General features: G+C 36.6%; 5 protein-coding genes across 20 annotated transcripts; 3 read left to right on the top strand and 2 right to left on the bottom strand.

The window, feature by feature from the left end:
* The first annotated feature begins 35,585 nt into the window (after positions 1-35,585).
* On the top strand, positions 35,586-42,534 carry LOC127974398 (CTP synthase 1-like). Of its 2 annotated transcripts, XM_052577629.1 has the most exons (17): positions 35,586-35,751; positions 37,123-37,301; positions 37,503-37,673; positions 38,585-38,685; positions 38,773-38,889; positions 38,988-39,071; positions 39,180-39,412; positions 39,517-39,649; positions 39,935-40,023; positions 41,153-41,247; positions 41,351-41,413; positions 41,489-41,532; positions 41,622-41,718; positions 41,813-41,868; positions 41,948-42,044; positions 42,124-42,268; positions 42,359-42,534. In XM_052577629.1, the coding sequence occupies exons 2-17, from the start codon at positions 37,133-37,135 to the stop codon at positions 42,435-42,437; spliced, it is 1,773 nt and encodes a 590-aa protein (XP_052433589.1). In that variant the 5' UTR covers positions 35,586-35,751; positions 37,123-37,132; the 3' UTR covers positions 42,438-42,534. The 2 variants fall into 2 exon arrangements, 1 of the variants encoding a protein (XP_052433589.1); XR_008157287.1 differs by lacking the exon at positions 42,359-42,534 and having other exon boundaries at positions 41,817-41,868; positions 42,124-42,176.
* A 445-nt stretch (positions 42,535-42,979) lies between these two features.
* LOC127974400 (transcription initiation factor TFIID subunit 12) lies at positions 42,980-46,081 on the top strand. 2 transcript variants are annotated; one of them, XM_052577631.1, is made up of 6 exons: positions 42,980-43,148; positions 43,589-43,821; positions 43,908-43,985; positions 44,765-44,879; positions 45,063-45,151; positions 45,248-46,081. In XM_052577631.1, exons 2-6 carry the CDS (start codon positions 43,651-43,653, stop codon positions 45,281-45,283), a joined length of 489 nt encoding a protein of 162 aa, XP_052433591.1. In that variant the 5' UTR covers positions 42,980-43,148; positions 43,589-43,650; the 3' UTR covers positions 45,284-46,081. The 2 variants fall into 2 exon arrangements, with proteins under 2 accessions (XP_052433591.1, XP_052433594.1); XM_052577634.1 differs by having other exon boundaries at positions 42,986-43,148; positions 43,595-43,821.
* LOC127974399 (ras-related protein Rab-39B-like) lies at positions 46,056-48,631 on the bottom strand. Its single transcript, XM_052577630.1, has 2 exons — positions 48,153-48,631; positions 46,056-46,860 (listed from the first exon to the last, which is right to left on the bottom strand). The coding sequence occupies exons 1-2, from the start codon at positions 48,368-48,370 to the stop codon at positions 46,419-46,421; spliced, it is 660 nt and encodes a 219-aa protein (XP_052433590.1). The 5' UTR covers positions 48,371-48,631; the 3' UTR covers positions 46,056-46,418.
* A 2,008-nt stretch (positions 48,632-50,639) lies between these two features.
* On the bottom strand, positions 50,640-65,667 carry si:dkey-34d22.1 (discoidin, CUB and LCCL domain-containing protein 1). The gene is made up of 15 exons (XM_052577628.1): positions 65,314-65,667; positions 61,730-61,951; positions 60,206-60,343; positions 58,097-58,148; positions 57,900-57,972; positions 57,643-57,776; positions 57,232-57,269; positions 56,656-56,835; positions 56,440-56,552; positions 55,626-55,797; positions 55,350-55,436; positions 55,140-55,233; positions 54,166-54,206; positions 53,964-54,071; positions 50,640-52,309 (listed from the first exon to the last, which is right to left on the bottom strand). Exons 1-15 carry the CDS (start codon positions 65,411-65,413, stop codon positions 51,918-51,920), a joined length of 1,944 nt encoding a protein of 647 aa, XP_052433588.1. The 5' UTR covers positions 65,414-65,667; the 3' UTR covers positions 50,640-51,917.
* Positions 65,668-71,264: 5,597 nt separating this feature from the next.
* LOC127974396 (receptor-type tyrosine-protein phosphatase U) lies at positions 71,265-277,148 on the top strand. 14 transcript variants are annotated; one of them, XM_052577616.1, is made up of 31 exons: positions 71,286-71,571; positions 137,949-138,077; positions 176,269-176,540; positions 190,586-190,661; positions 200,134-200,249; positions 204,354-204,528; positions 207,981-208,274; positions 213,812-214,129; positions 216,467-216,576; positions 219,273-219,474; positions 222,010-222,112; positions 223,054-223,327; positions 229,944-229,980; positions 237,865-238,003; positions 239,885-239,914; positions 240,127-240,287; positions 243,515-243,702; positions 248,080-248,152; positions 248,529-248,605; positions 250,364-250,381; positions 253,914-253,950; positions 255,280-255,368; positions 257,107-257,223; positions 259,407-259,561; positions 260,511-260,646; positions 261,384-261,533; positions 264,099-264,413; positions 265,553-265,678; positions 270,468-270,625; positions 272,918-273,053; positions 274,119-277,148. In XM_052577616.1, exons 1-31 carry the CDS (start codon positions 71,502-71,504, stop codon positions 274,179-274,181), a joined length of 4,344 nt encoding a protein of 1,447 aa, XP_052433576.1. In that variant the 5' UTR covers positions 71,286-71,501; the 3' UTR covers positions 274,182-277,148. The 14 variants fall into 14 exon arrangements, with proteins under 14 accessions (XP_052433582.1, XP_052433576.1, XP_052433575.1 ...); XM_052577615.1 differs by having other exon boundaries at positions 255,280-255,377; positions 270,474-270,625; XM_052577614.1 differs by having other exon boundaries at positions 71,288-71,571; positions 248,080-248,149; positions 255,280-255,377.
* Positions 277,149-288,358: the final 11,210 nt, after the last annotated feature.

Raw genomic sequence — 288,358 nt, 5'->3', positions numbered from 1 at the left:
CTAGGAACTTGTTTTGATTACAAATTCTCTACAAATTGTAAGTGATATGTGTCACCAGGGTCATATCAGGTCAGGTTTTTGGTGCTGGCTGCCTTACAAGTGCACTCCCAGTTAATATATGATGCAATTATGAGTTTCAACAGTACGAGTATGATTAAGTTGTGCAATTTGTTGTTGACTTCCATGGAATGTTAAAAAGAGAGTAAATCAGTCCGAATGTTATATATGTGACAACTTGGGTTATTTTTATATGGGTCTTGCACGAGATGCATCATACAGCATAATGGTTGAAATATAACAAAACCGGCATTTTTTCTTGTGAATGGTCCTATAACTTGCAAAGCCACAATAATAGGACATAGTGCAGATTTTCCAAAGAATGCATGTATGACAGCAGGAGCGGGGCCTTCTACTGTTTCACCAAAACAGAAACACACCTGCTGGGCTTCAGAGAATCTTCTCCCCACCCCCACTTATACAACCCTTCCCCCAAAACCCTGCATATCCATAATGCTTTGTCTTATTCTACAGATCAAATTCTCCTGAAGCACCACACTTAACAAAATAAAGAGTGTTACCACCCACTCAAGACATGGGCCATTGAAGGTGTTCATCTCAGAGCTCTAGAACCAACACAAGCATTACCTTATAAAGCTTAGTGGCTGACCCATAATCACCAAGCTGCCTGCTAGAGCATTCGCAGATAATTAAGGAAAAGATGTTCTCAGAAGATCAGGATGGCAGCACCATCTGCTATTTTGTTAACTGCTTAAACAGTGATGTTGGTTAGCCTACTTGACTTTTGGCTACACGCAGACTTTGGTGTATTCGTGAACTTCAGTTCTGGTGGTTCAGCACCTGGAGACCCAGTTTTGTTCACGCAAAACAATCTGTTTCAGTTGTGATCTGTGCACCATTTTTGCATGGAGCAGCTGACTGGTGCAGCTGTGGGACCTGTAAGAATACACGTCCTGCTTGTGTTGTTGTTCTAAAAGTGTGTGACTCAGTGTTTATGACTCTTACTGTATACTGTACAGTGGAGGCATTGTGGGTGCCCACAGCCTTGAATGTATAACAGCCAGATGGTTTACGAAACTATAAAACAATGTATTTTTTTCTAAGCTTTACAAAAATGTTGTTTGCTGTGTGTTTGTGTGTGTGTCTGTGCGTGTTTGTGTGTGTGTATAAATAGGCTACAATAACATAAACAAAAATTAAATAGACAATTACACAAATTAATAAAAAATAAATAAGTGTAAATTGTGGTATCTACTTTTCTTCATATATGTGAGTGAGATAAATAAGATAAATATTTAGGTCTTTTAAATTAATTAATTAATAGAAAATACATTTGAAGTAAATAAATAAACAAATAAATAAATAAACATTTTTAAATACATTTAACATTGAATATCAATTAAAAACATTATCCTAAAAACTATATATAAAAAATTATATAGTGTCAATTAGGTCAAGATCTCTGAGGTGTGATCGATGGAATCAGGGAATTTCATGCTATAGGTTGATTTTATGTCATACAGTAAAAAAAAACTATTAGTAATTGTTTGTGCAACCTTAAACTGTTTTGTCAACTCAAATATTATAGTTGTCACTTAGTACACAACACTTGAGTAAACTAAATTATACTAAAGTGCATACAACAGATTTCAAATAATAATAATTATAATAATAGAACAGAATATTAATGTGTGCTTATAATGCTTTTAAAAGTCACAAGACAACTGACATCATATTCATAAAAAGTGTAATTCTTAAAAATTAACTCTTAATGTTCTTCAACACTCTTAAAAATAAAGGTTCTTTATTGGCATCAATGGTTCTATAAAGAACCGTAAACATCCATGAAACCTTTCAAATGCAGAAAAGGTTCTTCATAGTCCATAAAGGTTATTTAGATTTCTAAAATGTTCTTCAAAAGCTGTTCACTGAAAGCTTCTTTGGGGAGCCAAACAATTGTTCTTCTATGGCATCACTGCAAAAACACCCTTTTGGAACCTTTATTTTTAAGAGTGTACGCAGTGGTTGATATATGTAATTTTGTTTTTTTTTATCCAATATAAACTGAGTTGCAACCCAATTTTTCCCTGATTACGGTCACACTGAAATCACCCAATTCTATGTTAGCTGTCAAAACCACCTTGTAAACTGTAACTAGTGCAGTGCTCTCAGTTTTATTTTCCTATCATCATCAAACAGCGAAACTAGAGTTTGATTCTATCTGCACTCAAACCCCCAAACCCCCCACCCTCTCATTTTGTGTTGTGGTCTTGAAGTGGCTGAGGGGGCTGGGGTTTGTTATTGTTCAGACTTCTCATACGAGAAATGTCTATAAATACATGCAGTGCTTCCTCTTGGTGAACAGAACGCCCCATCTCTGGGAAGTGGAGGCTGCTGGACATGGTGAGTCAGGGCCATGGGAGAGAACAGTGGGTGGACACACTGCCACTGAGGAACAATCTTTCGCTTTTGCACGAGAGGGTCTTGTTTCAGGGAGCGAGAGCAGTGTCTGAATTCTCTAAACCCCTTTCTAGAGAGTGCCACATCATGTTGAAGCAGCCCTGCAAATTAAACTAGAATCAACATCACTGGATTTACCGAGGTCAATGACATCTCACTGCAGATAAAAGCACTAAAATATTATATTCATTAAAGAATTGTGTTGAAATTTACTGTGTCAGAAATACAAATGGTCCCTTTCCGGTGTTAGTAAATCACTGTTTATGCCACTCTTGTCTATAGGTACTTGAAAGTCTTGATCATTAATGGTTTATGGAGACGAGGGCTATCCATCGGTTTTCGATCTGTGGATACAGGGCAGAAGTCAGTACAGGAGCTCAATTACCGTACACGCCACTGCACTGTCAATATAGGTTTAGGAATATTACAAAAGCTGTGCAGCAAGCCATAAATTCTCTCCAATTAATATAACTGCATACTAAACATCCTTTCTTAGTAGTAGTATTGTAATACAATTTATTTTATGCAAAAATATAAATATCGACTCAGGGGATGTTTGGTCAAATAAAATAAAATGTATTTACTTATTTACCTATTGCTTTGGAATGGATTTGTAGTATGTCATAGTATGTCATATTAACAATTCCAAATTGAAGCTATATGCTCGAAATGTGACATAAAAGAGTACTGCAATTCCAAGAAATAGAAAGTAAATGAGTGAAGTTTTGCGATAGGAGGAACAATGCAGTGATTCCTTACCATGGAAACTCCCATACACATTGAGTAACACTACCATCTCTCTGCAAGTTTCATGTTTGTTTAAGAAATTACACAAGAAATTGTCTTATCAGTGAGCGCTAGATGTGATCTTTAAATGTTTGTACATCTCCAATCGTTTTTTTGTCATTTAGGGATTATTAAACTATGGGTATTTTCCACAGGAATTTCATTACGGGGGTTTTGAGCTGTAAAAGAGGGTTATTTGCATACGCACAGTGGTGACATTTTACTTCAGCCATTGTTTGTTGACATTTGAAATCAGCCATATCTACCCATTATGTTATCGCAAGTTCGAAAACATTGAAACCACCGGATTACTGGGCAACCCTACTTTATACCAAAAAAATCTGAAACAAGTCATTAACGATTAAATAGATGTTATTTCTCTGTGCCTGTGATTTCGGTCTCACATTATACTTGTTTGACGTTTAAGATATTTGAATGCATTTTCACTTGAATCATTTTAATTCACAACCTTTCCTCCACTCTCTGATCTGAAGGCACTTGGCACACAGCCGTGACACAAGATGGCTGGCAGCCTGAATAAACTGAAAGAGTGAGAGGGACCTGTATGGATAACAGATAAGTATCTTGCGTGAGAATCCTCTGGGGATAATATGAGGTGGGAAAGAACGAGAGGAGAGCCGAGCGTGCAGCGACGCTAAGAATGCTGCATGAATCTTTTATTATCCCCTAGCCCAGTTAATGAGGTGGTGCTTCTTTAATAATTAGCGGGGAGACTGAGGCGTATTTCCATAGCAGAGCCTAAGGATGCAGAGGGCATCAGGGACTGTACGAAGAATGTGGGACGCATCACAGATGAGCTGGAAAGAAAGATACACACGTGTGTTTTCAGATGTGTGTGTGTGCAGAAGTTTGCTTGTATGTGTGCTTGGGAAATGAGCGCTCCATTTGGAATCCTGAGGATCTGAGAAGGTGTTTACACTTGGTCTAACTATCTGACTGGGATAAGATCGAGTGTAAATGCAAACCTAGATGCCACAGGAGGTGGTTTGAGAGACAGCCAGATGCATTGACACTTTTAACTCAGTCATCTGGTTGGTCAAGCCACATATATAAACTTTACTCCTCTTAAATGTAAATATGTCGGATGCTTAAGTGCCTCACAATTACAGTGAGTAATCATGAATGAGACACATGGATGGAGAGGCTAAGAGAATGTTTAGGCTTAAATTGTATGTGGCACCTTATTACTTGCACGTATTCATGCACAAGTTGAAAGAATATAAGATCCCTTTACTGTTTCAATAAAACACACAACATACAAAAGAACAAGCCAAGAGCCACATTCTTGACACCCAACCCCATCACCCTCCCCCATTAATATGCACCCCTCCCCCATCAAAGCACACCGGCCTGCGTTCACACACAGACTCTCAGGGGCGGGCTGGCTGTGCTGCTTGCCCTCGATGTGTGTGTATGTGTGCAAGGTGGAGAGGGGGGATGTTTTCTCTTTAGACAGCTAATTGACTCACAGATGTCAGGATGAGCCGACAGAGGGGTGGCACTGCAACACACACACAGTCAAAAAGGTCTGCAAACAAATCTGTTATGACCACGTCAAAGCGAGGTCTAGTTCTTCTGGTATAAATAAATCCAAGGCACAGACAGAGTTAGCAGAGCAAGAGTCTTTGTACACACGCATGCAGACCAAAACACACAAACAGGCCCACTAAACCTCGTGAGACGCTTTCACTGCTGCAAACAAACCAACCCCTACTGTAACTCAACCTGAGCTGGTGTTTGGACCACACACTAGAATTGTGCTCTATTATGAAGAGACTGGTGTATAATCTATAATGAAGGGTTCCCCGTGTAAAAGTCAATTTCATTTTCTTGAGAGAAAAAATAGAAAGACATAGTGATGACATATACAAATTTCGAGACAACCGTGCAGGTTTTTAAAGGCCCTGGGATTTTTAAATAAAGAAATGTGTGTGTGTGTGTGTGTGTGTGTGTGTGTGTGTGTGTGTAGTAACAATAGTATTTTCATCAGCTAAAAATAATTTAAGTCTGATATTTTAAGTCTATGTTTTGTATTTCCAAACATTAATTTTGCCATTAATTGTAATAATCCAATAAGGATTTCACAATGTGTTTGACAGCAGCTAGAGCTAGCTAGTGCACACCAAATGTTGATTTAATTTAATTAATAGAAATTAAAGAGATGGTTCACCCAAAAATGAATTTTTTTTTTTCCATTTTCATTTTTTGTTTCTTACGTTCTGGGGTAATCTCCAAAATAGTGGAAGATGTTAATTTTTGAACAATTGTTAATTGTTGAATAAATTATGTTATTATTGTTTTCTTTGTGCACAAAAGGTATACTTGTAGTTTCGAAAAAAAATTACAGTTGAACCACTGATGTCACCTGGATTATTTTACGGTTTCTGTACGCGGATCATGTAATATCCATGCTGTCTATGAGGTCAGAGAGCTCTCAGATTTCATTAAAAATATCTTAATTTGTGTTCCGAAGATGAAAGAAGGTTTTATGTGTTTGGAGTTTTGGAGTGACATGATGGTGAGTAATTAATGGCAGAATTTTATTTTTTATTTTTGGGAAAACTAACCCTTTAATTGATAAAGAAATGTATTGATGAAATTATTTGAAACAGCATCCTCATTTTACAGCATTTTTTACACAAGTGCCTAAAACATTTAACAGTACTGTAGCTTTGCAGATAGGTTGGAGACATTTTAAGCTGTTGAAAATAATAGTGTTTTTAATAATTTTGGCCACCACTCTGTATATATGTATATGAAAACCCTCTGATCAATACAATTTTCCTAAGGGAATCATTCTCATGAGCATACCTGGATGCATTGCTCAACGTAATAATAATAATAATAATAATAATAAAAATAAATAAATAAAACATATATATATATATATATATATATATATATATATATATATATATATATATATATATATATATATATATATATATATAGCCAAATAGTCACGTTTTGGTTTGGTTTGATTTGGTTGGCATATAGTTTTCATATTTAATCTATGATTTAGGTGTCTGTTCAGAAAATGAAAAGAAAAAATTCTTCGGGAACCAAGGCCACTGAAATGGTGGGTGCCCATTGTTGTGTTTTATTGAGAACAGACACCTTGCTTCACAATGTAGCCTGTTTTCTGTCAAAGAAAGAATCCGAAGTTATATAGGTTTATTTTAAGAGGATTTTTTTTCTGAAAAGATTACATTGTTATGTTTTCCTGATAATATCTGTCATATAATATGATAAAATGATGTCATGTTCTATCTGCTTTGTTGATGTCACAGCAGTTGTTATCAGAAATAATCAAAGACCTTGAGCCTCATGAAAAACAAGCGCACACACTCATGCACTCCCACACACTCTCACACATGTATTAAGAAATCCCTGTGTTGTTTTGCAATGCCACAAACAGCAAATCCCCTCACCAGACAAAATATCACACAGACCCGACAAGAGAAAAACACACCAGGAGAAAAACCTCAAAACCTACAGCTTTACTCAGTGTGACTGAATGTGTGATTCCAAAAACATGCAAGTGTCTGTGCCACAAGTTACCCAAATCTCAGCTGAATGTGAGCCAAAGCTCACGCTGGATGTTGAGTCAACCCTGTGTACTGCCCACAAGTGCAAAGTTTGTATCCTGTTATTCCACTCACCCACGCTGCTGTTGTCATCCTTTGCTAGGAAACTGAGGGGGAGATGGCCGGTGCCACCAGCAGGGTTTCACTTCCAGTACTGCGGAGTGACAGGAGGCTGGAGAACGTAACAGGACACACTGAACGGCAAATAAAAAAAAAAAATAAAGGTCATTACATAACAAGATATCAATCCATGTATGACATTCCATGCAAAAATAGGTTTCAAAATAAATCTAATTTTGTTCAAAATTAAGCGTCTGAACACCGTCTGGCTACTAGACGTTTTTGGAATGTGTCCATAGTTCATAGGATAAGCAAACCTGTGGTTACTTTTCAAGGACACCTGTGTGAACTTAAGGGGAAATGACTTCATACATCTACTAAACATGAACTTGGGACCAGCTGGATAAAATAACTGAAAAAAAGGTTTTGAGAAAAGGCATCATTTGTTTTGCTGACGCCAACTGGTTTGATATTTTCAACCTAATGCAATAACGTAGATATTTTTAAATGGCTTGTAGATATTTGTAAATACTTTTTGGAGCCTGTATATTCTCTCAAAACAAGGGGAAGAAATATTAAATGTATCAATTCATTTAATTAATTTAGTTCAGTATTAAATTAAATAAGTATATATTTTGTCAACATCTCTGATAGTTTTTCTCACTAAGCTTGCCATGATAGAGTTAGACTGCCATACAGAAACAACGTTCCATTAAAGTCGTAATATAATGGAAGTAGTGACAGATATTTTGTATTTTGATATACAGCTTCTTGAAAAGAAAAGTAGGGCGGGTTCTTCTGTCTATCATTTTGTAGTTGGATTTTAAGATATGTCCATTATATTCAGCAATGAAGTCAGTCTGAATACGAGCTTGTTACCAATGCGTCAACATTAAAGAATGGAGAAGTTCAACATACATCACTTAAGGTCTGTCATTTTACTGGAAGTTGACATATTAATTAAAAATCACAAGGTCAGAAAAGTTCACTGTAAGATCCATGACATGCATTTAGAAAATAAACGGTGAATTTTCTTTTCAATCTAACTTTAAAAATGTGTTATCTTTCAGGTATCTAACATGTTCACAGTTTAACTGACCTGAGAATAGTTGGCATGAAAGAGTTATAGGAGAAGAATTTATGCTAATATACATAGCTAGAAGTGTCTGCGTTCACATTTGTGACATAAGCTATAAACGCTCAGGTGGATTCTGTGTTTACATTATACAAAAGCTGGAAAAAAAAAAAAACTTCTGACGTGACTCCAATGATATTGTACCTCTGTGTCATTGTAATAGCTGTTATTATGTGGTATGGGTTTACTATTCTGATTATTAAAAGTTAAGAGTTATATTTATCGTCCTTAGTGGCCGTTCATACATCGTCACTGGTGGCTTTAGTCACAAAAGTAAATGCCCACACTGTGTTCTCACATGCTCTGTCACTGGAGTGTCCACTCTTGCATCACAGGAAGTAAATATGAACACTGTGACCTATAGCAATGCATGACTATCATCATGTGTTTCTTGTACATTTTCTTATACATTCAACAGAAACGATTGCTTCACAGGTTCTTGATTTAAAGATTTAAAATTTGACTAATATGTTAAAATGGAAAGCATCTCTTGACTTGTACTTTTACTGAGTCATCTTTAATGGCTTTTCCTTACAAGATATTGTCTTTATGCTTATGAACCTAAAGTGAAAGACAAAGACAGCATGGACAGTGGAATTTGACAATGGAAACCGCTAATGATAAAGACATCTACCTCAGCGTTATCAGAGTGGATAATAGTTCATTAGCATTCAGCCCCATGTGCACAATGATGACATTATCATCAAAATGAGCTTCAGCTTTGTTGACATGTTGGTACTGCTGGGGTTTCCTGGAGCTTTTGGGAACAGGATGTAGCTGGTAGCTCACTTATCCTCTGGTCTGGCTGTAAAAATTGAGATTTTGGTTAGTTTTTTTTGGTTTTGTTGTTGCGTGTGTAGGCCATGCATTGTCCGGACAGTTATTCTTTCCTGCGATGTTGCACAATTACTCATTTGAGCAAGGAAAGAAATTCAGAATGTTTAAATTCTGAACATCATGTCAAAGGGGTGGGCTGAAACGTTGAGGTTTCGATTTTCATACACACACACACACACACGCAACAGGATTTGGAAACAAACAGCAGGCGGTTACTTCCTCTCGTAGAACAAGACGAGACGTTGAGACAGAGAGAGACTTCCTTGAAGGGTTGTTCTTTCCTGATACAAAATGTATGAATTTTGAATTAATCTGACTTATGTGATGCTTCATTCCACATGTGCTTCTTATGCAAGCGTTGTCATAGCCAATAATTCAGGCGAGAAAATCAGTCAGGGAAGCATCCAAAAATATTTACTACAATTGATCACGAGACATGCATAGTAGAACGAAGATGTTTATGGTGTCACTGATCTTAAGTGGTACATTGTCAGAGTATTCAAGTCAGTCGCCAAATCAATATATTGAGTGTCACATGATTTCCTCTGATGACCTTCACACAGTTTGGATGAATGGTGTGGAGAATCAGTAATGTGTAGGCTGCAGCCCATGTGATACTTCCCAACTGCAGCACAAACACATGTTTGTCAATCTTCACAAACACTCCACTATTTGTTTGTATGGGTCTCTGCTGTAAATGTCTCCCTCAGTTAAAATGCGCGTGTCTTTGAATACTCAATAAACAGGACCTTACAAGTCAACCTAAAAAAAAAGTCACCCTAGATTTTGAAGGCCTTTGAACGCAATAAAAAAATAAGATATCCAAGACATTATTGTGACATACTGTAAACAGGTAAAAAGATGTACTTTGTTTCCTACATGGCGCAGTACCCTAATGTCTGTTTCAGATTCACTGACAAGAAACATACAGTTCAGAGAGTCATATGTTGATTCAGTAGCTAATCGGATGGAGTTCCTTCAGTGAAAAATTCTTCAGAAGGATTTGTGAAACTGATTCAGACAAGTGGTTTTGTGAGTCATTCATTGAATCATTAATTAAAAGAATTGATTCATAAGAGTCATGTGTTTTTCGCCTGGCTGGGCGTGAGGATTGATACAAGGAGCACAGGAAACACTGCTGTAATCTGCAATGCACTAAACTGAATTCATCCGTGAAATATGTAAGCACAAGTCATTTCCACCCAATTTGTATTTTTCATTTGTCAGACATGGCATGAACGCGTCACCATTTTCAGACTTTTGCACGACCCACTTATTATTTTTTACTCTGAGACCATTTCCTTTCACAGTTTGGCGGCGTTCACATTTAAAGGAGATATCAGATGTTCACTTTACCTGTCAAAATGCAGTCATTCAGAACAGCCTGCAACATCATCAAACACAGACAAAAATGGGGCCTTGCTGATTCAGGCATTGTGATAATACAGGCTAGTTGGGTAAATAAATATATGAAATATGATACCTTCATACATAGCCTATATAAACGTGTCCATTTGTCTTCATAGAAAATATATTATAATAGACTGTAATACTAATAAATAGTTATTCAAAACTCCCAATTTAAGTGGTTTGTTTGTTTAATAGTATGACTGTTCTTTCCAGAAAAAACATGAAAGAGTAATGTAGTAGGTATTCCTAAAACAGTATAAGGAATAAAGGGCCAACTGTTTTCTGTAAGTGCATCAGATGGACATCTTAATATCCCATGAAGCCACAGGAGACAATTTATGAATGGCACTGAAATGCTGTAACTGTCAAAGACAACCTGACAAATGTATGTCCGAATTAATTTAAACCACACACATTCAAACAACATAATCTTAAACAGTCATGAAAAAATTATTCAAAATGAATAACTACTCAGAGAGTGGTCATTATAATTGCAATAAGCATAGCACGACACCTTAGTAAAACTGATGTACTGAGGTGGTGTGCAGGGGCTAGTGGCTAAATTTTCCCCTCTACTTCCTGTGAAGTGATGTACTCTTGTTCCATTTGCTGTATTCAGTGTCCATTGGACTGTCACAACACTACAGTACAGTAAACTACACTGTACCTTACAACAATCGACTGTGGAGTTTGCTGTTGTATTAAAACCATTTCTCCTCTGTATGCATCTTTGCTAAATCAACATTGTGATCGGTTCTAATGGGATTAGTGGAGAAAAATGAGGCAGATGTGTTATGAAGTGCTTTTCAGGTGTACTGAAATAGATTGAGATAGATTAAAATTAAAATTGTAGTAATTGTATAATCCTCTTGGGCTGTAAACCTGAGCATAAACGTGTTAAATGGATAACGTTTGAGCTGCGTGAATAAAATGTCAGGTAGCAATGCCAGATGAGAGAGACAGTGAATGGGATTACGCTCTGTCTATATGTGGGCCGTCACTTGTGTGGATGGTGATTTCCATATCAATATTTGAGAGCTGGTGAATAATTTATGGACTCACTGATACAATGAATGCCGAGCTGAAAGATACTTGCCCCTCTATCCTATGCACAGCCCTCAAGGGTGTATATGTGTGTGAGACAAACACACAAACCCAGTGGTTGTAATGGTAAGAATTCATTGTTGAGGGGTCAGTATTTCAGTCCACTCTCTTCAGTTCCTTTCCGCGCTGTTGTATAATCTATGGGTTGCTGTTTCTTTCAGACAACGTGCAGTCCAAAAAAAGACATCTGCTCTGTAAGAGAATGCCCTAATTATTCATGACCATTTAAGCTTTGAGGAGTTAGTCTGTGTAGCATATGTGTCCTTCTCACTAGCACATTGTTCGGACCTCACTAGTTAAAGACTCGCTCATTGTATCTTTCTCTTTGCCTGACAATACTGTTAAGTATTCATGCAAAGGAGCTCTGGATTCTGCCCAGAAACCTATTTTTGGATTCTCTCTTGGTTTCACAGATTCACGTTTTTTTTTCTTCCTCTTCTTGTCACTGCCCTACATCTTTCAGCATCTTTTTGAATTACATCTACCTTCTTTGTGCCGATCGATATTTGTAACAGATTCACATTTCCTGCATATTGATATTCCGGTAACGCCGTAGAAATCTGCATGTCTCTAATATTGTAAAACGGATTCTTGCGGCCACAATCACACCCTCAATATAATCCTGCAGAACCCGACAGGCAGCAATTACACCAGAAGTCACACACACACAACTATCATTTGCACCTGGGACATCACCTTGGCTCCAAACAAAGGAGTCTGCTTCTTTGTGTGAATGTGTGTGTGAGTGTGTGCTTTTGTTGCAGCGTCAACGCCTGTTATTCACAGTCCTAGTATGCAATCAGCTCATGAGAACAACAAATCATTGGTCAGTGTGAGAAGTCACATAAAAACCCATGCTAATGACTGGATTCACTAGCTTGCTTACAAATCTACAATCACATGCAACTTTTGAGCTTTTGAAATCCCCCTGATGTGTTTTTTTCCGTGACATGTATGATGAAATGTGCATGTGTAATGTTGCCTCCCATCATTGTTACGTGAGTCATTGTTAGCGGTATGTAAAGACCTTAGCCTACTTAATATGAGATAATCTAACCAGAGGAGCTGTTCTCTATGTTCTCTTGTAAGCACTTTTCATGTCATAATCGCAGTAGTAATAGTAGTAGTAAAGTAGTAGTGCCACCAAACTTGCCACCATGATGTTGTTTTGAGAGGTTGCTAGGGTGGCGTTAGATGGTTGCTTTACTAGGGTATTTGTGTGTGTGTGTGTGTGTGTGTGTGTGTGTGTGATTATTTGATATTCTGGTCCCTATGGCTCAGATCAATCAATCAATCAATCACCTTTATTTATATAGTGCTTTAAACAAAATACATTGTGCCAAAGCACTGAACAACATTCATTTGGAAAACAGTGTCTCAATAATGCAAAATGATAGTTAAAGGCAGTTCATCATTGAATTCATTGATGTCATCTCTGTTCAGTTGAAATAGTGTCTGTTTTTATTTGCAATCAAGTCAATGATATCGCTGTAGATGAAGTGACCCCAACTAAGCAAGCCAGAGGCGACAGCGGCAAGGAACCGAAACTCCATCGGTGACAGAATGGAGAAAAAAACCTTGGGAGAAACCAGGCTCAGTTGGGGGGCCAGTTCTCCTCTGACCAGACGAAACCAGTAGTTCAATTCCAGGCTGCAGCAAAGTCAGATTGTGCAGAAGAATCATCTGTTTCCTGTGGTCTTGTCCTGGTGCTCCTCTGAGACAAGGTCTTTACAGGGGATCTGTATCTGGGGCTCTAGTTGTCCTGGTCTCCGCTGTGTTTCAGGGCAGTAGAGGTCCTTTCTAGGTGCTGATCCACCATCTGGTCTGGATACGTACTGGATCCGGGTGACTGCAGTGACCCTCTGATCTGGACACAGACTGGATCTGGTGGCCACGGTGACCTCGGAACAAGAGAGAAACAGACAAATATTAGCGTAGATGCCATTCTTCTAATGATGTAGAAAGTACGGTGTTATGTGAAGTGTTCCGGTTCCAGTTTACCTAATTAATGCAGCCTAAAAATCCTTTAACGGATTTGGATATTAAAAGCATATTAGTATGTTATGTGTATGCCAGGTTAAAGAGATGGGTCTTTAATCTAGATTTAAACTGCAAGAGTGTGTCTGCCTCCCGAACAATGTTAGGTAGGTTATTCCAGAGTTTAGGCGCCAAATAGGAAAAGGATCTGCCGCCCGCATATGATATGAGATATGAGAATATGAGTCTATAAGAATGTTTTTGTTCAGAAAAGTAACAGTACACCTATCCTTGCTCGTCTGCTCGATTTGAAGTGTCATTTATGTGAAAAGCCAAGTTACAAGCCAAAGTCAAAAATATGCATGTGTTTTCCATTTTCTGCTTAATGAACATTAATTTAATCATCAACAGGGTGCTTAATTTTTGTGTATGTTGTATACACATGCCTGATTTGGACTTCACCGATTTGCACTAATGTACGTGTCCTTTAGGTGGCAGCACTCACAGTTGGATCATGCTTTCAAGAAGTAGCAGAAGAAGATGGAAAATTCAGCTTAAAACAACAAAATCCGATGATAGAAACAACAGCAATTTGTCCGAGCGCTTGTGCGAGGAGGTTGAGAACAGGTATTGCAGAGAACAGGTTCTTGTTTAATTAATCTTACTTCTGCGTTGAAGAATAAGGTGAATATAGTATGTGTGAAAATGTATGTGAACAGAGTAGCTGGATTGACAGAATTCACAAAATAGTACCTGGATGACCTGCTATTTCTGAAGAGATTCTGAAATATGAATGGACTATAGGTCACATGACCAAGACAATGTCAGATTCACATTGATATACTGTTTCATACAGTATAAAACATACTTTTTTTAAACAGCCGCAAAGTAATTAATCAATAAAAGTACTCACTCCATAACAGTAGACTGTATCTGAAATTGCATACGGCATGAAATGAAAATTCACTCTATTTTTTAAATGCATGTTATTCATATTTTTTTTCTCTTCGTTTTTCCCAAGTCTCAGATTTTTAATCAAAATAACTAAATCTTTCAGTGAAATGACAGACCTCTTTCTGGTGATGTATGAAGGACTTCCCCAATCATTTGATCCATTTAAACCCCACCCCGGCATGCAAGCATTCTTCTTCCCTCGTTGTTGAGTACAACGCCCACATCTCAAAACCCAATTGACAACCAATTGATAGAGTTGATAAAAGCTCCTGCCCAATATTTTTTCATTTTCGATAATGTGTTACACTGCAAAAGAATTGGAGCTCACAGTACGAAATAAATGATCTTATGTTACAACCATTTCACCGTGACATTAAAGGTGGTGTCACATCAATCCACTGCCAGTGACTCCAAAAGAATCCCACGCGATCTAGAGTTTTCTGTAATGGCTAAAGATTTCCCCACACAGGTTTTGCTCAAGTTGGTCACAAAAATTTGCCTCGTAAACCAACAGAAAGCTGTTTGCATTGAAATTGACTTCTTTGTTACCAGTGCTTCAATCAGTGATTGACAGTGGACCTGTATTTATTTGCGAAATGTCATATCAGAGTTTGTTCAGACCGTTTACTCAAAGTATGAGTAATAATAATAGTGATGTCAGCACTAATACACTTCATTTTCGGAATTCAGTGACCACAGTTTTATGATAATAATGGAATAAGTGTTTCACTTTCACACTCATCTGGAGTGTAACGAGGTTTACGATCAATAAACGCATAAACAAACGAGTCAGTGAGACGTGGGCAGTAGCCAGTTGTCAGTCAGCGCCTTTTCCCCCAACAAAAGACGTTCCTTCTCCTCATCGGCTACAAAAACTCCCACCCACCCCCATCTCTGCTCAAGTTGCACTCCCTGCATACCACTTACTTTTCTCTCTCTTTCTGCCCTTTTCTTCCCCGCACCCCCTCTCCTCTCCTCGCTCATGTTATCTTTTGTCAGGCCTTCCTCCTCGCTCTATCTGTCACTCCCTAAAGCTGTCTTGCATCAAGAAAACAGTAGCGTTAACCCACTTCTGAAAGCTGGGAGATTCACATTCATTTAAACTCCTCGAATCAAACAAATATTTATATCATCGACTGTTGGATGCTAATGATATGAAAACATGCGCTTTGTGAAACACTATTTTCTTAACAGCTCAAATGACTGCTTGTAGAAAAGCGAAACCACTTAAAAAAAAACATTTTTTTATTGCGTTTTATTTGGACACTTCATTTGCTGTTCAGCCAGCCGTGAAAGACTGCGCTCAGGCTTTCTCTGTTTTTCTGATCTGCCCTTCCCCCCCTATTGCACAAAGTGCCACACGCTTCCTGTTTACACTTGAAACAACTGAACTGGGAGAGAAGAGACGAGCTGTGTCATCACTGAATCTCAAGTTTCTTTTCTGTTGCCTTCAGACATGGTTATGAAGACGTGCACCATGCACTTTCGAATCCACCTGCTACAGTGTAAACATCATATGTGTTCATTATGAAGAGGCAGTTTTCGGTACTTAATGGGAGGCGTTCACTCAAAAATAAAACTTCTGTCATCATTCTCAGGTCACTCCGTATCTATATGCTGTTGTAATTTTTAAGAGTCTTTGCTATGAAATGACAGTTCATTGTGGCTAAGATGACAAAGAAGCACCAAAAAAGTATTGTAAAATCTTCTGAAGTCATATAAAACCTTTGTGTGAAGAACTTTGCGATATTTAAATTATTAGTCACTGATAAAAATGCATGCAAGAGTTAGTTATGTTAATTATTAAACTATCATTGCATGGAAAGAAATGGATAAGCAACAGGAATGTGTTTGTGAACTAATTCTTTAAAGACCTGGGAGCTTCTGCCTATTAAACATGCCTGCAATACTTACTGTAGATGAAATAATCATATTGTGCCTTCTTCTTCATCCCTTTGGCTCTGAGCAAGTCATTCAGGCCCACTTCCTGAGTGGCCAAGATGACGCAGGCTTTGCCGTAAATGTAGTTCCATAGAGCTAAAATCTCTTTCCATCCGTATACACCACAACAATTTGATCATGGACTGATCTATCTGCTGCCCACTTACTGTCAACATTTGTGTTTGATGATGTCTGATGTCAGACCCAGGAAAGATTGAAAGTTTTTATGGATAAAACTAAAGGTGGGCACTATATGTGGGCACAGCATTATTACATTTTGTTTTGTTTTTTTACAATAAAAATGTTTATGTGAAAAACTACAGAAAAAAAGACCCTTTAAAGACATTTATATGAATACTGTTTCACAGTTTGGGGTTAGTATTCTGTTTATATTGTTGTTGTATTTTATGCTATCATATTTCATTTATATTATATTACATTCATCAAAAGTGACAATAAAGTTATTTATAATGTTACAGAAGATTTCTGTTTCAGTTAAATGTTGTTATTGAACTTTTATGTAGCAATGACATTATATACATCAAAAGTGACAAAAAAGAGCTTATCCATTAAAAAAAAAAAAAAAAAACAGTTTCCACAAAAAGTATTATTATTTAAATCTCTCAATTAAACATTTATTTGCCCATTTTCATATTTGAGATATTGCCTTCCACGTTGGCAACTCTACTAAATATAATTGGACTTATTTCTAAATTGTTTTATGATTTATTGAAATAACTTTTGTTGAAATAATTCATTTAAATAATCACTTGATTTCCATTGTTTATGGGAAGCAGGACAAACACTAGTAGAAAAGTTTGCCTAGTTGCAATCACATTGGAATTGTTGGACGTTTTCCTTCTTACAATCTTTTTCTTAAGGATTGGAAAGGATTGCAATACAAAAAATTCCCTGCAATGATGCTTTTCGGTTTTTCATTACTACAGATTTCGAACCGTTCTGTTGCCCTATTTTGGTGACATTTTCATTCATATTGTAAAAAGCCAGCTGGTATTTTCGCAACAGTTTCACATCCTCCTCTTCCTAGTATTTCTTTTTTTTTAAGTTCTCTGTCTACAGTCACATACATAACGAAATAAATTGCATGTGCATTCTGTGGGTGTGCAGGCTGGCATAGGAACATCTGGTTGATTTACAGCATATGGCACGTAGCGCACAACCAAGAACATTAGATCATCATTTCGTCTTTTTCTTCTCCGTCACATTGGACGCAAGCAAGAAGCAAATTCAATTAAAACACCAAAACAGACATCCACCAGGAAGAGAGGGAGCAAACACAGCAGCAGACATGCATCTCTTTGTTTTTGTAATTCATTTAGACCGGGGGTTAGCGTTCCGCCCACACGTGCTGTGCATTTGAGACATCACGAAGGAGTCAGGCGACACCTCAGGCCTCTACTGCTCCTTTCAAACACTTAAGTTCTTTCTTTTGTGGCTTTCCTGCACTGTTATATATGAGTTCCTAAAGGGATAGTCCAGACACATTCACAGATGCTCAAAAATTTACATAATAGTTGCTGTGTCCACTTCTTGTTTTTCAGAGAGCATCCAATTGAATTGTCTAATGCCTCATTCTCAAGTGCAACTATCATTTAAACACTAATTCGTTGTGTAATGCTCTCGTAGTGGTTGTTTGGTGCTTCCTGCAGGCTGTGTTGTATAAAATCCTACTAAATATCTGTGACTAATAGACTCGTCTCTCTATTATGAAGGCTAATTATGGTTGAGGAGCAGAATGAGATGTTTGTTTCTCTCCTTGATTTAGACCGCTGTCGCTACCTAAATCAAAGGCTAACGTCATGAGAAACAATGACTCTCTCTTGTTATCCAAGCAGCGGGATGTGTACTCCTCCATTTTTTTGGTCCACTTAAATACTCATAGGACTAAAACAGGAAAACAACAAAAAAGGTCAGCTGAGAAAGACTGATATAAACGCTGCCTTTGTCTAGAGGACATGAACTGAAGGTCATGAGATGTTGACTTGAATACATAAAAAGGAGTACGGGAGGTAGATCTGTGTTTGCACAACTTCATATTGTGACACTAGCACCGAAGTTCATAATTTTTAATCATGCAGGCGAACTGGGGATAATCTGCACTTCTAATTTTCACTTTGAGTAAAACAGTAAATCATTGTGGCTCCGAATAAGGTTGTCCAGGTGTGAGCCGGGAGCCTCTGGGGTGCCGTTGCTTTTGTTTTTTTTTCAATGATGCTACAGTAGAGCACAACACATTAAAGCCTACTCAAGGCTCAAGCAAATAAACCTATTCAGAAAGACAAAATGACTATCAATAGCGAGACACTTCAGAGTCATTTAAATGAGTATCCAAGGTGAACACAACATTGGTAGTACAATTGTTAAAGGATGTGCTCTAATTTTTGTTAAAATTGCTGATAGTACTTCAGTGCAAAACTGGGTGTTGAGCTAAATAAAATAACTTTTACTTAATTCTAAAATTATGTCTAGTTCTAAATAGTGTCTTTCTGGTATCCATGCTCCTGTCAGGCAGAGGTTACTTTTTATCTCCTCTAAACGACATTGAAAAGAGTCTTTACAACAATCGCTATCATTGGTTACATTATAAAGTCTGTCTGTTTTTTAAATGATTTTGTTTACTCATACAATTCATGTAAATAAACCAATTTTACAAATTCGCTGATTTATCGCAGTAATATCCTATCCTGATATCCTAATAATATCCTGATCTTATGTTTTTAAATCTCTTGAATTTTGAATCCTTTGAATCTTGAATCTTGAGTCTTGCTCCCTAGACTTCCACTGTAAGTGTACCCTACAACTTTTGCTTGTTTTTAAAAACTGAAATACAGGTCAAAAGCCAATAAGACCACCGTTCATCTTCAGAAAACAAATTAAGATATTTTTGATGAAATCTTAGAGCTTTCTGGTCCTGCAAAGACATGAATCTAACTACCATGTTCAAGGACCAGAAAGGTCATCATTAAAGGGTTAGTTCACCCCAAAATGAAAATTAGTCCATTTTTTTCTCACCCTCAAGAAATCCTATATGTATGTGACTTTCTTCTTTCAAATTAATCCAACTGGATTTATATAAAATAATTTCCTTGCTCTTCCAAGCTTTATAATAGCACGGGTGGGTGTTATAGCGGTTCAAAAGTAGTCAAATAAAGCACATCTATCCATAATAAAACGTGCCTCACATGGCTCCGGTGGATAAATAAAGGCCTCTTGTAGCAAATCGATGTGCTTTTGTAAGAAAAATATCCATATTTAAAACATTTTAAACACCTTTCTCTCTGCTAGCTGTTTAAAATAGTCCATGTGAAATCAGGGGTTAAACCTTAATTTTATGAAGCTACAAGAAAACTCTTTTATGGAAAAAGGAAACAACAGTAATTACTTTATTCAATGATTTCTTCTCTTCTCTGTCTGTTTTCAGTGCTGGGGGAATGTTTAGAAAACAAACCTTCACCGACCGTCAGGAAACAGCATTATCACCCGGATGTGGGTCACTAACATGGGGTTACAGGTTCAATCCCAGTAAAGCAAGGGCCAGTAATGGACCCTGGAGAGTTTCGAGATCATAATCCAGCCATGTTACAAGTGTGCCCTTGACCGAAGTGCTTAACCCCAGGTTAGTCTAGCGGGGCTGTTCCTGTAATTAGTGTGCTGTCAGTTTGAATGAAGAACATTAGCTAAATGCCAACTAACTACATGTGTCTATCCTATATTAAGGTCATATTACAATGACTTTTTGGTGTGTTGAAATAGCATTCAGTTGTATTTTAATAAGGCTGAATAGTGGCATGAAAGTCAGTGACATTTATCTTTGTTTGCACGCACACACGGAAAGTTAGAGCAAAACATGGTCTTTCTATTTTTTCTTTCCATTCTAATCAACAACCCCTATAATAACAAATCATCATAATCTCATTGCTAAAAGTTTTTTGGACAGGCTTTCGTTTGGATTCAAGCCATTTATACTGTGATCCAGCGACAGCAGCTTTTTAATACCCATTTTGGATCGAGCTATAAGTACCTAACCAATGTCAGCATATGCTGCTTTACGGTCATTTAAAACACTCAGCTCTAGATTAACTAAGATTGATATGGGTTTCTGCAGTGCCCCAGTGCACAATACGTGCTTATCATATAACCGAACTAGAAAAGGATGGGTTCGCTGCTCTGTATTGTTAAACAAGACAGAGACCCAACACCCTACACTGCTCTCCAAGGCACTTCTTGTTAATCGTTTCCTGTCATTGTATGTTAGAGGAAGGGGAGTGGAAGCGATCTGTTTTCATTTGAAAAAACAGCTTGTTTGTTGAGTCATAGTCTCTGAAAAAGCCTCGCAGGGCTGGTGTTCGTCTCTTTTATTTGTGTGCTTTTGTTCGGCAGGAGGATGTGCAGGTCCAACTCACACAGTTTAAAAAAAAAATTTGAGTGCAAGAAGAATGATTTTTGAATAAAAATCACTTGGTTGAGTGTTTTGCCGCCTACCGGTTAACCGAATATTTAGTACAGGAAATCCTGAGTAATTGCGATATTCATAGTAACAGTCGGTGAGGGACTATTGATTGGATTTATTGATTGTGAGAGCTGAAATCAGTAGGAGCAATTTGCAGAGACAGGGAAACAGAGAAATGTGTAGTGTGTCCTCGAATACCATCAAGAACCATAGTGGATGTTTCTTATGCACAAGATAGAACAAATACAGGAAAAGGTTTTGACATAGAGTAATTCTCCACTGTAGCTCAAAAGGTCAAACCTTTTATCTTGTATCCTTTGAGAAATGCATGAACAGTTTTACTGAACACATATCCCTTCTCTGAATCCTTTACTTGGCATGGACATGTCCAGCTTTTTGGCTTTTCACTATTTTGTTTAAATAAATGTTGTTCAAGTGAATCAGATTCACTTATTATATCATAAGGGCAGATTCACACATTCTCATGCATGAACTACAGACAGTCAACCTTTTGTATAGCTTATGGCTTCATATCTTCTTTTATGTTCCACAGGAGACAGGATTGTCACGTGTTTGGAACGACATAAGGGTTAATACGGAATCTTTATTTTTGAGAATCGTGTTAAGGCTTGTGAGAAACATACATAAGATACTGAACTCATATTTTGGATGCTGGTGTTACAGAAGAACAATAATGGAGAGAATCCAAACAGTAATGAAGAGACCTCTCTTCTCTCCAAGTGTGCACTACATTTTGAACAACACCTTACTAATGCACCTCAGTACATATTGTGTTTTTGTGTAGCTGAAACATGGTGCTAGCAGCAACAAGGTAATTGGTTCGATTTCCAGGGAATGCATGAAGTTAATAAAATGTGTATCTTCTTGAGTACAATACACGTCTGCATAAATGTCAAATGCAAATGTGACATGATTGGTAACATGCAGGGTACATGCATTTCATTCAGGGAATGCATAAAGAAAATGTACTTTGAATGTAAAAGTCATTTTAGATAAAAACATTTACCAAAAGCATGTACGTAAATATGCATTAACAAGCATGTTTTTCAAAAGTGAGAATGGCGTAAACTCATTCTGGTCAGACACTTACCCTCCTCCACACTGGAACAATAAGGGTCAGTCCTTTCTATTAGTCATTACACAGCCTCTGACCAGAGAAAACAGCCAGCAGAAAGGGGGACTTGGTGGGGGGCTGTTTCCTCAAAGTATCCCCTTACTCTCAAACAAAAGGCTTGTTCAGTCTGCTGAGGGTCTGAATGTGGAAGACCCTGAGACTGGGACAAACCAGTGATGACTGTTAAGGAGAATGAATCACGGTGTCTGAGTTTTAAAAATTTATGTATTTTTTGTTTGCTTTAAAAATAAGTCTATTTTTAAATAATATATATATATATATATATATATATATATATATATATATATATATATATATATATATATATATATATATATATATATATATATATATATATATATATATAATTTTTTTTTTTAAATATCAAAAACATTTATAGAATTTTATTTTACAATTAATAAAATAAATACAATTTAAATAAATAATATTTGCATTTTATTAACATTTTCTATAATATTTGATTGATTTCTTTATGGGTTTTTTATCAGTCAAAAAAGAAAAAAATATAAATTCAGAAATATTTAGTAAAATTAGCTACTCTTGTGATGCTATGTATCGTATATACAAAAACTTTTGAACATTTATTTTCAGAAGGTAGGGCAATTCGATTAGAACAAATCTAGGTCAAAATACGGCCTGATAGATGGAAATAAACGAAGCAGCGACAAACACAAACCCATTATTCACAGCTCTCCTTAGTCAGTCCTGGCCTTTGTCTACAAAACCCAGCCAACAGTTTTGGCAAGTGTGTAATCATTCTTCTGTCTGCATAATTCAAACGTGGCACACATGAATTATGCACACAGCGGAATGATTAGCGTCTGGATTTAGCATGGAGAAAAATAAACACTGAACAGTTTTAATTTGTGAGAGCCTCTCAAACGTTATGTATTTCATTGTTCTGGAGTGCCTTTACTTGAAGAGTGAAATCAGCAAAAGTTGATTTCTTCTGGTAGCAAGCATTCAAACATGAAACTGTTGTTGATATGGTAGTTTTGAGCGTGGTGGTTTGTGCTTGAAGGAGATCTTCTGGAGGGCAGGGGTGATGATATTGAGATATAATGACATAGTTGAGAAGTGCCGTGTTGGGTAAACACAGGAAGGGCCTCATTGTGGAAAGAAAGAAAGAGACAAGGAGGGGTGAGAGAAGAGAATAAACCACAGAGGAGGAGTGTGCCAGCAAGCTGGTGTTGGTGTGCCTCAATAAAATGCAAGGGACTTCAGACAGGACACAAGCCAGGGCTGACTGCCTGCCTATTGTATCAGCGAGACGGTCCCCAGAGAGACGCCTTACACAAAACACCCAGTCCCATCCCAGAATGAAGAATGAATGTGGCATCCTGACTACTGCTAAACAGCAGACATCAAAAGCTGTGGATACGCCACTGGTCGCACCAGTGAGGATATCCAAATTAATAATTAGCCCAACGCAATGCTTTCGTACACTAACACACATTGACATCATTACAAACCAACTGGAAGCACGCAGTTTATCTTTGCTTAGACGTTTTGATCCTCTAAATCAGGGGTTTCCAAACGTTTCAATTCCAAGGACATCCAAATATAACATTCTCCCTGGGAGGGACCTCTTTCCTAAAATATGAAGTCCTGTATTTTAATGGATGCAGAGCCATTTACATCTACATATTTATACTATAGCCTGACATTATACAAAAACATGGTGATTCTTAAACTGTATATTTAGCCATTTATTTTTCAATTATTTCAGTATATATTATATTCAATATGAGTTATGTATGTGTGTGTGTGTGTGTGTGTGTGTGTGTGTATGAAAACTATAAACATGAATACATATACATATATCTTTATTTATTTATTTTACAAAATATTAGTTTTCGCTACCTAGTATTAGAACATTTCAGAAATATTTCTGTGACACACACACACACACACACAAATGTATACATATGAGTGTATACAAACATTCACACCTATATATTTGTGTATGTGTGTATGTAAAATTGTTATTCATTTATAGTTAATCATTAACTATATTAATTATTTCATTTGTATACATGTGTATATATTTATGTATTTGTTATATATAGTAATATATATATATATATATATATATATATATTACTAGTTTTAGTTATTTTAGTACTTTAAGTTAACTAAATAGGTCAGAAAATTAGATGGATTGCTGGATTTTATACTGTGCATGTTGATTCATGGATTTAATTGAACCAAATATGCAATAACAGAATCTTTTTAAGTTTGTCTGTTGAAGTGCTATTCATTTTATTAGAGGTAAAAGTTTTAAACAACTTCTCCTAGAGAATGTAGCATACATTGGTTCTAATATAATGTGACATGTTTCACTTTCTTTATCTTAAAGCTATTCAGCAGTACACAGTAACGTTAATAAACATTAGCTTGGACAGCTGGGATGTTTAAGAGACACCTAGAGCCACTGCTACTGGTCAGGCCACAGATTCACCCCCTCATGACAAGATTTCAGGGGTCCTGTGGTGAGTGTGGAAATGTGTACTCAGGTGACTGGGGGTAATTACTACAGGGGTCTGTCCCTAAGGCACGCACTGTAAACGACAAGTAATCACTGGACAGGATAACAGGGAAGACACAGGAAATAGCATATCTAAAAGGGAGGATGAAAGAAACGAGAGCGCAGCATGGAGAGAAAGCCAAAAAAGGCAGTGCGACCCCCTCTGAGTTCATAAATGTTCACAAGCAGCTGCGGCTCCTGAATCTGATGCTTGAGTATGAGTTGTCTCCAGATTGAACGTCCACATCTTATACTTCCTCTGGGACATCGGAGCAGAAGTGTGGCCTCTATGTGTGCCCGCATTGTCAGTTGCACGCATGCAACGATGCATTCTTGGTGAGGCAGGTCTGAATGAGGTCCTTTGAGCTCATCCATTGTAGGAGACAGCTGGCCCCCCTGTTACTTCTCCCCTCGCTGGGGGGCAAAGGGCACCCGGCACCAGGGGATTGTGTTTCCCGTCTCATTCATCTCCATTGAGAGAGAACAGCTCCCTCTCTCTGCTTCTCTCTCTGTCTGGGTTCCTCAGAATGACACATTGTTGTTGAGCAGATGACGAGGGTTTGCGCCACAGGCTCAGGAATGTGTGGCATGACTAAAGACTTTTTCATGTTTGGGGCTGAACATCAGTGAGGCCTATTCACACCAAGCCCAAATTTCGATTTGGAAAAGCCCAAAAGATTATAAAATCTAACAATGGATCACTATGAATAGAGTGATGAATTACTTAATTATTCTGAGTGCAAGACATGTTTAATTTATTTATTATTATTTTTATGTTGAGCAATGCATTCAGGTATGCACATGAGAATGATTCCTTAGGAAAATTTTATTAATCAGAGGGTTTTCTTATATATATATATATATATAAGAAAACCCTCTGATTAATAAATGTATAATGTATAATTAATGTATATAATTCATTTTATGTAATTCCATTTAATTTTAGTTGTATTATATTATATTATATTATATTATATTATATTATATTATATTATATTATTATATACAGTAATATTCTTTAAGTATTATTACCATTTAAAATTATTAAGTATTTTATTCCAGTGATTTCAAAGCTGTATTTTCAGCAGCCATTCGAGTCTTCAGTGTCTCATTATGCTCCAGAAATCATAATAATATGCTGATATGGTGCTCAAGAAACATTTCTTGGTTTTAGCAATAATGAAAACAGTAGTTCTGCTTAATATTTTTGTGGATTGTTTTGATGAATAGAATGTACAAAACAGAAGCGAAAGTCTTTTTTGTCTCTTTTGATCAACTGAATGTGTCCTTGCTAAATAAAAGTATCTATAAAAAAGTATTGTAGTTTATATAACCTACATAAAAAGAAAGATAAAAAAAATAAAAAGGCAATGGTGAAATAAAGTAAAAAAAAAGAAAAAAAGAATCACGACTCATAAATATTGTCACATATATGAGAAAGGATGTCAAAATTTGGAGAAATTAAAAAATAAAGTTGCAATTGTGATATATATATATGTATGTATTTGAGGCATAAACATCTCATTGCTGATCAGACTTGATGTAGTAATTGGGCTTCATTTAATGGATATTCACATGATTCTTTGCAAGCTCTCATTTTAAATCACTCAAAAAATATGTTCAATGCATTACTGAAGGATTTCAAATCTAACATCTCTTGTATCTCCTATCTAGTTCTGCACCCCCAGAGCTAGACATAAACAAACGGATCTGATATCTCCCATTATCAGAGACGGTGAGCTATCACAGCGCGAGTCCGTTTGGTCAGGGGCTGTGTGGCAGAAAAAGTGGAAAGGACCCGAGTGACCAAACTGGGGTATTTGAGCTATTTTAAGTCGTCCGTGTCTGTCTCTCTGAGATCAGGCTCCAAATATAGCTCCCCTACATCAAGCGCTCAAAACAAGGCTCCTGCTCCTGGGCTCAAATCCACTTATATAATGTCGGCCTTATTCAAGAGCAGCTCAATCTCACCATCTGGGGCTAATCTCAGATGCCACCCTCCCTGTTTCTTTCAGAGGAGCTTCATTCTGTTTAGGCCCCTGCATTTATTTATGTCCTGCTGCCAGTACAAGGTCAATTGTCTGTGACACATGTTTTGAGAAATGACAGTGTAGGAGGTTGTTTGCTTCCATTTGGATGCGAAGAGCAAATTTAGGAAAAACAAACTGGGTGCAACCCAGAGGCCGCCCTCTGTATCCTGTCATTTCTGAGTACAATGGAAGCAGGGGAAGCTGGAGAAGCTTCCCAGAGCTGTGTTGTGTCGCTGGGCTCGGAGGCTTCATCTAAGATTAAACTCTCATTAGCAGGGACAATGTCCTCTGTGTGAAGTTTCTGCTCACGATGATCAGGATCTGTTCGCTCTGTTTTTCATCATCTTCACAAGCACTCAGACACCTGCAACCACTGGCCAAGTGTACAAACAGAAGTGTATTACATACATGACAAAACATTATGTATTTAAAATAAATTTAAAAAAATAAAAAATAAAATGGGCAAACATAATATTTTAACATATAATTACATTAAAAAATGTATTGTCTATAATATGTTTTATAAAAAACATTCACCAAAACTTGTATTCACCCAAACTTTATTTTAATATATTTAATTTAATATACAATAAATGGGCATATATATATATATATATATATATATATATATATATATATATATATATATATATATATATATATATATATATATATATATATATATATATATATATATATATATATATATATATATATATATATATATATATATATATATATATATATATATATTGTTCTTACTTTTTTATTGTCTAAAAGTGTTTTAATAAATACATTTACCAAAAATGTTCGCCCCAAAAATGTACCCACTGAAGTACATTTAGTAAAAAAATATTGAACTGAAAAAAATATTGTATTTGACAAATTCAAAACTCCATAATTTAAAAAGACTTATAAAAATCAAATTCTCATTTGTGACATGTTGATTATTTTCCCATAATTCTTCCATATTTGATCTCCTGAAGGCTTGCTTTCTTTAAAATATAGTTTGGACTTTCTTTAAAATAGATTCCACATTAGAAACTACTCAAAACTCCCAGAATACACCCTAAAAACCACCCAAATGACATTTACAATACAGTGGTGAGTCCTTCATGAGTAATACCGCTTCTTTATAAAGTCTAAAAATCTATTTCACATTTGTGACAGACTTCACACTGATAGACCTCACACTAACTGTGTTGTATTTTTTTCTTTCTTCTCTTCTTGAATGCGTTCTTTAAACATGATGGACACCTCTTTGCTAGTTTATGTCACATATTGTTCTTTTGTTCGTACATAAAGTGTTTTCTTCCATCTTGAATCATGACCTTGATACTTCTCGCAGCGTTCACGAGAAGGTCAGCTGTGTTTGTTGGTTGGTATGGAAAAGAAACTGATGTTTGGGTTGATTCTTCAGAAGAAGAACTGTAAAGTTTCGGTTGTGACATGTAGTAGTTTGTGTTTAAAGCTGCCGTGTTTCTGACAGACTGGAGAGCAGCTCTTTTGTTTGCTCCGTGTGCAGGTGCACTGTCAAACAGCCTCACTGGAGGAGCGGTTTGATATAGGAATATCCTTTGTCTGCTGGAGGTTTGTTGATTCTGTGCTTATGGGCGCAGCATGAGGGACGCATTGTGACGCTGCAGTTTTGGGGAGCAGCTGGGCTCGGGGCAGGAAGATCCGTTAAACAGGCACCTTTTGTGGATCAGCTGTTTCTGTCAGTGCTTTGTCGATCTCCATTGACTCTCCCTCCTCCTTTATCCTAGACTAGAGAGTGGTTTTGACATGCTAATGCCATGCCTGCAACGCACAGCCCAGCTGGAGAGCCCTGCGCCTTAGATGTGGAAAGTGGTGGGAGAGAGAGAGAGAGAGAGAGAGGCACTGGGATGAAGCGTGCCACAGTCAGGGATTATGGAAATGATCCTGTGTCTTTTTTTAGTCCGTCACACTAACTCTCTCTCTCTCTCTCTTTCAAGCTTGATGGGTTGTATGCTGTACTTGAGCTGAGAGACTGGGTCAGCTTTAAAAGCTGTGATGTATGCATTCAGATCGGAGTGCAATATGGGAAAACCTTAGAAAACTAAAAGCTTTACGTTTCTCTGCTCAGAACTTACTTAATATGTGCAAATCCACTGCTGTCATCTGGTATCGTCAGTGTAAAGCTGATACGAAACCTGTATGAGATGTTGATTATTATTATTAATTTTTTTTATAGACAGCTTACCTTTGCCAATATACAGTAAAAAAAAAAAAAAAAAAAACGGCATGGGTAAACATACAAGTTTAAGCAATAACAGAGTGTAATTAAACATATGCTATACTTAATCTAAACCATTTAAAAAATACAATATTTCTTAAAAAAAACTTTTTAAATCACCACCAAACAACAATTGTATTTTTATTATTCATTAAATATGAATAATTATTGATACTTTAACAGTTTACTTTATTATTGACATAATTGGTTGATATTATTGAATATTTGTATTGATCATTTTAATAATTAAAATATTTACTACATGGTAATAAAAGTTCTGATTACTTTTTGTTATTTATTATTGTATTATTATTAATACATTATTATGTGTTATTGTTGTTTCAATTGTTTTAATGAAAAGCTCATATTAAAATAAAAAGCTAATATAAAGTAAAATAAATGTTATTATTAATTAATTGTTCACAATTGTTACTTTACGGAATGTATTATTATTATATGTTATTATTAAATATTTATGTTAATCATTTAATAACACATCTATTTTAATGATTTGTTCATATTGATAATTGTTGTTAATATTTATTATTGTACCAATTACTGTATTTTATTTAACATTAATTGGTACAATAATAAATTTTAACAACAATTATTAATATGAACAAATCATTACAGTAACTGGTACATTAATAAATATTAACATTTATTAATATGAACAAATCATTAAAATAGATGTATTATTAAACAAGTAATGTTTTATTTCATAATTTTAACTCATTATTATTAATTGTAATGTATTATTGTTATGTACAGCATAAAAATTGCATTTGTATGTTTGGAAAATGTATTTGTTACCACTTAAATTACTACAAGGTGATTGAAATTTGTGACCATCGCATGCACACACACACAAATTATATCACATCTAAGACTTTTTTGTATATTGAACTACAGTGTAAAATATTGCCCTTTTCTCTATTTTTATTAAGTATTTACCTTTTTTTTTTTTTTTTTTTTTACTTTTATTTTAACATTAATAATGTGATGAAAAAATTCACTGAATAAATGCTTCTGTCCAGTGTGTATGCCACCATCTTTCAAAAGGCATTAAATTGTGCAAATATATGATCATGGTGATGCATTTAATATACATTACAATACCTAACGACTTTTTACGAAGCAGACTGTGCAACTTTATATAGATTTGATATGGTTGTATAGATTTGATATGACTGTGCATCTTTATATTGACATAAATCAGATTTAAATATCAGTTGCTCTGCCATGTCAATGAATAAGGTCCTAAAATGACCTTACTGAAAAACCTTTATTAGATTTACCTGAATACCTTCATATCATTTGACACATTTTCTCATAGTACAACAGTCTCAGTCTGCCTCCGTGTCCTCCATTGCTGCAGACATTGGTTCTCCAGAGCAATCTGTCAGTCCCGTGTGATGGTGACATCTGCGTATGGGCGACTTGAGGATTAACACTTAACAAAAGGGCAGCCTGCAACCTCCACCACGACGGGCATGTAGTTCATGTGACACACACAAGCCTGTCTGACATCTCACATTTTGCACATTATGGGTTTTAAGACTATGTGTGTTTTTAGGCTTCTAACATTTTGTTTACATGAAACTGTCCAATGCAGCTATAATCCATTCCTTCTGGTAACTACATCTGTGATGTAAAAACTGCAAATCAGTGTATTTAGCACCAGCTTTCAAATGCATATCGGAAAACAATTCATCTGTCAGAGTTTAAAAAGCATGCTTATGTCAAATTTGTGGCATTTAGATTGTCAGTAAAATAACTTTACATTGCGAGTTTTCTAATATGTATTTAAATAATGCAAAGAGTGCAGTGTGCTTCAGAGATTTCTAGGTCGTTTTCCCTCGCTGTTTTGACTCCATGGGTGAGGACACAGTCTCTTGGACGGTACCTGGGCGACAGGTGGCGAATCAGCAGTGCTTCCCTCCTCCTAATGTGTGTGTGTGTGTTAGAAGCAATGCAGATTAGAACACAAAATTAGCCCAGACCTTCTGAGTAATTTATATGAAATATGTGATCATTTATGTTTATTTGGTGTAGGGATTCATTTGAGCTCAAACAGTGCTGGCAACCCTAAGGTCAGGGGTTTGATCCCCAGCATAAAAGATATATGTTGAGTGCTTCATCTTTGAAATCTTTACAAATGTTTCATAATTAACACTAGATCCATGCTACAGTAGAAAAAGTAGCCAACTACTTTAGTTTAGTTAAAAGAGCAGTATTTATCCAACACAGAACTATAAGGATATCAATTAAGGTGACAGCAAACTGTTTAAAATTCAACAAGCATGCAGTAAAGTAACAGTCACTTATGTTATAAAAGACTTAGATTTCAAATAAACACTGCTCTTTTGAGCTTTTTATTCATTGAATATTCCAGAAAAAAGTAACTGTTTAATTTACTGTTTAATTATAGGCTATACCTAGATAATGTAAAACAATGTAAGCATAACTTTGTGAACCAATAGTAAACAAATAGTGCTGTCTTTGAATTTTGAGAAAAAAAAAATGTAAAGGTGCTGCTGGAAGATTTAGGAATAAAATTGTGTAATGATTCGATTGTTTAATAATATACGTTGATCATATAAGAAGTGTTTCAAGCACCAAATCAGCATATTAAAATGATTTCTGAAGGATCATGTGACACTAAAGACCGGAGTACTGTAAAAAAAAAAAAAAAACAGTTGCTGCCTTAAAGTTATTTCAACTTCATTAATATTAGACCGACTTTTAAAACGTTGAATCTCATATAACTTCAAAATAATTGTAACCAATTTCAACTGCATTTTTAATGAGTTAAAATAATGGAAAAGCATGATATCATTTTAATTTTTATTTATGTTTATTTATATCATGATAAATAAAAAATAAATAAATAAAAATAATAATATTTGACAATATAACTATTTAGATAAATGCAGCTTTGATGAGCATAAGAGACTTTAAAAACATAAAAATATTACATCGTCAAACTTTTGTACGGTTATATATATATATTGACTGGCTGACATTTTATTTCACAGCTACTCACAAACATATAGAGTTTTGTTTTAACTTCCTATTATCCAAAAGTCATTTTCACTACAGTTGATACATAAGACACAGAATGTGTCAGTTTCATTGGTTTGAAACGAGAGTGTGAGTTTGTAGTGTGAGACGAGAGACGTGAAAGTAGTTTCATTTAACTGGTGGAACAGTGCAACATCACACCGCTGAATATTTCAGCGAATCATGGAACGATATTATAACAGAAGCAAACAAAGAGTGTGAGAGTTTTAGGAATAAAACTGTGCAATGATTTAAAAGTATTTGGAGAGATTGTGAAACACCGTGGGCATCTCGAGGCTCTCTTGTCATGCTGTCTACTCTCAAGCAAGGGATAGTATTGTTTGTTCATATGTACATAACAAAATGATTAGATAAGAGACCGAGTGACAAAGAGTCTCTTGTCCACGAGTTTAACATCTGACTTGTGAATGGTGTGTGTTCTAGGTTTGCTGGCGCAGGATCACATGCCAAAGGTTTCACCAAATCTGGAGTTCATACATGACATAAGTCTGCATTGACCGAACACTATTTCATCTCATTTGTCTTAAAACCGGTTAAAAGACCAGTTGTTCAAAGTCAGATCTCCTTCTCTCAACACAAACACACAGTAGCATTCAGAATATAAACTTGCAGCCTTTCGTTTAGACACTAATCCATAATTTGCTTCTCGTAGCTGTTTATGCTAAATACATGAGCAGGGTGTGTTTACACCAAAAAACAAACCATAGTGCATGTGTTTTCACTTAATTGCACAATCCTCTCATTTCCAGAGCAGTTTGGTGAAGGCGGTCTGTGTGAGCAGTGAGCACACTTGTGTCTGTAATAACACAGGTGACCAGCCTCATAAAATAGGGCAAAATGATATTTTAGAGCATTAAAGTGATTTAGGGATATCTCTTGTACAGGGTTTGTTTGGTTAAAATGGAGATTATTCTTTCAGCACAACACACTCTCTCTCTCATTTCGCCCGCCTTCATAATCAAATTAGGGCTCATTCCAGGCAGAGGGCTCTGGTCGTGCACAGGCGCAGTCGACTACGCCCTCCGACTGCATTTGTTTTCCTCATAAATTGTGGCTTTTACTGAGAGGATGTTGTGGGTGGATTCGGAGCTCACAGGCCTGTAAAAGTGGACATTAGATTGTCTTCGTTCTGTCATGCCAGTGAGACACCTTTATTTGCATAAATGCAAATAATAATAAATGCAAACCGTTGTCATGATCGTAATCTATATACATTACACACTGTTTCCAGAAATAGATGGGGTTTCCTTAGCATGAATTTGTAACTTTCCCCATTAAAAAAGTTTATACATAATTAAATGAATTGCTCTTTAAAGAACACAATTTTTAATCAATACTGTGCATATTAGCTGTTAAGAGATAAAAATAAATTACATATATACCCATTTAGATTCAAGACAACTTTGCATACACTAAATGCTATTATTACATATATGCTACTACTAAAATATTTCTTATTATTAACAATATATATATAAATGCTATGTTATTTTAATGTTTATCTTTATACAACAATATAAAACAGAAGCTGGATTTTATTTTATTTGATGATAATAATAATAATAATAATAATAATAATAATAATAATAATAATAATAATACACTAATATATACTATTTATTTATTTTCTGAAATTAATATTAATATTTTTTTCCATTGTTGTTTCAAATAAATAAGTAAAAAAGAAATACATAACAGAAAACATAAGATGATAATGATTAATGATAATAATAATAATACACTAATATATACTATTTATTTATTTATAATTTTTTGGTTTCTGTCATTAAAATCAAAACTAAATAGAAAATGCATTTGATCTTTTCTGTTGATGTATATGAAAATAAAAATTAATTGAAAAACAGAAAACAAGATGTATTGTAAATTATTATTATTATTACTACAACTATTAATAATTAATTAAATCTTGTGTTTTAGCTTGTATAAGTATAAAGATTATTTACATTTCTATCAAAATGGGACATACACAATAAATAAAATAATCTCTTCCTATCCGTATTGGTCATAAAAAAATAAATAAAACACGGTATGTTTAAATGTGTATAATGACTTTTCTTTTGCGTGATACTTCATCCACACCGTCGGCTGTCAAGCTCAAGACCGTCTTTTCTGTGAGTGTGGCATAAACAAAAAATTTAGTGCATCTGAAATACGTTTAAAGTATAATAACACAACATCCCATTTAAACCACATTTTCAAAATATTTGCCCAAAAGATGCACTTGATGAGCTTACATAAGGCCAACAGCTTTACATGTGAGTCTCATTCAGAGGATGGAGCTCAGCAAACACAAATACAGTTTGTTCTGGCATAATTACCTCCAACGCTTATGTAAGTCCTATGTGACACACCTTACTGAGAAGCCTAAACCAGGGACAGAGTGCTATAATTAGATAAATAATAATCAAACCTAAACCCAGCTGTCGCCAGGAGAGACACAACTCCGCTATTGACTGAAATGTTATATAAAGGATTGGATGAATTATAGTCTCTGAATAATTCATTTGGTCTCTACACTTTTGGAGGAAAGCACTGGTGCTATATTCAGTCATAGTGATGGATGACTCATTTTCAGCTGCTAATCATCACTCGATTATTAATTTCTGGGTTGGAGGGAAGAGGACTATGTGAACGTCTGTCATGTTTCACAAGCACATATCATTTAAAATGAGGTACTTGGCAAAACTAATCAGCTTTGATGTGTTTGGTTCTTGCAATGTATCCAATATACTTCCATCATGTTCTCATATAAGAATATTGCTGTTCACAACTGGATGAAAAAAAGAAAAGAAAAAAAAAGAAAAGAAAAAAACCTTTTGTGTATGATTGGTTTTGGATCTTCAATGTTTCTCATGGCGTCGCCTGGCGCCATCTAGTGGTTATAAATATATAGAGTCCTGAGTGGTAGATTAATCATAATGGCAAACCATATATATTAATAGCATCTACACAATTTTCTTCAAGGTAAAATATCGGTGTTTTATTAAGATTCTCAAGTAACCTGGATTTTTATTTTTTTATTTTTTTATTCATTGTAAAATTACTACAATTTTAATAAAACAAGGGATTTCTTCATACAAATATTTATCTAATATTGACATATAGGCAACTTTATATATTTTTTGTAAACCCTTTAATTTACTGACTTAATCAGAATTAGATTAAAAATTAAACCATTGAAAAATGCGGCGTTTTCAAAAATCCCGCTGCCCGCGCAACTCCTCCTTGTTTTCAATACAGTCTCCTCCCGCTTGAGTACGTAGACGCCAACGTGACGTCAGATGCCGCAAGATATTTTATTCTAGTGTTCCCACTCTAGTGGATTCTAGTGCAACAATTTATCTATGTAAATATGTACCAATGCTACGTGTTTTCATGACAACAAAGAACAGCCTACTCGTTGCAACTTCGGTGTTTTGACGATGTTAAAATAGAACTCGAAATCTTGAAAGGAACTGATCAGGTTTACACATCGACTCTAAAATACCAAGGGAGTTAGTAGTACTAAGTGGAATTAGACCGGTGATATCATTCTAAACCACAGCACAGCCTGGCAGTGGTGGAATGTGAGCCCATTCCTCCATTTAGCTTATGTTTATTCAAGGAACAGCAACTGTATATAAACTTACTTAAAAAATAGACTGAATCGATGTAATGCAGTGATAGCCTGCAGAAATGATGCGATAGGATATCGCTTTATGCTATTTTAAGGCGTTCACTCTAGGCTTCTATCAATTCAAGTGGGAGTGGCAAAGCTAGAATTGAAACTCAGCATCGAATTCCTCACCACGTGTTGTTTTGGCGCTTTACCGCATTCCGCTGACACCCAAACAAACGTGTCGCGATGATGGCTCGTGGTTCGTGAATCGGTTGATGCTTTTAATCCTCGGTTTTATATTTTACTTTCGAGTTCAGGTACGGTTAACATTCATTTTATGCTCTATTTCTGCTTTCATTGCACCTCATTCACTTGTACTGACATGGACGTTTACTGCAGTGTTATGTAATCTATTCGCGTCTCTAATGGCTTTCAATTATAAGACTATTAAAAGACATTGCGAAACGCTCTTGTGATTACACACTTTATGTTGTTAGAGATGCATTAATGAATGACGCTTTTGGCGTATTTGGCTTTTGTTTACAAGGTCATCGTGGTTTACATTTGGTCTTTTTCTTATCATCATCTGCTTGGGTGTTGCAGAGTTTGGCACGGTCGTTATAAATGTATTGTTATTGTGTGTCTTATTGTCTGTCTTCCCGCAAAAAATAATTAATAAATCATAATTAATGATTTACTTCCTTGTCTCAGTGTCACTTTTTGTGTCACAAGGTGTTTGATTGTTCTTTTGTGTGTGTGTGTGTGTGTGTGTGTGTTTAAATCTAGTTTTCATTTTCAGATAAAAATACAAAAATTAATGTGATACAAAGCACAAAGTTCACCTTTTCAAATTTCACGTCTTTGTGCTTAAATTACACGCTTTTGTTCTTCTGTTGTAAGTTTCTTTGAATAAAATCATCTGCTAAATGTATTTAAGGGGAAATTATTATATATAATAAATATCATACTATCTGAGCACACACACACATATATAGATATATAGTAAATAAATATGCTAATATTATGTGTTCAGAGGGTTATGTGTGATTTTATATTTTAATTATTTTATATAAATGTTTATATATATATATATATAATATTATAGTGTCCCTCTGTGAAATCCAGGCTAAAGTCTCAAAATCTTATTATGAGATAACAAGCGTCAAAGTTTGATTTCAACCATCACAATGATTTCAATCTTTGATATGGTCTTACTCAGTCAATATTAATGCTATCAATGCTATGTTTTTACAGAATGTTCTTTACCTTATGAAGTATGATTATATGTAAAAAAAAAACAAAAAAAAAAAACAGTAAATCGGCAAAAACATGACTATCTGGGTTTTCACAGCCAAGGTCACATTTATAAAAAAAAAAAAAAAAAAAAATCCATAACAGTATAGATTATGCTAAAAATATTTAATAACTAGATAATAACATTTTATAAAACTATTAAAATGTAAAAAAAAAAAAAAAACATTTAAATGCTAAAAATTGTAGTTCATAAGTTGACTTGTTCATCATAGCAGAGGTGTATTCAAGGGATTACTATGAATTGCATTGCAAAATATGTTACTGACCCGCTTACATTTTATTCTGAACTTCAGATATGTAACATCATATATTTGTGGCTGATTGTTATTACATCATTGTTGAAATAAACACCACTTTCTTTCCCAATCTGATAGACGCTGTTGAATGATGAAGTACATACTGGTGACAGGCGGTGTGATATCTGGCATTGGGAAAGGGATCATAGCCAGCAGTGTGGGCACTATACTCAAATCATGTGGCCTGCATGTCACTGCTATCAAAATCGACCCCTACATCAACATCGATGCAGGCACTTTCTCTCCTTATGAACATGGTAAGTGCAGGCTGCTTAATTTGGATTATTATGTTTACGATACATAAATAAGAACTGCTACATGAGACATTTGTTTTTTGCAAAATTGGTTAGTCATTATTTTGGGCTGCAGCATGTCATATTGAAGGCTCTGATGGCTGTCTTTTGTTTCTATCAGTATCCTCATGCCAGTGTCAATCTCTCTGACGTTCTGTTTAACAGGTGAAGTGTTTGTGCTGGATGATGGTGGTGAGGTGGACTTGGATTTAGGGAACTATGAACGTTTTCTGGACATCCGGCTAACCAGGGACAACAATTTGACAACGGGGAAGATCTATCAGTCTGTTATAAACAAGGAGAGGAGAGGGGATTACTTGGGTAAAACTGTACAAGGTGAGTTACACAATGTCACGAGGTTGTTTGGAACATAAATATGAAGTATGGCATGAGGAAACAGGATTATATCAGTCTTGTCTGAGTTTGAACCTGAAATGTACCGCATTCTGTAATATACAGCCGTACCTTACACTACTATTACTATACTGTTAATATTGGGAGTCTGTAATTTTTTTGTTTTTTGAAAGAAGTCTCTTATGCTCACTAAAGCTTCATTTATTTGATTAAATATTGTAATATTGTGAAATAGCAATATCATTTAAAATTATTGTTTCTATTTCAGGATATTTTTTTATTTTATAAATAATCTATAGCTGGGATGGCAAAGCTGAATTTTCAGCAACCATTTCTTCAGTTTTCAGTGTCACATGATCCTGTAGAAATGATTCAAATACGATGATTTGGTGCATTTCTAATTATAAATGTTAAACACAGTTGTGCAGCCTAATACATTTGTGTAAACTATAAAACCATTTTTCTTTTCAGAATATTCAGAAGCATGCAACTTTCTTTTCATCATTCTTTTATGAATAGAAAGTTGAAAAGAACAGCATTTATTCATAAATGTCTTTACTGTCACTTCTAATCAATTGGTTTCTTTTTAAATAAAATACAATTCTTTATAAAAAAAAATTTAAGAGTAGTATATCTCTCAATTATATGTTGCAAATGTTTTTCTAACAATACTGCACTGAAGCAATTGCATTGCAATAAATTGTCTCATGACAGATGTACCATGATGTTTATTGTACCTTGAAGTATTTGAAAGCACCCACCCTACATTTGCATATCCTCATCTCATTCTATTACAAATGTTAAAGCATCTGTTGCCTGCCATACTTGTTTCTGAAGAGGTTACATAATGGATAATGTGGTGTCACTTAGATGAATATAAATAATTTTCACAGTGGTACCACACATTACCGATGCTATACAAGAAAGGGTCATGAGACAGGCGAAGGTGTCAGTGGACGATGACGGTATTGAACCAGAAGTCTGTGTCATTGAGGTATATAGATATGAATATAGATTTTCACATAAATAAATGAAAATATAATTATAATAAAATTAATTAACAATTTATTTTCCCACACAGCTTGGAGGTACAGTCGGAGATATTGAGAGTATGCCTTTCATTGAAGCTTTTAGACAGTTTCAGTTTAAAGTGAAACGGGAGAATTTTTGTAACATCCATGTCAGTCTTGTACCTCAGGTAAGAGTTTTTTTTTTATCTTTTACTAACAGTTATATTTAAACGTGTTGTTGAAAGGTGCTTTAAAAAACTCCTGTGGTCTTTGGATGTATTTTTAGCCCAATTCAACAGGAGAACAGAAGACCAAACCCACTCAGAACAGTGTTCGGGAGCTTCGTGGACTTGGCCTGTCACCTGATCTCGTCAGTCTTTACTCTCTATTATATGCTATAAAGAACCAATGCAAGTAAAGTCGCTCCAACACATTTTTTTTTGGTGTGTTTCTGGGAATGCATCGTTTTTGTTTGCAGATTGTCTGTCGTTGCTCCACTCCACTGGACACTGCAGTGAAAGAGAAGATCTCCATGTTTTGCCATGTAGAACCTGAACAGGTGATCTGCATACATGACGTGTCCTCCATCTACAGAGTACCTCTACTCCTAGAGGATCAGGGTATAGTTGACTACTTCTGCCGCAGGCTGGACTTGCCCATTGAGATGAGACCTCGCAAAATGCTCACAAAATGGAAGGAGATGTCAGACCGGTTCGTACTGTTTGGATTCTCCTAACCGTCTCAAAAAATTGTATTCTTCCCAAAATTTCCAAGTTTGATACAGCTGTTTTAAGCAGTCTGTCTGTGTTTCATAGATCTGACCGACTCCTGGAGCAAACCTCCATTGCTTTAGTAGGCAAATACACCAAGCTTTCAGATTCGTATGCATCTGTTATTAAAGCACTGGAGCACTCTGCCCTCGCCATCAACTATAAGCTAGAAGTCAAGGTAAGGAATGCCAGAAGAACTAGAAGATTTCCTGTGCTTCTATGAAGAAGTTGATAGTTTTGCCCCATCTGAGAGTGCCTTTTGAATTTAAATTTTAGTTCTTGCATACTTCACAATATTCGTTTTTTTTTTAATTACATTTTTTTACTGTATTTTTGATCAAATATATGCAAATTGGTGACCATAAGAAACTTCTTTCAAAAACGTAGTAAAATCTATATTGCCCCAAATTGTTAAACTGTAATTTTTTACAGTGTGATAGTATAAAACGGTACTTCATTTCAGTACATCGATTCAGCAGACCTAGAGCCAGCAGCGTTGCAGGAGGAGCCGGTGAAGTACCATGAGGCCTGGCAGAAGCTCTGCAGTGCTGAGTGAGTGTACCCCCAAAAACACTAGAAATTACGGTAACCAACTCTGTTTGATCCATCAACAGAGAACATTCAAATTCAAATATAAGTTTTAATCTACTGGTGTCATATCAGCTCTGTGGGCTCTTAGATAATGTTATCCAATATCCTGGTTTTATTCAGGCATTTAATGGCCTACTTTTTCATTGTAAACAGTACTCAATGGTTAAAATCAGGACCTGCTTTTACTGTTTTATTCATTACAAAAACTGCATTGTGGTTTCCAAAAAATAACCATACATTATGGTTAAAATAGTTTACGAACTACCATTGACTTTGAATTAGTGCTGTCCAACAATTCATTGCGATTAATCACATCCAAAATAAAAGTTTTTGTTTACATATCATATGTGTGTGCTGTGTATATTTATTACCTATATATAAATACACACACATGAATGTATATATTTAAAAAAAAACTTTACATTTATATATTAAATATTAAATGTATATAATAAAATTATATAATATAATTTTTCCGTGCTTACACTTTTGACATGTTGTCTGTGATTACAATTTTTGTACGATTCTCTCACTAACCGAGTTTAAGTTATTTTTACCAATTTGTTTTTTTTTTTTTTACTGTATGTGCACGTTAAAAGTACCATTCCGATAGCAAGAACAATCCTGAACTAAATAAAGATACAATTCTTGGCGTATGATGTGTTGATTGAACCAATCAGATAAGAGTAAATGGAGGGTCAGTGAAAGCCTCATTTGATTGGCTACAAGAAGAAGGTGGACCCGCCTTCCCCCTCGCACTTGCAAAATTCGAGCTGTACATATCCGTTTATTTTGGGAACTTGTGCTCTAATACACATAGCGTGGAAAAACTAATGCGGTCAGAAGAATGCAGATCATATTTATTTAGCATGAACCTGCAGTTTCACAATACATGAATTACACTTACGAATAACAGTAAAATGCTGCAAATAATTTTTTACCCACAAATATTACCTTGCGCATGCAAATCTTTCTGACGTCATTTTACCTTCATAAAAAACTTTTATTATGGATGTGATTAATCTCGATTAATCGTTTGACGATTAATATATTAATCTAATGTTCATTTGAATGTTTGCTTGTCTGTTAGTGGGGTTCTTGTTCCTGGAGGCTTCGGTGTGCGAGGCACTGAGGGAAAAATCCAAGCTATTAACTGGGCGAGAAGAAAGAAAAAACCATTTTTAGGTAACAAAAAACTGTCAGTGCAATCAATGTTAGTGGCAAAATATGATGTAAATAACTAGTTTTTTGACAGCATCTCTTTGGTCATCCCAATCTCGTTTGGCAGGTGTTTGTTTGGGCATGCAGCTGGCAGTGTGTGAATTTGCTCGTAATGTACTTGGCTGGGAAGGTAAGAACACTCAGATTTTATGATATGCCTTTTAAATTAAACTTTGTTTTTATTTAACTGCTATCCTCTTAACAGATGCCAATTCTACAGAATTTGACCCTGAAACAAAACATCCAGTGGTAGGTAATGATTTGGTAAAATAAATGAGCAAATCTGAATTATGTTTCTTTCTTTTTTTTGGTGTGATGAGAGCTTTTTCTGTTATCAGGTGATTGAAATGCCTGAGCACAATCCGGGGCAGATGGGAGGGACCATGCGGTTGGGAAAAAGGCGCACCTTATTTAAAAACACCTCCAGCTTTCTTCGTAAGTTGTGAAAGTCACTCATCAAAAAAATTACAAACTGATACTGTATTTAAAGGTTTGAAATTGCCATGATATTTTAATTGTTTTGTTGTAGGAAGGCTGTATGGAGATGCTGAATATGTGGACGAAAGGCATCGGCATCGCTTTGAGGTCCGGTTAATATTTACAAAACGACTTTTTAAATAATTTATTTCTGCTTGTTTAATTAGTTTATTTTGCATTTTTCTAGGTGAATCCAGAACTGAAGCAGCACTTTGAGGATAGAGGTTTTCGATTTGTGGGTCAGGACCTGGAGGGGGAGAGAATGGAGATCATTGAACTTGAAGGTCAGTGAATCTCCAGTATCTAAACCTGTCTGGAGAGGTTTTGAGTATTCGTTTCAGCTTGTTTCTTCTGTCACAACAGATCACCCTTATTTTGTCGGAGTCCAGTACCACCCAGAATTCACTTCTCGCCCCATCAAACCCTCACCTCCTTATTTTGGCCTTCTACTGGCAGCATCTGGGAAACTACAGAACTACTTACAAAAAGGATGCCGACTCTCACCTCGGTAATTTGCCTAATTAACTTTCTTAGAAGAGCTTAACTATTGAGAATTGCTACAAACAATATGTCTAACCTTGTTTTTCTTCTCCCTCAGGGACACATACAGTGACCGAAGTGGCAGCAGTTCACCGGACTCAGAGATATCTGAAATCAAATTCCCATCACTTTCTTAAAGTGGAAATAAATTATCATGAAATCAACACTTTCATGACATGAATTACTTGTATGAATAAATTAATAAAAAAGTTAATGTGTCCTTTTTAAGCAAAATATGGTGCATGCATACTGTTCTGTCAACAGTGATATATTTAAAAGTTTAAATATTATGGGGCAAGATGAAAAGCATTACACAGTTTTTAAAGTATATTCATGAATTAAAAATAATGTGTCAACATGAAATTCGTGTTATAATATAGCTTATTGATCTTGTCTGTGCAAACATTTTTCAGCTCCTGGTTTGATGGAAAACGACTCCACATAGAGGAAACAGATAATATTCACACACCTTAAACTGTAATCCTATCCCACACATCTAGTTAGCATTTAGACAAAATGTAAAAACATTACTTTACATCCAAATTATGTTTTTTTTTTCTTTTCAAACTGAGATAAGAATGAAAAATATAATTTCCATATAACGTAACATATTAAGCTCAAAACATTATTTTATTATAAAACGCTCATTTGTAATAGACAACTGGGCTTTCATTTTGTAAAAACCCATTCTCTGTGATCTCGCGATAATTCAGCAGAGCTCCGTTGAGTCCGTTCGCCAGAAGAGGCGCCTGTAGAAGGAATAACAACATCAATTTAAATTGGCTTTTGAATATTTCCAGCTCATAAACGCCGAAGATGGGTAGATAATACACAATTACTTGGATCAGGTACTACACTAATTCACCATCTAACAGGATTATATAAAACAAAAGGAAAGCATCACGAGACGTGGTCTGGCACAAATGTTTACTTGCTAGCTGCTAATATGCTAATCTGAAGTTGATCTGGTGAAGGATTATAGCAACCACGAAAACATCAAATAACATGACTTATTTATTCATTTGCATTTTTAGATTTATTAACATCAGTAGCACATCCGCGTTTTCCCAACTAATGTTAGTTTAAGTTGATAATCCCAGAAAACATCAGCGAAGCTAAAAAGCTAAAGTCGTTAGCCTGTAGAACATAGAGATCACAGTTCTGTGATGTTTTTCTTAGTGAGATCTTTGCGTCGAGTGACTCTAGAAGTTCTTAGTTTTTTTGTGGTACTTAAAAACAATGTATTTAAACTCAAGTATTTAATATTTCTTAATTCCTTTTTTTGCAGCTGTAGAGACCGCACTCTGGCTTTGAAGAGGCTCCTGACAGATATCTCTCGACTAGCGTAGTATGACTCAGTACCCGTCACAGACCAGTCGCTCTAACTTCTTAACTGTTGTGAAAGCAGAAGCCTCTTCAACACCACCCATCTCCACCAACATGGCCAACAGCACCGTCGCCCCCGGGAAAGTTCCAGGCACCCCTGGACCTGCAGGGAGACTGAGCCCTGAAGGCACTCAGGTGAGACCCCAAGCAGTTCAAATCTTTTAGACTTTGCCTCTATTTGTATTTCACATAACATTTACGATCTAATATCCTCCAAACAGGTGCTTAGTAAGAAGAAACTGCAAGATCTTGTGAGAGAAATTGACCCTAATGAGCAACTCGATGAAGATGTGGAGGAGGTAGGTAGACTATATTATAGTAATGGATGTATTTTAAAATAAGATTTACATTTAAATTAAAATGTGAATAATATGTGAATAAATGTGTAAATTAGTTAGTTGATTATTAATATTGTTCCCTATGTATCCATTTTTGTCAGCTCAGAGTTATGATTTGTTTACATTTGTATTATTATAATTTTATTCAGCAAGGATAATTTAATTTAGTCAAAAGTAACAGTAAATACATTTGACAAAGCTGTGAGTTACCTAAATGACTTCTCAATCTTTAGGAAATTAATAATTATTATAATAAAAAACTAAGAAGCATCCCTTTACATCCACAGCTAAAATAAAAATGTGAAATGCTTCCCTAGTTATCCAACATTTCATGTTTATAATTTTAATACTTTTATTCAACAAGGATGCATTAGGTCAAAAGTAATAGTTAAGACATTTATAATGTAAAAAAAAAAAAAAAAAAAAAATCTGTTTCCAATAAATACTGTTCTTTTGAAACTTCTGTTTATTGAAAAATCTTAAATATGTGTATCATGGCTACCACAAAAATAGCAAGCTAAGCAAATGTTTCTAACATAGATTATGAATGTTTCTTGCGCAGCAATCATATTAGAAAGATTTCTAAATCTGTCGTTGCAGGAATAAATTGCCTTATGTATTAATTGTAAATTAATTTTTTTTAAAGAGATTTCTTCCAAAAATAATCAAAATCTTACCAACCCCTAGTAGTGTCCCTCTACTGTTGTCTGTTGGTCCGAGTCATTTCCCTTTCTCTTCAGATGCTCTTGCAGATTGCCGATGACTTCATTGAGAGCGTGGTGACGGCGGCTTGCCAACTTGCCCGACACAGGAAGTCAAACACTCTTGAAGTCAAAGATGTCCAGCTACACCTGGGTGAGGTTCTTGCATAGACTTTTCCCAGCATTGAGCACATTGAGCGCATTTTCTATGAATTTATATGAATACACACATTTTTTTATGCTTCCTACATTGAATTCTGTTTTTACATTTTGATTTATTACCATTCTAATGAATAATACAAGGTAATTTAGTCCCTAATCCAATATTGCATCACAGAACGACAGTGGAACATGTGGATTCCTGGTTTTGGTTCAGATGAGATCCGACCGTACAAGAAGGCTTGCACCACAGAAGCTCACAAACAGGTCAGCTATCGTTTTTATGCACTTAGACTGAAATGATGAAAAACACATGACTTGCATACCTAAATATCTTTTTCTGTTTTTTTTTTTTTTTTTCAGAGAATGGCATTGATCCGCAAAACAACCAAAAAGTAGCAAGATCGGAAGCACCAATAAACATTCTTTTTCTGCTAGTTTTGGAAGTGGAGAGGGATTGAACCTATATATATGTTATGTTAATCAGAGAGGCAGAATGTGTTGTACTACTCACAGTACATTTCTGTTGACTTTTTCGCATTCAAAAGGTGCATAGGAAGTGAAGTAAATTGTCTGTACAGTTCACTTTGTGTTAAAACATGTTATTTTGGCACCTTGGTCTCTGACTTGGTGCTATACTGGGGTTTATTATATTACAGGATCTCACGGAATTCTGTGAAAAACATCAGTTGTTTATTGTTTCTCCCATAAACCGTATTTTCATTCATATTTCGTGAATAGCTGACCCGCCATGCAGTCACACAACGTTTGCTCAGCTGGCATTAATAGCTATGCACAATTACAATCACCATGTATCTGATTTGTTCATAGTGTTTGGTGTTATAGACTTCATAACTTAATATTTAGTACTATAGAGGACATCTTAAGTGTGTGATTTTCTAAATGTAAACAGTCATTTTTACCAGATAAATAAATACCACTTCCCCATTTAATTAATTGCATTGGAAGTAGTGACATAATGCAGAATGGTTAATTAGTTCGAGGGAGTAATATATGTGTGATTTATGGGAAATGGTGCATAAACCCTGTCTGCTGTGGGTTTGTGAACAGATTTGATCGTTTCTGTGGAGTTAAACCGAGTATAAACTCTTTTTTTTCTTCTTTTTTTTTGCCATGTATCACAGTGTTTTACAGTCTCTTTTTTTTCATGAATAAAAAACAACTAATTGTGATTTATTCACACTGAACTCGCTCATATTTTCAGAAATTACATCTAACATAACCTGTTTCAGCAATGCATCTATGTATGGATTTATTAGTGAATAGTTTAACTTAAATACCTTCAGAGTGTCTGTATCAGCAAAAATACATCAATGTTTATGGAAATACGTGGCCTTATTAATGTGACATAATATAATGAAAAGCAGTTCAAATCTTTAACTGATGCAGCCACACTAATAAATAAAGACACCTTTATCCAATGCTGATCTCAGAAATACGAACAAACATTTGGAAATTAAATTTACATATGCATGATGTTAATCATGAATTTCAGGGATCTACACATATTAAGTTAACAAGAACAGCTCTTGTTTTCCTCAGCGGCTTCATTGTTTTGTATCTTCTGGAGTGTTTGTGCTGTAGGTGCTGAGCTCTTGACTCCATCCCATCCATCACGCAACTGGATCTCTCCACTTTTTATGCCCTGATACACCCTCCGGGTCAAGAGTTCAAAGGCCTCTTTCACATTGTGACCTGTTTTTGATGAGGCCTCGATGTACACCGCTCCCAGTTGGCTTGCGAGCTTTTCGGCCTCAGATCGGTCCACGGCTCGCTCTCCAGCTTTGACCCGGTCACTTTTGTGTCCCACCAGCACAAAGAGCACAGTGTAGGGTTGCACACGTTCACACACCTCTGCATACCACTGCCGCACATTTTCAAAAGATTTGCGGTTGCCCAGATCGAAGACCAGAAGACCTCCGACAGAGTTACGGTAGTAGGAGCGGGTCACAGACCTGCAAATGTACCGTAGTTTTAGGGTTATTTTTTTCCAGACCTCTGCAATGTGATAATCAATAATCTGTTTATACATCACATTTATTCGGACTCCATTGTAGTCCATAATGGCTTTCTCTTTTTTCTTTTTTTTTATCAACCAATAAATTCCCAATGGATAAAATCCAAATAAACAATGTTCTTTCTCACTGGACAATCTGTATCATTCTGAAACCCTTTAAAGGAAAGTCAGTTAACAACCATATTTGCAACGCCTCCGGGGAGCTATTTCAGGCATGCAAAACCAACTCCTACTTCCTTGAATGAGGAAATACTGAAATTGGAAAGTCAGCTCGCTTAAATCGCTCACATAAATGTTATTTCTTATCATTAAATTTCCTATCCACCCCTACTGATGCAGTGATGCAATGACTTTACCAGTTGGCAATTGGCTATTTTATTCCGAATGCAGGACTTGTTCCACCTTATTGTGCAATGGGCAGTTTCCTTCATTCGTAAACTCTCTTTTGGAACCTGTATCTTCAAGAGTGTAGTAATACGAGTAAACCACTGTTTTAGCAGTTAACAATGGTTATTTTTAAATAAATTATGTATTTTAATTGCCCCGTTCACCTTGTCCAAGGCTTGCCACCCACGAGACTTTGGAATGACATGAGGTTGAGTAAATGATGACAATTTTCCTTTTTGGGTGATATGCCTGCTTGAAGTCATCTATGCATACCAGAAAAGAGGCCCAACACCAGCTCCAAGTTAGATGGGCGGTAGATCTCTCTGGGTGGGCTGAACATTTGGCGTGGTTGCCAGGGTGGGATAATTAAGTGGACCAAGCCCAACCCCCAACCTATCCCCCCAACTCCCATTTGGAGCTCGGCCTGGCAAAGAATACATTTTTAGTGTAGACTGACAAAATACTTCCTGGAAGTATCATGAGAATTCTTGTTGCTGTGATGAGTAATATGTTTCACAACCCTTTTTTACAGAAGCAAGGCAACTTCTTTAAACTGTTTTTAGACACTGAATTTATGACTAAACATACAGAAGTTACTGTGAAGGGGAAATGTGTCATGTGTGAATTATTCATCTTAAACAGTGGTATCCAAAACCGCTCCTGCGGGGCCACCGCCTTGCAGAGTTCAGCTTCATCCACAAATAAACACACATGAATGTCAAGACACCTGCTAATCAAGGTCTTTAGGATTATTAGAAACTGACAGGTGTGTTGGGGCAAGTTTCAGCTAAACACAGCAGGTCGTAGGCACCCCTGACTTGTTCAATTCATGATAGAACTTACCTAAACCTCTCTTGACCAGCTGTATCCCAGAACTGCAGTTTGACCCTCACCCCAGGTTCCACCTCTAGGAAGTGTACATAGAAGTCCACTCCGACTGTTTGGTTGATGCACTCTAGAAACAGATCCTCAGTGTAGCGCTTCAACATGGATGATTTGCCCACCGTGGAGTCTCCTAGCATGATGATCCGAAACTGATACTGCCACAAAGTGAGATCCATGACTTGAGCCAGATGAAAGCAGCGAATGAAAAGGCTAGGGGTTTACTAAGGACTGTGACTCCACCAGGATCCTCAGAGAACCTCTTACCTTAGAGGTCTTGAAGTGCTCATTGTAAACATAGGTAAAAATAAACCCATAGCTCCTCAGCTTCTCCTGTGTTTTTCTGCAAAGAGCTGAGTCTGTTTGATCGTTGCAGGGGTGGGAGCTTCTGTCTAACTCATCTGTTTCTTTAATCTTTGCCTGTTCATACTTGTTATTGGGCGGGGTTTATGTGAGAGGCGGAGTTGATAAATACCAGCAGAAAGTTGGGATTTCTCATAGACAAGAGGGGGAATGAGCATGCAGTATCATATCAGAACAAGCCCAGCATTTCCTGTTGAGGTCAGCTCATGGCATGCATCACATAAAAGCACATGTAATGACGAAAAACATTCCAGCTAGGTCTTTTTCTTTCCCAATAGGACAACCACGAGAATGCTTCCACCCAGGTCATAACCTCTGAAGATGGCTGGAAGACTAACAATGTCATTATATTCCTAACCACTGGGCATAACAGGTTAGTCTGATTATGTGGCTTTCCAAACAGGAGGTGAACAACAATGGAACAGACTCCCTTAGGACAGAGAGACAATTTAAGCCGACTTGGGCTATAAATAGAGTGTTTCACTTTGTTTTCATATATTTTAGAGTAGTGGACTAGCCTACTTTATAAATCCAGTGAACAATTAATTGTAATACTATCAACAGCGTGTAACTGCTATTAGTTTTTTTTGTATACGAAAACAAAAAAAGTGATAGAGAAAGTGAAGAGAGAGCATATGAAGGCTGTTTAGAAACTAATAATGAAAGTAATTCATACCAGAAAAGCAAGGGTGGGGATCCAGTGAAGCGGAATAGCTGTCCATTATTTACTGACAGAAAGGGAAAGCTGACGTTTAAAGAGCACGCGCAATATATTATTACTATGGTAGTTTTTAGTAGAATAACCAATAAAACGCGAACATTTTTCTCACGACTCTTTGCAGCTTGCTTTAAATGTCTAATATTACATACGATATGCATTTTTATAGCATTTCCTTCTTTAAACCAGATTGTAATGACTTGGATTTTTTCTCGATGGCCACTAGGGGACGTACAATCCTTTCCTTTGTCAATGATAACACAACCAGCTATAATGACTAGGATCTGCTGGCTTTTTGTTTTTTCTGCTCTTATTTTGAAAGATGTACGACAACATTCATTACAGTAAGTAAGTAAAAGCAAAAGTAAACGAGTTAAATAATTAATTAAAAAAATGTATCAAAAAACAACATAAAATAATTAATTAAAAAAATGAATAAAAATAACAACAAAGAAGTTGAGTGGAATCAGCACGTGAAATTAGGAATGAAAATGTCACAGGTTTATTTGGTAAAGATTATAATAGATTTCCGACCATGAATATAAGTTGTAAACCTCAAGTATTGAAATCAGAAATCAGTCACTGGGACTTAACAGAATGAATTTTTTATTATTATAGTGGTTCATGTATTTTTCATCAAACTTTTGAATTGCCAAAGATGACAAAAAAAAAAGACAGTTTCACATTGATCTTGAGACGGCACTTGTTGTTTTAAGCTGGCTCATTCTTATTGGTTTTGTTTTCATATTTCATGCGAGATTAATCTTATTTCCAAATAAAAGTTTTTGTTAATGTAAAATATTTGCGTGTACTGTGTACATTTATAATGTATATATAAATACAGACACATACAGTATACATTTTGAAAATATAAAATTTCTTAAAGGTATACATGCATGTGTGTGTGTGTGTATTTATATATACATAATACATTTACAAAAGAAACACACATGTAAACAAAAACTTTTATTTTGGATGCCACATTGTGACCTGTTCTAGCCGAGGCCTCAATGTACGGTGCTCTCATTTCACTTGCAAACTGTTCCACCTCCTCTTGACTCACTTCCCGCTCTTTTCTGTCACACTTGTGTCCCACAAGTACAAAGAGGACAGTGTAGGGATTCACTCGATTACACACCTCTGTGTACTGACGCTCAATGACTCTGAAAGACTCACGATTGCCCAGGTCAAACACCAGCAGGCATCCAGCTCAATGAGCAATGTGAAGCTGAACAAGCTGACGGTTCCTGCAAACATACGTTTGTGAGTCTGAACAACCAGTGTGCTAATCAAGGTCAGTGTATATTCTATATATAAAATATTCAGGTTGTTACAAGTGAATGAAATATTCATAAAATGAATATTCATAAAATATTCAGGTGGATACATTTAAGTTACATACAGAGTTAAAGACAGTTCTTTAAGTTTTACATTTAAGATCTGTACCTGTTGGTTTCCATAGAAAGATTTCCAATTTGAATGTGGTAGGAGTCAGACGATCCAGTGTTGATGCGATTTGTGTTATCTTACATGTTCATATAAAGCAGAAGTGGAGTTATGTAACAGACAAGGTTTACTTAAAAAAAAAAAAAAAAAAAAAAAAAGTAAGTATTTCTCAAAAACCCATGATGATTGCATGTCTTTGTGTGTGTGTGTGTGTGTGTAGACCGAGAGATAGATAGATAGATTTAATATGGTTTTAAATTAATTTATAATATGCAAAACAACAGAGGGGTGTAGTATCAATACTTGAGTTGTGGTATGAATAATGTCACAAGTTTATTATATAAAACTATTAAAAAAATACTTTAGTTGTGTCAAATCACACAGACACAAATCCTCTTGGAGTATATTCTGATTAGTTACAGATATAAAATACACCCACATTTTTATATACAGTACAGACCAAAAGTTTGGACACACCTTCTCATTCAAAGAGTTTTCTTTATTTTGATGACTATGAAAATTGTAGAGTCACACTGAAGGCATCAAGGGCTATTTGACCAAGAAGGAGAGTGATGGGGTGCTGCGGCAGATGACCTGGCCTCCACAGTCACTGAACCTGAACCCAATCGAGATGGTTTAGGGGTGAGCTGGACCGCAGACTGAAGGCAAAAGGGCCAACAAGTGCTAAGCATCTCTCGGGGAACTCCTTCAAGACTGTTGGAAGACCATTTCAGGTGACGACCTCTTGAAGCTCATCAAGAGAATGTCAAGAGTGTGCAAAGCAGTAATCAAAGTACTTTGAAGAACCTAGAATATGACACATTTTCAGTTGTTTCACACTTTTTTGTTATGTATATAATTCCATATATAATTCCACATGTGTTAATTCATAGTTTTGATGTCTTCAGTGTGAATCTACAATTTTCATAGTCATGAAAATAAAGAAAACTCTTTGAATGAGAAGGTGTGTCCAAACTTTTGGTCTGTATATATATTACAAAAAAATGCACATATAGGTTCAGTGGTTATCTGAACAATACAGCGGTCCTTATAAAAGCACTTCTCCAAATAATCATTTCCTGCAACATGCTGATCTCTGATGCTATCAAACACAGCATAAATCATTAGGTTACACTTTAAACAGCAGTATAACAGCACAAACGTCAGATACTGTCTTCAGCAGGAGATGCCACGTTGGTTCAAAGTGGTTCATGGTAGGTATGTAATAGTGGTTCTACTGTCTGGGGCTCAAAGTAGATCACACTAGCCTTATGTTGGCTAGTACCATGTGAGACTGGAGTACAGTACCCGTTTGAGATCACTCTGTGTGCGGGGCAGTCATATTGTTGTTGGCTCAGCTCTCGACACAAAGGTAGATTCTGTCGGCTGTCCAGTGTTGAGTCTGTGGACATTTCGCTGAAGGGTGTTGCATATTCTGGTTCGGGAGGCAGGGGGTGGGCGTATTCGGGAAGCTGTCCAGGGGTGTCGTAGTGGTTGAGGGAGAAGGGGACTGTGTAGCCCTCTTCCAGGGGGGGTCGGAATGTGAGTCCCATCATCTGCCCACCTGCTACTACATCAGGCTCAGCATAATCTGGGAACAATGGAGAAATATTCTAGAAATAGGACAACTAATATAGGCATTTCCAAATTTTCTTGTGATCTGGACATGTACAACCTAAATTGTTTTAAGATAATTTATTATATATGCACTTTTTTTTCCTAATGAATTAAACATTCAATGGTTAATTTTTTCCACACATTTTTTTATTTTTAGGTATTTTTTATTAAATTTAATTGAGAATTGAAATTAAATGATAAGTTAAGACACCAAATTCTACAAAATAACAAATAACATATGCGAATAATGAAATGAATAAATGACTTCCAATTATCACTGTAATAACAAACCAAATAAAATAAAACTTGATTTAATGAAAATGTAATTATATTGATGTAAATATGAAGAAAAATCATTTATTTTAATATAAAGAAAATGACAACTAACATTTTTTTGATAAAAAAAATTATATTTTAAATGGAATATTAAAACGGTCCAATACTAGATCATTGCATTATTTTATTTTTACACACACACACATTGTAAAAGTATATAAATGTAAATAAAATTGTTATTTTATATATATATATATATATATATATATATATATATATATATATATATATATATATATATATATATATATAATTTTGATATATCTAAACAGACAAAATATAAACAAATAAAATATGAAATAAAATAATTTCTGCAAACCCCGATTGAGAAAAAAATTACATTCACTGTAACAACATTTTCTTTCATTACAAAATGTACTAGAGATTCAGAAATGTCCAACTTGTGTAAATTTGATTCTTACATATGTGTAAAAATAGAATATTACATTAAAAATATTTGTTATTAATGATTAATTAGTGTTTAAACACTTATCTCAATTATTTACCAATCCAATTAATTTTATAATGACTAAACCCTCCCTTAGATTGGACTTCATCCCCAGAGGACTGTCTTTTGCCTTGGCCGACTCATTTTAGGCATTATTGCATTCCCACATGATCCCACTGCACTGCGTCCAACAGGAGTTCTGGGCTATGAAAGGGGCTCCACGTTTCCCCCTCTTCTTCTCTCAGTCCTTCACTCACTCAGCAGGAATGCTAAGAGGGTGAAACGGTTTTAACTGAAGCGACTTTAGAAAGGACTCTGATTGTCCTGACCACTGACCCTCTGTCCACCTCGTCCCAGAACCCCTTACTGAAGGGTCTGTTGGACAGTGGGTGGTGAGGAGGGTGTTCTTCTGGCTTGAATGCCCCTAATTTGGGCTCTAATTAAAGAACCCTTTCAGGGAAGCTCCGCCAACGAAAGAAAGACATGTTTATGCTGCCACTGAGTGACTGTTGGGGAGGAATGAGCTCAGAATGAAAGCCATTTGCTTGTCATGTCTCTTCTGAGTTGCACTGGCAGCTCAGCTGAGCAAGCGCACACAGAGTGGGGCGAGCGAACAAAGGGGTCAGAATGACTACTGGGCTTTCTCTCTGTTTCCGTCCTGCTGTTTGAGCCACATTAACCCTCTTATTCACTGCGATATATAACTGCGATGTCTGAGGGCTGTTGTACCCAGCGGCATCCTCTCGACAAACACTGCCTTGTCTCGTTTGTCGTTTCAAACATTCCTTCATGAATTTCGGTATTCATTGCTATATTGGGTTGAAAAGCCCTGTGGATGTCTTACCATTGAGAGGAGGGTTGGGAAGAGCATCGTGGATGTTCCGAACCAGAGGGTAAGATACAAGCTCGGGGTTTGTGCATGGAAGCTTCTTCCCGTGGAAACCCTGACAGCCTTAAGCAGAGACAGTGAAAGTCAGTCGGGAGATACCAACAACTTAAGGGGGACACCGAAAAAACTGTACTACAGAGACAGTGAAAAAGGTTACCTTGGTCAGCGCAGCATTTCTTTATTTGTGCATTTCTTTTTCTGAAATACAAACACGGGTAAATATCACAAACCCTGTCAAGAGTATGTACAGGCCCCAAAATAAAAATAAAAAATAATGGAAAAAATAATACTGTTTTTATTTTAAAAGGGAAAAACTGTTTAAAATAATTGTATTAAGTTAAAATTAAATTAACCCAAATATTACATGGGGATATAACATTGATATTATTAACATTATATAATTAAAAACTATTATAAATTAAGAAAAACTATACAAAAGCAAATGGTAAATTATGGAGCATAGGATTAATTCAATAGTGCATAACAAATTATACATTTAAATTAAAAAAAACTTTAAAACCACAGATTAAGTTAAAATAACATTTAATATAACAACTTGTAAAACATTTTCTTATAGAATAATTATGAAACAGAATCATACCTTTCCAACTCGTGCATATTACATTTTTTAGATATGTATAAAACATATTACAATTCGCAGCATTTAAACACCTTGCCTGAATTATTTGACCAGTCATATTTTTGGTATAGTAAATAAACCCTCCTTTTGATTTTCCTTAATGAACACATAGCTCTTTTTAGGAACATTAAAATTGTTTGGTTTATTTGAGCCCAGTAAAATGAATCAATTACTGTGGTGTTGACTAAAACAATAAATATTCTGATGTAAACTTCTTAAAGGTTGCTGTGACAACCTGTAACAGTACTGTTTTTGGTTACATCTTTTTGGTTTTAAAAGAAAAATAACACAAAATTGTCGCTACTGATAGCCTAGTGGCCAGTGCGCTGAAATATAACAATATGTTGCGTTGCAGCCGTCCCGAGTTCGAAGCTCAAGGACCTTAGCCAATCTTTGCTATCTTCATAAGGGCAAAATGCCCAAAATAAATCTTTAAATAAAAAATAAGAATAAATTAAATAATTATCTGTAAGGAACAATTAGTGTATTACCTTCTCCACCAAACAAGCCCAGCTAGAAGGCAACCCACACACAGAGCTGCTCCCAAAACCATGCCTGCCACTAATATCACTGCTTGACTGAGGCCTGTATGAAAATAATAATAAAAGATTTAGCCTTTAGAAACAAATCCACTATGAGTTTACACATCATGTTAGTAAGAGCAATCGTATAAGAGGATTACCTTACAAAAATCACCTCACCTGAGCTTCTTATGATGACAGGACCCTCAGTGGGCAGCGTGTCTAGAGGCACAGTCACTGTGACAACTGCTTTCCCAGTATTCAATTCTGATGGAGAGAAATCATCGCAGGTTTAAAAGACAAGAATTCAATTAACTCTTACAAGATTTACCATAGTGCGCTTGGAATTTGACCAATACAATGCTGTTTTATTGTCAATATGTACTATAAAAATGTTTAAACTGAAACTTATGTGGCATAAGGGAACTTAAAAGAGATTCTGGGGCGGACCCTCACCATCTCCTTGGGAACGGGGTCTAAAGGGGGAGGAAGGGCAGCCCAGCACTTGAACCTGTGCAGAGGCCCTGATATGCCACTTCTGGGGTTTCACAAGGAGGTAGCGTGCAACTACTGGAGGAATCAGACTGTTGAGTACCGTCACATGACCTTCAGAATGGGCCTCAAACACCTTAAAACAAACAAACAAACAAACAAAAAGATATGAAATTGAAACATTGCATACTGAAAAAAACCACTGATTTGCAAAGAAGGCATATTACCTAATTTTATGAGTTTAAAAAAATATTTTTTTTCATTAAATAAGTGATGATTTTTTTTTTTATTCTACGTATGAATCAGTGTTAATGCACAATAAGTCAATTGTATATGTTTCCATTTTAATGATTCAAAAAGTATAATTTAACAATCTGCATCATTTGGAGCAGGATTTTTTTTTTTTTAAATACTCTATTTAATGCGAATGAACTTTACATATAAACAAAGTTGTTTTTTTTACCCTCACAAAGTCAGTTTGGATGAATCCATTGTAGTAAAACACCCACAAATGTAGCAAACATCTGGGCAAAACAGGCACTGTTTTTGGAATCGACACTCCAAAATTAGTAAGACACGTGATGCAACTCATTCAGCTAATATGATGCAGGGCTGAGTAGTTTATATTCTAAAACAAAGACCTAGTAATGTATATAAAATTAGGGTCTGTTCCTGTGCCCATCTGCGCTGTTTATTCATTTGCCTATCCTGTGTAAATATTTTAACATCGTAATCATGTTAGGGTTAGGGTTTCTTTTCCTGATGCAGCGTTACGTACCTTCTTATCTTTGCCTGATGTTGCTTTGTAGACTTTCCAGTTCTTGCGGTCTTTGCTGAACATGAGGGTGTAAGATTCAATGTAGTAATGCGGCGTTCCCTTTGTTATGATGCCTGAAAGCAGATGATAACATTAGATTCTTTCTTATTGTGCTTACTATTGCTGTAATAGCTCAGCAGAGGTTTGCACAAGGATTTTCAGTGGTTGACCTCCGACCTGTGACACTACTCCTGTTCCACAGCTCGATCTCCATCCACGGTTGCTGATCCCCAGAGCTGGCAGCCCACTGAGATCCCTCATGTCCCGGAGACCAGGAGACCCTCTGACCTAATCTGTTCACCTCCTCCCACACTGAAGAAGTGTTATAGGCCACCACCGACAGCTCCCTGTCACACTCTATGCGTGGACGAGAACACAACTTGCTCAAACAAGTAAAAATGATACTTTCTCACACCTCTGATAAACCTTGTAATTGTTAGTTTTCAGCTGTTAGTGTTTATCTTCTAGCAATGTATAATTAAAAATAGGCACTAACAGCACGTTTAAGGCGTGAGTATCATGTAGCAGGTGTAACCGTGTTAGATAAACTGTAATTTATTTCTTAACACTGACACACACTCAATCCTGGTATTAGGCATCTGCAGTTTAAAAAAATTATATTACAAATAAATTAATTCAGTGCAAAGCCATAATTCAAGTCTATCAGTCTGTCAAAAATAAATGTTACTCGATTAAATTAGAAAAATGAATTAAAATAATATTAGGAATAACTACAGGGAAATAAACTAATACCTTTGTGGAAGACAAGTCGTTTATCTGACAAGGAACCACTGTAAAAAATAGAAAAGAAAAAAGACATATTAGATTATTTAAAATATGTAATACATATAAAATTATATATATATATATATATATATATATATATATATATATATATATATATATATATATATATATATATATATATATACACCGTACACTACACACATGTATTATATAAACTAAAACTTTTATTTTGGATGGGATTAATCATTGCCCAGCACTATTCTTAAAATTACATGCACATAGTAAATTAAAATAAAAAAATACATATACAATTTTATATATATATGCAAATTAAGCAGCAAATTAGGAGTTGCTTGATACAAAGATTTAGTTTGACTAACAAGTGTGAATAACTTGCACAACATGCCACACACTCACGTTTTTGAGAGCACTCCGTTAGCAAAGTGTGACTCATACAAGGTAATGCCCCTCTGCAGATACACGTTGATCATGCCTCCCAAACTGTCTGAAATGACGCCCGCATGGATCGCAGCTTTGCATAATACAGAGGTCTAGAAAAACATTCAAATGTTACGTCATTTAAAGTTACACTCCTTTCATCAAAAGTGCCTGTTGTAAGCATTTAATAATAACTAATAATCCCACTATTGCACATAGATAATATCCCAGCTTACATCCCGGTATCCTTGGCCATGCCAGCCCCAGATTTCTCCGGTGACGTCTTTGCAGCCTGCAGGGCAGAATGCACTGAAACACAGGTAAGTCCAGGACACAGATATTACACATAAACCTGTATCCTTCAGATTCAGAGTAAAGAAAAGTTGTATTACTTTGCCTTAATGTCAGGTCATTGTTGAAGATTTCTTCTTACCTAATCTGTTGAGAGGAGAAATGTGTTCCTCGATGCAGACATGAAGTGAGTTCTATGGGATAGAAATAGCATTGACTTCAATGATGCATTTACAGTCCAGAACATGAGCTCATATACACTGGCTTTGTGTTCTCTACATGTGAACCACTGCTGTTGACTCTGGAGCATAGTGAGAACTTTTGACAGAAAGGGTTTCCACCAAAATATTAAGCAGCACAACTGTTTGCAAAATTGATAAGAAATATTTCTTGAGCACCAAATCAGCATATTAGAAGATTTCTGAAGGATCATGTGACCTTGAAGATCCAGCTTTTCCATCACAAATGGAATATATATATATATATATATATATATATATATATATATATATATATATATATATATATATATATATATATATATATATAATTAAATAGATAAAAATCTATTTAATTAGTACTTTAATTCATAGAAACTTATTTAATTAATTATTAGATATTTCAATTAATTATTATGTTTTTGCATACGAAGCCAAGATAAGATTTGCATTTTAAGGGTTAAAACCAAGTATTCTTCTTAAATGATGCATGTTATCCAGTCAGGAACTGCCATGAGTTGCTTCTACTCTGTGGTCAGGTGATGGTTAAGCTTGTCATGCTGTGCTTGTCAGTGCAGGAGGAGTGAGCATACAGCATTCCATCTACTTCAGTGTGTGCCCAAGCGCAGGGGCCTCTCCTTTTTCAGGCCAGGAGCGGCAGTCTGCTGCCCTGCTTACAAAGCAAACACTCTGAAACTCAGCCAAGGAGGAGAGCTGCATTCCAGTCGGTCTCCCTAACACACATTTTAAAATCCTTACCTCCAAGGCCAGCCCATTAAGGTCCTCTGTAGTTTAACCTACATACTGGGCCTTAGTTCCACCATAGACATATAATATAACTATAGTTTTCATTCATTAATATTTATATACTATTAAATGTTTTATTCAGAATTTGAAATTTATTTTAATGTTTTTATAAAACATTTTATTTTAATTAGATTTTTTTTTGAGTTAGTAATTTTAGTACATCATCTTTTTTCACCTAATATTTATAATTTAGTTCAATTAGGATTTAATGATATTATTCTATTACATTTTATTTGATAAAATGATTTATGAAATATGAAATGATTAAATATTTTTTAAAAAATATTCAACTATTTTAAAATGTAATATAATTTATATGATAGCTGTAGCATTTAAGAAAGTGAGACCTAGATATATATATTTAATATCGGTTGTTTAAATTCTATATGATGATTTCATCATATTTAATACTATTATTACATTTAATGTGTAATTTTATATATCATTTTAAATATTGCATATGATAAAATATTGACGGGTATTAAATAACCGTTGTTTAATTTATATTTAATAATATTATTATATTTAATTACACTATTTAATATAGAATTATAATTCAAATTTTTAAATATAATTTTAAATATGGTATCCATAGCATAAGGAATGCAAATCCTGGAAAGGTATTAAAAATCTAATAATTAATTTATATATAAGTGTATTATTATATTAAATTCTACTATTTATTGTTTAATATATCATTTGAAATATTTCACATAATTCTCATGATATCCCATGGCATACGAGAAAGTAAATCCTAGATGGGTAATTTATGTAAAGTAAATTTAATACGTCAACCTTTTAGTTAATGATAATAACCCTGATTATATTTAATAAACAGTAATAAGTAAAGGTTGGCACTTTACTGTAATCTACTGTGACACATTTAAGGATGTTTATTTAACGATCTGTGCGTGACCTCCAGTAGGGTGGTTCACATGTGATGTTGGAAACGAGAATAAACAGTCATTGAGATTAGGATGGGAACTGCTCCCACTCTCAGAGTCAGCTGAAGTGCTGTTTACTGAGTAAGCTGTACATTTAGAGAACAAACAGACCCTGGTGTGTTTACTCTGATCATATACAACTCGCTCAGAGCAGGAAGATCCATGGGCCCACATGCCATAATCTCTTATTTTGTTTTGCTGGATTTGTGGATTCCTTTTTGGTCTATTGTTTATAGGTGCATGGAATGGAGTGGGAAGTTTGCAGGACATACAAACTGTTACCTGAGTGCTGATTGGTTGAATAGGACATAACGAAGCCCCGTCCTGAACGGTGAGTGCCAGAGATGAAACGCACCGAGACTTCATTAGTACTCACAGATATATTCCTGTTTGTGGTGGACAGCTGCCCACACAGAGGACCTGGGAAGCACAGACCAGATTATATAAACAATCGATTGAATGCATTTTTAGATTCAACACACAATCCTGCACACCTTCAATGCCATAAAAGGCTGTTCCTGCACACGTATGTGACCACACAACCGTCATGCTACAGCAGAGTGGAATGCAGCATGCAAGCTGCAGTCATGCTGGGGTCACATGATTGGGAAGCTAAAGAGCAGCGTGTGGTTAGATCTCTGGAATTTCTCAGTCACAATATACTGTAAATGAGGTGGCTATAAAGTAAGAGTTGAAGGTAGCTGTAAATAACTGTAATGTAAGTAAGTTTCTATAATAAATTTACTAATTTGGTGCCTTTTGGGGATAAGAAGGAATGTCAGGCCTGATTCAAGGAAGGATTTCATACCACTCAGATTCAAAAACTGACAAGTCGGTCTGTCCAACTTCAGTAAATTGAGGAAAAGAAATGACAATTCTGGTTGTTGCTTTGCCTTAAGACTGGTATTTAAAATAAATCACATAATTAAGATTTACTTGTATTATTCTATACAATTTTATACAATTATTTATTAAATATTAAATTAATAAATATTTTAAATAAAATATAATTTATATGATCGCTGTAGCATGTAAGAAAATGAGACCTACATGTATATTTAATATCAGTTGTTCAATTTCTATATAATTATATCACCACATTCAATCATATCTAATTATATTTTTATATTTAATTTTATTATTTAATGTGTAATTTTATATATAATTTCTAAATATGATATACATAGCACATGATAAAGTAAATCCTTGACAGGTATTAGATATCAGTTGTTTAATTTATATTTAATTATATTATTTAATGTTTAATTTAAAATATAATTTTTGAATATAATTTTCAATATGGTGTCCACAGCATATGAAAAGTAAATCCTGGAAAGGTTTTAAATATCAAATATTTGATTTATATGTAAGTATATTATTATATTAAATGACATTTAGTTCTACTATTTATTTTTAATATATTATTTTAAATTTTTCATATAATTTGCCTGATATCTTAAAGCATACGAGAAAGTTAATCCTAGATAGGTATTTTATATAGGTTATTTAATGTATATTTTATAATGTTGTTACATAAAATCTTTAATAAATTTTTTTTAGGATTTAAAATATTTAATGTAATTGATATGATATTCATATCATATGAGAAAGTAAATTTATTTAATGGTTTTATTTATATTTATTTTTTTATTATTATTTTTATTTTATTTTATTTTTTATCTATAATTTATATGAAATTCATTTCATAGCAGATGAGAGAAGTAATTCTGAAGGAACACTTATACAGATATAACACTGTAGCCCAGTGTCTGTCATTCCATAACGTCTGTGTGAAGAGGGTCATACCCACTCTAATGGCTCCACTGGTGTCTGTGATGGTAAGAGAGCCAGATATGCAGTCTTGGCTTCTCTCCAAGTCAAAGTCCCCAAAGGTCAAGAGCAGCGTCTGGCCCTTCGGTACTCTTAGGCTCCACTCACACTGGGTGTGGTTAGGGTAGGTTCCCGGGAAGTTCAGCGAGGTCAGTGTGCCACTGGTGGGACTGAGGACTGTGTGTCCACACCCATTGCCTAAAGAGAAAAGATAAAGTAAAGATCACATTGTTATTAATGTGAAAAGAGATTAAAAAAAGGTTGAATTTCAAATTGTGTGGTCTGTTTCCACATATAATTAAACCAGACATTTTCTCTCTCATTTAACTTCCATTAATCATCAGATGTGCTAACTAGTTTCTCTCTTGGCATGTTTCTAACCCATTGGAAAATGAGACAGAGCGCATTTAGTATGAGCATTGTGGGTATTGGCAGGTCGTTGGCTGAGTATTTAGAGTGGGCTTGCCAAATTTTGTCAGTATTAGTCACACTTAAGGGGCTTTCCATAACTGGTGTTAATTAAAGCCATAATTGCTGTAGGGTTGACTTGATGGTGATGTGTTAAATACGGTAGCTTCAACAGACATGCTCTACCAAGTTCATAAACATGACATCATCGCCACAAAAAAATGATTGGCAGCTAGTTTGGAGATCCACTAAATAATAATAATAATAATAATAATAATAATAATAATAATTCCTTACATTAGCCATATTGCGCCTGAATGCCCACCACACACCAGCTTACTGGTGGAGAGGAGACAGAGTGATGAAGCCAATCAGCAGGTATGGGGATTGTTAGGAGGCCATGATGGTCAGAGGGCAATGGGTGAATTTAGCCAGGATGCCGAGGTCACACCTCTACTCTTTTCGAAAGACATCCTGGGATTTTTCCTGACCACAGAGAGTCAGGACCTCAGTTTAACGTCTCATCCGAAGGTAGAAAACCCAGAGTCAGTATGAAAGTTTTTGAATCTCTTGATCCCTGTTTGAACTGTATCGGTCTGAGTCCATCGTCTGTCTCTCATTCCGAATTTCTCAGTCAGCTCTGAATCACTAGGGTTTAAAGCTCCTTTGGTCCCCTTTTTTCTGCTTTAGACACAATTTATCTCTAAATCTACCAAGCCTCTTGTTATCTTAATCATTGCGTAGAAAAACAAACATGATTTTGTGGTCAGACTGTTAACTGGTTATGCTCAAACAATTCACTGCATGTCTCAGTGTGGTCAAAGAGTTGAATGGATAATTTGGGTGAGGGCGATTTTATCTACAAAAGTCTTTAGATATTTCAGTCAGTATTTTAGCCCAACTAAGTTTGTGGGTGAAGCTGGCTGCGTTTACTGCAAATAATCATAATCTCAACCCAGTTTTATGAGAAATTGTAAGTATTTTATGATGTGGTGATTTCATAGGAACTTTTACAATATGAATTGTATGAGAAAAAAAAAAAAACCCACTCCAACACAGCCATGCATAAACAGATTGTACAAATCACATTATGAATTCATACAAATTAGTCATCTATTTGCCAAAACGTCAAATAGTTATTGTCATGAGAGTGTGTTGGTTATCTTGTGTGTAATCTGCTTGGGTTAATAAAGGCAATACAGTTTGGAGTTCAATTAATTATAAAACGTATCCTTAAATCAATTTGAAATATCCCCAGAATGCAGCACTGACACAGAAACAAGATGTTACTACAAAAACAATCAAAAAACCCTCCAATAGTAGGAGACATATATTATACATTACTTTAAAAGATGCATAACAACATGGTTTCAATTCATAAATTGTGGAAAACAGACTTTTTAATATTTAAAAAAGTGTGTATTTTAGTCCTGAAAACATTGCTGTTTGTTTGATCTCGACCTGTCCAGCTTAGCAACACTGGCTTCACCAATTATGTGATTTTGAGGCATGGCTATGTGTTTTTTTTACCAATGGAAGACGGGGGGAGTGTTTAGAAAAACCTGTTTGGAAACAATAATGTGCTGGTGCGCAGAAACTAGACGCAATGGTTGGCTCCAGCTTAACAAGGCCAGTTTCGTTTATAATCGCAGCATAAAATTGACAAAGAAACTCCTCATGAAGCACAGCCTGAGGCAAACATTAGACATTATTTAACAGCAGGCAGACACCGTGATGACATCTGTGCGATGTCTGCAAGTTGAGTTCACAGCACGGTGTTTAAAACATGCCGCGCGTGAGGATGCTGGGTATAATTAAGACACTTGCTGACACAGAATATGACATTCCTTACAGCTGAGCTACTATGAACGCACTGGGACCATGGATAACAATCTGTCATCAGCGCTACACTATCAGGCAGTGTGTAATTTTGTTTTTTCTCGTCAGGGGATTTGCAGGCACGTCCCTGCAGGCCTGAGCCCATGGCAGACAGGATGTTCGGCTGTTTAGATTGTCACATCACAATTCCTCTACGTCAATCATATTACAACTGTAAACTCAAAAATATTTGGGGACAAGCTGTTTTTTCCTGTTCTTTTATGTTCTGTGAAATCCTGGACACTCTCTACATCTTCTAAAGCTTGGAAACAATGCGATATAGCGTGATCTCAAAAACATGTCAGCTCCCATTTTAATACAATAACATCCCAAAAACAGTCAGCTTCCCCTCTGGCTAATCTAAACACGTAGAGTTCTGGGGGTGGACGTTTGACTGGAAAACCTTTTCCGTAGTCCTCACAGTCTGTGAATCTGGCTGTAGTGATTCATGCTGACCCCACGCATATTGAGAAATACCATAAACAAATTCATTCTTCCTAACTCACTCTCTAAACAGGAGGATATCATTCAGTCCAGCAGTCTGCCTGCTGATGTGCTTGTGGTCTTATAAGGGCAAACATGGTTATAAACATGCCTCTTTATATTAAATATTAAACTTTGTTCATTTTTAGAAAATGCAGTCAAGGGAAAATGATAAATTAAAGTTAAAATACTTTAAGGTTAGCTGACCAGAGAGTGCAAGAAAAACAGTTAACAAATGCCCAACATACATGGGAATTCCTCAGAATTTAGCATCCCAGTTCCTATTTGTCTGTCTATCTATCTATCTATCTGTCTGTCTGTCTGTCTGTCTGTCTGTCTGTCTGTCTGTCTGTCTGTCTATCTGTCTGTCCAATAGGTGATATATAAATTTATATTTTTTTATATTATTTTAAAATATAATTTATGCAACACGCACACATAGTCTATATATATATATATATATATATATATATATATATATATATATATTATTAGTGCTGTCAAACGTATATATGTGTGTGTATATGTATGTATATGTATGTATATATGTCAATAAATAGCCTACATGTAAATATTTCAAAATATACATTCATGTTTATTTATATATACATAATAAATATACACAGAACACACACATATGCAAATAAAAACTTTTATTTTGGATGCGATTAATCGTTTGACAGCACTAATATAGAAATAAATATATATTGCTACTTTCCATCATATTATACATTATACAGTAGTGCTACTTTAACAGTACTTCATAGTAGTATGAGAAGGCGCAATCTTACCCTTTTGACCGCATACCAACACCAGTGTTTGGATGCTGACAATAAGCCAAAGCCAAGAGAATTCAATAGTATCCCAAAGAGCTCCATATCTAGTGTGCATGGTTTCCTTCGGGATATCCCAGGCTGACTCCAGCGTTCAGAGTTTACGCCATGAGTTTTAGTTCATGTTGTAATCAGTCTACAGACTCTCCTCTCACGTTCTCATCCGAGTTAAGACGCAGCAAGTAGCCCCTCCCCGACTGGGCATGGGTTATGCACTCTCCTCTTACTGGCTTAATTATAACAATTCCTGTTTCAGTACTTTGATTTGAGTAAAGTGAATATTTTTCTCAAAATAGTCAATTATAGAGGGTTCAGCCGTGCAAACAATGTCATTAGAAAGTTAAAACCCAACACTCGCATGGTCATTACATAAATTCACTAAATTTAATTGGTGTGAATGACAACAGTGTTCGTTCAAAAGGACTTGTATCAGACTCTGCTATTACAACAAACAAATAAACTAATAAAATACAAACAACACACACACGCGTCTTTTTAATGAACTGGTTCAGAAAACCCGTCTGAACAGCAGTCGCATTCTCAGCAGTGCGATATAGTTTTCGTTTATATTTTGCGGACAGTATTACACCTGAGTTAAGTTCTTCCCATTTACTTTTATAATATTTTAAAACAGTACAAGTGTATAGTATATTATTTATTTTAATTGACTTATTGTGCCCTCTTCAGGACGATATTACTGACACAGAGATAACTGAATTGACTATGGAAACTGGTGATGGTAATGCATGCATTTTAGTCTTTTTCTCGTTTTCTCATTTAGACGATATATATATATATATATGTGACGTCTTTTTCAGAATCGACCTTCGGTCCAGCTTTTAAATATGTCTTGCTAGTTCTAGAATGTCCCGTAAATTAATTTTTGAAAGTTACATATGTAATTCTCATCCGTGTCAATACCGCTTTAAAAAAAGAAGTACTCAAAAATGTATTTGTTACTGTGGCAGCAATTTTAAGCTTACACAGACACCTAGTGGCGAGAATGCAATACCACGTGTGATCTCAACACACAGTAGGCCACTATGTGGCGATCTCCTCCATAGGCTACTATTAATTTGTTTAGGATTAAAACTTTAGATGTAAAGAACCCACTCATCAGTTTAACTTGTTTTTATATGTACAGCAATTCCTCGTGCCATTTCAAACTTGTTGGACTTGTTTTGCAGAAAGAAATGTTAGAATAGATTAGATAGTCTTAGTGGGGACGTTGTGGCTTATAAAGTTAGAGAGTTTGACTCTTATCACTAAGGTCTCAAGCCGACACCATGACTGAGGTGCCCTTGAGCAATGCAGCGAACCCCCAACTGCTCCCTGAGCACCGCAGCATAAATGGCTGCCCACTGCTCTGGGTGTGTGTTCACAGTGTGTGTGTGTGTGTGTGTGCACTTTGGATGGGTTAAATGCAGAGCACACATTCTGAGTATGGGTCCCCATATTTGGCTGTATATCATGTCACTTTAGAATATCTCAATATGCATATTTTAAAGAGTCTTTTATGGAGTCTTATTTTCTAATTGATTCCCACATCTCTACTTGCTTCTTCACTGTAGACATCATTGGATTGTGAACATGACAACCTCCAATAATTTGCAATACACAATTATTTTTACAATTTGGAAAAATATTTTGCAGTTATAGTAATGCTTGTGTTAAAACGCCACAAAAAAGAAAATGCTATGAAATCACAATTATTTGCAATAAAAGCAAAATCATATTTTTTTCTCCCTCTCTCTCTAAAACTGGTATGTTGTATCATTTAAGTCTTTATAGTATTAATGAGACCTTCCTCCAAAAGATTTGTATTTATTGTTAGATTTTGTAAAGCAATATTTAATGGCTAAACTGTACATTTGTTTGTATCGAAAGCCCTTTATATACCTTAATATTAAGCATGCTTCTACCATTCCGGTTTCTGGAATAAAAAAATGTCAAGCTTATTCAATAATATTATACATTCTGAATATATGCCACCAGATGGCAATACAACATTATGAAACAGTTAAATGAGATGGCGTAACAATCCTGTTGTAAGGGTCTGACCTCCTTAAAATCCCAGACAGATTACAGTTCATCTAAATGTGTACTGAAAATAGAGATCGGTATAGGTCATAACCTTTTGTTTTCTCTTACAACAGTCCAAGGTTTTTTTTGTTTTTGTTTTGGTTCAAGTGTTTAATCATATAAACAGTTTCCAGTCCCACACTGTCTTTATTCTTAGAGTCCGTTTCCCTATACACGACACATACGTGCTCACAATCTTATTTTACGTGAGAGGAGCTCTTCATAATCCTCCCACACTTCTCGTGAATCGAGTAAAACTCGGCACAGTCCATCACTCTTTTGTCATTTACCTCGAAAAAAGGTTTGTGGGTGTACTGGTGACTCCCTTAACGGGACTCAAACAAGGTTTTGTGGAGGAAAGCGCACCTGTCTCACCCTTCATAATGCTATACAGGCCCCGTTTTGACATTCACATGGGACACCTAAACAAATGATAAACCTCTGCAGGTGCCCGCCAAGCCAATGACTGAACAAGGTCATATAAAAGATGTTGACTATTACACACAGTCATTTGTGCCTTTCCTCCAGGTAGATCCAGAGATCGTGTATTTTGGATACTGCTGCAGGATCGTCATAGTTAGGGACTATTACATATGAAAATAAATATGCAAATAAGCAAACTTTGGGTAAAATGAATAGGAGAGGAGCATTATTATAGATGATGGACTGGTTTTGGCCAGAGGTGAAGATAAAAAGACGAAACACCCCTGTGATTGTTTTGTGTCTTATAAACATGCAGCTTTTCACTTTACAAGGTGTTAACTGATGTTCTGGAGTTGGATTACTTGTGGATTATTGTGATGTTTTTTATCAAGTGTTTAAACTCTCGTTCTGACGGCACCCATTCACTGCTGAGGACCAGGTGGTGAGCAAGTGTTGTAATGCTATTTTTTTCTTTTTTTTTGTATGATCTATTCATTAACAGGGGTTATTCACCTAAAAAGAATAGTTTTTACTTCCATTTTTATGTATTTATTTATTTTTGATGATGTTGCATGCTTGTATGACTTTCTTCTGCAGAACACAAAAGAGGATTTTGAAGAATAATTTTGTCTATTTTTTTGTGGTCTAAAACATTATTGGCCCGCAGTGACGTTCACTGTATTGACCTTTTTCTAAAATATACTTTATTAACACAAACTGTATTATTTAAATATACTTTTGATTATTGTTTTGGACCCCATTGACATTATAAAGACAAAACAAAAAAATGAGAAGAGTGTTTCAACATTTTTGTCTATACTATGCATCTCAATGGGGTCCAGATAAAATAAAGACCCCAATGACTTTCACTGTATTGACATTTTTTTAAATATATTTTCGCATTTAACGTTTTGGTTGAACAACCAATTTATTTATTCAGTGAGCTAGTTAAGTTGATAGAAAGAAGATCTGCTATTTTGTGTCAAGTAACTTCAACTAACCAGTTTTAACATCAGGTGATTCCCAGCAGGATACTTTCCTATTTTTGAGGTTTAAAGGCAGTAAATGCATCTATATTATTGTCAAAACAGGTGCATCTTCTGCTGCAAATTACTCTCTGGTATAATTTATTTGACTTTTCTTTATAGCCGACCATCTTATTGCTTGATCTACACGTCTGGAGTTGGAATCCCCTGATGTGAATATGTAATAGGTAGACTGATTGTTATAGAAAAAAAAGGGTGCACTGTTCAATTCTGTGTGAAATTAAATTGTTATAAAAAACCGTGAATGGATCAGCGTGTGGCTATCTCTGCCTGCCATCCCTGCTGGCTGTGGGACATAGCTGGACCTTGGGCAGCCGAGGTCCGGCTTGGCTCTGTTGCTTCCATTCATGGCTCAATAGGTAGTCCTTCATTTTGTGGAGCCTAAACAGATTAACACAAATCCATCCAACCTGTGGGACTGTGTAGATAAGATGCTCTATAGCTTGTTGGCCTCATAATGACTATTGTTAGAGAACTGGAAACCTACAAACACGGAAGTCTGCTTGGTTCAGTGGCTTGAATTTTCATGAAAAAGGAAATGTTTTAAAAAACAAATCCTATGTTGTAAACATTAGCAGTGTTGTCATCTAGGGATATATTAAATAATATTATTATTAAAATATGAATATTAAACTATATTTTATAAATATATAATTTAAAATTACATTAAAATGATCTTAAACTGAAATAATAAAAATAAAGATAAAATGCCTAAAACTTACTAATATTTTTTTTTTTTTTTATCAAGTATCTGAAGTATGTTGTAATCACTGTAAACACACACACACACACACATGGAAATCTTTTGTGCTATCATCTTTGCAAAGTTGGTGGAGTAAACTTGTTTTACTTGTTCCTTGTTTAAATAGGACACACACACACACACACACACACACACACACACACACACACACACACACACACACACATTATTATATACTTATTTTTATATTATTAAGGCCATTAGACTAGTTTGACAATGTTCTAATTCAACATGCCATGGGAAGTCTATCTTAACATTTTCTTATATTCCTATTGTTTATTTCTCACTCCTTAACAGCTTATCAGGCTCTGAATGATTTATTATATGCTATCATTTGGAATAGGCCCATCTGATGGCCATTTACCATAGTTCTTAACTGCAGCATTTGTTATAACAAGGCTAGCCTATTAATTATTACCAGGCCAATAATTTTTTTTTTTTTTAATTAATCAATATAACAACCGCCTGCCCATTTAGACCCAATAGCCACAACATGCCACAATTGTATAATCTATAGGTAAAAATATAAATTCTACAAGAAGTTTGACTAAATAAACACATAATACACAATAAATAAGCCTATACAATAAAACGTGCTAAATTCTAGTAAACGTGTTCACGAGTAGTTTCAAAATATTTTAATATAGGCCTAATTTAGTGGTGGTTCAAGAGCCATTTTGGTTTATTTACCTTTTTTAGACACTGTTCGATTTACTTCATAGCATTTTAAAGTAGCTGTTTATCTACATAACTCAAATACGCGCACAGAGTAGTTAGAGTATATTGATTGGTGATCCGGTTCGGTTCGTAAGGCCTAAAGTTTGGTCCAAATAAATAATTAATTAATAGCATGATTCTAGGTTTCCATGGTATAAATATTGTGGGGGTTGTAGACCTACTCCCCACAAACTACGCCCCTACACACACACACACACACACACACACACACACACACACACACACTCGTAGGCTATACATTACATTAAATTTACATTACATTTATTCATTTAGCAGACGCCTTTATCCAAAGCAACTTACAAATGAGGACAGTGGAAGCAATCAAAAACAACAAAAAGAGCAATGATATATAAGTGCTATAACAAGTCTCAGTTAGGTTAACACAGTACACGTAGCATGGGCTTTTAAATAATATAATAAAAAGAAAACCGATAGAATAAATAAAGAATAGAGCAAGCTAGTGTTAAGGGTCTTTACACACACACACACACACACACACACACAAACACACACACACACATAAAGTTAGAGGGTCGAATAAAGATGGAAGAGATGGGTTTTAAGCCGATACATATAAACAAACAGTTATTCAGATGCAGCAATGTAAAATAGGGGTCTCGGGGTCATAAAGGGTGGAGAACTAAACGCATTTTAGAGAATGTGTGCCCTTTATTCTCATTTTATCAACCAATATAAATCACATCATTAATTTCATTCAGTTATGGGAGCTGCTTGTCTTTAGTAGCTGGGCTAAAGAGATTACGATGAATCATAATGTATAGCCTGAGAACAGCAGGATGATTAGAGCGAGCTCAACTTCTCGAAAGCCCCGCATGGGGGCGTCGTTCGCACACTTTGAAGCACACTACGCACACTGGAGCGCTAGAAAGTGCGCTCGCGGAGAGAAAGAAACATCGCTTGGAACTGTTTATCCTGACGTCAGTTTGAACGGCTCGCACTGCCCCCGTATCACTTCACGCGACTCTGAACTGAGCTTCGGCTGGATTTCGGGAATCGATGAACTTCACCATCCAAACTACTGGAGCCACTGAAATGATTTCGGCTTGTTTTCCCAACTGGACTAACAACATAAAATGAATACCTGCGCATTTCTCTTGATCCTGGCGGTTCAGATTCACGCCGACAGCGTAGAGGGACCAACAGGTAAAGTCCCGTTTATCTGGAGTTACAGAACCTGCGCACTTTCAAACTTGTGTGTGTTTTGAGGACACGAGAAGCTTACGCTAGTCTGGACAGAAAAGGGAGGCTGAGTTGCACTTCGAAGACGCTGAACTTTTCTGATAATGGAGAGATTTGGTCTTGGTTATCATAAAAACAGTAAAGGTGCCATCAAAAGCTTAAAACGAATTGCGTGTTCGGGCTGTTTGTTATTTGGCTGTTTAAACATTCCCTCAGATTGACGTAATTCATTGAGTGGGTCTCTGAATTATTGTTAAAGTATTTTTCATTGAAAGAACTCATCTGCGAAGCTTTAAATCAGCGGTTGAATTAACGAATCATTTGTGGCTGCACCAGACGTGTTATAAAGGCAGCGAAGTGGCTCATAAAATGCTATTATTTCAAATTCATGTCAGAAGGATTTACAGTGAGTTGAAATTTAAAGGGAATTAACCACCAGAAGTTATATTTTGTTATAAACTGAATCAACTTTTCTGATTATTCAAATCACTCGTTTTGAATCTTTTGTGGGCGTTCGGCTATATGCCTAAACAAACGTTCATTTATTTATTTATTTAACCACGAAATAATCATAATACTCGTTTCACCAGAATAATATTTATTTACTTATTTAGTTTATTTATTTATTTTTTGCCGTTTTAGTAGGGTCAAGTGTCGTACAGTGAAGTGTATGTGCTGTGCAGAGTAACGTTAGTATGAAGTACAGATGTATCCTCCCGCGCTCTTTATTGTTGATAAAAGCCCTCGAATTCAGTTTTGTAAATTAAGTATCTCACCTTGTTTATGAGTTGTTCAAGGAACTAAAGCTTCCAAGATGCTATTCTTGGAATAACACGGTTTCTTAATCAATTAAATAACAAATCTGTCTTTAAAGCCCATCTTAAGTTTGACACTTTTTTTTTTTTTTTTTTTTTTTTTTTTACTGTATAAGAAATGAGGGCACAAATAGCTGGTTTACTGCTCTTGTCTGGTTTAAGAGGGTCTGACCAAGCTGATGTTCATCTGGTTTAGCTGTGTGTGTTCAAAACCAGCCTACTGACCAGGCTGGGAGCGGCTTAAGCAAACCAGCTTAGGCAGGTTATTTATTTATTTGCAAGGTAATGTGAAGATTAGGGTACATTTGAATTAATAAAATATAAAAAATAAAATTGTACACATTATCATAATAATATTTACCATCTAACACTGTTAAATGACCTGCTGGTCAAGCAGGACGCTCAGCTTGTTTAGCTAAATGGCCTTTAGAACACCTATAAAAACAAACCAATAGACCCAAACCTTACCAGACATCGAGACCAGTCAACCTTTTTTGCATTTGTACATTTACATTATTTTCCATTATTTAGTTATCTGTGTTTTTTTTTAAGCTGCTTCCACCATGAGAGGCGTTGGCTGTTCTCCACAGTTTTTGATTTCAGATTTGACTATCCTCGTAGGCATAACCTGATCCACACACGCACTGAGATTATGAACTGCTTCCTCCTCCACACTGTCAGTGGGCCATATGAAGACAGAGCAGGTACAGGGAAACTGAAGGGTGCTGCGTGTGATTGCTCATAATGGACCACTCCCTCGGAGCCAGGCTGTAGGAAACATGTCGCATGCTTCGCCCAAGAAACTTGACAAACAATCATGATCCGTTTGAGGGAGCTATTGATTTTTAGTTAACTAAATGGCTTCCATTTAGCAAGCTGTCAAGTAGCTGTAGGGTTCTGTAACTACTGCTGCGTTCTGTGCATTCCCTCTGTTCTTCAGCCGCAGTCTAATCCCAGTTTCTGTTGGTTTTTGGCCTGATTTACACAGTGTAATCCACTCTTATTGTGTTCGGCCGCTGTTTCCGCCATTGTTTTTTCCCGCTTTTGTTTTGCCATGGGAGAAGGCAGCGATGAGTGACCCGGTGTGAGGTGAATACAGGCATTGTAACCAAGTGTCTACTTCGTTTTTAGCTTTTCACACCCTCTGTGTTAGGCTACATGCTTCTGTTTTGTCAGTTGTGCATCATTTTTTTGACTTTGTAATATGATAGTAATGAATGGATGAACTTCCTAAGTGCTGATGAAATCATTTATAAAGAATTGAATAGTTTGCAAAAATGCATAAAAGCTCTAAATCATATAACCATATAAAATTATTGTTGTTTATTTATAAAAAAAAAAAATACACACACACACACACACACACACACATATATATATATACACACACAATTTTTTATTTATTTAAGTAATGTTCTGGCAAGATTACTTTGACAAAATTCACTGCAGTCAGTAATTAAATTAATAATTAAGGTTGATTTCTTTCCCTGTTATTTCTGAATAGCATAATGATTGCAAAGCTGACCTCAAAGTGATTTTACCTTTCAAGGGATATTTTCTTTTAGTTCTCCTGTTCATAATCATAGGTGCTGCAGCAATCCAAACTGTGTCGCTATGGAACTGACACAAGCAAATGTCTCTCATAATAAGGGGAATGAAGCACATCATTAGGATGAATATGGAAATAATTAAAGCACATGAAGATAATTATACCAAAGCTGAGACAGAATGGGGCAGCTTCACATTAGCTGCTTAGTGATGGAGTCTCTGGAGGCTTGACATGCAGTGCTCTTTGTTGGGATGTGCAGCTATTCTCAATTCTGATGTATTGACATCTGGATTAATCTGGTAAAGTCAATAGACATAATCTAGCATAATGTCGTATTTATTGCTCAATGTGTGTTGTGGGTTTAGTAGGAGTTGACGTGATGTTGGTCATGCAGATAACAATATTGAAAAAAAGTTTACACAATACATCTCCTGAATGTGACTTTTTTAATGTGACCTACCATAAAAATGGAATAAAGAAACTTAAATTGGCTGATATTAGCAGATTAAAATTATTTTAATGCTTATCATGGCATGTGACCCCATATTATTTCTAGATAGTCTTATTGTAGTGAAACCACAAATAAATGAAATTGATGATGAATGGACTGGAATATTCACATGTCTGTGGCACGTTTGTGACAATTTCCATTTAACTATTTTTAAAGGAAAGTTTTTTTTTTTTTTTAAGTTTCTCACAGTTAATTATTGTGGGACACGAAAGTTCAGCAGTGAAAAGTGAAAGTGTTTATCTAGTTAGCTTAGTTTATTTTAGTTGTGTTTTCCTCCTACTAATAGCTTTATCAGTTATCAGCTTTGAAATAGAGTGAATTATCATTGTAAGTACCAGACCAAATTTCCATACAAGGTTCATCTGTTCATTTTTACAGGATGTTTACACAAAATTACCATTGGCAGACTGTAGGCTGGATAAATAGGCTTGGCTGATATTGGACTGCCACTTAGAGGAGTAAATCTCATACACAGGTTCTTGAATTTAAAGACGTTTTCAAAATGTTATAAACCATGTTTGGAAAGGATGAGTTTCTGTCCTTCACCTGTTCCTAATTGGCTTCCTCAGGTGCTCTGGACTGTCAGTCCTTTAGCTAAGTTATGGCTTAGACTGCAGCTGTTTCTTGTAGTACAGAGCATGGCATGTGCATCAAGGTCTTAACCCTTTTTCCGGGATCCATTGCAGCAGCACTACAGTAGCTTGGTGAATCTAGATCATGGAAAGCAGTTATCTTTCACAGTGCCATTATCATGGTCATGATGTAAATTACCTCGGGACATGAAACCTTCTTTGTTTGCTTTCAAAGGTGCTTTTAAAAGGAGAAGAATGCAGTTTCTGCGCTGTAGTGTGTCCTAGTGGAATTATATAAAAAAAGCATATTTCCAAAACAACTTTTGTAAACGCCCTTTACACTTATCACGTCCTTTCATGATTATTCTTATTCATACAATATCTTGCTATTTTATTTGGGGCTTGACATTTAAAAGACAATATGTTTGGCAAAAACCTGAGATTAAGTGTTTTCCTCACAGCCCGTTTAATTTAATATGGAATTTTGTTTAGTCTGAGTATTTTGGCAAGTCTTTTGGCTTGCATTTCTCTAATTGAATGTGAATTTTTTTATTCCCCTCTCCCAACTAAATGGATCAGCCGTGGTCCCATACTGGCTAAACACCCTCCCTTTTCTGATTATTTACTCACCCCCAGGCTTTGCAAGATATATATGACTTACTAACTTCAGCTGAGGAGAAAAAGGTTTTAGAGAAAAACATTCCAGGATTTTGCAATCTATTTTGCATCTGTCAATGAATGAGGTATGATGAATGAAGACAATTTTGTGGCCCAAAATTCATATTTAGACAGCTTCAAAGTAACAAACAGCTGACAAATAGAAGCAAAAACTAAACAAAAACCTAACTTAACTTAAAACCTAAATTAAAGGTATTGCTACAAATGCTAGCTGTGGTCTAGTTTGGTTAAGTTCATGACCTCTTCTGCAGCATTTGCGTGTTTAAAGTCTGCATTAAATCTACACCATTTATTTTGTTAACACTCAATGCTAGTCTTAAGGCGAACAATTAATCTGTGCAAGTTAGTCCACTGAAAAAATATAATTTTTCTTGGTAATCTTTAATCGAAATCTGATAATCTGATTGCTTCCACTGGAATGGCATGCCTTCTCTGATGACATCAGTTTGACAACTTGGGCAGAATATACTGAACCACACCCCTCCAGGTATAAACTCCCTGTGGCCACCCCTAGGATGATTTGCAGTGGGTACTATTCATTTAACTGCAGATTGTAAATTCACAATAGTTTAAGAAGTGAAAATAAATAAATTCAGCACCGACTGTAGCACCAAAAACGATTGCAGATTTGCGCCACCAGAGTAGCTGCCCTTTCCCTCACCGTCCAATCAAAACACAGAGTGCATGCATACTTCACGTGATGCTCTAGACTAGATCGCATCGATCGCCATTGTCCAATAAGGAAGTGACTAAAACTGCAATTCATCGACTGGCCGCTTAAGGCTTGCTGCAAAAGGGAGTCAGTCCCATAGACTCCCCATGTTAAAATGCCCAACTTTACAGCAGAAAAAAACGCTTACAGCCTGGTGCAATAAATGATGTTGGTCTAAATAGCAAATTTTGCCCTCCATGACAACTGTGAGGGGGATGAATTTTTTTATAATTCATCCGTTTAAATTATATTAAGACTTAAACTTCTGCATAATTAAGGGCGCGGCCACTTGAGTGACAGGTGGATTGTTGCTGCTGACACTGCTATCGTGCTAAGTTGGCGTGGTGACGTGCTACCAAGATGGCGATGACTCGCTCTGCACACTTTAGACTTCAAAAACACACTTCAGGAGTCATGTTCACGTTTTTATATAGTCTATGGTTCGCATTCGTATTTATAGTGTGTTCTCTCCTTGTTTTTATACAGTCTATGGTTCTTTCACTGGAAATTTAGAATTATCACATTTTTCAAGATATGGGGCTGAAAATGTATATGTCTATACAATTTATAAAGTTCCATATAGTTACTATCACACAAATAGTTACGCTTTTCTCCAAAAGTTAGCATAATTACAAATGTGAAATTGATTTTATACAACAGTTCAGTAAACAAGAATTTAATGACTTGCGTTTAAGGCAACATATTTCCTGTTTTTGCTCTATTTCTAAGAAGAAAAATCATTCCAAACACAGTCACTGTTTTGCGTCTCTGAGCAACATTATGGTGTTTCATTCCTGAATGAATCAACCATTTAAATGATTCAGTTCACTCGCAGTGACTCACTACTCATAGCTGCCACCTACTGGCGGTTTTAATTACACGTTTAAGGTACCTTTAAATTTTTTCAATCATTTCAAACATCAGTTTTCAATGTTTTATGTTTAAAATATCAAAACATTATTTATTCATTTGTAACTGCAGGTTAAAGTATTCCATGTCCCACAGAGCTGCATTAAACAATGTGTAAAAACATCTAAATGGCACTTCAGATGCAGCTTCTGTTTTCTCTGCATCGCAAAGATCAATTTTGTTGATACTGATTGCATTTGCCTAATCTGGCCACCCCTATTAAACTTTTCTGGGGACGCCACTGCGCCCCTCCAACCGTTAGTTTGTTATGAGTGAGAGATAAGAGGAGGAGCGTTACTGAATACTAAATAGAATAAAACCCCGCCCTCTATTCAATATTCCATTTCAGTTGGAAATACATCACTATAATGAAATAAAGTCAGCAGCAACTTCCAGTTCATACGGACATTAAAGGGTTAATCCACCATAAAATGAACATTTTAACATTATTAATTTACCCCCATGTCTTTCCAAACCTGTAAAAGCTTTTTTCGTCTTCAAACAAACAAAGTTTTACGGGTTTGGAACGACATGGGGGTAAGTGAATAATGACAACATTTTCATTTAAGCTACCTAAATATGTATTCTCGTCTACATTGAACCCTGTTAATTTGCAATTGTGTTATCCTTCAAAACCTTAATTTCTGTTCACCCAAAAAATATTTTGGATGGCCTGGGGATGAGTAAATACTCAAATTTTTATCTCATGTATCATTTTTAGGTAAACTGTTTCTTTAAGTGACACACAGAGAATGGTTTGCTGTGAGGGTATGAAAGTACAAAGAAGTTTCAGAGGGTTTTTCCCGCTGATTACGAGATAATGCAGCCGTCTGAACATCAATGAGACCCGGTGCCCAGGTGTAGGTGGTAGGAGGGCTCGGATGTCTCGGGCACCCAGATATTACGCATCAAACAGATTCATTAATCAGAATCATCCTGACATCCAGATTCTTTGACCTAAGCTAATTGCAGAGTACCTGTAAAACAGGAGGCGGCGAGGACCCTGGTGACCAGAGTTTTATTTCCTTTGTAATTAAGGAAATTGCATAGTGTCTTTTATTTTTTTGCACTTCCATCTGCAGTGGAATCTCAAAGGACTCTTTATTTTTTCTTCCCAGCCCTGACTGCATTTAGCACTGCTGAAATAATGAGGAAACGTGTCAGAGAGGGTTTCGAAAGCAACAGCTGAGAGCGCTCGTTCCCCCAGTATCAGAGGCAGTCCGTCTCTTGTCGAGAAATGTTTTCTTTGGTCTCGCCTGTCAAACTGCTCTGGACTTATAAGAGGTATGAGGCTGGGGCGGGAGGGGGTTTTGGGAAAGGGGGACTGCCAGAGCGCACTCTCCTCCTTCTCTTCAAACGGCAGAGCTGCTCTGAGTCAACATCTGATGGGAAACGAGGGTATGACAACAGAGCGAAGCGGTGCTGGCTTTTCCTTTTGTTGTCTCTGGAAGGCTGCTCCGTTCCTCTGTGATTTATCTATGGATTTCAAAAAAACAGTTCCAGTTTCAAGGGGCCCCTGATGGAAATTTGGCTCTGAGAGGATCTGAGGCTGGTGTTTAGATGTGAAAATGACAGTGAAATAGATAATCAAAGACTCCGGAACAGGAGGGCACTTAGAAGCCTCGCTTGCCCTTAAGTTTTGTGAGTTTTGCTAGAGGAGGTGCTCAGCTTGGTTAGATTCTCCCACGTTAAATCTAGCCAACCCAGGTGCAGCTTTTTTTAATTCATCCCGACTCTCTATTGCGCTCTGATTTGTTCTCCTCCTTACAAGTAGTAAGGCCCGAGGCTACATTTCTTTCATTTTCATTTTCAGGAAGCTTTTTGCCTTAACTTTGTTTGGTGTTTGTTGAGCGTATCCACGTTTCAGAGGATTGCAGGTGTTTACACTGTGTGGGTGGTGAATATACTTTATTTTTAAGCACAGTAATTTCAGCGGTGATGGTAAATAATGATTGAGAGTGAGACCAAAGGGCATCTCTGCAATGGCTTTTTTAATTATATCCACCCAGGGTAAAAAAGAACACCTGCCAAGTGCCAAATGAAAGTAAAATTTCCTCAGATGTCATGAATTACAATTTAGAAGCATATTTCAATTTGCAAAATAAGCAGTTGCAATAGACTTCATCAAGTTTGTCAGTATGCATATAGCCTGTGATGTTGAAAGAAGTCTTATGCTCACCATGCTGCATTTTTCTGTCGATGTAATTTTAAGGTAAAATAAAAAGAATCATCCTATACAGAACTGACGTTTACTTCTGGCTTTTCAAACGTGTATGCAAGTTCTACTTTACAAAAAAAAAAGAAAAAAAGAAGTTTTGTCACAGTTTAGTCCATTTCGTTTCTTATCCAACACGCGAGAAGTTAAGCTTAACATCCCTTCACTGTCTCCGCTTGTGTAGGGTGCGGACAGGTATAGTACGCTCGCACAGATTCAGTGAGCGCTGGAAAGGGGCTCTTATTTTGTGCAGTCGTCTGTTCGTTTCCTGCTATCTGTGCCTCAGAAGTGTAGCTCTGCACTTCCAGTGCTGAAGGGCTGCCCGTGTCTTGCGCACAGATTTAAAAATGCTTCCACACAACTGACATGACAGCAAATGATTACAATGTATTCTGTGCATATATATATATATATATATATATATATATATATATATATATATATATATATATATATATATATATATATATTATTTTTTTTATTTTTATTTTTTTTTTTTTAATATCTCCTTTTTTAAAGATCTCCTTTCCTGTTAGGCTGAAAAAGTTAATTTCACATGCTTTATCTACCTGTTATGGAAGTTAATTGAAACTTTGAAGGTGCTGGTTGGCAATAGTAATAAACATTTATCTTGAGAGTTCACCTAATACATTTGCCTCTGAATACTGAATAATTTAATTCTTGAACTCTTTCAGTCTGATGGTTCTCTGGAGTGTTTTGAAGAGACAGTGTTTGGTCCGTAATGGTGGTTCTGCCTTCTTGCCATTAGAGTGCCTTCTGCTTTTGCTTTTTCATGTGATTTTTCTGTCTTTAGAAAAGCCAGCCAGTCACTCAAGAGTTCCTCTCAGCTCCTGAAAGATCTGCTCTGAGAGATGGCACAACAGCCAAGGACATAATTGTACAGAGCATGGTTTTTTTTTTTTTTTTTTTTTTTTGTGGTAAGATTTTCTCAATGGACAGTTAATTAAGGCCGTTAAGGTCAGAAAGCAGTCATGTTCGTTCACAACACTCAATGATTTAGGATGTAGAGAAGTAATTTGCCACAAAAAATGGTTAAACTCAAAACAGTTAAAATACTTTCAGGATGCTGAGAGATTTCTTTTCTTCCTTGCTTTACAAGAGGAACTTTAAAGTGCGTAACCCTTTTGAACTTTTTCTGATTAATTTAGCCTTCATTTGTTAACAAATAAAGCATATCTTAAAGTGGAAGTGAAGCAGTAGCATTATTTAGTAAAGTGATTTCCACTTTTTAATTAAAAATATATAACAAACATGATTAATGTAACCATTTGAAAGAAAAAAGGATGTTTTGTTATAGCTTTTGGAGCAAGGGCGGTAGTAATCAACACAGAATATTCGAAGCTTCAGAGGGAGGGGGCTCATATTTTTACTAACATATTTTTCTCTCTACCACCACGTCTACATTGGACGCGATCGGCGCGGCATGACAAAATACAATAGAACCTATCATGCTGTCTGCTCTGGATGCGGTGTGGCGGCTGACAAATTCGCAACTGCTGCTGCATTCTATTTATGAAGTACACATTTCAAACCATTTTCAACGGTCGCTCTGTCGCGTCCAGCATAGACAGACTCTGTTCTGATCTTTAGCTGTTGCGGCGTGGTGCGACAACTGTCGTGTTCGGTGTGCGTAGAGGGCAGGAATAAAGATGTAATATTATATTACAGTGTAATAAAGTCTGGAATATCTGTGTGTCTGTCTGTCTGCTTGCATTTTAATTTTGAGAACTGTTCATCCAATCGACTTCACAAGTGATGGCAATACTTTTAACATAGACACAAGATTAATAGGCTACTGTACGATTTTTTTAATGTCTGCTGTATTTGCAAGTATTTTCCAAGCAAATTAAGTGCACATTTTTATCATGTGTAAAATGCTGATTAACATGCCGGATAAAAGCAGTTAGTTTTTTTAGTGATTTTTCAAACTTTTGAAGACATTATTCAAACTTTACTCATGCATACACTATCAAACTGTCTCTCATTCACTACTATATTGCCTCTCACACACTATCAAAGCTTTTTTCAAACGCACTACCAAACTCTATCGTACAAACAATATCAAACTCATTCACACGGATTATCAAACATTTTGCATACATGCTATCAAACTCTCTCGCACACGCACTATTTGATGTGCTGTTGTGGTAGGCCAGTTTCAAATCGCAAATTTAGCACACTATCTATGTCTTGTCCTCACTCAATTTAAAGTGCTCCCACACAGCTGAATTCTCTTCCAGATGAACTGAATCATGACGTTCACTCATGGGTGATTCATATTCAAGGGTGAATGAGAACCGTTTCATGGGGGTTGCCAAGTAGAGCTGTTAACTGGCCTTAAAAGTTAGGCCCGACAGAATTCAGCCCAAGCCCGAAAAGTACATTTTGATTGATAGCTTTTTAAAAAAACGCTGAACCCATTTACAGCCCAACGTCATTTAAATGTGCGCACGCACGCAGCTCTTTTGTCTTTTGTCAAGAATGAGTCATTTATACATGTTTTAACATAATTTATTTATGACTAACGTATGTTATGGCCAATCGGAAGTTGGAACAAAGAAATAAAATAAGTCCTCTGTAACATCATCCTAGGCATACGCTGAGCCTATAAATAGATCTTTCTTAACAAATTAAATTAAGATAAATGTTAATCGAAAGGAATCACATGACCGCTCATTTACTGTGCAAGCCTGAGTCCATGTTAAATGATATAAATTAATCCCGAACCCATCAGCTCTAATGCCAGGTGTTTAGAAGAAGAAAAAAATTAATATTCGAATCTCAAAATGTGAAAATTTAATGGCAACCCACCAAACTAATTTTCGAATAATCAAATATTCTGGTACAGCCCTATTCTTTTTTAAACATTAATAGATGGATTTTATATTTCAGTTCACCGTTGGCCCCCATTTTAACATTTTACATGTGCTTCGTGTTCTGTTAGTATAGAATTAATACATTTGTATCTAATACAAATGTGCTGTAACTGTAAAGAGCATTAGCCTTAAGGCCTTCAGTAGTGTTTTTTCTGAACATCTCTCTCTTTCTCTCTCTCTCTCTCTCTCTCTCTCTCTCTCTCTCTTTTTTTTTGTAGTGACACTTGCGATGCAACACACTGCAAATCTTTTGTGCTGGTCTTTTGTCTTCATAATTTTTTTTTGAAGGTCTCTGCTTGTTCCAATGCTTTCTTATAATCCATATGGTCTGGTGGCATTTTCTTTGTACCTTTTCTTTATATAAAATGGGGTGAGCTCTTGTCTGAATCATTTATCCAATTTGTCAGTTCCTGGCAAGTACAATGATCTGAGGATGCAAAATGTCCTCTCAGTAGAATAGATCTTTGATGATTGAATGACTCTTTATTCTTTCTTTTATTCATTTCATTTAAACCTTTCCCTCTTCTGCTATTTCTTTCTCTCTTAACTCCCACAGTATTTTCCATACTGTATACATAATGGTGATAAGACTGCTTATAACTTTTGGTTTATGGCAAAAATACCCATTTCCCTTGCCTTTTAGATTGAGTTTTAGATTGAAATATCACGTTTTGTGTTCTCCCTGATTAGCATTTAGTTTGTTTATACTGGCTTTTGTGTAATGTCTATGTGCTGTCAAAGGAATATACACACAGCTGTCCCATAACTCTTAGGGATGTGCTGATGAGGTTTGTGGTGGAGTTTTGGAGATTTCTGAATTTCATCTTGGCCCCAGTGCTGCTCTGACAGACTGGAGAGATTTACACCAGCCCTGCCCTTATTCTCCATACTCAGTCTCTCGGTGGCCCCGTCCAGCAGAGATTAAAGTCGTATTGATCCATGAGCCCAGGAAAGTCCATTTCACTAAGACTCCATCAAACAAGGACCCCCTTTATGAACCATGTGTTTCTGATATAGAGACATGAAATACAGCAGGTATGAAATATAGTGGGTGAAAGCCACCGAGACTCATACCTGGACTGATATGAATCTAATATGATCGTAAAATATCTTGCTCTTCGTGTTGTGTAACCCTCAGGGAAGGATTTAGAATACATTTGGATTTCCTTGTGTTCGCTTTCATTGTACTTCAGGAAATAAGTTAATTTTTACGTATTAAAAATAAAGCAAATTTCAGTTAACATTTTCAAAGATGCTATGTTTGTTTCTAGTTTTGGTCTAATTTATCTCTTGCTGGTCATTGTGCAAAATGCTTATAATAACCAATAATGATCATGATATATGATACATGATTGCATTCATTGTCATTTCTGACTGAATTTGGAAGCACGTAGACAGACAAATGCATCTTACTGCTCGTCTATAAATATCTTGAAAAAGTGATACCAACTTTTAAAAACTCTGGCACTTTTCAGCAATTATTGGCAGCGAGCACAAGCGCTAGATCACAGATGCAGTCTGTCATGCTTGTTAGATCTCATCATAAACACACCCATCTGGTAGGCCGCTCACTTCCTGTCGATTTCTTTCTCCTGCTCTTTCTCATTCACACAAGCGTCGTGACACCCAAGCAAAAAGTTACCGCCCGTGCTTCTGGATACACAGTCTGCAGCCTTTGTCTCCTCGAAGATCCTATGGGAAAGTTTCGTGTTACATAGTCTCAGGCATTGATCTACGAGTAGATTTAGTTTGAATTTCAGAAATCCACTGAATTTATTGTTCTCTCATCTTATGACGCTGGGTCAGGAGTGGATATGCGTCAAACCTCTCAGCTATTTCCTCCTCTGGCAAGCAAACGGCTTTAGCTGCGGCACCCGCCATCTTTCTTGATTTCCAAAATGTTGTCTTGTTGCCCTATTACAGTCATCCATTGTCAAGCTGCGCACCATTTGCAGAGTTAAAAAAGGGGTCACCATTTATGCACGCCCAGTACTAATGTCAGCATTCGCTGTTTAGTTGATGCTATGAAATATGAAACCACCAAATGAGCAACAGCCCTTTCTAATGAAGTTTCCCGTTACTATTGTATAGGGAACATTTAAGCCTGCATAACAGGTTCTCTGTCTTTTTTATATATTTATTAGATTTGGCATATATACATATATAGTTATATTTTGGTTGAAGAACTCTGTCTATTTGTATTTTTATTAAATGATAATTTAATAAGCCACTAGCCAATATATATCAAATAATACATATGTTAAAAAAACAAATGCTGTCTTAATTGATTTTGATTTATTTGTTTTTAATGATATTTATTTTGTTTAAAACAATTAAGTAAAGCTGCTATATTTGCTTCTGATATTGGCCTATTTTATTTGATAAAATGCTTATAATAACGAATACAGATATAGTCAGAATCATGATATATATATATGATCCCTTCTTATTTCTGCCTGAATGAGGATTTTTTTAAAGCACACAGACAGACTAACTCCTACTCCTATTCTATAAATATGTCCAAAAATGATTCTAACTTCTAGAAACTGCATTTTTCAGCATTTATTGGCAGTGAGCAGGAGCGTTCTCATGGGGATTCTTCAGGCGTGTTGGGCGGCATCACTCAGGCGGCCATAATCACATCTGCACCATTAAGTTATTACAGCCAGAATGAAAGAGTGGGACGTGAGCTCTTGTGCCTTGAAAAGAGAATTAAGGCAATGGTGCTGTCAGCTTGATTTAAACACACACCTTCACACATCCAGACGGATAACATCAAACCTGAAATTGTCAGTTTCCTCAATTTTACAGCTTTCTGTGACACTTGCCATGCCACAGCAGTGTGGATGTTATTTGAATAGGAAGTGCTCTTTCTGTTTCCGTGGGTGACTTCTCTCCCCGGTGAGACAGCTGTTCTTGACAGGTTATGGCTTGAGTGCGCCCGGTGTCAGCAAGGACTGCATCACTGTCACCTCGGCAGACTTCTCTTTCACACCTGTCTGTTCTACCTGAGCTCCATGTGCTGGGTCTTATATGTGTGCGGGCTTGAAGATCACACTTCCGGACGTAGGTTTCACTTTGTCATATTTGCTTACACTCATATGTCATGTTAATTTATGTTCACAAGCACTCTGTAATGGAGTAAGGACATACCCCAAGGCTCAGTGGTCTATAGCTAATGTTGTAGTGGAAACATATTAGCGCTGTTCCTAAAACTGTAGTGAGCTGCCTTGCTGTCTACTGTTTGTATCAGACTTCTAAGACAGCATCTAGAATGAAATGAAATCAAATTAGTGATTGATTTCGATTCACTTTGCATAGGCAGCGACTCTGTATGTCGCACAAATAGCACAAATCGCTCATGAGAAATGCAATAGAGACTCTACTTAAAACTGATTTCTGGAGTTTGGTGGTTTGCTGGAGTTCAAGCATAAAAATAATTTTATAAAACAAAATTTCTGGGGAAAATAGTATCATTTTAATTAGATTAGATAGATTTGATAGTTTTATAGACACTTTTTTTTTTTTTTTTTTTTAGATACAAAGCTCTATTTAGGCCTCAGTATAAAAAAATGCTAATTACTTACTATTTTGAGGTAACTCAGGGGTCCTGTGGGAGATTTTATTTGTTTATTTATTAAAATATTTAAAGATTTCTGTCCCATTCAAATCAACATATACTCTATTTGTAAAACTATTTCCCATGGGAATAGTGCTTAATAAATCGTTTTTATGGATTGATTGATTGATTGCAGTAACTAGAGAGATATGTTTATATATGGCAACATATAATCTTGACTAATCTTTGATAAAAAAAAAAAAAAATGGTTTGTTGGTTATGTGAATAAAAAGATTCCAGTCCTGTCTGAATTGACTCTGTTAGTAATTGTGACTCATATATCTATATATCTATCTATCTATCTATCTATCTATCTATCTATCTATCTATCTATCTATCTATCTATCTATATATATATATATAGATATAGATATAGATATAGATATATATATATATAGATATACACTCACACACATGTTAGATTACGTACAGTATGTCACCATAAATGTATGTCACCTTATAATCTGGACTTATACATATTTCTTTCCACTGTGTTGCCAGCGATTGCTGGTTCTATCTTTGATTTTGGATCAGAAAAGGCTGTATAATGTTGCTTCATTTTGAAACAGTGTTTCGCGTTCGCTGTCTGTAGGCGGTTCACTATGATTTGGAATGGTGCATTTAAAATTAATACTTCCTTCATGCCCCGTTACAGAGCAACACCAAGCTCTCTAGTTAGGATTGTGCCTATAGACGATAGTATCGTGTATCAACGATAGTCAGACATATCGACATAAGCAGAGGTATCTTTCAATAGTCAAGACGATATTAGGCTCATTCTCCTATTAATGTATTAATAATTATTATTATTATTTTTATGAGACGGCCTAATATAATTTGTCTATCAAACTGCCCAGCTATTTCACTTCAGCACTGCATTTCACACATGCGCGCACAAATGAGGATTAGAGCCTGTAGCCAGTGAAGAAGTCTCCATCCACATACAGACGTACATCATCTGCAGATACAAGGTATTTCATTGCATTTTAACAACTAACTTGAACGGCCTATATATGTGCAATATTTTACTGAGTTGTTAGAATGCATCTCATTCTTGCTTCTGTGGCAGTGCGTCGAGCTCGTCATGAGGCGCACGGTCCGGAGCGCTGTATGACTGATGCATCAGTTTAGTTGAACTTTACTCCAAATATATCAACTTACCTGTTTTGAATACTTTACATTTACCATGTTACTTTATGCCCAATATTAGTGTTAAACTCTTGGGGCCCTATCATACTCCTGGCGCAATGCGATGCAAGACGCAGTGCAAGTGTGTTTACTAGTTTCAGTTCGGCGACATTCGCATTTTTTAGATCGTAAAAATAGGGCCCTTGTACTTTAAATGAAATCTATTGATTTTAATCTTTGACTGATTTTGCAAAACATTCATACTCATATCTTCCATGCGCAGATATGACAAATTTGTCACAGGACATGCAATATGATCCGACTATATATATATGAACTAGCGGTTTTAAATACAGTATTTTTATATTTAACGTTAGTTTATCAGTATGTTTGAAAGTATATTTTTGGGATTATTGGTGATTCCATAGGGCTCACTCTCGTGCACATGTGGGGTTTAAAACACCAAATAGTTATGCTATGACAAGAACAAAGAGTCTCTCTCCTGTTTATGCACACATGCCCAATAATATTGTGTATCATCGATCTCACGGGCTGACGATATGACGATTTGAAAAATGACCATATCTCACTATCTCTAATAGTTCCAAGTAGAAGCATGGATGTCCACTGTCCATTTTGTATAATTTCCTCTAGGTAGCTACACTTTCAGTTTCCCTCAGACCATCTTAGTCTTATACAGTCTACAGTACACCTACATGCTCCTAATATCGTGTGGCGTACAGAATGATTTTCTCCCACATACCCTCCAAATAGTGCTGAGACGTCAGTGGAAGCTTTGCCAGCCCCGGCTTGGCACACCAAAGTTGATGTCTAGCAATTTATAAGACGTTCGATATGATCCAACATATGGTTTTGAATTATATAAATGCAGCATGAGGATAATTGAATGAATGAGGGTCCAGATGACAAGGTAAGATGCTTAGACTCAGGTGTTTCTAGGAGACCTGTGAGTGAAGGATTATTGATCTACTACAGACCGCCAGAAAGGGCTTATCGTTTCCTTTAGAGTTCTTCTCCCAGTTGTCTCCCTTGGGTCTCTGGACTCTATTCCCAGATCATGATCAGATCACCTCAGATGAAGTGTTTCTTTCTCTCGGCACTTTCTCATCTACTTTCAATCTCTTTCTTGCAGCATCTCTTTCCCTGTCTGACGCCCTCTGGCTCACCCTCTCAGATTGCCCTTCATATTTTCAGTCTCTGCTGAAGTCAGCATGCAGGCTTTGGTTGACATCCATAATGCATATGCATGTGCTACCATAAGCTCGCTGGAGTTTGTGTTCCATCTTGTGGGACGGTGTTGGTCTCACATAGAATCCCAAAGGACTTCACTCTTCGTTTTGAGAATTAGATGTGGAAGAAATCTTGATTCTGGATTATCAATCAGAGTTGTAAGCAACTGACAAAAATTGCTTTTTAAAATCATTAATATTTTTGTTTAATAATAACAATAATGATAATAATAACTATTATTATTATAAAAACTACTACTACTAATTATAATTAATAATAACATTATTATTATTATTATTATATGGTTAATAAAATGTTCTCATTATTATTAGTAAAAAATATTCTACAACTATTTATTTTTATTTTATAATACTCATGAAGATAATTGATTATTATTAGGGCTGCCCTCGACTAAAGACCTTTCTGGTCGACTAGTAGGTGTTTATTTGAAGCATAAGTCGACTAATTGCAAGTTTAGTAATAAACCATTTAAATCATAATAATGAACCTTCCATTTAAATCATAATAATGAAACTTTAATTGCCTGCATAGCCTATAAAGCTTGCCACAGTGCACCGCAGAGGATAATGATTATGAATGTGTCAGGGAAAAACAGGCTGCATTAACATGTAAATAATTAATTGATAAACTAGTGCTTTTTTGTTTTCGGTTTAAGAGATGAAGTCGTGGCACCGACCCGTCATCTCCGCAGAAGTGGATGCGCCTGTAGGCATGTTTCATATGGAATCTTAGAATATCTGTTTTCCATTTGAATTAGTTTAGGCCTATTTGATAGTAGACATTTCACTCTCAGTAGATATTTTTATGTCTGTAAGGCAAGCATAAACAGAGTTTCGCTCAAGTTCTCAAGAGACCGAGATGGCAGAAAGCGCATCCTTGTTTGCTTTCATTATTTTACAAATGTCTTAAGTTTTGTTGTTATTGTGAGTGTACACAAATAAATGTAGAGTCTTTACAGATTCTAAAAAATAATTACTCTTATCTGTATGAGCAAAAATAGGGAGTATTTTAAGAGCAAGTGAGCGCAACAGCGCCTTCATCTGTCCTACTATGAGTGCTACTGTTCAGTTTCCACACACTGCACAGACGCTTCAATTGCGCACACTTTTCTATGTTAACATTAGATTGAGCTGCCACAGAGACCAGCCCGTAACGATGACTTTGCCAATTTGGATGTTTTTTTTTTTTTTTTTTTAAACCAAGTGACTAATAAAATATTGGTCGACCAGGTAGTTGATGTGATGATTAATATTATTATTATTATATGGTTAATACAATATTTTCATTATCATTAGTACTAGTAGTTGTCACAAAGTTACTTCTTTACTTTTTTTTATTTTATAGTACTGATGGTGAAGATTGATTGATTGTTGTTTTTATTATTATTATTATTAGTTGCTGTAACGTATATTTTATTATTTCACTTTTTATTATTTTGTAATACTTATGATGATGATTGTGGTGATTATTATTAGTGGTCGACCGATATATCTTTCTGCTTGGCCGATCTATTAGGCAGGACTGATTTTTTATTCTTGTTTGTTGTCGTCTTTAACAGTTCTGTCTAATACGGATAGAAGTCTGCCGAATAATCAGACAGAATGGTTAAATTGAATGCTTTAAATTTTAAACTCGTGATTTCAAATTATGCTGCATTTTATGCATTTGCCCACTGCCCACTTCATCTCATTTTCACTGTGTGCTGTATGTAAAATCAGGGTTTACACTGGCTTTATTTAAAAAATATGATTCCCAGTGCACACAAACTTCCCAGAATACTGAGTGCCCTGTTGGTTACAATGTTTACTTTCTTTTTTTATTATATTTGTATAAAATATTCATTTATTTGTCGTAGCAAATATATTATTTATTTTATTATTTATAAGCATACTACTACTACTAATAATAAATCTTGTTGTTTTTGTATATCATTATTTATTAAGATTAATGCTACATGTTTCTTACTTGAAAGTTTGGTATGCCATTTATTTGCAGATGCATATGTACAATCTTGTCTAGTCAAAAAAAAATGTAAATATTGATTACTATTGGTCAGATTTATTGTAATTGTTAATGATTCTGTTTATTGTACCAACACCTCCAAGATTTTCAGTGCCTTGTCTTTTTTCAATCCTTTTCTCCTACTATCTGTCTGATTGTCCCTAGGAAATACTCAGCCTCCGGGCTTTCAGATACTAATCAGGATTGAGGCCTGTCTGACAGAGAGAATTCATTCCTTTATTCTTGATTTATCTTGGCATCAGTGCTAACACAGTTAGCTCAGAGCTAGTTGGACCTACCCTTAAGCTTCATTTAACATGTGAGACAGAAAAATACTTGCCTGCAGCAATTCTGCAATTCGTGTAGATCAATGGATTGAAAGCTTTGGTGTCTTAAGTACTAATACTGGTGTGTTTTTACTCGTTTTATCACAGTCTTACTCTTAAGAATAGTGCGAGAGGATTTGGGGTTTATGTACGTTTTTACACTTATTGTAGGCTTTATGCAAAGAGCAGATGCTTTACATGGCAGCACATTTCAGGGCCAAGCTACATACATGTTGTTTTAGATTTTAACTTTTAAGTAGGGCTAAATAATCATGCAGAGGAGTGAAAAGAAGGCCTTCAAGAATGTGGCCTTCAAAATGAAACCGTGAAAACTGTTTAAACTTGGTAGTATACACTATATTGCATTGAAACAGGCTGTGACATCTTGTTTTCTCTGGCATCACGAACCTCTTTTGTTTCTCCCTGGATCCATTAGCTGGTCAGACTGGCTAATTGAGAATGGGTTTAAGCAGGGATTAAACCAGTGTGATATATAGGTGGATGCGGGAGGCGAAGGAAAAAAGCTTTGGAAAGAGATGAGTGACTAATATGGGTATTAGTGCACGTAGGTGTAGTTATATGTCGTCATGGGACACTGAGTAAAACAGAACAAAGCTTTGCTGACAATGGCCTCAGTGACTTCAAGGGAGCTCACATTAACTGAGGCACTCAGGGTTAACATTTCAGAATCTCTCATTCTGATCTCGCCCTTGTGCTTGTTCAGTCTGGATTTATGTGCACTGCTGCATGAAATGAGTCTAAGATTGTTTAGTTCCACTTGTTCCTCAAGATAAATAAGTTTAACATTTAGTCTTGTGTAGGCAGAACTTCGATATAAGGTCCATATCAGAGCTTATTCTGGCCATGAACCAGTCATGAAGACTGCAAGAAACTGCCTGAAAGACTTGTAAAATGCCAACTTTTGTTTTCATGTGCCATTCAGGTCGTTTTTTGTTTTGTTTTGGTTACTGTTGTTTTCTTTTCTTTCATGTTGTCATGTTTAGTTGTGTTTTATGTTGTGTTGTTTTTTTGTTTTGGCTATTGTTGGCGTTGTTTTTTGTTTTGGATATTGTTGTTTGATTTTTTTTGTTTTGTGTTTTGTCTCGTCTTTTGTCATGTTTGTTTGTGGGTTTTTTTTTGGCTACTTTTATTATCTTAATATCAGTTTACAAGAATAGTTGTTCAGAGAAAGTACTGGAAAAATAGTCTCAAAATAGTCTCAAATTCCACAAATTCAAATCTTTTTGATGCCACTAACCTGTCAGACATTGAAACTTTGAACACAATACATTGCAGAATTAAAGGTCACACATTTTGCTTTGTATTGCTGCATATACCCTAATTTCTTCATTCTTAATTAGCGCTTAAGCTTGGTTGGTTTTACTTCAGTAACTTCCTTGTTTTTTTATCACAGTGCATCGAGCACAGTTGGACCTGGTTCACTCAAGGTTAACCAGCGGCAGCTGTGTTCTGGTTTTTCAGCATCTTTTAAAGAATGTGGTCTTATCCACCTCTCCGTGCCCTCTCCAGACTTAGCCATAATCCTATAACAAAGTCAGTAAGTCAGACCTCAGGACATTTGAATGTAACCAGAGGTTTGGCGCAAGCTTTTTCTATCTGTTGAGTTAAAACTGTTGCCAGTTGCCAGTAGCACTCAATGGGACTCCATGGTATTTGCATGCTCCTCTGGTACTGCTACAAGGAGAGATTTTAGATTTCTTTTATTGAGGATAGGTCAGCTAAGGCCGTTATGTTTCGTAGCAGTACAGTATTAACTCAAACAGCTTTACCAAGACACTGAAAGCCCTGCACCGTCGGTGATAAATTAATGCCCGAACTCACGTCGTAGCGTTGTGATGCTACATAATGGCATGACTGTGGTGCTGTGGATTTGTTCTGGTCCACTGAGCCTGAGTGGCGCCAGAGGTTTTGCCCAGGGATTTCAAGCAGTATTCCAGAGACCAAATCCCGGAACAGACACTGAGCGAGCAGAGCAACCCCTAATCTCTTCATTATTAGCTCATAAATATTTATTTGAGACCGCGTCTAAAGGAAGAGATTTGTTCACCATTCTTCCGTTGAAGAGCTGCATTTTATATCTTTTGACTACGTGTGGAGGGTCCTGTTTCTGAACTTAGCAGTGAACAAATCATTCTTTTGAATCATTCTTCTAAACTGGTTCACAAAACCTTCAAATTGTTCATTCACAAATCAGACTAAATCTGCTTGAGCAGTTTTGGAGTCAGCAACTCACTGATTCATACAGAATCTGATTATTATTATTTTTTTACTCAGTTGAACTGGTTTACAATCCTGAATGATTTGTTCCATGATTTGGAATGAAAGGTGCAAACAGTTCTTGAATCAATTCAGTGATTCATTAAACTCACTTTTAGACACTTGATTCAAAATGGTCCAGGTTAACAACACAATGTCTCAACGAACCAAGAATTAACTAGTTCAAAGGTTAGTTTACCTAAAAATGAAAATTAGCCCTTAAATTACTCACCTTGAAGTCTTTCTAGGTGTATATGACTTTCTTCCTTCATACAAATCTAGTCAGAGTTATTTTAAAAACGGTCTTTGATCTTACAGGCTGTTTGATGCAACTCAGCGGGTGTTGCACTCCATCGGTCCATGATAAGTTTAATAGAAAGCACATCCATTAAATAAGTGTCTCACATGGCCCTCGGGGGGTAAACAAGAGGTCTTCTGTAGCGAAATCGATGCTTTTTTGTAAGAAAAATATCCATATTCAAAATGTAATAATAACTTTAATCTAGCTTGCGCTCACTGTTGTAGAATGGAAGCAGTTCCGGGGGATTGACGTATGAAGTCAGTGATGCACATGCGCCGATAAATCTTGTGAAAACCAACGTTTGTTTGAATAGTTCCAAAATCATAGTTTTGTCTCCTCTTGGCTTATATCGAATTTACATTCTTCTTTACAAATCCTTGTTTTTTAGTTCTAATTAGTGACCGTTGTTTTGTTTTGATCTCTCCTCTGCGTTTCCGCGTGCTTCACTTCTGAGCAGCTCATGTGCAAAGCTAACCTCATACGTCATTCTCCCGGAACTGTGAGCGCAAGCTAGATTAAAGTCATTATTACTAGGGCTGGTAATATAAAGTGTTAATTAATTATAGGAAAAAAATAAAGCACTAAAATTATTAACTAATTAAACACACTTGCCCCGCCCCAGACCTATGTGTATCATCTGCCATTTCATACAGTCGAATGATGACTAATATGAGGCAGAGCAACAACTTACTGCATGATGGAGCCTAGAGCAAATCCCTAAAATTCATGGGTATGGGGCAAAATGTCCATTTGAAATTTTGTCTCGTATTTAAATCACATAGTTAATAAATTTCACACGAGCTGTAGGCTAAGGGCAATATCGCATGAGTGCAAATGTGATACTCATCTTATACAACAGTTCATTAAGAAGTTAATATTGTTATTTTAGGCACAATGTTTTCTGTTTTGCTCATTTTTGAAAAACTTGGTGAAACTTGCTACTGTTTTTCATAATTATATTACTTGTAGAAAAAACTCACATTATTCCCATTGTCCAAAAGAGTATATATAATACATTTTTTCAAACAAAAGAAATTCGTTCTGAACCTACTTTTTGTAATCTCTGTTTGATGCTTTGCACAACAATGACTTTAAATGATCTTGTCAGAGCAATTTCTCCAGATTTGATGTGGGATTAGTTAGATTAATTAATCACTACATCATGTAATTAATTAGATTAAAAATTTGAATAGCTTTCCAGCCCTAATTATTACATTTTCAATATGGATATTTTTCTTACAAAAATACATTGGTTCACTACAAGAGTCCTTTGTTCAGCCGTATGAGATACTTTTTTATTTTTTTTTAATGGATGAGCTTTTTATTAAACTTCTCATGGACCGATGGAGTGCAACACCCGCTGAGTTGCATCCAACAGATTGAAAGATCAAAGACACTTTTTTTTTTTTAAATAACTCCAACTGAATTCGTTTGAAAGAAGAAAGTAATATACACTTTATTTTTTTTCACTCATTTTAATTTGAAATAGTTATAAATTATTATTCAATTATTCAGTTGTTATTTTTATGAACTGAATATGAACTATAATCCTTGAAATTGCATTAAACTCCTTTAAAACATAAGGCCTACATATGGCTTTATCAGACTATATTGTGTATATTGTAATGTTTATGGCTTTGCTCTCAGCAGTGAAATCCTCGACTCATCAAGCTGCTCACCTTTGCTCCCATGGAGTTTTGAGAGTCTGCACACACACACATGTGTGTGTATAAGCCCACAGCAGTCAGGTTCCCAGGGTGGTCATTAATGCCCTAGATAACAAATAGTGTTGTGTCTGTTTCCTTTTGCCCCGTGGGAGTAAAAAGCTTCACTGTCTGATGAAAATATCACCTCGCTCCCTGGAGCAGACACTCAGTATAACTTCATTAGCTGGCTCAATCCACACATTAACTTGATTACAGTAACTAACTTATTCAGCTGGTGACAATGGGACAATGTCCTTTGCCTACATTTGCCTGGTTTGCTGCAGGGTGTGTCTTTTTAAGTATCCATATATTTAAAGGAGAGCAACCTTATCTGAACTTTAACTCCATCATATGTCCTTAGATGAAATAGGGGATTTTTTCTTTTACAAATCTAAACCTTTTTTTGAGAAAGATTTAGTTTTTTGTAACTTTGCAGATCTTCTTTATGCACAAACAGCAACGTTACAGACTAACTAAAGTTGAAAAAGTGAAAAAGCACAATAGGATCCCATTGAAAAATGTTTCTGCTATTACGTATCAAAATGGGTCTAGAGGGATTGACAGAAACATTTAATGTCATTATGCCAAACGGGTAAATGCATCTACTCTCCAGTCTGCTTTTAAAGGAATAGTTCACTCAAAAATTATTTTTTTTGTTATGATTTACTCACCCTTGTGTCATTTTAATCCTGTGTAAGTTTCTTTCTTATACTGAACACAAAAGAAGATATTTTGAAGAATTTTGTGGAACTAAACAGTTATTGGTCCCCGTAGACTTCCTTAGTAGGGAAAGAAATTCTAAAGAAGTCAATGGGGACTAGGGCTATGTGATATGGGGAAAATATCTAATTGCGATTTTTTTTTTTTTTTTTTTTTTTGACAGATATTGCGATTTTTGATTTGCGATTTTAAATTTACAAAGTCAAGCTTCATCTCAATATTGTCAATAATGTGCAGCACAGTATGAGCATCATTATCCTGCTGAAAAAAAAAATCTTACAGTTTCCATTAAACCATTACAAAATTCCTTTTTGTTTTTGGCATTATTCCAATAGGAATTACTGTTGTTCTATCCCATACATCTCCCATTATAACCCTGAAATCCTTTGAATTTTCAATTGTTCAATTGTATATATCTTTTTTTTTCATTGTCTGTCTTTTCAAAGCTTAAGTTACATAACTTTTTTCTTTAGTTTTAATTGCCTAACTATTGACCTGACCCTGTAAACGCCATAATCCCACTCTGTCTCCGACCTTTTTTTTTAAATGGTGGGCGTTTACACAGTTGGCTAGAGCAGAGCTGATTGGGGAAAACGGAGGTGCCCTCACTCTATTGGTAAGTAAGACTGTCACTCTGGAACAGCGTAATATCGCGTCCACATCGCAGGCTTTTGCGATTAGCAAATCGCAACATATCAAATCGCGATTTCGATTTCTATTAATCGCACAGCCCTAATGGGGACTGTTTGATTTCTAGCGTTATTCAAAATATCGGTAGCACTTTATTTTACAGTCCTGTTCCCCATGTACATACTATGTACTTATTATAGTAATTACAATAACTATGTAATAACTAGGTACTAACCCTGAACCTACCCCTAAACCTAACCCTACCCCATGTAGTTACCTTGTATTACCAGAACTTTCACTCAAGTGGTAGAGCATTGTTGGGGGTTCGATTCCTCAGGAACACATGATAGGTAAAAAAGTATAGCCTGAATGCACTGTAAGTCGCTTAGGATAAAAGCGTCTGCTAAATGCATACATTTAAATTAAATTCGATTTTTAATTTAATATTTTGATGGTCACAGACATTATTTTCTAAAATAATCCAAAAGCCAAGGGTTTTTGTCAAGGGAACCAGGGTACTTTTACAACTTCTACAAAAAATAAAATAAAAAATTACCGTATTACTTTCTTTTTGCTGTGGAATGCAAAAAATGAACATTGCATGAACATTCTGCTAAGCATCTCCATTTGTGTTCTATGGAAGAAATCATTCAGGTTTGGAACAACGTGAAGGTGAGTAAACGATGACTTAAATTTTTGGGTTTGTTTTAATGTTTCAAAATATTAATAGGGGATGGAATAAATTTTAGTAATGGATGACTGGATAAATGTGACACTCATATCAATTATTAATCCAAAGTTGAGAAAGAACCATTGCACCTTTTCTTTTTTCCCCCCCGATCATTTAATTCTGTTTTGGATATTAATTCACCTCCGCACCTCTCCTGCCTGTTGAATATGTCCTCTAAAGTTCTTGAGTCTTTTTTTTCCTCGTCTTCTGCAAGCTCACCAGCCTGGCAAAATCCTCTTATGCAACATGCATGAGTGAACCCTTTGGCCCTTAACTAAACGTGTCCTCGCACACTTGCTAGACTGTAAATTAGGTGGCATCCCTGACCTACATAACGTCCCTCACCTTCACATCACCAGCCTCTTTTTCTAGTAAGGTGAGAGGAGAACTGAGGAGACTTTGAGGACAAAGGAAGTTGGGGTTAATTGTGGACTAGTGGGCGGAGTCTTGGTTAAATTTAGTTAAATTCCTTCTCTTTTAAGCCTAAACTAACAGAATAAATGCCAGTGCAAGTTGCCTGGCAACTATCCTGAAATGGGATTTATCTTCAGCAGGGGGGAAATCTTCATGGGGGTCTGTGCTGACATTAAACATGCTGTTAATTATTGGCTAATACTGAAGGGATCTTGTTTCTTTGAGCAAATCTCTACCAGTTAGATTCACAGCGGCATGCGTGTTTTTTTGGGAGAATATTCGACATATTATCAGGGTATGTCCAAGTGAATTTGTGTCCAGGTCAAATTGTATACAAATACTTTGCATAAAAAATAATTGTAACTTAACATAATAGGTAAAAATTGGTAGCATGAATGCACTTTAGTCGCTTTGGATAAAAGTGTCTGCTGAATGCCTAAACTTAAACTTAACTTAACTTTTAACTTAACTTTTGGGACCCTGTTTTGCATTATTTTCAGGACTATTAAACAAATTATTTGTACTGTACTAGAGAAAAGGATGTATAGATACTAATGCTGTCAAAATTAGCGCGTTAACGCATTCGATTAATTTGAAATATTTAACGCGTTAAAAAAAAATAACGCAATTAACGCGGTTGCAGTTTTTTTATTTCCGGTTGTGGCCTATGTGTGTTCAACGTGCAAAGAAATATGGATAAGACCAAGGAAGGACTTTTAGACGGAAAGTTTCAGTATAAAACTCTGCCGGATTACTCTTCAGTCTGCCACAAGAAACATTACTCTTCATTTAGTCTGCCACAAGAAACAGCAACATTAAAATCATGAACTCAAATGTCATTGTTTAAAAAAAAAAAAACAATGACTGTAACAGTGCGTAAATCAGACCTTTCTGTAACGCTAACGTTAATAAGCTTAAACGAAATAACGAAATAATTGTGTAGCGGAGTATTTTTTGTACACAGTGCCGCGAACTGTCAATCACTCCTGTACGCGTGCATCACTGTCCTCCTCAGCTGCAGCAACTTGCGCTCTCTCTCTTCATCAAGCTTTAAAACAAAAAGGGGACAAAAAGATCATATTGTCTTTGTGCATAGGCTATAGATTAATTAGATAAATGAATATCTAAATTTGTGCCTTGCCGTCTACGGTATTTTTTTAGAACTTAGAAAAAAGATGCTGCAGCCAATGAGCAGCCAGCGGGGGCTGCAGGACGACTCAACCTCCGCAGACAGTTTTTAATGTTTATCAGACAATAAATACTCAAGATTTTGCTTTAGTATAACTCACAACGAGTTTCACACACCTTCTCCGGCCACGTTGAGTTGTTGACACTTAACAGTGGGAAAAGCGACACACGCGCTATTCACTTGTATAACTTAAGGGTGAATGGGTAATGTAGTTTCTGCTCTGGGTGGGATGAATTAGGAAGCAAGCATTGTGAAGGGCGCTCTGAAAATCGGCAGTGCAGGTAAAAGATTAAAACCTCTATTAAAACAGATGTCCAAATGAGCGTACCGGTACGCTACAAGCACGTTCTGGGCGCACGGAGAGGTGGCGGTACGCTCAAGAGCTATATTTGGAAGTGGCGGTACTGAGTACTGGTGCGTACCGGCCCACTTAAAGCACTGGCAATGACTATACTTTGGAATTTTTTTGCAGTCCACTTAGAATTCAACATGGAAATCATTTTTGTTTTTTATTGGCATTGATTGTTTTGAAATTCAAATGGTACTTACATGCCTGTGTTTTTATTTCTGTAATAAATATGGCTTTCAAGCCAACAGTTAATTTGGAGAATATTGATGGTTTATTGCAGGTATGTTGTTTACATGAGAAAATCTGTGTTACAAGTTAAACAAAAATTCCAATAAACAATCATATTTTGAATTTAAATAGTTTCTTTGTCTTGAGTTTACATTAATTATTTACATTTTACATTTACATATCCAAAAAGTTTCAGTCTTTTAATTGCGATTAATCGCGATTAATCGCGATTAATTTTAAAAAATTGTGCGATTAATTAGTTAATTTTTTTTAATCGATTGACAGCACTAATAGATACATACTATAATCAGCATAAATGTATAAATATTTGTATTTATAGTTACTATATTTATAGTATATAGTGTATAGTGTTGCACTTATACACACAGACACACATTAAAATATATATCAGGGCTCGCAAAAATTCAAAATCCCTGGGTAGCGCTCTGGGCAGGCATTTTCGCCAGGTTTTGGTAGCCCAAAATGAATGTAACTATATTTACAAAATTAGATTTAAGACAAATTACAAATTGAACGGTGTCCTTTTATTTCTCAAACAAATATCAAATCTCTTCATATAAACAAAGGCTTTGCCTGTGCTATTTAAAATCACCTCCCATTGCATTTGAATTACTATCCAAAAAAGAGATGCTAAATACATGTTATTTGGATTGCATAAGTTCAAAATATGAAGCATAAACAGAATGGTCTGATTTTAGCTTTCTGAATGAGATGCAAATGTCACTCTCTGGCAGCAGGGGGCACTAATGGAACAGCAGGTATTTATAGGCTACTGCCCCTTTAATACCGAATGCACAGATCTAATACAATGATGCACAGGAGATTTCTTTCTCCACTGCATACTTTCACTTAAGACATAACTGACTGTGTTTACGAGAATACTTGTAGAGACTATTATATTGAGATCCTTTTGTGTATCTTTTCTTTCAGAAGCAAGGATATGCGAAAGAGGAATCAATTCTGTGTACGTGCATTGTCTAAAACATGGCTCTGTGTGTGCACTTTGAATGAGTGTGCGGAGAAACCAGCATTCTAGTGTTTTAAAACACTTGAATGTTTAAATCAGCAAGACTTAGAAACAGGTGCAAACGATCAACTATGCTCCGTTTCACCCCTACAAGCGAGTGAACAACATGAATCAAATTAGAAACTTTATATCACTATTCAAAATAGCCTGTTGGGCAGGGCAGTGATACATTTTGGTAGCCCAACTGGATAATACAATAGCCCCGGGTGATTTTGCTAGCCCTGTATATAAAAAATATATAATAAATATAGTTGCATTGCACCGGGTGTATTATAGGGCCCTTGCATTTAAAAATTTTACACTATGTGAGAGTCTTAGAGTCCGCATAAAATTGATTTCGACCTGGTCTAAAGTTTGATGAAAAGGAAAACACTTTCAAACATTTTATTAATTGTTTTTCTATTTTGTTTGGTTTCTTTGGATTTACAGTCCCAAGTTTATGTAGACCTTGGCCTCATGTTTAGCTTGTGTCACAAGTGCATCTCTCTGCACTTTGTCTTCCTCCCAAGTGAAGGATACTACCATTTTAGCACGAGGTCAGACACAGCTCTAAAATGCTGCCTCCTGAACTGGAAATCTTCTATAATATAATAAAATGTTCTTAGGGGAGAGGGAGATTTATCAGGGACATGCAAGTGATTTATGGCTCCTAAACACTGAAATTACAGTTTATTTTTTTCACTATAAGGAAGGATTTGGACAGTGTCGGAGTGGTTTGTTGAAGAAGCGGTCTCCTGGCCAATCAGGCAAAACGTCTGGGTTGAATACCTCAGCTCTGTGGCTGACCTAGCCGGTCAGAAATGGCCATGGAGGAGACACACACAAACAAAATCACTCACTTAAACCCTCTTTAGCATGCGGATGGTGGTGTCAGCTCTGACCGATGCAGTTTGGTGGTGTTCATGTGTCAAATCTTCCTTATAGAAAATGCCAAAAGATCACACATGCATGATAAGCTTCTCTCATTCACATCAATAAACATTGTAGGTAAACTTATACAGCAGGACTTCTGCATCTGACTACATACTTCACAGAAATCACTTACAGTAGCTTTAATTGAGTGAAATCGAGCAGCATGGTAAAACCTTGAAATAGAGGGCTACCCTATTAAACCTTAGACTTAAAAAAAGATATAAAACTTGATCTTGTAACATTGCAGTGAACTCCGAAATGAAAGAGTAAAGGATCCAATAGCAGTAAAACATTTATTAACAACAACAAAAAACTCTCTCTCTCTCTCTCACACACACACACGCACACACACAAGAAGCAGAACATCGATGAAAAAAGAAATACAGGAAAACTGGGCACTTCAAAAATCCATTCACATATAAAGAACTATACCACAATTGGCTCAGGAAACAGGAAGTAAACCAAAACTTCAACAAAAGTTTAAAGCATGGATTATGTGATAGTTCACCATAAATGAAAGCTGTTGTTATTTACTTCCCTAGTGTCATTCCAAACGTGTATGACTTTACCAAACTTGATAAATTGAATGCATCCTTGCGTCAGTGATGAAAATAATTCTTTATATATCCATGTCAACATCAGTGTGGTCCAAAGTTGTTTAAAACGCCACTGACTTTCATAAAATTGGCAAAAGGCAGTCGAAAGATTCTTCAAAATGTTTTCTGCAGAAGAAAGCAGGTCATACAGGTTTTGAATGAGGATGACAACCTTATATTTTAGAGTAAAAATGCCATTAAATGTCAGCATTTCTCTACTTCCACTGCCCAGCATTAGTGTTTAATTAAAGGAGAGCATGATTATAGGTCTCAGTGTGTGGACTATCTCAACATCTTCATCACAAACACACTGCGGCACAGAGAGCAACAGACACACAGGCCTCTCTGTCTATTTCTCTCTGTTCTCCCTCGTTTTATTTAAACGTCCTACCCCAGAATGAGCAACTGGGAAGACAGATAGAAGAAAATGAGAAGGAAACAGACAAGAGAAGTAGAGATAACGGAGGCCATTTTGTTTTATTTGGTTCATTTTTTTGCCTCCATGCTGCCTGATTTGTTTTCTCTCACATCTCAATAACTGTCCTCGGTTGTGTTATCCCCTCCACAGCATGTTCTCACACCCCCCTTCGCTTTTGTCTTCTCATCCTCATTCCTCATTTCCTGCTTTGGCCTTTAGATGTGGTGTGTATGTAAAAGCTGCCATCACTTTTAGAAAAATGACTGGGTTTTGTCTTTGCTGCTTGGGTGAAGTATACAGGAAATGTTTATCTCATAAGATATTTCATAGTGTTTTGTGCTTGTACTTCAGATGTGGATGTGTACTTTAGTTTTTTTGTGGAACTGAGAAACTTATCTTGTTAAACTTCGGCGTGAAAGTAGTCTCACACCGTTGAGTAATATCTCAAATCTTGCGCTTGTTGAGGAGAGGTGTGTTATTACTTTTTCGAAATGATTGGACTTATGATTTCTGGCTGGGGGATGATAAAACAACATAGACACATTTATGGGAGTACACAAGCCATATTTAGACAGCAGAATATCAGAAAGACTGTGGGTTTGCATGGGCTCATTTCACTTGCACTAACAGCCTAGCAACCTTGCTGTTTTTAGCAAGAATATATATATTTTTTTCTCCTACAGAGATAGTAAAAATCTAGATTCTTTTAAGTCACCTCTAGACCTGTTTAAAAAATCATTAGTCAGATTGTCCCTCAAATAAAAATGAAAATGTATTGGCTGCTATGCTCAAGCCAGCTGCTAACCAGCTTTGCAATTTGTCATTGCAAAACCTCATGGAGCATCTTTTTCCTCTGAGGCAGGTTATGATCAGCCCTTAACTCCAGCCTCTGGCCTATGGGCCTCCTCAGTGTGTCCAGTCAGCACCCAGCAAGACATCTATCATGGGTTGCCTGGGCAGGTAGGAGCCTCTAGGGGCAAAAGGCTTGGCAAACAGCCGGCTGCACTCTGACTCGGAGTAAGTGTCACTGGATGAGTCATTGTGCTCATCATAACTCTGCACGCTCACAGCTTGGTGTCTGCAGTCAGGAAACCTGCTAAAAATTGTAATAAACTACTTATATTTTTTATCTCTAGTGTTGGTATGTTTAGACAATTAACCACCCAGATGTAATCCCAGGTAATTGGCCCTTTGCTAACAATGCTAAAAACATTACTGAGAAACCTGATGCAGTTATGACTTGAGATTTTTTTTTCTTATTTTCTAATGTAAGTAAAAGGAGGTACTGAGGATAATTTAAATGCAGTTTTGCAGAAATTATTCTAAAATATGGTCAGACATTGTAATTGGGTCACTTATAATATTGACACAAGCTACCTAGACAGGATACAAGCAGCCTACTGTACCTTTTTCCAAATAAATGTTTATGCTAAATTATAAACTATCATTCAACCCTGGATTCTGAATGTACATGCATAGAATCAGGAAGAACATTTATATTACATTTACAAGGTAAATTAATATGAACAATATCAGTTGTAGTAATTTTATTTAAATCATGCTATTGTGTAGCATTTTTAAAAAGATGTCATAATTCGTTCCAGCAAATGTAAAAATAACCATTTCATGAGCATTTGACTGAAAATCTATTCACTTTCTGTAAAAAAATTATCAGTAAGATAAAAAAAAGAAAAGACATTCATACTTTTATTCAGCAAAGATGCATTTAACAATAAAAAATGAGAATAAAGACATTTAAAATTAATATTTAAAATTAAAGCTGTTCTTTTGATTCCTAAAAATCAATTCAGCTCTACCAACACAGGAGTAAATTACATTTTGATATGTTTTTAAATATAAATGGTTGTTTTGAATTGTATTAAATTGTTACTGTATTTTTATTCAAATAAACACAGCCTAAAAGTTTTTTTTCAAAACCATTAAAAATCTCCAAACTTTTGAATGAATCCTTCAGTTCATTTCAATGAGATTTTCTGTAAGCTGTTACCAAGTGAGGTGGAACCTATAGTGAAGGGTCAATTGCATTGACATAATCCTTTGTGGATGTTTTTTCTGTACCTGTCAGCTGCTTCCGCTCTGGGCACAATGCAAATATTGGTGCATTAGGGTCAATGTGTTTGTGCTTATTAGATCACATTGACTTATTCTTTCATCAAACCACTGAGGCTACCCGGGGTGGCGTCTTTTTCTAGAGGCCAGGGAACGAATGAGGAATGAGTCAATATCATGATTGTTACACTGAGGCTTTGCCTGCTCTGGAGAGTCTTCTAGCCTCCATCATTGGCTTGTTAGGGATGCATTTGTCTTCAATCGACCCAGGAGTCTGTAACATGGCTCCCTGTTATTCTTCTCAGTCCATCTTTGATCTGCCGGCTGTCTGCTGCTTCTGCCAACCTGCTGGAAAATATCCAGTCGGCTCCATCGGTGTCATAGAGGGAGGGAGGAAATAAAGCTTTGCACCTTTTAGCATCACAGCACGTATAGTGCATATTTAATTACATCTGCGTCCATACTTAGGTATTTGAAATACTCCAAAAAGTGGGAATTGGAGATAAAAATGTTTTTAATTTCTTCAGAGTCTGAGAGTGACTTTGTGGTGGCCCTATAAGAGAGCAAAAGGATCTCGCTATATTCCCTTTAGATGCCCGTTGCCCCTCCTGTCACAACAGCTTCGTCAGCCACTCAAACGCTCCTCGACGGGAGGTGACACAAAGTGCTGTGACAGGACGGCCCGTCAGCTCACATCCCTTCGACATTCTGATTGATAGGTAGGAAGCACCCGCAGACTTAGTCGTGGTTTTTAAAGAGCTGCTCGTGGGGTGGCTTGTGTGGGCCCAACGTTTCAATTATCAGCCCTCTCACTTGGCAAGACAATTGGCCTTTGGGCCTCTTAGTGCTACACTCTGTGACGGGTGAGCCGAAAGTACTCGTAAATCCTGCCACTTATGCTTTCTAGGATCTGGTGAATGGTTTGGTTTGGCCCGGCGGTTACCTCATCAAAGACCCCCTTGACTCTGTATGTGGAATTGATATTCCTTAAAATGATTTGGGCAATGGTGCGGCTCAGGTGCTTGATTTTTTTCTCTGCATGTTCTAGGGCTCTATGAAAAACATTTCATTTAGATTTTGTTTTAATGGTTTGATTACATTTTAAAAATCAAACTGACTACGTATTTTCCGGACTATAAGTCGCACTTTTTTTCATAGTTTGGCTGGTCCTGCGATTTATAGTCAGGTGCGACTTATTTATCAAAATTTATTTGACATGAACCAAGAGAAATGAACCGAGAAAACATTACCATCTACAGCCGCGAGAGGGACCTTTATGCTGCTCAGTGCTCCTGTAGCCTACACTGAGCAGCATAGAGCACCCTCTTGTGGCTGTAGACGGAAATATTTTTGATATTGATTCTAAATAAATGCGACTTATAGTCCAGTGCGACTTATATATGTTTTTTTCCTCATCATGACGCATTTTTCGACTGATGTGACTTATACTCAGGTGCGACTTATAGTCCGAAAAATACGGTAATCATTTAAGTAAAAAAAAAAAAAAAATGTTAAAGGGTTCATATGATGCGATTTCAGTTTTTCCTTTCTCTTTGGAATGTTATAAGCTTTTGGTGCAAGAAGATCATCTGTAAAGTTGCAAAGACTAAAGTTTCAAATCCAAAGAGATATTCTTTATCAAAGTTAAGACTTTGCCATGCCCCCCATAAATCAGCTCATTAAAGCACGTCTACGTCACTATGTGGGAAGATTTGCGTAATGCTGCCCAAATGTTCATGAAAAAGAAAGAAGACATGGTTTCAGTAATCGCAGTTAGTGTTGAAGAAGCCATGTCAGAGATGTGCTGTGTGTATCTAGGCAAAAGCAAATCCACCTTTATTTGGCCTTCCGAAAATAGAAGCATTTAGGAATCTTTAAGAAAACTTACAAGTTACAACAGAACAGCAAATTATGGAAAGGGGTGTTACAGTTGACCAATCAGAGCAGACTGCACTTGTCGGAAGGATGGACTTTGTAGAAAACAACACTTTTGAGAGAGGCGGGGCATAGAGGACCTACAATAATGTACAGTATTTGGAAAATTATGTTTTTTTTTTTACATTAAAGCATGTCAGCATTTTCTGTTAAACCAAATACATAAAAGAATTATAGGGGTGCTCCGATCACGATCGGCCGATCGTTATGCGCATCTCGTCAGTAAAGCCGGTTATTTAATCAGCGGTTAATTCCATCAGGTGCGTGATTTCACATAGAGCAGCTGTTACTACACAGAGCCATTATTAATAGAAAAGATGCGCAAATCACGTTAATTTTCAGCGTTTTTTGGCGCATCTTCTCGGTTAACAACGGCTCTGTGTAGTAACAGCTGCTCTATGTGAAATCACGCACCTGATGGAATTAACCGCTGATTAGAAAACCGGCTTTACTGACGAGATGCGCATTAACGATCGGCCGATCGTGATCGGAGCACCCCTAAAGAATTATCTTTATAAAAAGCATCATATGACCCCTTTAAAGAGATAGTTCACCCAAATAGCAAAAATTATGTCATTAATAACATTAATAAAATTCAAACTGACCCTCTGATGTCACATGGACTACTTTGATGATATTTTTCTTACCTTTCTGGACATGGACAGTATACTGTACACACAGTTTTAATGGAGGGACTGAGAGCTCTCGGACTAAATCTAAAATATCTTAAACTGTGTTCCAAAGATAAACGGAGGTCTTACGGGTTTGGAACAACATGAGGGTAAGTTATTGATGACATATTTTGCTATTTGGGTGAACTACCCCTTTAATAGTTTGTAACAAAAATAGTTTGTAGAAAATAAAAATAAATTTGTGCTTTGGTTTTAATTGTGTTTTTAGAAACTACAATTTGTACTACTTCTTGATGCCTCTTGGAAGTTGAAAACTCCCTTTATGCTACAAAAACTCCTTCTGTTGGTGGGCGTCCCTCAAAGTGTGTGTTTAGTTTACTTTTCAATCAACAGCAGGCCTAATATGATTGCCGGGGCCCGTTTGACTCATTACATGGTATCGTTTCCCTGCATGGCTGGGCCCAGATGCTATGCTAATTAGCTCGCATCTGAGAGGAGAGAACCCGAGGCTGCAAGCATACACGGTGGGCCAGTATCAAATGGGTGTGCATAAATTAAGCATTTTGTTGTCATTATTTTGCACCAATTTTCCACTGCTAAAAAAATTCAGTGCGGCTTTGTGATTAATTTGAAAAGAGATGACACGTATAAGTGGGTCTTGTAATTACTTTGACTTTGAGAAACTTGTTAACATGTTCACATCTAATGTTCGTTAACCTGAGTTTTGGCACAAGGCGAGCAGTTTCGACCTGCTTTGTTGCAACTTGTTGTGCCAGTCACTCAAACATCTCTATGTCTTTTCTCTCTTTTTCAGGAAACCCTACAAGGGTAGTTCAATTTCTTGGGCTCTTTGTTCTTGTCCACGGTCCGTGTCAGTGGAAGATAGCTTGAATAAACATGGATTGGCTTTTTGGTTCCCTTTCAACCCACAATTTGTGTCTCATTATACTGGACACAGCTTCACACACAGCATAACAAAGGAGATTAATAGTCTGTAATTTTAATCAGGAAACTCAGTCGCGCCGATCCACAAATGCAACCTTGATGTGTGACAGCAATTTGAGTTTTTTTTCTTCACGGCAGCTCAAGAGCAGTGGGATGGGTCATGTAACCTTCTATTTGTCACTAATGAGATGCTTTTCACTTGTTTTATGGATGGTTTTCTAATAGAACTGATTATTGAAGAATTTCACTGTTTTATACTTTTATTTATTTTTTTCATTAAGGTGCACCAGACTGCTTTCATAGTCTCAAAAGTTCAACCTGTATATGGTTCGGTTAAACAGCAAAAAGAAACCTTTTTAATGTTTTCGGCCTTTTGATATTTATCTTTATAACTGTGTATTTTCAACAAGTTGAACCATCAGTGCAATAAAACCGCAATTTTAGCTAAGTACATAATGCAAATAAAAGTAATTACAGTGAGAAAATGACTACCGTATTTTAAGTCGCACCTGAGTATAAGTCGCATCAGTCCAAAAATACGTCATGATGAGGAAAAAACACATAAGTCACACCGGACTATAAGTCGCATTTATTTAGAACCAAGAACCAATAGAAAATATGGGGGAAGAGGGCGCTCTATGCTTCTCAGTTCTCCTGTAGTCTACACTGAAGACATAGAGCGCCCTCTCGTGGCTGAAGACAGTAATGTTTTCTGTTAGATCATTTCTCTTGGTTCATGTCAAATTAATTTTGATAAATAAGTCGCACCTGACTAGAAGTCGCAGGACCAGCCAAACTATGAAAAAAAGTGTGACTTATAGTCCGGAAAATGAGGTATTAACAGCATTTTTTTTTAAACAGTATTTTATTTACTAACAAACATTTTTGCTAAACCATTTTAATACATGATTTTCCCCCAGCAGTTAATTGGTGCAAAACAAGTTGTTGAACTGTAGTTGAGAACCAATTCTGAACAGTGCACATTAATTATGTTTCAAACCTTTAATGTAACTGAGTTCAATTCATTTCAGTGAAACTGACCATTTAAGTCGATCTGTGTCTGGGGTGTATTTTTTTTTCAGCACAATTTAATACAAATTTATTCTCAAAAAAAGTTTAATTAATAAGAAATAGGATATCTGCTGATTCAAAACTGATGATAACTTATGTTAGGCACATAAGCATCAAATCAACATATTCAAATAATTTCTGAAGGATTACATGACACTGATAACTGGAGTAAAAATCAGCTTTGCCATCACAGAAATAAATGGCTTTTTAAAATATACTGAAATGGAAAACAATTATTTTTAATTGTAAAATGTAACATTTCACATTTTAAAACAACAGCCTTGGTAAGATTATTTTCAAACACCTCCAGAAATCCCCCAAAATATGAACACTAGTGTATTATACATTCTGCTTTTTTGAGCTTTAACTCTTTGATTAAAAACACAGCATATGTAGAGTCTATGCATCTTTCAAATTCACGTATTCTTTTCGGTTTTGTTGATTCGTGGCATTGGTGTGCAGCTCTCTCATTAGAAACTATGCTTGGCCTGTCTCTCATTTGGGGGATCTGCATACATTTGTTGTGCACATTCTTTGTGGGATTTGCTCTCGGGATTAAACTCAAAATTGTTCAGAATGACTCGACTCAACTGAGCTCTAGGGAATGCTAGACTTTGATCAATCATCTGTATCCTCGCTTGGTACTTCTGCATGTCGTTGCCTCATTACGAGCACATGGAGGAAAACTTGTTCTTTCCCTTTGCCAAAGGGTAATGTAGCTTTTTTTATGATGACAAGGTATCCTTTTCAGATTGTCATTACACCTCGGATTCAAGGTAAGGGTTGACAGAGAGGGCAAGTCTAGACAACTCCCATTTAAATTCTTCTGTCACCAGCCCCTCAGTCCCTTTCAGACTCGTCCCTTCCTCTTAGACAGGCATCTACCTGCCTCGGACTGAAAATTAACACCTGTACTGCGATCCCAAAGGCTCAGTTCGACATGGGTGTCAATATTTGTGAAACCCAAGCTTTGACATGATAAAGAGAGGTTGTAAACATGAACTCTAGATTATTGTAAATCATGTTTTAAGTAGGGCAAGCTGCTCTCGGATTCCTGTGCGTTTTGAGCGCAATGAGAGATTAGCCGCTTATTTGGTCTGTAATCGCAGGCTTACCAAGCAACCCAAATTCTCCAATACACACATTTGCTAAATCTTTGCAAAAGTTTTGTGTTTTTTCTTTTGAGTTCTCACTTTACCGGCTTTCCCTTCTCCATAGAATCACAGCAAGTCTTGGATGCACTAGCGCCCCCCTATGGACGATAGTTCAGATCCTCACTATTGCAGCTTTATATTTCTTTATTTTTCACAGCACTCTTAAAAGTAAAGGTCATTTATTGGCATTGGTCCCATGAAAAGCCGTTAACATCCATAGATCATTTCCATTATTCTAAAGGATTTTTCTCTAGTGGAAGAAGGTTCTTTACATTCTTAAAATATCTTTTAAGAAAAACAAAGGTGTTTCTTTTAAGATTATTTAGGGAAAAATGGTTCTTTTATGGCATCATAGAAAAAAAATATGTATGTTTTTATCTCACTAATGTGACTTTGGATCTGGAAATTGAGTTTATATCTCAAAATATGGCTTTGATATTATTTCAACATTTACAATTACAGTTTACAATTTCAGGATGAAAGCTTTGTACAGCCAAAATGTCATGTTGTTTTATTAATAAAATGTTAACTTTGAAGAGTGAGTGTTGCCCTTTGTTTAGCTCATGTTTTCTTTTTTTTTTGTTTGCACCTCCTCTTCTGTTACATTTATTAACATTTACAATTAAATTATTTCTTACTTTACACATTATTTTAAAACATAATTACTTTTTTATTTTTTATTCTGAGGTGGAAACCAGCTTCCATACTGTAAATGTCAATGCGTACATGCCACATTTTTTACAAGGTACACAAAGTAATACAATGCTGCTCTGCTCTTGTTATTTTCCAACTGCTTATGTTTTTATTCAGCTGGTTTGAAGCAGATGCTTTGGTAATACTGAAACAAGCATCTTAAGTACAACTTAAGAACTAAGAGGATTAATATTGTAATACGTCTACAGACATCCTGTACTTGAAAGTTTTAATATGGAAAATAATGCTTTTTTAAGGACTGGCAGATTTGTGCATAAAACATGGTGCGAGTCTTCTATCAGGCAATAAATAAAATCTTGAATTCACCTTGGCATGTCCTCGCTAAAAAGCTTTGCTCTTCATGCAACAAAGATAGAATAATAAATAGATTATTTCGGGTCTTCTGACACTTTGCCTGATTATGCAGATGGTGGAAAGCGCAGAACAGGATGTGTTGTTTGAAAACTGGTTATTTTAAATAAGGAGGCTCAAAGACTGGCAGAAAAATGTTTCTGCTGTATTGTCACAAATGGAATGTCAGACTCTGCAATTTTCAGCTGAAGAAATGTTCACACATCCCTAGGGACATCAATGGCTGCTCACTCAAGAGGAAGTGACATTTAGAAATTAGATGCAGCAGCAACAAAATTGCCATTATTGCCATTAAAAATGGGTTGTTATTATTATTAATGAGGGCTTGGTTCAAGAGAGAATTATTTGTTTTTTTGTTGTTTTACAATTTGGCAGAATATTTTGGGGACTGGCCAATTTATAGCTAAAAAGATTTTATAAATGCTTCAAAATAAAGTTCGTAGCCATACGATGACATTCAACATATAAAATAATATGAATGTTTATTAAAATACTAATTTGAAATAAACGTATTATTAATTTGTAATTCATATTTTATATGAAATAACATCAATATGTATGTGTTTGCTCTAAAATATCTTACATTGAAGAAAGGGTGATCGTATTATATAATATTTTAAGTATCTATCTATCTTTCTATCTATCTATCTATCTATCTATCTATCTATCTATCTATCTATCTATCTATCTATCTATCTATCTATCTCTATCTTTCTAGTATATCTCTATCTTTCTAATATCTTAATATTGCATATATTAATATTGAATATAAATTAAACATTCAATATTTTTCCCAGTCCTAATTAAAAGACCAGGAATGTCCCGTCAACCCCACATTTTTGGAATTTGTGAAGTAAAGTATGTGTACTGTCAAAACCGTGTTAATCTATAACATGATGCACTTGCTTGACTGTTCCTACCTGATGTAAAGACACATAGAGCTAATCTACACAGTCTGTTTCCTGTTTTTTCAACACCCTTTATGACAATATTTACCCATGATCCTGATCATCTACGTATGTTTTTATTTTCCCACATGTTTATACCTGTTCTTTTCATTTTGGCTCCACAAAGACTCCATCTGGCCATCTGTCATTCAGGGTTGTGTCCATTGTAGACCATGGTGCCGTGGTGCCAAACACACCTGGCGCTTGTTGTAAACATTGGTCTTTCCAGACCAGCGTCACCCTTGTTGTGCCGCCAGTCACCATCCACCCCGCCGACCCCATTTTCCTCTTCCTCTTCTGGTATGCAGGCCAGAGTAACTCCGTTTGTAGAGGTGACCTCTTAGCTCTAGATTAAATTATGAATCATTTCCTTAATCTGTCCAGACAGAGAGTCACCCCACAAACCAGGAGATGGACTTCTGCGGTGTGTCATGTGCTAAAAGATGGCATAAATCTTACTTTTAAATGCAACGTTAAGTATTAATCATTGCTGGCCGTGTTGCTGTCATGAATCCCTGTGAAGAGCCACGGGCAGGCAAAGTGTGATTAATGGACTTCGGGATTCGAGGAGTCACGGGCAGACGCACCCCACCTGCCGTGCTCTTGTTGCACCCACCTCCAAACAGGAAGCTGACCTGCAAGAGATAGACAGATGGATCATTCTGGGTAATTAGCACAGAGGAGGTGACACGAACGCTAGCCCTCTCGCTCTCAAAAGGGCTCCTAGATTTAGCTCCTGTCACATCACAAGCAGCGCTCCGCTCCCGTCCTGCAAGGAAACAGAAGGACGGACGTTGGCGGCATCGACTTGCTGAGTCAGTCACTGCTTGTACGTTTGGACACTCGGTGCAGTCTGTGAGAGAATCATACATAATGACGACCAGCTGTGCAATATGATAATGAAAAATGTGTTACTTTCCATATGCGGATAATCCACATATTGTGGCCATACGCTCTGTTCAAAGTCTGACAACTGGTGTTAGGGATGAGTTTTGAGAGTAATGTATTGCAATTAGTGAAGGAAAATATATCTGTGCTATTATTGGTCCCACATTTGGGATATATTTGATAGTATATAGGTCGATTTTAGAAATTTAGTTTCTCCTATTTTTGTGTGCAAGTAATCTTTTCCATGTTCTAAAGCTCACTTAAAGTTAGCCTTTAAATCACTCTATAATATCACGGTTAAATGTGATCTTTAGCAAATCAGTGAACATCTATATTTCACACTTTACATTACATTGCGGTCTAAATTTACTGGTACAATTTAAAATATATATATTTTAATTATAATTGTTACTATTATTATTATTATTATTATTGTTAGTTAGTATTGTTTTTAGGGTTTTCTGTCATTTGCATTTCATTTTTAGAATTGTAATACCAGTGCATCTGTAGTTACAATGTGGCATTACTCGATATAAAAAGTAACTAGTTACATTACAATGTTACTATTATTAGTGATATATTAAGTTAATTTTTAAGCCACCCAATATTGGGAGTATATTTGAATTGATTTATATATTTATTTTTACTACAAGCAAGTGTTTTCCCTTAATTGGTTTGCACATATGTAAAACCACCAAATTGCTTTTTTTATATATTTATATGTTGTAAGTTTATTTACACAGGATTTGCAGTCATGTAGGCCTACTTTGGACAAAAGTTTGTGCAAAAAAGAACCAACCTGAAACACTCAAAAGATGTAGAATTACATTTTTTATGGTTACATTTTTTGATAAACACTGTCTTGAACTGCAGAACTTCCTATTTTTAAGTAAATTAATTAATAATTTAATTTTTTTTATTCAACTTTTGAATTGGGTTGCAAAGCAGTATAAAACTATTAGAAAGTAGAAAAATGCAAAAAAAATTCAACAGTTTTTAAAAAAATCCTGGAAAGTTTACAATAAAAAATTTTTTTTTCAGAATTTCCTGGAAAATTTCTAACACTTTGCAACCTTATTAATGAATGATAAAAACTGAATTAATCCATGTGACTTTAATGTTCTCAGAAATGTAAAGCGTCAGAGGACAAAACTGCAGCACCTGCTTATAATAAACAAGATGTTGTTATCCATTGGTGTAAATGCTGATATAGTTATTCTTATTGTTGTTGTGAACAGCCTTTATTGTTATTTTACAATACTGGCTGACTGCTTCCTTTCCAGACAACATGTACTGGTGTGGTGGCACACTTTGTCCTGTGTCACAGCCTTTCATCTCCCCATCTTTGGGCGAGTACCCTTGAGTGCCTCTTCCTTTTCGACCCCTCCCTTTGAAGGAGAAGTGGCTGGCGCCATTTACATAATCAATGCTGGATTGAGTTTACATAAGCTGCTTTCCCCCACTGTGAAATACCTGGCAGAGCAGACATCATTGCGCTTAAATCCACCCGTCTTCCAGCTCCTGCTGGTGCCACATCCACTCAGAGGCTCATAATCTCCCATTCCCTTGCAGAACTCACTCATTGGATGAGGAAAGCCTAAGGACTCATACGAGTGCTGTCATCTTCAGTCCTCACATTCAGAGAAAACTGGCTTTATTGTACCAAAAACAAACAATATGGCGCTCACTGGGCATGTCTTTAGGGGAAGTTGGGTTTTTGTCGCCATGCAGAGTTTGTTTCTTGCGCAAATCACTTTGTGTGATGTGATGGCTGGTGATTTTTGTAATGTAAATGTTTGTTTCTTACCTTTGTGTTGTGGCAAATTCTTCCCGCCTTGGGTTTGTGTAGATGTGTACTCTTGGCTCATGCTCTTGCTCTGATAGTAATGTAATCTGAAGGGACACTAGGGCTCTCTACCCCTTACCCAGCATGCCTCAGTTCACCCCCCCTACCCCCACTGTCCTAATGCCAACCTTCTGCATCCCTGGACATGGCTAGCGTGATGAAAACCACAAGGCATAATTACATTGTCTGAGCAAATCAAGAAGGAGACACTTTCATTCCCAGTAAAGCACCGTGGCTATGCCACTAGACATTTCCTCCCCTGCACCATTAGTGAAATCAGCCCCATCCCTTGTCAGATTAAGTGTCGGCTCGAGCTCATGATTAGTCAAGCAACTTTTGTCCTTTCTTTCCCTTGTTTAGCCAGTTTCAGGGATGATGTGGATATTTCAGCTTCCTACCAGACAAGTTGGTGCACTTCTTCTTCTTCTTCTTTTTTTTCCCTGCCAATCAGCTGTGGGCAATCAGCTCCTGACCTAATGGTTTAAAACAGTTGCATCACTGAGTCGCACAGGGCAATAAGACTTTTATTAATGGTGTTTGCCAAGTCAAGCATCACTGTTAATATTGTTCATACTTTGGTTTCAGGAAATCCCAACCATTTTTCCTGCATCATTAGTGCTGCAGATTTGAATGATACATTTTAAAGAAGAATAAATGTTCTTAGCAGAAATGCACGCTTCAAAGAAAACAGTCCTGAAGATGAAGAAGAGATGACTTGTTCTCCTGGGGCCCTTTTATACTGTGGTCGCACCGGGTGATGATGTCATGGGCTATCGCCAGCCAATGTTATTGTCATGTTTAGATGTATGCCTCAGACACCGGTCATGCTGAAGGCGTTCCCCATAGCGACCTCTAGAGGTTAGGCTAGAGTCTCTTTCCCTCAGAATGGAACCATATTTCTGCACACATTATTTTGTGTCAACCATCCTCTCTTGTTGCATCATAGCAGGCCATGTTGATCTGTCTCAGGTGTGCAAGGATGGAATCGCTTCCAGCCGCTCCACACAGGTGTTACATAAGCAGGTTGTCAGGCCATGCTCTTTCTACACTATTATGACAGGTAATCAGCTTTGTTTGACAGGGAAATGTGAGTAGACAGCTTAGGTCGGTGTTTCATTTGCTTTCACTGACAAAACCCCCACAACTGGCGTCAGAAATTCTGATGGAAGCTTATTTATTTCAGGCTTTTTAAAATACAAAATTGTATAGCTCTGCAGGTGTGGAAATGCCCTATGTGGTTTCTCTAGTTAGTCAGTTGATGTCTGCATAAAAAAACAAGCAATCAGACACATGAAATGGCCAAAGCTTGAGCGCCTGCTGAGGATTTCAGTTTGAAATTAACATAAAGTGTCCTCCTTTGCATTAAAAATAAATATCAACTATTAAAATTAAAGTAACCTCCCTGCAGTGAGTGACTGACTCAAGGACTTGTCTTAAATGACTAAATGTATTTGTGGTTTAGTTATGACTGTGAAATAGTTAGTGTAGTGGTAGGGGGTAACCCATTGTGGGGATTATTTATTAAGAGACCTTTTAAAGTGGGCACAAAGTCAGACGCATGTGAAAAACAGCCAGAGGCTAAATACATGTCTGTCACTCTAATCTCTCAACTCAGCAGCTGCTTTAATTCCACTTGTTCTTACATGCTGTTGAGGTTTAGTCCAGTTGGTGAGCTTGTGCACTCGCTGTCTGTGGATCTTGCGTCGCCCTTTGAAGAGAAACTTTGGTCCTTGCAAATCCAGCTGTTATTTTTGCATTTTTCTCATGTTTAGAATCATAATGCTCCTCCTTTGATTTGTATGCTTAGAAAGCGCAAAATAAAGTTCTGTACACAAAGTTCTGGAATTATTGTTGTGGTTTATTCCATTGTGTCCAAATCTCAGTATGATTTTGTAAGGTGTTGTATCTTTATTGTTTGTGGAGAACAGCATTTCTTATCTTGACTAATTTTTTTTTTGATTGTCAGTAGAACAATGTAATTTGCTCACTAACCCTTTTTTCTGTTAAAAAAGGTGCATGTGGCTTAATTTCACTGGACCCTCAGGGTCAGACTTGATAAGGAGACAAGCTAACTGCTGTCACATGCTGTCAGGGTTTTAGAGAGGTACACAGTGCATGACAGGACAGAGAATAGGTGCTCTCAGTTTAAAATGGTTTTGCGTTTGCTCTTTGATATCACCAGGTGTAATGCGCTACGACAGCACATAGAGCATGTTGTAATAGGCAGGGAAATTCAAATTCCAGCTGGGTTCAAGTTAGGTACTTGGGAAGAGGTTAGCTTTGACTTTGTGACTCAGTAATTGGATAAAATATAAAATGGGAGTCTCTAGAGTCACCTCTGATTAGGAAATTCAATTTAAATTGAATGTCGGGCTCTGACTTTGTGGACCCTGTGAAGAGCTAGCGAGAGTCCAATCATTGGCTTTATTATCAGAGTAAGATGGATGGGATATGTTGGGACCACAGCTCAGGTTGAATTATGGGTATTACTCCGATCATGCTAGATGATCATAAATTGCTGTTCACCAAACTACAAGGGTCATTTCAGGGTGATTTGGACCTATTGAAATATGAGTAGAGTTAGTAAGGAAAAAAAATGGTTAACTACTACATGAAGTAGAGTTCTTGCTAACTACAGCTAGCCAGGGTTAACCTTTTTTAGGTAGCAATTTACAGTGTTTAAACATTACTTAATGGCTCTGACTATTTTTTTTAAACAACATTAATATTGGTTAATGGTGATTGCGTGTGTGTGTATGCTATTCATTTATATTAAAATTTATATTAAAATAAAAACCCGATTCCAAAAAAGTTGGGACACTGTACAAATTGTGAGTAAAAAAGGAATGGAATAATTAACAAATCTCATAAACTTTTTATTCACAATAGAATATAGATAACATATCAAATGTTGAAAGTGAGACATTTTGAAATGTCATGCCAAATATTGGCTCATTTTGGATTTCATGAGAGCTACACATTTAAAAAAAAAATGGGACAGGTAGCAATAAGAGGACGTAAAAGTTAAATGTACATATAAGGAACAGCTGGAGGACCAATTTGCAACTTATTAGGTCAATTGACAACATGACTGGTTATGAAAAGAGCCTCTCAGAGTGGCAGTGTCTCTCAGAAGTCAAGATGGGCAGAGGATCACCAATTCACCCAATGCTGCGGCGAAAAATAGTGGAGCAGTATCAGAAAGGAGTTTCTCAGCGTTTTCTCTGGGCCAAGGCTCATATAAAATGGACTGTGGCAAAATGGAAAGTGGAAAACTGTTCTGTGGTCAGACGAATCGAACTGGGACGCCATGTCATCCGGACTAAAGAGGACAAGGACAACCCAAGTTGTTATCAGTGCTCAGTTCAGAAGTCTGCCTCTCTGATGCTATGGGGTTGCATGAGTGTGTGTGGCATGGACAGCTTACACATCTGGAAAGGCACCATCAATGCGGAAAGGTATATCCAAGTTCTAAAACAACATATGCTCCCATCCAGACGTCTTTTTCAGGGAAGACCTTGCATTTTCCAACATGACAATGCCAGACCACATACTGCATCAATTACAACATCATGGCTGCATAGAAGAAAGATCCGTACTGAAATGGCCAGCCTGCAGTCCAGATCTTTCATCCATAGAAAACATTTGCCGCATCATAAAGAGGAAGATGCAACAAAAAAGACCTAAGGCAGTTGAGCAACTAGAAGCCTGTATTAGACAAGAATGGGACAACATTCCTATTCCTAATCTTGAGCAACTTGTCTCCTCAGTCCCCAGACGTTTGCAGACTGTTATAAAAAGGAGAGGGGGTGCCACACATAGCCTTGTCCTAACTTTTTTTTGATGTGTTGATGCCATGAAATTCAACTTATTTTTCCCTTAAAATTATACATTTTCTCAGTTTAAACATTAAACATTTGATATCTCATCTATGCTGAATTCTGAATGAAATATTGAAATTTGAAACTTCCAAATCATTGCATTCTGTTTTTATTCACAATTTGTACAGTGTCTTGTACAGCTGCTTCCATGATCATCGCTAAAATCGCCATCACCTGCTTAATCACCAGCGATCTACGGCTCTGTCTATTAAATGCCGCTCCAATTATAAGCAGGTGATGGCGATTTTAGCGATGATCATGGAAGCAGCTTTACTGATTAGATGCGCATGATCATATCGTTAGATATATCGCCCAGCCCTATTACTAATTAAACAACATTTTTATATATATATATATATATATATATATATATATATATATATATATATATATATATATATATATATATATATATATTTATTGGATAATGTTACGGATAAATGAATTTAACTTAGTATTAATATTAATCAAACAGATATCATTTAACATATCACAAATATAAGTGTACACACACATACTATTTATATATATATATTATATATTTATATTCATACTACATTAATATTAATTTGTACAGTGTTAAAAAATGTATTACTATATAAAATCAACATGAATCAAAACGTATACATTTGTTGAATTAAGAATTTCATGTTAGCTATTGTATTACGTAATGTTATTGAATATAACATTATTGTAAAGCGTTACCAGTGGTACCAGTGAAGAGATTTAGAGTTGTTTAAAAAGAAAAATTACAACATGCAAATCTTTGGAGCCTGTGAGATGATATTGTGCAGTCATGTTAAATGACAGGTTTTGTTGTGTGCAGGATGATGTTTGTGCTACTTCATTAATGCTCAGATACTAAATAATTCATGTTCAATTAAAAATGGCGGTGTAATTAAATCTTTTTCACACCTTGCAATAGAAAGTGACTTTCTCATTATCTCCATGGCAGGCCATTGCTGTGGATCATCATCTGTTCGTGCTTGTTTTTAAAAGTCACGCATACACTTCACAGCAGTCGTCAAGAAAAGGAGATGGGCGAAGATGAATTATCTCAGGATTTTGGAAGAAAGGGAACCTGTAATCTTTTCACCCTCTTTGGAGCTTATAGCACTTACTACAATCTGCTGTCACCGGCTCCTTTTACCTTACAGCACAATGTAGTGAAAAATAGGCCAGAGAGGTTCAGATTTTAAAAAGTCACTGTATAAATCTCCCTTGTTCAGCATACAAGTGAGACACAACTCCACCGCACTGAAATCCAGATTAGCAGCTGAAGGGAAGGTCTGGCTTCCGATGAAAAGGGAAAAGTGGTGAGTTGAGGTGATTAGCTGTGTCCTTGCTGGAAAGTGTCAGTTGGAACGGTTGCAGAAGCTTGGGATAGTGCCCTTGTTTTGCTAGGCTACTAAATCTCTCGTTCATTGTAAACCAGCAGCTAATTCTGTAGCCTCTAGAATGGCTTGTTACCCAAGAGTTGAGACATTGATTGGCACTAACAAGCTTTATATTTTCAGTCTAGATTGCCAGACTGATTGATGCTGACTAGGTAAAAGGCAAACTTGGATAGCAGACGGGTTTCAGCTGCTCCAAATACTGCCTTCAAGTCACACCCAGAAGTTCCTACTTCCATACTATGTTCCATTAAAATCGTAATAAGTCTGTATTTGCAATTTATTACTCTGAAAAGTGCAATAAAACATCACTTGATGTTAGACTTCCAGTTTGTAAACTCATTGAATCAGCAATGCTATTATGACATGCATGAACTTGATGGTAAATGATAATGATAAATATTCACATAAATATTCAACCAACTTACTAACTATTAATAAACAGCAAATTAGGAATTTAAGGCAAAAGTCATAGTTAACAGTTAAAATAAAGTGTAAAATAAAGTTTGACCATGTTCTTTATCAGTGGTCCACAAAGTGAAAAAAATAATAGAAAAATAAACTGTACACTCAGCACTCACACACCGCTATGATTAAAGGTATAGTTCACCCCAGAACAAAAATTGTATGTATATCTGCTTACCCCCAGGGTATCCAAGATGTAGGTGACTGTTTCTTCAGTCTTCAAATTTCCTGTAAATTTTTAGCTCAAGCCGTTGCAGTCTATCAGTCTCATGATGTAAGTGGATGTGAATAACAGCTAAAACATACAATAATAAAAAAAAAAAATACACAAACAAAACCAAATTAAACCCTGTGGCTTGTGATGATTCATTGACTCTCCTGAGCACAACAGCGCATCCTGTTGTGTGCCTTCTCAGCAGCAGGCACGTGAGGCGTCTTTTTCTTGTGTTATGGAGGATTGCAGACTTATAAGCGCATTACCCCTACCTATCTCTCAAGTGGACCATTGACACTTCTTATTGAGATTGTAGATATAGTGTCAATGGTCAATTTAAGAGATAGGTGGCAGTAATGCACTCATAAGTCTGCGATATGCCCAAGAAGAAGACGAATTACAAGCCTGGTGCTGAGAATGCATACAACAGGACCAATATCGTGCTCAAGAGAGTCCTAACAGTTCAGATAAACATTTAAAATTTTTATAAAAATTTTCATTTTTGGGTGTACTATCCCTTTTAATACCAGTTTTCTTTTACTAGTGACAGGAGAAGCATAGCTCTTCAAAACTCTGAATCTACTGAACCAGTTGTTTTGCAACATTTGATTTAATGTAAGAGACAACTACTCTAACTTTTAATATTTTTTTTTTTTCTGGCATCAAAAACATCTACACTATAAAACTGATCCAAGATCAGGTAAAAAAAAACAAAAACAAAACAAAAAATTACACACTGGTTTATGGTTTCACTGAGATCCTCACTTATGACGAACCATTGATAATTTTAAATGGTTTGAGTATGTTATGATGTAGCAAAACCTTGTTTATTGAAATCAGGTGCCTTTGGCATTTTAAGACGTGGTCGGAGCCACTGGTTTAAAACAAAAGATTCACAAAGGTTTCGAAGCTTCATGAGGCAGTGCATCCATCTTTAATCGACACACCTCCAACTTGGACAATTCCCAGTGGTAATTATGTCTTTTTTATTGTGTTCTTGTGTGTAATTATAATCACTCTGTGACTTGAAGACATCATCAGTTTATCTACGTTTAATATCTATCAAGCTTCACTCTAATGTATGTTGTGTCTTGCAATGGGAAATTTGTCCAAGCTAAAGTCATGTATGAGTAATTTTATTTACAACAAGGAACAGATGGCAAGGAACGCATTCGGCAAGCGAGTCTGTTTTCGTTCACCTGTTCCCTCTCAAGGTTCTGTAGCAGAGCCACTGCCAGTCACATGCAGCATATGGCCACTGCTCGAACTTTAATTACCCAATAAACCCTAGAAATACAACCTTAGAAATGCCTGGCTGCTGATGAATTTCTTCTGTTTTATTTCAGCACGTCGCTTCTGACACAATGTCGGATTCACCACATGAGTTGTCCCATGGTTTGGTTTGCGTGGTGAAAACTCGCTGTGATCCAGTGGTATTTTCAGAAACAACCATGAGCTGAGACGATGGAGAGCAATAGCGGGGAGCTGAAAATGAAAAGTGCAGGGGCGGGATTTTGAGAATTGCTTTTTGGTACTGCTTGTCAGCATCAGCGGAGAGTAGACTTTCTAACACGACAGCTTTGAAGTTGAGATGCATGTCCTGGAGAGACTTGAGGCCTTTGTCTCGACCCTCACCTTAGTGGTGCTTTTAATTAGCTTCTTAACAGAGAGTCGTGGTGGGCTCACCCACCGTTCTGCTCAGCAGGCGCCATAGACCTAAAACACTGCCCCCTGCTGCCAGGCTGACATTCCTCCATGACTGTTTTCTCTTGGTTTGTTTCTCTTGAATCTGTTGAGTTTCCTTTCATTGCTCAAACTGGTGAGGTTTTCTTGACTGCCGGGTTGAACAAGCCTTCCTATTTGATCTTTTTTTACATTTGCTCTTTATCCTTTTTGGCTTTTCACACCTAGTTAACCCTGTGTCATTCTAAACCCTCTGTAAACAGAATCCTTGGTTATATTACTGTAAAGTTTTATAAAGGTAAATATAAGACATTCTCTTCTTCACTCCTCATTTGACATTCCTCCCCACAAAAGATACAACACTGTCCAAAGAACATAAATATAAGCAATCCGATCGGTTGTCTGTCTGTTGCCAAGCATCTAGACATAATTATCTAACACTGCATCATTTCACATGGTACAAGTTTGACACTGCAAATGCAATGCTAACCCCTTTCTGAAGCAAAGTTTCATAACTTCAGGAAAAGAGCAGTGTTAACCCTGCTACTGAATTAAAAGTGTTGAAACTCTGTGACTTTGCTGTCACCATGCAGAATTTTTAAAATGATTGTTTTCAAACAGGTTTCCTGGACAGTTCCTCAGTTTCCATTGGTCAGTCAAACAGGTAGCCCCACCCTAAACTCACCTCATTTGCTGAGCCAGTGTTGCCAGGGTGGATTACTCAAACAAATAACGTTTTGACACCAGTGTTTAAACTTGCATTTAAATTGATCTTCAGATTGCTAGTAATTAAGATGAGACGGGGGAAAAAGCATTGTTACATAAAAAGAAGTACAGATTTTTAACAACTTCATGAGTTTTAGAACAGATCTCAACAAAGTCACAAACTGTCAGAGTTATTCATTCAAAATCAAATGTATTTTTATCAAGTAATCTATGTTGGTTCTGCTATCCATAGTCCTTTTAAAAGCTCTGTATTTTTTTCATTTTTTTATGTCAACTATTCTCTTATTGCTGTCTGTATTAGATGTATATGTAGAGTATTTAGATGTAAACAGTATTTATAGAAAAAGTACTTTTATATCAAAATTAATTTGAGTTTCATATGAGATGAAGCTTAGATTTACAATTACCACTAAGTCTTATGGGTTGATATTATTATTATTATTATTTTCTAAATAATGGATTTTGGTAGTAAGCTTTCTATTGGGCGACTGTATGTCATCACAGGGCTCGTATCTATTCATTGTGAATGCATTTATTATTTGGTTGAAAAGACCCAGTGAGATTCAGCTACAGTGAGAGAAAATGCAATTCTTTCTGCGTTTTGAGAGGTGTGAAAGGATGGATAGAAAAGCTTGCTGACAGTATCCTCAGCAGCAGCATTGTGCTGTTAATGCAACGTTTTCACATGACATTCATGGTCAGCTGGCATTTATCTAGTCAAAGGTGAAATGCTCTATAAAACATAACAGAAAAAAAATTCTCAGTTGAGCAAAGCAAAATCGGGGCATTTCTGTGGGAGTAATATTTTAAAATACTATGCGTGCAGAAGGAGCCTATCATGCTGCATTTGCCCTTTAGTTAGGTCTACTAGCCCTCAGCATCCAGTCAGCTAACCACACACTACTCCTTTTTTTGCTCTGCTCTCATTTACTAGAATGATTGTCACAATACTGACCTGGCGAGGCCTTAGGTGGATCATGCTTAGTTGACTGCCCATCTCTCATTACACAGCGAAATCATGTCAAGTAAAGTAAACACAGTTGCGTTTGTAGATTCAGCCACATTAGGTCATCTAGATTTTTATTTTTTCAGAATAAATTGAGCTTTTGAATAAGGTTTAAAAAAAAAAAGTTATACTATTAAAGGGGTCAGATTATTTTCTTTTACAATGTCTTGAATTAGTTTTGGGGATGTACGCTTGGTGTTTTTTTTTTCATAATTTACGTAGGCGTTTATTTAGGCGTTTTATTACACAGTGTGTCGTGATTGGCAAACTGTTTAGACAGTGTTTCAGTACTGCCCCGTCCCTTGCCAAAGCAGCAAGTTCCTCTGTCTGCTCTGGATTAGTTAAGGATGGTGTCGGTATGACATATCAATTTGAGCTGGATTAAGACCCAGAGAATATTGAACAAGATGGTCGTGCAGAACCTTTGCACCCACGGTTATTGCAAGACTTATTACAGTGGTACCATTATTGTTTTTTTTTTAGATAGGAGGTCATCAACTGATTACAAATTTAACTTATCTGTACATTTACTATGTACAGATAAGTGCATATGTATTACTTTTATTGTTATTTAATTCTATCATAATAACATGAATAGCAGTGAAATATACAGTTGAATTTACTTATACAATAGTCCAGTGTTTCCCAGGCGTCATAATGTATAGCAAACTCATTCTCTGCCAGCAGGAGACGCTGCTGGAGTGGTACAGATCAGGTTTCCAAGGTAACCGCTGTACACACAGTAGCACTCTGCTCAAAAAACTGCTTTATCAGATATTTCTTGCAAGATTAAATTAAAATGACATCCATTTTTCTGAAGACAGTCGGTTTGCTTCAGAAATACAGTGATATTAAAACACCTGCACTCAATGGATTGGAAACACTGTAATAACTCATAATTGTAAATTCTGCAGATTACATCATTGTCCACTATTGTAGTCTCAGCAATTTATTATAAAAACATTTTCATAATTGTAACATACATAATTATTCAGGTGCATGTGTAAAAACAAGAAAAAACTAAAACGCTACAGCAGCACTTATTTGTCATCGTCTTGTCTGAGTCACTCAACCAAGCGTTCTAACCACGACCTCGCCCCTCTCCACCCCCCAACCATTCAAATTTCTGTAGGCGGGAATTTTTTAAATTATATTCTAATGTGCCGCTTTGTGATATCACAAAACCCAGAAAACGTGGATGTAGTCCAAACTTGCCCTTCGTTGTAGTTCTTGAAAAGGGATTCATTTAAAACGAAATATCTCCCATTGGAGTTGACTTTGAGATTTGCACGTTTGAAAATCTTTTTTATTTGCATTATTGTTTCTACTCTATGCACCACCTTCTGAAATGGTCTGAAAAGCAAGGTGTGCTCTAATTGGCCAGCTATCCAGTGAGTTGTGATTGGCTGAATGCCTCAAGCGTGTAATGGAAATGTTACGCCAATCAACTTACTGTGATGACGTGTGTCCCGGCACGACAAGACAAAACCAATAAAACTCATTACTAAAGAAGCATTTGTTGCATCCAGTAGGGACATGAATACTGATTATAATGACTTAGACTGTCTTTTATGCGTTGCTTTGCATATCCGCACTAAGTAAACATAATACCATGTCTACATTTGTGATCTGCTCAAAACTTGCATTTGAATCATCAGCGGCAAGGTCTTTTGATTTAAGGTCTTTTGATTGATGCGTTTCCTCCATTTGAGGTCACCATAATCGCAGATGAATCGCCTGCTATAATGAACGTGGTATTGCATAGCTTGTCAGTGAACTACGGCTCTGTGTAGTAAATGCCTCTCCATCTGAACGCACATTATGGAGATTTACTACTAATCAAAGAACCGGCTTTACTGAAAAGATGCGCATGACAATTGCATGCAATTTATTGTGTAGACCTACTTGAAAGAGTGATTTATCATTTTGCTGGTGGCATACCATTGGTCGTGCTGCAACTGCACACAATAACACCAATCCTGTAGACTTGCATAATAACAGTTGGAAACAAAACCATTATCGTATGTGGAAATGCCTTACTACTGTGAGAACATAGACTAGGTGTGTGTGTGTGTGTGTGAAAGCAATGTCGCTTTGGGATGTGTGTGTTTAGCTAGCAGCTGCTTATTTGGTTTCGCTGTGACTGATTCTCCAGCGAGACAGCATATGTAAATAGATATGTGACTTCAGACTGCCTGTTCCCATATCTCCATCTGTCCATCTCCATGGCTCTGTTTGGATCCTGGAGAGCATCGCTAGCAATTTCCTCTCGTCTAGTGTGTTTCCGTGGGTGTTCTTTGTGAATGCATGCATACAAATCTGTTTAAAAATGTATTAAAATTAAAATACTGTCTTGTTTGCATCCACTCACCGAAGATTCAAGGAAAGATGACTGGGGGTCTTTGGAGAGTGGAGACTTGAGTTCAGGCCATTTAGTTTTAGAGACCAAAATAGACTTAAAGCAGACACTTTTCATGTTAATTGACAGGCCTTTTCTACTATGAGAATGTCAATACAAAAGTTCATTTTGTTGAAAAGTGGTATTTTTTAAGTGATATAACTTATGATTTTCACCAGGTGGAAGATAAAATAGAGATATAAAAAAAAAAAGATAAAACAAAGCATAGGCATTCAAGGAGGCACCGATTACTGAGACTTTAATATGGGCTATTTTAACTAGAAACCATGAAGAACATCCTAGCACTTTGCTGAAAACCACTCAGAACAGATAAGAACCTACTTTGGCATCGATGTGGCCAATTTAGCCAAACATCAGATGTAGTCCACTCACAGTTTTATCAGAAAATGTTTCTGTGGCTTCTCAGAAGGTGGACTTTTCTCCTCGCTTCTCTCGCCCTTTCTCCGTTTATAATTAGTTTAATTTTCCACTGAGAAACCTTTCACTTGTTCTCTTGGTTGAAACGTATAGATTGAATGCTGTGGCCCCCACTGACTTGAAGATTGCTGTGATCTACTGAAGCACACACGCTCAGAGGGATGTCATCTCTCTAGTTTTCAAACTCACACAAATGATGTGAATGTGTCTGTGTTTTGCTTATCTGTAAAACATCTAGTTACCATAATGCAGGTCTGCACGGTTACATAAATGTTGATTATTTCCCTTGATATTGTAATCACACTTCATTTTGCTTAATAGGATTTATCATAAAATTTTTAGTTTTTCTTTATAGAGAAATTTACCATGGAAACAATTTTTTGCTAAATTTACATAGGTATAACTAGCTTAGTTATTTATTGCTATAAACCTGACTTGTTATTGGTTGGTACATTTCTTATTACTGTTAATGTTGAAACAGCTGCTTACGATTTATTTATCATTTAAGATTCTTTGAATAGAAAGTTCAAAAGAGCAAGCTGAGAACTATTTTCGAATTACATTGATCTTTTAGCATAAAATAAACTTTTTTCAAATTTCGATTAATCACATAGAGCAAAATCACTACTACTGCAATAGTAGTGTTGAATTTCATACATTTTTGCCTGTCCAGACTTTTCTAGTTTTTATCCCCTTTGTGTGTCATAAGATTCATAAATCCTTTTTTTTCGTCAGCATGTTTGGTGCATTGCATGTTACCAGCTGAGGTTTTTGTTTGTTTCATGGGAGCGAGGCCTCAAGCGCTCATCTGATTGGCATCCCATCGACTGAAGCATCTTACAGATCATTCTACAGCAGGTCTTCTCAATCCTGCTCCTGGCAGCCCTCCAGCACTGCACATTTTAGGGGCCTAACTAATCCGAAACATCACATTCAGGTCATGTAGAATCCCATAACGAGAAATTCTAATTATGGCATGTGTCATAAATACGGGAGGAATACTAAAACGTGCAGTGTTGTAAGTGTTGAGAAACAATGTTGTACATTTGAAAACACCTTATGTTTTAAAAGAAAGCATCTTGGCAGAACATTGGTATCCACAGCTTCTTGTATTGTGGTGTTTTTAAATAATATTGTGTCATTTATCAAAGTCGCTGCGCTTCTATGTGAAGTGCAATATCAGAGACAAAAGATTAGTGTAATAGGGGACAGGAAAGAATAAATACACCAGTTATTGCCTGACGAGCAGAATTTCACACCAGTCCATATTAGAAAGACTACTTTAAATGCAAAATGGCTGTCACACTTGACAAATTAGCCTTTAATAGGACAAGTCTTTGCAATGAAACTTCAAGTAAATTTGAGTTCAGGTGCACTTGCAAGCTGAGAATGCAATAAAATGTTAGTAAACAAAACAGCTTTTTGAAAAAGTCTATTAACCTCCAGACAGGCTTTCATTGTGTGAGCTATACTTCAGGCTTTAAGTTCTAAACTGACTCTTCTTGCTCAGAATATTACGACTTGCAGCCGCTTCCTGTGACTGAGAGTTCAGTAGGTCTCAATCCACTGCTATTGATCTGCAGCAGCTGTATTGACACAGGAAGTGCTGCAGGTGCAAGGATGAGCTCTGCCCAAACTGGGTTCCAGCCAATGAGATCCAAATGCCGTATCTTATTTAGTATTCCGACGGCCAGTCTGGGCATTTACTCTGCAAAGTCTGTGAATGCGCTGCCAGACAGACTTCTCATTTGGATTTGGTGATGACTGTCTCAGGAGTGCCTACTTCCACTTAGCCTCAGGTGCTAACCTGTTTCTCAACCTCATCGAGCTGAGCGAATATGTAACGGCATTCTGGAATTTTTGTTAAACTTTTTAGAATGTGACCTTAAAAATCCTTGCATTTTAAAGTTTATCCTTGTCAGTAAATGTTACTATGGGTGAGGTAATGAGGTAATATGCCCTTGTCGTTCTCTGGTTATTGGACTTATTCTGTTTTTGCTAGAGGCAAGTTGACTTCTTCGTACTTGTTTGTTATAACCCTCTGCATGACAGATGCGTGTATGAAGCATGACCACTGTTGTCTGATCCTCGAATGAGTGAATCTTTTGAGCTGGTTTCCATTTTGCAAATCATAAACGTAGAGTGCAATCAGTGGAATCAACTCGGCAAATAAATGAATCTTTTGAGATGATACTTAAAAAATATATATATATTTATCAGATCACAACCAGAATCACAAATCAGATTGCTGAACAAATTAATATTTTAAGTCTCTTCTTTTTCAGTAAGTCCAGTGCAGCAGAACAGATGGGGCCAGGTTGCAGAACAAGTGATTTTTTTTTTGGAGGGGGGACTTTTTTTTTTTTAGTAAATCAAAATCATACCTCATGGTCCGTGTATTGTGATTCCTTGATAAAAAAAAAAAAAAAAAAAAGGAAAACAAAGTCATGCATAATGAACAGTTTTTGAGCCATAGAATCAAAAACATAAGATGAGACCATTGTAGACCAAAATTACTCTCATGAGCTGGTTCTGATGAGTGAAGCAAAAACATCCAACACGACAATTGATTCTTGAATTGACTCTTATGAATTGGTTAAATCAATGAATAAATGAATCTGTATAATTTACAGTATATACTATTATACTATTATAATATTTATCAATATTTTGAATAATATTTTATTTTTTATATTTTAACTATATTTGGTAATATTAATTCAGTTTAAATTGTTGTATTGTTTGCTTCTGTCATTATTATTAGTTTTTAATTAGTTTCTATTCAGTTTTAGTCATTTTAGCTCTCAAACTTTTGCTATTTTATTTCAGATACTAAGCAAGGCAACATTAAAAAAAATGTTCTCTAGATTTTCATATTATGAAGATTTATAGTTTATTATATTTATTTCAGCTTTTAATGACTGAAATATATATATTTTTAAAAGATTAACTGCAGTTTTAATGAACAATAACAACCTTGAAAAATTGATTGCATGAGTTTTCTATTATATTTTGGGCCAGTTCTTGGATTACATTGTAGCTTGCAAGTTTAGTGTAGCATTGTGGCCATACATGAGGTATGTTCGGGATTCAGTGCATCAGCCATTCCAGTTCCTAGCACTTCGGTGGCACTATGATAAGACCCAATCAGACCATTGCATTTTTCACAAAGTGGTAGTCTACTGTAGCACATCCATCTTTGGGTCATTGTATTGTTACATACGTTGTGGAAAGAATCTGTGATACTTCCTCCGCTCTGTATGGCTGCCACTGTACGAGTTTGCACTCCCTCATTAAATCCAGGGGTAGGAAATTAAATGCATTCATTGTGAGTGCTAAGAAAGGATGAATGGCCTTGCAGTAGAGTGGCGAGAGACTTCCCTGCTCAACACAAACAGTGTTTGTCTTTGTCTTGATGCTTGGTTGGGGCAGTGCGCCAGGATGCTAATGAGGCTAGCGGAGGAGCTAGGCTAAGGCCCAGACAACCGCGGCGCATTCCAGCCACGTGCCTAAGCAGTGAGGGAATGTCTGATTAACCCAGGAATGGGTTTCAACAGCTGGCGAAAGCACGGGGAAGCTTAAAAGCTAGTTCGTATGGAGTGGCATCTTCTCTCAGTATACACAGAAGGTGTTAGTCAAAGAGCTAGTGCTTTTTGAGGAGAGAGGGACAGAAAGTTATTCATTTAAAATCCTATGAATTACTTTGCCTTGGTTAAAAAAGGAGTTAGCTCAGCAATCATCAAGACAATCAATCAAGACAATCATTGTGTTTGGCTGTTAATAACAACAAATCATTTTTAAGCTACAGAGAGCTGTTTTTAACAGGAAAACTTTTCCGGAAAATATAGAAAACTCACCTTTTCGTAGCACATACAGTACAGTATGGCAGTTGAGATTGCGTTAACCATTGGTGGCACGCGACAACTGACCACAAACACAATTTTACTCAGTCACAGTGGATGCCTGCAGCTTTGTGTGTGCATGAAAAATGTGGATGATGTGCTAAACATCATTTGGGTTGCAGTCGTTTTGATTTTGGTTTACTGACATGCAGTATGACTTCATTGCATCTGTTGAATTTTCATATCATATTAAAGTGTCTCACAATATTACACACGCTACACTGTCAAGCGTTTTGCCTGTAAAACAGTAGCTGCTAGTGCGCTTGTTTTCTGGTAACATCTTTAAAACAAGAAAAAAACAAGTTTTTAGCATAAACCTCCATAAATGATATGCTATAATAAAAAATGTATTTAGAAAAATAAACTTCAATAAAATTAAAAAAATTCTTTGAAAACAGGTCAAATTATCTTACCATTTTGCCTCAGAAATATATCATTTATCAAATAAAACACACACGCGCGCACACACACACACACACACACACACACACACACACATACATATATATATATATATATCTTTTTTATTATATATCTTCTGTCATTTTTTCACCAATATGTATGTATGTATGTATGTATGTATTTATTTATTTATTTTACACTTCAGGAATTTTATACCAGTATTAAAGGTAGGTCTCAAAGTGTGGCACAAGAACACAATTTAAAGACGAAGTGGTGAGGGATGTCACAAGCCTCATGAGAACATGTCTGGCAAGAAGAATCTAATTTATGAAAAAATAAAACTCAGAAGGCAAGTTGAGGTTAGGATGGGATGCACATTTCAAAGTGGGACACATTTGAAATATCCCTTGGCAAGGTAGTGCTAACCTGGAAGCATTGTTAAACAAATGGCCTCTCTCTAACATTACTGCTCTAGATAAATCTGAGACATTCCCCTGATCCTCTGACAACATCCTATTTGTCTTGTCCCTGCTCTTTTCTCACTAGTAGAACCCCAGCTAGCTAGCAAGCAGATCATTACAACCTCTGAAGACACAACATTTTGTGGTACAGATTAAATCTGTACTGTTTTCAGCAGATCCATAGCGTCAGATTTAGTTCTTTGATCTGTATCATTGCTTCTGGGTTTCAGTTTGTGGTTTACTTAGAATTTTAGCAAAAAAGTTTTTTGTGTTCCCTAAGCAAAACATGATAATACTGTCTGTTTGATGCTAAAATAGGGGGGAAAAAATTCTATTCTATTCATATTTCTCTCTTTCCTGTAGCATTAAAAAAAATCTTCCCTTTGTTGATCCATTTTGCAATAAGGTAAGAGTACTGGGATTCAGTCATGCTTTTAGAAAGTAGTAATGAACTGGAAATTAATATTTGTTAACTTATTTTAGACACTGAATTGCAAGTAACTATCTATTTTGGCACTGCCTACAAAGTAATTTCAGCGAAGTCAGTGCAAATTAAACTGTTGCGGATCTTTGCCGAGTCCCACTTTATATTGTGACCCTAATACCTGGATACTTATATTGTAACTAGATGTGTACATAGTATGTAACCACAGGGTAAAACACATTTGTACATGGTATTTACAGCTCTAATGTTTGTGTAACTACACATATGTAATAACCCACTGAATGGTATGTGTAAGTACAAATGTGCAACAGGACATTGGTAACAACACTTTTTGATAATGGAAGTAACATGACTAACAGCACTTTTAGGTAAAGAAAGTGTTACACTTTATATTAAGTGGACAGTTCCTGAGGAGTTACCATGCAACTACACTGGTATTACAGTGGTGCACCAACTCCAACTCAAGATCCAACTACTCCCACTTTACATATTCCTAAACCTACCCTTCTCCACCCCCTGGATCAAATGGTTCCAATTACTCTTATACATAATTGTTGTTAAAAAATGTAGTTATAATTCCTGTTACATGAGTACTAAGTAAAGTGAAATAAAGTATTTTTACTAATGTTCTATTACACATTTGTACTTAAACAAACCATCCTGATGGTTGTTACATGTGTAGTTGCAGAAAAATTACAGCTGTAGATGGGGCTGCTTATTTTTTTATATATATTTATTAATAAAGTTAATTTAGAAAAATGTTTGGAGCATTTTTTTGTTTTAAAGCAATTTTGTCTGATATTTGAATATATTTATTAGCCTATTTTTTTATCCTTAGAGAAAATGCTTTAAAAACAGCTTCTATATATAGCCTATATCTCAGGTCTGAGCGCTCATGTACAATGCGCAGTGCGTACAGCCATACATCTGCAGACACCACTGTTCAGTCCTATGTTTAAGGGGCTGCTGAAGAAAAAACAACCTTCCTTTTTTGTTCGTAAAATAAATGTTTTAGTTTTTTAAACTAAAAACGTAAAAACCAAGTGGCCAACAGCAGACAGTGAGTTAATCATAGCCTATATTTTATCAATTTAGCCTTCTCAAATCATCACGACTCGCCTAAAATAAAAGCTATAGATATAAATAAGTTGAAGCATATAACGTATAATGTTTAAACGTTAAAACTAAATAAATGTGTGCTATATCCAATAGTTTGTGCAGGGACACTTTGCAGGATATGGAGTCAGTGTGATCACTTGCATTGTTTTCAGTGGATACCATACTTTTTATGATACATAAAAGTAAGAGTAAACATTCATAACTGCACAGGGTCTTCTTTTATTTGTGTGCACTAACAATATCAACAAAACGTGCTTTTATAAAATTGCGATTAACCACCAAACCATGTTGATTTGTTGTGCCTTCAACGCGGTAAGAAAAATCCCAAACCGTCACAGCCACCCTAGTTGTAGATACTATGTACTAATGTGTACTTGCACTGTGGTTACATACTACGTACACATTTAGTTACTATGCAAGTACACCGGTATTAGGGACACTTAATATAAAGTGGCACACCCTACTATTATACTTTTAAATGTTAATTTCTTGAATGATTCAATTTGGAACTTTTTTCCTGTTAAACGAATTGTTTGAGTGAACAACTCAAAGATTCGCATTTAGACGGTCACTTCCTGCATGAACCAGTATTTCTGAATGACGATTCACTGAGTCACTCTTAAAGAGTTATTTGATGTGTTTCTGAAATGATTCAGTGTTTCAAATGAATAATCACAGGATCGTACATAGTATTGTCCATAGTATTTAAAACATATGTTATTTCATTTAAGTAAACAAATTAAGCCCTACCTTTTGCCACAAGATATAATGTCATGCAATCAGCAACAGAACATTCTCAGTTCACAGTAAAATGGTTAAAAGCATATTGAAAAAACAGAAGAGGTTTGTTAATCAGATTCTTCATCTGCAGGTTTGAAGCTATTGATAGCCTGAATGCATCAGGATTCATTGGTATGTCCTTAGAGGGCTCAGACAAGCTAATTCTTCAAAATTTTAATGAAGGCTAATAACAGCCCAACTCTCCAAAGGGAACTTGTTCATATTAATAAACAAAACAAGTGGATGAGCCTGCACACACAAAAGTCTTAATGCTCTCTAGTCAAGGGGCTTTCAACCCTGGCAGTGGCTCAAGCGTGATGTTTTCTTTGTGTTGTGTTGTGGTGCCAAGTTCTATTGTAATTACTTACTGGAGGCAGTCATGACGAGGCTGAGGCGAGGGGTTTGGGGGAGCGGAGAGGAGGACTTGATTGTTGTTGTTCAGCCATGATGGTAAATCGTTTGTGCTTGGCTTTAAGATGATGTGTACTGATGGAAAGAAAAGCTGGGCGTTCCACGTTTCTCTCAGGATCTTCAGAGAATGTCTCAAATGTCTTTGGCTTTGGAAGGAGAAAAGTAATTGCCTAAATAAGGTCTCAGTTTGTCAGCTTTGGTATCTTTTCCCGCTCCTACAGAAACAGATCCCTGTGCTGAGCTGTTAGTGAATGGCATAAATGAAACCTACTGGGACAAAAGCTCTGGGAAGATTCTCGCCTTCTTTTGTTCTGGCTTACATGAGTAACAGGGATCGCATTTGCAAGGAATGTAATGATTTTGCTTCTGAGTCAGATTCCAGTCAGCAATAATGTGATTCAGATTTTTTGAGTATTCTATTAAATGGGTCATATGATGTTGCTAAAAAAAACATTATTTGGTGTATTTGGTGTAATGCAATGTGTTTATGCAGTTTAAGAATAAAAAAAAAATAAAAAAAATTTCCAGGTACTGTACATTATTGTTGTTCTTCTATGCCCCACCTTTCTGAAATGCAAAATTTTTATAAAGCTCATCATTCAGAAAAGCGAGGTGTACGCTGATTGGTCAGCTAGCATTGTGATTGGCCAAAATGTCTCAAGCGTGTGACGGAAATGTTATGATCCTTACCATACTGTGATGCCATGTGTCCTCGTGCGATGAGACAAAACCAATAAAACCCATCACAAACAAGGCATTTGTAGCATCCAGTTGGGACATAATTACTGATTGTAATGACTGTTTTTTTACGCGTTGCACTGCATATCGCGCTCTGTAAACACAAAACCATGTCTGCATTTGTGATTTTGGCTACTATTCCGGGAAACGATCCTCATCCTCCGTAAAATGCGCTGCACACATCTGAATATTTGGGTTGAACTATTCTGGAACAATGTTGTAAACACAACTTAACCACTGATTATTTCTAGTTGTTTCCTCTTTTGGAAGGCCAAACGAAGTAATTTATCTTTCACAACAAAACACACAGCAACTCCAAAACACGGCGCCGGTGGCAACAGCGAGAATTCAAATGATGCTTTCTTTCTTTGCATGAACATTTGGGGGGCATCATGCAAATCTTGTAGGGAATGTGGGGGCATGTTATGAGCCGAGTGGTTGACTTTTAACTTTTATAAAGAATATCTCTTGATTTGAGAATGCAGTCTTTGCAACTTTACAGATCTTATTTATGCAGAGCTTGTAACAGTCCAAAGAGAAAGGAAAAATTTAAATCACATCATATTACCCCTTTAATGAATTTTTTAGTGAGTTGTGTGAGACCTAACTATATTTTTGGTGTTTCACAGTATTTAATTATAACTTCCAGAGACCTTTAGGTCAGTTACAATAAAACGTATACTTAGACATGTCTATTATGCAAGCACAGATGCTTTTGAAATAATAAATACAAGCAACCAATTTGTTGTACTAGCCAGATGTAAAACTATCCCCATTTGTCCGTTGTTGTGGCAGGCCCAGGGGTGGCGTAATGAGGCAGTCAGCTATGAGAGTCACCTTGATGTCATAGTTTTGTCGAAGCCATTGCCTGTGTGATTTCTCTCCCCTCTGCCCCGTCTGCTTTGAGTTGGCTCAAGTCAGCAGCATGTGACTGGGATTTGTGGACTGCCCGCTGCTGCCTGCTCTTTCTCACCCTACACAGTTAATGTGAAGGACCACAGCAGATGTGGTGAGGTGCTCAGGCTGTGGCACATTAAGCTGATGCCCTGAGGTCACAAATGTGCTGCGTATTAAATGTAATTTGGAACTGAAATTAGTTGCAGGCTGAGAAGTTTAAGAAGTCCCTGATGGATTAGAATAATAGTTTGGAATAGTTACAGAAAGATTAAAGTATTAGTTGACCCTGTGTTCAAGGCCTAACAGGAAGTTTGTGAACTTTTGTGAACTGTTTTAAAAAAAAAAATTTTAAATGGTTTTTCAGTCAGTGGTGATTTAAAAAAAAAAGAAGGGTGATCACTTGTCAGTTTACTTGGGATTAATTGTGATTAATCGCATCCAAAATAATTGTGTGTGTACTATGTATGTTTATTATCTATCTGCATATACACACACATACAGTTATATATTGGTAAAACATATTTGTTTACACACACACACACACACACACAAACACACAATTTACATTTTATTACTATTATAACTTTTCCTGTTTTGCTAATTACTACAGCAAGATCTACTAGCAGCCTGGTCAATGTTAACAGTATTTATTTAATATACCATATTAATTGTTATTATTATTATTATTATTATTAGTAGTAGTAGTAGTAGTAGTAGTAGTAGTAGTAGTGTTTTGTAAAATATATTTAAAATGAAAAGAAAGTAATTTATAATACCTTTATAAAATATTTAATAATGATTAATACTGATAAGGTTGACAGTTGATTTTGCAACTTCTTCTTCTTCTTCATCATTATTATTATTATATGTCTGTTAATATAATTGCATCAAGTAATGATGTCAAGTTTGTCCATAATATTGTAAGTAAATTTTTTTTTGTTATTCTATTAAATTCAAAGTATCATTGTATGTGCTGTGAAAGAATGAATGAAAAAACAGTTCATAAAAAACTTCTATTAAAATAATATTAATAATAAGTAATAATAAAAGGCTGGCAGTGTATTTGAAACTATTAAGCATGCCCAGTTATCCTTCATAGTTTAATTGTTGATTGCTGGTAAATTGGTCTGTTGCAGTGTTTGTGTTGTAGGATCTTCAGGTAATAATTGATTGGTGGAGGTGATGGGGATGTGTTTGTCCTTGGAGATGTCGTGCGTGAGAGCGGTGTGTCTTAAAAAGAGGAATGATTGCTTTGGCGAATGCTCTCTGCCTACAGAGCCGGTGTTGGAAGCATTGTATATGTGGGTGTGCAGTCTGGCATTTCTCACTCTGCTCAAACAGAAATCAGATCACAGGGGCTCGCATGATGAAACAGGGCCCCCAAATAACACACGGCTGCTTAATTAGGCTGCCGGACCAGGGGGTCCTCGTACGTCTGCCTGTAGCCACATTAACATCCCCAGAGGATTGAGGAGTCATATTGTAATGCACATTTTAGTGTCAACAAATTGTGGATCAAATGATGTCCAAATGAAATGTTATTGCCCCGGAGGCTTTTAAATATACGACCAGACACTTTTAATAATTCATGTACAGAGATTTGTCAGGTTAAGCAGGAAGCACGTATCCCAGGCCACTAAAGGTTTTTAATGAGAGGAAGTCAGGGACTTGCATCAAGACTGATAAGTTGTTTTGCTTCTCTGCAGCGGGCTGCACGTTTGATGAGGACTCCGACCCCAGCCTGTGCGAGTTCAGCCAAGGGGAGGAGGATGACTTTGATTGGCAGCTGTTCCGCGCTCATGCCTCGCCACACTCCACCTCTGATCTCTTGCGCGGTAAGTCTGCCCAGCATTGCCCATTCTTATTCTGCCAGGTTATTTCACACTGTGTCGCAAACCGTTTCACACTGTGGACCTGTCCATCTCGGATGGCCTCCTACTGGTTTCATCAGAGTGACAGCTGGAAGGACGGCCCCCATCGCAGCATGCTGTTTATTTATTTTTTGTTTGTTTGTTTTACTTGTAGTTTTGTAAAATGGGGAAAAGTTTTATTTGGGAAAAGTTTCAAGTGTAAGATGTGTTGATATCAGCACATGCGTTTGTATTTCATCAAATCTACTGACAACCTTGTCAATATAATATAATTTAATATCCCATTGTTGTTGTTGTTGTTATTATTATTATTATTATTATTATTATTATTATGACAAAAAAATAATGCTTTTAATTATAATAATTTGTTTTATTAAAAATGAAGTGAAAAATTTGCAGATTAAGCGAAAATAAAAATATTTATGACTACAATGTATGTACTACAAAAACGCAGATTTAATGCTTATTGTGACACAAAATCACAAATGACCTTTTGCTACAATGTAATCGAAAAAAAATAAATGCTGAGTTTAAAGAAAAAATATAAATATTATATTTATTTTTTGTTTTAAAATATTATGTTTATTTACTGTTTTTTAATATTTATAATAGTTTATAATTGTTTTAAAATAAATAAATAAATAATAATAATAATAATGCCATTATTATTATCGTTATTACCGGTGCATTATATAATCTAATTATATATCAATGTTATCAGTATTATCAAAATTACTTATTAAATAAATGAGGTATTACTTATTAAAATTCTTAAAATAAAAGTATACAAATATTACATATATTTCATTTTATCTTTTTTTAAAAGAAGTAGTAGTAATAATAATGCTTATTATTAAAATAATAATCACCCATAACAAATCCATCCATCTTGTATGCCTTTTTCTAACAGCCCACATTACAGCATGCTCTTTATTTTTTTCTTGTTTCATTTGTAGTTTTATACAAAATTGGGCACACGTTAAATGTGTTGATATCATCAAATCAGGAACTACCGGGAACATGTAGCCATATTCAAATTTAGTCAATGGGTTGGTGCAGGAAATGAATAGAATTCCCCTGGCACGGATGCAATCACGACATGTGGTCACATGCAAATCAACGTTGTCCAGTCAAAACAAGCAGGTGAAATAAGAAAGGTAAGAGTCTGATCTATAAGCACACATCAGCAGGTCTTGTCTCTCAATGTCTTATTTTGTCTGTGTCAACCGACGAAACAGAAGTGATTAGGAGTTTGGCCCCACCTGAAACGAATCAATCCTGACAATCAATGAGTTCTTTGAAATGTAGCCCATCCCGGACGGGAAGTGTCAGGGAGATGTGCATGGCCTGCTGGGAAGGGTCTTTTATTGAGAGCCATTGTTTAAACTAGATCAAAACAAGCAGAGGGAGGCAAGAAAGTGCAGAACTAGTAATTGGATTAGGCAGACAACGGTGGTAAGTCAGTGAAAGAGACAGATGGATCGCAAGGACATCGATGCGAGGAGAGATAGGATGCCGATGACACAATGAAACAGATAAAAGTTAGGTAAGGTTCTCAGCGATGAAGTAAAACACGGGGGACCTGGATGAGAGAGGCTTGTGAAAAGCATATCTCAGTGGGAATGTAATCCCTAGCACTATAATCCACACCAGTTTGAATGAAGGTCAAAGACTACCAGAGGAATAAGAATTTACAGAGAGGGCCGGCTGTCCTTAATCTTTGTGAGTAGACATCCACAAATGTAGCAGTACATTTGCAATAAAATAATAATTGTGTGTATAAAATAATATAATAAAATGTAAAATAATATAATATAAATCATATACAGTTATATGAAATAATATATAATAACCTTAAGTGTTTAGCAATAAAATATTAACAGATCAAATAAATAAATAAAAAGAACCTTTGGTACACAAAACTCACAAAGTACCTTTTCTCTTCATCTACTGTAATATAAAGAAATATTAATATTAGGATTTGATCATAAAATAAAAATATTATCATTTATTTATTATCTCTCTCTCTTCCTCTCTCTCTCTCTCTCACTCTCTATATAAATTATAATTATATTTTTATTATTATTGTTATTATATATATATATATATTTATTTATATTAAGTATTGTGATTTCTACATTCAGTATTTCTAAAGGTAATTTGATCTTGCACAATTTGCTTTTGAACTAAATGATTGTGAAAATGACTAAATTGACAGATCATCATTTTTTTTTTTTGCTAATTAAATCAAATGCTCTCATTACCCATTACAATAACCTTATGATTAGACATAATTGTAGTGTGAATAGAAAGTTTTATGCGAATGGAAGCTCAGTAGCAGGTTTTGAATAAATCGAACAAATCAGTTTTGAACTGTAAATTTAGCAGTTTTTAAATTGTGAAAATAGTACTAAAGCCGTTAAAGCAAAACTATAACCGGCTTGTGTTAAATGTATGAATGAGTGATTAGGACTGTTGAGTATGATGGAATCCTCCACAGAACATCATAATCAGCATTCTAATCATATGCAGACCCAAGACACCTCACCCGCAGTCACAGGCGCTGTGCAGTAATTAATACATTTCCCTCTGGGTTTAATTAAAGCCGACTGTCTGTCGCGTGACATTCACTCTTCTCTGAGGGCAACAGATGAGTCTAGGCATGCAAAGTTTAAGTAGGTGAGAATGATGTCACACCTTGGAAACACAGCAGGAAGTGTTTGATAGTGTGAACGTAAACAGACATTGACATGGCACGTTCGCCCCGCAGTGGGAGTTTACCATGTATTTTTTAAATGGAGAACCCCACACAGACATTTTAACCGGCAGATTTTGATCGTCTTAACATGGGGTGCGTTGGCTTTGGGGAAACTAGGTCAGAAACTGCCATGGTACTGAGTGGCAAAATGGATCCTTTCATGTTGTTTCTGGCTCGATATGCAAACATTGAGCTCTCCTAAACAAGGCCCAGTTATATTTTCCCGGCAGAGATCTTGTCGCCGTCGCCCATGTTAATTCAGAGCATGTCGCTGAGCTAACTTTTGCTTAGAAGATAAGACTGTTTACAAGAGGACGGGTGTAAGTCTGGTCCCGGTGTGTGGATAAAGCGGTAAAGTTTTGCAGTGATAACCTGTATCTCACTGTTAGGAGACAAATCCTAATAGTGTTATATCTGAGGAAGAGGTTTAGAAAGGGGGAATGTGAATGGGTACAGGGAAGAAAATAACATTTTCACATTTACATTGCTGCAACATGGTGGAGACCCTTAAATATGTAAAAAAATATTTAAATAGCAAATGTATAAAAAACATACAGTACATTTTAATATTTCTTAAAATTATATTTATTTAATTATAATAAAAGTACAATCATATTATTATTTGTTTTAGCAAACCCATATACTATTATCCCAAGAAGAGAGATAAAAGAATATTGTTTATAATTATTAAAAAAAAATATATATAATATAAAAATATATATAATATATAATATAAAAAAAATTCAGTGTGGTACAATTTTTCAAGGCAGTTCATTGTCTATACATTTTTTTTTTTTTTTTTACTGTGCAATATGTTAAATAGGTAAAAATAGTTGTTGTCGTAGTGGTAGTAGTAGTAGTAGTAATAATAATTGCAGTTATTCTTATTTTATAGTCATATTGACATATATTCACAAACTAAAATCTTAAAATCAAAGGTTCTGCCAAATGCATGTTTCCATTGTGGAGTCCTGGAATAATGGAAACCCAAGATAATGTATGATGGTACATTTTCCACTTAGGGAAAAGATCTAAGATTACGTACTGCTTTCAGGGACTTTATCGGTATGTCTTTGATTTGATTTAAATTTGGGTTTAGAATTTCATTCTTACAGTCTGACTTAAACCACATATTGGCACTGTTTTATTTATGCACCAAAGTAAATTTTTACTCTTATTTGGCGAGTATTCATTTTAGAGAGGGAAAGCAGAGAAAGAGGCACGCACACTTGAGGTCAAGGGGTTAACATTAATTTACAAGGAGATTATTTCATATTTTATCATTAGTTGAAGTCCGTCACACTGCAATCTAATGTCTTTGTCCATGTGAAATGGTTGGTGTGCGTTGTGAGGTGAGACCTGCGCTCTACACGTCTGAATCCAGTGGATGGGTTAGAAACAGAAAGACCTCTCGGTCAATGTGGTAGGGAGAGAAACCTGCAGCACTTCAGATAACCTAATTGCTCCTTTCTCATCTTAAGCCAGACCTCTGGGTTCGACAGACATCTACAGTAAACTCCTCACTGGAAGCAGGTTCCCACAGATATTAGCGCTAAAGCCAGGCAATTCTCTGGGCATGTTGTATCTTATTACGTCCTCCTTAGTCAGAGAGGCACCAAGGCACATGGTGCTGATCAGAGACCTGTAGGTCTTTATTACCAGCTGCCCTTCACCTCTCTCAAACAGCAGGCTCATGTCCCATCTGCACATTATCCACACTCTGATGCCAAGACCTTATTCATCACTGATATGAGAGACCACAGGGGCCCCTGACAGGGGAAGTTGGTGGGGAGACACATCTGGTGGAGTTGTAGGGTCATTATCAGACCTGGCTGGCTTCCCTCAATGATCTAATAAAGTTTCCTGAAGCCCAGATCTGCCTGCCTCCATCCGCTGTCTCTCAATCACTGACTTCTGCTCTGGGACTCTCAAAACCGACTATCAAACAAATACAGTATGGATGGAATAGAGTTGCTGTGTGCTGCAATTAATTTGAATCAGGCTGCGTGTTTATGTTTGGACTTGTTTATGACCAGGTCTGTTTTGGAATGTTGTCTCACTCGCTTGCTGAAAACAAGAAGCTAGAGGGCTGGTTATTTCTGTTCTTTACTTCTTTATAAATAGGGTGGTCACATAAATAAATAATCCCATCCCCCCTCTTATTTTATTTTATTCTTATTTTAAGTGTTCATAATTATGTCTTATTGTTATAGATCAAAGGCATCTAGACAATAATGATGTAATCATCGTTTTTTCCATTTCATTTATCTTTTATATTTATTTAGTTTTAGTGAACATTGTAACAATAAATAAAATATAATACAGATTTTTTTTCTTTTTTTCCTTCTTTTTTTTTAAACCAGTAAAAATATCTTATCATACTTATGTAAGGGATAATGTAAAGCCCCTTTCACACTGCACGTTGGTCCAGGAAAATTGCCGGAACATTGGCGGATCACCTTTTGTGTGAAAGCAAATACGTCCTGGGATTGATTCTGGGATCTGTCCCGTGTTGGGGACCTAGTAACATTGCCGGGTTCAGTCCCATAAAAGAGCTTTGTGTGAACAAAAGCCAGAACAAATGCCGTGTCGTAGTGATGACACACATTATCGTGCAACTCTTTTGCCAGGAGTTTTGAAAGCAGATCAACATTTGTGACGAAAAAGTAAGTGAAAACTGTAATGAAGCAGAGATCAAGTAGTTCCTCACTGTCCACGCTGAAGCTGAGATCGTTCGCCAGCTTAAGAGAAAGTTAACGTGCCTAGCATTTTCGACTCGTACATTACACGTCACGCCATGATGTCACATGTCATTACGGGACCTTTACGGGTTGTGTGTGAACGCACGCACATATTCCAGGAAATCAGTGGCAGTGTGAAAGGGGCAAAATCTAGCGACCCGGGAACAATTGCCGGGACACGTTACCCATGTATTTTCCAGAATCGCAATGTAAAAGGGGCTTAAGTGTCAGTCATTGCAAAATAAACTGGTAGTAGCATAAATTTGTTACAAAATTTAAGAAGTACACCACCTTTCAAAAGTTTGAGTGGTTAAAGCTTTTTAAACATTTTTGAAAGTGTCTTTTGCTCACCAAGGTTGCACTAATTTGATAAAAATACAGTAAGTCACATAAAAACAGCTTTTTAATATTTTTCTTGGGACTGCGTTAATTATTTTCATTCCAGGATTCTTTAATGAATAGATTATTCAACAGAACAACATTTAATTGAAATATAGATATTTTGCAACAATATAATTGTCTTTACTTTTGTTCAATTTGCAATTTGCAAACACATCCTTTCTATAATAAATAAATAATGTGCTCAATCGATCAATCAATCTTACCGACTTTAAACTTTTGAATGGTTGTGCAAATGGGGAATGAAAAAAAAAAAAATTAATCTCTCTGAGAGGTACATGTGTCCTAGGGTATATTACTGGAAAGAACATTTTCTGAACACTTTAGTTCTTTAGTAGAAAAAAGCATAAAAAGTATTCTGCAAGTCTGCAGGTGTATATATAGGTACCATCTCATCTAAAATCAGACCCGTAGCTCTCAACTCAGTACTAAGAATTGATTAATCATGCCTTTCTCGTGTTCAATTTTTCAGAAACTCTTGGATTAATACAATGATCCTCCACTTCTCTTTGAACTTTCATCTGATCTGAGAAGTCTCTCTCTTTTACAAGAATCTCAGCCCAGAGTCTCAAGTTAAGCGTTTAGCACCTCATAATGGAATCGGCTCTTGACAAAGGTCCCATACAAAAACCTCACAATCCATATGATTGAAATTCCATCATCAAAAGGCGCATGAGATCAAAGCTTGATGAGTATGGTAGTAAAATAGATATGTGACCTATATTGGTGTGTTTGATGAATGAAGGCTGAATAGAATTACATTGGAATGCTGGCCAACGTTTCCTGCCATAAACTCACAAAACTATTATTAAAGTTATACTATATATAACTTTTCAGTATTGTATGAAATGCTTTGATTGATTTTGTACACTAAAGAAGGTTTTTGGACATTTTAACTTAAAATGCATCTCTAAACGCACAAATTACTGTAACACTTTTACTTCCTTTCTATTATTTTAAATCATTTCTTTTGCTGAAGCACAAGTGGATGAAATTGATTCTGTATGAGAAGGATGAAAGGTTTGATGATTTTTATTTCCGAGCTGCTGATTTACTTCATGGTTAAGAGTACAAATTATTTCTATATTTATTTTAAACAAAAGGCGAATTATAAACCCACCATGCTTGTCCTGTGAGCGATTTGGTGAAACGGAATAAAAATGATGCCGGTGTAAATTTTCAGAGACACCACTGGGTTGGAAGGTGAAATGGGGAAATGAATTGCTGTGTAAATCTAACAGGGCAGACTAAATCCAATTGTAATAGGAGGCCGATAGCATAAACCACAGAGCCAGGTTCAGACTGCTACTCATTCACAAGAGTTCATATTTACAATCACACACAATAAATAAATAGTAAGATGGATCGTGTAACAAGGGGATAAAATAAAAGCATTTTCACATCCAATGAAAGCCACTATAACCCTGTTGAGATGCTGTTTATTTAGGATGAACTCGTGTCAAATGAGTTGACATTAAGAATTTAAAGATCCCCTGTGAGAAGCTCATAAAATTGAATGTCTGTGTTTTAGATCTACCCATGTAAAAGTGGGTAGCTTTATGCTCCAGTTTCAGGTTTTTACATTTTTACAGGATGTCGAAACTTATAGTACCAATTTCCTTAGTGTTTATGAGGCAATATATGCTTATTTTGCACTGCTTAATATATAGTTGCACAATTACCTGTACAGTAACAATGGGCATTATCTATGTCTGTAGTGCTCGAGACAATTCCCAGCATGCACTTTGGCATGAATACATTTTGCAAACTACTGTTTACTTGTTCACAGTATTTCAGTTATTTGTCATGTGATGTTAGCTGAATCACTATTTTTAAAATGTGTATACGTGGTTGTTTAGTGTTGTAGTGGTTTGTGTGTTTAAGGTTTAGGAAACTGTAGCTCATACCAAATACATAGTTTTCATGTCATCTTTATATTCTGCAGAGACCTCAGTTGTTTGGTTCCCAAGATTGTTGATAGTCAGGCTAATATTAAATGAATCAAAGCGCAAGCAACTTTCCCACTGAGATACCCGTTGTTTGTGTCTTGTTATCGTAACTGTGATGACTATTTACTCCAAATGTAAGACAAAACCACACAGGGTGGATCGGTTATCATAGAAATAGCGGATGTGACTCTGGACATCTGAGCGGATTCGTTTACAGGTGCAGGACAGTTTTGTACAGACCACAAAACTGACTTGGAGAGTAAGCTTGACCGATCAATTTATTTTAATAAAAATACATTTCTGAAACTATATACCTTCCAGTTTTTGGTGCCGGTATTTTTGGAAAGAATACTTTTATTCTGAAAATATATATATATATATATATATTTTTTTTTACAGATCTCAGAATTTTGAATGGTACAACAGATAACTTTTCTTAACATTTTTTTCATGAAAATAATGCAGTTGTTTCCCAAGCAAATATATTTTTTCTGACATATCTTGATTGGATGGAGCAGCCATCAACCAGAGGATTGCAGAAAAGTCTTGGAAAGTCTGGAGACACTATAGCAAGACATGATTTATATAATAAAGCATGAAGTCTGAGGGCCTCTTTCTACTCAAGCAACTATTAAAATGTAATTTAGATAATCACAGTATAACAAATTATCTGCAATTTGTCTAATTAGAAGACTATAAAGCAAAAAAAAAAAGACAATCAAGCAATCTTTGTTATTTGCCTTTGCATGTTGAAATATGAATTCAGAACTGGCATTTTTGTGAATAAACATTGTTAATGATGCTTGACAGTGTTTGCTTACTATGAATCAGGGCACCCATTGTTCGTTAGTCAAATAAGGTCACATTCTTATAAACAGGGTTTGTTGCTACACAATATTTTCAATGGGATTGCAAACCAGTTTATTTATTAATATTTTTAATTATATGTTTTTTTTTTTCAGTTTTCTATTTTTTTCCCCCGTGCTTTTGACTTTTTTCCTATTTCGATTATTTTTTTTCTTTTTAGTTTTACTTTTAGTAATTTTAGTTTCAACTTATTTTAGCTGGTTGCCAATGCAACATATACAATTTTCATCAAAGTTTTTTATTTTATTTTTAGCTTAATTTCAGTTAAAGAAAATGATTTTCAGAAGTTTCAGTCATAAGCTAGTTTTAGTTAACATTAACAACACTAGTGCAAACAGCCCTTTCTCTTTAACCTGTCCCAATCTAATGCAGATGACTATTTTGAAGCCCGAATCAATTCTTTAGGTGGGATTAATTTTCCTTAGTGTGAAGTTACAGCAGAAAACACCCACAGGGACTTGACATTAAGCGAGGTGACTGCATATCCACACATGTACTGTGTTAATGTTAGCCACCCTCTAGTGACAGCCTCCTGGTAATTAACATTGTTTTGTGGCAGCAGGCGAGAGCTTTCAGAGTAAAAAGGACTGTTACCGGAATAATTGAGAGTGAAGTTACGACCGTAACCTTTAAATAGCCCATGGTGGTGGACACCTTGAATCTGTGGAGCAATAGCGACTTGTGAGCAGCTTATCTTTCAATGGCTCATTAAATAAATAGGGCTGTAACATTAAGATGGAGGATGTAGAAAGGAAGATGGAATAATGGCATAATGTGTCTAAGGTCTGCATCAGTGTGGAGCTTAAAACGGCTGGTTGTGTTTATGTTGTCATGCTTGCTTAGCTGTTATGCTAAGCAGCAGGGGGCTCTGGGACAACCCCCTGATGGTGCTTGTGTTTGCTCTCTTTTTACCCTTCGCCTGCTCTCTCTTTCTATGTCACTGACATGTTATCTTTCACGGTAATTCAGAGCTGCACTTAAAGCCATTTCAAATGTGGCATTAGACTAGCACTGTGAAAAGCTAGTCACATAAAAGGCTGCCCACGTCTTTCCGGGCCAATTTAAACTCCATCTAGCTGCGTGACACGAATTAGCCTGTGACACGACACTCAGTGTGAATGTAATATAAAAAGTTCAGTGTTTAAAAATGTTAAACTGATTATCTTATTCATTGTCATGCTTTTCCTCCTTTGTAGGAAATGTCAACAGTTCTCCTTTATAAGCTGGTCTTGACTGCTTCTTATTATAGTGGGAAATCATATACGGTGGCCAAGCCATGATCTTAGATTATTTATTTGGCTATAGAGAAATTCAATGGATGTCAGACCTTCATAAGCTGTTTGGGTTTATTTTTGCTGCAGGTGTTGAGTAGGGTATATATTATGAGACCTGCTGACTTGACTTCTTTTTTGGCTGTAGAAATGATGGTGTTTTACTGCTTGGAGGTTAGTTTTTAATCAGAGTTTGAAGAGAGTACCTCAGGGGGTGCTGGAACCATTCATGGCTGAGCTTGGTGTAGATGCTGCCTAATACATTCAAAGCCAGTAATTCAGTGTCCTGGCTGACTGGCCACAGCATTAGGCTTGAAGGCAGCACATAAAGTCTATGAACACATTGTCCTTTATTTATCTCTGTGAGCATGTACACACACATATCTGACATTTAGTATCTCATGAGCATGACAGATTGTTCCACCATTGATATATCAGGGTAATTAAGCTTTGAAAAAAAGCTTAATTGCTTGAAAAATCAGGTTAAGTGAAAGTGTGATCTTAGAATTAGGTACCATATTTCTAGCAGTTCTTTAACTGGTTAACTGGTTTGCTGCTAGGCAAAGTTGGTCTGCTAGCTTGAACCAGTTATGACCAATTTGAATCCACTGAAGGCTATTTTATGACCATCTTAGATTAGTTAGTGATAATGTTTTACTAGCTAATGATCATCTTTCACTAGCTCATAATAGCTTGTGACAATTTTTTACTAGCTCAAGACCATCCCTGTTGAAGAAACCATCATATGCTGTTTAGGTATGATTTGAAGCATGGCAGCTGGATTGAGCTTGTTTAAGCTGTTCCTGAGCTGGTTATGAGCTGGCTCTGAGCAAGAGCTAGTTGCTTAGGACCAGCACATGACCATCTTAAAACATAATTAAAATCGTAATAAAAAAAAAAAATTACCAGCAGGTAACCAACTCAGGACCAGTTTAAACCAGCCCAAACCAGCTGCAGTATTTGAAAACATACCTAAACAGTATATCCTGTTTTTTTTTTTTTTTTCAGGAGAGATCTTCAACTAGTTAATTTATATTTTTTGACTAGCTAATGACCATCTAACTAACTAACTAATAGTCAAAGATTGTATTTAGGTTTGACTAGTTAATGGTCATCTACTATATCTAAAGACCATCTTGCACCAATTTGTGACCAATTTGTACTTGCTTATGACAATTTTTGACTATGTATAATTTTTGACTAGCTAATTATCATCTTGGACTAGCTAATTGTCAAAGGTTGTCTTTAACTTTGACTAGCTAATGGTCATCCACTAAAGCTAATGACCATCTTGGACCAATCAGTGACCATTTTGTACTAATGCATTACCAGCTTAGACAAGCTAATTATCCTTTTTGACAAACTAATACCTATCTTGGACTAGCTAATGGAAATATTTGACTAGCTACTGCAGTGGTCAAGCTTTGACTAGCTAATGGTCATCTTATATAATTAAGATTAATTTTAGACTAGCTAAAGTAGAGCAACTAAGGGTCATTGTGTACTCATCACAATCTTAAACTAGCTTATTACCATTTTTACTATCTAATAACCAACTAAACTAGCTGACTACCCAGTGACGAGCATAGACTAGATTAACTAATTACCAATTAGTTTAGACAGCATAGAAACCAGTTGTTATGTTCCAAAATGCACCACCATCTCAAACTGGATTTTCAAACAGGATGACAGAATAATTAATCTAATGGTTGTTTGGTTATTTTTGTCTGACAGGGAAGTGTTTGCTATAAGATGCAGGACTACTGAGTTGGAAATGCTGGTTAGCTCATACTGGTCTCATACACTAGGTCTTCTTTTTCAGTAAAAAGTTCAAGTAGAATCTTCGTCTTTTATCGCCAGCATGCTCTCTTTTTCTATTTGTTTGCTCTGTTCTTTTCAGGTGCAATCTATTTTGGGAAAAATTACCATAATAACACACGTCGCGCGAGACTGGCTGTCATTGTAATTGATATCTAGACGCGGCTGCTGGGCGGAGCCATTTGCATATAATCACTTTAACTGATATGATAATGAATGTGGTGGGCCTGATGCAAGCAGAAAGTCTCTCCGGAGACGGATGGCTATTTGAATTATACTCAATAAGTAATATATTATCCCAGCAAGAGTGAGTCTATCGGCACAGCCACACCTGAATAACTTTAACAAGGTCCACCTCACTTATATAAGCAGTCTGCTTCATGTTTGTACATGTTTTCCTGTAACCTTAATTACTTGGCCTTGTTCCCCTAGATCTCTCTTGAGTGAGTTGTGTCCCATGTCCTTGCAGCCACCTGGAGTTTCTTCTTTTATTTATGTGACCGCCAGTAAACGCTCATTGGATTGGTGTAGGGCAGATGTAGGAAAGAAAAGAGGTTGTTATTCCTTCAGAGAAAAACTAAAAAAAAAAACTAAAATGTTTGCTGACAAACTCATATATGAAGACTAGCTGCAATTAATGTTCCGCAAGGGAAAGAAACCTAGACACACCTTATACTCAGCTACCACAATTTCCCCCTCTGGTGTCTGGTGGGATGCTAAAAGGGAAAAGGTGATACGGAGAGAAGAGATTAGTAAGTGAATCCAGAATATGCTTGGACTCGATTATAATGCAGTATTCCAGCTCTCTGGCTACTCTCGAACTCGAGTTCATTTGTTACTTGAACACACTCTTCTTCGCTGACCTCCAGTTAGCCTCAATTTCTGCTAACTGGCAGCTACCAACAAATTGAGGGCTCAAAAACACTCCACTTTAGAAAATAGCCTGGGGAAGTAAAAAAACAACAAAAACTCTGTGCTTAAAAATCCAATCTCTGCTGAATTCCAGTTGATTACTGATACTGTTAATTACCATTAAAAATATTATACTTTACAATTTCAGTGAAGTCACCCAAAAATGAAAATTCTGTTGTAAGTTAGTCACCATCTTGTTATAACAAAACTTTATGACTAACTGTTTTTTCCACGGAATATGAAAGATGTTTTTTTTTTAAATTATCCATACAATTTAAGTCAGTGGGGTCCAAAACTACATTGTATGGACAAAAACTAACTATTTCTAATTGATTTTTAAAATATTTTATTTTTATATTAAATAGGATGTCACTAGAACTATAATGCTGCATCTGTAGAAAAACATACTGGTAACATTTTGCCAGGACATTAACCATTAAGTTTAGGGACATTTCCTTTAACCCTAAAACACAGCAAAATGCAATGCATTATTCAAAATATGGATTAAAAAAACAGGTGAAAAATCAATACAGAAAATTCCCTCACAATAATGCAGTACATTGTGCCCTTTTTACTGACATTTCTGAGAGTGTATCTTACACAGAAATCTGGGGAAAAAGTCCATAATGCAGTGCAACAAGACATGTAACTTTACTTACTTTATTTGTTTGCATTTCTATGTGTAAAAGATTAATTATTTTATTTATTTTTTGAGAAAAACAAAGATGTTCAATTGAGATATACCACAAATCAAAAATGTGTTTTTAAAGTCTCTTATGTCCCAACAAGGCATTTATTTTGATCAAAAATATAGTAAAAACTGTTAAATATATAAAAACTACAATTTAAAATAACTGTTTTTTATTTTATTTTAATATACTTTCAAATTTAATTCATTCCTGTGATGGAAAAAGCTGAATTTTCATTACTCCAGTCTTCAGTGTTACATGATTGTTCGGAAATCATTCTAATTATGCTGATTTGGTGCTAAAGAAACATTTCTTAGTATTATCAATGTTCAAACAGTATATGACAGTTGTGCTGGTTAATATTTTTGTGGAATCCATGATACATTTTTCAGGATTCCTTAATAAATCAAAAATTCAAAAGAGCAATTAGAACAGATTGATTTAATGCATCCTTGCTGAATAAAATTATTAATTACTTAAAAAAAATATACAAATAAATACAAATACTGACCCCAGACCTTTGAATTCTATAGTGTACCTGACAATTATTAGGTTATACTGTCCTTAAATGGTGACTAACCGTGCTAGCATACATTTCAAGAAAAGACATATCTAACATGGTTAAATGACTGAGCAGAGATGTTCCTGCTGCTGGAATATAATTGTCTTTCTCTCCTCCACCTTCTATCAATCCAGCACTCTGTAGTCAGCCGACATCTTCTCTCAGTTCCTCCATTCTCCCAAAAACAACAAAGACGTGCTGGTGACATACGAGTGGAGGCACGAGCACAACCGACTACAATTAACCTAACAGAGAGAGAGAGAGAGAGAGAGAGAGAGAGAACATAAATGAGAATTAGAAGCAGACTGTAAAAAGAGAGAGAGAGAAACCAAATAGAGCGAAAGGTCCAAGAATAAAAGAGTAAAGGAGATAAGAAGTGTAACAGGGTTGACGAGAGCGAGAGAGTGAGAAGGGGGATTAGAGGAAGTCTGAAGATACGACACCAAGGAGGAACAGAGGATGATGAGCAGTGAGGAAGATGCTGAGCTGCAAGACAAAAGAGAAGAGAGGAGAGATAACGCTGCCGAGCATGTAGAGAGAAAGACGGAGCTCTCTGAAGGATTGTGAAAAGGAAAGCTGGGACTAAAGCTCAAAGTTAAATCTAAAATATGAAGCACAAGGAAAACTTTAAAGTGAATTTTTTTCAGTTTTCCACAAATATGACAAACACAGCCTTTTATGTTAAGATAACATGGTTATTGTATTGAGGGGCTAGGCTTAACAAAATGGTGTGGTTTTTTTTTTGAAGGTTGAGATCTTGCGTTTGTGCTGACGCGTCAAATTCCTTTCATTATGAATATGTGTCACCAAAAAAGGTGTCTTTTGAGATTTCTTTGATTGTTGTTTCTGTGGTGGAACTCAGTGCAACTAGTTGAGGTTAAGAATAATTGATGAATTGAATTGATTCCTATGGGTAGGCTCAGAGAATCCTTTTACTTTTTATATGAATTTATTTAATTTATTTTTTCAATATTCTATGCTAATTTTGGGGAATGACTTGTAATTTATTTAAGGGGTTGTGTGACATTCAGAATTGAGAGTATTTTTTTGGGGGGGGGGGGTAAATGGGAAATTTTTTTATCATAAAGTTTCAATAATACTCTGTATTCATCACTTATTATTAAACTATATGAAACAAATAAATTAATGTATTTCACTATATATCTAAATAATATATATGGTAATGTGTAATTCAGGCTGAATAATGAAATATATATATATTTTTTTTCTTAATATCTGAATATTAAATATTTTACTTTTTACTAAATATAATGTAATTAAATCTAATAAATTCATTATTGCTTTTACAAGACCATGATGACAGAAAATCTAAATCTAAATCTAGAATGCTTTAAAATACCCCACATTTTACTGTCACAGTTATGTTTTTAAGTTCATCTATAAATGAATGACTTTTTTGAGTTTAGAGTAATGTTATGTGAGATGTTTTTGATACCATGGAATAAATAGACATAAAAATTAGTCAAATTCAATGAGAAATTAGATGACTTTTTAATTTTCAGAACTCTGGCTAAGAGTGTTAAAATTGTATTGGCTAAAAACAATCAAGTTAGTCAAAAAAAAAAAATATTGGCAGTTGATGTGAAGCATGTTATGAATGTGGAAATCTGCTGTTTCCCACAGAGTTCAGTGCATGCTGAGTCCTTGTGGGTAAAAAAGTGAAGAAAAAATTCAGAAACTTTTGTTGACCATAGCTTTAAGCTAGTCTCAAAGTCTAGCTTCACTGTCAGTACTCTCTCCAGAATCCGTGTGCTGTTTGTGGTGGAGCCGAACAGCAGGACTCTCAGTGGAACCTCACTCAAACGCTCCCGACTGCCACTACAAATGACTTCTGGGAATCCTCCAGCGGGAGCTGTCTAAAGTGATCTGCTCAGGCTGAAGTGCCACTAACGTGGGCACACGTGAACTCGAGTGTGGAATTATAATAATGCCATGCATACAGCTCAAGTCCGACAGTAGCGAGACATTTGCACAAAATAATGAAAAACATGTTCACGGAAGTATGCGCCCGTGTTTACGCTCACACACGCAAATACTCTAGGCCTTCAGCAGTGCCAGACAGAGATTTATGAGCTTTATATATCCATTGCAGTGCTTTCCATAATAAAATGTCGTTTTACAAAGAGAACAGCTGCATGTAGTCACGTTGCTGGGAGTTTCTGTCCATTTATAAAAAACGGAAACGTTTTCTTAGGGATGGTGATTTATAGAGACTTTATTTTGCATTTGGGTTTTTAGTCCTACATTAATTCATTTTTCATCTATTGGCAATTTATGCGATAATAGCATTTTTAACACCGTTTACCTTATAGTTCACCCGCCCCAAAGTTATTTCAATTTTGTACTCAAGTTGTTCCAAATCTATATGAATATTTATTTGGGTATGTTTTTGCACTGTTGGTTATTTTCTTATCCATATTTATTTAAGGAGGCACTGCCTACTTCAGCTCCTCTGAGAAAACACCCCTGCACCTTATTTACTTGAGAAGTACCAATTCTGAATAGTCTTTTTTTTGTCATATACAAAATTTTCATCTCATTTTATTCCACGAGGATAAAAAGTTTCTGTGTATAACTAGCTTGGCTGCTCATAGCCTCTAGGCGAGTGTCATAATGGCTGCATCATTTTCATGTCACTTGCTAATTTGCAGGTGCCCTCTGGAACAAAGAGTGTTGTTGTCGCATTTTGCAGGACATTACTTCGATTCCCTTTGGACTCGCTGTATAACAGAGATGACCCAGTCAATCACGTCTAGTGCACTCTCTCCCTTTCTCCCCTCCATCTGGATGCACATTGAAGTGATCTGGCAGGGTTTACCCTTGGACTAGTTGGGGTCATCATGTTTGGCCATGCACACTCCCTGCTAGACATGGCTCAGAGACAAACAGTGCTGGATTTAGCTTAGCAGTTCTGTCCCCTCTGTACTCCCACACACCCCTCAAGAGAGGATGAAGCCTCAGTGGCCCCTGTCCAAATCCAGGGTCATTTTCCCTTTGACCTGAAAACATTCTCAAGCCTCATTAGAGCATCCCTCTGGGCCTCTTTGGGACAGTTGTCTGCCACACTTGTGGCCCATAGAGTGACCAGAGGACAAGATTTGAGAGATGACCTCTGACAAGACACATGACTCTATGGGGTGACACAATGCAATGTAGTGTCAAGGTGATCACCTCTGTGTCTAAATCATTTTTTTTTTCTTTTCTGGAAAAAATATCATCAAAAGATGATAATATACTTAAAAAGCAATATAGGAGATAAATGCATTTGATATATACAGTATTAAAAGTTTATCAGGATATAATTTACTGTAAGAATGATTTCTGAAAGATCAAGTGAAACTAAAAGACTGGAGAAATGACTGCTAAAAAAATCAGCTCTGCCAACAAAAGAATTTTAAATTCTTAAAATGTATTGAAATAGAAATACATTCTTTTAAATTATAGTAGTAGCTAGTAGTTTATTTATATACTATAACACATTTCATACACAGTGGTCATTAAAAGTGCTTTAGAAAATAAAATGTTTCATAAGAATTAATAATAAAAAATACAATAAAAGTAAGAATAAAAATGTATTGTTTTAATGTAATGTAATATAAACCTTACTCATTTGTGTTTATTCCAGATGATATTTTTTAAATTTAAATCTTAAAGGAGTCATATGACGTTGCTAAAAATAACATTATGTGGTGTATTTGGTGTAATGCAATGTGTTTTACGTGTTTTAAGGTTAAAAACACATTAGTTTCCACATACGGTACATTATTGTTGCCTTTCTGAAACGTATCGATTTTTACTAAGCTTATTGTTCTGAAAAGCATGGTGTGCTCTCATTGGCAAGCTATCCAGTGCATTGTGATTGGCCGAATACCTCAAACTTGTGACGAAAAGGTTATGATCCTTACCATTTTTGGAAACACACAGCATCTCCACGACATGGTGGCGCCAACAATACTACTGCAAGAAGAAAAATTGCCATATGTGGGGGCGTGTTTAAATGAGCCGTTTTAGGAAGCCGTGGACAAGTCTTTTATAAAGAATATCTCTTTTGGTTTAAAAACTTTATTAGACTCAATACAAAGGAAAACTTGAAATAACATCATACGGCCGATTTAATGTTTGATGTAGTTTTGCTTCTCAGTAAATGTAAGGCTTTGGATATATTTACTTAAAAACAAGACTTAAATTATGATTAAGAAAATGCCCCGATATCGCATCCTCCGCTAACACAAACATGCTGATTGTGTAGCAGTAATTGAATTAGTCGTAGATCAACAGAGACAGATATGGGAACATATTCCTCATTACACTGCATTGCCAGATTCAGCTGCTCCAGCCTATTTTTGACTTTAGAGGTGTTATAGAGTGGCTTCGTTATCTCTGGTGACGATTAGACTCAAAGATAACCAGGATTTATTGGCCCTATAAGGATAACAATTCATTACTAGACAAGAACTGTGGTAATCCTATTTCCACAGGCCATAATTGGGTCTCAACACCCCCCCTTCCTGCCATCAATGCCGTCGCCACCCAAACCAGCAACCATCAGCACTACATTGAGAAGTGAAAATTCCGAAGCGAATTCCAGATGAAACTTAAGGAAGTCCCTATGTACCAAGCATTTGTGTGAAATGAAGTAAGGAAAAGATGGTGAGACTGGGACCTTGATGAGGATACGCACAAGCTCTTGTGTACTGCAGTGACACTGAGCTGCAGAGAGCAGTTTGCCTTCGTTTTAAGCGTCAGGCTTAACAGGCTCACCAGTTCAAAGACTTTTCCTTTAATGCTTCCGTCTGCCTGTTTGCCTGCTGCTATTCTCCTTTCTCCCTCACATAGGCGTATTCACACTTGCTGCGTTTTACTTCTGTTCTGTTGTTTTCTGTACATCAACCCACACTCCGTCTCGCTGCAACTATCTGCACGTTTCAAAAAGAATAGCACTCAACGCTAGCTTGAATGGGCTGTTACATGATTACATGCATTTGAAAGCACAGGCCACTTATTCACAGAGGGAAGATGGCGTACACACAGGCTGCAAACGTGAAGGCAATATCCTGTTCTCTTCTTGTCGGGCCACGTAGACTGCAGTGAGCCTATGATGTGATGTGATATTTCTGCTGACAACCGAACAAAAGCTTTGTATTTAGCACGCAATCTCTTAATAAGCACTTTAATGCAGTAGTCTAGAACAGTGGTTTTAAAGCTGGGGTCTTTAAAAATCTTTTACAAATAATATTATTTTATTCTGTAGATTATTTTTTACACGTATTTAGAATATATATATATATATATATATATATATATATATATATATATATATATATATATATATATAGCTGCATTTATTTGACATTAAAACAGTAATATTGTGAAATATTTTTTAGATATTAAATAACTGATTTTAATATATTTTAATGTCATTTATTGGCAAAGTTAAGTTTTCAGCAGGAGTTACTACAATCTTCAGTTTCACATGATTTTTCAGAAATTATGAAGACCAATTCCAAGAAACATTTCTTATTATTATCAATGCACAGTTCTGCTGCTTAATTTGTTTTTTATGGAAACTATGAAATTTTATTCATATATTTCTGCAGGATTAAGTGAAATCTCCATTTGGTATAAATCTTGTTTTAACCTTGTTTTTCTCCATTTTAATTTCTATTTTCTCAATTATTACTATTCCATTGTTTCACCTCAGCAATAATGAGGAGCAAAAAGCATAAAAACACATTTCACAAAAGTTCACATTTTCTGCTGGCTGCTAGCGTATGGTTAGCTGCTCCCCATCCAAAGCCTGCTGTCTTAGCAAGATTCATTTTTTGATAAGCTAATAAAAACATATCCTCAAAATGTGTTAAAAACAGGAAGCTTATGCCGCTTATGCCTACTTTGAAGAAAACATTCTTGGCACTTTGTAGCTTAAAGTGGGACGAAGGAGGGGAAGAAACATTGTGCTTGAGGGGTTGTGGGAAATACTCTCCTCAAATGCATGCTCCTCAATGACCATATTACCATATCCATGCCGAAGAGCTATTGACAGTATAGGACACAATCACGCGTTCACATACGGGGTTCAAATTAAACCGCTCCATCTTAAGCCTCTGGGAGCGCTGAAGTCATCATCAGCCTGTTTGTGGCCTGACAAGTGAACTCTAGCTTCCATTAAATGCTCTTGTGACATTTTAAATGATGACTGTTCTGAGCTAAACCTTTTAGAGTAACAAATACATTCATCATATTGTAATATGCTTGGTTTTCTATCTTGGTGCAGGTTCAGACATTTGATGTGCTGTAACTAGCAAGTATGAAAGCACTCGCTTGTGTTCTGTCATCATAACAGAAACAATGAGCTGAAATCTTGGTTTCATGAAAGAGGGAACCTTCAAATGGGAGAAGCCTTCTAAAGATGAGACCTCTGTGTGTAGATGTGTTCTACATTTGCATCTCTAGATATCTATCAGCGGATATCTCGGTTGGAGAGTGAATAACAAAAAGTTGTGATTAACTAACTGCATTGCAGTATGACAGTAGTTCAGCTTTTTGGATGGTGAAATTATATACTGGTTCCTTTGTGTGAAAATACATTGGTTATTGAAGCCTTATTGTGGCTTTTTGTATAAAAAAGTTTGACTGTTCCATTTGAGTACCTGAGACTGGTACCTGATACCTGTCTACCTGAGTACCTGAGAGTTGCCACTATTTGTAATATGTTTAGTGATAATGTATGTTTAAATGTAATGCTACTCCTCATTGCTTTATGTCAGATAAATGCAAATCTGATTGTAAAAAATTAAGTAAATTGTCAAGTTATTATATATTGCTGTCTTGCAATATGTTGTAGTGTGTAAAGTGTGTTAAAATGCTTTTTTTATACCAGTTTAATATGCAGAAACAGTAATTCAAAAATAAAAAGTCATGTATTTGCTGATTTCCCAGAAAAAGTGTAAAAACTGTGGCTCTCCGGAGCTTTCAAAATATTTTTGAATCCCAGCCCAGCATAGCAACACTTGCTCAGCCAATGGTGTGAGTTTGGGGCGGGGTTATGTGTTTGACTGACCAATGGCAGATTTCAAGTGTTTTGGAAACCTGTTTGAAAACAATTTTTTTGTTTTGTTTGGTGACACAGAATCACACACAGTAGCTTCACTATAGTTTGCACCTTTTTGTTACTAGCTTCACTGTAACTACTAAATAATAAGTAGCTTGTAGGTTGGAAAGCCGTCTGCTTATGTGAAAGACTAGGCAAACAGGAGTTCAGGTTAGAGCTTTACTCTCACACGTTGTCTGGTGTGTTCTGATCATGTTAGCTGGTTGACTGTAATGCAGAGTGAAGCCGCAGCACATGTTCTGTCTAAGTGAGTAGTTTTCAAAAAACAGTGCGTTGATGAAGCCAAGCTGCCATGATTGATGCGCCAAGTGTCTCTCATCCATTTTTAGGGAGATGGAGAGTGTGTGGTGGGGGGCAGGGCGAGATGAAACAAAAAGAGAGAGATGGAGGGAATAGTAAAGAAAGAGTTCATGTCTGTCTGAGTTTGAGAGAACATGTAGAGATAAACTCAGAAAATCTCTAGACTTTGGGTGACAAAATTTCAAATGCAGCCAGTTATTAAAAGAGATGTCAAAACTATATATATATATATATATATATATATATATATATATATATATATATATATATATATATATATATATATATATATATATATATATATATATATACTGTATATATATATATATATATATATATACTGCATGTATATATATATATATATATATATAAATTCGTGTTTATGCCTTTCTTTTCAAAAGCTTTTTTAAAGTCAGTTGGTTTCTGATTGGCTGTCAAAACATTCAAAAAGTGATTTCAACCATATCGCTCCTCTATTTTCATTACAGCTGTGGTGTTGATTTATCTATTCATTAATAATTAGAATAATTATTAAACCTTTATTGTTATTTCTAATTAAATTTACTTGAAGCAAAACTATACATGACATACAGACATTTCAAAGATTGTATCTTGATTGTAAGTACATACTGTCTTGATGCACTGCCATTTTTAGGCTTATTTTTTTAAAAGTGTTTATAGGATCTGGATCTTGTGTTCAAGAAGTTTTACATCTTAGGATGACACAACCTCTTAAATACCTAATGCTTATGGTGGGATTCTGAAGAGCTGCTATAAATGTGCATTAAAAAGAAATACAACTTTCCAAAAGTGTTTCACCATGCAAGCTATCAAAATCATAGCAGTGCTAATTGCTAATTACAGAATTGCTACTAAAACTATTGAAATACAAGAAGATTTACCAGAATGTAAACTAATCAAATTTCAGCTGTAGTTAGTTGCTGATTGACATTCCTCCATAATAGCATCTCAAGACACAGAATTCAGCATTTCTTTGGCAGCATAAGTGATTTTCCCTTTTGTCTCATTTTCTTGGGAAAACAAACTGGTAGTCAGGTATGTGTCAAGGTCTCACACAAAACTGCTACAACACCCGGCTCTAGTATGCCCTTGAAATGAGCCGCTTAACCACGGCTATGGAAAGAAAACATTTGGCTGTTTTGACTAGACCGTACATTTGCAGTTTGAACGACAGAAGTGCAAAGCTTAAAGGTGCTTTCTGCTCCATTGTTTTTGTTTGTATAAACTGAGGTCTCTTGGTTCTTGTTTCAGTAGAGGTTGAATCTAGTTAAAACATCTAGTGACACAGACAAATCCCATCATGCACTTGTATTTGAAAGTGACGGAGCGCATGTCGCCGGAGCGCGGTTGTTTATGGTAATGTTGGCACATTATAGGTGCTGTGAGACTCAGTAACAGCACACTGAATTGTGGGATTTCGGTGACCCAATTATTTCGTTGTGCTGTGGGCGCCGAAGTAACTCAATATTATATGCTCAAGCAAACCAGGAGGAGAAAAAAAAAAATCTATAAATCACATTCCAGTGCATTTTGCATAAACCCACACTTTTCTAATAGAATATGTATGAGGGTCTAGCTCCATTGGAAAATGAAACCTGCATCTAATCGTCAGCCCAAGTTATTTCCTGCTTCAATATTAGCCAGCTTCTTATCTAGTCCAAGGCCTGGCATGAGAGGATATGCTCTGCTTTCCCTCACTCTTTTTCTTTTCCTTCGGCCCCTCTTTCTCTCTCCTTTTCCCCTGTATTCCTCTCACTCGCTCTGTCCCTTGATCTCTCTCCTTCTGTCTTTCCTCCATCTCATCCTCTCTTTCTGTCCTCCATCTGGCTCTTTACCATCTTCTGTGGCAGATCTGAGAGGGAACCGAAAAGGCTTGAGTTCCTGAAAGCCTCCTGTGAGGCACAATCTGCCCAGATCCTGCTATAAAGTGACCAGTTTAGACCAGCATGAATTTCCAGACTGGTCTAGACAGTTTTTGTTGTTGTTGGTTAGCAGTTTTTGATTCTGGTCTAGATGGTGGGACAGCATGGCATTTTATTGTGAAGCTATGGCTGACAAAGAACATATTGCTAGTTAAGCTACAGTAGTAAAAAGGTCCTATAAGGGGAAGAAAAATAATTCAGTAAATATTTTCTGAATGTTTTTATTTTTTTATTTTTAAGAAATTAGTTTTATAAAGCATTAGTTTTAAATTCAATAAATTAGTTTCACAACATTATAAAGCAAGGATGCATGACATCACAGGAATAAAATACAAGTTAAAATATATTAAAATAGAAAATAATTATTTTAAAATTCAATAATATTCCACAGCATTTCTGTTTTTTTGTTTGTTTTGTTTTACTATATCTGAAAAATTCAGTAAATAGTAAACATAAGAGTCTTCTTTTGAAGCATAGTCTATATATAATATTGACCAGCAAACGTAATATTTCTTCAATATGTCACATAAAATCCAAAATAATCTCTCCACCTTGTTTTTACAGTCTTAGTTGAAATGCTATGTTTGCATTCACATATTAGGAGAAAAAGGCCACACTAAAACAAATTAAATTGTATTGATTATTTCAAAGCTTGCACATGGGAAGCAGAATGGCCTCCGAGTAAAGCATTTCAGAGCAGACGTGATGTTCTGTTGATTTATCGTCACTTCATAATGATAAGTGAAGGTGCTTGTGTATGGTTTTGCTGACAGTCAGTGGTGGATTACTTATGGAGTGAACACTGCTGTGTTTTTTTCGCCCTGAGGCCCTCTCTCTGGGAGGCTGTATATCATGGCTTAAGCCATTGTCCAGATTCTCTTAAATCTCACCTAAATCACAGTGTCCACACTTTACTTTTAGGGGTTTTCCATTTAATTTAAATGCATATTTCAATTCCATCTGACATTTACGGTTTTTGGAATCAAAGGCAAACAGAACATTATTTGACCATTTACCTTACGTTATAGGTCATTTAATACTTTGCTATGTGTAGTCTGGTCCTCATAGTATTAAATGAAAGCTTATGGTAGATGATTAAGTGTTTAATTTGTGTAGAACTTTTCATAATGCAGCATTTTAAAGGAGGCCTGCGTTTACAACAATGCCTGTTTTGTGTTCGGCTAACTTTGATCTCATTCTTTCAGCAATGATAGAGAGGTTACTTTTGGTGTATCATGCTTTTGTGTTGCAGTGTTTTGCCATTTGACACCCTAACAGAGGGAGAAGCTTTTCATAGAGAGCTTTGTGTAGCCCACTATGCCCAGACTTCCCTAATTAATTCCCGTGAGGCTTCCCTGGTCTCCGGCAGTAGTGCTGTGCAGCATCGTGCAAGAATATAGAAAGAGAAAGAGAGAGAGTGTGTTCCCTCAGTTTCATTTAATTACTTTTCTAAGTGTTTTTAATCGATGGGGAAGTGTCAGCCTGGACGTGTGTTTTAAAGTGACCGTTTAAACTCCAAAAGTTTAAATAATGTCGACATATACTCACTGTCATGTTTGTGCAAACCTGTATGATTTTCTTAATTCCTGTGGAAATTGTGACTGGAGAAAGTAAGTCATATGACATGAGGCTTAGCAAATGATAACAGGATATTCATTTTTGGTTAAGTGTTTCTTTTAGATGCAGAGCTTGGCTGATTTTTAGTTTGATCTCTTGGCAGCATGCAGATCACATGGCTAGACAGATCTGTAGCTCAGAAAGACCCACAAATATTTTGCATTGCTTACAGCGCATAAGGAAAAATCTGTTGAAACACATGCAAAGCATCAAAGGCAGAGCAAAAAAAAAAAAAAGAAGAAGAAAAAAAAATATTCGTAATCAATGTTTTTGTCTTGTTTTTACATCATCTAAACAACATACATTTACCTGAAAAGCTAAGTTGTGAAAAAATTCAGAGAATTTAAATTGAGGTATATTTCTTACCCCTTTGGCATTGTTTTTCACTCATTGTGTTAAGCATAAACCTTAATAAATTTATTCAGATTCATGTATAAAACAAGCAAAAGTCTTTCATCTTCACACAGTTTTGCTTCTGAAAAACATTGATCTTGCTGGCTGATATATATATATATATATATATAATTTTTATTAGAAAATAAATACAAAAATACCTTCAGAATGTTTTTTTTCCCCCAGCATTCCATATCATTATAGTTACTTTTGTAGTTACCGTTCTTGGTACATTTTCACAAAAGACTGAAAGTGTTTCTTTAATATTTGCAATAACATGCACCTTTTTTTGTATTAAGGAAGCAAATAGCTTTAATTTTGATGCCATGTTGACTTCAAAGCACACTTCTGATCACATATATCATCTGTTTACATACAGGAGTGATTATCTATTTATTTATGACTTTTAAATTGATTTAGTGTGGTCAAATAAACAGCGTGACACGTTTCTTTTGTTCCACATCCTATATTTTATAAGTCGTGGTCTCAACCTGTTTGTCTGGTCTCCAGCCCGGGCTCAAGGCAGCCTGTCAGAATGATGAGTGTGTCTAATTGAGACGGAGCACTGCTGGCTGAGCCGAGGGATTGACAGTTAATCACAGCCACGTTAAACTCTTCAGCACACCAAGAACGCCTCTTCCTGCGCCGACTCGTCTCTCTCTCTCGCTCACCATCGCACCCCACAATCCATGGCCCGCCGCTATCTGCGCGAGATTTATGTCATTTTCGCGACAGCTCATTCCTGGCGTCCATCCATCAGGGTATAAAAGCCCCTCCGGTGGCGTTTTGGATACCAGCCCGCATGCTCAAACGTCAGTGCCAGAAACAGACATGCCGGCTTTGCATCTCGTGTACACACCCACACTTTAAAAGCCTTCACTCGCGCCTTTGGTTCGCTATTATCAAATGTGCCAAAAATAGAAAATAAACTGCGTACAATGGTTCAGTTTCTGCAGGACACTTTAAACCCCTAAAATGTCACCTACCTTATGCTGGAATGCTTTTCTGGATCTTGGAAGGATTATTATTGTGGGTGAATGACAGCTCTATGGTTGAAGAGGTCTGGTTTTAATTGCTGACTGAAAACTAGGGAGACAGAAACAGCGAGCGCTCTAAAACTACTTTTAAATGATGTGTGCCTCCACCCTTTGTCATTTTATTTTCTCTCTCAGAGGCATAGGCGAGAGAGGAAACAGCAGCCGGCTGTGTTAAAGGCTGCTTTTTGTTGAATGCCTTATTACGCTGATTTATCACTATCGATTTTAATTCCACCAATAGTTGCCTCAAGCTACATAATTAAAATACTGCATTGCTGAGCCTCCGCGGAGTCCCTCAAGACTGCAGATAACTTGTAAATTTGTGTTTTTTTCCTTCAGTAAATAATGCCTAGTGTGCATTCACAGGCCTGAAAGGGCAAAAAAGGGCTGGCCACTGGAACAGAACCATGGGTTAGTTTGCCGGTGCTTGGCGCAGTGAAACGTGTCTCATAACTTCAGGACCCGGAGCTTATATTTAGCACCTGGAGTGTCAGCGGTGCTGTTGATGTCAGCCCAGATTTCGACCATCCTTTTGCTTCCGGGCCCCAGGGGCTCTGGGAAAGGTGCACTTGGGAGACCACTGTCGGAGCACGGTTGTGAGATGGTCAGCAAAAATAAAGTTCCCACCCAGTTACACTTATTTCTGAAACACTCCCTGCAGTGCTGTTGTCCTCATAAGTCTAAATGAACAGCTGTCCCAAATAGGGAAAATGAAGCTTGGGAGTTTGCAAATGGTAACAGTGCTACAGCAGCAAAACGAGACTATCTGAGCTGTCATTTAAAGGTGAAGCTTGTTCTTTCTGCACCAAGTAGAATTTCAAAAACATGACTGGTTTAATGAAATCTCCATCACTTGGCTGAAATGGACATTTGAATTTAAAACCATAATGGTTTCAGCCTTTCCACAGTAATAGTAGTACCAGGTTTCAAACATTTCTGTATATGTATGGACGCTGAGTAAAGAGCATCACAGGTGTCTATTAACTTGTTTCTTTGGTATTTTATTACTTTATTACTTTCATTTAATCCATTTAATGCAATATTTACATAATTGAACAATATGTTAAGGCTACATGCTAAGGTTTTAGTGTATAATTTACTTATAATCGCCTGGGCGATAAAACGGTATCGATATTTAGCGACAGTACACCGTCGATAAATAGAAAAAACACAGCACACACAAACAAATACATGCTGAATTGAGTGTTGTACCTGCCTGTGATAAGAAGATTGTGAATAAAGAATGAATATAAGTTAAATTTAAAATAAACTTTTGAATTTAAATGTCATCAATGGCCTGACAGTCCTTAGAACCGTTCGGCACAATAGTAAAAAAAACAACAACAACTATATTCAAGTGCGAATGGGGGATGTCAGGTGTTTCGATTATTCAAAAATTGAATGCCAACCCATCGCACGAATATTTGAAGACACAAATATTCTGGTCCAGCCCTACAGAGAACAATGGCATTTTAATGGTACTGGTATTGATTGAAGCAAAGACAGGCAAAGTCATTTCTTTGCATATTAAATATGGTTTATAAAAAGTTATTTTAACAATGAAAAAACAATGCAACATTCCGTTGCTCTGTATGATTTTTCGTTCAGCTTTCTGCTTCTTTCATTAGATTTGATAAAGGAGGTCATTGGGTAATTGAATACAGGGACTGGGGACGTACAAAAACACTTATGTCCCTCAGACAGGGCGTAGACTGTGGGTCGTACACATCAGCCTCACATCTGTCCCCTCTTCTCGGACGCAGGCTGGCTGGAGGACATTTGGAAAGGTCACCGTGTATAGACCGTTCCAGTGAAGCATGTTTTTCCCCAGCGCCTTTGGCTACAGCGACCATAAAGGCAGCGGCTCCTGATATGGGCTTATCTTCCCCCAGCTCCAGAGGGCACTGGCTACACTCGGTCCAGCCATGCTTCAGCTGTTATTTACTCCTTATCGTCGATGTTATTATTATTTTTGTCTTCCCCCACTGTTTCTTTCTCTTCTAGCATTTTGGAGAAGTTTCCCTCTCTTTCTCCTTCTCACCTGGAGCTCTGTATGTGTTTTCTTGTCCCCTGAGAGGCCGGGGTAATTGCGGCCCACCCCTCTCATTGCCAGTTAAAGAGCTGGAGCGCTGCCAGTAGCTCCACCTGTGAAGCAGCTTGTTGTTTGGTTAAGAGGTTTTGTTGGTCTCCAGAGGAACCGAGGGACTGAATTGTGAATATACGGATTTCAGATGACTCCCTTTGAGGTGATACTTTTCAAGTCAAGTATTCATTCTGTCATTACTTGTTGTCAAGCAGGAAATTCATTTTTAATATTCTTCTGCTGACAGTTTAATAAAGGAAAACAGATTTCAAATTTGCTCCAAGATGTTTGCCTGGTTATACAATAGGACAAACAGTGATTACTTATTTTTCGATCATTTACAATAGGATAACAGTTAGATAAACTGAGAATTTGTCATCCATCCATAATAATAGTTGATCTAATCTAATTATAAAATGTAATTAATTAATTTAGCATTATTTGTCCAGGCAAGTCACTTAACAAAAAGATTCTTATTTACAAGTTTATTTAAACTGTTTATTAATTTAAAAAGTTACAGTAATTTATTATTTTAGCTTTATTTTACCAGTCAATTATCCAATCAATCAATAAGTGAATATATGAATAGTGAAATTAATATTTATTCACAAAAGTAATTTATTATTTTAGCCACTTAAGTCACTTAAAAATACAATTCTTATTTGCAGATATTCTCCACCATTTATTGATTTATTTAGTATTGTACTGTAATACTTATTAATTATAATGCTATTTATTTATTTAGTTTGTAAGTGAATATAGTTATCAGATATAATTTTACAGTGCAATTTTTGCTTAAGAAAAAGTTCCTTATTTACAAGGATGGTGTCCACCTGAAGTTGAAAAGGGAACAGTTAAAGATGGGAATTACTTGATCATTTACATGGCGAACACAACAGAAAATAACGTCATAACTATATGTGATTATTGTAATAGCAATTAGTTAAATGCCTTTTTAGCATTAAATACGTTTAATGGCATTAAACACATTTAATGAATCTCATTAGCAGTGTGTTAATGTTGGCCGCAGTTGGCATCTCTACCCACCCATTAAACTAGTTATTTAAAACTGAGTTGGTGGAGGGATCTCAGAAGAACTGTTGCGGGAATGAGGAAAATGGCTTACATAGCAGCTCACTTATGTTTTGGGAGTTGGGGAGAATGAACAAACTTACCCAAAATCGTCATCCAAAATAAATACAAAAGGAACAGGACAAGACAAGATAAGCTGACAGAAGCAAGACAAGGTTTCAAGAAATGTAAATATTAACAACCTGGAGCACAGGACAGGTGTGTAGACATTAGGTGATCTAAAGAATTGAGCAAAGGGAGCGAGAGAGAGAGAGTGATGGGAAGGGTGAGTAGAGATTAGGCCACACTTTTGGTGATGTGTCACACCCAGGAGTAAAAATCCTGTCATGGGTTATACGCTGACTTTCACGGTAGAGAAAGAAAATTGATTTTTGCAACTGAGAAGGTTTCACTGCGTTAACAGCAGCTTTTTAGGTCTTTCTTTATTACTACACATGCTGTGTGCATTCCTGCCTTACACACTCGAGGCAGTTGTAATGCGATACACATACTCTGCTTTTGAAATAGATACCATTAGATAATATTAATAAAAGCTTACAGGATTGGCTTCTGTGCAACCGGGTGCGTTTTTCCTTGAAATAGCCAAAAACAGCCTTAGGTCAAAGATTTTGTATATTTTTATTATATTATTTTACATGTTTTTACAAGTCCATGAGAGCAGGGAATTGAGTTTTGTTGTGAAGACAGATTTTGTTACAAATTGCGTGTGACATAAATCGTCTGGAATTGTATCGCTAGTGATTAATGATTTTCATATTTGGTCTATTGGGGTCATTCCAAGAAATGGCTTTCTCATATTTTCATGCTCCGTGTACCACTACATTAAAAGGACCTGTGGTAATTGCATTTCGATACAAAAACTTAGCCGATTAATGAATGCTAATGAAATGTTTCCCCACTGAACTAATGAGACATTTAATATGATGACATTTAATGAAATTTATGATGGAACAAATTAGTTGGGTTACTTGCATTGTGATCCCTAATAAATTTTGATGCGCATGATGTCAAATCAGTTTACGATACATAAACAGCGCTTTGCGTGGACTGCTTTTAAAAGCTGAAATTGATATTGTTGAGTAATATGCATTCTGCACATTTTAATTCTTATTTAACCGATTTAATTTAACTAAACTAAAAGTTTTAGTTTGAATGTTTTGTTGTCGTAGCTATGCTATAAAACTTTTACAAATATGTTAGACAGTAATTGTGAGTAATAGTTACCACTAGCTATACTTGTTGTTTTTTTTTATGTTTTTGTTTGTCATTTCAAAAACCTGTTTGAAATGATGAAGGAATGTGATTACACAACAGGGTTTAAAATATTCATTTGAGATGAAATATTAATTTGTGTGTGTTAATACCAGCACACATTCGCGCACGGTAATTGTGTCTTTAGGGGGAAGACATCAGTGAATGTCAGCTGCATGGAAATGACATGAGACGTAATCATTATGATTTTTTTTTTAGGAACAGAATATGGATGATGAAGGATTTCACTGCTGTGATAGTTGCAGTTTGAATTTTTTGCTTTTGTTCAAAAGTACAGAAGAAAAAGGACAGGAAATTATTCAAAAGACAACACATGCATCACTTTGTAGAATATATCTTGATTAACTGGTTTGTACACCTTTATCTTTCTGTCATAGGTTGAGGCAAGCGGTATGATGTCAGTCAGCATAACCTGGCCTTACTTTGCTGTCTGCGTTCAAAAAGCATTCCCACTTTTATGTGTGTGTGAAAAAAGAAGGCCAAGGTAGAATGCCTTAAATCTCAGCTGACCTTTTGAGAAAGACTGAGAGACATGGGAAGAAATGAGCATCGAGGCTATAAGGACAGGAGGGGCCTTAAACAATTTTAGGTAGAGAGATGTGAGCATGAGTGCCTCTAAAATTGAAGTGGGAAGAGGACCTATTGATTCGTCTATATTCAGCACTGCACCTCTTCACCTCTCTTTTTATTCTCAAACACGCGTTTGAAGCCTCTTGATGTCAGAGGCGAACAAAGCCTGGCTGATGGGGTCAAATGGAGAGAAAAAAAAAATGCTCTTAAAAGTTCTGAGAAAGAGGAACTGTGCCACTCTTTGTGAATATGCTGCACTTTGGTATCCCATGATTTTTAAAAGTTGTTAAATGCGCAAACCCCAAATAATAAATTATCATAGCATGACAAGTAGCTAGTTTTAAACACATTAAATGTGTGTATCTGCCAAGTTTTTTCTCTAGACACAAAAACTGTACCCTTTCAAGAATATGCATACTTGGATACTTGTGTGCACTGTTTAAATAAGGTACACAAAGACCAGAAGAATACCATAGCGTAGCGTTTGTATCTTAGTATACTGCTCCAGTGTCAGATTATTGTCTTCGTGTTTTCTTTGTTTTCACAAAGTATTGTGTTGACTGCATGTAAACTCAACAATTTAACCTTGTTGTCTTAATTATTGCTGGAAGGTGAACAAATATTGTTATTTAATTTTATTTTCAGAAAATGTAAACAAAATTGATCCTAGCTAGTCCTTTGATAATTTGTATTATATTTTATTACATTTAAATATATTTTTTTGTTTATGCAATGTTTATATACCAGAAAATTTACACAAATTTGATCCCAAACTAGCTAGTCCTTATTTTATCCATGTTTGTTTGTTTATGGAATATTTATTTCCAGCAAGGCAAATTAGGTACAAATTAGGTTTTAAACTGTACATAGACATTCACACAAATTTTGGGTTGCAAATCAAATGGGTTGCAAAATGTGCAAAGCTTATATAAAATTTATACCCAAAACCTCTCATATAATATTTAGCTTGAACTTCTGGGTGAGACAGAATTTTGAAGGTTTGTAGTCTTTTGACTGACTATTTTAATATCTACCTTATTCATGCAAAGTAGCAGGTGCCTTTACCCCAGGTCTTTCCCTGCTTCTCAGGCTTTGCATCTCTTCTTTTCTATTTCTAATAATCTTATTGTTTTTCATTTCTCCTTTATATGCCCTGCCTTCCTGTTTTATTTTCCGCTCGTTCCTCTGACTGTTTCAGCCCGCAACGTTCGAGTCCGCGGTAACATTTTGTGATTGCATCTTTCTGCCCGTCTCTCGTCCACCTCAGCGCTGTCCTTGGTCTTTTCTTGACTCACTCTCTCCCTTCTCTACTCCTGCTTTCTCTGCGATAGCATCTCGGTTTGCTGGCGAGTTTTCCTGCGGCGCACCGTTTGAATGACGATGGGCTCAATCACTCCAAATCTCGTTATGTATGTTCCCGCGCCCTTGGGAGGGTTAGCAGCGAATAGATGGGACTTTATCAGATTTCACTAGCCTTGGAGGCATAATTCACCAAAGGTCACCTTATGTTTGATATTTCTGGTTTATGTGAACAGTATGTCTATGCCAGTGTGTAACGGTGGCTTTACGATGAGGTGAATAGTCAAAGGTTAACCAGAGAAGACTCTCAGTGTAAATATCGTAAAGGCAAAGGGGACGTCCAACCTTATTGAATGGTTCAGCAGAAGGTTGTTTGCTCTACTTGGACGGGTTAACACAAGGCTAAAAAACCCTCTTGTTTTGGGATAGTATTAATAATGCTTGGGTTTGTTTTATACACTCTATTTCCCTTGTGTGTTGTTTGTTATGTCTGACATTGTATCTGTTATCATTCCAATGCTAATGCAATTCACGCAACCCATTTAAAAAAACATAACAGAGAAAGAGGACGAAGTTCTCTCGGACTTGACGCTGACTGTCAGTGATTAGAATGAGTCTGTTTAACACAGAATAATTGCAAACCTAGAGTCATGCTAGGTAATAAAACTTTGGGTCGTTTTCAAGGATATCATTGAATATGTATGATCCCTAATGCACAGAATGATGTATGTTGTCTATCTCTAATAAAACTTGATCCATTACTGCTTATGATTCCCTAGACTTAGTTACAACACTGTGGAAATGTTTTATGAATGCCACAAATTACTGTGAACTGTGGAAAAATCTTTACAAGAGCATTTTATTGACTGCTCTTGAGAGTAGTTTTGTAACACAATTAACCTTTGAACAATCACCAGAAACATTTTCTTTTGGAGCGATAAGACAGAATTGGTTTACTTAATTACGGCTGCACTGAACATTTCTCACAGAGATCATTTTATAAATCAAATTACCTCAGCTTGAATTAGTTTTTCTCATGTTTTCCGCTGAGGTCGACACCTTTATTTTAGTACCTGCTTTTGACGGTAAACAGGATCTAGTTTGTAGTTTGTTTTAGGTCGAAGGAACTTAATGACAGTAATCAACTCAGTGGGGACAAAAACCTGATCAGAAGGTGTGTGCAATATCTGTTGTTATTAGCAGGTTTTTTTGAGAGCAAAATTCTCTGAAATATTATGGGTTTAAAATTGTGTTTCTCTGAACTATTGAATCCACATGATATGCACATGGGTGAGGGTTTATAATGAAATTACAGGAGATCAGAGATTATACGTATTTGGCTATAAGTATTTTAGACCTTTAAAAAAGTCTTAAAGGGGGGGTGAAATGCTATTTCATGCATACTGAGTTTTTTACACTGTTAAAGAGTTGGATTCCCATGCTAAACATGGACAAAGTTTCAAAAATTAAGTTGTATGTTTGAAGGAGTATTTCTGTTCCAAAAATACTCCTTCCAGTTTGTCACAAGTTTCGGAAAGTTTTTTTCGAGTATGGCTCTGTGTGACGTTAGATGGAGCGGAATTTCCTTATATGGGTCATAAGGGCACGCCTGCCGGAATAGCGCGCACTCCCGTATAGCACAGCACTGAGAGCAGAGACATTCACTGATCAGAGCGATTCACTGATCAGAGCGAGAGCGTCGCGAAATGTCACAAAAGGAGTGTGTTTTTGGTTGCCAGGGCAAGACAACCCTGCACAGATTACCAAAAGAGAAACAGCATTAAGGGACCAGAGGATGGAGTTTATTTTTACAGAGCATCAACAGAGTTGTGCAAGTGTTTGTTCCCTGCATTTCGAAGATGCTTGTTTTACAAACAAGGCCCAGTTTGACGCCGGATTTGCGTATAGTTTATTTCTTAAGGATAATGCAGTCCCAGCGAAAAAGGGTCACGATCGTGTGTTGGAACCGCAGGCGGAGAGTAAAACTGCTTAAAATATCTCTGTGTTGTTAACTTAGCTATCGGCGCATTAGCACATCAAGTAAACAACATGCGATGTTGTCATCAAACTGCACTTTCCACATGTACAGCTTAAAAAAAAAAAAAAAAAAAGACGACAAAGCTAAGCAAATATATACAGTTTATATACAGTTTCAGTACATACCACATAAAACTGTACAATTTAATTTAAACAGTTTATACATTAGAGTATTTTCTTATACTACATTTTCTGCCAAAATGTACAGTGTAATTAATAAAAGAAATAATTTGTAAATATATTATAGAAAATAAACAAATAATTCTAATTGTTTTCTTTTAAAACATTTTTTTTATTATTTGTTGCATTATTTATTTAGTTACTTTTGGAGGGAATTATATTTGTTATTGATGCTATTGATATATAATAATCATAAAAAATAAAAAGGACCAAATTTAGTTCAGTATTTAGTCCAGATTTATAATCAGTCGGCTCATTACATGACTATTTAAACCTGGTCACTTTCACATGGTATCCAAGCAAGGATACTAAGAGATTATTAGCTTCACATTTCTTCTTTGGTACACTTGCCCCTTATTGTTAAATCCCCTACTGTAAACAATTTTTTTTGCTGTTTTTACAAACTGAGGGACAAGCCAAAAAGATTTTCATTGTGCTACATATGCTGTCGATAAAGCTCGTTGTTACTCTGAAATATTCCCTTAATGCTCACGGTTTAATGGAAATTAAATATTGTACAATCAACATTCTAGTCCTCTGGGAGAAATTGTAGCAGCTGCCCTGGCTTTCTGAGGTTTCAGGCTGGCTCTGGGAGATTGGATTCTGATCTGAGGCGGGAGAAGAAGATAGCGAGAAGCAAAATGTCAGCGCCAATATATTGTGTTCTGTACCCCACTCCCACCTGTACGAAAGAGAGGGACAGGGTGCCAGCGTACTGAGATGGGTTCTGGGGCCGCTGGCTGAGATATATGGTCAGCTCTGTTGTTTGGGCTCAGATTCACTATGATATGATGAAGCACAGACTCTCCACTGTGAATTCAATCAGCGTCTCCTTGAGAGAGATCTGGAGTGGGCTCTCAAATGTCACCATGTGTTTTCCACTGTTTTAGTCTAAGCTTTTTTGGATGTGCTGGATGCACTGTAATAACAGACTGTGAATACATTTGAATACATATCTATCTGTCTGGTTCTGATTCATATACATTTCTGTTAGGGCTGCACATATATAGATGAAGACATTTTTGTAGATTGACAGCCAGACTTGACAGGCTGTCAGTGTGCGAATTAGTGGTATCGTTAGGCCACTAGGTGGCAGCAAGTGACTGAACCCATGAGGGAATCATTGAATCATTCAGTCTAAAGACTCAGAGTTGAAAACACTGGGTGCTTTTAATGGTTGGAGGCTATGATTCGGCAGCCTAGATAGGCAGCCTTGCTAGAATATGCCCTTCCATTTGACAAGCACCTGCTGATTCATTCAGAAATAAAAACGAGCAACTATCCTTGTGGATAAGTCATTGAATCATTCACTGAATTGATTTTTTTTTTCAAAAACTCAGATTCAGTCGTGCTCACCTGTTGCACCTAGACGCACAGCAGTGTTTTTGTGGATTTATTTGGACAATTTTCAGTGCAAAAAAACTTTAAATGCAAACAACTGCAGATGTGATAACAGCAGTCAAAGCACTTAAATTCACAGTAGAAAGATGACGTTTTGAAACCAGTCATATACAGTAAAAAAAAAGAAAAGAATAGATTTACTTTTCAGATAAAAAGCTCTAATAGTATTTGCTTCCAGTGTTGGCATGACAGATTATTTATTAGCTAGCCTTATCATTGCCACTCTAATATTTTACATGCCTAATATCTATTTTCCATATATCTGCCCATCTAATTAGCGACCTCAGTATTGAGTGCTTTAATTAGCCATTTCATCAAAGTCAACAGCTTTACCTTCATGGTCTTGAGAAAATCAACAATGCCTCATGAACTTCACAATTCCTTGCTTGCAGTAACCTCAACAGCCCCTCTGTGGGTTGAGGTGCATGTTTAATACAGCTCTAAAGCACTCTTTATCTGCAGATTTAGCCATCTACTTTTCTTTTCCATCTTTCGTTTTTTTCCTTGTGATGTGATCCTCAGATGTCTCTGGAGTGCAATATGAAGAAGCCTTGAGGAAATCTAATTAAGCAGAATGCCTTGAGAGAGCAGGGCTTTTCACACATGTACACCCAGAGATACATAAATCACGGGCTGTCCTAAGAATAGGGTACTTTGAAAAGGGGCCTGGTTCCATAGAGCCATTAGCTATTAGTTATGATCCTTTTTCAAGTTGGTCGGCAAGCAGACGAACACTTAAAGGGTGTTTAGGTTGGCATGTCCTGATTAGGGAGGACAGAAAAACCATGGTTAAAGGTTCTTTCTCTTGCGTATGTATATAAATGGTTCAACTGTAATTATTCACTCAGCCTCACCTTGCAGATGGAGCCCCTAACCCCACCGTCCCACTGTCCTCTGTGTGTAAACAGCACGTCATGCTGATTAATAACAACCAAGCCGAATGTTCTCTTGTGCGCTGGTATGAGAGATTGTTCAATTAAGGGCATGTTTGACCATATTAAAGCTTGAAAAATGAAACTTCTATATATGTTTTTGGTAAAAAAAAAAAGAAAAAGTTTTTCCTTTGTCATCTTTATGTTGATTGTCTAGGACCTATGGGAAAATGTCATTATTTAAAGTGAGACAATAAAAAAAAAATATTATTATATGTAATTGAAATCTAGAATGATTGTAATTTATTTTCATTGTTAGGATATCTAGAATATTTCTTTCCTGTAAAATCCATCCTAGGGAACGAAAAGGTTCCCTTAATTGAAGAACCAGCCATGAATATGCCTGTTTTGAGTATTTGTGCCTGTTGCTATACCAACACCTCACAAATTTCTGTCTTTGTACAGAGAAATTTTGCAATTGTCACACTCCGCAGAGACAGAGAGCCTCGAGGCTAAAAAGAGCATGAAAGACATTTTAGTATTCTGCGCTGTGTGTTGTCTCTCTCTCTCTCTGTGCTCTGTATTGAGAGAGTAATGCCAAAATTGTCATCCTTTGTGAACTCACTGAAGGGAGAGATACTCTGCGGAAAGAGACAAATAGACAAACAAGGGCTTTTGAAAAGTAGGAACGGGAAAACTACACAGAAGTTTCTGAGGAGGCTGTAATACAGCAGATATGCTCCGCAGAGAAGCTGGATATTTATTTTCTCTCTGTCTCTATTATTCTCTCTGAGCTTAGTGTGTATGTGCCTGTTTCTTTAAGCAGACGCGCTCTAATATGCACTAAAGCTTTCCACAAATTTTGTAGCCACACAAAGATATGAAATGTTTTCTTTTTCCGAGAATATTTCACTGATTTTGGTTGATTCTTACCTCTTGCTGTGTTGTCTTCTTCCTCAAGGCTCCTACATGATGGTCAACTCCTCCCAGCATGCAGCGGGGCAGAGGGCTCAGCTTCTGCTACAGACGCTAAGTGAAAACGACACGCACTGCGTGCAGTTCAGCTACTTCCTGTACAGCAGAGATGGCCACAGCCCGGGGGCGCTGCGGGTTTATGTGCGGGTCAATGGTGGGCCGCTTGGCATTCCTGTGTGGAATGTCTCTGGCTCACGTGGACGACAGTGGCACCAGGTGGAACTGGCAGTCAGCACTTTCTGGCCAAATGAGTACCAGGTGAGCGACATTTTTAATTAGTGACCATCTTTTCTGGGTGATTACACACTACAGGACATTTGTAATTTATTCTTGCTTTTTGACATTGATTGATGTCACATTAATTAATTTGACACATTTTCAAATGTTTCATTTGAGGATTAAACAGTGTTTTTGGATACTATATGACGGTTAATACTTTTGGAGAGTCGTGAGTAACATGTGGTAGATCAAAGTTCCATGGTAACCCTTCTGGAAAATGGCACTTAAAATTGTAGCTGTTTTATAGAACATGGTACTTAGTTTCCAGCTGGTCTAAACCAAACCTTAACTTGTCTAAGTTGATCATTAGCCGGTCCAGGAGGGTCATTAATTGGTTCAGGATAGTCTAAAGGCGGTCGCACACTGGACGAGAAGCGCCGCGTCGCGCCACATGTAGGACAACTCGAGGTATCGCACACCGGACGCGCACATTCTATATGCGCGAACTCAATTTCGCAGCAAGATGAGTGAGTTTTAACTTCATCTATTATTATTATTTTAAATATATGATTTTAATTGATAAAAGCTGAGTTTTGTACGTTAATTAATGAAAAGAATCTGTGTTATAATAAGTCTGTTATTGTTTTGTTGTATCTGTTGTCTAGGCAACTGTGCAGCCTGACTGAAAACGTAACCAAACACTTTGTAATGTTTTATTTGAATTAAACAAATGTATTGTATTTTAATTTCAGTTTCTGGGTTTTTTAATATAAAACTATGCAGATGGCGCTCTGTGGCGCGGCAGAAATCTGAACAGCGTTCTGAGTCATAGCTGGGCTGCGCTTCTCGTCCGGTGTGCGACCCCCTTAAGTGATTTATTAATTGGTCTAAAATGGCCATTAGCTAGTCCAAGAGAGTCATTAGTAGTTTCAAGTTGGGCATCATTTGGTCTTATATTCTCACTAGTTAGTAGTACAAACTGGTAATTAGCTAATTAAAACTGGTCATTAGCTGGTCCAGGTGAGTCATTGGTTGGTCCAGGCTAGTCTGAACTGGTCATTCGCTAGTCGAAGAGAGTCTTTAGTACAGTAGGTTCAGATTGGTCATGAGTTGGTGTATTAGTTGGTATAATCTGGTCCTTAGCTGGTCCAGGCTAGTCTATGCTATTTAACTGTTGGTTTAAGATGGTCATTATTTGGTTCAAGCTGCTTATAAGCTAGGCTAAACTGGTAATTATCAAATTAGCATGTCTATGAGTGTCATTTGGTCTAAGATACTCATCAGTTGGTTTAAGATGCTCATTATTTGGTACAAGCAAGTTGGGTCTATGTCCAAGTTGGTCAAGCTGGTCGTCAATTGGTCTTTAAGAGAGTTTTTAGTAGGTACAAGTTGGTCTAAGTTGGCCATCAGTTGGTCTAAAGGCTGGGACACACCAAGCCGACTACAAAGATCTAGCAGCAATGAAAGCCGTCTGTGTTCTCACCTCATGTTGGCAGCGTCAGACTAAAAAGCTGCACTGAATCACGCCGCACAGACTACAGCCGACGGCAAACTAATACGTGTGTTCTGTGCATGCCTGAGAGGAATGAGCTGTTCATATCAGCAGCTATTAATAGTATATATTCGTCATTCAATTGGAGAAACCAAAACGAAAATATATGAGATAAACGCAGATATATGAAATGTAAACAAAGCAGAGCTTGTTTACCATTTGAATATCAGTAACGTTAATAACTAATAATTTTAAGCAGCTGATTCATGTATTAGGATGATTAGGAAAGATCAGTTAACATTTAAACAGCCTTCTGTCTTTACCCCCTTCATTCACATGCTTATTTTCATCACTTTTGCTTTAATTCTCGGCATTGTCTCGTTTGCTAAACTGAACATCCAATCAGAGCTCTCACTCTCGCCGACATCCCCGATGTCCCCGACATGTTTAATTGGGCAAACTGCCGCCGATGTGAGCCCGTCAAAAGCCGACGAGTGGAACACACCAAACAAACTAGCTCGACCGTTGCTCGCCGCCGGCCCGAAGATGGCAAATGGCGGATTGTCAGCTTGGTGTGTCCCGGACTTAAGATGCTCACTAGTTGGTACAATCTGGTCATTAGTCCAGCAGGGTCATTAGCATGTCCATGTTGGTTATCATTTTGTCTTATATTCTCACTAGTTAGTACAAACTGGTTATTAGCTATTTGAAACGAGTCACTAGCTGGTCCAGGTGAGTCATTAGTAGGTCTAAGCTAGTCTAAACTGGTCATTAGCGAGTCAATAGGGTCTTTAGTTGGACTAAGATATGTATTAGATTAAAAAAAAAAAAAAAAAGGTCATTAGCTGGTCCAAGAGAGTTATTTGTTTATTAGTTATTTAACTGGTTCAAATTAGCAAACCATTTTGGACCAGTGATAAACAATCTACCATCTGGTAGTTTAAGATGATCGAAATGGAATATGGTGGCTGGTTAACCAGCTGTAAACCAGCAGATTTTCCTGGTAAATGCTTCGTAAATGCTTGAATATCAGACTCTAAGTGAATCAATTCATCATGTTTGCCTTGAAACAGTAGAGCAGGGTCCCCGCGGGTCCTTAAAAAGTCTTGAAATGTCTTAAATACAATTTTCGATTTTTAAGGTCTGAAAATGTCTTGAATCCTGGAATTTTCCACATGAATGTCTTAAATTTCATGTGGGATCTTAAATTTCATGTCCGACTCGTCATTTTTATTTATTTTTTCAACCGCAATTTGACCAGCGCAACATTTGGGGGCAGCACTTCGTGGGTGCAACCTGCATCATTCCATAGGTGACATACGAGTAAGTGATTGATGAACGCGTTGCGTTGATGGTTCGCCACCACGGCAGTTTGCGAAATCGCAAGCATGGGCAAAGACGATAAACCTGTGGACAAGACCACGATTGTCAGGTCTCGCTATCTTGGTTCTCAGTTTTTGAGTCCCTCAAAGGCAGAAGACTTGCTGGAGCACTTTAAGGTAAGACTCTAAAAGTAACATTTAAAATGATTTGAATATGTTAAAATGCTTCATGTGTTTTTGTTATTTCCTAATGAATATTTGGGACAATATATCGATGCGTCACAATTCTTGGATTGATTTAATTTTTTTCCGAATGCGTTGCGAATTGATTCTGAGCTTAGTTTTTGCAGATGGCGCTCTAGGCTAGTTTTTAACCGAACACTCAAATGCTCACGACGAAGAGCGCTCGTGCGTTCTGCTGAGTCTGAGTATGTAATTGATATATTGCTTTAATGACGCGAGATTAATGTAAATGCCCCACTGCAAACACCCTTGTACTTCGCTTCAACCTTTTCGAACTTTATTAATTATTATTTTATAGTAGGTTCAAGTGGTGTATGTAAGGCATATAAATCACGCAGTGGCATCTGCTGTTAAAATCTAAACTAAGAATCGATTCGAGAGAGAATCGAAATGCATTCAGAAAAATTGGTATCGATCCAGAATAATTTCTCGATTCAAAATGCATCGATATATTGTCCCAGCCAATCAGTTAAAAAAAATGTTGTGGGTGGGTGACATCTAGGCATAGGACTACTGCATTATGGATGGAAGGCAGTGCTGTAAATAACTTTATTGTATAAAGCATTCAATATGCATTATGCTTCTTGCATATTTTTTATGTGAAAAGTAAAATTGAATTGAATTAAATAATGTAGCCCAGTTCATAATTAGACTCCAAATATCTGTTTTGTGCTTCTCAATTTGAGGTTAACAACTTTGACACTGAACCCTATCACATAGGCCCAATTTGTGAGCATTCACTATTATGGCTAAAATTGTTTCTCAAACATTTTTTCTTTCAAATCAAGGACCACTTAGCCAATTAAAAAAAAGAAAAACCTTGACATATTTGGCTTAATGATCATCCCTAATGCATGTAAAAATGCAGGCCATTTTAGTCTTCTGAAACCATGGCTAACTTCACCTGCTAATAATGTGCATGATTAGAAAACAAGTCATGAGAAGTGAATTGGAAATGTTCAACGGTGTCAGTCCATGTCAGTCATTTTTGGTTGATGACTTTTGCTCACAGACCTCTTTGGTAATCTGGCATACCTCCAGTGGTCACCAGACCACAGTTTGAGAATCACTACTTTAGACAAACCATCTAATCTGAGTGAACATGAATGAAAATGTTATCATTCTTGAGGTGGACTTTGTTTTGATTTTATTTTTTTATAATTTCAGGAGGGCACCAAGGAACTTAATTTAAGGAACATGCTTTCTGTGTCAATGGATGGACCCACAGTAAATTGGAAAGTCATGGATCTACTACAACTGGAACATGCAATACATTTCTGATCCTGATCTTTCCTACAATTGTCTGTCATTCATTAGGTCTATGCATAGATTATTGAATGTGCTTGCATTTATCTGTGTCTGAAATGACATAGAAAACACTAATCAGACCCTGAACAACATTTTCTTGGGGGAGAACCCCCAAACCCAGCTCAAGGCTATTAGGCAGCAACATTTAACCATAATTTAGATCAAGTATGATGAAATGGGCTTTTGTAATGTCCTGGGGCTGTCTTCCATGTCTTTTTCAAACTGCTATGAGGGGCCAGAATTTAGAAATTACCTGAAGTACCTTAAAGGCTGATAGTTTATACATAGTCAACCATGTCAGGGTTGTAAGGTCAATCAGCACTTGGTATAAAAGTTTCCTCGCCCCTTTGACCTGTCTTGAGCGTGGTTGTGATGTGTTGTGCCACACTAATGCTTCGCCACATCAATCTGTGTTGTCGGACTGAACATTTTCATGTTTTTTTTTTTTGTTTAGATAAAGTCTTAAATTTTCCTTTTAGAGGACTTAAAAAGGTCTTAAAAGTCATTAAATTTGCTGTTAAAAAATGTGAAGATACCCTGTAGAGTATGCCACAAATTAGCAATGTGACTGACAGCTGTTGTAATTTCAGCGGCAGGCCAAGTAAACTTGTCTTCGACTGCCTTCGCATAAAGTTGCTGTGACATAAAGATAGTACAGTATATCAGAGCTCTGCCAACAGCAGCATACACAGACATCCTTTTTCCTCACCACAAGGCATTACACAACCAGTGATGGAGACTATTGTCTTATTAGTCATGCCCCTTGCGTTGTTTAATTAGCATTGATCGTAGCATGAATGTAGGTTAGCGCTGTAGGGCTTAGACAAACCCACAATATAGACCATGTCAATAGCGTTGACACGTCTTACTCAACTAGTAACCTAATTTCCCTACTGTACCATTACATGTGAGACACAGTCTACCAAATCACTGCTTACGGAATGACAGCCCATTCACACCCCCCCAGCCGATCGATTTGTGTCAGTGGCCGGTCCGCCATTGGGTTACACGCTGCTATAGATGCGCAAGTGGGCAGACTCAGGGGTCTTCATCCATAAATTCAATTTCTCCTTTCTGCAAACTCTGCGCAGCTGTCAGAAAGCAATTAAGTTGAGTAGTGTTCACTTTATTGAGAACTGTCAATCTCTCCAACCTAATTATCTTTCACATGCTAGAGAAAAGATGTGGCCTTCATGTGTAAATAATAGTCCTCCCGACAGTCAACAAGATGTGAAGGTGGAGGGGAGATGACAATAGGGTGAATTTGTTGTGTTTTTGTGGGCCTGCATGGTCGATTCTGTGTCGCTTTGAATTTCGCATAGTGCACATGAAGAAAAAAATTCTTGGAGAAAAAAACAAACACAAATTCTGCTGGTTAGCATGAGCCTGTTAGCTCGTGTTGGTAGGGGGCTGTAACCATCTGGTTCAAAAAGCATCTTCAGTGATAGGCATTTAACAATTGCTGTGTATTATTATGAAATATATTATATATATATTTTTATTTATTTATTTTTATTTATTTTTTATTTTTGTATAGTTATGCGCCTTGAACAGCATTGTGACTTTTTCCCAATTACCCAAATTAAGTTTCCAAAATTTTATTTACTAGTTACAGCTAATTGAAAATTAAAATATTGAAGGTTAATTTATTACCAATATGCTAATCTTGCAAGCTAATCGGCTTGAGGCAATCAAAGACAGTTAGCTCACTGATTAGCTTGTGAGCTGGTTGAAAAACAAGCAAAATGTTTAATTTGACTTTATTTAGGCTTTCCTTATGTAACAATTTGAAATAAGAGTTCAAACTGTTATTATACCTTTAAAATCTCTTTATAAAAAGACTTTAAAAGCCTTACCGATATCACCACTGTAGGGTCTTGGAGAAATATATATTTCTTTGCGCTTTGATAATTTTAGACTTTCCTCAATTTTGTGTATGGTATACAACATTTTTTAAATGTTTGAATTAATTTGTGCATTTTCCCTCTACAGTCTCTGTCTTTTTCAGTGAAAGCTATTATTTCCTAAAAACTCTCTTCTCACCAGAAGACATAAGGATGTGAACATCTATGGACATGTTTAAATTAAAACTAAAATCTTACTTAAAGTCTACTAAAATCTTTAAACACTGACACAGTTGTGGTTTAACTGAACATATATATTTTTTTTTTGGCTCTGATAGGATGTCTGTAAGTTTTACTGTATTGTATGTGTTTGTTGTTTTGTTTTTATGTTTATTTGTTATTATGATTACCTGCCAAGGGGACCACAGAAGAAAACTAGGCATTGGCTTAATTCGGTACAATGCGTGAAATGGAAACATTTATGTTTAAATTGTATATGGTCCTTTTTCAAATAAATTTTAAATTTATAAAGTAAATAATAAATAATAAAATTGGAATGCTAACAGAAGGCTTTCCCCAGGTGTTACAATGCCTTCTTGTGTATCGATAATGATACATTAAAACTCAGTTACTCTAATAACAAATATACAGACGTTAAGTCTTTTGTCATTAAGAGCGAAAGAGTGTGTATGCAGAAAGCTGTAAACATCTTTCTTCTGTATTTGGGAACCAGTGGCTGAACGACTGCCATAATAGTTTGTGCATCTGATGAGATGATGAGCTTGCTCTTTTTCAGCGTAGTTTTCTCACAGCGGGAGTCAGCACACTAAATCACACTTTGGGCCTGGAAGATGGCAGACAGTCCTGATCAATGGTGAAACTAGAGCTGTGCCACAGTCCCAGCGGGTGCCACGTCAAGGCCGGTTTCTAAAACCAAGCCAACACGAGAGATCATTTAAAGCTTGATTCTAACATTTGTTATATTTTGAGGCCATTCGGCTGATCTCCAGTGGCAACAACACTTCGACCCCTTAGCAGTTGCCCATAATTAAATTCTGCTTATTTATGTGTGCTTAGCCGCTTTTTGTTTCTCTTTTTTTGTCTTTATCTCGGTGTCTCCTTCAGACATCCCGCTGACTGTTTAACTTTGCCTGCAGTTTTTGTTTTGCACCCTTGTATACCTCCTTTCATTCATTTTGCTGCTCCTCAAATCCAGCTGGTGTCATTTTTCAGGGATAGTCTGGGTAAGCAAAAAGACACAGGAATCTAAAAATGAAAATCCTCACATCATTCCAAATCTGTATGCAATGGCTGTCAAGCTCCAGAAGTAACAAATAAAGCTTCATGAATGTAGTCCATGACTATATTTTAAGTCTTCAATTGGCACGCAGTAGGCTTGTGTGAGATACCAATCTAAATTTAATGCATTATTCAATTCACTATAATTTATATTCGTTATTTTCTGGCCAATGTTTGGAGCTAATAATGGTGTGTCATTTACTGTTGAAATTTAGTGCATTAGTCATGTGGAAAATTATTATGATGCTTTTTATTTTTTATTATTTTTTTTTTTTTACCTTTTTGAAGCGTGACATTTCTAGGTCCCTATGTAATGTTGCTGTATGTAATGTTTATATATATATATATATATATATATATATATATATATATATATATATATATATATATATATATATATATATAAAAAGAGTATGGAGTCAAACCCATGAACTCTAAATTTGCCTTGAGGATGTTCTTTGACCTTTGCTCTCAGACTCAAAAAATCACAATCACAGGCATTTCGCATGACCTTAGTTTGACTTCCAGTGTGTCCTTTGTTGAATGTTATTTACGTACTGCAGCTGGGTTTCCTGTATTCGGGAATGAAAATGAGACCTGAAGTCAGTCCTCCAATAAGACTTATTCTAGAAACATCTGTTGAGGCTTTTTCAGCCACACTGATGGGAGCCAAACCTGCTAACAATTGCCTGATGACTCATCCCAACAAGGATGAGAACAAATGGAACAAAACAGAGGAAACAGAAACACTGATTGCAGTCATAAATACAGAATGAATAAAGACAGACATATCAGGGTTGAGGGCGGCAAAGTGACTTTGTACATTTGTGTATTCGCTAGGAAGAAATCACTAGAAAGCTTCTCAGAAGAGTTCTCCAAGGACAACATGGCTTTTAGTGATGATGTTCAAATAATATCCAGTGTTTGTATCAATATCCCATCTGGCTCATCTATGAGTGATTGCTGTAGTTGAAGATGTCCACTTCTCTTGAGAACATGAGGACTTTGCGTTCGCAGGAGGAAGTGAGTGCTAAGAGATCAGTGAAACCATACACTGATTTCCCTTAGCTGAAATCAGTAAATTGATTATTGTCATGAAATTCATGTAACAAGGCCACCCAGGCTAAATCTCTATTTGGAAGGAGCTAATAGCCTGTTTGTTCAACTCTTGTTTTGCCTCATAATTAAGGGTTTCATACAAAATAATGTTTGTTTCCTCGTAACTGTAATAAATGGATTTAGCTGGTAATAGATTTCTGATAAACAAGCCCACGGGTTGATTATTTTGACAATGTATTGTCAACATTTGTGGCCGCTTATTGCCTAAATTGAATTTCGCTCTTTTATTAAAGTAAACGCTATTGCCGGCAGTTCAGGATTGAATTGAGAGTCCCAATTAAATTCCAGTTCATTTCATGGATTTACCTTAAGTTATCAGTCATGATGCATAATTAAATTTAGGTTATAAGAAAAAAAATGAGTGTGTGTATAATATATTGAATTTTTCAATATCAATTTAATGTCCACAAGCTGTACTAATAATCAGTGTTTCAGTGATTGCTACTATTAATACTATTTATTTTTCTTCTTAATAACAATAATAGTAATAATGACCAACATAAATTATTATTATATATTTAAAGTGTGATATAAATTTAGCTAAAAAACTTTGACTATTTATGGTGCTGTTATAAGCAAAACAAAAATATATTTTGAATGGTCGGTTAATTGTTTTGATAGCATTGAACTATGTCAGCCGAGAATGTCTACTTATCAGGGAATAAATAAGCATAATTAGTCAAAATAATGATGTCTGTCAGACTAATGAAGCTACTCTGTTGTGCATTTGAAATCAGTGTTGGGATTTTAGGAGCTCCGAAACACAGTAACAATGGACAGAGTATTTCTGTACATGTAAAATGAGACTGCTGCCTGTCTGTCATGTTATGATGGGCCACAACGTTTATGTGACACGAGATACCATATTTCCTCCTGTCTGCTGTGTCTGAACATCAATAGAGAGAAGGGGGATGGAGCGAAGGAAAATTGAATGGAGAGAGATGGGGAGAGATCGGAGAATGGAAACAGGGAGGAATCACCTTGAGTTTGAAATATTCGAGTTGAAATCTCGCCCGTCTGCCATGCTCGCTCATATATTTCTGCTGTTATTGGTGAAGGTGTAATAGATAGTGGGAACTTGTTATCAAATATTAAAGATGTTATCTGGCCTGCCAGGACTGCCAAAAAGAATCTAGCCTCAGCCCGTCCGTACCTTTCCCTCTCTATATTGTTCTCTCTCTCGCTCACTTCTGTCTCTCACGGGCTTCCAATTAAATTCACATCACATCAACAAATCTGCGTCTGTGTATTTCTCTCTCCGCCACGTTGCACACCAAAGCTGAACCTACGAAAGAGTAATTGAACCTGACACATTCTTAAGAAAAGGCACAAGAGTGTAAATAATAAAAATTGATGGCGGGTAGAAGAAAGAAATGTAAGACATAAGAAGACATTAGGTCAGAGCCATTAATAATAATAACGTAGATGATTAAAATGCATTTCCACCAGGATGAATTCGTTGCTTGAGTAGTCAGGATAGAATGCATTTCATTTCGTGCTTTTGAGTCTTTTTTTTTTTTTTTGATCTTGTCTTGTTTTTGTCTGTTGACTGAAAACATGCAGAACCATGGACTGTGTAATACCTGGAAATAGTTATGTGTTAGTATTTTTGTCTTTCCTCATGATGACTTGGCTCTAGAGCCAAACACAGATGTTTTTGAATGGCCTTGAGAGAGAAATATTATTTTGTAGTTACAACGTCTACCAGCAGAAGATAATTGGACCAAACTAATCAAGCAAACCTCAACCCGTTGGTCAGGATTGAATAATTCTGAGGAGAGCGTGTCCTTGTTAGAGAGCCTGGTTTGTTTGTGTCTGTCCTCCTTGATTGCAGTCCTTCACATCTTCCTTCTCTCTCTCTCTCTCTCTCTCTCTCTCTCTCTGTCCAAGCTTCTCTCATTTCTCTTCTCGTCAACCAGGCATATTTTACTTTGTGTATTTTTACCTTTTTTAAACTGGTGCATCTAGCTGATTTGGCTTAGCTCAAAATATGTTTTTCTGCTTTTTATAAGCTTAGAATATAGATAATAGAATTAATGTAAGCAATCTAATATAGCTACTGCAGTTTCAAGTCAGGTTTGATCGTTTCTGAAGTTAGATCGTAATAAGAATTGGAATTGGTACTTGGTTCATAATAGTGTTAAGAATTGTTGTTCATTTTTTAGGAATTACATTTTTGGACACTAAACATAAAAAAAGTGAAATCTATCGATCTCTAGTGATAAGTTTATTACTGCACATTGATGTATTTATGCATCTTTCTGCCTTGTTAATGGAAACTAGGGCTGTGATTTCTTAAATATATACATATGTGCATGTTTTTATAGTACACACTCGATATGCAATCACAAACGTTTATTTTGGATGTGAATAATCGCAATTATTTGATTTGACATGCCCATTGGAAAAAGATACACACGCATAACTCTGCTGTTTTCAACCAATAATCCATTGCTGTGACCATTCTTGTTTATAGAAGAAATATAATGACGGTTGTGCTCTTTGCAGAGAAACATAAGATTCACCTCAGCCTTGCATTTCCATACCCAGAAAGCCTCCTCACTCTTTTTTATGTCCATCATAAATCAGAGAAATTTGTTCCAAGTTTATATTCTCCAGGGGGGAACTAGCCACTGATTAGAATAAATGTGATACGGCTAGAGGAGTTTAATAGTGTAAGAGCGCCTCTGTAGAAATGTGGGATTTTGTCTTTTGTTTCGGAGAGCTGATGGCATGTGAGCAGCGACACACCAGTGCAATGGTGGGGGAAAGTCGAAAACACATTTCTGAGTAATCTCCCCTTGCATCATCTTGCAGGTCTGGTGTCAGTTTATTGTGGTTATATGGCAGTCCTTTCCAACAGGAGATTAAAGTTGGGTTACCGAGCTTGAGCCAGCACTGGCTGTATATCCTGCTGTCTGGAGTCGCTTTCCTTGTCTTTCCCCGCAAAGCATGTTGTGTTTTTTCGATCCTAATCAGAGGCCTCACATCCATCTTCACGTATGTCGGCGCCGATGGAGGTCAAGGCAGGGTTAGAAGGATGAAGTCATGCTGTCGCTTGATGAAATAAGAGGCTTCTGACAATCTGGAATGTTCTTCTGACCAGGTGACGGTGAAATTGAATGTGGAAGGAACACTGGTAACATGACAGCTCTCAGAGATATTGCCGTCAACTATGAGCGACGACTGCGACACATACAAATCCCTTTACAGTGATTACAACATTCCCTGGTAATTTCTGGGCAAAGGATAAATCGGGTTTCTTTAACCTTAGGTTCATTTACACTAATTATGTTCAGTCTATTTTTTATAAATAAAAAAAAAGAATACTTTTATTCAACAAATATGCATTATATTGATCAATACTGACATTAAAGACATTTATAATGGTAAAAATTAAATATATTTCAAGATTTCAAGCAGTTCCTTTGAATTTTCCATTCATTAAAGAATCTTGAATATATCACAGTACAGCTGGTTTTAACATTGACAATACTAAAAACCGGAGTAATGGCTTCTGAAAATTCAGTTTAGTCATCGAAAGGAATAAATTCATTTTAAAATCTATTAAAATAAAAAATGGTTATTTTAAACTGTAAAAATATTTCTAAATATTTCTGTTTTTGTTGTATTTTTTACTTTTTTCAGAAACGTTCCAAAGGCTGATTTTTATTAAAACATCTTTTTCCTTCATTTGTTAAATGAATATCACATTTAAATGTATTTGAAACCTTTTTTTTTTTATTTCTTCATCATTTACTTTTGCTTATTTTCATTTTCCTTTTTTGCATTGATTTTATTGTTTTACCCTAGGGCATGCCTTTCAGCCTTGAAATATGAAAATGCATCTAAATAAATAAATAAATAAATACATTAATTCAAAATTTAATTATATGTATTGTGAGAATACGAAACTTTCTTTCTAAGTTAGTGTACTTGTTTACCAAAGGGACAGTTCACTTGTCAGTTGTCAGTGAAGAGCTTAAAATGAAATAACAGACATGTGATGTGTAAAGAAAGAAATGTCAAGCCAAATATCATAGCAGAATACCATTAAAACCAGAATACCATTATTTTGCATTGTTTCCAATTAAGTGTTATTTTGTCACAATTGACAAAATGTGTGAAAGTAGTTTTTCATTGTGTTTAGAAAACAAACTGAAATTTGCCTCATCAAGACAAAAGAGTCAGGCAATTTATTCCTGAACTTTAAAAATGTCTGTTTCCATCATGTACTGTTCATCATTTGAGATGACTTTAATGGGAAAAAATGAAAGCAGTGATATATGTCAACTGTTAAAAAAGTTGAATAGATAATGTGAACAGTTGAAAACTTTCAAGAGCGATTCTTAAGTTGAAGAACCGCCCTTTTATGATTGAAAACACATTATTTGGTCATACCTGTGATTTGCTTGGTTACTAGACAGTAAACAAAAAGAGTTTCTTTTTTCTAAAGCAATAACTTAAAGCGTGGGCAGCCAAGCAGACCACTGTTGTGAAGAGCAAACATGGCCTCCACGCTTTCAATGTGTAATAACATCTCATCACTGTCGCTGGCACAATATTGATTTGATTTCATTACACTGGAGCGACCGTCCTTTGCTCATAGCCTTTGGCGGGTGTGGAGACTCTCTCCAGGTCCCCAGGGACTCTTACCCTTACGCTCACATTATGAGCTGGTGTGTATGCGCATGTGTCTGTGTGTGTGTGTGTGTATGAGTGTGTGCAGCATGCCGAATGAGAGCCATGTGTCACAGTGCAAGAAGGCCTCCTTATGAAGCCGTTATTTCCTGTAGGCCTCAGGGGCCCTTAGTGAAGTTAGCATCTATTTTCTCTCTCTTTCTCATTCTCTTTACTTGCTTTGACATCCTTTTTCTCATTTTCTGTTCTCTTAATGACTGTCAAAACTTTTTGCAAAAGGAAAACTCAAGAAAAAGATGCAAAATGCCAAAACGATGAATGATTTTTTGCTTGCTTTCAACGTGGTTGACAGTAGTGTCCCCACTTGCTTTGTTTTCTCTCATTATTTCTTTAATTCCTCATTTCATGTAAGCTTAATGAAGCACAATAAAAATGTCAGACAATAGTTAAAATCTAGAACAGACAGCCCATTGAAACATTTTTTTGTGAATTTGATTGATACTATTATTACGGTGTTTAATAAATACCACTTGGTACCACATCCAAACTGCCTTAAAACAAGATGCAAAGTGGTTTTGGATAATAAGGTTTGATTTTATTGGACTAATTGAACAAGGCTTGACTTTATAAGTTATATCTTGAATTAAGTGTGTTTTGCCCATTAGCAAGACCAGTATATTAATTAAGAAGATGGTTTTCTGCTTCAATGCATCATTGTAATTTCACTACTTCATGCAAATGTTAAAACCCCTCTGATTTTAAAGGCCAAATAAATACATTTCTGCAGGTCATATTCTCCTGTCTTTGTATTTTCAGATATTGCTGGAGGCGACTGTGGACCGCAAAGGCTACATTGCAGTTGATGACATACTCCTGTTGAACTACCCCTGTTGTGAGTAACACACCTGTCATTATAGCGTGGGAGTCTGTTTAAACAGCATGAACATGTGAAGGACTGTGTAGATGCTTGAATCACATTACCTTTTCATGGATGTAATATTGTTGTCTGTCTATGATATTTGGAGCCAATAAGCTGAAGTAAAAAAAGAGAAAGGAATATGTTAAGCATTAACCGTTATTGCAAGTCTTAAGGTAAAAATAGCATTGCTAGCTTTATTACTCCTAGAAGTGAAGGCATTCATAAATTACAGCAAGACAAAATAGACAAAACTTTGTGTTTATGAAAGAGGCCAATATTTGGCCATTATTGCCATTGGTCCTGTCAGTAACTTGCTTGTATCAATGATTAAGACAAGTGTAAAAATTTGTATATACTGAGATTTATATCAAGAGGACCCGTGTTTACATTCAAATACTGATACCAAATGTTTTTACTAGGAATTTTCTTATTTATTTTGAAAATTAATGTTCAAAATAAACTTCACATTTGAGGATCTGAACATTTACAGTACACAGAAAGAGCTGATATTGACATAGACAGAAGATGTATTACTATACAACATACTATAGTAAAGGCTCATAAATGTGACATTCATTATAATGTTTTTGTGTGAAGATTGTTTTAAGTCCACTTAAATTATAGGTTTTAATCTTTAATATTTAATGTTCTGTAACAGTTTAGGCTTAAAATGTATTGCACATATTTTACTCTAAAACTGAAGTGGAATATTTACTCAATTCATCTACAGAATCAACAGAAATACATCAGTTTAGGAACTGCTATCTGTGATATCCATTCACAATTCATTCTAAATAAGTATTTAAAATATACCACCTTAATGCTGCTTTTACAATAATTTCGAGAGTCATTGTAAAAAATATATTTATTAAACGTTTTTTTAAATCAATTGACAGCACTAATATATAATAAATTATATTAATTGTTCAGTAAATGTATATTACCAGAATGCAGTCTTGATTTTGGCATAAACCTGTGTCAAAATCCAGATAGTTCAAGTTTTTCAAACTTCTTCCAGCAGTGACACATCGAGATTTAAATTTCTCTCATATTGAGTACAACTTTCTGAAGTACATTTTTCTATACAGGTCCAGTTCGATAAAGATTCTCTTGATGGATCTGTAAGCACACATAATTTGGATATCAAAGACACTTTTGTACCCAAATTCACCTTTCATCCTTGTTTCAGTCTCTACACTGGCATTTGCCTTTTAGCTCAGCAGGGTACAGCTACATTGTTACTTTGATGATGAAAAGATCTCGTTTCCATCTTGTGTGAAAAGTTTCAGAAACAAGTTTTTATTTATTTATTTATTTTTATATGCAGCCTAGTCACATGAATGATTCATCAGTGCAAAGTTCAAAAAAAGTTTGTAGTTTGGATAATGTTAACCAATAGCCAAAAAAATGAGTCAACTAAATTAGACATGTAACAGATTAGTAAGATCTTTTTAAGCAAGCCTTCATTTTCACTCCATTTGAGTTTTATGAGCTAGTTCAGTTATTTTTATGCTTGTGCTACATTCAACATTTACTATACAATACATGCATCAGTATGCTGCATATGTACTGCATTAGTTAGCAGGAACGTGAACCCTGCTGGCTGCCGGACATGGTAGAAAACACACAGATCAGTGTAGGGAGGAGTTGCTGTGAGGGAGTGTGTGATGTATTCGGCCCTCCAGTGCTGTGGAGACACTGAGTGTATGGAGCTGTGTGGTCTTTCACTGCCGAGGGGGAGAGTAGAAATCCTTTAAACATCCCTAATCCAGCAATGCTAGATATTTTATTTTATATGCTGACTGTAGACTGGAAGTTCATGTTATATTGGTTAGTAGTGAAGACTGGTGTTTATTCAAATATGTTTTTATAGATGATTTACAGAAATGGTAGAATTTGATATCATGCTATTTGAGTTTTGTTTTAAATTATGGTGATTTGTGTCAGATAGATTGAGTTTAAAAAAGGTTTGAATGTGCTGTTAAGTTTCAGCATTTTAGGTTTATATAATTATAGTAAGATTTTTTTTTATTTTTATTAATGCTTTTATTCATCAGCGTGGCATTAATCTGATTAAAAAAAATACAGTAAGGTCATTTATGTTATAAAAGATGTTTGTTTCAAATCCTGGTTTCAGATCAGAGTTTACATCTGAACTATAAACTTTTATCCCAGTACTTCTGTGATTTTGAATATTTGTAACAGAAATAATGATACTGTTTGGATGAAAAGACTGTGAAGCCGTTTCATTTATGACAGACAGCTACTCTCTTTAGGTCAATGGCAGTGCGAATGTAAAATGTAAAATGTTCAAATTAGGGCTGCACGATGTGTCGTTTAAGCATCAATATCGCGATGTACGAATCCACGATAGTCACATCGCAGGATGTGCGATGTAGGCTGTCGTAGTTGATCCGTTATTCATTAACTGTATGGGCCAGCTGCTCCCCGGCCCTTGACGAATGTGATTTGCGGATTAATTGCACAGCTTAACTATCATAGAGTGAAAGTTTTGACAGGGCAGTGAGAGAGAGAGAGAGCGCGATAGAGCGTGCGCGCACGAGAGAGAGAGACAGAGAGACAGAGGGAGAGAGAGAGCGAGCGAGCCGTCTGCAAACAACACGAGCGCTGTCTTGCTCTCTCTCCCTCGCGCATATTAATCAATTGACACGATGGTGTCGATGTTTAAATAATTTCAAAGGAGAATGTAATTGTGCTCACCCTATTTTTGTTTGTATGAAAAGGCGCAATATATATAGCAGAAAAATAAAATATCGCAATGTCATTTTTTCCCAATATCGTGCAGCCCTAGTTCAAATCAAACTGCTGTGATCCTCATATTGTGCACGGACAAACCAACGAGTGATCACAACATCGATTGCACACGTCAAAGGTTGAGGAATGAAACAGATGAATCACTGTAATTTAGGAATAGAATCACATTGGTGTTTGAATCATGTTCGTGAACTTTAACGATCTATTAAATTAAAGTGCTTTGTCATGTTGGGGGTGATAGCTCTTTTGCAACATGTCTCGCTATCACAGGTATTATACTTAGCTTTTTTGGCAGCTGATCACAAATTGGAGCACTTAGTTTATCGATTAAGGTCCTGGCAGATCGCTAGGTCTGGTCCTCACAGATAAAAAAAAAAAAAAAAAAAAAACTGATTATGAATTGATAGATGGAATCAAAATTTAATTTTGACAATTTGACAACAAGTTTCTGATTCCTGACTTAAGAATCAATTTTTGATTCTCAACCCTGAAAATAAACCTGCTGAATTAGAGGGTGAGATGGTTAGAATTTGGAAAAAGAAACCATAAATATGATTTAAGTCGTGGAAATTTGTGACAAACCAGCCAAACAGAACACAAAGGCTTTAAATGTATCGAAGTATGGTCATGATGTAACATTTGCCTGCTAACCCACTAGGCCTATTTCTCTTATAAACAAAGCATTATACCTGACTTGTGTCATAATACTCACATAAAAAATGTTTCATGTGAGCAGCAGTGTGTTTTGACACCGCACCGCAGGCTGAAGCGGTTCACTGACCACGTGGCATAGCCCCACTCACCGCAGTAAGGTTTGGGATCATTTTATTCTAAATGCCAATAATGTCAATTGCAAACATTGTACTTGTGTTTTAAAATACAACAATAAGCACCATGAAACCATGTAAAGAGGTGCATTCAGCGTTCTCCATGACAGGATATGAAATGTTGTGAATGAAATATACATGCATGCATTACTGTGAACTAGTATTTTCATCAACAAAAAATTGTTTTAAGTCAGTTATTTCTATCTCCCCAGTGCGTGGCCTGCATGCCAGTCCACTACGCCACTGGGCAGACAAATCATTTGGACTGCCTTGTTGAGCGCAGTGGCATTGAGAACATTATAACCTAACTCTATATATATATATACAGTATTGTTCAAAATAATAGCAGTACAATGTGACTAACCAGAATAATCAAGGTTTTTCATATATTTTGTTTATTGCTACGTGGCAAACAAGTTACCAGTAGGTTCAGTAGATTCTCAGAAAACAAATGAGACCCAGCATTCATGATATGCACGCTCTTAAGGCTGTGCAATTGGGCAATTAGTTGAATTAGTTGAAAGGGGTGTGTTCAAAAAAATAGCAGTGTGGCATTCAATCACTGAGGTCATCGATTTTGTGAAGAAACAGGTGTGAATCAAGTGGCCCCTATTTAAGGATGAAGCCAACACTTGTTGAACATGCATTTGAAAGCTGAGGAAAATGGGTCGTTCAAGACATTGTTCAGAAGAACAGCGTACTTTGATTAAAAAGTTGATTAGAGAGGGGAAAACCTATAAAGAGGTGCAAAAAATGATAGGCTGTTCAGCTAAAATGATCTCCAATGCCTTAAAATGGAGAGCAAAACCAGAGAGACGTGGAAGAAAACGGAAGACAACCATCAAAATGGATAGAAGAATAACCAGAATGGCAAAGGCTCAGCCAATGATCACCTCCAGGATGATCAAAGACAGTCTGGAGTTACCTGTAAGTACTGTGACAGTTAGAAGATGTCTGTGTGAAGCTAATCTATTTTCAAGAATCCCCCGCAAAGTCCCTCTGTTAAAAAAAAAGGCATGTGCAGAAGAGGTTACAATTTGCCAAAGAACACATCAACTGGCCTAAAGAGAAATGGAGGAACATTTTGTGGACTGATGAGAGTAAAATTGTTCTTTTTGGGTCCAAGGGCCACAGGCAGTTTGTGAGACGACCCCCAAACTCTGAATTCAAGCCACAGTACACAGTGAAGACAGTGAAGCATGGAGGTGCAAGCATCATGATATGGGCATGTTTCTCCTACTATGGTGTTGGGCCTATTTATCGCATACCAGGGATCATGGATCAGTTTGCATATGTTAAAATACTTGAAGAGGTCATGTTGCCCTATGCTGAAGAGGACATGCCCTTGAAATGGTTGTTTCAACAAGACAATGACCCAAAACACACTAGTAAATGGGCAAAGTCTTGGTTCCAAACCAACAAAATTAATGTTATGGAGTGGCCAGCCCAATCTCCAGACCTTAATCCAATTGAGAACTTGTGGGGTGATATCAAAAATGCTGTTTCTGAAGCAAAACCAAGAAATGTGAATGAATTGTGGAATGTTGTTAAAGAATCATGGAGTGGAATAACAGCTGAGAGGTGCCACAAGTTGGTTGACTCCATGCCACACAGATGTCAAGCAGTTTTAAAAAACTGTGGTCATACAACTAAATATTAGTTTAGTGATTCACAGGATTGCTAAATCCCAGAAAAAAAAAATGTTTGTACAAAATAGTTTTGAGTTTGTACAGTCAAAGGTAGACACTGCTATTTTTTTGAACACACCCCTTTCAACTAATTGCCCAATTGCACAGCCTTAAGAGCGTGCATATCATGAATGCTGGGTCTTGTTTGTTTTCTGACAATCTACTGAACCTACTGGTAACTTGTTTGCCACGTAGCAATAAAAAATATACTAAAAACCTTGATTATTCTGGTTATTCACATTGTACTGCTATTATTTTGAACAATACTGTATATATATATATATATATATATATATATATATATATATATGTATATGTATATGTATATATATATATATATATATACATACATACATAATTTTTTTTTTTTTTCTTGCATTAATATTTTACAATTAATGTTTTGTGTATTTGATTAAATAAATGCAGCTTTGGTCAACACTTGCATTTCTGCTAAAAGTAACACTGGAAAGCAGCTATTAAATATGTCTTTGTACATTTTCTACTGATCTTGGCATCATTTTATCAAATGATGATAAATGTTAGACAAGAGTACTGTTAGTGGTCTTTTAAAGTGCTTAGCATTTTTAAGAGCTGATTCAGGTGTTTAGATTTCAGTAGCATAAGGATGTTAAGCAGTCCCAGTAAATCTCCCAAACCAAACCTCTAAATTCATAAATTGTGAATTTGTCATGCATATTTTGAGTTTTGAGTTAGACTATGTTTGTGTCTAATTTGTTTCTTTAGTGATTTAGTTGCTCAAACAATGCAGACTGTGCATGTAAATAAATGACAAACACAGCGGATGCAATTCATTCTTAGTGAATTTCCCCTTATCTGAATGGCTTTTATTAAAACAAGCTGCCTCATTCGATAACAGCATGTCTGTATATTTATTTGAGAGCTGCAAGCCATTTTTAAGGCTTATTCAAAAGGCTCCGACAGCACAATTATCAGCTGTAATTGTTATTGATGTTCTGAAATGCATTTTAGCGACCAGCCAATAGGGTTAGGTGACATGCAACAGAGATGTGGTCTTCGCTCTAAGTTAACATTCCTTTTCATAACCTCTAAGGGACATCTTAATGCTTTTAAGGCTTCATTAAACTGTAGTGATATTTATACATATTTAAACAGAGAAAACTGACAAAGTACTATTAGATGGTAATAAAGTGCAATTCCAAACAAGCAAATCAACAGATGCTGTGGTCATGAAAGCTCATCTCTGCTGAGTCTCCTAACACCCTCTTCCTTCGCCCCCCTCCCCACTTCCTGCAGGCGGCAGATGGCATCATCTAAGCCCCACTGTGCACATTAAATAATTAAAACTCTCATCAGGACCTGGACACACATTGTCGAGAGTGGCATTGCGCCAGACTGCGGAAATCACCATTTGGCAAGACAAGTATAAAAAGAAAGAAGGCTAAAAGAGTGAGAAAGAGAGAAGATTTCTCTGTGACTTAAAAGAGGGTGTGGTTTCTTTACATTTTATTTTCCACAGTTATGTAAAAAAAAAAAAAAAAAGTTTTCTGGTAACTGCAGTATGCAGCATTTAAAAACTTTAGGATACAAACATAATATTTTAAACCTGTTTTGCTACAGACAGAGTTTCAGACCCTTTTCAGGTTTTTTTTGTTTGTTTTTGTCTTTTGATTCATGTTGGTTCATAAAAACATGAACTGAGCATCACACAGTGGCATTTCCACTGAACATGTGTCCACCTGTAGACTACAAACAGCGTAGCCTGGTTTTACAAGAAGATAAATAATACAAGCTCAGGGTGGATGTACAGTACAGCATTCTCTGTTATATCAAACCTCTTAACCTGTTTAACTGCTTGACAGATTTCAGATGTGTGCAGTGTGGGTAGGCGGTTTACAGTGATTTTATATACCGTACATCCTGCACAAGCAGGAAGCTGTTGCCAGAGACTAGGAAGGCCCTGTGGTTACAGAAGGCAAAATAATTTAGAACCCCAGCACAGGCCTCCAAATCTAAGCAAGACAGCCTTGTTATGAAACCTACTGAAAGATTATTATTTTTCTTTTATCCAACCATTACTGAATCATATGGAAATTAGCCAAAATTGGAGATTATGGAATGATGCATACAAAAGATTTAAAGGAAACTAAAGTATATCATTAAAGGAGTAGGCTAGTTTTTACCCAAAAATGAAACTTTGAAACTTTGCCATTTAAAACATCACAGAAATCCATATGACTCCAGTCAATCAATTAATGTTGTGTTATAAACATATTTGTAATAAACAAGTCCATGAAGACATTTTAAAAAACAGTTCTAAACAAATATGTTTGTGGATTTAGATGTGAGAAGACAAAGGAAAATGGACATTTCCACCGGAGAAAGTGTTATTATGGATTATGAATTGGTAGTTTAAAAGCCTTATTGATGGATTGTTAATCACAAATGCACAGGTTTTCACTTCACAATGCTTAAACAGATAGACTGGAGGGGTGTGTTTTTTTTTTTTGTGGATTATTATGAGGTTTTTTAAGCTGTTTGGACTCTCATTCTGATGGCACCCATTCACTGCCATAAGCAATGTAAAAGGCTAAATTTCTCCAAACCTGTCCAGATGAAGAAACAAACTCCTCTACATCTTGTATGGCCTGAGAGTGAGTAAATTAACAGATGAAAGATAGATGTGGATAATACAAATTATACTGAAGCCATATCCAACTTTTTTTTTTTACAAGTTTGCATTTTAATCTTTGATAAGATATTCATGCAGTTGTTATGTCGGAGCATTGAAAGGGAGCTTGTCTCTTATCACCACGTAAATAAAAACAGTTCAGTAGTTCAAAATATTAAATTATACATAAACCATACACTGTTTAAGTACCAATCAGACTGTCAGATGTGCAGGGCTGGCTGCAGCTCCCATAGGAGCTCTTTGCTATCTGAGACTAAACAGTGTTAACTACCATATGAAGCTATTCATGTTGCCTGAGGGCCTTTTAACTGGTGTAAAGAAAAAACGGAATCTAAAAAGTTTTATTTACGCATTCTGCATCTAGAGCTAGAGCGGGCCAGACAGAATACAGCTACAGTATTTATCTGTTTACCTTTTTTACTATTTTCTCATGTCAACCTTCCTGAAGACTTTCAGCACTTGAATAAATGTGGTGTTTCCTCCACTACGATCAGGCTTTGAAATGGGTTTCTTAATACAGAGTGTTTTGCAATATACAGTATGTGCAGACTTATGTATGTAATATCTATCTCAACAGTGCTATGTCTCTTCATTGGGGTGTTTTCGTGCACATTGCATTGCAGCTTGCAGAAATCCTGCACCTGCATTTTCTTGTAGGGGATCAATATAGTATTCCTTTATTTTTATCTATGCTATTTATCTACTTCTTTTTATCCTGTCTAATCCCCAATTCTATGTATTCAGTTACAAGGAATATCTTCAAATGAATAGATATGACTTTTAAATTCAAAAGGTCATATAACAGTTTGGTTGAACTGAGACCTTACAAAAATCGATTACGTTTAAAGGACCAAGAACCACGTGTGCTGGAGGAAGATCATCTAGACCTTATTTCATAGGATTCAAGTTTCTCACATGCAGGCAAGAAAACATCCCATACTGTATGTGGAACAATTTCACAACGATTAACTAGCCAATCAAACTGGAACAAATCAACATTTCTGGCCTCTAAGAGATCGCCTCTCTGTGTTTGAAGTCCGTGTGAAACAACATTGGCAATGCATTTTACTTCAGAAATATGATATGTTGGAGTATTCAAATAGAAAAAAGCTGGGTGGGACTCGATTGGATCATAAAAAGTGCCAGAATGAAACCAGTTGGTTCAGACATAGAGTTGAAGAAAAATCTTTCCCATGTTCATATTAAGAAAGGCCAGTGTTCTTTTAAGCATTTTTAAATGATTTTGAAAGAAGTGTATCATTGCATTCATTTATTTGATACAAAAATACAGAAATAAAATCTTGAATATTATAAAATAGTATTACAATTTAAAATAAATGTTTTACTTACATTTTAAAACATAATTCATTCCTATAATAGCAAATGTATATTTTTAGCAGTCATTACTATTACAAATGTCTTAACTAAATTATTATTATTCTGAACCCCTTCTGTTTTTGAACCCCTTATGTTTTTGTGTTCAGATAAAGCCCCTCATTTTTCCCGTTTGGGGGATGTGGAGGTCAACGCTGGACAAAACGCCACTTTCCAGTGTGTGGCAGCTGGACGTCCCAATGAAGCAGAGAAGTTTCTGTTGGAGGTGAGTACACAGTAGATTTTTAGTTTTTAGTGAGAATAATCAGGTTTTGTCAAATTCAGTAATAATCAGCCAAAGTCTAAAGTTGTGACTTGCTGCTAGTCAACAAAATTATAGCACTGAACTGACTCAAAGCACCTGAATGTTAATGTTTAAAAAGTATATTTAAGGAACGCTTTTTTTTTTCAGATTGATTTGGTCTTAAAACTTCTTTTGACCTTAGATGACATCAGAAAGGCCATGTTTATAAAAGCAGAATTCCTTCCCTTAGTCATTTAGTTTTTATCCAAACTTTCACCAAAATCATTTTGGATAACTAGTTAACTGTCAGTCTTCAAAGCGAAGCCATATAGAGCTAAACTGCTTCACCCTTTGTTATATAGTAGTATTTTTCTGGGAGCATTGTTAGTCTGTAACATTGCGTTTGGAAGGAACATTTCCCACTGTTTTTCGGAGAGTTAAAGTTTCCGGCATCAAAGGTGGAATTAAATCAAATGAGTGATTATGTCACATCAAGGTCAAGGACAGATTCCTGCGGTTGCAAGCTGTCACAGCAACACTGCAATAATCAATGTCCTCAAACCCTCTGAAGTGTTCATTCCTCCACTAAACACAGCAAGAGATATAAGACTCTACAGCTTCGCTTCTGTTTAATATGGACGTTTTCTTACTTCTTCTGTTTTTAATCAAGGATATTGTGTGCTGTAAATATTAATTCATTAAGTCATTTTTATATTTGGCATCCGTGGACAATTAAAGGATAACGTTTGGTGATCTGAATATTTTACAGTGTATAATGGTCTTAATAATTGTATTCATTAATGATACATTAAATTGATCTTTGTCTAATATGTTGTTCTAATTATACAGTATTGTTCAAAATAATAGCAGTACAATGTGACTAACCAGAATAATCAAGGTTTTTAGTATATTTTTTATTGCTACGTGGCAAACAAGTTACCAGTAGGTTCAGTAGATTGTCAGAAAACAAACAAGACCCAGCATTCATGATATGCACGCTCTTAAGGCTGTGCAATTGGGCAATTAGTTGAAAGGGGTGTGTTCAAAAAAATAGCAGTGTCTACCTTTGACTGTACAAACTCAAAACTATTTTGTACAAACATTTTTTTTTTCTGGGATTTAGCAATCCTGTGAATCACTAAACTAATATTTAGTTGTATGACCACAGTTTTTTAAAACTGCTTGACATCTGTGTGGCATGGAGTCAACCAACTTGTGGCACCTCTCAGCTGTTATTCCACTCCATGATTCTTTAACAACATTCCACAATTCATTCACATTTCTTGGTTTTGCTTCAGAAACAGCATTTTTGATATCACCCCACAAGTTCTCAATTGGATTAAGGTCTGGAGATTGGGCTGGCCACTCCATAACATTAATTTTGTTGGTTTGGAACCAAGACTTTGCCCGTTTACTAGTGTGTTTTGGGTCATTGTCTTGTTGAAACAACCATTTCAAGGGCATGTCCTCTTCAGCATAGGGCAACATGACCTCTTCAAGTATTTTAACATATGCAAACTGATCCATGATCCCTGGTATGCGATAAATAGGCCCAACACCATAGTAGGAGAAACATGCCCATATCATGATGCTTGCACCTCCATGCTTCACTGTCTTCACTGTGTACTGTGGCTTGAATTCAGAGTTTGGGGGTCGTCTCACAAACTGCCTGTGGCCCTTGGACCCAAAAAGAACAATTTTACTCTCATCAGTCCACAAAATGTTCCTCCATTTCTCTTTAGGCCAGTTGATGTGTTCTTTGGCAAATTGTAACCTCTTCTGCACATGCCTTTTTTTTAACAGAGGGACTTTGCGGGGGATTCTTGAAAATAGATTAGCTTCACACAGACGTCTTCTAACTGTCACAGTACTTACAGGTAACTCCAGACTGTCTTTGATCATCCTGGAGGTGATCATTGGCTGAGCCTTTGCCATTCTGGTTATTCTTCTATCCATTTTGATGGTTGTCTTCCGTTTTCTTCCACGTCTCTCTGGTTTTGCTCTCCATTTTAAGGCATTGGAGATCATTTTAGCTGAACAGCCTATCATTTTTTGCACCTCTTTATAGGTTTTCCCCTCTCTAATCAACTTTTTAATCAAAGTACGCTGTTCTTCTGAACAATGTCTTGAACGACCCATTTTCCTCAGCTTTCAAATGCATGTTCAACAAGTGTTGGCTTCATCCTTAAATAGGGGCCACCTGATTCACACCTGTTTCTTCACAAAATTGATGACCTCAGTGATTGAATGCCACACTGCTATTTTTTTGAACACACCCCTTTCAACTAATTCAACTAATTGCCCAATTGCACAGCCTTAAGAGCGTGCATATCATGAATGCTGGGTCTCATTTGTTTTCTGAGAATCTACTGAACCTACTGGTAACTTGTTTGCCACGTAGCAATAAAAAAATATACGAAAAACCTTGATTATTCTGGTTAGTCACATTGTACTGCTATTATTTTGAACAATACTGTATATGAATCAAAGAAAATTTCCACAAAAATATCAAACAGCACAATTGTCTTCAACATTTATAAGAACTATATCTTAAACCCGAAATCAGCATAATTATATTTTAAAATATATGTAAAATTAATAGTTAAGTTAGTTTTATTTATTTTTGATTTAATAAATGCAGTTTTGGTGAGCATTAAGAGACGTCTTTCAAAAACATTCAAATCTTACAAACCTTTAAACTTTTGTAAAGTGGTAGTGCATAAATAATTACATTTTATATATTATATACAAGTGCATGGGTCAAATGCATCAGTAATGTGTAGCACGTTTAGTCCAAAACAGTTCTCTTATGTTTATCCTACATGTTTGCCTGTCTGGCAGTTCACTGAATGTGATTGCCAGGTTGAATAAAGACCGAGTGGCTCTCAAAGCCAGAAGATTGTACGTTTGGCTTTGTTTTATGCAAACCTCAAATTTGCAGCCATTGCCCACACATTTACCCCTGCATTCAGGTCTGGTTTGTGTGGTCTTGAACCACATTGAAAGCCTAAACACTTTAGCAGCCCTATAATAAACAAACACACATAGTTGTGTACCAGCCGCAGACCTCCAAGTGCTTTTTGTTAGTATGAGTGCACTCTCGGTGCTCATTTTGTGTCCTTGGTATTCAGAGAGGAGAAAGAGGGAATGCGTTGACATCTTGGATGGGTGCTATTCACACCACTGTCTCGCTTAAATTACCTGAGCCGCAGTGAAAGCTTGCTGTTATCAAGTGGGGTTTTGTGTGAAAGACATGTCTGGTGCCTCACAAAGCTCCACGTAGCAATTCCTGATACTCCGTGACGAGCGAGACTTTCAAGACTTATTCATTTTGGGCCCTTATACAGACAAATCATACTTTGGTGTCCAACATTTTATGGCTCTTTCGAAATAAACCAAAGATATTCACTATGATTTATCTGAATGGACTTGCATACTTGCACTTAAAGTAGTAAATTAAATGTTTATTTAGTCAGATTTTAAATGCAAACATTTCAATTCCGTATAATGAAAGTGATTACTGAGCAGTTATTGTAGAGTTATTTATATATTCATTCATATTTCAAATTATTTCAAATTAATTTTAGCTTATTTTGTATTTCATTTTGAGTAATTCTGGTATTCAACCTTATTTTATTTTATTTTATTTTATTAATCAAACATTTTGTCTGCTGTCAAGCTCCAAAAAATTATTACTAAATGAAATGTTAACTGAAAATGTTACAATAACCAGTTATATGAACTACTATTATGTTATTATATTTTTTTGCTTTTTGCAACTTGACATCCTGTCACTTATGATATATTTGTGTATATACATAATACATAAAAGTATACATAAATCGCATAATTGATAACTTCATCATCGAGAAGTAATATAATTGGTCAAATGCAGTTTAGTGTTGTTTTGGCTGAGCATTTTGTGTCCTGAGCTTAATTTCAAATGGCTCTATACCTTCAGAAGTTCTGTTGTCGCTACAACTAGCCTCCAGAAAAGTGCATTGCTCATTCAGTGTTTATTGAAGCACTTGGTAGCATGTGTTTGGTGACTAGGCTGTAGTATTTTCTTGTTTTTCTTATTTCTAGCGGCACAAGGGTGAAGTGTCTTCAGGTGGTTCTGTCAAGCACTTGGGCCGCAACCGCTTCTCAGTGTCCTTTCAACTGGAGGACGTCCAGAAGCCAGAGCAGGACCTCTACCGCTGCGTCACACAGTCCCCCAGAGGCTCCGGTGTCTCCAACTTTGGTGAACTCATTGTCAAAGGTGAAGAGCTTGTTTTTTTCCCCCTTCTTTTGTCCTTTCAGTCTTCGTTTAACTGCCTATAATGTGCACATCAGAAGATAATGAAATTCTGGCTAAATCCATGTCATTGTATCCTGTTTTCATTATAGCCTTGCATTCTCACATCTTATGCTCTTTTGTCCTGAAATTGCCAGTTTAGTAAGTAGGATGTACAGTAGGTGTGGACTGTTGTAGTAGCAGACAGTTGGCAGTTGGTATTTAGGAAAGCTTAAATGGGTACCCAAAAACGATTATTCTGAATTAATTTACTCAAACTTGCTGTAATTAATTACAAACCTCCATGCTGTAATTTATGTTTGTTCAGTACATGAATAATAATGAAAGAAAAAAAAAAATATATATATATATATATATATATTTTTTTTTTTTTTTTTTATATATAATATATAAAATATATTTTTTTTTTCCATATATATATAATTATTATTTTATTTTTTTGAGCTTGACAACCTGACCCAATTAAACCTCCCCACAAAACATATTTAACATTTATTAAAAAAAAATATATATATATAAAATATATATATATAAAACATTTTTTTATATATTCATTTCAACCATATAAGTTGACACCTGCCCATCAGCCTGGAGTGGCAGCTTTCTGTGTTCACCTGTAAACCCAGGTCAGACTGATATCCCCTAAGCAAAAGGAGAAGTCATGGGTGGAATAAGGATAGGGATGGATGGAGCTACGTGGGTTATTCAGCATCTGTCCTCAAGGCATACTGAGAGAGGTTATGAGACAGCACCATGCTAATCCTGTTGATAGATGTAGCAGCACGGATTACGGAGAGTTTAGAAATATAGCTTTGCTGGATTCCACAATGTGACCCAGAAGAACAGCATTATCAACCTTCAGGTTGTTTTCCTTAAATACAGTTGTAACAAACCAGAAATGGAAAATCACAGGTAATACCCTACAAATAGCTATTCAGTTATTTGTACTCTCTCACACTGTTTATTATTTAACCCTGAAGCCCCTATAGCAAGGCTGAGCACTTTGCTTTCTTCACATCCAAATCACAGAATAAAATAGTGGAGTCTTTACAAATTCTTCTTGATTCAGACATGACCCAAAAGTAGTTTGCTTTGTTTGTTTTTTTTACCAGTTGTGAATGTAGAATATGTGCATTATCACTTTTGTTTTGTTTAATTTAAATTTAACTAAAAACAGCTAATATTGAAGGCAGTCTACCAAAAAGATAGCTTTTAGGATGTTCTACTTATGTAAGCGTGTGGATAAGCACCACCTCCGCAGAAGAAGATAGAAATTAATGTATTTTTAGCTCCACCCACTAATTCACACATGTAGTTTTACGAGAGAGACTAATGTGCAGTTCTATGCAGAAACTAAACTATATAGATGGCTCTGAAGACAACAAGATGTTGTGCAGTGTCAAGTTGTGGAAAAACAGTATTTGCATTACCTTCCTTCTGTTTCTTTAAATAAACATACTGTATTCTTTAATAAGGATTCAGACGACATCAGTAAGAACTCAGCCTTTTGTTCACTTCATTTTACCACTGATTCATTTATAAGGCACAATTTGACACAGAATTTTCAAAAAGATTGTGAATGGGGGGGGTATTGAAAAACATATAAAATATCTTTGTTGTTTGGTTTGGTTGCAATCCAAATTTTTCTCTCTAAGCGAACACACCCTTGTTATATAGGTAGCAATACTTTCCCCAGCAGATAACCTTCTAATTTGCATGGATTTCTTGCTAAATCAATTGGATAAGAACACCTGCTAAATGCCTTAAATGTAACTATATTCAGGGGTAAAATCGTTAATGTTCTCTAGATCTTGTCTTCAAATTCAAAACTCATTTGACATGCAGTGTTTCTAGGGGAATGACTAATCAAATGTTCAGGAAAGTGCTCGATACAAAGCACTTGCTCTTGTAGCACTTGTCACACTGACTCATTACAACTTCATCATTATATTTTTACCAAAGCCGTAGGCATAATCCACTTGGGAACATCGCAATATGAAGCACAACTTATAATGAGACCCGCTTGCATCTGTGCCTCTGTGTTAGAGAGCTTTAAAGCCATTTCAGACTATAGCTGCATTCCCTTTGCAGCATGTTATTGGCATTGCTTCCTGATGGCTTTTACTTCGACAGTAGGTCCTATTTAAAATGCATTACTGCATCTCAGTTAAGCACGGCAGATTGGCCCCACCAGACGAGTCCATAAAGCTATAGGCCCACATGCTAGCACGGCAGCATTGACGCAATCTCATTACATTCACCTTAGTTTTCCCTTCCCTTCGCTCTGATCTTCTCCTTGTCTTTTCCAAACTGCCCTCCCACGCTTGCCCCCGCTAACGAGAGGCTAATCAGTCCTTTAATTAGCTTGATCAACTCATTTCACAACTCACTGTTTCTCAATGGGCCCATAGATTACACAGCAACAGGGCTAATGCAGAGGAGCCGGAGGGCTAATGAGAATTGTTCTGTCAGTCAGCAAGGTTCAGATCTGTTTTTCACAGTAACACTGAACTCTACTCTGCCGAAAGAAGCTTTCTCGGGGTGAAATTAATCATCTGCCCCAACCAATGCTGGATAGAGGGAGAATCGCAGAGACGGCCTGTTTTTATGTCTCTTCGCATATGAAAGCGGAGTCTAAGTTGACTTTATATTATTCTCAGAGCCTTTCTCTGACAGAAAAGATGAGCTTTATTATTCCCTGCCATCTCATATCCCTCTCAGAAGAGGCTTTCTCTGTCCCTAGCTGGATATTTGCCATCTGCAGCCGGCCCTGAGAGAGAAAGCTTGCAGACACAGCAGACCTGAAGATTAGTCATGGGAAAATCAGCGCAGATATCTTTGCACCCGTTGGACCCTTGCTTCCATCCTTCAGAAATCAATTACTTTCACTAATTGTTTGATAACTCAAGACCCTTTGAAGTTCCAGTCATGGTTTAAATAAATATGTAAAAAACGACATACCTTGCAAATCAAATGGGAGATTGTTGCCACTGTGTAGCTGCCCGCTGAGTACCTCAGGGGCCTTGATATAAAAAGCTCATGCTAAATAGCATGACCTTGTATCTGAGGTTCTTCCACAGTCTACAGACTTGCACATCTGTTGCTTTACTTATAGATCTCCCTCGAGGACTTGAAAGAACCAGCTATTGGCGATTTAATGTGCATGGCCAGATTGGTATTTTAACCCTTGTGTTTTTGAGTTGTACAGTTTGAACTGCAAATGTTCCTTCACCTCATGTCAGTAGTGTTTGTTCAAGATAAGCTTAAAAACTGCGTAAAAGAGACCGGACAGATTCAGGTTAGAGTAAATGAAAGGTTTTCACATATTTCTCCTGGGGGCTGCTTGAAAAGGGCTTAAGTATTTACATGTTTTCAAATAGATTTTTACCATCATCTCTTTTCTGTCCCCGTCACAGTTCCTCCATCTCCCATTGCTCCACCCCAGCTTTTGAGAGCGGGCTCCACGTATTTGATCATTCAACTAAACACCAACTCCATTCTGGGCGATGGCCCCATCATCCGTCGGGAGATTGAATATCGGGCCAGCCAGGCACCTTGGTCAGAGATCCTTGGAGTTAACATGGTTACCTATAAGCTCTGGCACCTGGATCCAGATACAGAGTACCATATCAGTGTGCTGCTCACCCGGCCGGGCGAGGGTGGGACGGGGCCACCAGGACCACCCCTCATCAGCAGAACTAAATGTGCAGGTGAGTGACCAGAGAATCTCACATGCATTATGAAGTCCATTGAAAATTCCTGTCATATTTTGATGTTGGATGAGAATTTTTTATTGAAAGTTTAGATTACTGAGTTTAGATTAAAAAAAAATGCACCATTAATGAACAGCATGCGAATTTGGTCAAGTCTTCAATGCTTGTTCATAAAATATACCTATTTCTGAAGAAGTGGATGATTAATTGGAACTTACATTTTCTGAACCGAAACTGCGGGCATCTCTCCTGTGGCGCCTTCTTGTGCCCGTCAAAACAAACAGCGAGGGGGCGGTAATGCATGGTTCTACCTGCAAATGAGAGTCTCCACCACATCCAGCTGTTTCAGTCCCGGAAAGGGTGTGATTAGGAAGATTGATCCTGCTTTTATCTGAGTGAAAACAAGAGTGAAAATGCAGGTTGAGGATTGGACCCAGACCTGGTCAACATAGTAATGGTCACCACTTTACATCACATCCTCTTCCAAAACACACATGCTATTACACAAACTACTGGCTGCCATTTTTAAATGACACATCACAATCATTCCCAGCTTGTTCCTGAGACCAGACACCTGCCATTCATCAGCAAACGAGACGAAAAGAGTGAAAAAGGGAGTGCGGCGAAGCATGACAACACAGGAGGCTTTAGAATGACATAGCAGGGAGAAAAAGACATCAGCAGATAAGACGAGAGAGTCAGAGCGAGAAAGATTCGTCTGTGAGTCACTTCCAGACACGTTTTTTTGTCTTAAACAGCTTTTGTCTCTAAAAGAAAGGCGGAGAAAATGAGGGGCAGACGTTCACGCTAAATATTTCCTACTGTTTCCATTTCCACTTCCACATTAAGTCTAGATTGGAATTCTTCTTTAAATGGAGTATTTGCATCATATTCCCAGCGGTGCCTCGCTGCACATGAATATTGGGGCTGTTTAAGCTGCTGTCATATTTGCCGAACTGTTGAAGATGTAATTTTGACTCAATAGAATCACATCAGTGGGATTGGAAGTAAAATGAGGTTTTCCGTACGCCGCTCGTGTTCAAATCTCCTGTGTATTCTTCTGCCGTCTACTGAATAGAAGTCGTAGATATAATTGAGTGCTAGGAGGAGTGTGCTAGTGGGAACGCCATGTTGTGTCAGAGGCTATGAAGTTTTGATTTGTTTGACAGCATTGCTCTCACACACGCATGAGCTGGTACGTTCGCAGTGCTGACTTATTAATCACGGTTGAAAGGGGGTTGGCGTTTACAGTCATGTGACTCGATATTCAGATTAGTCTCCAGAGAGCTCGGTCGCAAAAAAATATTAGGCTTAGCCACCGCTCCAGGACAAGATGTTTGTTTTTTAACATCGTCTTCAATAGTTTTTATTCAAAATGTAATCTTTTACTGAATTTGATGGATTTATGGTTCTCTACTAAAAGCTATCAAGGAAGGGACAATTTATTCTTCAGAGGTCCGGCCGTGGAGCTTTCAAGTATGCTTCACTTAAAGGGATAGTTCATCCATAATTGGACATTCTGTCATCATTTACTCACCCTCATGCCATTCCATACCTGAATTACTTGTTTTTCTTCTGTGGAACAGAAAAGAAGATATTTATTTCATTACATTTTCTCCCTGATTCTTTTGTTCGCTTTTTGGACAGAGAGAAGTGTCAGCTCATCTGTCTTCATCCAGCAGGTGAATCCACCTCCTCCATTTCAAAGGTGACTGTAATCATCTTCTCTGGCTCCGTATGAGCCACACAAAATGTCCTCCATCCGGGGATGCCATTACCTCCTGTGTACAGACCTCATGCTGACAATCTTCCCTGTTGATATCCCTTGTTAGTTTTTCTGTGTAGTTAGGCTCCCCTTATATGGTTTCTCTCTCCTAGCAGCTTATTTTTATTTTGTGTTTCACTGCAAGAACGGTAGATACTTCCTGGACCTTGGGTGACTTCTCCGCCAAAAAACTGGAAGAAAGTGAAATGAATGATGAGATGACTAGGTTGTTTCTGGCCGCAGCTGAAGATTGCATCCTGGTGCGAGGCTCTAGGTAGTGACCTACATAAAAATGATGAAAGCAGGCACAGTCCTGTGGGCACAGCCAGGGAACCGATGGACATTTCGCTGAACACAGCCAGGTGTGCTTGATGAGGCGTTGTTGTGATTAGGAGCAGGATGTGATGTGAAGGAATGTTCCTCAGAGGAGAGGGAGATTAGAAAGGGGAAATAGATGGAAGAATGGGACAAACATTGTACTTCTGCCACAGACTGGTTCACAGATGGACCTCCACCTGCTGCTGGGTCTCTTTAGGTGTTCATTGGAGTGAGTTATACTCCGGATTGTAATCACTTAAAGGTACAGTGGACCCAAGAAATGCAAAAAAAATATTTCACTCACCTTTGTGACATTCCAAACTTGTATGACTGTTTCTTTTGCCAAATGCTAAAGACAATTTTATTTTATCAATTGATTGAAAGTCAGTCTTTTATTAAATGGCCAAAAAGAGTTGCCACATTTTTCCTAAAACACCATCTTTTGTGTTCTGCAGAAGAAAGCCAAAAATGCATGTTTTCTCATTATTTACTCGTCCTTGTGAGATCCCAAACATGTTTGATTTTCTTTCTTGCATGAAATAAGGTGAAATACAGCGTGCTGCAATGAAACTTGATAATGTGGAGTGCTGCAAAAATCCCCAAAAGGGACAAAAGCACAATAAAAGCATTTTGTATTTTGCTGTATATGTTTTCTGAATGGAGTTTTGTGTGCGAACAGGCCGAAAGACAGCATCAAGTTTGAAATCTGTTATGGTTGAGTAAGGTAAAAATTTCAGTAAAAAATTTCAATCTGTTCCTCACACAAAACTATTGTATGACTTCAGAAAACCTTGAATATTCTGCATGAGGCGGGAATCCTTTTATGACATTTTTATGGTTTATAGTTCCTTCTGGAGCTTGACAACCATTTTTCACTATAAACATTATGTTTCACAAAATTGGGGACATTTTTTAATTGATCAAAAAGGACAGTAAAGACATTTCTAATGTTGCTAATTATTATTTCAAATAAATGCAGTTTGTGACTAGTGGGGCGGGACCGAGAGGCCTGGGAACGAGGAGTGAGGCCAGGTGTAGTGATTGGAGATGAGCTACACTTGCGACCCACCGCCGGTCTCGAGTCCCACGTAGGAGAAGGAAGGATATAAAACTGGAGCGACGACCGTTAAGGACGAGAGAGGACCAGGCCTGGGCCTTATTTTATGTTTTGGTTTTTATTTGCGCGCATCAGTCGTCCGTGAGGGGCTGATGCGCTGTTTTGTTTATTTTGGGATTATTAAAGTTTCATTTTGATTGTGCGCCGGTTCCCGCCTCCTTCCCGATGATTATTGAGTTTTTATTATTACACAGTTCTTTTTAACTTTCTGTATATCAAAATATCCTGAAAAAAGTAAATGTACAAAAATATGCAGCTCAATTGTTTTTAACATTGATAGTAGTTAGAATTATTTCTTGAGCACCAAATCAACATAATACATTGTTTTCTGAAGGATCATGTGACCCCTAAAGATTGAAAGAAGGGTTCCTGTAGCCAGCTTGTCATTACATTAATAAATGACTATCTAAAATGTATTAAAATAGAATAGTTATTTTAAATTATTATAATATTTCACAATATTGTACGACTGCACAAGTGATGCAAATCATTTATGCGTGAACTATCCCTTTAACAAATGTCTTTATTGAGAATAACATATAGCAGCTTATTCATTTCACAATTTTTATTCCCATAATTTAACATCAAATACGAATGCTGTTATGTACATTTGATTAAACCCACTCCCATCCATCTCAATATAAATGATTTTACCCCGAATATCACAGAATCATGTTTCTCATTCTTTTTCATTCTTGTTACAAGCCAACGAACAGAACTTCACGCCCATTAGTTCACTGTATAACCTTAGTTCTCTCAGGACTACCTCATGTATCAACATTATCTAGAGTAATAGGACAGAAACAGGTCTTGTTTTGGACTTCCAGCTGCCCGTGAGGAATTGACATGCTGCCCCAGGGTCCTGGCTGCTCTCTCTGGGTTCAGTCCCATCTTAGACGGGAGCCAAGGAGTGGGTGCTAGAAGGGCTGCTCTTGGCATCCAGACAAAGCCTTCGAACTAGGTTAAGGGAAGTAGGGTGACACAAAAGGCCCTTTTGAGCTCCTCAAAGAGCACAGTGTAGACTCTTAGATTGTTTTAAAGACGACACTAACCAACAGCATCGCATTAGTTTGCTTTTAACTAACAATCAATAGTTCCATTAAGACGATCATCACTCTGTTTTGGTGGCATTTCCTGTGGAGGCAAATGGGACCTTTTGACATTCAATGTGTATTTTAGGAGACGAACATCCCTCATTCGTGTCATTTTCAGGTCCACTAAGTGCTTCTGTTGATAAGAAATCCAATCGCGCTGGAAGTTAATCTAAATGTAAATCTACAAATGAAACGAAATGTAAATCTAAATCTAAACCTTAAGGAAATGTGTAGAGAGATGGGGCGAAAACTCTCTGATGTGTGAGATATTTCAGGATTAACGGAGCTTAATGTTACGAGTGCATTTCTGCAGGGGAAGTGCTGAATTAGTATTCTGCGATCCATGCACGTTCTCCTCAGAGGACTTCAAGACGAAATGCTTTTCCTCTAATTCACTGTCCTCGTGGTTTTGGTGCATTAGCTACCTCACCTTACCTTTAGTAGTAATCCTAATTCTTAAGAGCATGTCTTCCTGAGAGTCGGTTTGAGAGGAACAATAAAGACCTTGAGCCGTGACCTCATACTTTTAACAGGAAGTGCACACTTCACATCCCCTTTGTTGTACCTTCCCACTTGGGTCCATTAGTCATCAGGTCCCATTAAAAGAACAAAGAAATACAATACATTATGTGGAGATATATTTGACCAAAATGCATTGATTGTCTTAATAATGGACCGTGACAAATGTGCTCATTGATAGTATGGCTGGATGTCCTTGGTTCACCCTCCCTCGCTGTGAGAAAGACTAAGGTTGCTCTGTGCCCTACAGACAGTAGCTTCCTCTGTCTCTTTATATCACATATGCCAAAGGTGGTTGCTGAACTTTCTGCCCCCGGTAAATAAGAAAGTACGAACACAGATGTGAGTTATGCCAAAAATAGTTGGCCTAACGCAACGACCTTGCACTAACCGTAACTGGCAAGAGCTGAGTGTCCTTGAACGGGGCTCGTGGCCCCTGGACGAGGTGCAGGCAGATAACCGATATGCTTAGCGACACGGAGGTAGCAAATGGCGGGAGAGAGAGCACAACCTGCAGACTGTGGAATTAATTAACTTAATTTGGCATGAGTTGTGTCCTCATTAGCAGGTGGTGCGTCAACCTTTTTGACCGTGGTGGCACCTCCTACCTGTAGTGGGTGTGGTAGGCGAGAAGTCTGGTGACCTGGTGATGTCCACGTGCAGATTCCCTGCATTTTTGGCTTATGTTAACAAAATGTTTCACCGTTTTCTATTCCAATAGAGCCCATGCGGGCACTGCGTGGTCTTCGAGCTTTAGAGATCCAGTCCCGCCAGCTGACCTTGCAGTGGGAGACGCCGGCCTTCAACCTGACCCGCTGCCACACGTACTCAGTCTCCTTGTGTTACCGCTACACGACCGCAGGGGGTGGCGGTGGGCACAACACCACGGTGAGAGAATGCCTGGCTGTGGAGCACAACACTTCACGCTTCACCCTCAGAGATCTGCCTCCTTTTCACACCATCCAAATACGCTTGGCACTCGCCAACACAGAGGGCAAGAAGGAAGGGAAGGAGGTCATGTTTCAAACTGAGGAGGACAGTAAGTAGCAGAGCTTTCAATGAATATTAATATGTCTATGTCATTTGTTTTATTTCTACTGCTGTGGTGTCTGGGTTAGTGGTGGTGGTGTGGTGTCTAGCAAGTATAAATATATTACTTTTTAACAATATTTACAAATGGAAATTTCCCAAGTCCATTTACAGTAATGAGGCTTTAAAATGAATAAGTGATTCAAAAGATAATGATTGAAAGCCTATTTTGGAGTAAATAATCAAACATTTAACAGAAAGAAAGAATGGATAGATTGGTGGATGGATGATAAAAGATGAATGGATTATTGGATGAAAAAAAAAGATGGATGGATGGATGGAAAAAGAAAGAAAGGGAAAAGAGGTATTAACACATAAATACGTCTTTAAATTATTTTTCCATACATTTCTGCTATAACCTACTGAGAAGCTACTACTAAATATTGTAGAAACTTAATTTTCTGTAAAGTTCCTTTCAACGATTTGTATCATAAAAAGTGCTTTACAAATAAAATTGAATTAAATAATGAGTTGACAAAGTTGTCAAGTTGTTTCTATAGGGTTGAAGTATTCATTGAAGTTTTCATTCATTTATACTTCTGAATACACATTTTTCTCTTAAATCTGTTCAACATCACAATCATAAAGACCCAAATGGATTTGAAATTCATTTTAAATTATTTTCTCCAGGTAGCTGAGCATGAGGAGGTCAGGGAAGATTTTTTTATGTCGCTTTCTGTGCACTGTCAAGCTGGCTTGGGCTGTAAAAATTCTACCCAAAGGACAAAATAATTTACTGGGAAAAATTTGAAACACTAGAGTTTCACCTAGACAGGAAGTATGATGAAATAAGAGAGAAAAAGAGAGGGAGGAAAGGGAGTGCTCAATTATCAACACCCCTCTGAAGCTTCAATCAGCAATTCTTTTCTTTCATGGCCTGTCACAAGAAAAAGTGAAAGAGTCAGCGATTTTGACTCAATCTGAGTGAGCGTGTTATTTTTGCTACCAGCTATCTCTGCCTCACCAACTATCACCCTGCGCACACACGCTGTGCACATACCCATCGGCTAACGAGGATGGCTCAGTGACAGAGCACAAATGGCTGTAAAAACATCTGCTGATGTGTTACTGCTGCAGTGTGTAAGAGCTCAGGGCATCATCTGTCTCTCTAGCACCATTTCCACTTCCTCCGCATTCTTTCTGCTAGCGTTTATGTCTGTTAATGAACCCGTGTTAATATTAATCAGCCACAAAAAGCCGTGTCATCAGCTGCAAGTGTTGCCCTTTCTTTCTGTCGCACAGGCTTTGTATTTCCTGCTGAGAAGTCCAGCTTCGACCAGCATGAGTTTCCAGGCTGGTAAAGGCTGCTTTCATGCTGGTGTGGTTGATTGATCAGTGTACTTTTCCTGTTTATTTCCAAACCTAACTGATGAAGCTAATTAAGCAGAATGGCCTTTGTGGTGAATTCAAAAAGTAAAAAAGGTTTTTAACAAAACTCATTTTTCTTTCTTCTATGCATTTGAAAGCATGTAGGGCTGTCAAGCTCCAAAAAGACAAAACTCAAAAGCGGTCGGTATGACTCATGTACAATTATTCTGAAGCTATGTAATTTTTTTTGTGTGACAAAAAGACATGAAATTTATATTTTTATGAGTAGCTCTCAAATTTCATTCAAATATGCTGTGTGAGGAGGACAAAGGCCATTGGTTCTCAATTGTTTTGTAACCCATCGCAATACAGCAACATTTGAATATGCAGAAGAGCTAATTATATGTCAGAGCTACAGTAGAGTGCTGAGGTTTCTGTAAATAAAGACTGAAATAACACAAAGTTAACAGGGAACAAATCATGAGTCATTACCATATTTATGATATCATTTTGATGCATTTGGAGTTTTTTTTTTTCCCACCTTGATTATTTTTTGTTATTTATATGCAGTTATAGTATTAATTCATATTTAAATTTGCTTTTAGATTTTCAGTTTCATTTTAAATTTACTTAACATTTTAGTCATTTTAGTATATTTTTAATCACATCATAGCGGGATTCCCAGACCACCACATTCCATCAAATCTTGACAGCAGATCTCTTATAACATTTTCAAGTGACTAGTACTGAAGCACTTATATCAGTTATAATGGATGAATCTGTGTTCATAACATAAAAGGCCTGCTTAAGACATTCATAATGACAACAGCTGTAATGAGGATATTAGAGTTGACCTTTGGGGGACTTTAAGCGATTAACCCTCTCACTTTGAGTAAATGGTTGTGAAATTACCAGTCTGACAGTGTAGGATCTTTCCGTTTCTTCATTCGTGACCAGTGGCTTCTCTGGTTTCCCACAGTTCCCGGAGGCATTGCTCCTGAGTCTCTTACCTTCACTCCGCTGGAAGATATGATCTTCCTTAAGTGGGAGGAGCCGGTGGAACCCAACGGTCTCATCACACAGTATGAGGTATGTGTTTTCCTGCTCTTTACCGCACTCATATCCATTTCTCCCAAGCTGTCTGAATCCGCAGAGATTGGCTCTGACGAGTCAGCGTTTTTACCAGGTGAAATATCGATGATCCACAATCCTTGAAAGACAAAACTTCCCACTGTGTGTTAAAATTGGACTGCCAGTTTAAATTATTTATGAAAGTGCCGCTAACATATGATCCCACGCACGCGTGTGCACACAGAACTGACTGACAGTTTGCTGTATATGGAAGACCTTGGAATGCGAGTGTTTTTACCACCCCTGTATAATTTGGAGTTGCCGGAAGTGCTGAGTTGTTGTCGTTGTTCTTTCTCAACTCAAGTCAGTGACAGGAAGAAAGTATGCATGAAGTCTTGATTTGGACCTAGAACTATGTGTGCTGCCAGAGACACAAGAGCCACCAAGGCCAACCCTCCCTCTAATTGGTCCCTACAGCACCAGCCATCTGTTAGTAAATGACAGAAAGATGTCGCTATCTAAGTTCTATATGCTGTCTCCTACACTTTTTGCCAGTTTAGAATCTTGCTTTATTTGAATAGTTGCCACGATCTCATCATTGAACAGCCGCACTCATGAGCCCGGACGATTGACCTAGAGCTACCTGGGATTAATTGCTTTGCTGGAGGACACAATGATAATTGCTCAGTTCTCGAAGGGATTGAATCAGCAACTGCCCAGTCCAGAGCCTAAACCAGTACACCACACAATTTTATGAATGCGACTGCTGTAGAAGCTTCTGGAACACTTTTGAGATGATGTCAAGAAGTCATTACTGAGGTAGTGTCACATTCAACCCATGAAAGAATAATGTCCTGTCCTGTCTGTCATTTGTTCTGTCTACTGTTCTATCTGTCGTCTGTTTATCTGTAATTCTGTCAATCTGTCTGTCAGTCTATACAGTAGCTGTTGATACAAAATCTAAAAAAATATGAAAGTGTTACTTTGTCCCGCTATCACATGCAAGTGTGGTCATGGGTCATACAACTACAACATGAGTTTGAAAGTCATAATTTAATTATAATTTAATGTTTGCATGACTTGAGTTTTTCTATTTTTTTTTATTTATTTAGTTTACAAAGTGCTCTGTTGCACTACTTAACAAAGACAAACCAAATAATAATGTTATTAACTTCTGGGATCTATAAGTAATTTTTACGGTGTGGTTTTGTCTAGCAAAAAAATCTATTATCACTGTATAATTGTACTCTTGAGATTAGTAGATCAGAACTGCCGCAAATTGAAATCTTATGACTTTTTCCCAAAAAGAAGGATAGCTAACGGTCTAATAAAAGCCTTTAAACTCTTTCTTCATTCTTCCGTTCAGCGCACACAGATTCAGCATGCTCAATAGAAAGGTGGTGGGCCTCCCACGGCCAGCATCTGTCTCTCTGTTCCTCTGTTCCAGAACATTCTCACACCCTTTCTCTCTTCGGTCGCACTGCTTGCCCCAGTGTCACCTATCTCCTCGCCCATGATTCAGGCTCTCAGTCAGTCACTAAAAAGTTGTGAGAACGGTGCTTCTGTCACGCTCCAAAACACTCATCTCACCTCAGGAGGAAAAGTCGCTTTTGTTTGTGAATCCATCATTTGGCTCAGCCATGGCCCGAAACGAGATCGACGCTTTTTTGAATGCCACCTCTGTCCATCAGTCGCCTCCCCCGTTACCATTTGCTCTTACAGAGTTATCTCTCCTTGATAACATGCGTTTCTTTTTCTCCTCGGGCCATAGCTACCAAAGTCGCCTCAAGGATGTTTTCTAAAGGGGATTTAAAGGCTTGACCTGTAAAGTGGAGGCAAGGACAGATTTTCAGGCTCAAGCAGCCTGATCTTCTCAGACATACAGAGAGATGAAGCGAGAAAGAATAAGAGAGAGGCAGAGCCTGGAGAATTCGCTCTCGTCTCTCTCAGATTAGCACATTGTCCACTTTCCTCTGAGCACCATCGACAAAAGACTCACAGGGCACTGCGTTCCCCCTCAATCCTTCCCCCATCACTATCCTTAATGCCTCATATCTTAAAAGAGACCAGGTACAGGTGCAGCAAATGTCTTCTAAGTTCCAGAAGCACACTGCAGTAAACACGCTAATGCTAGGCCGCTAATGTTCTAAGGCTCTGCACGTTTGTGATCCCAAAGTATGTCAGGCTTGTGTCATCTATCTATCTGGAAATGAATCAAGACTACATGTGACCCGGAATCTTCAATTTAATTGGATTTTAAATTACTCTTAAAATTGCTTTATACATCATACATATATTCTGTAAACAAGAGGATGTTGAATAGCTTAGGTTTCCAACGGAAATTGTTTCAAAAGAAGCCAAAGCTTTTGTGTGATGACAGGCAACACGATGACAGGAGCAGAGATTGTGAGGGCTGTCATGTGATACCATCACGGAATTCTTTTCTGTAAAGATGATAGTCTAACATGCCCACTAGCTTCCCGCTGGTATTTATGAGTAGGCTCCCACTTAGCGTTTATACAGTAAATGTTTGATTTCATATATGAATCATTTTCAACCCACTCTGACTAGGGATGTCAGGGTTAGTAAACTTTTGTAAAGCATTGTTTGATCTGAGCTACCACACACTGAGTCATTGCATGTTTGCTTCCAGAACAACAGCGATTTAATGAAAATATGATTCATTTAAATGGTTTTAATATGTGCAATTACAGATCAGCTACCAGAGCATTGAATCATCCGACCCCGGGATCAACGTTCCAGGCCCGAGGCGCACCGTTTCCAAACTGAGGAACGAGACTTACCATATGTTCTCCAACCTGCATCCTGGCACCACCTACCTGATCTCTGTGCGGGCGCGCACCGCCAAAGGCTTCGGCCAAACAGCGCTCACGGAGATCACCACCAACATCTCTGGTAAGTGTGTGTAAGGTTGTTTTAGAGTGAGTCTGTGTGGTAAACAGAGCGCTTCCACTACCAATCTGTCCCAAAAGGGATTTTACTCGCCTAGGCTATGATTATTTATTTATTTTTTTTTAAATGTGCATACTGTATCTGCATCACAGGTACAAATGCATTAGTACAAACTGAGTTAATTTGATCACTTATGTTCTCCTCTCCTTGTCTGATGGGTCGACACTGACCTTTACATCTGTTCATTTGCTGTGAACAAGCAATAAATAACCTCAGACTCAGAGCAGGTGCTGTAATTTCATGGAAGGAGTTTTTATATGAAGAAATGTGAAAACACAGAAGTTGCTTTTGTTTTGCATTAAAGGACTTCAACTCGTTCTTCTCCGGTGATGCGAAATGTACGGGCATGTGTGTGAGTGTTTCCGTGCACCTTCAGATGTACCAGGTGAGATCTATAAACTGTTGATTGAACTGCCTCAGATCATTCGGGAGATGTCTGAGGTACAGAAATGCATTGCGTTGGCGGTTCAATAGTCAGGAACAAAGTGAAACAAAAACTGATTTCACAGAAAAGGAAAAATGCGGAACTCCAGAGTTTCCGGTTCATCATCCTGTGCTTCAGGTGCGCTATTGATCTCTGAAGCATGTGTGTGTAAACCCATATCACTGCGAAAGAGCCATTATGTATTCCCGAGTGGATCTGAGGAAGTGATGGTGAAACTGAATCACAGCAGATGCTCAGAACCCAACAGGCCCTTCAAGAACATTACACGTTTCCCCTCGCCTCAAAGAGAACTGACATCACTGTCATCCTCACCATTCCAAAACCAGCCCGCCTTACAAAACAGCACCATATGCTGCTGTCAACCAGATGCAGCTGATGCCAAATCAGGATTCATCAACACTGGACTGATGCGAAGCGATGTGCGTTAAATCCAGCGATTTCTCCAATGGCATGATGGAGAACTTCTGTTTTTTTGACGGCAGCGATGTGACGGAAACACAAAATCCAATAAGAGGATTTCGTGTGGTGGTAGGCAAGGCCCATTAATCTGCAAATATGTGGTTGTTTCGAGATCATAGGCTTTGGCCTGATAACCCTGTCTTCTTGGCCGATTAACAGTCGGGGACGTTTCGCCTTGTATCAGCTTCAGATCTACCAAAAGCATTGTTAATGGATTAAAAAGTTGATACGTTTTCTGTTTTGTTTTGGCGTCCACATTTCAGACACCTTTTTTTTCTCACTTAAATGATGCTGAAAATATCATTTGTGATGGAAATATACGTCTCTGTACATTATCTGCATTATTAGTAAATTTCTGGTTGAAGGATTTTTAATTAGTAATTGTATAGAAGTCGAACAGGGACTGAGCAGAGAGACCGAGAGATACATAACACCCTTATTTCTGTGCATTTCACTATGTAAACCTCTGAGAAAGTTGTTGCAGCATAGACCCTTTGGAGTTGTTACAGTATATTGATAGAGATACATATATGACCTGTTGTTTACTTGCTTGTCTGTGCATAATGTACAGAAAAAAGCCAGAAGGCTCTCTTATATCTCTCAGTTGCATCATATGTTGTGTTTTTATTTTCTCTGTAAGCACTCAAAGCCATCCAAGGCCTCACTTTTACTGAAGTCCACTCGAGTAGTTTAGTTTTGCCAAACCCCGCTTTTAATAGAATAATCATTGATTTTTGGCAGATTGTTTGCCTTTGCTCTTCAGCTTTAATTGACTGCTGATATTAAGGAAAGCGTTATTGCTCAACACTACCATCTCAGGGGAAGGATGCAGTCCAGACTCAGATCCTTCTAAATGAGTTTCCCCTCTGTTTGTCCCACGTGCACAGCTTTTAATTACACCCTGAGTTCAAGTCACACAGAGGGACGAGTTTGGAGAAGAAAGCAGAGTTCATGTGAAGTGTTGGTTGTTGTCATGAATTATGGCGGTCTTATTTCAGACAACAATGTAGGCGTTGTTCGTGAGGTTCGTCTAATTAAAATGTTTAGCTGGTTATAGTGGCTTTTAAAAATTAGCGTAAACTTCACTTTGCCTTACTTTGAAGTGACAAAGTCAATATACACAGTGGATTTGGATCCCAAATGGTTTCTTTTTAATTGCTGAGCTCTCATTCATTTTTTTTCCCTTGCCTATCACTGGGGATGTTTTAGAAAGTTTACTTTTGAGATGAGTGGGTTTTTATACATTTGAAAGTGACGAAAGTGAAAGTGACGTGACATTCAGCCAGGTATGGTGACCCATGCATTTAACCCACCCAAAGTGCACACACACAGAGCAGTGAACACACACATACTGTGAACACACACCCGGAGCAGTGGGTAGCCATTTATGCTGCAGGGCGGCTGGGGAATAGTTGGGGGTTCGATGCCTTGCTCAAGGGCACCTAAGTCGTGTTATTGCTGAGATTCGAACACACAACCCTAGGGTTAGGAGTCAAACTCTCTAACCACTAGGCCACGACTTCCCCCATTTTTAGGAAGATATTTAATATCTTTCTTTCTCTCTTTTTTTGAAGCACCTACATTTGATTATGGAGACATGCCGTCCCCTCTGAGTGAGACAGAAAGCACCATCACAGTCCTACTGCGTCCAGCACAAGGCCGAGGAGCTCCAGTCAGGTGAGAGTGCCAGTATTTTCAGAATAAATACAAGTTACCACTAAAAGTTAAAGGTCTGTTTTTCTGTCATGCTTAACACACACATTAGGTAGGCTATACTAGTGTGTATTTACCAGGGTTATTACAAATTTTTGTTTCTTGAAATAAAATTAAATCTAAAAAAAAATCTTAGGGAAAGATTTACTAACCGCTAACAAACCGTCTTTTGGCGTTAAAATGGTACTGTCACGATTTACTAAAAACATGTAGTAAAGAATGAGCTCTGAAAAGATTTATTTTGCACTTATTATTACCTTATTGAATATGCATTTGTAGGAGCTTCCCTGTCAAATGCATAGTTTATAGGAGGATAGTATTTAAATTAATCAAACACCACCATTTACTAGCATTTGCTCTTGTCAAATTGCTGGGATTTGTGCCAAAATCACCCAAAAAAGCATGTCTTAAAGCAGCCTGTATTTTGCACTGCTCTTGGTAGATTATGCTGGTCATTATGGAAATGATCTGTGTTCTTTAGTGTGTGCATTTTCAGTAAATCACACGCATAATTTTCCACTCCTGTGCTTTTATGGAATTGCGCTATAAACCTCATTTGCCCTGTTTAGTAATTCTGTCACTTACTTTTTAAAAACATTAAAAAAGTTCAAATAAAAATAAAACTTGAACTAAAATTAAAATGAAATAAAAAAATATATAATTGTTGTAATTATTTAATTACAACAAATATTAAGTAAAACTATAGTAAAACTATAGTTGTATCTCAGTGTATCTCAACTCTAACACAGATTTAATTTCTTAAAAGAGACATCTGAAAAAAAAATATGATAATGAACTGCTGTCAATTGAGCTTAACTTGTTTGAACCTGAAATATTTCTTATAAGTTGTTATTATTATTACTATTATATTTACATTAAATACATTACTATGTGTAAATACACAGCACATATCAAGTGATTGTGGAGGAGGAAGCTGGTAGGAAGGTGAAGAGAGAACTGGGTGTTCAGGACTGCTTCCCCATTCCAACATCTCACGGTGAGGCTCAGGCCCGTGGTGCTCCACACTACTATACAGCCGAACTTCCTCCAAGCAGCCTGCCCCAGGCTACACCCTTTACTGTGGGGGACAACCACACCTACAACGGCTACTGGAACAGCCCTCTGGACCCCAGGAAGAACTACCTCATCTACTTCCAGGCCATGAGCAACTTTAGAGGCGTAAGTGTCAGAAACTAGCACTTTTACTCATCATATATGCTCCCAGTATATTCTGAAGGATACTTCAGTTGTTACATGCACACTAGGGGAGGTGTACATTTTGTCATTAGCACAGTATGCACATACCGTATGTATGCGGCCAGTTTTTTCTAACAACACATAATGTACAATATACAAAAAAGTTTCCATGGAAATTTAACTGATTTTTATACACAGATCTGAAACATTATTTATACATGCTCTATAGATTGTTTGCAGCCTGCACAGCAGGACATAAAATGCAAAACCAAGGACCTTGAATAAATAGTGAGAAGCACCTGCAGCTAGTAAATCTGCAATTAGTTGGATGTACAAAAACATTATATCATTGCTCATCCTTACAGGATGTTGTTTTTCTCCTTTTCTCCTAGTGTTCAAACCCATAAGATAGTGTATGTCACAGTCACTACTATGGAATTAATAGAGTATTAGCATACACCAAGCTTTGGGTGTCCAGACCTTATTCAAATGGGAAAAACAGCCCCTGTGCTCCTCATCCATGCCTAGATAAGAGGGTAAACAACAAGGAATACTGTCTCGCTGGCATAAACCATTTCACAGGGATAATTGGGCACAGGTGCAGCTGATCAAAAATAGATCAGCTGGCAGTTTATGTTGTTAGAAATGGCTGGGTCTGGGAGACAGAATGAGCTTGACAGCACAAGCAAGACAGAGCCTGGAAAATAGCCGGGGAAATGGGAATCTCTCGCTGCTCAAAAATTGATCAAGAAAGGTGCCAAATAAGTTTCTAAATAAGAAAAAAGCGTTTGTCAGATGCAAAATATAGACCTGGATTGATAAAGCATCTGATTAAATCAGACTGGTAATTTGCCATTGGTCAAAAATATAGTTTTATTGTGCCTACCAGCAGTCTGTAAAGGCCCATGACCCACTGAGAGATGAGGATGCTAGGTTGTGCAGGTTCACTGTATACAGTGCCTTGCCAAAGTATTATTTTTTTTTCTCGCATTTTGTCATGTTGCATCCTTATGCTAAACTGCTTTAAATTACTTTTTTGCTTAGTTATTATAGGGTATGGTATGGAAGCCCTTCTCCATAACTGAAAAAAAAAAAACGCAATTCTGAATTTTTTTCTCTCCGATTCGTGAAGTATAAAATCGCAATAAAGTCAGAATTGAGATATCTAAAAAAGCAGTTATTAGAAATGAAAGCAGAATTGGAAGAAATAAATAATTCTGACATTTTTATTCATTTATATATTTATAAATTTGTATCATTGATATAAAACCGCAGAATTGTGAGATATGAACTCGCAAGTACGAGTTACAGTATAAAGTCTGATTCTAAGGGGAAAAATAATTCACTCAGATTTGGGTGATTATATCTATTAAACTTGCAATTGCATGTTATAAAGTCAGAATTGTGAGCTTGTATCTCTCAATTCTGACTTCATTTCTCTGAATTGTGACTTTACATCTTATAAACTTGCAATTTTGAATTTTTTTTTTTTTTTAATTCTGGGAATAAAAGTTTGGAAACGGGCTTTCATATTAAGTGTTGACTGATGTGAAAAATTTTAGAATTTAGAATAATGGTTACAACTCGACACAATGTGGAAAAAAATGAATGGGTATAAATACTTCCGCATGGCTCTGTACTCCTGCATGCAGAACAGTGTTGATAAAAATACTTTAAAACTATAGCTTGTCAAGAAAAAAGTAGATAACTAGTAGTACACTGAAACTTTTAAATGTATAAACATCCAATGATATAAACAAAAACAATGATATATATTTTTAAAAGTATGTTTCCACTAAATACAGCTAATAAAAATAGCATATACTGTAGTGTGGAAACATAACGATTAACCGCATTATAGTTACTATAACTATAGACTATAGAAGTGTATGTGAATCTATGAATAATTGTAGTTTGAATCAGAGAAAATATTGTTGAATCTGAAAGATCCGCATCTACATAAACCAGTTCACTGATGCGAATCAGATAAATATCTGCCGTCATGCTTTTAAAAACCATCCTTAAGTTAGTCCCTTCATTCTTTGAGTTAGTCTTCCCCAGCACTGCTGCACCAGTGATGAGTATAGAATTTTTTTTACTTCATGCAAACCAACCTTCATCTTGAGTATGACAGCAAACTTCTGACTTTTGCCTTATGGTTTCATGGTTATTAGTAAGCTGCCGTACTCAATTATGCACTATTAAACCTCTAAGTGTCCAGGCTTGTGGCAATGAAAAGATTTTTTTAATGGTCCATTTAAATTTGACACCAGCTAGCAAACCTCATGCTCAAAAAGATGTGGGTGACATTTCGAAGAAGGTTATCTCATTGGCTCAGCACCTGGAGGAAAGGATGAGCCAGCTTGGCTCATTCCACTCTTCTGAACAGCAATTCAGAGGCAGAAAACTTGGACGGACTTTACCTACGCTTTTACACAGTTGGGTTTTTGGCAGCCTTTGAGTGAAATGCCTCTGTTGACCTATACTACAGACACATACTCCCTCCCTGCCAAACCCCTAAGGGCTTCTCTTGCATTACTGACTGAAATGCACCTGTCAGCCAAGCCATTGTGACTCCACCTTCCCCTCGGTTTCTCTCTACTTGAAACCGTACATCTTGGAAACCGATCGCACAGCTCAGTCTCCTTTGGGCTCTGCTGATTTACTTGACCGACCTTTATCTGAATTTTCATTTTTATTCAGCTCTATTTTATGCTGCAATAACTGCTGTAAAGACTGACAGTCTAAGCTAAAGAGAACGTAGCTCAAGAGACTTAGCTAGCATTTAGCACCCCCCTGTTACCGATTTGAACAGTTCAGTTTTTTTTCTCCTGACTGCATATAAACAATGCTAATATACTTTGCTTTGTCTCTTGGCCAGCTTTATGGCTGTAAGTGGTTTTCAAAGCTTTTGGCAGCAGCACAAGAAAGAAAGTCCTGTGCCGCATCTTTGGCCATTATTCTGACAATTAGCCATTAGAGAGCTGTGAATGCTGTCAGGGCTTCGTGTAATTGCTTTCAGTTATAAATACATATAAAAAATCTTTGATTCTCAGCTGTTTACAAAGAGCTGTTTTTTTTTCCTTTCTCTTCTCTACTCTGTTTACTTTTTTGTCCTCCGCTTCCTTAGCGGTCCTTAGAGGCAAAACAAAAAGATTGTAGCTGTCAGACGCTCTCTTTCACTCATACTGTACATACAGAAAAACTTTGCTGTTTTTTTTTTACTTATGCCACTGAACCCTATAGGACTGACCAGACACTTTCAAACTGACTTCTCTCTCTAATTGGCATCTTTATCAAGATAGAAGGCAAGAACGGATATTTCTTAGTAAAATATGTTAAGCTTAAATTCCCTCCTAAACAAATTAATAAATCAAAAAGAAATGTACATTTCATAACGCACATCTAATTTATTATGTCTATATGTATGTACATATACACTGTGTGTGTGTGTGTGTATATATATGTATGTATATATATATATATATATATATATATATATATATATATATATATATATATATATATATATACACATACACATACAGGTGCATCTCAAAAAATTTGAATTTTATGGGAAAAAAAATATTTTTTGAAAATTAATTCAAAAAAGCAAACTTTCTTATATTCTAGATTGATTGCACACAAGCTGAAATATTTTCTCAAAGATCAATCAAAAACGATTTCCAAAAAAGAAATGTTCAAGATCTCCAAAGCAGGTTTAATTATGCACACAATACGTGGTTGGGGCTCATTTTGCACAAATTACTGCTTCAGTTTGGTGTGGCATGGAGACGATCAAACTGTGGCACTGCAGAGTCATTATTGAAGCCCAGGTTGCTTTGTTAGCGGCCTTCAGCTCCTGTGTATTGTTTGTCAAATGTTATTTATCTTCCTCTTCACAATACCCCATAGATTTTCCGTGAGGTTCAGGTCAGGTGAGTGAGCTGGCCAATCAAGCACAGTAATATCATGGTCATCAAACAATTGGAAGTGGTTTTGGCATTGTGGGCAGGTGCTAAAGCCCTGCTGGAAAAGGAGATCAGCATCTCCATAATGCTTTTTAGGCATCTAGATGTGGTGAAGACAACTTGCTGAAGTTCAAATCGAGCATCAGAATGGGGATTTAAGTGACTTTAAATGTGGAATAGTTGTTGGTGCTAGATGGGCTATTTCAAAAACTGATGATCTACTGGGATTTTCAGGCACAACCATCTCTAGGGTTTACAGAAAATGGTCAGAAAAAGAGAAAATATCCAGTGAGCAGCAGTTCATGCCTTGAAAATGCCTTGTTGATGTCAGAGGTCAAAGGAGAATTGGCAGACTGGTTAGAGATGATAGAAAGGCAACTCAAAGGTGACTCAAATAACCTTTAAAACCAAGGTATACAGAATACAGTCTCTGAACTCACAACACATTGAACCCTGAAGCAGATGGGCTACAGCAGCAGAAGACCACACGGGGGGGAACTCCTGTCAGCTAAGAACAGGATCGGAGGCTACGATTCACACCGGCTCACCAAAATTTAGACAATAGAAGATTGAATTTTTTTTGCCTGGTCTGACGAGTCTCGATTTCTGCTTCGACATTCAGATGGTAGAGTCAGAATTTGGCTTAAAGAACATGAAAGCATGGATCCATCCTGCATCCTGCATTGTCTCAATGGTTCAGGCTGCTGCTGGTGGTGAAATATCCCAAGAGGGATATTTTCATGGCACACTTTGATCCCCTTAGTACCAATTGAGCATCATTTAAACACCTCAGTCTACCTGAGTATTGTTGCTGACCATGCCCATGTCCCCTTATGACTACAGTGTACCCATCTTGATGGCTACTTCCAGCAGGATAATGCACCATGTCGAAAAGCTTTGGGATGTGATGGAACGGGAGATTCGTATTATGGATGTGCTGCCGACAAATCTGCAACAACTGCGTGATGCTATCATGTCAGTATGGACCATAATCTCTGAGGAATGTTTCCAACGGCTTGTTGAATCTATGTCACGAAGAATTAAGGCAGTTCTGAAGGCAAAATGGGGTCCAACCCGGTACTAGCAAGGTGTACCTAATGTATTTTCAAATATTTCTGCATCATTCAATAAATATTCATCTTTCATCAGAATGTATTTTACATAAAACTTTTCATTATCTTTTACTTTTTTGTTGTTTCTACTTTCAGTGGTATTTGTCATGACTTTAAATAAGTATTTTAACATTAAATATTTATGCTGTAATTCCTATTTTTTTCAGCAAAAAGGCACTAAAACTTGTACTTCCATGATGTTTATATTTTGTAAACCACAATATCACTCACAATTAGACTAGATAAAAATTTTTTTTTCAGATTACAGTAGCACAATTGATTTGGTAGGCTTCATTTCCTAGGGAAAATAACATTAATTCTTATTTTCTCTTTTTCTTGCATGCCTCTTTTACTCTGCTCTGAAACAAGTAGGAGCTTTGTAATAAGTTCCTTTCCCATGCCTCCCTGGGCCTGTTATATTTATAGTGCTCATAATTCATTTACTTAGCTTGAGTTTGCTGACAGATCTCTTTTGCAGTGCCTGCCATGACCGTTCCCACAAATTTGATTAAATAGAGCAGGGAAGCTTAAAGCTTTGTGTCTGCGTCTGTCTGATCAAAGCCCACTGGCTGTCTCTCGCCTGTCATTCGGGGTCAGTCTTTTCTCACATGCATGGTGAGCTATGACTTCTTACGGTGTGACATCTAGGACCGGCTCTGTGTTTGGAGAAAACAGGCAGTGTTTGCTCCTTCCCTGCAATATGCTCTCATGGGATAGTGAGTATTGGGAGCCATGGCACACTTGCATCTCATTTTTAAGCATGTGGATGTTTTAAGGGGGCTAAAATATCCATGTGTGTCCCTCTTCCCTCTCTTGGAACATCAACGCAAGTCACTCTCTACCTTTCTTCCTCTTCCTACCGCCCTCGCTTTCCGTTTTGCATGTTTTCTGAGATGATATAGGGTTATGGCGGGCTTTAGGAGCCAAGGCAGTTCGGATTGGATTTTCAATTAAAAAAAAGCAATTCAGCCGCAGTTTAAGCAGAGGGCTCACACTCCTTTTCCGGATGGAGAGATTTGCATAATTGTTCCATAATGCCTGAATTAGCATCTGTAAATCTTAATTTGATAATGCATCTTCTTGTCGAGGTGGCAGGCCGGAATTGGATTATGGGCTCGGATCTCATTAGCGCTATTTGACAAAGGTCGTTTTCATAACACCAGTATGTCATCAACTGCGATTTCGAACAAATTAATTCCTTTTTATAATTCTCTCCTGGCTGGAAGTCATCCCCCCTGCCTCTTTTGTCCTCCGCTGCTATTTTCTGTATATTAAAGGCTTATATCTTATTGCCACACTCGAAAGTACACACACACATACACACAAGTAGGGTAGGTGAGTAAGACACGGTGCTGTTTTTAAATGTATTTTTACTCTTTTACTGGCATTCATGCTGTTGTTGAATCAGCAAATGTCAGTGTGATCCCATTTGACTTCTCATCAGGTGTCTGACTGTCTTATTTCTGCCATTTGACTATTTCCCACAGCATGCATCTCTGTTCTCTTTTCTCACAGGAAACAAGGATAAACTGCGTCCGCATCGCCCGTAAAGGTGAGTTATTCAATGCTGATGCTACAGAACTTGTTCTTTTTTTGAAGTACTATGCAGTTTTGTGCGAAAATGTTTTTTGATGGACAGGGTGAGGTGAATTGACCTATACAGGGTCGAAATCAATGTACTGAGCATACATTTAGACACTAACTGTCTAACCTGTTTCTTACCAGGCATGAAACTCTTCATATAAAAAAAATAAATAAATATTGTAATTATGAGTGGGATTTTTAAATATATATTTTTGTCTTGTGGTCAATGGGTTTACATTTGGATTTCATTCTATGGAAGGGTCAGTGTAAGAGGCCCTTAAAATTATGATATTACCCCTGTAACATAAATGGAATGTAAAGAGTTTGTAAACAAGTTAAAGTATGATAGAGTGGCCACAAACAGCAAAACATAAAAATTGCAGTGGATTGAATGTATGTTGTTATTCTGACTGCACAAGTGTAGGTTTTTTAGCTTATTTGCTATTTACTTATTCACAATGTACATGCCTGAGGGCCACAGCTTTTCCAAGATGTCATCAGCATTCTAGCTCCAGATCCCACAGGAACTAACAGTTTGCTTCAGGCGGATGGTGCGTCAGTCTCGATTTTAGGATCTGAGACATCAAAAGGGGCGATAGACCACATGAATTGGAGAAATTGTAACTCTAAATATGGCATCTGTAGTTCTGCTTTAGAGTTGGTTGCTTTTATTGATACAACTATTGCAGCAGCTGTAGGAAGCTCTGCCTTAGAATCAGAAAAGCTAATCACCTTATTGTTTACACTAGAACAGGTTTCCTCAATTAGTCTTTGCCGAGGGCCAAATTCTGCCAGCAGTACCAAGCCTTGGGCCACTGTCCTATATATATATATATATATATATATAAAACAATTATTATATTTTTATATTATTGTTCCGTTTGTCACTAGATTTTTTTCCCCAGTAGTCCGTTTTATTCAAGCAATTATGAAAATTTTTGCATTTAGATACAGAAGAATTTTGCAAATTGAATATTAAAAACAATCAAACAATCAAATCTCAGGTAATGATTATGTGTTTTATTCAATGTTAAAATGGTCTAATATGACTTTGTTTTGTATGATCTTTATAGCCTTAGTGAAAGCAACAATATATATTTTACCTCAGATCTTGAAAAAAATTAAAGCAAACTTGTACGATAAAGATTATAAACTCACTGCAAACCAAAAAATTATTTCATAACAAAGATGGTATCAGTCAGTCATTCACTTAAAACTGTTCAGTCCATTCACATTTTAATCATCTATTTTCCATGTCCTCTTTTCTTTTCTTCACACTCGCCATCTTTTTGCTGTCACATCGTATTACTGGCTGTGAAGCATTACAAATCAATTGATCTTTGTGTCAGTAAATCGTAAATAGAATGAGCCAGCAGTTTTCTGTCTGGCATTTGTCGTGCTGGGCTGTGCCACATACAGTGTAGAGAGCATCGATGATTATAATGGGTTTTATTGTTTTTTGTTTTGTTTTTTTTCGGCACGCCGTGCCGCTCATGTCCGATGAAGATACAATGTAAGTTAATGTCGCTTTCTGATGCTGCGTTTGAATTTTCTTGCCACATTATTTGAAATTAGCACGGGCCAAACATTTTTCTCTCACAGGTCAGATTCTAGTGCAGGGCTCCTCAAGCTACCATGCTTCAAAACATATCTAACCAGCATTTGCTGGTTTTTACAATAGGGTGTTCTTACAGAAAGTCTTCAAACTCTTACTATAAACCACTGTGTGAACAGGACATCTTGAGACTTTTCAGTAAATTCAACAATCCCAAACACTGTCAGTTTCAACGTTCAAGTAGTGACCGAGGGAATCTGCCTGTCCAGGTTTTGATATCAAAGTGGTTCCCCTCTTCAAGGTCAGTAGTCCAGCTCTGTGATCATTGCTCAAACCTCTCAGAGCAATACCACTGAGAAACACTTCATAATGGTTCACTAGATAATCCTACACATACACTTCTTTCCCCTAAGAGCTAAGATTCCCAACACAAGTTGCAAGCTTCCATGGAATCCCTAAAGAGCAAAGCAGCTTTGGGATGTGTATTGGTTTACAGTGAAATTTTGTGTTTAAACACACAGATTTTCCCTTATATGGCCCCTACCCCCTCCCCTTTCTCTTCTGGAGACAGGGGTACTAACGGAGAACAGGTCACTCTTTCATCATGTTTGTTTTGGTTGCTTGGGGTAGGGGAGTTGACTATATCAAAGCAGATTTGTCTGGGGAGGGCAGTCTCAGAGCAGACATGTCGCAGCACGCAGACAGAGAGAGAAAGATCAGTTTTCGGCTCCCTGTCCGGTCAGGAGAAAGACCTTCACATCAAACACCACTGATGGAGTCACCTGTGCTTGTCAATACATGCTACCACCTGTCAGGCTCCTCAGAGAAAGATGAAAAGGTTCATGAGGCATAGATTTCTGCCAAGGCTACAAGAAAGAACCACTCTCCTTTCTATCGACGCCATCAGGGATCAGTATGGACAGGACGGTATTGTAGTCTTTGCCGCTTGTGAGCACAGCCTCCCAGTTAAATCGACCTGGCTCTTTTTTTGAGACTAAGTAACGAGGGTGATGACTAGCCTTCCAAGCATGAAGCCAAGAGACGCAGTGGACATTTTAGGGCAGTTTTGTCATCCCATCTGCTCAGTGGGCACAGACAGACACACATTTGTGATGTGGGCTCACACGCCAACATATTGATGAACAGAATGGAGCTCTCTCGACTTCCTCAACAGGAAAGAACGATTAAACAAATTGTGCTAACAAACAGAAGGACAGGAAACTGTTTCACTATGTTTACTTCTTGTATTAGGGTCTCTAATAAAGGATTTATAAGATAAGAAGGAATCCAGCTTGTCAAGAAAATCCATAATTGAGGTTGTTGCTTTTGATTGGCCACAAAATTGTCCTATGAATCAAGAATCCAGGTTCAGAAGAAAATTGACACACTGATATTCTGAAATGCAACCGAATTACATAGTCTTACAAAACTAAGTTGCCAAGATTCCCATTTCAGTTCACAGGTGACAGTTTAATTAACAGTCCCTTGGCAATCTTCACAGAACAATAGACTTTCGTTATACTGTAACTCCAATTGCTAATTTCCACTTTTGGTGGACACAGCAGGTGCTCACATTAATCTTGAAACAAATTTCATGCTCGTGGTGGGCTTAATTGATATTCTGAAAGGAAACTCAGCACGACGATAAAAAATCTGGTCAGGTTTGCATCAAACTTTAATGGATGTTTTCCCATCTATATTTCATGCGATGAATACATTAAATACCTCATTAAGAACTTGTGATGTAGCTGTTATTGTGGGGATTATGCATGAACTTGCATATCTTATGTTTAGAATATTGAACTTGCATGTTATTTTAGAGCTATTATGTTGGCACAATAGCCTGCATCAGTCTTTGTTTTGTTTAACGGTGAGTATGCTTAAAACAAGATCATTTCACAAGAGAACATGTGTTTTGTTTATTATAATGTTCAGTTGGCAGGTCTTTTAAAAATAACATCTTGAAAAGGCTTATTTTCTACAAAATAAAAAGAAGAAAAGAAAGAAAATATAACAAAAAGTGCACTCTGAAATATTTAGCTTGACACAATAAATTAAATAACAGTAATATATATATATATATATATATATATATATATATATATATATATATATATATATATATATATATATATATATATATATATATATATATATATATATATATTCACAAATTATATGATAAGTAATATACTAATAATTTACAAATCTGTGGTAAAGTTATCTTTAAAAAATAGCAAAAAAAACTGATCCTTAGTAAATTGTTAAGTAACTAGTTAATATATTATTAATCACTTATTATTCATTGAAATAATGTATTATTAGCTGTCAAGTGAATAAACGTGTAAATGACTTACAGTCAGGGGATTTCAGTGGGTTGTGTTAAACCCTTTCTCTCATCAGCACAGACTCTGTGTTTGGAGTGTGTGGGATCTAGCTATAATGTGAACCGGTTTTACCCTCCATTGAAGTTTTACTCAATGCGTGTCAGAGAAGACATCTGTCTACACCCTCACCAGTGAGCCTTTACATTGCAGTAGACACTACAAAGTATTTCAACAATATTTACATGTTGTGTAAATGCATGAATATATCATTTACAAAGCTTTCGGCATCCCCTAATCTAAAGTGTAAACTACTCATCACTTGTAAATGTGTAAAATATAATTTGTAGATTTTTCTTGCATGTTAAAAATGATCTGTAGGTGTATACAAGGCATTTACAACACTTTCTGTATCCCCTAAACTAAAGTGTAAACTACTCATCAGTTGTAAATGTTTTACAAACCTTCCGTTTACAGGTTGTAAATTATGACAGATTTGTGAATCATTAGCATATTAATCAATATTCATTTGTGAACTTATAGTCATGTTTTGTAAATGATTAGTTCATCATCATATAATCACTTGTAAATGATTTTTAACTTAATCTACAAAACATAGATAAATAATATTAACATTTCACTTATTGATCATGTATGAACACATAGTAATGTTTTGTAAAAAATTAGTTAATATTTAACTAATTACTTATACATGACTTGTAAATGAATTAACAAATCATCCACAGATTGTTAGCATATTATTGTAAGCACTTGTTTATTCAAATTATCAGTTCATCATTAACTAATCACTTACAACTGAACATTATTATAAAGTATTTATTTTTGGAAATGAGGTTTGTTTTTTAGAGCATTTAATTGTGGGCGTAGTAAATCTAGATCAGATCCCTTCACTGTTGACATCTAAAGAATTATGTATATTTAATATTGTTATCGGCTCTTTGCAGACACAGACTGTATTGGTGCCTTAGATGCAAATCTGTGCCTGTGAAGATGTGCACCAAAAGCGCTATACTATATAAAAGGAGATGGTTTCTTCTAAGATAATTCATGGCTGGGCTCTTTTTAAAAGATTCCTCTGAGTCTGACTTCTCAAGTCTAGTGTAATGTGGGACCTCTGTGGGGTGTTTGTGAAAGTACTGTATAGTCTTTGTTGTATTCAGATATCTAAAGTCTGTCACATAGAAAGTTGCTTTGGATTGGAAGGGAAGTGAAGTGAAGTAAAGGAATGGTCTAAATAACGCTACTTTAAATAAACTATTCCCCTCCAACCAAAAATATCAGATTATTTACTCACTCTCATATAGTTACAAACCTGTGTGACTTTCTTCTTTTCCATACAGTTACACTGAGTACTGGGGCTTTTAAGATTAAAAGGCTTTTTAGTTATCACAGAAGTAGTCCATTATTAGTTGTAGACTAATCCTTATGCAATATTCCATGTCTTTGGAAGTTATACAACAGCACTGTTAGAGACACAGACTGGAATGTAAGTTATTCACTGAAAATGTTAAATGAATCATTCTTTTGAGTTTTTCAGTGAACGATTCTTTCTTAAATTGGAATGATCCAACTCTAAATAGCATGCTTTTGAGGAAGATGTGGACTACTTTTAAGATACTTTAATGGTGCTTTTGCATAGTTTTTGAATCTTCAACATATCTGTTCTTTGTAATTCCATGAAAAACAACAAGAAGCACGATTTTTAGAATTCCTTCTTTTGTTTTCCTCTGAAGTAATCATGCAGGTTTGGAAACAACATGAGAGCGAGGTCATAATGCCATAATGTTCATTTTTCTATTATTATATGCGTACAATCCAACGCCATACTAGAATTCCAGTCAATGGAAAGAATGCAGAAAAAAACAAAACAAAGCTCTTCAGTTTTCAGAGGCATTTCTTCGCTATTCTGAGTGGGCCATCGTCACAAAGACAGGGAAGTTTTGAAACTGCCTTTGGCTGTTGAGGGAGCAGAGCGCGCCATGGCAAATTCTTTTTCTTGCTGCCCCACATCCCTGCACATGCTTATGACTTATTTTTAGCCTTGGTCTTGCATGGAACTCTAAAGCAGACCTTTTTCCTCAGGCCCAAGCTCACTTTCTTTTTCATAAGGCCCTGTAACTTTCAAGCCACTGAAACCTTAAGGAAGTTCTAACACTAGGCATAGTAAGATGATCTCTAGTCCCCCATCAACACAGATGTAGGATTCCCACTCCCACTGTGGATTTGATTAGGCAGGCATGGCTTCATTGGCAAGTAACCAGTTATTAACTTAAATAGCCATTTGCAGGTTTCTCTGAGCCATGTCACTGGTTGTTTGCATGAGAATATCAGAATTTTTTTCTAAACTGTTGTGGCAACACACCAGCTTGCCATTGCCAAATCAATGAATAGTGTAACAGCTGAATGTCTGCCTCAATGAAAATGTCTGCTTGATTATACGTGTCATGGGCCAGTTGTTTATGAATTATACTTTGCATCTTAATGTGTGTCCTGAAATCCCTCCTACAGTTTTAATGTATGTTTGTGTGGAACATTATATTTAAGATTTATTTACATAGTGTTGGTTCTATATTGTGGTATGTAATATTTAAATATATAACAATTTATGTATTTGACATGTAAAGACAGCATATTCAAATTTTTATATAGTCATTTTTATCGTATGTATCATTTGAATATTTGATCTTTAATTATTTTAGCTGGATTAGGATTTGCTGCACAAGCCCTCTGTGTTTTTGTGAAAATAGCAAAACATACAGATTCCCATAGATGTTCACACATACTCGTCAGCTCAAACAAACCCCCTCAAAAACATGCAAAACATCCTCCGTACAAGCATGAGTGTGTGAAAGAGTATAAATAGCCCAGCTGCTGCGTGTCTAGGTCAGGGCAGTTTGCCTCAGGCTCCGCTGCATATGCACACTTTCTGTTTACTCTCTCTCTCTCTTAGATCACACAGTCTCATTTTGTGGTGTGACAGAGAGTCATGCTATCCCCAGGAGCCTCAGATTGTGAAATGACCCCTGCCCACACTCTGTCAGTGGAGACAGGTGCCGGGGATAAATAGCTGACCGGGTGCAGTTGGCACTTGTGCCGCAGAGGAGGCGTGCAATCTGCGTGGTACAGTAGAGAAACGGCTCATGATGAGTGATTGCCAGATCTTTCATTTCTTTCACCCTGGCTCATGACTATGTTTTGAGTTTTGACTCAGGACTATGTTGTAGATGCTTTTCTCACTTGCTTTCTTAGATTGTCAAATTTGTCTTGTGCCTCTCTCGGTGGATGACCAAAGACCTCTTTCTGCTTTTCAATTTGAATGTCTGTTAACTTCTTCTAAACTTGCTGAGAAATCCAGCTTGTGTCAGATTTACTTGGATGCTAGCCGGTCATTAGCTGGTACAAGCTGGTTTAAGAGCTTGATCGGGCTGAACTCATGTCACCACACCAAATATGTTCACCCTGTTTCTATCTTGTTTAACCTGGTTAGAATTAGAAGAACATTTTATTATATTATTTCCACACCAACACACAATGACGTTCTGTTTATCATTAGTGTGCACTGCAGTTAAGTTGTCCGTTGCTTTAAACGCTCAAGCTTAAGCAGGAGAATTCTGATTGGCTGTCAATGTTTTATCGTTCATCAGCTAGAAAAAAATAATAATTCCAAAAATATTGTTCCTCTTTGTTGCTATCGTTATAGTTGTGGTGTGGACTTCCCTATTTTCATAGAATTCAAACGATTATTAAAACTTGTGTTGAGATCATAATTAACATGTTTGTTCATCTGGTATAAACTCTTCTTCTCCGTCAGGTTTCATTTGAATCTTTTCCCTCTCCTCAGTACTTTGGATTTGTGTGTTTGTGTTTTGTTTGCCGGTAAATATGTTCATTCAGGCTCTATGTAATTGCTGGTGTTCTCAAGTGTTGTTATGTATGTTTGTGTGTTCTTCAGCCGCCTGTAAAGACCATCAGCGTGCTCTTGAGGTCACACAGCGCTCAGAGGAGATGGGGCTCATCCTAGGAGTGTGCGCTGGTGGGCTGGTGGTCCTGATACTGCTACTTGGGGCCATTATCATAATCATTAAAAAAGGGTGAGTTTCTCTTGTCTGGACGAAAACACGAGAGTCAGAGCATGTGTTGCTTTAAAGCATAAATGTGAAGCGTATATAGACATTTAAGTTACACTGATACATTTTTTCGTCATTATATTAGATTACATAAAAAGGTTAAAAAATATATATATTTGAATCTATGATGTTTTATTATTCGTGCATATTAACGTGTGACTTAAGTGTCCAAATCTTTTTCGAGCCACTGTATGTGCTGCAAAACAAAGAACTGCTTCAAATTTACACTGACACTTATAAGTCTGTGGGCCATTTTCAAATATTTTTTATGAAAGTGCTTTTTAAATTAGACTTAATCTGTTCCTGAGAGACCAGGCTACTGTGCGTTCAGCTATGACTAACTTAAACCTACCCATTGTGGTTTATGACTTCGATTATTCGGCTCAGTCAATGGGCACCCAGGTGTTCTCTGCTGCATTCTCCGAGAGATTGCCAGCGGTTTTCATCTTCTGAGATTATCTGAGTGTGAAATATTTAATTAAAGAGAAATGCAATTCAATTACTCACTTAATTAGGCCCTGCCCGCTGCCGCCCTGAACCAGAAATGAGCCAATAATTGGGATGGAAAAAGTGTGCTTTCAGAGATAATTAGCCCACGGTTCTCAAAAGGTCATCAGATCCAGTGGCGAATGAGAGACACAAGCCTCTCGTTCCGCAAGCGGCACCAATCATTGAAGATGAATCTACGCAGTGGTCATCTCATAGATTCATCTTCAACAACAGATGAAGACCATTCACCATCTGTTTTCATATGAATTTCTCACATGCATGAATAGTTATTGCCTAATGTTTTAGACTTTCATCTCCTTGTCTGATTATTTCTGGTTTTAGGGATGCACAGATATTCAAATTATGGCCAATAAAATTAACTGATTTTTATGTCAAGGCCTTTTTATTCATTTAATGAAAGTACATTTAATAAAGTTCTACTTTACTATTTTGACTTAAAATTGTGTTCTAAAATAATTCTAATCTCCACCCAAAAATAATTAAAACCCCTATATATCATGCATCCCTTGACCTGGTGAACTTTATGGATTAACCTGGTTGGACCTGATAAACCAAACCAGGTTAAGCTACCAAAAGCAAACCAGCTTGACCACCTTTGGTTTATTGCTTTATCTCTATCTCAGATATTATGGCAAATTTGTTTGCATTTTAGTAGTCTTTTCCATAATCAGTTATCAGCATATACCTCTTCAGCCTCTCGCTTTCATTTTCCTACTTCTGGGAAAAAGAAAAAAAAAAGTTTATATAAGCTAAACTTCTGAGTGCAGCAAACCCTCAGCACAGTCATTTAGCCAGAGATAAAGTATCACAGGAACGTGCCTACTTCAGCTAGCGATGGGAGTTCTTCCCGCTGAAATGAAAAGAAATTTACCGGGCCTTTGTGTAAAACAGGAAATCTAAGCCATTTAATCCAAATGCACCCCAAAATGGAGTTGAAGAACATTTGTAATATGAATGCAGATGGAAGTGTTCTCCAAGCGTTTCATTGGACAATTTAGCGGATATTGGGTTAGATTGCGCCGCCGAATTGCTTTAAAGGCACGACTGCAGAGAGCGAATGTGAAAGTCTCTCTCAGCAAGCCACTTTGTTTAACTCGTTAAAAGCAACAAGATGACGTATGTGATTAGGCCGCCATTTCCCGCTCTGGCTGAGGCTTTGTGCATATCTGCATGTGTCCCATTACTTGCGTGGCAAATGCAAGCTGCTGACGGCTTGCCATTTTTCACTCTAATCAGAGCTCTACCAGTGCTTGCATCTCATGTCCCTTCTTCTTCTTCTTCTTCTCTTTTTCCCCTTTTCTTCTCTTCTTTTATTTTTTTTCTCTCTCTTTCCAGAAGGGATTACTACTCATACTCTTATTATCCGTAAGTGGCTTCTTCTCCATTGCGCATCATCATTTCTCATGGCTTTTTTTTTTGTGCGCTTTTTAGAGAGGGGGCAGCAGTGGAGTGATGATCTTCTTTTTCTCTCTCACCAACTCCCCTAACTCGCCTCATCTCTCTCTCTCGTTTCTTTCACGTTCCATTTCTCTACCTCCCCTTCTTCTCTCCTTGCCCTCTTCTCTCTGTCTCCTCAGTAGGAAGCCGGTGAACATGAATAAGACCCCCATGACGTACAGGCAAGAGAAGAGTAATATGATAGGCTCCATGGAGCGCAGTTTCACTGATCAGAGCACTCTGCAGGAGGACGAGAGGATGGCCTTGTCATTTATGGACACCCATACGTGCAGCACTCGCAGTAAGATGTGACACAATACAACACCAGCACACACACTTTGACTTGAACTTGAGTTTAATTGCAGACTTAAAACCTGAATATGTGTGGATTTAATTCTGGGTTCTTCGTTGAACAGACACTCTATGTAATCTGGTGTATTAGTGACGCAAAGCATGAAAAAAACAAATAACCATGTAGTATGCACTTGTCTTGCTTTGTTTCAACTCATTTATTCCAGTTAAATGAACTTGCACATTGAAACAATGACTACAGAGCTAATACTCCTGACAAATAATAAGGAGTGACAACTTGCACATCAACAACAGCATGAAAGCAGTAAACAGTAATCCATATAACTAATCCATGATTCATAACGCATTGCATGATGGGCACTTGTTGTTCCAAATATGTCTTACTTTTTTTCCGTGAGACATAAAAGGAGAATTTTTAAAGAGTATCACTTTAAAGAAAAGTGAATGAGGACTGTTGCCGTCAAGCTCCAAAATGACACCTGGAACCGTGGAAGTATGATAAAAGTCTTCTGAAGCCACGTGATAGCTTTGTGTGAGAAACAGGCAGATATTTAGTCATTGTTCACTGAAAATCTTGACTGTGTGAGTTCATCGGAGGGGTAATTATATCCAGTTTAGGAAATAATCTGTCTTTTGAATTAGATTTTTTCAGTGAAACGGTTGATCCCGTTTACAAAACTGATCTAAATGATCCTGTTCTCGGATTTAATTTAATGAATCAATGTTCCAGTCAGTGGTTAACAGCTCATCAGTGAATAACAGTGAATAATAACTTCAAATTCAATCTGTTCCTTAAAAAAAAACAACAAAAAAAATTCGAAAAAATCAAGTAATTTCTTTCATGTTTTTCCATTTATTTTAAAATCTAAAATTAGTGATGCTCAATATTAGATTTTTGCTGAAATCCTATATGCCAATATTTTCAAATAATTTGGCTGATAGACGATACCGAGTTACACACACACATACACACACACACACACACACACATATATATATATTCTATATATATATATATATATATATATATATATATATATATATATATATATATATATATATATATATTTCCCTGTTTTGAAACACCAAGCCTCTCCTGTGCGGAGATTATAAACTAATATTTTTTTAATTTTGGTTAATTTTGAGAAAAAAAACGTATTTGTTATGTGTAATAAACTTTATAAAAAATATATTTTTAATGAGAGTACATTGAAAATAACAAATAATCCATCTTTGCTGTGTGTTTGTTTGTTTGTTAGTTTTTTTTCTAGTACAGATGCAGTTGAAACCATAAAATTTTATTTGTGTATTCAACATTAATAGATGGTCTAAAGCAAAAGAGCTGTAAAAGTAAAAAAAAAATCTTTTAGAACTCCTTGTATTTTTGTTTTCATAATCCATTTGAAAAATATATTACTTATTACTGAATAACTCAGTATATACAGTATTAAAGCTGCAGTTCGTAACTTTTGACGCTCTAATGGTTAACAAACAGAACTGCTTGCGTCTTGCGGAAGAACATCGTAGCCGGAACTACTTCTCTCTGTTTATGTCTATGAAGAATCACAAAGGTACTGGGTTACTCCGCCGCGGTTACTCCCCCGAAGCAATCGAAAATAGTTAGAATATAAACACTTATTATAGATGCACCCTAGTGATTCAGGACAAGCTAAAAACACGGTTTGGAAAATGGATTCATGGTGTACTCACTTATTATATACATTTTTCTACATTTTGAAAACAAACAAAGTTACGGACCGCAGCTCTGGTTGATTTCTTACCGGGACATCGGATATAGTTCTGTACATGCATTCAAAAATGTAATGTGGCGATGCAAAAAAGTTAATCTAATCATCATTTGTGCAAGAGTTTACTTCAAAAATGACCACACTGCTGACATGATCTTATAACTATCACGCCATGAGCATACGTGAGATATACATCTTATCGGTAAGACATATCGACATATTTTTTTTCCAAATCAGCCAGTGCTCACATTTTAAGCCTTTATCGGCTGATTCGGATAACGTTCCGATAATATCATGCATCCCTACCTTATTGCATTGATATTTCACTGAACTTGACTTAATCTAGCACTTAATTTGTGATTAAGCGGATGAAAGAAGCTAGTTGAAAACTTTTAGAAGTAAAGGCAGAAAATAGAGCGACACAAGCATAATGATGAAATCTGTACAATAATTCTTTCTATTATTTCCTCACACTTACAGGTGCTAAAAACAAGAGTATCAGGCGATAACGTCAAAGATTGCAAATGAATGTATAAAGACTTTCAGTCACGCACACAGTTGAAGTGAAGCCCAGGGACTTACTGGGTCACCTCCCATTAATTTGTCCTCATTTGTAGTCACTGTGAAAGCTTCATCAAAGCCACAGTCCTTCTGTAATCACTCAGCATTCACAGCTCTTAAATATAAGATGTAGAGCTGTTGCTGTAGTAAATTCTCATATGATTCCAAATCTGACACTCATTCTCCCCTGACATAAGACTACGTATCAATCCTAATATAAACATAAATCCAATAAAGAGTAGTAAGAACGAAAAGTGAACTTGCATTTACAATCACACATTCGGCAAACACAACCAGTTTATGAGATGCAAATGGACTCAGATCTGCACCAGAAGCTCATCCTTAAGGCATCATGGTCGAGATTTTCACTATGGCAGAAATTAGAGCAAGCAAAAAAAATAAATAAATAAATATCCAATTCAGAGGTATCTAACTCTGCAGGCACTGAATAGTTGATGTCTCAAAGAGAGAGATCTCTTGATCAAAATGAAGTTTTAATGGCACGTCTCAGAGCTGTCTTGCCACATTTTAAGTGTCTGCTGTGTGGAATATACTGTCTGGGTTTCTTATTTCCTATTTCCGTTGAGAAATGAGTAGCAGACTGCTAATTTATTTGAATACACAGCCCTAGTCATGAATTCATAATTGCTCCCTGATCATATTTATGAATGCCAATTATAAACACAGAAGATGAAGCGTCATAAGGGGATGATAATTCTCAGATTAACCCTCTTATACTTGTTTGGAGTTTTTGTTTTTATAAAATGTTTATGGTTTTTTTGTTTTTTATCTTTTATGATAGTTGAGCTGCTTCAGGTATAGCTGTTTCCTATGCTGTGTTTATTTGATATCCTTATATGAAAGATGTCATGTAAACTTTGTTCTGTGCTTGTTTATTTTTACTAAGGTGATCCACGGAGCTCTATGAATGAGTCCAGCAGTCTTCTGGGCGGATCGCCTCGACGTCAGTGTGGCCGCAAAGGATCGCCCTATCACACGGGTCAGCTTCACCCGGCAGTGCGTGTGGCTGACCTCCTACAACACATCAACCAGATGAAAACTGCAGAAGGTTATGGCTTTAAACAGGAATATGAGGTGGGGGTTTTTTGGTTTGTTTATTTTATTTGTATTTTTTTTTTTTTTTTCATGTTGTGTGACTTACCCTTTTATTTGTTATCTTAAAACGGTGTGAAAGTTTAAGAACAACTTAGGATGTACAGTAATGACTCTTTGCTACTTATTGCTTAACTTTGTCAAATGCAGCCAATTATTCTTCCTAAGTAGCACTCATAGTAGTAACCTAGGATCTTGAAACACTTTGCATCCTGGCTGATGTAAACTTGTTCGCTGGCTACCAGAAATTGCACAAAGTCAGTTAATCGGAACTGGTGGTTTCGTCCAGCTATTGATTATTTTTATTTTTTAGTTTGAATTATGAATTCCAAGGTTCGTGAAAGGTCTGTCAGTGTGCCAATGTTGAGACTAGTCTTCAAATAACCTTGTTTAGCTGTAGTTTGACTGTATTTTTCATACAAGCAAGCAGAAAATCCAGTTATTGAGATAATAACAATAATAATAGTAGTGTTTCATTTATACTATATAGCATATTTGCATATACAGTCACTGAATTGCAACACTCTTATATTGAAATAACTGCTCCCTGTAGATGCACCTGTTGCTCAAATAGAAAAAAAAAATGCTTTGGCATAGCTGTTTTGAGTTTTATTTCAGAGGAAACCATATCTTTTGGGTTATTTTGGCTTTTATAGTATATATATATATATATATATATATATATATATATATATATATATATATATGTATATGTATATATATATATATATATAAAACGCATTCAAGCAAGAGAGAGAGTCATAATAAAATAAATCTTTCACAGCTGCCCACACAGATTTTCTGATTTATTTACAGAAGTCAGAATATTCTTGGGCTTTAGTGCTGCTTACAATGCGGTTTATCTGGGAGCTGCCGTTGCGTTCGTGGAGGGACCTGTCAGTGCGAACAGATGTCTAGCTGGGAGATCTCCAGCCTCCAGAACTCACCGTCTGCAAGACTTGTCAAAACAGACCTCTGCATCCAATCCCCAACACACAAACACATTAATGCAAAGATGCATGTTTATGCACAAACACATATTCCAAACTTCTTATCACTTCTCCACAATATGACATGCTGAAGTAAAGCTGCTCATTCCAGCTTGAGGTAGTCAAGATGGTTTTTGGAACATGGCAGCTTGTTTGCTGCATATCTGCCAGCCCAAACCAGCTTGACCTCAACCTAGTCTTACATAGCCAGACATTTGACATAAGATCTGGTCCACTTTTAGACAATTTTGATCTAGAACTGCATACTAAGACTGGATTTCTGCTTTTGCGTTATATAATCATCAGTTTCAAAGATATGATCTTACAATCAATGGCAGATTATAGCTTGTTAGATCAAGAATGTGCTTTCCAGGGTGCCGTCTGGTGAGTAAGGCCAAGATAATTAGTAGCCAGGTCCAGATGGCATCAAAAATACATAATAATAAAAAAAAAAAAGAGTAGAAAGAAAAAAAATAATTCATACCATAGCAGTTGCAGCCAAATGTTTTTTTTTTTTTTTCACAATAGCTCTAAACTCGCTAAGAGTATTCAGATCAGATTACATGGTTCCAATTCTCTTGCCTCAAATTACTCCTAATCACTGCTTATACATAGTAAAGTAGTTGTTAAATTGAATTAATGGGTAAGATTAGAATATGGTCATGCAGAATAAGGCATTAATGTGCTTTATAACTACTAATAAACAGCCAGTATGCTAGTAATATGCATGCTATAAGCAACAAGTCCCTAAACTGAAGTGTAACCAATTACACTTACAGTTTGCTATGTTCTTTTAAGATTCTACTGACTCTATTAGGCTCACTTTTGGGATTTTTAGCTAATAATCAGGGTGTCCTGGCCTGGAATAAAACTTTGAGGCAATATTTAGTATTAGTTATACTGTATACTTAAGTATTTATTGATATTTTCAATTAGCTTTTACAGTTTCAGTTTTCATGTTAAGTCTAGTCATTTTTAATGTGCTTTGAATATTTTACTTTAGAAAAGCTTGAATATTTCTATATAGGTATATTTCGATATAGGTCTAAATGATATTTGTATTTGTTGTAGTTTCGGTATTTTAGTATACTTGTTGCCATTTTCAATTTTTTTTATTAGTTTTTCATCTAATATTTACATTCAGTTTTATTTCATGTATAGTTCAATTACTGAAAACGGTTTTTAGTCTGATGTAAAGTGATACAAATATGTTGTAAAAGAGCAGTCTGTAATGCACCTTTATGAATAGTACATTACGTATCACAGTTGTGACTTGGCCAACTTTCAGAGCAGCAAGTTTGAGCTGTTCTTCACGGACAGGTTGGCATCACTCCCTCATGGACTATAGAGGAGCAGTTATTGAGAGGAAAGTAGAGGTCACACAGCCCTTCAGCATTACTGCACAAAGAGCACACTACACTGCTATCTCTTTTCCTCCCTCTCTTCCTCCGTGGCTAATTTTCTCTCCTCAGAATGCGGCTTGAGCTTCTCCTCTCGGCGCCACACTCATGTGGACTGTTGACTCTCCTCTATCTGTTGTTGTCCACAGAGCTACGAGACAAAACATCCCTCCACATAATCAGAGCTCTGCCACTAGCCTGCCTCTCAGGAGCTCAGCTTGTGGACTCATTAAACTCTCCCCCCCAGTGTGAAACAGATTCAACTCAAAAATCAATACGCACTTTCCTGGACATAGTGTCACTATACGTGTGTGAGTGTGTGTGTGTGTGTGTGTGTGTGTGTGTGTTTGAGGTCAGTGTCTTTGTGCTTCATAAGCGAAAAAAGAAACAGAGTTTGAGAGCACACAAATGTAACGGCAGGGTTTCATAAGCTTTATTTCCCTGCGGACCGCAAGTACAGTCCATTGATCAGTGCTTATTGACAGGATCTTTAGTTAGGAAACAGAGTGGAAAACGGGGAGAAGAGGTCTGTCCTACAAGCAAAAAGGTGTTACTGTATTAACCAGAAAGGTGTATCTAATATATATGCGATAAATGCGATGAACGCCATAAAACCCCCCCAAAAAAAGTAGTTTCCGCCAAAATCAGTATTGTATCTGGTAGGTATTGAAGAGTCAATTTTGAATTTTACGCAAAATTGTATATTCGCAGAGTTATTAGGTCATGTTTTCTCCCTTTTTTCCCAAACAGCATTAAAAAGATGACCCGTTAAATTAATTTTGGGAGCGATGACTGATGAATGTATTTTTAGTCCAGTGCCTGTATATACTAATTTATATATATATATATATATATATATATATATATATATATATATATATATATATATATATATATATATATATATATATATATATATATATATATATATACAGTGTGTGTGTGTTTGTGTGTATATATATATATATATATATATATATATATATATATATATATATATATATATTAGTATTGACCAAGTTCAGGGGCTGCCATATGTGGATCAACTTACTATGTTGTACAAAAAATAAAGATATCTTTGATTTTTTGCATTGTGGGGAAAAAATAGTAACATTTTATAATAAATCTTTGAAAATGAAAACCTGGATTAAAATTTTTTATGTTATTATAACCTTAAGATGCTATGTGAAAGTTTGAAACAGAAAATAGTAGTTTTCATCTTGCCACTTTCTTGGTTCAAATTAATCAAAATGTATATATATTCATATATATTCTTTTGAATATATGAATGAATGTATGAATATTTTTAATTTGCAGTCTTTCCCTTAAAATAAATCAAGTGGCATATTTTATGTAATTTATATATAATATATTTAGAAGTTCACTAGAATTGGCAGTCTATATGCTTGCACCTATTAGATCTAGTATGAAGTGGAAATGTTGCCTCTATTCACATTTATATTTCAGTGAATGCTAAATTTGACAGTCAGGGTTTGGGAGCGTCTGAGAATTTAAAACAAGACGAGGATGCAGATCAGTTCAGTTAGAAGTTTTTTGGTCTACCTAATGCTGTGCCTTTGATATTGAACATTCAGTTTTCCTTTACCTGGTGTCCACTGTGTAATTTAATATTTTTTGCTGTAATCTGTGCAGTTGCAAATATTAAAAGAAGTGTTTACATAAAATAATTGTTCACATAACCTTTTTTGCGTTCAACAGAAGCGTGAAATCATGGTTATCCTCCATGAAAGTGGAATTGCATTCAAATTTAGCTTCATGTAATATCATAAAAGGCATGTCTTTGGGTTGCAAAATAATCCAGAACATCTAGTCTAAATGCATGTTAGACAAAGTCTATCAGAATTATCTTATAAAACTAACAAATATGCTCTCTCTCTCTCTCTTTCTATCTCTCTCTCTCTCTCTCCCTCTCACTTTCTGTTTCTTTATATTCAATCTTATATTTGTAGAGCTTCTTTGATGGCTGGGATATCAATAAGAAGAAGGATAAAACTAAGGGAAGACACGATACCCTGATGGGTTGTGAGTCATTTTTTTCAATCTTTGTATGCGTACAAAAATATCATGATTTCAAAGTAATGCCTTTAGACATTCTATGGATGTTAAAACTTAATTCAGTTTTACTAAATGTCTGATAATGTAATGCTTTGATGTTCCGAAATGTAAAAGGGGGAAATTCACTTTTGGAAATTCACTAGCTGAAAGCATGGTTTATTTGCACATACTACCTCTGCTGTTCACTGAAGGATTTCACACCTTTAACATACCAATAAAAGTAACGTGGAAAGAAATTCCCTATAATAAACTTAATTTGCATAGAAAAAGGCTTCTTTATTGCACAGAAGTAATGAGAGTTCACTGCTAAGTGTTCTCATGCGGTTGTGTTTTTGTGTTTCAGATGACCGTCACAGGGTGAAACTGCACCCGCTGCTAGGTGATCCCAACTCTGATTACATCAATGCCAATTACATCGATGTAAGTCAGCAGTCACATACTGTCTTCAGCCAGACTCACAAACATTCACACTGTTTCTGTCATTATGTGGGTTCCCTGGAGTTTATTCGATATTAGTGGACACTCTCCCTTAGCCTTGCCATACTGTATGTTGGCATATTATCATATCTCTTTTGATAGGAAACTTTTCAGACCACTAGCTGTCCTTTTTGTGATAGGTGAACTTTGGTTTTTATTCCTTTCCTGCAATATCTGACCTCCCATAGGATTTTAGCGCATGGTCAGATGTGAAGCGTGGCCTACTGACATGTGTGGCAAAATGTTTTTGGGTCATTTTGAAGCAGGTGGGCACAGATGGTCAGCCAACCTTGCCCTCTTTGAACCTGCTATTCAAAGCTTGCACCAGGTTGGACAGGACCACCTTCACTTCATAGGACCCTCTCCACTTTTGTGCTTAAATCAAGTTTAGTTTAGTTTTTAGTTTTTCCATTTACCCCCAATGTAATTTAAAACCCGTGTGACCCTCTTCTGTGGAACAGAAATGGCTGAATTTTCAAAATGATGATGAGAAAAGACTGAAAATTCTCATAAACTATCCATTTAAAATGTTTAAAACAAGATGCTAATTTCCTCACCTTGACTATTAGGGCCTTGGATACAGCAAATTAATTGCTGAATTATGGTGTTTATTCTGAATAAAAATGTTTTGTGTATGTGTAGCATTGAGTGATTTCAAAAAAATATTAAGAGAAAGAATAGTCAAGAATGAATGCACATTAGTAACTATATTACATCTGTAGTATACAGTGTGTATTATTTTGTCTGTCATAATTGCCCATAAAATAAGTTTATTTTCAAATACTAAGACATTTTAGTGTTTTCAGCATGAACCAATATACAGGAACAAAACAGGGCATAGGCCAATGTAACAAGAATTTAATTTTATTTATTTATTAGTTTTTTTTTATTTTATTAATTTTATTTTGTCCTTGAATGTAAAAAGCACAAAAAGTCCAGAAAAGACCAATAATGAAAGGATGCTTCTTTTTTTACTGTTTCTGGTTAACTTGGCAGTAAGTAGAGGCTATTAGGGAACGTATTAAAGTGAGTGCAGTTCTGTTGTTTAATGTGTTTACTCCTTTTCATTGCTGTCCTTTCCTTTTGAATACCTCTTGAATCAGCCCAATGAAGGAACTTGCAAGGAACTAGCTTACACAGGAATAAATGGAGTAATTTAAAAGAGAAGTGTGTAATTTTTTTTTCAGTATTAAAATACTTTCCTAGTCTGAAAGCCATTTGTTTGTTGATTTCCCTGAGACGTGTAAAGGCACTTTAAAAACATTCTGTTGTTTGAACCAGACCCACATAGCAACGCTGACTCAACCAATGGAGTGAGTTTGGGGGTGGGGCTATCAGTTTGTCCAACCAATGACAGATGGAAGGAGTGTCACGGAAGCCAGTTTGAAATAAATGGTTATTTTTAAATTGTGTTTGATGATTCTAGAGGTAGAAAAAATAAAACCCTTCACACTTTGAGTTTAGTTTGCAGATTTGCCCACCTGCACATCCAAAATATATGCCTCCTTTTCGAGTGTCTGTCCCCTGGCGTAGAGCTTAGCTGGCTAACACAAGTCTCTCTCTTTCTTTCTTCTTCTAATTCTCTTTCTTCCTGTCTGTGATCTGTTAATCCTCTAGCTCTCTTTGGCCTCTCATTAACTAGAGTCTGTCTTGTCTTTTTCTACCCCCACTCCCCACCTCTTCGACTCTTGGACCCTATAGATTCGGATAAACAGGGAAGTAAGTACTTCACTGCTCTTTCTTTTCTTTCTCTCTGCTTTCTTTCCCTCTGTTCCCCATTAGCTCGCTTTTCCTCCCCCCTTTTGTGTCATGGCATTACTCTGTTTGGATTACTTAAACATGAAGAAAAGTGGCTCTGTCACACAGATCTTCTTTATATCCGTCCCTAAATGTGGATGCATAAAACTTTCAGCTTTCATCTGTTAGGTTTCTTTTTTTCTTACTGGTACCTAGTTTTCATAGTTTCAGGTAAAAAAAAAAAAATATATATTCTCTTCACCTTTTCATTTACACTATTTTTTTTCCAAATACAGGTGGAGAGAGGGGTCAGAGGTCAGGAGGTTAGTCTTTGTGGTAGGATAGTTGCTAAAAAAAAAAGCATCTGAAAGGGGGTTTGCTGGTCTTAGCTCATGTAAGGTCATCCTGTCCAAGCTGGTGCTCAGGTGAAAAGCCAGTCTTCAAACCTGACCAGTTGAAAAGTGCCCCCCACCCCCAAATGGAAGCTGTCTTCAGCAGTCTGTAAGACTGAATCCAAACTTTAATCTTTAAACTTAATACATCATGAATTGTATGCCACTGAGCTACACCTCAACTTTTGCAGAATCAAGCTTTGTGTTCTCTAACAGTGATTTTTCAAAGTCTAAATTTGAAAAGAAAGCAGAATAAGAAATTTCTTTCAGAATAAGAAAGAAAATAAGCAGGCAGTTCATACACCAATAAGAATGCACCTTTAAAACTTAACAAAAAAAGCAGGTTTGCTGGTTCTAGATGAGTTTTAGGCATTTGTCAGCTGATCAGACTGGAGGACCGTCTGACCGAGCAGCTAAAGACCAACTTGACAGACTGAGAGGCTAAATAGACCAGATGAAATCAGCTAAGACCAGCAAACTACCTGAGGCTGGTTTAAGTCAAATTCATTTTTAATTTTTTCAGCAGGGCTCCTATTTTGGGTGATGAATGTATTAAAAAGAGCAGGGTGACACTTCATAATAACTTTCATAAATAAAATGATTTAGTCATTATATAAAATATGAGTATTTTTAGTAATTTTAGTAATTTTAAATATGAATATATGAGAATATTATAAAAAACATAGTTGATTTGAAAGTTATTATAAAATGTTATGAGTAAATAGAGACCTTTATCCATTTTGATGCCTTGAGTGATTTTTTTTGCAGTGTGTTTATAGCATTGTTTCAGAGTTTTGAGTTGCTAAATGTTGTAGAGTGTTTTCTCAAGCCTTTTTTATTATTTTTGTTTTGTTTTTCTCCCTTTAATGAGCTTCCGTGTCCTGTGAACTTTCCTTCTATTTTCAAATCAGCCATTAAATGTATAACTGTAAGTGTGATGTACTGTATCATCATCTTGAAAAATCGCTGCTTTTCGGCTGCATTGGAGTAGTTGCAGCTTTGGGCTTGTGATACGATCATCATGGATTTGAAGGCAGATAGTGCGACCCATGAACTGAATCATTACTGAGATTCGCTATCGTACCCTTGAGCAAAACACGTACCTCACATTTACTCCAGCAGGATGGTCCCTGTTAGTGTGCTATAAATCCACTTCCACTGCTGCGTAATGTACTATTCCTTGATTTTTTAAGCCTACAGTATATGGCTGCTCTTTTCCCTTTGGCTGTGGTTGTCTAACTAATAAATGCCAGATTTTGAGATCTATATGGTATGGTTTCCACAATGGAGCAAAAACATACAGTACCTTGTAAATAGGTATGTAAGGCAGTTGTGACTTTTTGTCGTACTTTTTTTTATCAATTCTGACTTTTTTCTGAGAATTGTTTGATATTAAGACCGAATTGCAAAATATAAACTCAGAACTGTGAGTTAATCTGAATATAAAAAGTCGCAATTACTTATTTGTTACTCAGTGGTGAAAAAACATTTTTAATTGCAAGATCTAAATTCAGAATTCAGTCAGAAAGGGTCATTGGTTATGTATTGTTAATTTTTCAATTTTTTCACACTTTAATTTTTCTTAATTTAATACTATTTCATTCTGCATTCTAAAGACTGTTTAAAGTTGGAAATCAAAAATAATTACATATTTTATGTTATTGTATATTTTATATTTATATTATTTCTATTATTAAAAAAAATCATTCTGTATATACAGATGTATTTGTGTATACTAAAATATGCAAATGTACATTTATTTTAAAGTGGTTTTTGGTTATTTTATTGAACATATTCAGTATAATAATTAGCTTTTTTACTAATTATGAATTAAAAAAAATAATTAATTACTAATCTGTTGTTTTATAATATACTTTTTATCACACAATATAATTTAATCTTTATATATGAAAATATGTAGCTTGCCTTTATGAAGGGAATCATTGACAAAGGGACCATCATATTTAAACAAATGTTTGAAGACCCCTTGTATAAGTAATAGAAAACCATGCTACTACTGCATCAGCAGAACATAGCTGTTTTGGACCTGTTATCTTCCCAATGTTTTCCCTGCATCAATTGTATTCTCCAAACCCCATAGACTTATGAATCCTTTCAGTGTGGAGCAAGCATCCCCCACAATTCCTTTTTCCATCTACAGTGTATCTGTTTCTATGTTTGTTTGTACAGTGTGCAGGAAATAGCTTGGCCCAATCTAAAATGTAGTGGGCGTCTGCAGTGTTCTAAATGGAGCAGCAAATGCTCAGCAACAATGAAGAACATGTCTCTATTATTCTGCTAACGTCTGTTTAATGAAAACAGATCCACTTTTTGGGAGCATCCCCAGGTAGTTCTTTGAAAAGGCTTAGCTTTGATGAATAAATTGCATGTTTTGAGATGTTCCTAGAGTTTCTTTCTCCCTGTACATTCTAAACATGAGCTGATAGAGGAATCGTGTAGGGAGCTAATGTCCTCCATGATGAGTTCTATGTTTGTGCACTTCAATATTACTTTTGTAGCAGGGTGCCTTTTTGTTTGTTTGATCTTTGTGCCTCAGATTTATTAACAGCGTTGGAGAGTACCAAACACTACTAGCTATCCTGCTAACTTGACTACATTTTTCAATTTGCTTTTAGTTTTCAATCTAAAGAAGGTTTCGAGTCATGCAGTAAGTTATGTTGTCAATATTGAAACAGGCTTTCCTTAGAATTTCTTAAGTAGTGTTGGGAGGTCAGAACTAGTCAATCAGTTTCATGTTTTACTTTTTGTCTGTGGTAGTGCAGATTTGTATGTTCAGAGCTGGTGTCATCCTAATTTAGAGGCTCGTTTTCTTTTCTAGGAAATAAACTTGATGAAACTACTCCCCATGCTGATATCCCATGACCCTTATTTAATCTCAGTAACCCACAGATTATCAAACCGTTCTGCTCACAGTCCAAATACATTTTGGTTAATTTCAAATGGTGGCTTTCAAAGCAGTCGTTTGTACTGAACATCTAGAACTAAAAACCTTGGATCTCTGAAGAGCATTTGTACTCTAAGAGGAGTGAGATACGCACAAGTGATGTTTCTAGGACACAAATGGCTAACACAGCACGTCACCTGTCTTTCTTTCTTTTTAGGGTTACCATCGATCCAACCACTTCATCGCCACTCAGGGTGAGTATCTTTGTCTTGACAAGACGTGTGGATGGATAGATGGATGTGTGTGTGTTTATATGGTTCAGTCTGGCAGTGTCCAATCCCAGGAGAGAGTGCCTCTTTCCTCTCTTCATTCTGAGCCTTTGGGTTTGTGTGTGTGTGAGAGAGACTGAAACCTTCAGAACACAGAGATCCAACAGATGGAATCTAATGAGTTCTGATCAAGGAAATTATAGAGGTGTTTGAATAGAGATGGTGCAGCAGAGTCAGGATTACCACCTGCTGTCTTCTTACCCGAGATCCCCATCAAAACCACCAGCACAATGACTGCAGGACCTTTGCAGTCATAGTCAGACAGATTGTGTGTTCTGCGGAATCATTTTCCTAATATTTTTGTTTTGTTTTCGAATCAAAGAACGTCTGTAGAAAATCATTTGACCTTTACATCCTTTATTTGTTTTTATGTCATTTGCAATTTTTCTCTCCATTCAACCATAAACATCACTCAATTTATATTGATAACAAGAAAAACCAGTTTGCCAAAGGGGTAAGAAAAATTCAAATTAATTCAATATGAAACCAAATCTTAAATTCTTGTGCAGTTTTGCTTCTAAAGGAAATATATTTATTTATTTGCAAGTAAAGGTTTAAGGATGTTTTTTTTTTTTTTTTTTTTTTTTTTTACTTGAAAACAAGACAAAAATACAGCTCAATAAATTATTTTTGTAGAGTGAGGACATTCAGGGACATCCTTGATTTGAAAAATGTTATGGGACAGATTTACTAATAGCATGCACCAGAAAAGACCATAAACCTTAAACTAGTCCATACTAGGAAGCCGACTTCAAGATACTAAACAATGTATTTCTTTAATTCTGAGCATGCAAAAAGATTTCCGTAGCTTAGTTTCCAAAGAAGTCATTGGAAATTCCCCACCAGGACAGAAGAAACAATGTGTGTGCATGTGAGAGAAACATCAGACATGAACCGCCCTCTATCCCTTTCGCAGCTCTACTAAAACAAGGTCACCCTCTTCTCTCATCGTTTCAGATCTACCATAAATATATCATTACATGTTTGTGGTTTGTCTGTCTTTCCCCCTAATTGAATTTCGAGGCAGACTCAATTGATGGGAGAAATTAGCTTTTTCTATCAAAGAGCCACATCCTGCTGAGGTTAAAAATGGTTCCATTCACCAGTAATGTCTGCTATTGAATTACTCTGTGTGAGGCTCTGGATTACTGAACTGCCTCATAACATGCAATGACACTTGGTAAATTAAACCCGCCGTCTGGAGCACTGGCTGCCATTCATTGAATATGTGTGTGTGTGTTTGTCTGTTTGCAGGGCCCAAGCAGGAGACAGTGTATGATTTTTGGAGAATGGTTTGGCAAGAAAACTGCTTTAGTATCGTCATGATCACCAAGCTAGTGGAGGTGGGCAGGGTATGTTCTAGATCCTTCCTCATCTGCACACTAACCCATCAAAGACACTCCTCGTTCACAACAACCCTACACATTTCATTCTGTCATCACCTTGAAATCTTTGTGTGTTTTGTGGGTCTGTTAGACTTGTGTGTGCTTGGAAATATGTAAATAGATTTTAATGTCATCATTTTCCATTCATCATTCATGGTCACTTTTTTCTTGATAAAACCGCAGTTTTAGAGATACATTTTATACCGTATGGGATTGCTGTCAATGCAGAAAAAAGTACCATTTAACACCATGAAAATACAGGGTTTATTTGGACTTTGGAGTATCATGTAAATACCATGCTCTATGAATATGATAATCATCCTTACATGATGTTCGGCTCTGATATATAGCATGGTTAGCATAATGATTACCATATTCATGTTCCATAAAATGTACAATGTCATGTAGGGAAGCACTTATGCATATATCAGTTATAAACAGGTAAAGTGAAAGTAAAGGTACATATATCAGCAGATTTAGAGGTTTTTATATTTGTTTATTTATGGTATTGGTGGATACTTCATATTTAGAAGAGCATGCTCATTTCTGCTATTGTATATAGTAGCCATCATATGCCACTCAATCTTTTAAAACAGTACTAATTGAATAATACATGTACATTTAATCTTCAGCAATTCCCAAAATGAATATCTTTTTTCCCACTGTATATTATAATGCCTAAATTCACTTGTACAGAAGCATTCATTTTAGTTTTCAGTGTTTTATTTCTAATTTATTTCAACAAAATGGTGTAGAATTTTAATATCTACTATGACATGAAAATAGTAACTCTGGTCCAGTAATCCATGGTACTACTACAGTGCAGTACTGTACACTTATCACATGCTCGCATTATATAAAAACGTCTGTTTTGCTGTCAAACTAAAAATGAGATTTGAAATATCCTAATTCTCACACTCATGTAATTCATTGTGCTTCCTTGTTTTGTGGCCCCCTCGTTCCAGCCTTTTCAAACCACCTCCTTTTCTTCCTCCGAGATAATTTCCTCTTTCATTTTCCTCTCCATACCCGCATCAGCCCCTTCAGTGCTTCGGAGACAGCGTCTGCTGCCAACAGTCCTCTTAACGGCCCGTCCCTGCCCTCTTATGAAATTGGGGCTTTATTATGAAAAATACGCTTTCCCTTTTTATGATAGAAGCTGTGAACAGCAGGGATAAATGGATGATGGCTTAGGTCCGACAGCAAATCTAACAGTCTGTGTAATGGTAATAGGCGTGTAGAAATAAGCGTGGTTTACAGTACACAAGGAGGGAGATCTTTCACTTCATCAGTTTGATTGCTGTAAAGCTTTAACTCTGAGACCAGAAGGTTTAAGATACAAGTGTAATATATCTTTGTATAATGATATAAAAATGTATACATCTCTGTTTATATTTGGTAATTAAATAGGTAATCAACTAAATTTACTGAATTTAATACCATTTTTGCTCCTGACGCTGTCGAAACATCTTCGCACTTTCATACTAACACAAGAATCATGAAACTAATGTAATAACATGCTTTTTTGGAAACTTAATTGTGCATTAAAATCTATTCATGATATCGTTTAATTTCATATTGCCAGCAAAACCATTTGAAATATACAGTATCGTATATCAGCCAGCGCTAGTATCATGTCGTTGTGGACTTCTAATGTTTTCTAACCTGAGTTTGTTTATTTTGGTTTGTCTTTAAGGTGAAATGCTGCAAGTATTGGCCAGATGAGTCAGAGATGTACGGAGACATTAAGATCACACTGCTGAAGACTGAAACTCTGGCGGAGTACACAGTGCGAACTTTTGCCCTGGAGCGGGTATGAAATGATTTCTCTTCCTCTAGAGACAGGACAGGAAATGATGGGGAAAAGAAGGGTTGCATCTCCATCATGAGCACCACACCACCTCTTAGCCACGGCTCCAACACGCTCTTATTTCTCACATAGCACCGTGATTTGCGCTGCCGTTTGATATGATGCGATCTGTTATGCACAAGTTCATTTACAGTCAGCAGGCCATTATAACGAAATCAATGCAGACAGGGTGACCAGGTCTGGTTATCCCAATCTTGTATCATGTTACTCCACATTACCCTGCTTATTACATGGCTACTTAACAAATAAATAAATAAAATGGACATTAATTATTTATTCGAGTTGAAATAATTGGATTATATGAGAACAAAGTGTCAGTGGAGTGATGTGAGAGACATGAAACTATAACAGCCATGTGGGAAATCAGTTTTCTTACATCATCCATACAGTTTAGCATCATGATACAAAAGGATTTGATCTCAGACTGCCATGATTGATCCATTAAATTCAAGTATTTCTAACACTTTAATAAACTCTCATATGTGTTGCTATGAGCAGTGCAGTGATTTATGTAATCTGGATTCTGTAATCAAATTTAACAAAATTATATTTGTAATTAGACTGTGTTATGTTTTAAAATGTTAATTTGTTTTAGAATCAGTTATCTTTTTTATGACCCGATTAACTTAATATTCAGAAAAAGGTAGTAAATTCATTGATTCTTCCTAATTTATCTTTCTATCTTTTAAATTGTATTGCACACAAATACCAGCCACTACTCATGCAAGTACTGTATAATTACATGTAAAATTGAGAGACAGTGAAGGATAAAATACAATAAAAAATATAAAAGAAAATAAATGATTGAATCTTTTAGTTAATGTTTTATTTAGCTTGTTTTAATTGTTTATTTTAAGATTAATTATTAGCTTTTCACGGACCCCCTGTAGTTCCTTCATAAACCCCAGTTTGGGAAATCTTGACATGTTTAATGCACTTCCTTTTGTTGATGGCATACTGTAATATTATCCTATTCAAATCAATGATAAATGAGTTAGGTCAAAAGTAATCTAAAAGTAATCAAAAAGTACCTAAAATGTGGAAGGTGATAGATTACGTTACTAACTATAATTTTCACAATGTCATTTGTATTCAGTAATGAGGAACAAGTTCTGAGTAATCTACTGAGCACTGCTGATACGCATTGGTTCTTTGCTAGGATTATGGTAGAACGTGTGTATGTGTGCACCCGTTTTGCGTGTGTTTAGTGGAGAATTTGGAGTGACAGCCCTTTAAATGAAATGGAGAGAAGCGCCTGATACCCAGCAGAGGCCCACCGAGCTGTCTGTTCCAGGATTAGAGCTGCCTCATCTCAGAATGCTTTATGGCGGGCACATTAACTAAAGCATCTCTTACTCTCTTCTCTCATTATCTCTCCCTCTCTCTGATACAGTGGGCTAAATGTGGGTGCGTTTTCTGAAATTAGCTCGATTTAACCTCCTCCACCTAACCCCCTGTCTTCTCTTATCGTCGTCTTTGCTGCCCTGTGGAGGCACGGTTCTGTAGACAGCCTTTGATGTGAGTTTTGCACTTGCCACGGCCCTGTCAATCAAACACAGGCCGTGGGTGGAATGATGTGCTTGTGTGTGTTTGGCGAATGTTGGGGAAGGTTTTTTCGGTGTAACCATCAGGCAGTCTTTCGGCTGAATCTTTCCTCGTGTGTATTTAAACAGACGGGCAATTGGGATGTGATAATGGGAAGTCTCTTAGTGGCCTGTCGGGTAGACATACGCACCTCCCCTGAGTGGGACCACAGAGCTGGGTGTTTATTTCACTGTCGCTTTTGCTAATTCATCTGAGTTTGCCTTGGTGTCTTTGAGCCATGAGGAATACAAACTCCAGAAGTGAGTCACCTCAGATTTTTAAGCCAATATGAATTTTCTTTTTCATCCAATAAAAAACAATCCTGTTGCGGTTTGTCTCGATTAAATAAAAATAGTAGTAAAATGTAAAAAATTGCACATATCTATGTTGGAGCCGTGGTGTGGTGGTATACCCTTTACACATTGAGCCAAGATGCTTGTATGGACAATTAGTTTAAGTTTCTTATATCTAAATTTTTCTCTAATCAATTAATTTTGATACGTATTAATTATAATTGAATTGTGAGTCTGTTTGTCTTTCAGAGAGGATACTCCGCCAAACATGAAGTATGTCAGTTTCACTTTACATCATGGCCTGAGCATGGAGTCCCATACCATGCCACGGGTCTGCTAGCCTTCATCCGGCGGGTCAAATCATCCACGCCACTCGATGCAGGGCCTGTGGTGGTCCACTGCAGGTATGGAGCTCTGCATTTCATCATATTAGAACTGCTAATGTTTGTCAGACAGAAATGTCTGAATATGTCTGTTCAAAATCTCACCAATGCTGCATTTATTTGATCAAAAAAATGCTATTTTAACTAAACTATTTTATTGTGAAGCATTATTACAATACAAAACAACTGTGTTCTGTTCTGAATATATTTTAAAATGTAATTTATGGCAAAGCTAAATTTTCAGCAGCCATTACTTCAGTCTTGAGTGTCACATGATCTTTCAGGTCCTCAAGTTAGATTTTGTATTACGGTAATTATCAATGTTGAAAACAATATTTTTATGTGTAATGTGTATTCTTTTCGTGTAACATGTAATACTGTTTTAGGATTTTTTGATGAATAGAAAAAAAAAAACATTAATTTAAAATATAAATAATTTTTATATGTCTTTACTGACTCTGTTGATTCATTTATTACATACTCCCTGAAAAAAAAACTACTTAGTTACTTACCTTAATTATTTAAAACTTACCCCAAACGTTTGAAAGGGATCTGCATGAATATATACCTGAATATGTCTTTATATAATATAAAGCCGAAGAAACTGCTTGTAAAATGTCTTGCTTGAATGTTGCACTTGTGCTTACTTTCATTCAAATAGGTAACTCAAAGAGTACAGTGGGACTATCATGTTTATTGTTCAAAAACCTGATGTGACCATGAAAGATGTCCAAAAATATGGTTTTATCATTGTACCGTGTCAAATACTTTTGGTTCTTTTTGTTAGTTTTTGATGTCTGTTGTTCCATGGGACTTTGATAGTTCACATCCCTCCATGTCATACATCATTTGTGGCAGCTGCTTTAAAACTTCACCAGCATGATCTTTAGTTCATCTGCATCAAAGAAAAAGCAAATGTCATCATTTTTGAGGAACATCTTGCTATCTGTCTTTCGTTCTTCCTCTTCAGTGTGGGAGCAGGCAGGACAGGCTGCTATATCGTGCTTGATGTAATGCTGGACATGGCGGAGTGTGAAGGAGTGGTGGACATTTACAACTGTGTGAAGACCCTCTGCTCTCGCCGCATCAACATGATCCAGACAGAGGTGCAGCCTCTCAGATGCTTCCCCATAACTCCCTTTAACCAGCTATTGCAGGAGACTTATTACATGACATCCCTTGTATTTGCATAGTCCTAATATCTGTAGGAGTCGCTATGAATATTCAGAATGTTTTGTCTTGGAATGCAGTGAAAAGTGTTTATTGATACAGTCAGTGTGAAATGCAAATAATCATCTCTGTTGCATATGTCCGCTCTGCGCAGGCAACTGCCTTTGCTTAGATGTTCTGAAATTTGCATATCCAAACTTTATTATGTAAATCCCACAGTCATTTGACTGTTTAAAACATTAGTAATTATTTACCAGATGCTTTAATTAAATCCATCCGCGAGGGTTTATGTAGCGCGATGTATACACAAGCAGTGCACTCTGAAACATGCCACAATGTTTTGTTTATATACTGAAACATTGGGGTTAAACAAATTCCGTTATCGATGCCTGTGTATTGTCTTTGTATTGTCCTTTGTCTTGCATGCATTCTCACTCCTCCTCCAGTCCTCTCTTTTCTATTCTCCTCATTCCTTTTCTAATCTTCATTTACTTGATCTATCAATGGTGTTTCTTCAGAAGGAAGACAGTGCCTTGTCCGGAAAATCCAGTTGAGAAAATTAAACGAAATGAAAGCAAATATTATAAAATAATAGATTAAATCCAAATCCAAATTTGAAGTCTACAGCAAGCCATGTGTAGTTATGTCTTTGCTTTTTCTCCCTATATAACAGGAGCAGTATATATTTATTCACGATGCCATCCTGGAGGCGTGCCTGTGTGGGGAGACGGCCATCCCGGTAAACGAGTTTGCCCTGGCTTACAAAGAGATGCTGAGGGTGGATTCTCAGAGCAACTCTTCACAGCTACGAGAGGAGTTCCAGGTCTTTGCCAACAATATCAAATAATATACTGTTTTAGCATTTCTCCCCTAGGTATTGAATGTGAGATCTCACTGGTGCAAAATCCCACATGACTGTACATTTAAACATTGGTTTTGGCTGTGTCACATTGTGAAGCGGTTTCACAGTCAGTGGGGGCAGACAAATTGCTTGTCACCTGAAATGTCCTACATGACACCTTTCTCACAGGTTGTACAGCCTATTCTTCAATCTCAGTGAAACACACTATACATTCAATGTTGAACAGAAATGTTTAGGGACCTTGGTATTAATGAACATCATTTGCTGTAGCATAATTATACACTAATACTCTTGGGGTCTGTTTTTGCAGCTTAGTTTCAATAAATGACCTGAACAGGGCAGAATGTTTTACATCATAAATTAAACTCTTATTTGCAAGAAAAGAAGGGAAATGACATTTTTCAGATTCCTCTACAAGTACACAACTTGTATGAAGTTCTATAAATGCAAAATCTGTTCAGTGGAGGTTGACGGCAGCAGTCAAACAAGACTCTGAGCTTCACAAAGTGTGACACAGTAGATTAATGATCAATACTGTTGAATAAATGTATTTTGAGTGTGGCTAGACATTCAGAGGACATTTAAATAATCTTTTTGACTTCAACGAAAGATGCCTGCGGCAACATGGGGCCGTTCTGTAGCGTATGTACACCTACACACATAACAATGAGAAAACTGAGCCGTAATAAATGACAGAATGTTGGAAACGCTTTCAGAACTCAGAAGCTTTCATTTGATTTGTATACACTGGAAACGTGGGTATCTTGGGTGAAGGTTCTTGAGTAGGAGGCTATTGATTACAGAAGTTGAATTGTTTTAGTACACTTTCGCGAACATTGATAAAGGTAGTAGTGCAAAATGTTTAATAGAAGAAATACCTTGCATTCCGTGTCCATTGGGAGCAGTAGTCAGCTGTGTTTCAGTTTGCCACAGATCCTCAGGGAGCGAAAGAACGGTGAATGTAATTTAATAAAAGATGTACCACTCCACATGTGTTGCTGAGAACACTTTTATTGATTCAGTGGAAGGCAGGCAGAAAACTATCCTTGCTCTCCTGCACTTACCCCATTGCAGTTTTCTGACTTTACTTCCCAGGTGAATTATAATGCATTGATTATAAGCAATTTTTTTTCCTAATGCTTTCCAAGAGAAGTACAGGAAGGCAGCTTTACATTACAGAGTGTAGATTGTGCTATAGTTATTAGGTTCTGATGGAGGATATTATAATGGGTTTTGTAGATAAATATTTTTGATGCTCACGTAGACATCATCTTTTCTGTTGAATTGTCAGGTTTCTTTGCTTTAGGTGGTTTGCACAGGCAGAACAGTGCATGTGTCATGGTTTTTCCTGACTTTAATGAGCTCATAGAAACTACATTTATTGTGTATGATGTTGGCCTGGTTTGCAGTTTTGTTTGGTACTGTAATTGCAGTATTAGTTTAGAAGAGTGAGATTTAATGCATGTTAAAGCTAGTTTCAAAAGCTGTTGTTGGAGTTGGGGCACATCTGCGGTCACCAGATGCACAGTACTATTAGTGCATAATGGAAATCTTCATAATCACCAGTGTGCCAGCAAGAAACATTTTTGTTTTCGACTCTGCTTTCTTTTTCTTTCTTTCTTTCTTTCTTTCTTTCTTTCTTTCTTTCTTTCTTTCTTTCTTTCTTTCTTTCTTTCGCCTTTTAATTTAGTTTTTATTAATTTCCCTGCTTTGTGTGGAAAAACAAAGTTTACATAAATCTTAATTTCTCCAAGTTGTGACTTCATATTTCACAGTGTTGCTTTATTTATTTTGATTACTTTATATCTCTAAATGTGACTTTGTATCTCTGAATTGTCTTAATTTCTAATTTTAAACTTCTATCTCACTGATTTATTTATTTATTAGTTTATAAGTGTGTTAGTTTGTTTGTTTGTTAACTCTGTAGCAGAAACAGGCTTCAGTAGTTATTGTGCTAATTTTTTTTGTGTGTGTGTGTTCTTCTCTTTCTTCTCATGAAGAATCAGATTTAGTCTTTTAAGATAAAATGGTTTGATGTGCTTCCAGAATCGAATGTCTTCCCCATTCCAAGACAGCATTTGAAACATTGTTATTTTACTATTATTTATATACTATATAAAATATACTATAACAAATATAAGTTTTCATTTAAGTTTATGTTTTTGTGATAATATGTGATTGTCATTTTAAATTACATGTATTTATTTTATTTTAGTTGCCAACATTTCTTTAGTTTAGTTTATCTCATATTTTGTGTTGCATTTTGTTTGTTTTTTCATTTAACAAATTACTAAACATTTTCAGTTAAAAAAAAATGGATAGTTTTATCTTAGGCAAAACAGATGATATAAACACTGGTTTGAAATGTCTCATTCTGAACCTCTGAAACATTTTGATGTCATACACTTTAGATGCATTACAACAATAATAAACCCATTGACCAAGTCTCAAGCAACGAAAAAAAAAAAAAAAAAAATACTACAAATCCCGTCTTCAACATCAATGTTCCATTTCTGTTTCTTTCAGACGCTAAACTCGGTGACTCCTCATCTGGATGTGGAGGAGTGCAGCATTGCCTTGTTACCACGAAACCGCGAGAAGAACCGCAGCATGGACGTTCTCCCACCTGACAGGGCCCTGGCCTTCCTGGTGACCACTGAGGGAGAAAGTAACAACTACATTAATGCAGCACTGATGGATAGTTTCCACCGGCCTGCTGCCTTCATTGTAACCCCTCACCCGCTGCCCGGCACAACCTCTGACTTCTGGAGGCTGGTGTTTGACTACGGCTGCACCTCTGTGGTCATGCTGAATCAGCTGAACCAATCAAACTCTGCCTGGGTAAGTGAAAGCACCAGAAGTTCCACTAAAAACCACGCCCAAGAGGGCTTTGGGAGTTTTTCTTCAAAATACATCTTTATCGGTTGCCTTTTTGCATTCACATCATCACATGTCCTTTGAAGTCGCTTAAGCTATTTTGTCCCCAGCTCCTCTTAATCTCCCTGTGAAATGTTCTATATTCATAAGCCTATAGTCAAGTCTCATTTACATACAGCTTCCCTTTGAGTTTGCGGAGTGGCGTTCCGGTGCTCTTCTCGATCACGACTCTCTGAAAACCCTGACGTGCGCTAACATGCCGGCAGTTACTCAGTGTCACTCTCACAGTCGATCTGTTCCTTTTTTCTCTTTGTGGTGGATTAACGTCTCTCCCTCTTCTTCATTCGCATGATTGCTCTCTGCAGTCCATAAGTATTAATATTTATCACCTCACTTGCTTCACTGTCATTAATGTTCTTCCTCTTTCATGCCTATTCTCACCATCCCCGCCCATTTAATTTCAGCTCAGTTCGGTTTAGTAAGGCTACAGCGTTTCATATGTATGGATGGTGAATTCTAAGGCTGCAGTATATTCCAAATACAGATGAGTTAAAATATGGATGCATTTCATATCACATTCTTAGATTGAAATCCGTATGGGTTTTTAGATTATGGGGGTTGGCCTCTGACTGTCCTGCCTGATCATCATAATTTCAGCAGCTACACTGTAAAATATACTTCAGAAGCCTCTTCTTTCCAAAACCCATTTCCCTCTAGAACCTTTTTTTTTATTTTCCCATGCAGAATTTTATTTCCTCAGAACTCCAGTTCCCGTCAGAACACCTGTCACTGTAGAATCATTTTCCCTTCAGTAGATTTTTTAGTTCTCGATTCTTCCAGAATCCCACTCCTGCATAAACCCCTATTCCTTCTTAAATCACTTTCACCTCTTCAGAACCACTTTTCCTCCAGAATCCATCTCCCTTTTTTTCTCTATTCTTCTGTTTTTAGTTTTAACATTCCATGAAGTGAAAAAATTATTGAAACACTTTTGAAAGAAGCATGACCTTGAAAAAGTCAATATACTGTATATATTTATAGTGTATGTGTCTTCCTTATTTGTTACTTCCTATGTCTCATTGTGTTTTCTTCTATCTTTCCAGCCTTGTGTGCAGTACTGGCCCGAACCAGGTCTTCAGCAGTATGGTCCTATGCAAGTGGAGTTTCTGTCCATGTCTGCAGATGAGGACATCATCACCCGGCTTTTCCGGGTCAAAAATGTAACAAGAGTGAGTTCCATCAATGATAATTTATTTCTTACATATGTGTTTTTACCCCCCCTCACATTACTTCATTATATTGCAAGCCTAGCAGACCCTTAAGTTTACTCACTTCATCCTTTTGGGCTTCTAAAGGTAAAAAGTTATCCAGCTGTGCAAATGGGCCTTTCTAAAAATGGGAAGTAGATTCCAGTGTAATTTCCTGGGAGAATTCCTTGAATTACCACCACAGGGTTTTAATGATATTCAGCGATAATACATTTTTCATACCTTGGAACCGGTTGATCATTATGTTGTGCCATTTAACCGTCAGCTTAATTTTGAAAAGTGTGGAAATTGAGACTTTTATGTAATATTTAAAAAGCTTTGAAAGCGTTCTAGGGCCTTTTATATTACTCTGTTGGCTATTATGCCATGTTACATTCAGATCACGGTTTAATAGACTACAAGATAAAGTGGTATAATAAATAGAGTTTGTCAGTCCAATATATTTTGTCAGCCAAAGCTACAAGAGCAATTAAAGAACAGAGGAAAAGCTATTTCAAAATATCCATTTTCATACCATCAGCACATGACACTTCATATGGCGGCACTTTCTCAGGCAAGGACAGATGCTGAAATAAGTTTTCATAAGCCTGCAGATATGAAATATACATTAATGAGCATGCCACAGAATGTCATTTTTACCACTTTCAAGTTGCCCCAGCTTGTTATATTGGAAGGGCCAATTTTGTTCTGTTTTGCAATGCGATGTTTTATAGTAGTGCTCTTTGCCTAATGGATGCATGTTTTTTCTCTCAGCTCAATGTACTTTTGACAGATGTTACAGTGTTTTAATGTTTTGGCACGCAGTGTGTCTGTGGAGCGTAAGAAAAACTAAGGCGACTGAGTCAGGGGAAGGCATTTCCAGCACTGTAGAGGGAATCAAGGGGGTGTGTAGATGTGGATTTCAAATGTGACATCTCTATTACTTAGATTATGTGGTAGAGAATGTGTTATTGTTTTTGTAAGCTTCTGCTTTTAAAAGGTGCTCTTTCTGCATTGTTGCATATCTGCCGAAGATACTTGTGTTTTGAAAACCCTTATAAATATGGGCATTCATTGATTGTGATTATCCAGGAAATCTTGAATGTTAATGGAAAAATTAAATCTTGCATATTAGTTTAATCCTCCATATTATGTTTGATGCACTTGGTTTATTTAATGATTGATTGAACAATAGATAAACAAGACATGATTTGAAGGCTTGTTGGGTAAAGGATATTTTATTAGAAAATTAAAATTTTTCCAAACCTAAAAAAAGATTTCCGGCTAATCAACAGATAATTTTACAGGTGCATCTCAATTAATTAGAATGTTGTGGAAAAGTTAATTTATTTCAGTAATTCAACTCAAATTGTGAAACTCATGTATTAAATAACTTCAAAACACCTGCAAATGTTTGCTGAGCCTTCAAAATGGTCTCTCAGTTTGGCTCACTAGGCTACACAACCGTAGGGAAAGACTGCTGATCTGACAGTTGTCCAGAAGACAATCATTGACACCCTTCACATGGAGGGTAAGCCACAAACATTTATTGCCAAAGAAGCTGGCTGTTCACAGAGTGCTGTATCCAAGCATATTAACAGAAAGTTGAGTGGAAGGAAAAAGTGTGGAAGAAAAAGATGCACAACCAACCGAGAGAACCGCAGCCTTATGAGGATTGTCAAGCAAAATCGATTCAAGAATTTGAGTGAACTACGCAAGGAATGGACTGAAGCTGGGGTCAAGGCATCAAGAGCCACCCCACACAAACCTGTCAAAGAATTTGGCTACAGTCGTCATATTCTTCTTGTTAAGCCACTCCTGAACCACAGACAACATCAGAGGCATCTTACCTGGACTAAGGAGAAGAACAACTGGACTGTTTCCAGTGGTCCAAAGTCCTCTTTTCAGATGAGAGCAAGTTTTGTATTTCATTTGGAAACCAAGGTCCTAGAGTCTGGAGGAAGGGTGGAGAAGCTCATAGCCAAAGTTGTTGAAGTCCAGTGTTAAGTTTCCACAGTCTGTGTCAATTTGGGGTGAAATGTCATCTGCTGGTGTTGGTCCATTGTGTTTTTTGAAAACCAAAATCACTGCACCCATTTACCAAGAAATTTTGGAGCACTTCATGCTTCATGCTTCTGGTGACTAGCTTTTTGTAGATGCTGATTTAAGTTTTTGGCAGGATTTGGCACCTGCCCACACTGCCAAATAGGGTTGTGCCGATAGCCGATAGAATCGTGTATCGACGATAGTCTGAGATATCGACGTAAGCAGATTTCCGTGTTGATAGTCAAGACGATATTAGGCTCATTCTCATGTTAATGTATTAAATTATAATAATAATAACTATCACTATTTTTATTAGGCGACCTATTATAATTCGGCTATCAAACTTCCCAGCTATTTCACTTCAGCACCGCATTTCTCTCAAACACACACACACCGCGCGCAAAAGAGGATTAGAGCCTGTGGCCGCTGTAGAATTTGAAACGCTTTGACTTGGATAACTCGTTAAATCCATGAAATGAAAGAGATGGAAAACGAGGAGTTGGTGTCCCACACATTTAATGACTGGTACACGGCAACGCGCTCTTCTCATGCACGAGAGATTAACTCTTTCTTGGTTTACAAATAAAGTAAAGACAAAATAATAGCAAGGTGGCAGAGCGATCCACAGTGGTTTTCACAGTCCTTCTCTTAAAGACTGATCACTTAACTTATAATGCACACTATGCAGTGATGATGTAGAAGGACTACGTGAGAACCACTATGGATAAGTTCTATCTGCCACCTTGTTATTATTTTCATGCACTCCGCACTATAATGTGATTCATTCAAAATACAGTTTTGGCTGTTACAAAGTCTCCATCCTCAAACAGACGCACATCATCTGCAGATATAAGGTATTTCATTGCACTTTAACAAGTAATCTGAACGGTCTATATATGTGCAAAATTTTAAATGATCCCTCATTAACCGAGTTTAATGCCACAGTTATGTTAGAATGAGTTTCCTTCTTGTTTCTGTGGCTCGTAATGAGGCATGTGGTCCGGAGCGCTGTATGACAGATGGATCAGTTCAATTCAACTTTACTCCAGATATATGAACTTACCGGTTTTAAATACTTTATATTTAACATGTTCGTTTATGTCCAATATTAGTGTTCAACTTTTAATTTTCATCGTTGACTGATTTTGACTGATAACTTATGTGCGCAGACACAGCAGATTTCTCACAGCACGCACGAGATGACAGTTGTGTCTGACTATATAGGAACTAGCTGTTTTAAATACATTATTTTATATTTAACGTTAGTTTATCAGTATGTTTGAAAGTATATTTTTTAGATTATTGGTGATTCCAAAGGCTCTCTCGCACACCTGCGCGGTGTAAAATACCAAATAGTTATGCTATGACAAGAACAAAGAGTCTCTCTCTTGCTCCACACATGCACGATAATATCGTGTATCGTCGATCTCACGGGCTGATGATATGACAATCTGAAAAATGGTCATATCGGCAAACACTCCTGCCAAATGCACCTAAAGTTGGTTAAATGACCATTGTGTTGGTGTGCTTGACTGGCCAGCAATATATGGGGTATTGTCAAGAGAAAAATGAGAAACAAGAGACCAAAAAATGCAGATGAGCTGAAGGTCACTGTCAAAGAAACCTGGGATTCCATTCCACCTCAGCAGTGGCACAAACTGATCACCTCGATGCCATGCCAGTAATTAAAGCAAAATGAGCCCCTACTTAGTATTGAGTTCATGTAAAATAAATGAACATACTTTCCAGAAGGCCAACAATTCACTAAAAATTATTTTTTTATTGATCTAATGAAGTATTTTAATTAGATAGTGAATTGGTGGGGTTTTTTGTTAATGTGAGCCAAAATCATCACAATTAAAAGAACCAAAGACTTAAACTACTTCAGTCTGTGTGCAGTGAATTTATTTAATACATGAGTTTCAAATTTGAGTTGAATTACTGAAATAAATAAACTTTTCCACGCCATTCTAATTTATTGAGATGCACCTGTAAATTGTCAGCTTTGGGAACCAAGAAATAATCTGTTGGAACATCCTGTGAACTTAAAATTATTAGTGAGGGGTGTAACCAATTCCTGGTTTATGTTTAAAAAAAATATTTACTGGAAAAATTGTCCTTTTAATTACATTCTCTATTCTGTAAATCAGTTATGATATATGTAGCAAAGGTATGGTGCAATGTGTCTAAACGAACTATATAGAAAATGAACATGAATGAGAATCAGTAGGGATTATTATCAATGAAAATGGCTTGATTTTCATTTAAAATTGCTTTAATTTTAATATAACATCATAATACACCCTAATTTAACATCTTCTGGTGTGTATGTATGTCCTAGCAATTGTTTACAAATTGGAAGAACATTATTGGCAAAAAAATCATTATGTCAAACTTGTTAAAGTGTGTCGTTCACCTATGGTCAGTGCGCTCACTTCCTCACAGCAACCCTCAGGGCAGTTTTGGGGTGTGCCTCAGGGCTCTATATTAATTCCACCTGTGTTTCAAGCCAAAGCAGGCATGTGTTTCTTCCCCACCCAACTGAATCTCTTTCCCAGAAGACTCATTCATCAAAACCTAAACACTGCTGACTTGGCACTGCTGAGACCTCAGCATGGAGAACAGTCCTAGGCTACTGTACACATTCATAAACAAGCCCAAATGCACAGCTGGTGATGCATTACTGATCGTGACCTTTCCTTTTCCTCATCTCATCCATATGAAGCTGCAGGAGGGTCAGCTAGTCGTGTGCCAGTTCCAGTTCTTGCGCTGGTCTGCATATCGTGACGTGCCTGACTCCAAAAAGGCCTTCCTCAACCTGCTGGCCAGTGTGCAGAAGTGGCAGAGGGAGTGTGGGGAAGGTCGTACAGTAGTCCACTGCCTGTGAGTAGTACTGTTACACATCCCACACACAAACTAATTTGTTTGATTAATTTACAGCCTGCAAGTTCATTGTGAACAATGTCTCTTAAGTGATTTCATTGGATTTGTTACAATCTTAAAGTTTACATTTAGTTACTGTGTGTCTACAAACTTTTTGTTTACGTAGTCTTAATGCAAATAAATTAAGCAAACTTCCATTTTGCAAATGAAATTTGCACACAATTAAATTAGGTTGTGACAACTTGATCAAGAATTGTGTTGCATTAGCTGCTTTTAATTATCTAAACTGAACAAAAAGTTGCTCTTTTTGAGCGTATTACTTTTAATATTTCTTTGTTAAAGTTTTGGTTTGATTATTTGCATTCTGTCCATTGATTTCTGCTGCAGGGTGATACACACCTGCAACTGTATTTTATAATCTGTTATAAGCTATAATCACTGCTAATCAGATACAGACAAATGATACAAAAAAGCTTAATGGTACAGTCTTGTGGTGTGCTTAACTGCAACTTTTACTTCCGCCATGTGTCCTCTGCAGCGTGTCATTGATTGATGTTTCGCCAAGCAAATGATGCAAACAAATCTTTTTTTTTTTTTTTTCTTTTTTTTTTTTCTACTTGCCCAGTGAGATGTATGTCTAGACTAGCAGGTGCACTCTTCAATACAGGTAGTGGAAGATTTATGAGCCAGTGTGTTTTAAACACTTCTCAATTTGAGATTTTTAGGGCCCAAGCACAGCAGTGCGAGGATCCTATTGGAATTGCACCGTTTATATTATCTTGTAATTTATTCGGTAATAAAGGTTTGCCATTAAATTTAGTGTGAATGTAAATTGAAGTGGCCACATCCAACATGTAAAGTAGAATTGGAGCCACAGAAAGTGGAGTTTACTGGAGTTCACACTACTTTCAAATATTGGGATTGTTATAAATTTCTTTAAATAAATTAATAATTTTTTTTAGCAAGTATATATTAAATTGATAAAAAAAGTACAATCGATTATTATTTCAATTAATAAAAAAAATATAATAATATTTCACAATATTACTGCATTTTTGGTCAAATAAATGAAGCCTGGATGAACATACAGTAAGAGATGTTAAAATGTAAAAAATTCTACAGGCTCCAAGCTTTTGAATGACGGTGTACAGTACTGTACATCTGATTCATTGTTTCAGTTTTGAATGGTGTGCAATCCTACAATAAGCCATAAGCTCCTACATATCATATACAGTCAATAGAAAGCCAAATCAAATATGATAGAACAGAATGGGAAGATAAAAGCATTGTAATAACATCAAAGAGCAGAAATAAATGAACTAATCAAATAGCAGTTACACTGAACGACAAAAATTAAGAGATAAAAGACTAGGCACAAGAGAACTGATGATAGGAATATTCCATTTTGTAATATTTTACCATTTGTGTGATCTGAAAATGACATATAAACTGTGATTGGCCACAGATAAATGTCACAGGGCATTTCATAAGAGCACGTGGACAGTCCATCAGGTCACGTTCCTGCTTTGCATATTGTTGTGACAGCCGTTGTGCCCTTGAACAACACACTTAATCCTTGTCTCCTCACAGTGTTATCTGTGTGTGCAGTGACCCGTATCTCTGTTTGCCACTGAGCCAGATAAGTGATATTATATGCATTATTTATTTCTGTGTATATTTGCAAACAAATCATGAACAACATTCTGACATGAACAATTAAACGAACCAAACGGCTCTCAAATAAAATCGTTTTCTAAACGGGGACACACTTCACTCATACCCAGACTCGCTGATCTTAGCCCAGGTGTTATCATGGTCATTATCCTTTTAAACGCACGCTTCACTTTCCCCTCCTGCCCACCGAGCCACCTCATCTGGAACGCCAGGCACGAATTTGCTTCCCATCGCCGCCCAGAAGCACATCACTCAAAACTGTCACACCAACCACAGGCAGAGAGAAGAGATTATGGAGATGAAATCAATTATGCTTTAATATAGAACAGCGCAGGCCTTTCTCAGCTCTAAATCCAGAGCTGCCAAAGCACTGACTTCGATTGATTATCTCACCATTGACTCATCTAGCTGCCGCCGTCGTGCCGTACGCATACATAGCAGAAGACCTCTTCAGACGGCTCTTTGTATGCCTCTCATGCAGTCTGGTTTTATATTAACTAGATATGTGGAATTTCTGCTGTAGACTGAATATCAGTATGCAGCGCAGCCAGATCTGTTTCTCCTCTTGTCTCTTCTTGGCTCATGACAGCCGGGCTTGTTGTTTTCTTGTCTGTCTAGGAACGGTGGTGGCCGCAGCGGAATGTATTGTGCTAGCAACATCCTGATGGAAATGATTCAGTACCAGAACATGGTGGACGTCTTCTATGCCGTCAAGACCCTGCGTAACGCTAAGCCCAACATGGTGGAGACACTGGTGGGTACAAAAGTCCAGGACTAGTGAAATCGTACTATAGCAGATCTATTCAGAGCCAGAATAAAGAGATTATTTGTTGCAAAAAAATAAGACGAATCACAAAAGGCAGTCTTGCCTTTGAAGTAAATGGCCGGTTGTCAAAAGCATCAGTTTTGCTACAGTCCATTCAGTAGAAAAGGGTTTATCCAGAAAATCCACAGGCCCACTCGCTTTTTCTTGGGCCCAATGAGAAGCTAGCAGGGGGTTTTCATCTTTTGGAGAGAGCCCCAAAAATGATGGAAATATAGAAAAGTGGCTTTATAGATTATCTATAAAAACATAATGTTAATTTAATTTTTTTTTTTTTTTTTTTTATAAACTTGACCCTGACTGAAATCTATTCTATTTTTATTCTTTCACTCGTTTTCTTTTTATAAAGAAATAAAAATAAAACGGACCCTCTGACATTAGCATTCCCTATTCTTTCTCTATTCCACCTACTTGTTTTCTTTTGATTTATTATAACAAAATTACCCACTAACACTAGCGTTCCCTATTCTTTCTCTATTCCATCTACTTGTTTTCCTTTGATTTATAATAAAAAATGACCCTCTAACACTACCGTTCTCTATTCTTTTTCTTTTCTTTCAGCTTTTTCTTTTTATTAAAAAAATACCCTCTAATACTAGCTTTCTCTATTCTGCCTGCTTGTTTTCTTTTTATTTATTATAAAAAAGAAAAAAACCTTTCTATGTGTACTGCATTAAACTATCCGAGACACAGCATTTTCAAGTTATCGTTCTGTTTTGGTTTTGATTGCTTCTATTGTCCTCATTTGTAAGTCCCTTTGGATAAAAGCTTCTACTAAATGACTGAATGTAAATGTAATGTGAAATTTAAAAGAGAACTAAATTGTCTGCAAAAAAAAACTAAAACCATATGCAGATAGAATAAATTAGTATGAATAATGGATTTCTGATATAAAGTCTTAAAGAACAGTATTCTGACCCCAAACCATTGAACAGTAGGATTCACACTCAATTTATTGCCCTAATTCTCTGATTTCTCTGTGTCTGTGTGATGCAGGAGCAGTACCGTTTCTGTTATGAGCTGGTTCTGGAGTATTTGGACTGCTTGGAGGTCAGATAGCGGAATCCCCCCCCCCCCCCCCATCCCACCATGCTGACTTCACTGCATGGAGCAGGACCACCGGCAGGCTCACTTTCACACCCTCAATCACCTCTGCTTACCTTCTTTCTTTCCAGATCCTAAAGCTAAAGGAAGAAGATGGTTAAAAAAAAAACAAAAAAAACAAATTTCGAGTTGAGTTTTCTGCCTTTTTACCCCAAACATCTAAATATGTTCACCCTTCTGTGTCATGGCTGTATTTTCGGTTTGGGATATTTTCAGCATATTTTCCTCAGAACTGTGAGCAATTCCAGAGCCTTGCTTGGTGCGGTGTGGTTGGTTTAGCTCTGCTCGCAGAGATAGTGAGCCGTTTGTAAAAACGGCAGCTTTATTTTACACCTGCCTGTTTCTCACTGGCTGGACTGAAGAGCAGAAATAAACATCACTTGGAGAAGATTTCTTCATGTGCAGCACAGTGGAGCAGAGTCGGGCGCCTTTACTGCTCTTAAAAGGAGTCGGGTACCTGTCGTGCCCCTTAAAAAGCGCCAAAAGGACAAACACACACATGCATGCACACACAGATTCAACCAGCAGACAGCTTTCCATCAACTGCCTATCAAGATGCTGATGCCTCTTCAACGCTGTTTCTCCCTCATGGGTACTTTTCTCTGAAGATTGGTTCTTGTATCATTGGAGGTGGAGTTTATTACTATATACAGTGCCATATGTCTCAAGAGGAGATTGACAGGAGAGTTGGGCGGCCACCTTGCCCCACTGTGGCTTTCCTATATTGTTGTGACTGTTGTCTTTTTTCCTCTCACTTGTATATATATATACTTAACGTCTGCTGGAAATCTCTTACGTCTTAAGGTGTAAGTCTCAAGTGCTAACAGTGGCCCTGTGTGCTTAAAGGAAAGGAAGTACATTAACAAGGGGCAGACGTGATGGCATTCTAAAGCTTGCGGTGGATTACACCCTGACCTTTATCCTCTCACTCAATGCTTCTGAGCGAGCGCAGTTAATAGTCTTTTTACAACAGCGCTGTGAAACGGGAACGGAGGCGAAACTGTGTCAGAAGCGAGGAGAAAGAGACCAAAAGGAACACCGGCAATCTTCTTCTATTCACTTGTAACTATTTATCGGACTGACTCGTGTTCTTTGAGTGAATTTGTTTAACAATTGTGCAGCTTTGTGTGTACAGCTGAATCCAAGGCTCGAGATTTTTCAAAGCATTTCTTTAAGTTGACGTTTACAGTCCATTTCTGTTGCATTGCAGTATGTGGTGGGCTTTATTCGCCACTTTAATAGCTGGATAAACAATGCTTTATCATCTGTTTGTCAAGTGTGCATTTTAATGTATGGAACGGTTTTTTTTTTTCAAGCATCAGATGTCTAATACCATGTTAGCTAGTCAGATTTCTGTCACATTTTAAAATAGTAATTTTGGCCTTTCATGCCTCAGAGGATTATTATTAAAGCTATACGTTTGGTATATATAACAAAAATATGTTTTTGTTTTTGCTCCACTCCTACTGAGCAACAGTTATTTTATGCTATATTTTTTATTATATTTTTTTTACGCTTTCAGATTTTTTGTTGCCACATTATAAAAGCATATAAATCTGGCTTTTAAACTTGATTTAAACATTTCCCAAAGATTGGTAACAGGGTTACCAACAAATTCCCCATAGAAAAAACATGAAAAACAGCTTGTATCAAAATCGATGTGACCTTCTGAGGGTGAAAATCAACCTTCTTTCACTGTCTTTTGGTTGAAATAAGTGAAAGAGCTTCAGGCTGTAATTTGTAATTAGTTTGTGGAAGGTGCCAGACACTTTAGTGCAGTAAGTAGAACCGACAGCCAGGTGTTGAGTGATAAAAATACCAAACCATAGTTACCACCATTGAAAATTACAGTAGTTTAAACTAAAAGCACTAAATAAAATGGTATCCACATCAGTATTACAAACACGCATCTCTCCAATTGTTATGACCCCTAACTGTGAAATTGCCATATCAGCAAGATGCCAAGTTAGCAAACCACAGAGGCGTTTTCTCAATGATTACATTACTCCGCATAAACCATCTCAGATGTCAGCCTGCCTCAGTCCACACTGACTGACGGCTCTCTGATGGTGTTCACAAGCTCTTGTAGTTAAGAGGGACAGTTCGCTCAAAAATGAGAAATCTGTTCCAAACGTGACTTTATTTCCACTGTAAAACACAAAGGATTTGGGACGATAGGATGACAGAATTTTCATTTTTAGACAAACTGTTGTTCTAAGGGAGCCAGAGAAAATATTGATTTGACAGATTACACAGACAATGTTCTGACTATTTTTTTTTTCACCCAATCCCCCTTTGGACTTGCTTGGAAAGTGCCTGGACACTCAGATTTCAAGTGGAAAGTATGTGTACATATAGATGTATATTTGTGTTCTGTGAATAGTATGTGAATAAAGTTTGTTCGACCAGATTTAACAATTTAAAAGTAATAGAAAGAGTTGAATGTACTGTTTAAGACCTGTTTCCTGAACATGCCGCCAAAAGATCTGACACATGCTCAGTCAGCTGAGGAGGATTTCTAAAAGCCATCCCAAAGTCGCCCATTCAGTCACTTTAAAACCTTCCAATTCATTTTTTTTTTTTTTTTTTTTTTTTTATATAACCATGCTCATTCCAAAGACATTAGCCAACTTCTAATGGTCTCTATATTCACTTCTATGCTAATACCGCTTAACTATCCCTAGTGTGTCACTATGAGAGAGGAAGCTGTTGAGCCAGGTCCTTGTTCTTTGTGACTTTTGTTTGTTCATTCGTTTCCTTCCAAGTGTTTCTGTATGATACTGAATGATCTGGAAAAGAACTGTGTTTTTGACCATGTGTTTGTGGGACAGGAAGCGGACACAGAGGCGTATATCTCTTGGGGAACTGAGGGTTGGGGTGGGATGGGTGTTCAAACAACAATAAAATGTTCTAAGACTGTAATTGTGTTATTGGAGCAATCATTTCTTCAAACTCTCATGTTCATAGGTAACATTTAGAACAGTTAAATGGACTTGGCGTTATGGCATAGCAACGAAAAACTATTTTAAAATCTTAATTGTTAATGTTCATTTCTACATGTATATTTGAAGTTGTGTGCATTAGTATACAATGTATTTTCAACTAACATGAATTAACAATGAACAATATTGAATTCAAACATCAATTTTGTGCATATTTTGTGTAAAAATAAGTATAAATTTAAAAAAAAGTTGAGAATATTTATTGTCATTGTGTTATGAAATACCCATTTTACAGTATTTCACAATATCTTTTAAATACTCATTCAAGTCATACAAGGCAACACTATATAGCAGGACCCAGATTAAACAAACCCTGCAATATGTATACCCAAATCAATGTTTCCTGTTCACAGCTTTATTTGTTTCGTCACCTTATCTGTGTTTATTTTGTGATAATGACAGGCCGGCTGTACATTATCCCTTGCTTATTGTTAACATTGTTTATAAGAAGTCATGGCATTTGCAACTGTGCATTGTGGAATTGAAAGCCATTACCGGGCAGACAGTCCATAATTATGTGGAGTCTGGGAGAGAATTGAGGGTTCCGATTGTTCTTGGGCACATCCTAAATGGAACTTGAACAGAAAGACTCTGACCGCACTGACATTTCAGATCAGCTCTTGTGGGATGGTCTCAGAGTCTCTGCTGATTCATTAGCTTCTCTCGCCCCTTTTAGACCACCGTCTACATCTGCCTCTCCATCCTTCCCTTCTGTCCTTTCTCAGTCTGGTGGTTCTTATCACTGTCTTTCTATCTCTGTAATGTCTATTTTTGTACTCGATCTCTCTTTGCGCACGCTCTGGTTCTCTCAGCCACTCCTTTTTTGTATCCCCCCTTTTCTGCCGTGGATGTGAGGTGGCTGCAGACCGCAGTCTTTCTCCTATGACATACAGTAGCTCAGGGAGGAGATGTGAATTATTCAATAGGACTGCAAAGTGATCCAGTGTTGGAGCTTAAAGACATGCCAGATTAATTAGAGGACAAGACCTCCTCTGTCATAGCGCATATTGTGAACTGCAGTGTGAGGAGTTGCTAGCTAAAAGTAGCAATCCTACTAACTACATCTTTCTTTGGTGTGACAGCTGAGCTGTTTTCAACCCTTTGTAGGTTTTTATAAGAACAAGCTATTTTTTTCCAGCAAAATGTTACGTTACTGTTTTCATTTTGCTTTGTATTGAGCAGACAGATTTATAACTGTGCGAGGTAGTCTAATTCAGTCTAAAATGTACTTTCTAACCCCATTAATAGTTTAGTGAATTGGGTTCATTTAAATGGTTTATATAAGTAGATTGGTTAAACTGGCTAAATTTTGCTTTTTTAATTTTGAAATGGTTTAATGCAGCTGTTCTTGACTGTTTTTTTTTTTTTTTCGAATCAGTTACATACTCATTTTAGGGCCGTTTATTTTATTTTTTTTATTATTTTATTTTTTACTGTAGCTATCAGTATAATAAAACTGCTCTAAACTTATAGTGATGTATTTCTTTAGGCCACCCTAGACGTTAGTATGACAAAAATACAAGAGGTTTGAATTATGAATGGATTATTGAATAAAACATGATGAAAAAAATTATTCATGATGATCTTCTCAAGTGAACACAATGTTTATGAACTGTGAATCCTATAAATACAACTGGAAGAAGTAAAAAGCTAAATGTAGTCTATAAATGAACTACACCATTAGTCTTTCGACAGCTCTTTCAGTCTTCACTTAAATACATTTCAGTATCAATGATACTTGTGAAAATTCAGTATCATTTTTCATAAATCAGTGGAAGTGCAATTGCTGGGTGTAATCTAAATATGGCTGAATGTCACCTAATTCATATTCATGATCCAGAGCAATGCTGATGCGCCTACCGCTTTATAGCATTTATAATGCTGGTAGTTCTTGAACTTTAACCCTTGATATCCATTTATTAAAGAATAATTGTTTTTGAACTAGATAAATACAGCTTTTTAAAAAAAATATGAATAAATGTTTAGCCTCTGTGTTACATTTTCATCAACATCAATTTAGCATTTATGGATTTAATGGATTTATTTTTTCTTTTCCCTTTATCTTCCTTTTTTTGAACATGCATTTAAATAAATAAATAAATAGAGTAAACCTCTTGTTATTCATTCCTTGAAAAGAAAAAAGTATCCTATCAGAATTCAGAATGGAAAATGTTCCCTCATTCTTCCAAAAGAATCCTTCAGCATTCTGTTACCATTGCAATTTTGCCCCTCTTTGAGGTTCTTCAGACATTCTGCAGATCTGGGGCCACAGATGCTAATCTTCTGTCCTTGGAGAGGTCATACAGTAGACACTCTGTCTCTCCCATCTTTATCCCGTCTCTGTTTTCATGCTGTGGTTCTTAAACTCACAGATGTAAGTGCCAGTGCTCTCCTCTGGGCTTTGAAGTGTTACTTCTCTATGCAAATTCTAGGTTTGCTATGTATAAAGCAAACACTTACCAACAAATGTTTGCTTTGCAGTCGTAATCTCTTCCCGATGCTGTGTAGAGCAGGTGGGAACCTTCTAGGCGCTGCGGTTCGGTGCCTTGTAAAGTGGGTAGAAGAGACCCCAGCCAGATGGCCTGGTTTTGGACGTTCCTGCTTGACAGATCCTATGGTCGTCCAAACGTGCCCTCTTATCTCGTCCGGTTTGTACGTGCAGGGCTCTCTGGAGGGGGTTGAGCAACCTGTTGTTCCAGCTCAGCGCCCAGGATATAGAGTACACATAGCTTGGAGGCAGATAGCCAAGTGCAGTGGACACATGGATGAGTTCCATTCCTCCATTTCTTTATCTTCCCTCCACCCCGTGAATCTCCAAAACCTGTTACAGAGCGATGGCTCGCTGTATGAGCTAGGCACAGGTCCGCACCATCTGTTTCTCTTCAGCTTATCTGTGTGAGATATGCTGCTCTGTTTATCATGTGAGGCTTTCGCTGTTAATGCAAAAAAAGCACTTGTTTTCTTTTCAGGAAAGAATGGATGGTGCGCTTAAAGGGCATCCCTGATTAACTCCTTTGAAGCTATGGAAACTGAATTATTTCCTGTTTATTAATTATGGTATACTCTGAATTTTTTATGTTTAGTTGTTACTTTAAGTTTTCTATTTGAGTCTTTATTAGAAGATCCAATAACAGTTTAGCTCTTCTCTTTTTACCAAGATTTTCTTCTTCAACTAATAAGAGAAAATATGGTTTCTGAACACCAAATTAGCATATTACAATGATTTCTCAAGGATCTTGTCATGCTACCACACTGATTGTTTGAGCTAGTTTTCCTACTAGATACCAACAGTTTGACCGATGACCAAAATAATGATTTATTGATAAACAAAATGAGCTTAATAACTGCCTTGTATATAAAATGTAAATCTGAACATATAAATGGAGCTTATTTACAGACTGATAATTATGACTGCACATAATACGATCTAAAAACTCTTCAAGCACTTGATCAAAAACCATTCATGCACTTAACATACTCCCTACTATGGCCATTATAAAATCTACTCCCTACTGCTTTAGCTTAGCTTTGTTAACCTCTGTACTAGCTCATATTTTTCTGGTTAAAACGGAAAGCTGAAGCACCCTATTGTTAGTCTCTACTTTGGTTGACTTGTCTGTCCTCGTTTGTAATTCTCTTTAGATAAAAGCATCTGCTCGATAATAAACAGCCTAATGTGAAACAGCTTTCGAATAGTTGTATAAATGTTACAAAATCTTGTTCTGATATTTTATGCTAAAGAAACATTTTTGAGTGTGTGAGCCGTTTATGAATAGAAATCCTATACCAAGGGCAGAACTTCAGAAAGTGTCCACCTACCATTAAAGGCAAAACTTTGAGAAAATAGAAAAACTTTTGATGGCTTGGCTTTTACAATTTTCTCTCAGAAATTGATTCATCTTGCACTCTAGCAACATTTCATGAATTTAGAATGGAGTCAAATGCGCATATGATCAATGTCCAGCAATATCACCTCATTTCACTTTTCTCATTGATATTTAAACTGTCTTTATGCGACACCGCCAGAGAGGCATCAATACAGGTAGGACTGTTGATATTTCTTTTATTTCTATCATATATTTAGAGCTTGACAAGAGTAATTTGTGGTGAATAATATCTTGACCCACCTTTAACTTTAACTACAACTGCAACAAAGCATAATTATCTACAAATGAATGTGAACTTTAGTGAGGCATTTCATCATGTATAATTTCCTAGGGCTACTTCTAGCCGACATGGCTTTATGTTTACATTCTACACTTACTCTATGTTCTTAACCAATTATTTATTTCACTAATGGCTTGTAAAATAGTCGTATACCAGAGGATTTAGAACTTGTTTTTGATTATTGAGTACTAGCATGCAATACTCAAAATCAATAAACAGTCCTTGATAAGAAATTAACAGTGGAGAAATGGGGTTACACATCAAATTAATTCATAATGGGACAATCTAAAAAACATGATGATCTAATAATACTCAAAGCAACATCTTTGACAGCTGTGTTGCTGTCAGGAAGCATATCAGATTGTCTAATGTTAAGTGGATGTATCACCAGTGATGTGCATGGACTGAAACGAGTGCTTTTCAACAACATAATGATCATGGTGAACTTCCTAAGCGCTCTGGGGATGAGCCAAGACGAGTCTATAAAAAGGTCAATTCATATGGAATAAAATGGTGCTGGACAACAGAACAAATGGCAAATGATACAGTCTTTGCTCTGTATTGATTAAAACATGATAGATCCGCTTGTATTCAAACACCCCCATAACTGTGAAATAATGCTTTGTGGGTTAGTCATGTTTTCTGCACAACTCATAAACCAGAAATTGACCAGAAGTGCTGGGATGAAAAGCCTTAGTTCACAAAGCTTTAAAAATGATTTATATGCATTCAGAACGATAGGGCAGAACGATAGTATCAGTATCATAAACGATAATGTGTTTCATTTATTTGGCAAAATAAGAGTATATTAATGTTACATTTATATGCATATATAATGTTTACACTTAAACTCAACACACGTAAAGAAATTAAAGACAATTTTATTATTATTATTATTATTATTATTATTATTATTATTATTATTATTATTATTATTTATGAAATTATACTCTAAATAAGAAACTAAATCTGCCAGCAAGTGGTGGTAAATGTCTTTATGAGTCATTCATTCATCCAGTTTGTTCAAAAGGCTGATTCATTCAGGAATGAATTAAATGGCTCTCCTTATGAATGGCCCTTAGAATCATTGGTTCAAACAATAATTTGTTCAAAACATTAATTCAAAACGAAACACTGCTGTGTTGCTCGGAGACACACATCAATTTATGGGATGGCTTTAAATGGACTTAAATGTAAAAAAGACAAAAAAATACATTGTGTTTCAAATATGTGTTCCTGTAGCTCAATTGGTAGAGCATTGCGTTAACAAGCGGAAGTTTGGGGGTTTGATTCCCTGGGAACACATAATAGGTAAAAATTGTTAGCCTGAATGCACTACATGTAAGTCGCTTTGGATAAAAGCATCTGCTAAATGCATAAGTTTAATTTAATGTAAAAATATAACACAATATCAACATCTTATTTACTAAACTGTTGTATAAAATCACATTTAAAGTCGTGATATTTGGAACAAAATCAGCAAATTTCGTGCTTTCGAGTGGTCGGGGCGAATTTTGCAAATATTGCATGCATAACAGCTGTGCTTATGATGTGATATCTGTGGCTCCAGGCACTTTGTAGCATGGTGTGGAAGAAGAATGAGGCTTAAAGTTGGTCACAACTAGCCGGAAATTCCATGAACCATGGAAAAGGGCAAACTTCTGGAGAATAAACATTTGCAAAAACACCCTGAACAGAGCAGCGTCTAAGCAAAAACGGAATGTGACAGACAGAGTTTTTAATTTAACCTGACATTGGCATGGGTTTTCAGAGGTGTCGAGAAATCCAAGATTTGAAAGGCTTCAAACCCTGAGATTGCTACTTTTGTTACTCAAGGTTAGATGTTTTACTGAACTGATGTAGCGTGAGTTAATTCCCTAACAAGGGTTGTAGTTTCACCGTGACTAGCAATCCTTATGTCATGTTACGACTAGTAAACTTTCTGCATTATTTATTTAAAAAAATGTGTTTCCAAAAAGCCCAAACAACAGCAAAAGATAGAGTACCTGCTCACATTTTGTTGATGTGAATGTGTACACCGATTCAGCTAACCACATTAATCCGTGCAGACTGAGGAACAGAGCTGAATCACAACCAAAACAATGTTACGTATGTCCTTTGTATCCCATGCTGCAATGTGCTCTTTGAACTGCTGCTAAAAATATTACAGTAAAGTATTGTAAAGTCATTTTTAGGTCATCAGGTCCACTTACAGTCAGAATGCAGTTCACCAAAACTTCTAATAACTCTCACTTGAGAGCTTCTCTGAGGTATGAGGACCTCAGACTAAGCCCCATTCAAAAACACATCCCCAGTCTCTAACTCTCGCAGAACGAAAGAGGTCTGCTGAGCCCTGAGGGTGACATCCAGTAGCGCTGGTCTGGAGCACTCCTGCTGCTCCCTACCCCACAATGCTTTGCTTTAACACGCCATGTTCAATGCAATTCCGCTGTAGTGTCAGTCAGCGTGACTGACTCCTGGCAAATTGATCGAGCCTGTCGAGGTTGGGCACAGATACCTGTGGAGACACGTTTTAGCACCTCCTGGTGACCTATGGCATTACTTTCATTTTTAATTTGAGGCGAGGCATGTCCTTCCAGCATATGCTTCCCTTTGGTTTGAACTCCTGTTGAAGCTTGAAATGTTTGACTGACAGAGCTGGATGCTGGTGTGGAAAGGGACTTGTGTGTGTATGAGGGGAGAAATAGAAGCTAAATGAGTCAGTGCTTTCTTTGCCATGAACTCCTCAATATTTGATTTTTTCAGGTTTCGCTAAACAGAGGAGATGCTTTGTAACATGCCTACAGAGACTCTTGTCAGACAGTATTAGAGGAATAATTTATACTAGTTTTTTTTTTTTTTTTTTTTGCTTCACTTCATCACTCGTTCTTCTCGTACCTCCCTCTAACTGTGCTCCCTTGTGTAGGAGGAGGAAGGTCACCTCATTTAAAGTGGATTTGGCCTCACAGCAGTTGGGGATGTGGGAAAGAGTGATAATCTTCCTCTCTATCTCTCTCCATCAGTTCTGCTATGCACCAAAACTCTCCTGCAAGAGCAAATGACAGACCTTAAAGTGACATGTCAGTAATACTATGTCATGGGCTCCTAATCTAACGTGAGCATGTTGTCGGAAAACATGACTCTTGCTTCTATTATTGTAGCTTACACACTACTGTTCGTAGGTTTTGGGGTTGGTGAGATTTTTGTTTTGTTTTGCTTGCACAGGCTGGTTTATGTAATAATAATAAAACTATTTCTTTTTTAATTTAATACATTTTAAAATGTAAAACTAGATTTTTTCAGCAGCTATTACTCCAGTCTTCAGTGTCACATGATCATACAGACATCATTCTAATATTCTGATTTGGTGCTCAAGAGATATTTTGTATTATTAATATTGTAAACCGTTGTGCTGCTTAATATTTTTGTCAGAAATTGTGATTATTAGTGTAAAAAGAACTGCATTTATTCGAAATACAAATCATTGTAAATGTTTACACCATCACAAAAGCATTACAATTTTACTGACACCCCCAAACGTTTTTGAGCAGTACATGTCTAATGTAGTCATATTCCTTCCTAGCTGGATGACCTTCAACATGTGCCACAATATGCAGTATTTACCACAGCACACAGTGCAGGAAAAAGCATTAAGATTTGAATATGATTTTAATTTATTATTACATCTGGCTGCCAAACATGAATAATTTTCTCTTAAAATAGGAAACAACTGTGAATGGGATGCAGTGTACATTACTTCCCGTCCCGAACATTAGTTTGGCTGGTGGACATTCATGGAAGTGTTTCAAGAAGGAGTCAGTGGATAAGAACAGGAAGCCCTGTCAGGTGCTGTCTATCACTTCAGTCAAAAAATATTTTTTTCATTCAAACACAAACGGACCCCGTTGCCATCAGTAGCCTTACTTAAGACCTGCCATCTGACAAGGCTGACAGACAATCCTGGAGAAATAAATGGGATGACAGAGCAGATACTTTGAAGAGACAAGCAAAAGACAGAGGGATGACTTTCAGCTTTGCATCCATTAAGCAGCCAGTCATGTGGACCAAAGAATGAAGCAAAGACATGCCATGAAATCTGCAAGATGGCTTAGCTGCCATCTGTGTCTCTGGGATGCCTCCATTTTTGGCATCCTCTCACGTCAGAAGACATTGGGTTATATGTTAAAAAACTTGATTTCTTTTCATGTTTTCTTTGAAGGGATAGTCCAACCAAAAATGAAAATTCTGTCATCATATCATGCAAGCTACATTGTGTGGGAGCTAACTGTTTTCCGTACTGCTTTTGTTCTATATTAAAATACCTAAATTGCAATGTGTAGGACTATGAAACATAGCAACGGTGAAATATCTCTGTGTAAAAATAGCCTGCAGGTGCCTTAGTTGATGTAATGTTTTTGACACTATGCGTGAGTTGTTTAGCTGTGTTCTACAGAACTTTCTGAGAATGCAGCTCAAACAATTTAGCTCTGTTTGATTATAATTTACCTAATGAGTTCCATTAAATAGAGGTTGTTGTGGACTTGAAATGTGCCTCTGGGATGTGAGCCGCTCATGAGTCTGTGTAAAAAGCCAAAATAGCTTGATGAAGAGCATGCAGAACATTCACACATTAATGAAAGCTGGTTTAGACAAAAATAATTAAAGCGAAGGCAAATCACATGAATTTAGTATTAAATTCTTGTGTGTATGTGTGTGCTTTTCTTTTTCAGGTAAGGATCAAGCATTTTGCATTATTGTTTTTCTGTATAAATAAAAGCCACAGTGCTTTAAATAATATACAGCTATCCCACCAAATTAGTTTTGTATTGATGTTTTGTTTTTGTAACATTTTAAGACAAGATGATCTTACCAGCATTCATGCATGTATGACATATTCTAAATGAAGTAATTGCATGCTTGTTTAAGGGTAAGAAGGTGAAATCTGCCCACTTGGTGACAAATGGGGGCGTCACCAAACTAAAAATAAACACTATAATTAAAGCTTTGATGACATTCTTCCACATTTACATATTTCATAATTATCAAGTTATAATGCTAATCATAATTAATCAAAGGACAAAAATGGCTTTTGGGTCTCACTCATTTTTATATTTGCTGCATTCTATTTTAGTTCAGCTGGTGGTGAGAGGTAATTCTCGGCCAGCCATGTCTTGACCTTCTGTTTCACTTCCTGGTGTGTCTGTTGTTTGTTGGGGCTGCTGCTGTTTTTGCTCTTAAGCGATTGGCTGTACTAAAAACACATTTTAAAATATATCAAGTTAACAATCACTAGCATTTCAACTATGTGAACTGGTCAGCAAACCAGTAGGTTGGTCATCTCAGCTCTTGAGTCTTTAGTTTAGAAAATGTTCTGCTCAATTTGTGATTTTTAATGAATGTGATCGATTGTACTGGCTGAAAAATGCTAGGATATCTTCGTACTCTGGTGTGTGTTTTTATCAGAAGTTTAGGTTAGTAAGTACAACTTCACTTCACTTTTTTGTATAAGTAATACAATATGTAATATGTCAAAAATAGCCCAATTAATCCAAAATAAAAGACTGATTAATTCTAACCGACATGGTAGACCCTTTATGTTATTTTTCTTGTTTACTTCTATGCCTTTGAAGTCACCCTCAACATAATTGGCGACTTGAGCAGGATTTGAACCCAGTGACCTCTCGCACAACATAAAGGAATCAGTTCCCACCACCAGCACTCCTAGATGCCTTAAAGTAAGCTTTGTAACAAATGGAACACAACAGCTGCACAAAGGTGAAATAAAATCAAGAAAGCAACAGAAGAGCAGTGTTTTTAAATCCAGTTTTCTTCCACTTGTAGGTCACAAGCCCATAATGGGTTGTATATCTGTTCTGACTGGGTCGCAGAGAGCAGACAGTATGTATATATATATATATATATATATATATATATATATATATATATATATATATATAGATATACAGTATGGATTGCAAGGGGGAAAAAAAGAGAACGCTTACAATATTTTTGTTGTTGATGTGTAAGACCATGCATCGAGTCAAATCCTACATTTTACTGTAACTTTGTAGAAGCCAGTAAAAAAAAAATGTATAAAAAAATGTTTAAAAAAAATTCACAAGGTAAAAGAAATTGCGCTTGGACTAAAACAAAAAAATGGTTAAAGGTTTGTTGAAAACCATAGTTACAGTGAAAACCAACATGTAACCTACTTTTCAAAACATCATAAAATGGAGAGAGCTTGTTTGATGGCTTGAGCTTTTAGTCTTCAATCATACCAGCTGTTAGAGTTTATTAATCTGAAGAACTCTTCCATTTTCTTTTTCTCTTCAGGTTTCAGCGCTGGTTCAAGAGCTGCTGATGCTTTAGCTGCAAGTGATTGGACCATTGCTATAGACATTTCCTGCTGTGGTTCCGGGGAATGGAAAAGCAATTCCACGCTCGGGCCGCACTGAATCCGTCTCTGTCAGTTCCGCCGCCGGTTACTCTAAAATCAGTCGAGCCCACGTGCCTCTCCAACTTCTGATCAGGCTGACGCAAAGAGGTACGAGTGAGAGCAAATCACTTTCCCAGGTATGTTCTCTGTTTGCTCTTCATGCCCAAGAACTCTGAAGCCTGTTGCACATATTTCCTTTGTGAACACAGTTTCTTGTGCTAAGTTTTTACCTGTGAAACACTGTTTCTTTGTGTCAGGAAACAGTGAATGTGAGTCAGTCTGTACCTCTGTGTAGGTTCTGCCTAGCTCATTTTTTAATCTGCAAAAAGATGCCTAGCGGTCTTTTAATCGTCCCTTCATTTGCAAAAAATTGTGCAACTTTTAAGAAAGGAGCATGCTTTTAGTTTTCAAAGAAGACAATCTCCTCTGTGATCTTTTGAATGCTACTGCTTTATTAGTGATCATTGCTAAATGTAGCTGGAAGAAAAAAGCTCATTACGGTGCTGTGTGTTGCACAGCAACTGAAT

This window comes from Carassius gibelio, chromosome B16, assembly GCF_023724105.1.
Source record: "Carassius gibelio isolate Cgi1373 ecotype wild population from Czech Republic chromosome B16, carGib1.2-hapl.c, whole genome shotgun sequence".
NCBI classification, from domain to species: domain Eukaryota; kingdom Metazoa; phylum Chordata; class Actinopteri; order Cypriniformes; family Cyprinidae; genus Carassius; species Carassius gibelio.
Note: the sequence above shows the minus strand (reverse complement) of the source record. Positions and strands in the feature narration are given on the sequence as shown.

Bases quoted from the DNA above. Each gene is read 5' to 3' on its own strand.
- LOC127974398 (XM_052577629.1), top strand. From the start codon at position 37,133: ATGATGAAGTACATACTGGTGACAGGCGGTGTGATATCTGGCATTGGG. The intron at 37,674-38,584 runs GTGAGTTACACA...TAATTTTCACAG, and splicing joins CTTGGGTAAAACTGTACAAG to TGGTACCACACATTACCGAT. The intron at 38,890-38,987 runs GTAAGAGTTTTT...ATGTATTTTTAG, and splicing joins ATGTCAGTCTTGTACCTCAG to CCCAATTCAACAGGAGAACA.
- LOC127974396 (XM_052577613.1), top strand. From the start codon at position 71,502: ATGAATACCTGCGCATTTCTCTTGATCCTGGCGGTTCAGATTCACGCC. The intron at 229,981-237,864 runs GTGAGTTATTCA...TGTGTTCTTCAG, and splicing joins CGTCCGCATCGCCCGTAAAG to CCGCCTGTAAAGACCATCAG. The intron at 259,562-260,510 runs GTATGGAGCTCT...CTTCCTCTTCAG, and splicing joins CCTGTGGTGGTCCACTGCAG to TGTGGGAGCAGGCAGGACAG.
- LOC127974399 (XM_052577630.1), bottom strand. From the start codon at position 48,370: ATGGATCTCACTTTGTGGCAGTATCAGTTTCGGATCATCATGCTAGGA. The intron at 46,861-48,152 runs GTAAGTTCTATC...GTACATTTGCAG, and splicing joins GCTGGTCAAGAGAGGTTTAG to GTCTGTGACCCGCTCCTACT.
- LOC127974400 (XM_052577631.1), top strand. From the start codon at position 43,651: ATGACTCAGTACCCGTCACAGACCAGTCGCTCTAACTTCTTAACTGTT. The intron at 43,986-44,764 runs GTAGGTAGACTA...CTTTCTCTTCAG, and splicing joins TCGATGAAGATGTGGAGGAG to ATGCTCTTGCAGATTGCCGA. The intron at 44,880-45,062 runs GTGAGGTTCTTG...ATTGCATCACAG, and splicing joins AGATGTCCAGCTACACCTGG to AACGACAGTGGAACATGTGG.
- si:dkey-34d22.1 (XM_052577628.1), bottom strand. From the start codon at position 65,413: ATGCACACTAGATATGGAGCTCTTTGGGATACTATTGAATTCTCTTGG. The intron at 57,777-57,899 runs GTAAGCTGGGAT...ATGTTTTTCTAG, and splicing joins ATGGCCAAGGATACCGGGAT to ACCTCTGTATTATGCAAAGC. The intron at 55,234-55,349 runs GTGAGGTGATTT...ATTTTCATACAG, and splicing joins TGTCATCATAAGAAGCTCAG to GCCTCAGTCAAGCAGTGATA.